Below are 288,358 nucleotides of genomic sequence, written 5' to 3'. Positions count from 1 at the left end.
TATATTTGATTATTCCTCTCATTACAGTTTAATGTACAATTTAACCGGATTTATCTCTGCGTAAACATGCACAGACATGTCAGGTGTAAAAGTGAAAGTACCGTGTATAGTTCAGGAAAATCAAATTCTAAGTTTTTGTTTCCTGGTAGTAAATGATGCATATTCTCCTGTTGTTCACTGATGCCATTTGAGCTCAAACTCGCAGTTTTTTTGTTTTTCTTCAACTTCTATGAGAAACTGCAGTAATGATGACAAAGTGACATTCCACACTAAAAACTGAATGTAATCTCTTTTTTTTACTTGGAAGAGGAGCTAAAATGGATAAATGTCTCCTTGACCCTCTTGAGGCGGGCTGTGTTATTGAGCAGTTCATCTGTATTCAAACCATGGGCTCGCCTCTGAGGCTCTCTTTATGTACAAAGGATGTAAACCAGACAGGTCAGCAGCTTACAGGTCACAGAAGCTTCAGTCTTTGCTGATAAAATGATCAGTCTTTGCACAAAATCAATTATCTTAGGGATTCAGCAAACATGTGGAAATAGAAACATAAAAATAAATCCTTCTTTTAACAAAGTAACACAAAATGTTTTTTACTTTAAGCTAGAGCTTTAACGAGCTTGAAAGAAAAGCGCCTGGACTTCTTTAAGTTGCTTGAAGACGTTTCACCTCTCATCCCAGAGGCTTCTTCAGTTCTAAGGTCAAATGGTGGAGAGTCCCAGATTTAAACCCAGTGGGAGTTTCCCCCCGAAGAGGGAACAAAAGACCCCCTGATGATCTTCTACATAAACACATGAGCCAAGGTGTGAGGGTGGGTGTGGGTCCTATTCGGCCAGAGTTTCGGTTGAGCTCATTGTGAAGCCTGGCCCCACCCTATCATGTGAATTCCTGAAGTTAGATGGCCCAGGATATGCGTGGGCGTTGAGGCATCTGGGAAGGGATCTCAAAACTGGATTATAGATGGCAGATAGTTGGTGTAGTAAAAAACCGCCTCTGTTCAAAGATGGTCGCTCACAGTGGACATAAATGGCTTCCTTTACTCCTCTTTCAAACCATCTGTCCTCTCTGTCCGAAATGTGAACGCTGGCATCCTCGAAAGAGTGACCTTTGTCCTTTAGATGCAAATGAACTGCTGAGTCCTGTCCCGTGGAGGTGGCTCTTCTATGTTGTGCCATGCGCTAGTGAAGTGGCTGTTTGGTTTCTCCGATGTAGAGGTCTGGACATTCCTCGCTGCACTGTACAGTGCAGACCTGGATGACTGAGAACCTTCACAGACCTAGAGCTTTAACATTAATCTCAGTGACTGTTGAGTTAGAAACTTGAGCAATTTTATATTTGACACCACTCTGCAGCCCTCTGCTAGCCAGATAATGCACTTAACAGTTTTGTGGAGCGGGTAGGTGTCCTAGGGGGTGCACTTTACCTGCTTAACGGATGTTTTATTTTCTGTACCAGTAACTAATAAAAGGCTAGCAATTAGCTTTTTCAGTTCACCTACCGTCAATAAAAACACAAGAAGAAGAAGAAGAAGAAGAAGAAGAAGAAGAAGAAGAAGAAGAAGAAGAAGAAGAAGAAGAAGAAGAAGAAGAAGAAGAAGAAGTTTGCCTTTTTTCTGGCATCATGAAGGGGCCTGGAAGTAAAAGCCAGAGAATTATGTCTTTGGAGGTGAGGCAAAGAGCTAAAACCAGGGTGAAAATTGGTGCAGCCTACACTTGTTTGAGGAAGCTGAAGGAGACTATGAAATCACGGACTGATAGTGACCTGACTGTTGCTACTGGACTTGTAAGTAACAGTATTTTTTGACCAACAGTGGTGATCATTTAAATTTGTGGCTTATTTAGAAATACTTGGCTCATCTTAAGCTGGGCATACACTGTGCGACTTTTTCACTCGTATCACTCAGCTTCAGCTTAAACTGTACGACTTCCTCGCAAGGCAGATCTCACGAGCCATGCGCTCACACTGCACGACCCAGTTCTCGGTTGTGACCTGACTGCTCACGCTGTACGCCTGGTAGCAACACGTCGGCCCTAAAAAATATGCTAAAAATAGCGGTTTTTACTCAACACGTCAGACTTCTTTGTCTTGTTTTGCCTGTTGTCCTTCGGGAGTGCTGCAGGAGGACACACAGGGATTTATGGGGGTTGGATGAGGAAAATGAAATAAAGAAAGTAAATCTGTGTTTTGTGATCAGTTTAATTTGACATGAACACGACAAACACGCTTTCTTGACAATCTTTGCTCGTAAAAAATACATGTAGAAATAAAAACGAACAACGTGTGTTATTAGGGAAATAGCGGGCGAGCGGTGTTGATGCATGATTGTGCATGCGCCGTGAGCGGTTCTGATACCTTTTGGGTCGCAGCTGCTTGCAGCGCCGCTTCAACAGTGCGATACCCTCACGAGGGACGAGCAAAATTTCAAACACGCCAGAAGTTTGTGCGAGCTCACGATTGCTGATCGGTAGCTGGTCACGTGGTGTTAATCGCCTCTCGTAACCCCCTGTACACTACACGACGCTCGCCGCAAAACTCACCCCGATCTCGTGGATTCTCGCACGAGTGGAAAATCGGCTCAAAAAAGTGAAAAAGTCGCACAGTGTACGCCCGGCTTTAGTGTTAGCTCATTGTTAGCGCTAGCTACAGCAGGCTGCTGCAGGGTTGTTTGACAGTTGTAATTCCACTTTCAACCAGTAGCGCAGAGAAGCTGGAAACTGTTTAGCATTTCTTTAAAGCAGAAAAACTGAGTATTTTTTCTCAGAAGGAACCAACTAGAGGCAAAGAAATGTATTATGCCTTAAGCCCTTCTTCCTGCTTCCGTGAAAGGGCTCTAAGCAATGTCCCTCATTCTTGTTGTTTATTCATTTCCAGAATTTTACATTCGAGTTAAACACCAAGATTCTTCCACCTCTGAAAAGCAGGGAATCTCTTTAATGGTCTCTGAGATGCTTTTCAGTAAGTGTAGGCCGTGGACTTTTACTTTACTTTTGTCTGTCTTTGAGTAGAAGCAGGCAGTCTGTATTTTTTGTGGCTGTGAAGGCGGTTTTACCTGCGCCGTGATTTGCCGTATTTTTGTAAAAAGTTCAAAAGTCGCTAGGTCTAGGTCAGGGGTCGGCAACCCAAAATGTTGAAAGGGCCATATTGGACCAAAAAAAAAAAAAAAAACCACAAAAAAAAAACCAAATATGCCTGGAGCCGCAAAATATTAAAAGCCTTATAATGAAGGTAACACATGCTGTATGTATCTATATTAGCCTACTATCAAAATGACCAAGTTGGCTACAAATACATAATGAGCCTTCATGATTAAATGTTTATTTTCCCTGTAGCGCATCCTGTAGAGAATGACGCACCACGTGACTACTCTGTTGTACGATGCCGCCTCAAGTTTAACTTCATTACAATATTAATGAATCATGTTTCATTGCTTTGATGAAATTAAAGAAATGCAATAAAGAAATCCGATTTTTGATGTCATTTTTATTTTTAGGATTCGAAAAAACAATGAAATGGAACGTGCGTAACGTGCCCCTCATCGGGGCAACAAACAGTGCAATAAAACGCAGCCTGCATTTATAAAAACGACTCCTTCATGTAGTCACCATCTGTGAACGGTTTTCCATGCTTTATTATCTCCCGGGTTGCAACAAAACTTGCAGCAGTAGTGGAGTTTGGAGATGCAATCCACTTCTTAAATCTATTTTTGCGCTCCTGTAATTTCTCCAGAAGTAATGCAATCGCACTTTTTCTCTCACTCCCAACTGGATACTCGGCTGCAAATGTAGCATGCCTTCCCTGGAAATGTCTTTCCACATTACTCTTTTTGTTATTTGACAACTTCTCGTTACAGAGCAAACATTCAGGCAATCCTTCCGCATTGGCAATGAATGCAAATGATTCGGTCCAAGAAACGTTGAATCCTCTGTTCTCCTCAGTTATTTTTCTCTTTTTCCCTTTGGGATCCATGGCCCATCACACAGCCGCCGATTTGTTTACAACAGCCACCTGCCTGGTATCCCGCCCGGCTGATAGAAACGTGTGTCGCAGGCTATGACGCAAATCTTCGTTGACAGAAATGTTGAAATTTAATATTTTTCTACACATTTTTACAGCACTGAAAAACGTTAAGAATGTTTGTTTCATGTTTGTCCTCCTACAGAAACTATATGGCACTCCTCTCCTGGAAACAGGAGTGGAGGATGCGGCATAGAGTTGGAAGAGTGAGTTGAGTTTTTCCCTCCAAGTGAATGCGGAGCTGTAACCCTGGCAAGATAGCTCTGATGACAGCATCTACAATGTCTAGCTCTGAGTAGTCGCTGCTCAGTCCATTTTCAATCTAATGAGCAAGACTTGAAAATGCCAGTTTATCATTTTGGCCTGGGTCGCCAATCTGGCCTGATATTTTAAAATCTTTGTGCCAGTAAGGATTTTGTTGCTGTGAAATCTTTAACACTGGTAAATTATCAACAGCGAGGTTAGCTTGGGGATGTGATGTCATTACCGTGTTAGCATTAGCTGTGTCACTCACCGGTGAAGTTGCTTTATCTGATTGTTTGCTGTGTCCTGAATTATCTTGCTCATCTGGACTGTTTTCATTTTGTTTAAGCCCCACATTTGTCTCTTTCACTAACCCAGCAATCTTGTCATTTAACAACAGTAGTTCTGACATTCCTTAATCCTCAAGTTCGGTCAGATCTTCTCTTTCCATGTACACTTGGATGTGTGTTAGCAATGACAGTCGTGTTTTTCTACTAATATTTATTTTGTCTGCAATTCCAAGGAACTCAGATTAACGCCAGTTGGTTTTTCAACAAAGTGTGCATTTCACGCACCGCTTCTTCTTGTAGCTCCTCCACCGAAGATATTTTGACAGCTCACAGGAGAGGAATGTTGTAGGGAGGAGGTGACACCGAGCTGAGTCCTCTTTGCAGCCCCTGATGGTTTCTTTTTAGCCCCAGGAACTCACACTGAAACAGCTACTTGCCCCTCTCGTCAGTGGCACTTCCTCTTTGCCGCCTGCCTGGGTTTTGATGGATGGATTTGACCGGCTTGGACTTCGATGTACAGTTTATGGACACCGGGCATCTAAGCAGTCATCCCAGTGGTGTCTCCAAATGTTACACCCCTGAAACAGGGGAGAAAGAATCACAAAAGTGATTTGTGAGCGGCTTCTCTCATGCAGTCGTTTAATGCAATCCAAAAATGAACATACATGTTTTATATTCCATATTGTCTCATGTCATACAGTGGAAGGAGCCAATTATTAAACAAAATAGTCAGGATTTATTGAATAAAGTTCTTCAGCATGGGTGGTACCAGTAGCATTGCTAGCACTTGCCGTTAGCTAATAGCTATCACCGTGTGGCTGGCTGAAACACCCGAATGCGGTCTAACTACGCACAAAATGGACATTAAATAATCTACAACTCACAAACACCTACGGTTCATCCATCCAACCGACTTAGAAAGCCTACAGGTTATATATAGATCATGTTTTTATCACATTACCTGAAACGGGAGAAAGAATCACGAAAGTTATTTGTGAGCTGCTTCTCTCATGCAATCGTTTTATGCAATGAGGAGCGAGCGTGCGTTTTCCCCATCAACATAAATACCCAAGACCCCACAATGCGGCTCCTAAATTGAATCAAACCCGGAAGTACCATAAATTGCAGTTCCACCCTCATCCGCTGGGGGCTGGTGTCAGAAGCGAACAAATTCTCATTGACTCCCATGTTAAAAATACCAGTTTCACAGCAGAAATAAACATGTTTACAGCCTGGTACCAAAACATGTTTTTTGTTTAAATTATCTAGTTTACACTCATGACAACTCTGAGGGGGGTGAATTTTTTTCTCACTCTTCTGTTTAAGTGTATTAAAAGCCTAAAATTCTGTATAATTAACGAGCATCAGACCCACGTGACCACAGAGCTAGCTCCGTGGAAAGGCCTCAGTAGAGCCTCGGTCTGGCTTGGAAACTGCTCCGGGATTTTGAGTCTCTGTGTTTGTGCATTCTTATTTGGATATTTTTTGTGCAATTGTTGGACAAAAAGACTTGCTGTGGCATTAATTGCACTAATAGAGCGTCCGAGGAGTGTCCACTTCATTTTTTTCGGTAAGTAAAATTATATTTATGTATTTCACTGCTGAGCTGAGCTTAGATTTTAACATGTACTGTTTAACCATGAAATTTAAATGTAATAGGGTAAAACCCAGTGCATTTAACATAATGCTGCACTTTAGAACATGGGTTGAAATATAACATGTTGGTGGAGCTGGGTCCCGACTATCTGCTTGTGGAGCTCTCGGGAGACCGATGTTGTCCACCCGGTTCTCCCCTCCCCGCAGCCCGGTGCATCTTTGCCTGATCGCAGCTTCTGTCTGCTGCGCGGGCTGACGGCTGGTTCTCCCAGCAGCTCGGCGCATCTCTGTCTGATCGCGGCTTCTGTGTGCTGCACGGGCTGACGGCTTGTGGAGCTCTGGGATGGAAAACTTTCCACCCGGTTCTCCCCAGCGGCAGCTTTGCACATCTCAGATCGCAGCGGCGCTTGTCTGCTGTGCGGCTGCCGGAGACCTCTGTGTTCCACCCGGTTTTACTCAGCGGTCAGCCCGGCATATCTCTGACTCAGAAGCTCTGGTGTTGTGCACAGCTAACTCCGGTTGTAGCTAGGTTGCTACCTCCGTTAGCTTAGCTCCCACCTCCGCGTTAGCTTTGGGTTAGCCAGGGTTAGCTTCAGGTTAGCTTGTAGCTAGTTCGACCGGGTGTCGTCAGTTGATCCCAGCCTTACAGCCCCACCCTCAGCTCCTCCTCTCTTCCCTTTTGTGGAATTGTCTGGGCTTGATGGAACCTGTGACACGGTCAAAATCGCGGTGGTGGCCACCTCCCATTTGGTCTCAAAAAAGTGATATTGGAGCCTATGGAAAGGAGATGTCCAGTATATTTATGTCGATGGTTTTCCTCCCTAGTGGAAGGCTAAGTCACTACTAATCAATTGCAGATAAGGCTTGTTAGTCGATGGCCGATACACAATTCACTCTTTTTAACTATAATGACTCTAACATTAACTTGTCAACAGTATTGTTAATACATTTACATTGGTCTGTTTTAATCTATATGAACTGCTATGAATTTACATTCATTGTGGATCTTTGGTACTGTAACAAATAACGAACAGTCACTGGATTCTCCTTGGAGCTGCATAGAGGCGTAAGTGCAGTCTTTAAGCTTGGGCATCAAGCAGTCTTTTAGCTGATCACATAAGCACATTTAAAGTATTATGAAAAATAAACATACACCTAACACCTGCACTCAAGCTAATAAGAGTGGCTAGGCCTAAATTAGCAATATTAGCATAGTTGCAGTGTACTGGCTGCTATGTTTATTAATTTTCCTTATTAGATTATTTAATGAACTCATAACTGTTAATTGAAGAGTTTAGTTTCATCAAGTTACACTCGCTGTTGAGTCAGAGGTGTGATTCCTCTATGATTCAACTAGCATCAGCACCGACTGAGTGCCAATAACGGAGCTCTGTAAACATGTAAACATGACGATATAGCTACCATCAGATATCAAGTACTACAGAAAATCTTCGGACTTTGTTAAAAATTATTATTTTATCTGCTTAACCCGTGGATGGTGAAGGGTTCTTCTTCAATGACTGGACACCTAAAAGGTGTATTGCTGCCCCCACCCCCCGCTGAGTCTGCACAACCCATCACACACAAGCACCCCACCCTCTATACACCAATCCTGCCAACACAACCCCCCCACCAACACACACCCTTTGAACATTACCCCACAGGGAGGCTCACCCCATGCTCATTCCCCCTCCCTCATCATCAGCATCCACCACCTTGGGCAGCTCTAGGTGCCCTGTAGACCTAGAGCTCCCAGTTCCCCGCAAGCACGCAGTCCCCCAAACTTCCTCAGGGAACACGTCACCAAAGCCCAGAAAGGCCCCTGCAGCCGCAGTCACCTCACAGGCCACATCGGACATGTTTGATGCCACATGCTTCACCCTCCACAATGCCTCCACTAGAAACGCCAGAAACTGTCTCTTATCCCTCACAACCACCACCCCCTCATCCCCACCACCAGTAGACAGACCCAGCACAAGGCCCCGACGCTCCTCCACCTCGAACCCCCACACAACGCACCGCCTCAGCATAAGAAACCTTACGCTCTGCCTGATACTTCTCTACTTCCACTGCTGTCTTATACGACACACAACCTCTATAAGCTGCCTGATGAGCCCCACCACAACAACAGCAGAGCGGAAGATCACAAAGCTTGCCCTCATGGTCGCCCCCTCACCTCTGACACCTCAACCCTTCCACACAGACTCCAGCCACATGACCAAAGCCCTGACATTTAAAGCACCTCAAGGGAGGTTCCTCATAGCTCCTAACTAGGAAACTAAGATAGCCCAACTTGATACGAGCCGGGAGCTCCACTGCATCAAAAATAATTAACAACGGAGTGGACCCACGCTTATCAAAACCCAAACGCCACACCGCCACCACCGCCTCACCACTCAGGGCGTCCAACACCTTCATCTCAGTAATGTCATTAGAGACACCATGAACCACCCTCTAACCAATCCTCCAGACTGCAATTTCGAGACTTCAACACTCACCCCCAGGAACTTCTCAAGCTCCAAGGCCCAGTGGACCTGGGTCTTCGTCCTACAGACCACTACCAACAACCCATCAAAAATAACCGTTGCGTCTGTCACATCACCAATCATCCTTCTCATCTCCCTGGACACCGCCAATGGGTTATTGGTAGGAAAACGCGCCCCACCTGCCACACGTATACGGACCACAAAGCCCTCCTGTGCAGTCCTCAGCTGCTTCAGCTGCAGATCCACATCACTATCTGAAGCGCCATCACTGCCCTCACGGTCCCGCTTTGCCGCCTCCGTCACAACCGACTGAACAGCCTTACTTGCACCCCTCCGCCCCATCCTCCACCACAACTGAGGTCGAAGTGAAGCCAGAACGCTGTCTTACCGGGCCCGTACAGGCCGTCGGCCGATGACCAAAATTTCCCCCGAGCCTAAACTGAGCTGACAAGCCACAACCAAACACACCACACAGGGCCTTTGCCTGGGCTCAAAATCCTCTCATGGTGAAGGATTAATAGTTTATAGTTCTAGCGGTTTCCATGCTGTTCTTTTTACTAACAGGACGTACTACCGGAAGCTATTTGAGACCTGTGATCGGTCAGATTCTCCCTAGGGATTATGGGAGACCTAGTGATATTATGTTTCAATGGCAATTCTTTTTAACTAACCATTTTTATTCTTAATCAATGAAGTCTTATTTATTTGACTGTTTTTTTTAGTTTACTTCAAACATGAATACTAATATATACTTCAATGTAATCTTATTTATTTATTTTTTTAGAATGGATAACAGGGATTTCTAAGAGATTCTTGGGAAAGCTCGGTTACACTTAGCAGGAGGGAGACCGCGATTATGGCTTTATCGAGCACGTCTCATGATGAATGGAGGAGTGGTGATGTCTCCTCTCGTGTGTTGAGCCCACCTTATCTGCTAATGCTGAGCGGTGGTCAAGTAAAATTGCACGTGGCTTCATGGGATGGGAGGCGGGCTTAGCAACAGAAATTGCCTACATCACACAATACTACTACTACTACTATCACACAAGGTAAGATTAAAAACATCATGAAAAATTCTCAAAAAAGTTTAAACTCCAGATTGCAGCTTTATTGGGAATGTTAAAAAAAAGCCTTATTTTACCTTCAGACATAAACATTTCACTTGACGTTAAAAATTAACATCCTGTTCCCAATTTTTATTCCTGAAAGAAATGGCAGCATGAAAGCTCCACATGCTCTGTAGGTCAACAGCCCATGATTCAGGTCTATTTTTCTTTTTTAAACCCCACAATAATTAATAAATTTGGTCATTTTTAAAGGTTACATTTAAAAATTAGACTTAAAAAACATTGGTTTCTCTGAACCAGTTTTAAGTCATCCATTTGACACTAACTCAATGCAACAAAAATACATAACAATAATAATTGTCCAAACCCAAAATTTGTTTGTATCATTTAGAGTATTTTCTGAAAACTTTTCTCACCTTTTTGCATTTGATGCATTTTTTAAAATAGACAATAGAATCAAATTATGCAAATATTCATAAATAAATAAAGGAGACATATTACAGCAAGGAGTGTGTAAGGGATAGCCTTTATGTCACACGACTCAGAGTGAGTATATTGATTAAATATGGCCAAGGTCTTTGCCCTTCTATGCTGTGGGTTTATGTGTCAAATGTAAAGTTCTGTTTTATACAATACTGTTATTCTAAGAGTTTTATTTCTTATCCCAAAAATGCATCAGGGAGAACAAGCTTGTCCATCACATGGACAGTAAACGTAGAAGATTTTCTATTTACAAAATAAAAGAAGAAATAAGATGTCCCTGTAAGCCAGTAGGTCCATGTACGAGTAATCAATACAAGCCTGTAGATGTGTATTTACCGACCTGCTCCAGGCTCTAAAGGACAAACAGAAATAAATAACAGTGACCAATTGAAACAGTATTGGTTCAAGTATGAGGCACAAACTGCCAATTCTTCTGGTTTTATTGCTGCACAAGTGAGTAGAAATTTCAACACGGCATCCACCATCTAAAACTACTCCTAAAAATCTAATTGACATCGACGTGAAGAAAGTATGCCGTTCAAACTCAGCGCCATCATTTCCAGAAATTTTCATCACTTTCTGTTATTGTAACAAACTCCAGATGTTCTTTTTCTTCTGTTCACAGCAAATTCTATGAGTTTGGTTGGATTTGGAGTTGGACTTGTTGTGGATTGACCTTGATGATGAGTTATCCAATGTCTGACATAAACCTAGGAGAAATTTTATTTCAAGTGAGCCTTATGTCTACTTCACAATGAAGGCATCAGCGGTGTGGAACGGAGGCGGACAGTATCCATTCAAGTCTATGGCAATGGTTCCCAACCTTTTTTCACGAGGACACCCTATCCTGTGTCCATGACAAGCCAGGGCCCCCCAACCCAACCCCTACCTGCATGCACATGATTAAAAGTGAATCATTACAAACTTTATACAAACGTACAGAGTTTAGATTTTACTAGGGTGTGTTGTTGGGATTTTGTAGATGTAATTTTTACAAATTTAATCTTGGTAACCTCACAACATTAATACAAAAAATATTATGGGGACCTCTCGCAATCTTGTGGAAACCTCCTTGGAGGTCATGGACCCCAGATTGGGAACCATGTGTCTATAGCAGTGTTATTTCATTCCGGGCCTTGAGGGCCGGTATCCAGCACATTTTAGTGGTTTTTCTGCTCCAACACACTAGATTCAGTGTTTGAATCACCTGTGCAGCAGCTCATCAGGCTCTGCAGGAGCCTGTTAATTACCTGCTGATTTAAATCAGGTGTGTTGAAGCAGGGTTCTAACCAAAACATGCTGAATATCGGCCCTCGACGCCTGGAATCGAATACCCCTGGTCCATAGGGTCGATCCAAACCAACCGCTGCGCAAAATTTTAAAGTCACGTGCCAGAAGCAGCACACTGTGCCACTCCACAAAATATGTGATTGGTTTAGATTTTTATCATGAGCCACTTCTGGAACATGTCAATTTCCACAATTATCATAGGGCTAGACAGGAAATCGCACATAGTATCAGTGTAAAACGTACAGTAATTTTCTAAACAAGACCATTGCAGCAATGTGATGTCATATCCATGTAGATTACATTAATACTTGTGAACGAACAGCTTATTTACTTTCAGCATCTTTTGAGAAGTTTGTTTGTTTATTAGTTTATTCAGAGAGGACCATACACAACGCTCAGTAATTACCTTGTGTAAATGCGCCAGATTTAGCGATGGGCCACTTTCCATCTGTAGTCCTCATTTTATACAACATACATTTTAAACAACAGCAATAAAAAGAACAACGATGGACATTAAACATAAACACTATCTCTAATCAACTCTGTTTTTGATCTGTTTCCCAATCAGATCTACTAATGGTCACATGCATGGCTTTGTACCACTTTTTAAGGTCTTTTTTTAAACTCAATGAAGGAGGTGGGTCTAAAAGGAACCTCACAGTCTCCTTTACTGGCTGCTCTGGTCCTAAGCATGTTGTTTTGTTGTTTAATAAATAAAAGTGCCATCAAACAGTGATAGAAAACATGATCTTCCTCTGTGTCGTCTTCTGCAGATGGCATAAACAAGCCATGAACTTTGAAGTCTGGAGGGATTTTGTGATCTTGCAAGTTCGGTGAGGAGGAGAGCGGAGAAGTCGCTCCACTGCTGAGGCTCTCATGGTGTTGACCGGCATGCAGCGAATCTCATGAGTAAACCATTCTGCTGCCGTTCCGCGCTGCTGATGCCACCAGGTTCTCTTGTGAAATCTGGGGGAATTTCCAACTTCAGAATTTGCTTCGTCCGGCTCTGAGGGGAATTGCTTTATAATGAGGGCCATCCAGCATTTGGACCAGATAATCAGAGAAGCTTTCTTTAAAGTGAAAAATTCCTATGCTGTTCTGATAAATTTCTTCCTTTTGCCAGGACATAAATGCCACATAATGAGCATTATTCAATGGCAAAAGAACACAACCGAAGAGTAAATGTCATGCGTAAATGGGTTTACCATGAGCCTCTGTACCTCTGCTGTGCTATTTTAGCTATAGGATGGAGGAGAGGATGCTAGCCTTTATTCAACCCCAAGGCCACTGGGAGTTGGTAGACTGGTCAGGTCTCTGTGTGACTGACAGCTCGGTAGGCATGCCCTGGAGTTTGTGAAAGCGCCTAGAGAAAAAAGAGAGACGTTGATCCTCATCGTTCAAACGCATGTAGAGGTAGAGAATTTTTGTTGCAGGCATTTGTTTGGTCAGAACGCATGTGAACACAACCAGAGCCAATTTAGAATACTATCCAGTCCACGGTCTTAGGTACGAGAGTACAAAACGTAAATCTATAGTCTTGCAACGGGGGGCAGAATGTCATTCTTTGTCCTGGTGATTGGGTCATGAGAGAAAATTGACAAAATAACCAAATCATCACCAACAGGAGGAATGACAATGCACTCATTTATGTAGAAATGTGGTCATAATAGACAAACTTTTACACCAAACAATATAATTCTGTCATTAATTTCCATGGGCCATAGCTGCAACAAGTGACCAATCATCACGTTGCCTCAACATGATTCAATTTAATCCATGTAAAACATTTTTCTCTCTACCACACAATGTACAGTGTTTCTCTATATTGTTTAACACGAGGAGGAGGGGCAGCTATACTTTACAGGATTCCCCTGGGGGGGGGGGTGGGGGGGTGGGGGGGGTGGGGGGGGGGTGTTAACAGCTAAAGGATGGTGGACTTCCTCTACAGGGTGGCTGTATTTTTCAGTTACTGTTGGGAACCTTGTCAGACTCTACATGTAGAGGAATATTCAGGAAAATAAAGATTTTTCTGCTGCATTTGGACCTTTTAAACACAAGATATCACAGTACCTAATAGGTGCTTTCTTGTCTGGAAGGATCACTTTCTATATACAACAGGGCTGGACGTTATAGAATAAAAAGCATGTCAAAATCATATTTAATTGAAATCCATAACTATTGATAATTATAAAAAGAAATGTAGAAAATATATCATAAGTGTAGCCCAGGCCCTTTTACAGTATGTCATTACTGTATAATAAAACAACTTAGTTTTTAGTCATTACTTGCAAATGTTTCAATTGATCGTTGTTTATTTATTGTCAGACTTGTAAAATCCCAAGTATTGTGATTCTGGTGAACTACGGTAACCATTACAGGACAATTTCCTTCACTTTTCCTTGCTGCCACATCTTGTTTAAGTCACATACTCTCTGTTTTAGTTTGAGAGGCATGGTGGTGGAGTGTGCCTGGGTCTGTGTTTTTGGTTGGAAGGGAGTAAATAATGACTCTATAGACTCCAAAAGCTATAATAAAAAAAAAAAAAAGAAATAAAGGAACATTTTTATTGACCCATATTTTTCCTATCTCACCACATGTCTATTGATAGATATATATCGTTATAGAATTATTGTCCAGCCCCAGTATACATGAAAATGGGCTAGCCAACATGCTAATGTCGCAGTGTGCTTCCAGCACATAATTCATGAGTGTTTTAGATCTTGAACATAGCTTGTTTGATTTGTTTGATTAAGGTGTAAAAACATGAGTGCACAGCGAGGTGGACAACATTTTGGGCCATAGTGAGCCAAAGTTCCAAATGCTATATAGAAGATTAAAGAACAGTTTCAAGTTGCAATAAACCCTTCTAGGACACCTTTAAAGTGTATTTGTGCAGGGATAATATTTACTCAAAATGAGAGGATCATCTGTAACAGAAACCAAAAAGAATGTTAGCTGCATGGTGAAACCAAGATGTCTAAAATAGACTGAAGGCAAATGTTTCATCCCTTCCATCCTGTCATTTAAGCTTCTCTTGTATAAAATGTATTAGCAAGTCCACGCTGCCCGTTTCTTCTTATTTTTTAATCTGTCATTCATCCATAACCTCCAGTGTTGCCTTTTCTTGCCTCCCGCACTGCTGTCCCTTCAGCTCTATCCTTCCAATTTCTTTTCCACCCTCCTGGTTCTTGTATTGTATTCCCCATTCTCTTTAATAAGCCTGTCTCCATTCTCCTGTCTCTCTTGCCAATGCTACTGTCCATCAGCACCAGACTCAAGGTCAGTGTCAAGCTTCAGATGAAGCTAACTCAATCAGCGGTTTCTGCTCTGCCCTTCCGTCTTTGTAGCGCTGCATTGTTTGGATCATTTGTTATTCTTTGTAGTGTTTTGCTTTTTAATGCTGTAAATTACAGGGAACAGGACTCGGTGTGCTGCAATTGAATTGAATACGTGAACAAAAAATACAAGCTAATTAGGAAAAGATCACACTTCAAACCAAAACACAGATGCAAATAAGAAGATGACAAGAGAAGCGTTTCTGACACAAATAACTGACAGACCATCAGAGGTGGAAAGTAACGAATTACATTTACTCACGTTACTGTAATTGAGTAGCTTTTTTGTAAATTTATACTTTTTAAGTCGTTTTTAAAATCTGTACTTTTACTTTTACTTGAGTAAGTTTTTAAAAAAGAATTGTAATTCGCTACATTTTAAATCATATCCGTTACTGAGTAAAAATAAATTGTAGGCTTAATAAATTAAAAATATTACGTGTAGCAGCGTCGGAACAGAAAGAGACACCTGCATGAGCACCACGTCTAAACCGGGGGGTGGGGGCTACACGCTTTATGATGAGGACAAACAGCCATTTTTACCGCAGTTTGGCTCAAAAACATCAGTTCAGTCCCTGTGATCCACTCGCTGTTTACCTCCTCTCTCCCTCCTCTCCTGTAGGTTGGAACCCGCACCTTCGCGCACCGGTGTGACGTCATCAGAATTCTGCTCAGTTTGGCAACCAGACTCGGTTTCGTGTTTGAAATGTGTTTCCTTACCGCGCACGGAAGCGGCAAAATAACGTTTAGCGGTCCTAAGAAGCCGATTATCAGCGCTCTGCTCATAAAACAGAAGACCTGCAGGCCTCTGTGAGTTAATCCTGATACTGTTCAGGTGTAAACATTGTGCTCCATCCCTGTGTCTGAACTCAGAAGTTGCTTCTTGATGCCACAGATATGTGATGATTTAGCTTGTTTCTTTTTTTTACTCCAGAATAAGAGATTAAATTATTACTAAAGCAGTTCAGTGTAGTTAAATTAGTCATTCAAATGATTCTAACATGCTGCTGCTGTGTGTGTGTGTGTGTGTGTGTGTGTGTGTGCACGCGCGTGTGTGTGTGTGTGTGTGTGTGTGTGTGTGTGTGAGTGTGCGCGTGTGTGTGTGTGTGTGTGTGTGTGTGGGACTGCATAAAACAGCATGGCTTCATCAAATCCATGCATCCAATATCTTGGCTGAAGTAATGGCTCAGGAAAATAACTTATATTTAATAAACAATGATGTCTCTGCAGTTTTTATGATAATGTTTTATCTTATATTGGACCTATCTTTGGTCTGGGAGGTGTAACATATCATGATGCAAGCCTTTTAAAACATGTTAAAGTGTTACAAGAGGAGATAAATGCATGAATTTGAAGTTCATGTTTGGAGACCAACCTTCACAGTTTGGAGGCTCACGCTGGTGAGGAGACAACGTTAGTTCTAGTAACACCTGGGCTCCCAAGGCCTGTTCTGACAGGATGGATGTTACGGGACCCTTAAGGATTCCAGTTGGATGATTGGAGGATTATTTAGGAGGATTGGGATGAACAAACTGGTTTCAGTGGTGAAGGGTTAAAGGTATTGGCTCGGCATTAAAATTGTAGAAATGCAAAATAACTACACTTTATTATCTATATAAACATGTACTGGGTCCAGTTTTTTATTTTATTAAGGACTTTTGTCATAAATCATTACAGAAAATCCAAATCCTCTCCTCCAGACAGTGAAGAACTGTGTTTCGCATACGTCACTCCAGCACGTAAAACAAGCTAGCTGCTGATGCTAATATTGTGAATCACTGTTATTTGTTTACTTTCATGCTCCTAATTATTACGTAAAATTGCGTTTACAGCTGCAGCAAAAGGTCTGAGCCATGTGTCTGTGTCCTACACGCATTTTTAAATAACAGGTCTGATCTAAAATAATAACCTACATCTATAAATCCATCTAGAACCGCACCGCTACTTCTGGACTCCAGACGAGTCCCGTTAGCATGACTGCAGCAAAACTAACCGTGTTCGCTCCGGTAAGGAAAGAACAAGTCCTTTGGGAAAGCTACGACACACACGCACGCACGCACGCACGCACGCACGCACGCACGCACACACACACACACACACACACACACACACACACACACACACACACAGATATAATATAAAAGATGATCTCTATATTTCAACATTAAAACCTCCATGACATCCTGGATTAGTGCAAACAATGAGTTGAGCTAAGGAGTTACTCCAGCATCAGGAGGATTTATTCTGGTAAATTGTCGGTTAAATATTTTCCAGAGTTATATCAATAAATACACACAGCAGTAAAACTGTAGATTACTGAACTATATTGGGACACATGATGGAGCTAAGACCAGCTGAGAACTCGTCAGCTTAGAGCTCCCAGTGGAGCAAATGAAACATTTAAGAAAGTAAACAAACTGTACCGATTTTGGTTCTGAAGATGAACAGAATCCTCCTCTATGTCCAAATCAGGTCACAGGTCTTCTGAGTCAAACGGTCTAAAACATGTCTGCACCTCTGGTAGTGATATCCAGCTGGCGGGGTCGAAGTTCGGTTGAACTTCTCCAGTAATCTAACATCCGTTCTCGTCGCCGTATCCCAGAGAAAAAACAAATCTGATGGACTAGTAGAGGCTTCAGAAGCTACATCTGATTGATGACACATTGTTCTCTGCTATAACGCTAACGCAGAAACAGCGGAGCCAGGCGTTGTTTACTACAGCTGTTTCAGCAGAGCTCCATGTGAAACGTCAACTGCTGCCCAGGGCTTAAACCGGAAGTTAGTTTCTGTTTTTCCTGCGCCGGTCACAAACATCAGATTTTCTTACAATTCCAGCTGTCAAAATCCAAAAACCTTTTTCATCTGAGATTTTAATACACATTTACACATGCTGTTCAAACAAATTTTGCCTCTGGCCGATATCTTTAAATGAGTGAGTGAACCCACTACCAAGGATGAACTCTGCTAACTTTAAAAATCAGCTGCTCTAAATAAGCATTCAGGGAAAAGTCATGGGCTTGTGACTATAACCTAATTTATGTTACTAGTTTGCAGTGTAACTGCCTTTGTACTTCAATATGCATATTTGTTCATTTAATAAAAAAATGGCCACTTTGACATTTATACCCCATTGTCTTTTTTTAACTATTCAGAAGGGCCCGTCCTTGCACAGTCACAAAAGTAACTAAGTAACTTTTACTCTGACTACATTTGAAATAAGCTACTTTTTACTTTTACTTGAGTACATTTTGAGGCAGGTAATTTTACTTGTAATTGAGTAAAATTTCATGAAAGTAATTATACTTGTACTTAAGTACAACATTTTAGTACTCTTTAAACCTCTGCAGACCATGATATGTGCTGTTGGCTGTTTTCTACTTATTTTCTTCTTTTTTGACACTTTGAGACTTCATTATCGAGTAACGAGTAATTTCTAGACATTTTTAACAATGACGGTAACAAACGCTTAATTTGATGTTTTGACTGGGTGGAACAAGCAAACCTAGAGTAGCATAAGCAAAAAATTGTCAAAATTGTTATTTCTGTTCCTTTTAATGGAACACACCTCATCCGCATCTGCAGTGATGTGGACTTTGTGCAGGTCTGTCATGGTTAAGAGAGAGCTGAACCGAAAGGCGAAGCTCTTGATTTACCAGTCAATCAATGTTCCAACCCTCAACTATGGTCACAAGCTTTGGGGAGTGACCAAAATAAGGAGATGGCGGATACTAGCGGCCAAAATGAAATTTCTCACCCCTTCCCCCCTCGGGCTGCTATAAGCTAAAAAGCTCCGATATCTAGGAGCGGCTCAGAGTAAAGCAGTAGCTCTCACTTGCACGTGAGAAGTGGATCTACTCCAATTTCACAGTTTGTGACATCACAAATGGGGATTATTTGAAATAGCTTGTTTTAGACACACAATTCTAAAAACAAACACTGAGGAAAAAATGGATAGACAGATTGATTTCACATTTGGAGTGTTTTTAGAAGCAGTAAAGACAAACAAAACAGACTCAGAAAATAAAAGAAGCACAAATTGATGCCAAAGGTCAGCTTTGATAAAAATAATGATGCCAAAAATTAAGTTAAATAATTCCAAGAACTCATTTTTTCTAGTCCCACTCGGCTGTGATAGTTTGGGGGTGTGGCAAGATGGCGCCAGCGTGTTCGGCAAGCCGTCTGCTGATCTCTATTTTTTTTATTTTTTCGCTGTTCCTATGTTATGTGGTTAATGTTGGGACTGCTATCCTGACTTATGACTATGCGAACCTCCTGGATCTTCGTTCGCCTTGGCTCCCTGGCCAGGATTACCACCACTACCATCGCGAGACCCTGCAAACACTGCGCTCCACTATTCCAGCCTCTCTGTGGAGAGTCCTCGGCCCGTTGTGGTTAAGAAAGCGGCGCCGTCGGCGCGGTAAGCATGGCGGCTGCCTGGTCTGTGTGCGAGCTGTGCTGGCACCCTCCTCGGGGTTCATGCAGCCTCAAATGGGTGTGCCAGCTCGATGCCGCTCTGTGAGGTGTTACCTGGATTCTGTGGACTGGCGGCTCTTCTCCGCTCCCGCCTCTGCCTTTGGCCTCTGCGCTGCGTCCTAATCTCACCCTGCTCCATCTCCCTGTTGGTGCCACCCTGGCGTGGATTTCTCAAACCTCTGGGATCTGAAGCACATCTCCTCTTCTCATACACCTGGGTTGGGTTCGACCCCGCCGTACAGGTTTGCCCTGATGAACACTCGCTCTCTTGGCAATAAATCGTTCATTATTAAAGATTATTTTATTGACAATAACCTGGATTTCCTTCTCATAACGGAATCTTGGATTGCTTCTGATGATTTAGCCACTATTACTGAAACTTTACCTGCTGACTGCACATATTTTAATAATCCAAGAACAGCTGGTCGTGGTGGTGGTCTTTTGACCATCTTCAAACGGACTATTGCTTGTAAACCCATTACCTTCCCTGATTTTACCAGCTTTGAGTTAACCGCCTTTGAACTGTGTTCTTCACCTCCCGATCTCTGTGAGCCTTGCTGTACCGTCCTCCCAAATACAGCAAAGACTTTATAACCCAGTTTTCTGATATTTTATCTGATATTGGTTCACACTATGACCATGTTCTTATCTTAGGGGATTTTAATATTCATGTTTGCTGCCCTGAGAAGCCTCTTGTAGGAGAATTTTTAAATGTTATTGACTCTTTTGGCCTGACCCAGTTGGTTAATATGCCAACACATGAACGCTCTCACATCTTGGATTTGGTTCTCACTCATGGCTTGAAGATCACTGACCTGTTTGTTGATGCTGTCCATATTTCAGATCATTTTCCAGTTTTGTTTCGCCTTCATAGATCCAATGCCTCTTTAATTAATTTAATGCCTGCTCGCAGAGCCCTATCTTTTACTCCATCTACTGCAACAGAATTCTGTACTTTATCCACTGATCTTGTTTCCACTTTGCCGGTGTTTTCTAGCACTGATGATTTGTTGCACTTTTTTCAGTCTTCCTGCCTTACTGTGCCAGATCAGATAGCCCCTTTGAGAACTAGACACTCTAAAGTTCGGTCGGATCCCTGGATCAATGCAACTACCAGATCTGTCGGGCGTGAGTGCAGAAGAGCCGAGCGTAGATGGAAAAAGGATAAGCTCCATATTTCCTACTAAATAATGATAGATACTTGTGCTCATTACCAGAAAGTAGTTAGAGATGCCCGTAATAAATTCTTTTCAAATATTATTACTGCATCCTTTGGCAACCGGCGTGTCCTGTATCAGACCCTCAGTGCTGTTCTTTCAGCCAGTGACCACCACTCTCTTACTACCTCAGATGCTCAATGCACTCAATTTTTGAAAAATTTTCTAGGGAAAATTTCTAGCATCTGGGCTCAGATTTCTTCTCCCAATGTCACTATTTTTCCTGAACCAATCCTGCACCGGTCTCTTGATAACTTTGACTTACTTTCTTTGTCCTCTCTTGAGAACCTCTTGTCTGCCTTGAAGCTATCAGGTTCTCCTGTTGACCCTGTCCCTCCACACCTCCTTAAAGAGACATATTCTGTCACTGGCCCACTTTTGCTGAACATTATTAACAACAGCTTATCCACTGGTGTTGTACCCCATGCTTTTAAACATGCAGTAGATCAATCCATTCTGAAGAAGCCTGGCCTTGACACCTCTGTTATGAGTAATTTTCGCCCGATCTCCAAGCTTCAATTTCTATCAAAACTACTAGAGCGTGCTGTTTTTAACCAAATTATTTCTTACCTTGATGATCATGGTTTAATGGATCCCTTCCAGTCAGGCTTCTGATCCCTCCATAGCACTGAGTCAGCTCATCTTCGTGTTTTTAATGACATTTTATTAACCCTTGACCAAGCCCCCACAATGCGGCTCTAAAATTGAGGCAAACCCGGAAATGAAATAAATTGCAGTTCCGCCCTCATCCACTGGGGGCTGGTGTCAGAAGCGAGCAAATCCTCATTGACTCCCATGTTAAAAAATACCAATTTCACAGCAGAAATAAACATGTTTACAGCCTGGTTCCAAAACATGTTTTTTGTTTAAATTATCTAGTTTACACTCATGACAACTCTGAGGGGGGTGAATTTTTTTTCTCATTTCTTCTGTTTAAGTGTATTAAAAGCCTAAAATTCTGTATAATTAATGAGCATCAGACCCACGTGACCACAGAGCTAGCTCCGTGGAAAGGCCTCAGTAGAGCCTCGGTCTGGCTTGGAAACTGTTCCGGGATTTTGAGTCTCTGTGTTTGTGTATTCTTTTTTGGATATTTTTTGTGCAATTGTTGGACAAAATGACTTGATGTGGCATTAATTGCGTCCAAGGAGTTGCCACTTCATTTTTTTCGGTAAGTAAAATTATATTTATGGAGTTTAGGTCACTGCCGAGCTGAGCTTAGATTTTAACATGTACTGTTTAACCATGAAATTTAAATGTAATAGGGTAAAACCCAGTGCATTTTAGAAAATGGGTTGAAATATAACATGTTGGTGGAGCTGGGTTCCGACTATCGGCTTGTGGAGCTCTCAGGAGACCGATGTTTTCCACCTGGTTCTCCCCTCCCCACAGCTCGGCGCATCTCTGTCTGATCACGGCTTCTGTTTGATGTGCGGGCTGCCGGCTGGGTCTCCCCCAGCTCTGCGTATCTCTGTCTGATCGCGGCTTCTGTTTGATGCGCAGGCTTCCGGCTGGGTCTCCCTGCAGCTCGGCGCATCTCTGTCTGAACGCGGCTTCTGTTTGATGCGCGGGCTGCCGGCTGGGTCTCCCCACAGCTCGGCGCATCTCTGTATGATCGCGGCTTCTGTTTGATGCGCGGGCTGCCGGCTGGGTCTCCCTGCAGCTCGGCGCATCTCTGTCTGAACGCGGCTTCTGTTTGATGCACGGGCTGCTGGCTGGGTCTCCCCGCAGCTCGACGCATCTCTGTCTGATCGCGGCTTCTGCTTGCTGCGCGGAATGCTGGCTGTTTCTCCCCGCAGCTCAGCGCATCTCTGTCTGATTGCGGCTTCTGTGTGCTGCGCGGGATGCCGGCTTGTGGAGCTCTGGGATGGAAAACTTTCTACCCGGTTCTCCCCAGTGGCAGCTCTGCACATCTCAGATCGCAGCGGCGCTTGTCTGCTGTGCGGCTGCCGGCTTGTGGAGGTCTCGGAGACCTCTGTGTTCCACCCGGTTTTACCCAGCGGTCAGGCCGGCCTATCTCTGACTCAGAAGCTTTGGTGTTGTGCACAGTTAACTCCGGTTGTAGCTAGGTTGCTACCTCCGTTAGCTTAGCTCCCACCTCCAAGTTATTTTTGGGTTAGTCAGGGTTAGCTTCAGGTTAGCTTGTAGCTAGTTCGACCGGGTGTCGTCAGTTGATCCCAGCCTTACAGCCCCACCCTCAGCTCCTCCTCTCTTCCCTTTTTTGGAATTGTCTGGGCTTGACGGAACCTGTGACACGGTCAAAATGGCAGTGGTGGCCACCTCCTATTTGGCTTCAAAAACGTGATATTGGTGCCTATAGAAAGGAGATGTCCAGTATATTTATGTTGATGCTCTTGACTTTGGTTTTAATGTATTGCTGGTTTTGTTGGATCTATCTGCTGCTTTCGACACGGTTGATCACGCTATTCTGCTGACTCGGCTGAACCAGGTGGTCGGCATCCAGGGGACTGCCTTAGATTGGTTTAGGTCCTACTACCGTGACTGCAGCTTTAATGTTATGATGGGCAGTGCTGCCTCCCCCTCTGCAGCTTTGACTTGTGGTGTTCCTCAGGGCTCTATTCTTGGACCCCTTTTATTTAATTTATATATTTTGCCCCTGGGTGACATTTTTAAAAAACACCACATTGACTACCATTTATATGCAGACGATTGCCAATTATATGCCTCTGTGAAGCCTAATAACTCCTTACAGCCCCTTGTTGAATGCTGCAATGATGTGAAGAGCTGGCTGTCAGAAAACTTTCTTTTGCTGAAGGATGCCAAGACAGAGGCTATCATTTTCAACCCTAAGACTTCTCAAAGTCCCCAACTGACCCTTCCTTTTATCACAAGTGGGTTGAAAACCCATGTCACAAACTTAGGGGTTGTGATGGATGCTATACTAAAAATGGACATTCATGTCAACCAGGTAGTTAAGACCTGTTTTTACCACCTGAGGCGTCTCTCTAAAGTTAAGCCCATTTTAAAAAGGCGTCATCTCCATTCAGTTGTCCATGCCTTCATTACTTCCCGTCTTGACCACTCCAACTCAGTGCTATATGGTATCTCCTCCTCCACTCTCACCCGCCTTCAGCTAGTCCAGAACGCAGCAGCTCGATTCTTGACTGGCACCAGGCAGCGAGAACACATCACACCGGTTTTAGCAAATCTTTGTTGGTTCCCTATCCATCTCTGGATAGTTTAAGATCCTGGTTTTTGTGTTTAAATCCCTCAATAACTTAGCATCTGGCTACTTGTCTGAGCTCATTCACCCTTATGTCCCTACAAGATCCCTCCGATCAGCCGACCAGCACCTCCTCCATGTCCCTAGCTCCTGCTGTAAATCCCGCGGGGAATGCGCCTTTTCAGTTTGTGCATCAAAGCTCTGGAACCACTTGCCCCTCCTGATCAGACTCTCTTCCTCTCTTTCCCTTTTTAAGTCTCGTTTAAAAACTCACTTTTATTCATTGGCTTTTAATTCAGTCTAACTTATTCTCTTTCTCCTTTCTTTTCGATTTGAATTACTCGATTTTAATTGATTTAGTTTTTATTTTGATTGTTTTTATTGTGTGTTTTTGTTCAGCACTTTGGTCGGCTCTCATGCCGTGTTTAAATGTGCTATACAAATAAACTTGGTATGGTATGGTATTTATAGTAATTGTCGAGACATTGCATAATGCTGTTAACTTATATGACAATCTTCGTACATTTTGCTTCTCTGTTAAATGCAGACATGTGGAGAAAAACTAATAAAAATACTTGTCTTCTTGCTATTTGGTAAAAACATGGAGTTTAAGAGACAATGTGTAGTTTTTACCATTAATCTCTGGAAAAATCCATCGAAATGTTATTGAAAATTAATGAAATGATGCCTAGTTAATGAAAATTTTTGACAGATTTGTAAGTTATACCAATAAAAATTGGGTCTAAAATACATGGGGCGGGTCTAAAGGTGTCTCTCAATGTCAAGGCCATGCCTTGTGTACGAGGACACTGTTCTTTGGTCAAAGAAAATGGTTAAATGGAACAGACATAAATCACGTAATCATGGCTTCTGCGGCGGTCCCATCAAGTGACACGTGAGATAATGTTATATTTTATATGTATAAGTTTCAATATATATATAATATATAATATATAATGAGCCTTTTACTTATTAAATTGTGTATATATTGGTTAAATTAAATATATATGTGAGTTACTACCTGTCAGCCACCGAAGCTGCAACTACTAAGCAACTAACCAACCATAGATAACTGCTTTGGATATGAAAAACATTTCAGATATCAGCCCGATAGCTACAATTAGTTCACTTGCATTTAACTCATTCTCTGCATTTTGCATTTTTTTTGCATTTTTTTTACTGTGTGGGCATCACAACGAGCCCCCCCCCCACTGTGAGAACAAACATCCCAGCTCTAAAGCTGATCTTCATCCACGTACGTCACACGTCACATGATCAGGAAGGAATAGATCCCTATTGCCAGGGAAAATACAATACTGTTTATATAAATATGAATTTTTTATATATCTTTTACAGGTTTGCTCTAAGCATTTCCTGGGTACTATATCATAAATAAAACATTGAAAACCTCTTTATCCTATAAAATTAAAACATTCCATCAAGCTTAGTGTTTATTTATTTACTTTCATACTCTAGGAATTTGTCTCTGTTGATTCTGGTAACAGCTTGAAATGTAAGCATCCTGCAGGGTTTTATGCCGACAAAAACAAATCAAGCTCCTGTTGTTAAACTCGTAATAATTCTCCAGGTTAAGCCTCATTCTTAATCTTGTATCTGTGCTTCCAGCTCATACTCTTTGATGCATATTGTTTACTTTAGTTCTTGGCTCGGTTTCATTGCTGGACATTTGACCTCGACCTTTATTCTTTAGCATCACAGGGACGTTTTGGAGTGCTCCCAGGCACAGAAGAAGGATTAATCTAGACGCTATTACAACTGATTTCATGCTAGATTAGAGATTTTTATTCCCTGCAGGTCTGCACCCTCTCTTGTCTGAATTTTCTCTGCTAAGGTGAAAGTTGCAGAGACACCCCGGGGTTTAAGATGGTAAACAGTTATGTAATTTCTGCATCTCCGAGATGAGATATTGTGCACGTGTGTCACTGTTTCACATGGCTCTCTGGACATGAAGTGTTTTTTTATTTATTTTTTTTTTTGTTAGGGAAGTACTGTACCATGTGTACTGTAAAATGTGTGATTGCGTGTGTAAGTGCGCAGGTGTGCCCTAGCAAATCGAATCCTCACGGGAGAGCCCTGTGAGGGTCTGATTTATTTGTGGAGTAAATTCTTCTTGTGGAAGGAACATCTGCCTCTCTGCCCGAGGCTCCGTGCAACACTACAGATCGTTGGCCAGCCTTGTGCTATGCCACGCCGATGACTGTGCGTGTTCGCAGCCTACACTCTCAAAGTGAAAGCCCTGCCTATTGATTTGCTTCGGTTCAATTTGGTGCTGCCTCAAACCATTTAACGTGGGTGAGTTCACGCATTACTCATTTGTATTTCATAAATAAAAACACTAGAAAGCCATAATCCAGCAAACACTGTGCTTAATCAGAGGCTTTAATCCTGCAGGATCATCTGAGAATTAACAGGTCATCACTGAGAGGAAAGCTGCTTCCTCTTGTCTGATAATGCCCGTTCCTAATTTACAGGGAATTGTCTGGCATGTTGGAATCCCTTTCTCTCTCTCTCGCGCGCCGGTGCGCGTGCGTTAGAGTACAGCTACTCACTTGTGTGGGAGATGTTTTTCTGACATGTTTCTTGTGCTGTCAAAGCATATTGTGTGTGTGAGTGATTACTTGTCATCTTGAGCCTTGAGCTTTGCTTACTCTCCAATCTGTTGCTTTTTCATTCTCCGTCTCCCACTTTCTCTCTCCTGCTCCCTTCACATCATTCCCCTCTCTCCTGGGTTTCATTTTCTGTCTTTCTTTGAGTTTATGCATCCTACCAGAAAGGTGAAATCAGGGTCTTGAGGTCGGTTGCTTCATTAATTGACTTTATTCACAGTGTTTACTTTATTTTTAACAAATTTATTGACTCAAAAACATATTATTCTTTATATTTAGCTCACATAATGCATTGTGGAATGTGTACACGCACTGGACTGAATTGGATTAGCCTTACTTGACCTTTCTTTACGATTTGGGGTTTTTAATTGGCCCCTTTTGCACCTCTCTTCTGCTACATCCGTGGCTTTGACAGAGCTGTCCAAGTGTCTATTTGCATCTGAACCATGAGAACAAACACCCTTAGCTTTGCCTCTCCAGTCCGACATAAATATCACCAGCTAATAGGAGCCAAAGTAGTGCGCTGGTGTATTGATTGCGATGATTGCCCCCCACCACAACTGCATTCCCACAACCCCCCACCTAATGGTGCTTTGGCTAATAAGTCTGAATCTCGTTAAAGTGTGTGGATGCACATACTTTCCAAAGAATAGTATCATGGGTCTGAAAAATAGTAAAAAGGGGAGACAGTGATGTATGTATGTATTCCACTGATAGCATCAAAAATATTTTTTCCAGATTTTTAAAATTTGGCACCATCTGTGGGTGAGATTATGTTGTTTTATTCTTAGTTAATCATCCATGCTCTCTCATTATGTCTCGTGCAGCACAACTGATCTGAATAAAGATTACTCGAGAAATAAAAGCTTCTCTTGTGTTCTTCACTCACTCACTCACTCACTCACTCACTCACTCACTCACTCACTCACTCACTCACTCACTCACTCACTCACTCACTCACTCACTCACTCACTCACTCACTCAGCCTTTATTTATAAAGCACCTTACAGGCATTAGCATGTCACCAAGGTGCTGTACAACAAAAGAATAAAACAATAAAACACATAGCGCCACAGACATAATTAAAACCACAAATAAGAATTACAAAATATAAAACATTAACAATTGCTAACCCACAGAATTAAAAGCCAGATCATAAAAGTAGGTTTTCAGCCTCATTTTAAAAACTGCTACCGATGGAGAGCCCCTAATAGTTAGGGGCAGTACGTTCCACAGTTTCGGACCCACAACAGAGGACGCCCTGCCCCCTCTCAACTTCAATCTGGCCTTAGGAGCCACAAGTAGCAGCTGGTTCTCAGAGCGGAGTGACCGGGCTGGAACATATGGCTGCAGCAACTCCGTCAAATAGGTTGGAGCCACACCATTCAGCGCCTTAACCATTAAAAGAAGTTTAAAACAAATTCTAAAATCAACAGGCAACCAGTGGAGAGCAGCCAAAATTGGTGTCACGTGTTCATTCTTCCTTTTGTTGTCCAAGAATCTTGCTGCAGCATTCTGGACAAGCTGCAGCCGGTTTACAGTACCCTTACTTGCACCAAATAAAACGGAATTACAATAGTCGAGTCGTGAGGTAATAAAAGCATGAACAACAGTCTCAAGGTCACATCTAGATAAAAACGGCTTTACTTTAGCCAAACGTCTTAAATGATAAAATGAAGAGGATACTACAGTACCCAACATGAGCATCCATGCAGAATGCACTGTCCATCTTCACGCCAAGGTTGACTGTTGATACACTCAAATAGGAGTTCAGTTCACCGCAGTCTACGTTTGAAAAATCAACATGTCCGCTCGGACCAAACAACAGTGCCTCTGTTTTTTTCCCATTGAGACACAGGAAGTTTTCTGCCAACCTTATCTTAATTTCTACCAGACAATCCCAAAAAATTTTTTATAGTGTGATCACCGGCACCATCTACAGGCAAATACAATTGGCAGTCGTCGGCATAGAGATGGAATCCAGTTCCAAACTTTTGTAAAATGTCACCCAATGGGAGAATATAAATTGAAAACAGCAAGGGTCCCAGCATTGAACACTGTGGTATCCCCCATGGCAGATGTGAGAAGCCCGATGAGAAGCCACCCATTCTCACACAAACCATCCTGTCACGTAAATATGATCTAAACCAGTTTAGGGCTTGCCCAGAAATTCCCACATAATGTTCAAGGTGATGGAGCAACACTTCGTGGTCTACGGTATCGAAAGCTCCTGTAAGATCCAATAGGACCAGCAGCACTGGACTGCCACCATCTGTTGCTAAAAGAATGTCATTAAAGACCTTGATAAGGGCAGCCTCGGTACTATGCAAAATTTTAAAACCTGATTGGAGGGTTTCTAAAATATCAAAGTCCTTAAAAGAAGTCCATGAGTTGAGTATAGACACATTTTTCAAGCATCTTAACCAAAAAAGGGAGCTTGGAGATTGGCCTATAATTCACTGGTAAGGAAGCATCCAACCCAGGTTTTGTCATGTCGGAGTTTAACTTTCTAACCCACATGCAGAATCAGAGCTGGAGACGAAGGTCAGAGACAAAAATAATATTTTATTAAATGATGATAAGAATGGAGAGTAACTCTCGAGGAAGCTCTGATGTTAAGGGCAGAATCTGACGGGAGAAAAAGATCAAGGAGATGAGGAGATGGCAGTTGGGAGAGAAAATGGTGCAAACTGAAACAGTCTTACTTTAGAGTGGTGATCTGTAGATGCTGAGGAGGGAGTAGGTCAGGCCTGAGGTGGAGGGAAGCTGAAGCAGGGTCCATGCTTTGGAGACGAGGAATGAAGGTGACGAGTCCCAAAACGTTGGGCGAGGCAGGCGGGGGGAGACAGCGAGTGGGCGAGCCGGCTGGCAGAGCAGACGATAAGAAGTGGAGCAAAAAATCTGTAGGTTAAGTCTGGAGAGGTGATGAGGGTAAAATCTGCTGAGAAAAAAATTTGCGATCACTAGAGAGACAACGAATACACACAAAGAGCTCGAGATTTGGTCGTGTACCCAAACGAGTTAATCATCCGACGCTGTGTGGGTCTCAGACTGCTCCTTATATACCCAGCCGGGGATTGCAGCTGAATGGCTGCAGCCGGGCAGCTCTCCGGCACCGCCCACCTGCAGGAGAGAGGTTAGTGTTGGGAATAATATACCTCAGGCCATGACAGTGACCCCCCCTCAAGGGGCGCCACTCGGCGACCCTGAAGAGGAGGAGGAGACACTAAAAACCTCGAAGTCCCACACCAATGACTGGTCGTCAATCCAGGAACGGGGAATCCATTGCCGGTGTTCAGGTCCATAACCCTCCCAGTCGACGAGATACTGGAACCCCCGACCCCGGGGGCGGATGTCCAGGAGGCGTCGGACCTTGTACCCCAAGCCCCCACTGGCGAGCTGGACCGGAGGTGGGGGTTCAACTTAGGACACAGCGGACTCAACTCGACGGGCTTGAGCAGTGAGACGTGAAAAACCGGGTGGATTTTCAGAGGCGAGGGGAGATCGAGTCGGACAGAGGTGGGGTTGATGATGGCAGAGATGGTATAGGGTCCTATGAACCTAGGCGACAACTTCTTGCAAACACCCTTGATAGAAATGTCTCGTGTGGAGAGCCAAACCTGTTGACCGGGAGTATAGGAAGGTGCCGGCCGCCTATGTCGGTCAGCCAGACGGGGGTTGCGATCTACCGTCCTTTGTAGTGCAGACCTCGTGTGCATCCTTATGCGACGTGCACCTCGGATGAACTGCGGGATGGAGATAGGCAGCTCCGATGGAGAGGATGGGAACAGAGGAGGTTGATAGCCGAGTGTGATCTCAAACGGTAAGTAGTTCGTGGAAGAGGAGGTGTGGATGTTGTGTGCGTACTCAATCCAGGGAAGATGATGACTCCAGCTAGAGGGGTTAGAAGAACACATACAATGCAACATGGCTTCCAGCTCTTGATTCATGCGCTCGCACTGACCGTTAGTTTGGGGGTGGTATCTCGAGCTGAGTGCAACTTGGGCTCCCAGGCTAGCAGCAAAGTCCTTCCAGAGTCGTGACAGGAACTGGGGGCCATGGTCAGATACGATCTCCATTGGTATGCCATGGAGCCTGAAGACATGCTTTATCAAGAGCTGGGCCGTTTCGGTGGAGCTGGGAAGGTGCTTGAGGGGTACAAGATGACAAGCCTTAGAAAAGCGGTCCACAATGGTCAATATAATGCTCATACCTCGAGAAGGGGGAAGACCAGTTACAAAATCCAGCGCAATATGTGACCATGGTCTAGACAGAGTGGGAAGGGGTTGAAGTAGTCTGAACGGAGCTTGTGTGCTGCTCTTGCTTCGAGCACAGGTGTGACAGGTCAAGACGTACTCCCTGACGTCACGGTACATGAGGGGCCACCAATAGGTTCGGCGTAGGAGGGCCAGTGTTCTTCCAACCCCTGGGTGGACGGAGAACCTTGCTGTGTGTATCCAGTGTATGAGGGCACCCCTGCAAGAAACCGGAATATAAGTCTTATTGAGGGGCACAGTACCTGGGCCGGGGTCTGTCTTGCGGGCCTCCCCAATCTTCTCTTGAATATCCCAGCTTACGGAACCTATAAAGACTGAGGAAGGGAGAATGGTAGTGGGCTCTGTGTTGGTGTCTGGGGAGAATTGCCTGGATAATGCATCGGACTTGGGGTTTTTGGATCCGGGTCTGAAAGAAATCACAAAGTTGAATCTGGAAAACAACAGAGACCACCTGGACTGACGAGGGTTAAGTCTATTGGCTGTCTTTAGGAAAGAAAGATTTTTGTCATCGGTCCAGACTATGACCGGGTGCTCGGAACCCTCCAACCAGTGTCTCCATTTCTCAAAGCCATCTTGATAGATAGCAGTTCCCGATCTCCCACATCATAATTATGTTCTGCAGGTGACAGGCGACGGGAAAAAAAGGCGCAGGGGTGTAGTTTGTTGTCTGAGGGACGGATCTGAGATAGGACTGCTCCCACCCCGGTGTCGGAAGCGTCCACCTCCAGGGTAAATTGCCTCGAGGGATCAGGACGGGTGAGTACTGGAGCGTTGGTGAAGAGGGACTTGAGTTCGGCAAAAGCGGCAGCAGCAGATGGGTTCCAAACAAAGGGCTTGTTTATGGAGGTTAATGAAGTGAGAGGTTCGGCAGTTCGACTGTAGTTCTTTATAAACCTGCGATAGAAGTTGGCAAAACCCAGGAACCGTTGCAGTTGTTTCCGGGTAGTTGGTACTGGCCAATCCAACATAGCCTGAACCTTCTCAGGGTCTGCTCTCAGCCGCCCGCTCTCAATGATGAAGCCCAGGAATCTCATGGATGGAGCATGGAACTCGCATTTCTCCCCCTTTACATATAGACGGGTTTCCAAAAGTCTCTGAAGGACGGTTCGTACATGTTGACGGTGTTCCGACAAGGTTCTTGAGAAAATGAGTATGTCGTCAAGGTACACTGTTACGAACTTATCGATGAGGTCGGCCAGCACAGAATTTACCGGTGCCTGAAAAACAGCGGGGGCATTAGTTAACCCGAAAGGCATCACAAGATACTCAAAATGGCCTAGTGGAGTCTTGAAAGTGGTTTTCCACTCATCTCCCTCGCGTATTCAAACCAAATGTTAGGCGTTGCAGAGATCTAACTTGGTAAAAACAGTTGCATTCTGAACCGGCTCGAAGGTGGATGACAACAAAGGTAGGGGATATTTGTTTTTTATCGTGATCTGGTTGAGACTCTGATAATCAATGCAGGGACGAAGGGAACAATCTTTCTTTGAAACAACGAAAAACCCAGCTCCTAGGGGGAGGAGGAAGGTCTGATAATACCTGAAGTTAATGATTCGGTGATGTATTTCTCCATGCATTCATGCTCGGGTTTGGACAGGTTGTACAGGCGAGTAGAGGGTAACGTGGCTCCAGGAAGTATATCAATACAACAATCAAAAGCTCGGTGTGGGGTAGAGATGAGGCATTGTCCTTGCTAAATACCTGATGGAGGTCGTGGTATTCGGGAGGAACTCCTGATAATTCTGCTTGAGTTACTGGGGGGCTAGGATGGTTTGAGGTAGTCATAGTGACAGCTTGCAGACAGGTGTTGAAACAGCGGGGGCTCCAGGACTCCATGCTACTTGTTCTCCAGTTTATGTGTGGGTTATGGGTTGTGAGCCAGGGGTGACCAAGGACGACAGGAGACTGGGTGTATGGAAACATAAAAAACGTTAACTGTTCGTGATGATTACTTGAGACTCGACGGTTTATGGGTATGGTCTTATGGGTGATGGGAGAGAGAGGATTTCTGTCCAGGGAGGAGGCCTGTATAGGAGTACACAACTGCCTGATCCAAAATGTTCTGCTCTCTTCCAGAATCCACTAATGCTTGAAAAGGAAGGCTGTGCTGGGAGAAGGAGATGATACAGGAAAGTAAACACCGGGATAAACCATATGCACTTGCACCCACCCGTAATCCCGGTTCTACTGATGGGTACTCCCTTTTGGCTGGTCAGGACTTTGAGAGATGAAGTGACCAGGCTGGCCACAATAAAGGCAGAGTTTGGAGGACATGCATCTGTTTCTTTCCTCCAGGCTGAGTCGGGTCCTGCCAATCTGTATAGGTTTGTCAGGGTCCATGGGAGGGAACCGTGTGGGGGACACTCGAGATGAGGAAGGTGGTGGAGACTGAGGATTAATGTGAGAACTCCTGAATCTGTCTCTCAGGCATTGATCGATGCAAGTGGCCCGAGCTATAAGTTCCTCAAGGTTACGGGATTCAGGACAGAGGGTCAACTGATCTTTGATTCTATCATTCAGAGCTTCCTGAAAGGTTCCCATTAAAGAGTTTTCATTCCAAGTAGAGGCAGCAGCAATGGTTCTAAAACATAACGCAAATTCAGGAACAGATTGACGTCCCTGAGAAAGGCGCCAGAGTTGCCTGGAAACATCTGAACGCTGCTCAACAGCCCCAAAAGTTAATTTAAAATCCTTAACAAACCCTTCAAGAGGCCCTTGTAAAAAACTTGGGTGCCGGCTTTTTGCCTCTGCCCACTGTAAGGCTCGACCCCTAAGTAACCCAATAATAAAAGAAATTTTTGCCAGATCTGAAGAAAAAGAGGTGGGTGTATGTTCAAAAGCCAAATTACATTGTAGGAGAAAACCAAAACATTGACTTGGATCTGCCTCGTACGTCATCAAGGGTGGGGATTCGGCTACCTGAAACAGTGCAGGAACAGGAAGTGGTGATGAAGCGGGGACCAGAGAAACGGGATTCGGAACCGGAGGTGGTGGAGCGGAACACTGCTCACGGAGACGGCAAACCGCCGTATCTAAATTGTGCAGACGCTGATTAGTAAGGGACAACTGTTCAGGTAAAGTACGGAGTGTGGAGTCATGTTCGCGGAGAGTTTCGGAGATACGGGACGGCACGGATTCTGCGAGGTTAGCTGATTGATCGGATGATTCTGTCATGTCGGAGTTTAGCTCCCACCTCCGCATTAGCTTTGGGTTAGCTTTCAGGTTAGCTTGTAGCTAGTTCGACCGGGTGTCGTCAGTTGATCCCAGCCTTACAGACCCACCCTCAGCTCCTCCTCTCTTCCCTTTTATGGAATTGTCTGGGCTTGATGGAACCTGTGACACGGTCAAAATGGCGGTGGTGGCCACCTCCTATTTTAGCAGAAAAACTTGTTATTGGAGTCTGTGGAAGCCCATTGTCCATACATTAATGTTGATGGTTACCTCCGGTCACAATCTCTTCAATATAAAAGAACCCTCAGATGATTAGATCGTTCTTTTTAAGTATATTGGTTGAAACATGGCGGCTTATCAACCAAAATGTGTACCCTGAAGGGATTTGATTGGAGACGCGTACTCGCTGCGGCGGATTGTCGATAAAACCTGAAGGAGCTTCAGTGTTTTATCTCTGCGCTCAATAGCTAATGCTCAATAGCTAATGCTAACTATATAGCCACATCAGCGTCAGGCCTTGATTGCTTGATCAGGCGTTTAGGCATTAATTCTCTAGGGAAATTAATCTCTTCGACCACGGTATTCCTTCCACGGGTTCTCGTAATTTAATTTGGCGGGATAGTTGTAATTTAAACGGTATGGTACATCATTACGTCGCCTCTTCACCTGGAGCTAATGTAGCAGCCGGTGCTTAAGATGAGCTAAAGGGAATACTTGTGTGCTTCTGAGCTGGATTACGACTGCAGCTTCAGGTCTCTGCCTGGAATAATCCAGTATAAGCTTCGGAAAATGTCCGGTATCGTCCGGACTAACCACGGTTGATCAGACCTCGGTTAAAGCAGTTTCGCTCTGGTGCTAACGTCGGACCTTCTCTGGTCCGAATCCACACAAACATAAACAAAGGTGACAAAATCACACAAATAAAAGTGACAGAATCACTCAAAGGACATGACAAACTCACACACATAAATGTATTTTACTTATAAATCTCCTCCTTGAACCGTCACCTTATCGTGGTGGAGGAGTTTGAGTGCCCTAATGATCCTAGGAGCTATGTTGTCTGGGGCACTTAGTGCCCCTGGTAGGGTCTCCCATGACAAATTGGTCTTAGGTGAAGGGTGAGACAAAGAACGGTTCGAAGGATCTTTCATGGCGGTTAAAACGAAGAGTCGGAGTACCCGGCCCGGAGGGTTACCGGGGTCCCACCCTGGAGCCAGGCCTGGGGTTGGGGCCCGTGAGCGAGCGCCTGGTGGCCGGGCTTTCGCCCATGGGGCCCGGCCGGGCCCAGCCCGAACCGGATACATGGGCTCGTCCAACTGTGGACCCACCACCCGCAGGAGGAACATGAAGGGTCCGGTGCAATGCGAATCGGGTGGCAGACCAAGGCGGGAGCCTTGGCGGTCCAATCCCCGGACAAGAAAACTAGTTTTTGGGACATGGAACGTCACCTCGCTGGCGGGGAAGGAGCTGGAGCTTGTGGCAGAGGTTGAGCGGTACCGGCTAGATATAGTCGGACTCACCTCGACACATTGCATTGGCTCTGGAACCCGAGACCTGGAGAGGGGTTGGACACTCTACTTTGCTGGAGTTGCTCCGGGTGAGAGGCGGAGGGCTGGGGTTGGCTTTTTGTTAGCCCCGAGACTCTCTGCCTGTGTGTTGGGGTTTACCCCGGGGGACAAGAGGGTAGCTTCCTTGCGCCTTCGGGTTGGGGAACGGGTCCTGACTGTTGTTTGTGCTTATGGGCCAAATATCAGTTCAGAGTACCCACCCTTTTTGGAGTCCCTGGGACGAGTGCTAGATAGTGCTCCATCAGGGGACTCCATTGTCCTGCTGGGGGACTTCAATGCTCACGTGGGCAATGACAGCTTTACCTGGAGGGGTGTGATTGGGAGGAACGGCCCACCTAATCAGAACTCGAGCGGTGTTTTGTTATTGGACTTCTGTGCAAGCCACAGTTTGGCCATAACGAGCACCATGTTCGAACATAAGGATGCCCACCGGTACACTTGGTACCAGGGCAGCCTAGGTCACAGGTCGATGATAGATTTTGTAGTCGTATCATCTGACCTGCGGCCGTATGTTTTGGACACCCGAGTGAAGAGAGGGGCGGAGCTGTCAACTGATCACCACCTGGTGGTGAGTTGGATCAGATGGCAAGGGAACATGCCGCGTAGACCTGGCAGACCCAAACGCATAGTGAGGGTCTGCTGGGAACGCCTGGCAGAAGAACCTGTCAAGACGGTCTTCAACTCCCACCTCCGGCAGAGCTTTGACCACGTCCCGAGAGCAGTGGGGGACATTGAGTCCGAGTGGGCCTTGTTCCACTCTGCGATTGTCGAGGCGGCTGTTGCTAGCTGTGGTCGTAAGGTGGCCGGTGCCAGTCGTGGTGGCAACCCCCGTACCCGCTGGTGGACACCAGAGGTTCGGGGAGCCGTCAGGCTGAAGAAGGAGGCCTACAGGGCGTGGCTGGTCTGTGGGTCTCCGGAGGCAGCAGACAGGTACCGGATAGCCAAGCGGGGTGCAGCAGTGGCAGTTGCCGAGGCAAAATCTCGGGCGTGGGAGGAGTTTGGTGAGGCCATGGAGAAAGACTATCGATCGGCTCCAAAGAGGTTCTGGCAAACTGTCCGGCGCCTCAGGAGAGGAAGGCAGCAACTCGCTCACACTGTTTACAGTGGGGATGGGGAGCTGCTGACGTCAACTGAGGCTATAGTCGGACGGTGGAAGGAATACTTTGAGGAGCTCCTCAATCCCACCAATGCGCATTCTGAGGAGGAACCAGAGCTGGGAGGCCTGGGGATGGACTGTCCGATCTCGGGGGCAGAAGTTGCTGAGGTAGTCAAACAACTACACAGCGGCGGAGCCCCTGGGGCGGATGAGGTTCGTCCTGGGTATCTCAAGGCTATGGATGTTGTAGGGCTGTCATGGTTGACACGTCTCTACAACATTGCGTGGTCATCGGGGGCAGTTCCTAGGGAGTGGCAGACCGGGGTGGTGGTCCCCATCTTTAAGAAGGGTGACCTGAGGGTGTGTTCCAACTATAGGGGGATCACACTCCTCAGCCTCCCTGGAAAGGTCTACTCCAAGGTACTGGAGAGGAGGGTCCGATCGATAGTTGAATCTCAGATAGAGGAGGAGCAATGTGGTTTTCGTCCTGGCCGTGGAACTGTGGACCAGCTCTATACCCTTGCAAGGGTGATGGAGGGGGCATGGGAGTTTGCCCAACCAATCCACATGTGCTTTGTGGATTTGGAGAAGGCCTATGACCGTGTCCCCAGGGGCACCCTGTGGGGGACGCTCCAGGAGTATGGGGTGGGTGGCTTTCTGTTAAGGGCCATTCAGTCCCTTTACCAGAGGAGCGTGAGTTTGGTCCGCATAGCCGGTAGTAAGTCGGACCTGTTCCCAGTGAGGGTTGGACTCCGCCAGGGCTGCCCTTTGTCACCGGTTCTGTTCATCACTTTTATGGACAGAATTTCTAGACGCAGCCGTGGTGTGGAGTGTGTCGAGTTTGGTGGCAGGAGAATCTCGTCTCTGCTTTTTGCGGATGATGTGGTCCTCCTAGCTTCATCCAGCTCTGACCTTCAGCTCTTGCTGGGTAGGTTCGTGGCCGAATGTGAAGCGGCTGGGATGAGGATCAGCACCTCCAAATCTGAGACCATGGTTCTCGACCGGAAAAGGGTGGCTTGCCACCTCCGGGTCGGGGGAGAGGTCCTACCTCAAGTGGAGGAGTTTAAGTATCTCGGGGTCTTGTTCACGAGTGAGGGTAGGAGGGATCGGGAGATCGACAGGCGGATTGGTTCGGCGTCTGCAGTGATGCGGACGCTGAGCCGATCTGTCGTGGGGAAGAGGGAGCTGAGCCAGAAAGCTAGGATCTCGATTTACCGGTCGATCTACGTCCCAATCCTCACCTATGGTCATGAGCTTTGGGTAATGACCGAAAGAACGAGATCGCGGATACAAGCGGCCGAAATGAGTTTCCTCCGTAGGGTGGCCGGGCTCAGCCTTAGAGATAGGGTGAGGAGCTCGGACATTCGGGAGGGACTCGGAGTAGAACCGCTGCTCCTCCGGATCGAAGGAGCCAGTTGAGGTGGTTTGGGCATCTGGTCAGGATGCCTCCTGGACGCCTCCCCGGGGAGGTGTTTCGGGCATGTCCTGCCGGCAGGAGGCCCCCGGGTCGACCCAGGACACGTTGGAGAGGTTACATCTCCAATCTGGTCCGGGAACGCCTTGGGGTCCTGCCGGAGGAGCTGGTGGACAAGGCCGGGGAGAGGACGGCCTGGAGCTCCCTAGTTGGGATGCTGCCCCCGCGACCCGGACCCGGATAAGCGGAGGAAGACGAAGACTTATAAATCTCAACAAACAGTTGATCTCCTGCGGTTTAGCTGTAGCTTCTCCTAGGCAGATAGACTTTTGAGTGACAAGGAAGAGTAGCGCCCCCGATGACGGGACGGGAGGATCCCCGTTTGTGAACTATGTAGGGACAGCATCCCCAGGTGGTGAATAACAATATCGCACTCGTTTTCCACCCAGAAACAGGAAATAATAGTTTTTTGAAGAGTTAATTAATAAATTAGAACCAACACGAAGTGGACAATTCTAACAAAACCTGGCTGGCTGTGCCAATATGTAGGGTTTGGCATATTGAGTGCTTTAAGAGCTGAAGATATACGTTACCTCTACTTATGACCAATAAGCTGTGATACTCTATTTAAATATAGAATATCAACTGTGCTTGGTCTTTACGGTGTTTAGTCAGAAGATCTAGGATTCTTGCTTTATCAGGGGATTGTACACACTTCGTTTTGATTCAGAAAAGAGTCAGGTTTATAAAAGTAAGAATTATTTTACAAACAATTAAAACATGACAGGTTAACTAAGCATTTACTGTGAGTGGATGGAACTAGATGTGATGTAGGAACCTATGTGTGAAAGGTGTTAGTCAGAACTTCCATATCTAGGAGAGCAGAGTTCTGGATGTAAAAGAATTTGGTTTGTGTTAATCTATGGAGTAGGTTATTATCAAAACACATCAGATGCTATCTGTGTGTCTACATACCCACTTGAAGACCCTCGTGATAGATCCGGAATGTCGAAGTCCTCGGACTTCCAGGCACCGAGGTCCGTAGAAGAAACTGCGGCCCCACTAAACCGGTCTTGGGTTGTCTCCAGGTCACAACAGATGGATGGAACCGCACGTCTGGGACTCTTAAGGAGTCTAAACAATATCAGCTTGTTCTGCAGGAACTGTTGCTTATCAGCTTCGCAGGTGCAAAAAGATTTTGACGACGTGTCAAAAGCTTTGATGGGTTAAAGAGGTGTTGCTTCAGATGGCCGGTCTGAAACTTTCTCTAGAACTAAGGACTCACCCAGTGATCCAGTCTTAATGTTCTCATGTTATGATTTGTGTAGCCAACCAGAGGTTGACAGGTGTGAGGAATATTACCAAGAATCTCAGAAACACACGCCATCTTTGATACCTGAGGCTCTGATCAGGGGTAAGGGACTATTTATGTGTCATGGGTTTAACTTACTTGTTCTCGTGTGAGTGCAAATTGTGATGACCTTGTCATGTAAACATGCTGAAACACATTTCAATCACTGTAATCATAACATAACATTAATTTCAAACTTCAATCATTGAGCACAGATTAATGAAACATTTCATTATATTATAATTATTATAAGTAGCAATAAACAAACGTTTATTTAATGATTATCTAGCTTGTAAGTTGTAGAAGTTCATATCTGATTTAGGAAATCTGGGCTGCGAGTGTTCCTTATATGGAGGCATGAAGAATCCTGAAAGATTGGACCTTGAGGAGAGAATGTTATTGTTGACACTTCGTTATTTGTGTTCAGAGCTGCAGAGACTCTGAACTCCAGCTGACGGGACGAAGGCAGGCCAATTTAAAGGGGACACATGCAGTCTTGTGTCTCTTTTTTGACCAGATGTTGAATGGTCAAACTGTACATAAAAACTAACCATTGCTGGACATTACACAAGTTACTTAAAAATGACTAAATTTGACCATCTGACCCTGTTCTTTAAAATAAAGTAAGTAAGTTTTCATAATTCACGTTTTCCTTAAATTCTTCCCCTGGATAACTACAGCAAAAGGAATAATTTACATGAGTCTAGGTTGTTGACCAATTGAGTTGCGCATCCACTTCCCAACAAGGAGCTGTCAATCAAGGAGAATGCGCCCCAGTTCCCAGCATGCATTACAGGTTAACGCATTAATGCACTTTAGCACAACAACCCACTGTGAATGTCTGAATTGAGTTAATGTCAGTCTGCAAACTTCCAGCTAACTCTGGAAGAGAGAAACAAAAAGGGATTTACCTTTAGTGCATTAGTGTAGCTTTAAACCTTATGCCACATCGGGCCATTGTTTTAGTCTATTTTAGCGTTAGCAGAAGTGTTGCTAGCATCGTGCGTGCTGGATTCCTGCCAGCTTTGATGTGTCCCGGACGCAGTCTGAGTAGGAACATATCAAAAACTTCACTTGTCCATTAGCACTTTAGGCTATTTGTGTGCTCATTTGCAGTATGAGGCATGGCTTTCAGCTCCTTTCAGAGGGGGAGGGGGAGTGGCGGCGAGAGCTATAGCCTTTCATGTTTAAAAAATCTCCCCCTCCTCTCCTCAATGACATTATACTACGGACCCCAGCTTTAACCCTCCCACTGTCCTATGGGTGTGACCCTGAGAGGAAAGTGTACCAGTGAGCACGGTTGATGGTTTATCTCTTGGGTCCATGTGGCAGGGTTGAGGAGTGAGCACCACCTCACTCCTGCTACGTGGACCTCAAGGGATAAACCATCAATCCTGCTCAATGGTCAACTTTCCACATGGGGTCACCCATGGAGGCAGTGGGAGAGTTCAGGGGAAAAGCAGAACATCATATTTTTACATATCTCCGTGTCCCTCTCAAAAGACTTCAGCTAAGCTCTCAGAAAGTTATCAAAGGATAACTAAAATCCCTTTAGGAGTCACCCTCACAACTAATTCATATTAGCATATTAGTTTTACAGAGAATGACTTGAAATCCTGTGTGGTGTTTGTGAAACATGTGGCTTACTGGAGCTAAAAGGCTAACATTTCTGGGGTTTCTCAATCTTTTATTTTCAAGTTTTGACCAAAATTGCAATAACTTCATCTGTCAACATGATTAAAATATAATGAGTCTTTAAAATTGTTAATCTAGTTTGCTTTTTCTTCAATGATCATGCAGATCTTAATTTAGATGTTGACTTTTGTATTTATCTTGCATTTCAATCAAGACGTTTCCTTCCTCTTGTATTTTTTGAAACTACAAATGATTAATGTTCATATTAAGCCGTGCTCTCTGTCTTTTCATACCTTGGTGGACGTGTAGCACTAAGCTGTGAGTTAGTGACAACCATGGGGCGAGCTCCAGCAAAGCACCTCTGTTTGATGATGACTCTGCCCACTGGGAGGAAACAGCAGGATGTCTAAGACAGCTTGGCTTTTTGCACCACTCGCCTCTCTGCTGTTACACGGCGGTGCTAAGATGAATGCTGATTGTCTCACTGGATGGTGTGGTGATAAACAGAAAGGCAAATAAATACCTGGCATGGATTAAATTGATGTTGATCTAGCAGAAATAAACAAAGATTACTGCGATAGCTAAAATGGCGATCTATTCTCATGCACTTAAGATGTTGTTTAGAAAAGCCTCCATGTCACTCACACACTTTGCAGTTGAAATTTGCCTGCATTCTGACCCTGTGCCCAACACGGAATTATAAATATTGAGACTTTTTGTGCTCTACATTTTATTTATTTATTTCTACTCTGTACAGAAGAGGATTAGAGCCACTGACAAGACCAAAAAAAAAGAAAAGAAAAGAGAGAATTCTTACAGGGAATTCTGGGAAAAAAGTCAGAATTCTTTCTTTTCTTTTTTTTCAGTGGCCCCAATCCTCTTCTGTACCTCTGACTTTACAGAGGAAACTGACCTTTGTTTAATACAAATTTTCTTTTCGTGAGGAAAATTTAACATCCAACTCCCCCGAACTTCTTCACGCGATCTATCTATCTATCTATCTATCTATCTATCTATCTATCTATCATCTATCTATCTATCTATCTATCTATCTATCTATCTATCTATCTATCTATCTATCTATCTGTCTGTCTGTCTGTCTGTCTGTCTGTCTGTCTGTCTGTCTGTCTGTCTGTCTGTCTGTCTGTCTGTCTATCTATCTATCTATCTATCTATCTATCTATCTATCTATCTATCTATCTATCTATCTATCTATCTATCTATCTATCTATCTATCTATCTATCTATCTATCTATCTATCTATCTATCTATCTATCTATCTATCTATCTATCTATCTATCTATCTATCTATCTATCTATCTATCTATCTATCTATCTATCATCTGTCTGTCTGTCTGTCTGTCAGCCAAACAAACAAACAAACAAACAAACAAACAAACAAACAAACAAACAAACAAACAAACAAACAAACAATCAAACAAACAAACAAACATACAAACAAATAAGGAACTTTTAATTATAATTAATATAAATGTTTAAAATTTCATCTAGAGGTGGGCAATATCATGTCATTCATAATATTACCAGTTATTATTTCCTTCCAAGAAAAAAATCTATCATGTTAAGCTAACTTCATTGATGTAGTTGCATCCACTAAACAGGATTATGTTCATGTGGGTCATCAGCATGAAGTTATTGAAGTTATCAAGGAAGACATGGCTGGAATCAGTTTTACCTGTAATCTGTTTCTCTAAGTGTGTGTACTGCTGTAATGAGTGGATGTCCCCACTGTGGGACTAATAATATTTACTCTATTCTATTATATTACGTAATACATATCAGCCAGTAGGGGACAAAAACGTTTGAGGAATTTCGGCCTTTCCAGGCTTCCGTACCAGTAACCTGGTTCTCACAAACAGGAAAAACACACTGGTGAAGTGGTGAATTAAAAATACCAGGATTCCTAATGTTTTAATTCACCACCACCAACTAATGTAGGAGAGGGAACATGTGATTGAGTCACCACGGTAGGAAGCCCAGCTTGCTGTGAGCAAGGATCTGTGGCTGATGAGTGAAAACAAAAGAGAAACATTCAGGACTGAAGCTCCGTCAACACCGGCTGGCGACGCGGCTGCATTTCTAAATAAATCATTTTGGCGGTGTGTGCAGCTGCAGCTCACAGTTCTGGGAGAAAGAACCAGGCATGCCCGTCCCATCACCAGTAGGTAGAGCTCACCGCTCCGCCCATCTCACAACCAGAGTGGAAAAAACTCATCGGCTTTGATTACACAGATGGGATTTTGTGTGTGAAATAACGCCAGTTAAATTATTACTTGTGTTGTTTGTCTGCATGTTGTTCAGTAGCTAATGCTATAATTAATATCATGGGTTTTTTATTTTTTTGGAAGCCCTACGCACTGTGCGTGATGCGTGTATGGGGAGCGCAGGCGCTGGTTTAGCGTGAGAGATTGGAGGTGTGCCGGGAGAGCGTGTGAAGAGGGTCAAATGCATGTGTCTCACGTTCAGTGCGTGAGAGTTGGCAGCCTTGTGTAAGGTTTCTCTACAGGAGTAACCAGTAGTGAGTGTGAGGAGCACAGACCTGACCCCCAAGACCCCTGGAAGACATGGAGGAGATCCAAGCCCCAGAAACCCAGTGGACCCTCCAAAGCGTGGAGACCCCAGGGAGACCGTGGCAGGAGCAGCCTTAGATGAATCACTTCCTGTTAGCCTCTTCAAGCCAAGAACGCACAATTTGTGCTCATAGAGGGGGATGCGCAGAGGAGGAAGGGACAGTCGGAGGGCAGTTTGATGGATCGATAGTGATTTAATTAATAAGAGCAAGACATTCACAATGATTGGATGTTTTTCCAGGATTGTTTCAGAGGCGATTCAATTTTATTTTTTGACAACATTAAATTTACTGGTTGCCATCATTATTGTTGTAGCCAATCAGGGCAATCTACCTGAGGACACCTGGCTGATTGGAGTAATTGGAGTATACCTGAGAACCTGGAGTGTCTTTCGACAGTAACAGGATGCGACAAGCATTTATGCAGATGTTGCTCCAGAAAATCACATCATACCTCACCATTAACCCCACAGGGTTCATTCCTGAATCCTTGAATGTGAAAATAAGAAATCTTCAGCAAATTGTCTCAAATATAAATTGTCTGTTAATCAAACACCTTCCCACCCATCACAGCAGACATTATAGACAGTTGCCTGGGATAAAAAAATCCAAAAGCAGCCCCATCCGCTCTCCAGAAACAGAAAACTACGTGAATGAGCACAAAAATACACATCATAACATACATTTCTCAAAGCATTGTGTGTTTGTTTAATGGTGTTCCTGTGCATGACTACTTTCTACCTCTATACATCATAGATGGTAAAAACCCCCAGAACAAGAACCAGGATCGGTGGCCTTCTCCCTCAATGCATTATCTGGGAGGACAGCAAAGAAGCAAACACAGGACGGCCTTTTCTATGGAATATAAACACAGAAGACAAAAATAGTGGCAGCAGTGTGTGTGATTGTTACTGTAGCATCAAGTTCCCACTTCTACATTATCAGCATTTTACCGCAATATCAATGAGCTAAAAGCTCCTGCTGAAATGGGAATAAGCTGTTTGCCCTGCCTCTCTAACAAAGTTTTCACTCTCATTCCAAGGTGAATGGCGTTTTATTTATTTATTAACTCAGGCAATCAATCTATTTCCTCTTTGTGTTCACCCAAGTTTCTCTGCTACAGTTACTCTCAATTTTGTCTGGTAATTGCCTTCCTGCTGTGGTTCAGTGTGTTATTTTTTCTGGGATTCATGCCTCCCAATGCTCTGTTTTACAGAAGTGATGCCAGCAAAGCAGGTTTTGTGTCAATACATTAGTAACTTATTCTTAAAGCTGGTCAGTAATAATGAAGTGCCATCATAAATGAAAAGTTCACTTTAACGTGCTTTTATGTGAATTTATGTGGTCCCATAGTTGAGAAATACACCAACTCTGCCTCTCCATAATTTACCATCATCGTAACCCTTGCGTGATCTTTTTATCTGCCCTCTTAAAACTCAATACGTGTGTGGAAGTGTGTTTGTTTGCTCCTCCAGCCTAATTGCTTGTTCTAATCTCTAAAACTCACACCACAGAAACAAACTTCAGACATTAAGACATTTTTTTAGAAGCACAGCTCCATCTGAGAGGGAAAGCCGGTCCAGGATGAGCAGACAGGACTCCAACAACAATATGTGGGGAATAAAGCAAAGGCTAATCCTTCCTCTGAAGCTCCTGGCTGGATGTTTACAGTGGTTCGGGTGTTTTGCTCTGTATGCCTTCCCCTGTTAATCCACAGGTAGCTGAAGTGGCAGATGAGATGCGTCGCTGCCTCCTAGAATACAGCAAACACATTCACCAGCACAGCCTGACTGTAATGCAGTCTGCATTACTGGTTTTTAAATGAGTGCATTAAACACACTCATAAATCTGCGCGCATGTGTTTGTGCAAAGAAGTCATATCCTCCAGTGTGTGTTGCAGGGTGGAAATTCAGCCCGAGGTGAGCTCTTCCTCAATAAACAAACACTTCATTTTGACAGATCATTAACTAGACGTTATCATTCATTAGGCACCTCGGCATTACTAATTCAACACTCCATCTACACACAGAGAGTTTAACAGTGCATCTCCAAAGCATCAGGACAACTGAGCTTTTTTTTGATTTGGAGAAACGCTCCGATCATCGCCAAAAGCCTCTGCGCAGTGGTTAAACCCGACTAATAAGTTGCACATTTATGTCTAATTCCTCTGGCTCCCATTCAGCTCATTCAGTCGTCATTTGTACCATAACACGCTGATCACTCAGCCACTTTACAGGTGGACAAGTTGATTAGATTTACAATGAGTAAGGGAGGCCACGCTGGAAAGAGCTTCCTGATGAAAAGAGCGATGCTCATATGAGCATCACGAGAGAGGACAGGGTGGTGTTGTGCAGCGCTAGATCAGATGGCTGTGGCTCTTGTTGCTCTTACTGGTTTCAAGTGGAGTGGAACTGACCTAAAACATCCAAGAAGCGAGACTACCCATCCACCATCAGCAACACAACCTCCACTGGAGCATCAATACTGGAGACTGTATTGGGACGACACGTCTGAAGGTAGAGGCTGGGGTAATTTTCGTTCTGCCAAACTCTATTATTTGTTTGCTAGGTACACTGGTATTTTTCCTGCTTGCTCTCTCCATCATACCCCACATCTACGCGCCAGTCTCTGCTATTCATTCATCTCTCTTACCCCCCCCCCCCCCCCCCCCACACACACACACACACACACCCAACCTCACCACTATAAAACCTATACGCCTCCCCTAGCTGAACACGCCCGAGCGATCCATCAGAGGGTGATTTTATGGGCTCCCCCTCCCACTGATAGCTATTTAGCTGTCCTCGCCAAACCCAGGACAATCTGTTATTGTAAGTGTTTGTCCAGCACATTTGGACTCTTTGCACTGATGGCACACTGATGGAAACAGACGATGTTTTATGTAATGTTATGACAATTCATTTTGCCGGCAGATCAATGACACACCAGGGAAAAAGGAGGCGGTAATGAGATTGTTGTGGAAAAAAGTGGCTAATGGGTAACAGATCAAAATGTGATGGGATATTGAGATGCAACATGACACGTTTGGAGATTCGACCTCCTTAAGCCCGTCTTTTCCTCTTTATTGTTATTCGTTGTCGTCTACATCGGCTTTCCTTGATCCATGAACAACAATCTCAGTTTCTGCTATTGTTTCACTCCCATATTCAAGGTTGGTGGCTCATTTTGGAGGAGCACTTTAAAAGATTTATACATTTAAAGCTGTTTGAGGCTCATTAGACCAGCCAACGTCTTTTATAAAAATCCATTCCACTACAAAAGTTAATCGTAAAAGGATGTGTTTGCAACCATGTCTATTAATTTTACATTTCAGCAAAGTTTTCACCAGGGAGGATTAAACTGAGAGCAATAAAATCAGCTATCCAGCAGGCTAAATCCTTTCAAGTTTGCGGTTGATAGTGTAAACAACAGCTCCACCTCAATCCTTACACTTGGAAATCCTTCTATCCACCTGTTTTCCACAGCTCACGGATGTAACGGGATCAAGAGGGAAGCCCAGATATATGTTTCCCCTGCGACATCAACAGTTCCTCCTGGGGAATTCCAAGGCGTTCCTCGGCCGTAGAGCTTTTAAAATCCCTCCGGGGAATTCTGGGTCTGCGCAGGGGTCTCCACCCTGTTGTACATATTTGGAGATCATCCAAAGGAAAGTGACTAGTAGGCATTTCTAGCCACCTCAGACTCCTCGTGATGATGAGAGGTGGTTGTTCTAATTGGAGTTCCACCAAGTGATGGAGCGTCTCACATCCTCAGCAAAGCCTGGTTTATGCTTCTCCGTCAGCTCCGCAAGGGACAGACACGCACGGATTGACGGAAGCGTTTTGCTCTTTTACTTCTTGGAGAGTGTTGCAAAGCAATTACCCGGCAGGACAACAGAGGGCGTAGCGCTGTTCTGTGGTATCCTGTCATGTATCGGTCCAAGATAGTGTGTTTATATTGTGTTTTTTGTGTATATAAGAGACTTTTAACACGGACATATTAGTCTCTCATTCTCCCACCTCTTCATGCGCTCCCCACCTCTAAACCCATGTTTCCTGTCATTTCCGTCCACAAATAAAACGCTTGCTGTGCATCTTTTCACTCCTCCAGTCACGGGAGAATTAAACGTTCATATTTTTAGAGTTTTTTCGCGAGGTATTCTTCAAGCTTCTCCGTGTCTGCCGCTAGTTATCCTCGGCTCTCTTTGCAATGGCGGCGCTGTAAACAACAGCGGCGTCCTGACCAATCACAAGCTTGCGTAATCTGTCTCGTTCAACGGATGTTTAAAAAAGTGGGCTCGACTCCGTACGTACTTGCGTGCCTGCCAGAGCCCTACGCAAGGACAGATAATGGCGCTGCGTGTCTCCGCACTGACGCAGACGGAGAAGCATAAATCAGGCTTTAGGCTCAACCTGATGACTCGACAGAACTAAAAGTCCTAGCCCCCTTTAACCCTCTGATGCATGAATTATGAGATCTTCAACCATGATTTTTTAAACAATTTCTTTCATTCATCTTTAGGTGTGAATGAAACAAATTTCAACAAATATTTTTTGTAACATTTTGTTAATTTACAAATACTTTATTACATGTCCATCTCAGTGGACAGCGTGCATTCTGAACATGAAATATGTTGGCTTGCCTTACTGAAGTCCAAATGGAGGGGCTCACATGCAATAAAGTCTTCATCAGCTGTGTTTAATAGCAAAAATAAATAAATAAAAATTTTGAGTACCTGTCCACTGTAGTGACCATTATGCATCAAAGGGCTAAACAGTGGACAGAATTTACAAGTGTCATAATTATATATGCAACATTCTGCAAATTTTATAAAACGTTCATCTTTTTTTGCACTTGACCATTTAAACAACAAAAAGTTGGGAAAACATGTTTTTTAATGTATTGCTGCAACAGAAGTGTCATTTCAACATCAGCTTTTCAGTATAAAATGGGTCCATCTTGCAGAGCTTAATATCACTCACACCCATCATGTTTGCCAAGAAAATCTCCACAACACCACAACTCATGTCAAAGCAAAGTACAAAACCAAATAGCTCTACACGCCTGAAGACAGAACTGTACAAAGCAAAAAAAAAAAAAGCCTATAAAACAAACTGATGCATGATTCAAATATTGGATTAATAAAACATATGCGTGAGTTTGTCTGCCTTCCCCCAGAAATAACCCAAATGTCTGGATGAATTGGACACATCTGGGACAAACTCCTCCTGGACACGTCACGATCGAAGAGGATCAAAAAAACAGGAAAAGAAGAACAAACACAGAAAACCAAAAAAAGTCAGTGAGAGAAAACATACTTTACACTCATGAGTAATTCATACAAACTTCTTTTCTGCATCGTTTTCTTCCTCTAGTCCAACAAAGAGATGCATCCTGATACAGCCGCTCAGCACGAAACCTACAGTGAAAACTGTGTTAGATATGAGGAGTAGGGAAAAATGGAGATAGTCAATTCTCAGACACCCACACAGTCTCAAACTCACCACCCGGATGACAGGTAAGTTATGACATGACAGCGCGTATGTGCCACTCGCTCTCAGACGGTGTCATCCCCGAGGCAAAGGTGACGTCGGTAGCAGCAACCCAGATGACATCTGTCAGAAGCTATCACAGGTTTTAAATGCTCGCTGAGACAGCAAACTGACCTGCGTGTCATCCTGTAAGTGCTTAAATAGCAGCAACTGGACCTGCTTTCTGTAACTCCTATCCAAAAGGATATTTAGGCTCAAAACGATCCACTTGCAGTTTCAGGCCTTTTTGGATGTTTTTGATAAGATGGACAAGATACTTTTCAGAAAAACTGCAAATGATTTGATCCACATGCTCTTAACACATGTAATCCACAGCAGGAGGCTTTCTGCTGGAGATGTGTGAAATACAAGAGAGGTGGTGAGGGGGAGAATCTGTCGAGAGCACAGGAGGCTTCATGAAGTGCATCATTAAAATCACCCTGTTTCGTCTACGGCACATCAAAAAAATCATAGATTAGGCTCCTTGATGACAGTTGTTTTTGTTTATATAAACATTCATCTGATGGTATCTGCAATATTGATGAAGGCAGGGTTGCAGGGATAAAACAGCTGCTCCGTCGTTTGGTTGCAAATGCACACAAACCTTTTAAATATCTAAAGAATATTTTAGGCGCACTGAGCAGCTGAGAGAAACATGGCAAATAATTTTAAAGCTAAAGTCAAAGAACTGTTGGATGTGTGTGTGTTTTTTTTTTGAAGGTCACACACTTGTCATTTACTGAGTGGTGTAATTGTGCATCTGTGGCTTAGAGGAGGGTGCGCACATATGAAGAGAGGGAACAGAGCTCAGCGGAGGCAGACGCAGACCCATTTGGATTAAAAGCAAGTTTAATGAATAGGGAATAAATTGCTAGTATTAGGGTAATGTAGTACTGAGAGGCTGAAAGGAAGCATTTTGATGAGTCAGAGAATTAGTTCCAAATGTATTTTTAGAAGCAGTCATAGAAAAAGTTGTGTTCGAGCATTGCTGTGTCACAGTTGGAAAGCGGTGCCTTTAAGGTGTTTTAAAATTCAGAACATTCACCTTTTTGTTGTTGAGTAATGGGAGCTTAAAGCCTGAGTCGTCTCCCACCTGTTGTAAGGCCACAGAGGAACGGGTTGTTCTGAGAACAGATGCTATAACGCATCATAAGCTCACCCCAAATTTATACTGGGTGCATCTATACAGCGTTATGGCAGCACCGCGGTTTACTCGCAGTGCATTGCAGTGTGTTGATTCACACCAGGTACCGTGTCAGACGTGGACCGACTCTGTTGCCGTCCATATAGTTGGACTGTGAGATCACAAAATCATAGGAAAACTGACTTTTTTTAAACATTAGGCCTATAAAACATTTAAGCTCACCATCCACTCCCATAGTTGATGTTTTGATTCATGTCTTCTCCTTTTTGGTGTTTTCTTTGTAAAACAGACATCCAGTATCATAAACAATGTTGTGACTCCTCGTTCATGCTGAGTCAAGCCTACTTTACACTTCTCCATCAGAGCACACACTCACACGTATTGATGGGGACGTTTTCCTTTTATGGCCTGTCAAAGCCTGTATTTGATGTGGCGCTTTCTAGAGTCCTGGAACCCCCAAAACGCTTTACAACACCATCAGTCATTCACCCATTCACGCACACATTCGCACGCTGGTGGGGATGAGCTACGACGTAGCTACAGCTGCCCTGGGGCGCACTGGCAGAGGCGAGGCTGCCGAGCGCTGGCGCCACCAGCCCCTCCGACCACCACCAGCACGTAACGCGGGTTAAGTGTGTTGCCCAAGGACACGATGACAGCTACAAACTGAGCGAGGCTTGAACCTGCAACCTTCCGATTATGGGGTGAGCGCTTATTTTCTGTGCCACTGTTACGCCACCCACTTTTTTAACTTCTCCATTGGTGTGTCAGTGTTGTAAAGCAACTCTCTGCCAGGTCAGAAGAGGGTGCTTTTCTGGGGTGTCCTGTCATCATTGCAGCCACATCTCTAGTGTGTTTATAACATGGCAAGCCATTCATATATGTGAATAAATAGTCTGACCACAAGCCTTTGACGGGACCGGCCAATCAGCATTCAGCTATTTTAACATACATGTCCTGGTCGAGTGAACAGGGCATACTTTATTATGGGGTTGTGTTTAGCCTTTTATCAGGGCTCCTGGGCCATTTAGAGCCCCATCAAAGTTTCACATGCTATTTAGAGCAGATTCTTATTCCTGATGATTTTTAAAAATATTTTGTTTCAATAAATAAAAATCCATCAAGAGGAGCTGGTTGAGGTGGCTCGGGCATCTAGTCAGGATGCCTCCTGGACTCCTCCCTGGTGAGGTTTTCTGGGCATGTCCAACCGGGAGGAGGCCTAAAGGGAGACCCAGGGCACGTTGGAGGGACCATGTCTCTCACCTGGCCAGTGAACGCCTTGGGATTCCCTGGAAGAGCTGGCCCAAGTGGCTGGAGAGAGGGATGTCTGGGCCTCTCGACTTATGCTGCTGCCCCCGCGAACCAACTCTGGATAAGCGGAAGAAAATGGATGGATGGATAAATAAAAACTACAAATAAAAAGTTGAGGCCTAATCAGTCACACGATACACAGATTTGTCCAATGAAGCCACAAAACATAGAAGTGGGATGAAATCCAAACATGGTCAAAATCTCAGTAAAGAGTGAGAAGTTGGACTTGTTGCTTATAAGAAAACATGATGTCCCACTGAAAGGTGTGGGTGTTCATGATCCTCTTAAGTCACTTAAAGACCTCTAAATCATAAGAAATGAACAAGCTAACTGTAATTAAAAGTATAGATTTTTTAATAGATTTCAAATCTAATTTCCCTCTGGGATTAATAAAGTATCTTTCAATTGAATTGAACTTGAAATGATTACCAGTTTGTACAGAATTAAGTGTGTGTCTGTATTTGTGTAAGTGTGTGCATTCGGTACGCATGTCTGTGCCCAAGTCTCACTGGACATCATCAATCAGTTCCTTGGTCGGTATTGACTGCGTGAACGAGGGAACGCTGCCAGCTCCTTGTTGGAGGTCTCTGGCTGCAGTGAATAATGAGAAGAAATGTCATGTAGATGCTTGAGGAGCTTTCAAATGTTCCTTAATAGGATGAAGTTCTTTCCATCTACTCGAGCAAACGTGAAGTTTCAAAACATGCTCAGTGCAAGTCATTTCAAAGTTAATTCCCTGCACTTCATCTTTTCTGCTGAGGTGCTGGATTTCTGTGACTAATAATCTGTTCTCCTCTCTTTCATGATCCCACCAAAAACTGCAAAGTTTGAATACTGTTTAAAGAGAAACAAAGCTCTATATTTCAGTCATATATTGCTGTCACAATATGAGCAGACACACGCGTGGCTTTGTCTGGAGATCCCGGAGATCTTTGGCATTAATATTCATGTTGCAGTGTAGCTCAGGGCTCAAGGTCAAGCGACTGACTGCCAGTTGGCAGTAGCTCCCCCTCTTTCCTCATGCTCTTTCTGAATTTTTATTTTTTACTTGGAGCCACTAAAACACGACCTCTTGAAGCTTTTTTCCTGGATGTGTGCAGGGTACTGGAGGTTTTTGGTAGAATCTAATTTAACAGCTCATTCAAGATTAATTCAGAGTTTCTTCTACCACAAAAATAATCAATGATGAACAAGAGTCTGCTTCTAGACCTGCAGAAAAGGGACACACAACAATACAACAGGAGCAAGCTATCACTGCATCAACTTGATGAAGAAATGTAAAATCAACATTGTTTTACTAAACAATCACAATAATAAATCACAGTGCATTTAGTGCCAACCACAGCCTTAAGACATGTGTTGAACGTGCCCAAGTCCATTCTTATGAGAGCACCATGTGAGCACCTGCGTGTGTACACGCGCTTGTTTATGCAAAGTTTCTCTATAGGAGCGTCCAATAGAGAGTGTGAGGGGCCACAGATCTGCCCCCCAAAGATGTATAGGAGATGGAAGGAGCTTCAAGTCCCAGAGATCCAGGAGCTGCCCGAGAGCACAGGGACCCCAGGGAGACTGCGACCAGAAAAGCCCCTTGAGGTACATTTTTTGAAATGTTTTAGTTTATTTAACTTGTTGAGTAGAAATCAGCCCTATGTAGTGAGCGTACGCTGCCCTCACAGGTTGTGGTTCTGTGTAGTTAGCTAGCTAACAAATGGTTAAAACAAAAACAAGAATCTTCATCAAAGGCTTGTTTTCTTATCTGAAGATCTTTATAAATGTTTTATCACCATAGCTGCAATAAACAGAAAATAAAAAATACATTACTAACTAATACACACGTCTGGAGAATTTAAGCGTGAATGATAGGGTATATGTGGTGTTAGTGACCTAAAATCTTAGTTTTGCTTTTTCTATGGGAGAGGGACCTCGCAAATATCGGTATCTGAAATGAAAAATCTGCAATAACAGTGTATTGGACACATTTGTGTTCTAGCAGAAAATGGCTAAACATTCAGGATAGCTCCAAGAAACTTAGCCACCTTGTGTTTTTCTGATCAAGCCGTTTTAAACATTGTTAGATTTTAGTTGACTTATGAGACAAACGCTGGACCACAGACACTGAGGCCTCTCCAACTGAAGCTCAGTACGGATAAGATGTGCACTTCTCAGAATGTCATTAAACTAAACCACTTTAGAAACTAAAAGACAAGGACCAGATTCACAAATGGCACACTGCGCTGTCCTTTTGAGAATGAATCATTTGCACCCACAACCTAGCCCCTCCCAGCACCAGATTCAAACAACAAATGGTGTCACTAATTATGCCAACAATTTAGCAGCTGTGAGCATTTACATCTGTTTTCCTAGAGATGTCATAAATAGAGGAGCACACATGTTAAAGGTGGATTCATCTCTACTGTTCTTTCACCGTTCTTAATATTCATTCCACTCTGAAGTTACAATTTTGCAAATGTATTTATAGATGCAAAAATATCAGACAATCACTGGAATAAATTATGAATCAGCCTTTTCCTGACATGCCTGCCCTCTTTTTGTTGAAAACCTTAATCGCTTTTTCCCCTCTTTTATTTTTTATCTCGCAACAAAAACCAGCTCTTGTGAGATTGCAATATATGTTCAGCACTAATTATCTGTAAACACAGAAAGTCTTTGAGAATTGCACGGCCTGTGCAGTGGAAGTAGTTTGTACAAGAGGAGAGCTTGGGAATTTTTGGAATGCACTCCCTCTCAGCATATGAGTCTTCAATGGTCTCTGTCTTCAAGTCTAGACCGAAGACTTATTTTTATAATTTGACTTTTGGACAGTGACCTCTTTTATGCTTAGCTTTATTGTTTTGAGCTGTTTGATTGTTGGTGTGCTAGTTTTATTGAATTGTTTTGAATGATCTGTTCCTGATGTTTATTGTTTTTGTAATTTAATTTTATTGAAATGTTTTGATCTGACTGTCTGTAAGGCCCTTTGTTCAGCTCTCATGCTGTGTTTTAACATGTGCTGTACAAACAAAATGCTATACGGTAAATGTTGTCGTTCAAACATAATTACCGTAAATCCTCTAATACAGGCCCGGGCCTGTATTTGACTCAAGCTCATCAAGCTCCAGGTCTTTATTGGAAGGAGGGCCAGTATTAGAGGCAGGTCTCTATTTCTATTTGAGCAAAAAGAACTAATGGTTCGCTGGAGTTTTTGACAATTAAAATTGCGCCCACATTTTCAAAGTTAAACACATTTCTTTTAACAACGGTAGTTTCTGCTTCAGCCATCTCCCCCCTCCCCCTGCTTCAGCCCTCTCCCCCCTCCCCCTGCGCAGCAGCCGCAAACTCACTGATGCGCCTGCAGCCTCTCGGAGTTCCTGCTGCTCTAAACATTAAAATAATTATTTCATTTTCTGTTCCTCACTTCTGATTACCTTCAATGGTGTCTGTTTGTTGCAACACCAGGTACAAAAACTAACTTGTTTTTATTTGACTATTTTTCTGTCCTGCCTGTTTATTATCTTCCTGCATCTCCTCTCAATCCTAAAGAAAAACTGCTACCTGGGTTCATTTATATTCACCTCATGAGTTACCTTTGAACTGCAGTTCTAAAAGATCTACCGACCGCTAAAACAGCGGAGTGCTCGCTGCTTGCCGGCCGTATCAGTGATCAGTGCGTCGGAGGACAAGGTGATGCGCGCAGCGCCCCGCTCCACAGCATGCAGCGAAACGCATCAGGCGCAAATAAAAGACAGAAAACATTAAAGGAAATGAACTGACATGAACGATCGCGTGTTAAATTAGTTTTTGAGGTGGCGACACCTGATTGTTACTGTGGCCGTGCGCAGGAGGCAGATCTACCGACCGGAGCGCTCACTGTTTGGCGGCCGTATCAGTGATCTGTGCATCGGAGGACAAGGTGAAGCGCCCCGCTCCACAACAGCGATACACATCAGGCGCAAATAAAAGACAGAAAACATTAAAGGAAATGAACCGACATGAACGATCGCGTGTCAGTACCTACGGTCTGGCACAGCGCGTTGCCCCCCCCACCGAGCGCAGGAGTTTGTCACAGCAGGCTGCTGTCTTTTCCGAGGGCTGCATCTTGCCGGTCATTATCACGTGACAGCGACTAGTCGACGACAGGCATAAAAAGTCACTATAGTGAAGTTGACTAGTTCATACAACCCCCTACTGCTGCTCTCCAGAGTGTTCTGCAGCATAATCAGCACGTTCTCTTTGAACTTGATAGTGTAATGACCTGGCTGGGGTTGTAAGCCAGGTGCATTCTGGGTATTGTGTTATATGTGTTTCCTATCGTTCTGCTAGTTCCTATGTGCTGATTTGCGTGTTGTGTGAGTGTTTTGTAAGCCACAGGGAAGGTGATGTGTGTTCTGTGGAGCGGGTTGAATTAGCATGGTTAACTGACACCGTGACTCTGTGTGGTAGGAGCGTGATAGAGGATCGTGTCTGTAGCGTTACAAAGCGTAGAAGAAAAAGCCTAATAAAGGTCTACGTGAACCTCTACTGCCTCCTGCTGGTTGATTTGGGGATCATAACCCTGCCGCTGAGACGCTCATACTTTCTTGTTACCACATTCCACCTGGCCAAAATTGGAGACCCGGTCTTTAATTTAATTTAATGCCGGCCTGTATTAGAGGATTTACGGTATGTCAAAAGGAAAAACAGAAATATTCTGCACTTGTGCCAGATGGTTGACCAACCTTTCTTTTTACAGTTTTTTTCTTCAGTGCAGAGATTTGTGTGGATCTCCACAGTTTATTGGTACACAAAGATCTAAAACAATTAAAGTGGATGTCCGAATTATTTCATTTATCTGATGACAACATCTAGTGGCCGACAAGTGTATCAAACCAAGATGTTGTTTCATTTACGTATTTACGGAAGCAACGCCTCTCATTCATGAATGTGGTCCTCTAGCCGACAAAACAAAGCAAAAAAAAAATCATCGTTTTATAATATTTATGCTCTTGTTATGTTGTGTTTTCACAAAATTTATATTTTAAAGGCTTGTGTTTATGTTTATGTTTATTCAATTAGCAGACGCTTTTATCCAAAACGACTTACAATTTATAACCTATAGGGCATGTTGTGATCTGTGGGGGAAACCGGAGTACCTGGAGGAAACCCACACATGCATGGGGAGAACACGCATCTCCACGCAGAAAGGTCGCAGCCGAGTTTCGAACCTGCAACCTTCGTGCTGCAAGGCAACAGTGCTAACAACTGCGCCACCATGCAGCCACTAACCCCAAAATTCCACTATCTCCGCTCCGCTCCGGCATGAACTCCGCAGCAAAAATGGTCCCGTTGTAGTCAATCAGAGCTGTTCCACTACTGCGGCCGTGCGGCGCAGTGCGCTGCCTGCCTTTCCGCCATCCGGCAAAAATAGGATCGATTCTATTTTTGCCAGATGCCGGAGCACCTCCGCAGTCAATGGACAGGAATCACAACCGCCCAACAGGAAAGGGAGCAAGCACAACTTCCGTTTTTTCACAATAAATTGATAAACAAAAAGCGTTTTTTGTTTCATATGCACAAGTTTAACAACTTTTAACAACTATCGATGGCGGCTGAACTTTAAATGCACAAAAATAAGCCATAAATACAGTTTCCACTATCAAAGTTGTCACACTTTGTTGATCCAAACACTGCTGATCTCTCAACACAAATGATGGGTAGATTAAACAGTTCATTTTGATGCTTCTCCCACACAACGGGTGTTTGGATCTAACTTCCACGTTTATTGCTCGGACTGTATCGCAAGACCTCAAAAATCCCGCGCATGCCTGTTTGCGCACCTCAGGTCTCCGTACTGGAGCGGAGCCGGTGCAGAGCGGGTACAGTACAATTTGAGTTTGGAAGCGAGCGGCAGCGGAGGGCGGGGCGGAGAAGAGCGGAGATAGTGGAATTTTGGGGTTACTCGGTTAAGAACATATGGAACTATCACGTCACTGATGTATGATGGAGCTTGATTATTAAGAGCTTTATATGTGAGAAGGAGAATCTTAAAATCTATTCTGAATTTAACAGGTAGCCAATGTAGGGAAACTAAGACAGGAGAGATATGATCTCTCTTTTTAATTCTCATCAGAACTCTAGCTGCAGCATTTTGAACAAGCTGAAGACTTTTAACTACATTCTGTGGACTTCCTGAGAGTAATGAATTACAGTAATCCAGTCTTGATGTAATAAATGCATGAACTAGTTTTCAGCATCACTCCTGGAAAGGATGCATCTAATCTTAGCAATATTACGAAGGTGGAAAAAGGAAATCCTACAAACTTGTTTAACGTGGGATTTGAATGACATGTCCTGGTCAAAGATAACACCAAGGTTCCTTACTTTGTTCTCGGAGACTAATTTAATGCCATTCAGGTCAGGTGATTGACTAAGCAATTTCCTTTTCTGGATTTCTGGTCCAAAGATGAGAACTTCAGTCTTGTCTTGATTTAAAAGCAAAAACTTTTGAGTCATTCAATTTTTTATGTCTTCAGGACAAGCCTGCAATCTAACTAACTGATTAGGTTCATCAGGGTTAATGGATAAATATAACTGAGTATCATCAGCATAACAATGGAAGTTTATACCATGCTGTCTAATGATTTTACCAAATGGTAGCATATATATAGTAAAAAACTGGTCCAAGAACTGAACCCTGTGGTACTCCACAAGTAACCCTGGAGTATGAAGACGATTTGTCATGTACATTTACAAAATGAAATCTGTCAGACAGGTAGGATTTAAACCAGCCTAACGCTGTTCCTTTGATCCCTACAACATGTTCAAGCCTTTCTAAAAGAACATTGTGATCAACTGTGTCAAAAGCAGCACTGAGATCTAACAGGACTAGAACAGACACAAGGTTCTTATCTGAGGCCATGAGAATATCATTTGTAACTCTCACTAATGCAATTTCAGTGCTGTGATACTCTCTAAAACCAGACTGAAATTCCTCAAACAGAGCATTAGTGTTTAAATGCTGACATACTTGGATGGCCACTATTTTCTCCAGGACTTTGGATAAAAATGGAAGGTTAGACATTTGTCTATAATTCATTGGGTCATCTGGATCCAGAGAAGGCTTCTTAAGTGAAAGTTTGATTACAGCAACCATAAAATCCTGTGGTACATATACATTTACTAAGGATAGATTGATTGTATCTAGAATGGGGGCAGTAACCAAAGGAAATGCATCTTTAAATAATTTGGGATTAGATCTAAAATGCAAGTTGAAGGTTTGGATGAAGCTATTATTTTTGATAACTCTGAAAGCTCAACTGGATCAAAACAGTTCAAACACAGATGAGGTTCCACAGTTACCTCAGATGCTGCCTCACTTACTGAGGAAGAAGAAATTGCATTAGGGAGGATGCTAAAGATTTTGTTTCTAATAGAATTAATTTTACTTGTGAAAAATCCCATAAAGTCGTTGCTGCTGAGGGCTAAGGGAATAGATGGTTCAGAGCTATGATTCTGCGTAAGTTTGGCAACTGTACTGAAAAGAAATTTTGGATTTTTCTTATTCTCTTCAATTAGCGATGAAAAATAAGCAGTTCTAGCTTGTTGAAGCTTATTTTTTTAAAGCGCAAGACTATTTTTCCAGGATAGGTAGGACTCCTCCTGGTGTGTAGAGTGCCATGTTCTCTCCAATTTTCTAGAGTTTTGTTTTAAAGTTCGTAAATGAGAATTAAACCAGGGAGCCAAATTCTTGTCCCTAATTACCTTCTTTTTTAAAGGGGCAACATCATCGAATGCAACATGTTAAGACGATGCAACATTATGAACTAAGGCATCAATTTGTGAGGGGCTAGAACTGAAAATATTGCCCTCTGCTACATGTCTCTGAGATGCTGAGGACAGTAAAGATGGAACAGTTGATTGAAAAGACGCAACTGCGTTGTCGGATAGAGACCGGCTATAATGAAATTTACTTTCATGTCTCGAGAACCCAGTTATAAAAAACTCAAAGGTTATCAGAAAGTGGTCCGAGAGGACTGGATTATGTGGAAAGATTGTTATTTCCTCACACTCAATGCCATAAGTCAGAACAAGGTCCAATGTATGATGGCAGGAGTGGGTGGAGCTATGTATTCTTTGAGTAAAACCAATTGAGTCTAAGATATTACTAAAGGGTACATTGAGGCTATTGTTTTCAATGTCCACATGAATGTTGAAATCCCCCACTACAATGACCTACTCAGTATTTAGCACCAAATCAGATAAAAAATCTGAGATCTGATCCAGAAACTCAGAGTAAGGGCCTGGTGGACGATGTAAAACTACAAACAAGAGTGGTTTTACAGTTTTGCAATCTGGATTAGGAAAACTGAGAATAAGATGTTCAAAAGAACTGTAACTATTAATTGGTAAGGGATTGATTAATAGGTCTGAATGAAAAATTGTTGCCACTCCTCCTCCTCGCCCTGTACTTCGAGCAATATGATGATTTAAATAATTTGAAGGAGTCGACTCATTTAAACTAACATAGTCCTCTTGCTGCAGCCAGGATTCTGTGTGAGAGAGAGAGAGCAAAGAAATCTGATTATCACAAATCAAGTCATTAACTAACAAAGTCTTAGAAAAAATAGATCTAATGTTCAGTAACCCACATTTAATTTTTCTAGTTTTCTATTCAGTTGAATTTGTTCTAATATTTATGAGATTTCCATGATTTGCTTTATTAAGCCTGATTTTTAATCTGTGTGGTTTTGGCCGTGGGCAGGACACTGTCTCTATGGGGTAGTGGGTGGGTAACAGTACAGAAGCTGCAGAGGGGTGTGTTAAACTACGACTCTGCTTCCTGGTCTAGACCCTGGGTTGTCATGGAGGACTAGTAAAATTGGGCATGTTCCTAGAAAGAAGAGCTGCTCCATCTAAAGAGGGATGGATGCCGTCTCTCCACATCAGACCAGGTTTTCCCCCAAAAGTATTCCATTTATCAATGTAGCCCACGTTGTTTTCAGGACACCACCTAGACAACCAGCGGTTGAAGGACAGCATGCGGCTAAACATGTCGTCACCGGTCCGATCAGGCAGGGGGCCAGAGAAAATTACGGACCTCCTGCCAGAATTGACGCGGCTCCCTCACGGCTCGCAAAAAAAATTGAGCTCGCGCCGAAACGATCAATGCATGATGCAAGCCTTCATGGCTCTTTGCAGTGCTTTGCAGCTGATGTGACCAAGACTGTAGGTTAACAAGTGCGCCAAATAGAAGTGCTCGTTGTTCCACGGCGTTTCGTGGTGTTTGGCAGTGCTTGGTGGCACTTCGTCGCACTTCCGCATCTGGTGTGTTCCGGGCATTACTTTTCCATGAGACAGATCACCAACTCTGCATCAACCGTGGTATGGCCTATAATACTCAAGCACACTGTGACTGACGTCTGAATGTAAGAGGTAGTCTAACACTATTGGTTACTGCTGACTGGCACTCAGTTCATATTGCATTGAGCTCTATAGGATGGGGGGTGGGCTTAGCAAAAAAAAAATATATATTGCCAACATTATATCACAGTACATAAGACAATCATGTTCATGGATTTCTGACTAATTATACATAATTCCTGAAGGGAGAAACTCCATATAGCAACTTTATGAGAATAGAACATGAATGATAAAACCTTTTCTTTGTTGTTTACAAAGCAAATGTGGAAAATTTTCAATCAAAAAATGGAAACACCCTTACCATCTCCTTGATCTTCTCAGTGCTAACAATTATAGATTCAAACATCACCTGATTAATAAAACAGCCACACGACTTGGCTGGCACCATGTTTCTCCTGTTCTACACTAAGATACAACAAGGTTGTCTCAGGGTCGAAGCAGAGTTATGACGTCTTCACATCCACGTCTAGATCCAAGTCTCGACTTTGCACACAAGCCCCACAGTCACAGACAGCCGTCTCATTAGAGTCTAACCAATTCTCTTTATTTTGGCTGTGAATCACTAAATCCCCTGCAACTCACCGTGAATCGATCCCCCCACTTCCCCCATCTTTCATTCTCGCACTCTCCTCCTTGCCTTCATTTAGAATCCACCTCTCCTTGTCTCCTTTCATTTACCACACAACAAAATCCAATCACTGTCCAATTGGCCGTATCTGTGAAATATTTTGCTGGTATTAGATGACAAAAAAAGCAGACCCTGTGGTTACTGTGTGCCTCCCTGTGTTGATTGGCAGTGTGCAGAGCTCAAATGAAGATTAAAAGGTGAAGACCCAACGCTCCATGACCTTAAGTAACTCTGCCCTGAGATGTTTTCATGCTTTTTAGCCATGCTCTGTTCTCAAATTGTGTTAATTATAGATTAAAACAGCCTCATGAGCATCTACAGTTTGATCATAATGAGAATCCAGAGCACCATTTAGGAATGTGTATTCAGCCACAGAAATCTGATCCAACAGGCTAGAAGTTTAAATTTTAGTTAAAAAAAAAACACTTACCCTGATGTTCCAGTAGCAAAGCTCAGTTGGTATTTATCCACTTTAGATGAGTCAAAAATAGGTCTTTTATCATGTTTCAGAAAGATTTATAAGTATTTTTCAAATTACAACAAAGTGGTTTTGCTACTTAAAAGCGTGAATGTCAAATAAAATAAAAATAGTTGCTTTAAAGAATATTTAAGAATTTCATGAACTCATCTGGGTAAAATATGCATAGAAACTACTCGTATATTTCATCTGTAATGTAAAAATTAAACAACATGAGGGTGTGTAATCTTGCAGGTGAATATTAAAGCTCTCACTCACTATTCTTTTTATATGTTTTCTGTGGGAAAAAGATCTGGCGCCCCTGTTTTAGGTAGTACAAAGCTAATTCAGCATGCTCAAATGAATCCTGTCACAGTTTTTCCATTTTTAAAGTGTCTATATGGTAGAGGTGTGACCAAGTCACTGCTTTGCAAGTCACAAGTCTTTCCAGTCAAGTCTCAAGTCAAGTCCAAGTCAAATACAACCAAGTCCAAGTCGAGTCCAAAGTCAATGATGTGGAAGTCCAAGTCAAGTCCATGTCCATAACTTTGAATTTTCAAGTCATTAAGTCATCTGTCAAACTTCAATTTAATGACATAGATAATAAATAAATCCCACAAATAAAGCTTCTTAAAGCTTAATTTATTTGCTCAAATAAGCAGAAAGTGCAACTGAAACAGATTATAAACAGTGCTGCTGCATTTAGCAGCACAAGATCAAACCCAGAACAAAGAATGATTCAGGATTTTTATCCATGTCGAGCCACTTTCGTGCTAAAATATCAAATATGCTCAAGTCAAGTCAACAGACGCAAGTCGATTCAAGTCACAAGTCATTGGCGTTAAAGTCCGAGTCAAGTCGTGAGTCCTTATAGATTTTATCTAGTTAAGTCAGAAGCCATTAAAATAATGACTCAAGTCATGTGACTCGAGTCCACACCTCTGCTTTATGGGTCTACACAAGTAAGAGTTAATTTAACTCTTTTTGGAGAGTTGGAACTTTAACTCTGATTTAGTGTTAAAAACAAACTCTTGTGAAGTTGACAATATAACACCTAACCCTAACCGTAACACCGGTGTTGAAGTTACTATTTCAACTCTAACACCGGTGTTAAATTGTCAACTACCACCATGTATATAAATACAAGTATATAAATGTCTATGGTCACTACCAGTCCAACCTTTAGAGAGGTTGGACTGGTAGTGACTCTGCAGGTGTTATAGCCACTGTGGGAGTTCACAGTTAGCTTTTCAGGAGTTATTTGGATCAAAATGAGACCTGCAGACACTTGCTTAAAACCCCAACATTAACACTTTTAAATTTGTTGTGTAGAAGTTAGCTCGTGGAGATGGGGGTGGAAAAGTAGGATTTTGAGTTTTGTTTGTTAGTTTTCGTGATATTCTGGCATCTTGCCTGACTAACAGCAGCGAGACTCTTCCACTGCCTTCGTTCTCTGTGGAATTCTGACTTTTTATGCCCACAAATAACACAAGTCTGACAGAGTTCTGCCATGATGTGGAGTTGCTAATGCTTCTACTAGCCTAAACGTGCTCTACTCACTCCTAGATGCAAAATCCATAACAGCTTTTTTCGTCATGAGCCATGATGGGTGAGTCCATGAATGCAAGTCTTAAATGTGATGTAGATCTCTGCAACTTTTTTCAGGCCCAAGTGTTTCCCTGTCAATTTTCTGTTGATGACTAGTGCAGGAAATGGGGGTAGAAGACTATTTGCATGTGACACTCGGGGTGTTCAACTGTATTTGAAAAATAACAAGAAAGACAGCTTCTAAAAGGAAGTTAAAAAAATAATTAACAACAGATGGCAAGGAATATTTGAGTAAAGCCGGGCGTGCACTTTGTGACTTTTTCCATCATAGCATTCAGCTCCATCTTAAACTGTATGACTTCCTCCAAAAGCAAAGGTCACGAGTCATGTTCTCAGACTGTATGACCCGATGCTCGGATGCAACACTTTGGATGTCTGTGGTTGAGGAGAACAGGCAGGGGTTTATGGGGGATGGAGAAGAAATACTTAAGAAAGAAAGGAAAACAGTGTTTTGGGATCAGTTTTATTTTTTCACGTTAACACAACAGGCTTTCTTGAAAATCCTTTTCATTGTGTATGGAGATAAGTGTAAAAATAAAAATAAACAATGAGCGTTGATACAAAAATAGCTAGCATGGTTGCATGTGCCGTGTGAGCGATTCTGGTACTTTTAGGTTGCAGCGCTGCTTCAACTGTGCGATACCTTCACGACAATTGAGCAAAATACCAAACATGTTTGATATTCATGCGACCGCATGATTGCTGATCAGGAGCTGGTTACTACACGACGTGCGACACAGAACATGGCCCCGGCCTCAAAGATCGTTGCACGAGAAGAAAATTCACTCAAAACGAATCAAAAATCAGAGCAACAACAGGAAGTGGTTTGCGGAAATACAGAGTCACGGATGAAGAAATGAACTGGGAGACTAGTTGGCACCACTCTGACCTACATGTCACCCGTAGGACCTCCAGTTCATGAACGTATGATGAAAGCATGTCTGCATACGAACCCTCTTAGAGCTTTGGGTTTGGCTTGATGTTCATTCTGACCGTCGCTTCATTGGCCACAGTTATGGAGCATTTACACAGACTTCTAACAAGAAAAGATGGAAATGTGAAGCAGCTTTACTTTTGTTTTCCTTTTTATATCAATGCATCCAATTCAGATGTGTTTGTGCCTGTAGGAGGAAAATGGCTGGCTGAGCAGCAGCATGACTGAACTATGTCGGGCATCTAAATGACTGGACAAACACGTTATTGCAGAGTTGAATAAATGGAGATTTAGAGGAAATATGAGGAGAAAACCTTAGCAGATTGTGACCAAAGAAGGTAAAGGAAGAGAGAGAGATGAGAGGAAGAAAAGGGATGGAGATGAGGCTTCCCAGAGCATGTGAGTATTTATAGATCAGATATAGACAGAGAACCTCTGCCTGGCAGCAGCAGTGTGCTCCTTGTTGCTGATACATACAACATGGCTCTGACTCACTGAGCAACATTATGGGATGCAATTTTGACATTTATGGGGAAGATGCTGACAGAGAACCAAATGTTTAGAGGAAATAGAGATCCTCTTTAGTGATTTTAGTTCATGAAGGAACTAATCAGATCGGTCTGCGTCCACTTCTCGCCAGCTCCCTCGTTGTGAACATGTAAGGTGTACGCGTGCGCGCGTGCCAGCCCGTGTGGAACCGCGCCTGATCCAGTCGGCTCCTGGACGCAGAGAGCAGAGCGCACAACAGAAACAGCCACGGGAGACGGCGGCGCACTCAGACAGCTCTTTTTTAATTTTTCCTCCACGGCGCATCCAACATGACTTATTAACGGTATAAACTCGTTTCCGGCGAAAACTAATTTTAAAGAAATCAGCCTTTTTCTACAAAAATCGCAAATTTATCAACTGCTCACCACAGTTCCACATCTGCGCACACTGGGAATATGAAGGCGAAGAACCGTGACCAAAGCTTGTCGGACTCCAGAGAGCTGGACGGATCCTACGACCAGCTGACGGGTGAGTGAAGTTGGATTTTAATCCTCATGAGAAAGAAAAGATTCACTGTAAACATTCAGATCATCCCAACTTCTCGTGTTTCTTTTAAATTAACCTGTACGATAGCTGTTCTTCTCAAATTAGAAAAGTTGTTTTCCAATTGTTTATTTATTCGCTCCTTTAACACGCTTACCATGCTAGAATAATACGTTTCCATGGTAACATTGTTGTTTTTATTTTCGTTTGCAATTATTTCTTAACTCATGTTTTAAGAAAAAGGAACGAATGAATAATAATAATAAAAAAAACTGAATAATTTCCTCTTCGTGTTTCACGACTCTGGAGAACGATGTTTTGTTTTTCTTTAGAAAATTATGATTTTTTTTGTTTCCTGGCTCAGTAAAGGGGGGCCACCTTTTATCTTCTGCTCTGACCTACCAGATTGTGCACTACCGTTCACATCCATCTGCTTTGGTGTCTCACCGGTTCATACATGAATCTAAAGTCTGGATCAGACATATGAAAGGCATCTGTTAGGGATTTTAAGGCCGAATGAGTTCCTGTCTTTGGTTTCCCGTTGAAACAGGTCCAGGGGTGGAGGTTTGGCCTAAAATGTTGGCTACATGAACTAAAGGTGAACCCACCTTGATGGATTCTATCCACACGCCTTCCTTTGTGTGCATGGTTGTGAGTTGAGCTGTCTAGGTGTTTCTTTATCATTGCTGCAGGATTTTTGGGGACTTCTTATATGAAGAGTGTTGGTTTGTCTAAATGAAATCTTGATAGATAGATAGATAGATAGATAGATAGATAGATAGATAGATAGATAGATAGATAGATAGATAGATAGATAGATAGATAGCAGTGTTGGAAGAAATGTTTTTTTAACTAAAGTGAAAGTACAGATAAAGGGATAAAATTATTAAAGTGACACTATGTATTTATCTTTACCAACAATCTCTGGAAATAGACACAATGCTTCCTTCTAAAGAAGTCTGTGAGGACAAAATGCATTTACTGATTTGTAACGGTTACAAAACTTTAATAAATGTTGTTGTTTTACACATTTACCTTTTCACTTGCTGCCAGTGCTGAAAGGGAATCTGATGTGCTTGTCATTTTGCTGGAGGTTGCACTCCCAGGGATTTTTGACCCTAATGGACACCCGTTGGTAAGGTCTTATTTGAACACAAAAATAATGCTTGCTTGCCGTGATTTAGATATGCACTGCCCCCGTCGCCAGGGAAACTACACACTGTCACTTTAAGCAAAAGTAGAAGTATCCAAAAATAATTGACAGACTTTTTGTAAGAGTATATAAGTGTGCATTTTCAAATGTACTTAAAAGTAAAAAAAAAAAAATTAAAATACACAACTAGCATTTAAATCTATGTTGTTGGTGTAGAAATGTACTGTTGGACCAAGGGGAAGGGACTAAAACAAATTGAAGTACTTTTACTTCACTTTTAAAACTTTTTAGAAAGTGTAGACATTACACATAAATTTACATTGCTTTAAAATGAGTAAAAGTCAGAAGTAGGCCTCAAGAAGATTACTTAAGTAGCGTACTGATACAGAAAACTTAAGTACAGTGGCAAAGTACTTTTACCTTTTACATTTCATCACAGATTTTCTCTGTAGTCATCCACCGTTGATTCGTAGTTCAAACAGGATTAACAAACAAATTAAGGATGATTAGTAAATCTGACAGAACAGAGATTAAATTCTGTGATCTCAACTCTTCAAACAGATCCTTCTTTTCCCCTTTTACATCATCTCCTCCACTCCTTTCATTCTAGGCTTGCTGAAATGCTCCCCCGTGTCCGACTGTCCACAAGAAATCGTGTTGTTTTTTAAAAAGTTGAGCGACGAGAGGGCGAGTGTGTCACTAAGTTGCTCATTGTGCTGGAGCAATTTACTTCTGGCTGAGTTAATGACATTTTCAAAGCTGTGAAATGCGTGGTCCATTCATCTCTGTAAGACACTGTCAGCTCCCCAACATGCTTAGTCCTGATGGATTGCATGGTTATTAAGGCTTGTTCTTGTCAAGAGCTGATGTAATGCAGTTAAAGTGCTCTTGTCTTTTTTTTTAAGATGGATTATTTTTATGCTATGAAGGCAGTTATGCCCAACGGGCCTCATGCTCCGTGAGTCTGGTACATGTGAAGCATAATTACCAGAGTTTGGGGATGACATCGTCCATTTTGCAAACTTGTTGGAATTATTTCCATTCATCTACAGCTGAGAATAACTATCACACATGTACAGGACCAGGGCGTGTCCTGAGATGAACAATGAGTTTGTTTTAACATTTTAGGGGCACTGTTTGGTTTTTCTGACTTGTTGAATGACTTTTAAATTTCACAACGGCTCTTTAATCATGTTCCGCTACCATTGTATGTGACGGCCTAATGAATGGTCTTGTAACATAAGCTGAGTGCTCGTCTGGGAAATTTCGAGCTAGTCGTGAAGACCGAATGTGGAGTTTTGATGAGTTTTTAAAAACTTAGCAGACTGTGTGATTGCATACAGAATTAATTTAAAGAGATAACATGTAGTTTTTTCCTTTAATCTCTCCAAACATTAATCGAAATGTTGTTGAAAATGAATTAAATGAAGCCCAGTTGTTGAAAAATATTGGCGGCTTCGTAACATATAACCATAAAAGTCAGGTTTAAAATACATGTGAGCGGGTCTAAGTCTCTGGGTGACGCCATATTAGATGCAATGTTTCCTTCTACGGAAACCTGTGAGGACAAAATGCATTTACTGATTTGTCACAAATGGTCACAAATACATGTTGTTTCACACATTTATGTATTTGCTCATTGTCAGTGATGAAATGGAGTCTGATGTGCTTGTCATATTGCGGGAGGTTGAACAATCTGACAAAGTACTTGTTTGAAAATTGTGCACCCAGGAAATTTTGTCTGTAATGGCCATCTGTTGGTAAGGTCTGACTCGAACACCAATGATTGCGATGATTTCGGTATGTACTGTAGAGCCCTGCACTGAAGCCCTAGGCCTGCGGGTCAGCCCGGCCCGATGGCCCTCGGGCCGGGCTTCGGGCCAACAACTGTGTAATTACCTCGGACACGGGCCAGGCCGGGCGCCTTTATTTTTAACCGAATTCATAAAAAAAAACTGAAACACTTAAACGCAGCAGTGCCTGCCTGCTTTTCATGCACCGTTAACTCAGTTAAGGTCTGTGTGGTTTATAAATGCGCCTATATAATGGAATTCTCAAACTGCTGATTGAAACATGTGCCCCTATTCTAATATGCCATTTTATGTCCACTTTGATATGTCAGAAACCATTCGTTTATTCTCATAAAAATGGCAGCATTCTGTTTTTCTGTGAATAAATTCGCTCTGCTGTTGAAAAAAAATACAGCATTCATTGCTAGGTTTTTTCTAACTGGAGAGCGCATTTTCAGAGCGGCAGATTAAATTTACAAACACTTTATTAATTGGGGGCGTTTATTTAATCTGCCGCTCTGAAAATGCGCTCTCCAGTTAGAAAATTAGAATGTTGCTTTTTTTTCTAATTGCACAAGAGCGCATTTTCAGAGCAGATTAAATTTACAAACGCATCCAATTAATATAGTGTTCGTAAATTTTATCTGCCGCTCGAAAAATACGCTCAGATTTTAGGCCCGTGCAGGGCTCTAATGTACTGCCCCCTGTCGCCAGGGAAAATACACACCGTCCTTTTAAAGCTGTTGGCTACTGATATGAAAATCAAGTTTTTTGTTCACATTCAGTAATGTTTAGGTTCCATTTGACTTTGTGCAGAAGTGAAAAGAGTCACAGCGGCTTGTCTATGGGGTGGACAGAAGGTTTTTCTAATTTCACAAATTTCAAAATCATTTATTTCTTTATTTTTTCAGTTTTTCTGTGTACTGTCAGCAATAAATAAATTGATATATTAAAAAGTAATTAATGCTTACATTTTACCCAGAGCTCATGTAAACACAGTGTTGTCTTTCCTGTTAATTATGACTCTTTTAATTGCCTTGGTGAAATGTAAATGCCCTGGAACATGGAAACCTATTATTTATTTAAATCCACATTTCCTAATCTCTGCATTCACAAAACCACTCAAAGGCAACAGGAGGAAGTGCAAAGAATCAAGAAAGTTGTCACCTCTGCTTCCAGACTGAAAGATTTGTTCTTTTTCCAACGTCTAGGATGAACAGATGAACTGTAGCAACATCTAGTATGATTTACACTTTAGACGTCAAGTACAAAGATGAAAAATAAGATTATAAAACAATATAAATAAAGGAAATGTTGCAATTAATATATTTAATGCACATTAAAAATCACATTTGAGCATTTCCAAAGTCTCCTAAAACTTTGAAAATCACGTTTTGAATGACGCTCATGCCTTGTAAATGCAAGTCACACTGAGGAGACTTGACTGTTGACCTGACTTAATATTCATGAAATCTTTTAATGCGTGTGTCCGACAGTGGATTCGCTGCATCGTCCTGACCGACAAAGAAAGATGGTTGCATGATGTGAGCATGATATTTGCAAAAAGGGAAGGTGGTTTTGTGTGTGTGTGTGTGTGTGTGTGTGTGTGTGTGTGTGTGTGTGTGTGTGTCTGTGTGTGTGTGTGTGTGTGTATGTGTGGGAGGAACAACTCCAGGTGAGTCATTCCTCTTACTTAGCAGTGACTTGTGAGTGTGAGTGAGCTTGGTGTGTGTGTGCATGTGCTTTAAGCAAAGCTGACCTCTATTGCCTAAAGGCAGAGTGGGTGTTCTCCAATTCCAATTTGAGTGAAAATGTAGCCCTCTAGAAATAACTCCCTCTCAACCCGCCTCATTGTAATGAAATGCGCCCGACTGTGTGAGCACGTGTGTTGGAGTGTGTATTAGCATGGCGTTCCTCCTCGTCTTTATGAGCTCTGGCTGAGAGATGAGAGGTAATTATAGACGTGTGGTGCAGTAACCTTCCCTTCTACCTCGCAAGCCACAATCAAGACTCATATCACCTGCACACACACACACACACACACACACACACACACACACACACACACACACACACACACACACACACACACACACACACACACACACACACACACACACACACACACACACACACACACACACCTGCATGCACCTATTATCTTATGTCTGCCATGCTTCTTTTTTCTTCCTCTAAGCCCAGAACAGGGGCGGATTTTGCAATTTGGGGGCCCAAGGCAAGCAACGACATGAGGCCCTCCACAGCTGTTGTTCTGATTTTTTTTTAAATTCTTACTACATAAAGGTTGTAAAACTTCTTCACTGGTCCAGTCTTGGATGGCACTGATGTCAAGAATCTCTGGAACTGCATCTGAATGGAAAAAATAATGTGTTTAACAAATGTATTTAGCATGAAATCATTTGATTAGTACAAAAATAATGATATTCATGTTTGTATTGATTTATTGCCCACCCACTTATTCTCTTCCTTTTCATTTTTTCTGGTGAAACACCTCTATCTCCTGCCTTAGTTGGTTGGCTTTCACTAAAGGAAGCAATAAAACATAAGACAAAATGGGTAAATATGGAGAAACAGAAAAAAAGACAACCATGTAAAAGTTACCATTTTCTACCTTTGCTTTTATTTTCCTTCTCTCTCTCTCTTCTGAGTCTTGCCTTGAATGCTTTGTTTCTTTCTCTCCTCCTCTGCTCCTTTAATCATCTTGCTTCTCTCCTTTCCCTGTTTCTTGAGCTTTGTAGATTGTTTCTTCTCTTCTTCTCCTCCTCCTCTGCTCCTCTCCTGCATCACTGCAACTTGAGCTTCCAGCAACAGACTCCTCCACTTCGCTAAAAGCGTTAGCATTGCTAGCTCTAATGCTAGTGGCAACTTGTTTATTTGCCACATTAAATTTGCGACTTTCATTGGTGTTACTCTGCTGTAGCACCGTAAAAAAATCTGTGACCTTTGGCAGGGTTGACACAAACTTTTTGCTTTCTTCCTGCTTCTTAAGTTTTTCAGACCCACTTGGATAACTTTGCTTCATTTTCTTCTCAGACAACAAACGTTCTCTTCTATTCTTCGCTTCCGCAGCTCCACTGATACGTAATACGTTGTGGATGGAATAGTCCATGGTAGCTGGGCAACGGGGGACATAGAAACACTTTCACAGAAAGCAGTCTCATGCCAATTCATCACAATGCTTTTTACAATGACAGGGTTCACTCGTTTCAGTGCGAAAAATATCTTAAACATATTAGTTAAGTGTTCATCATGGGGCCCTTAAAGTTTTTGAGGCCCAAGGCAATCGCCTACCTTTGCCTAATGGTAATGCCGCCTCTGGCCCAGAAAATAACCTAGAGTCTAAATCAGAGGTGTTAGGTAATCGTTCCTGTTTTTAATAATTACATGTGATGTATACACATCATTAGGTCCATAATGATACAGGTAGACAGTGGAGTTATGTTTAAAGATTTAGGGAATTTTTTTTCAAAATGCATTTCAAATCATGTTGTCTGGTCTGTTTGCAGTTTTTCTAACATATTGCCAGTTTATTATTGACAGTTAATTCATTAAATGTCTATGATTTTGTGTTTGAGGCTTTCGGATGAATAAAAAATATCAGTGATGTTTGACATCATTTATTAACCAATAGTCTAGTCTAAATCTAAAGTTGTGAAACAATTAAAAAACATTTTTTAAAATCTTATTTCTAAATATAATCAGTCACTCTGAGTTTTTCATGCAGGCTGAACATGACAATTGTCTCCTACACCTATCTCCTTATTAGCGTCTGATAGAATATAGACGGTCTACATCACAGGGTTAGGATTACGGCTCCTGCCTGTATGTTTGTGATACTGCCACATTCTTCTGCACGCAGCTCAGTGCTGAGAGTTCAGCACCATAAACAGTTCCCTCTGGATGTGCCCTGTGCAGATCAGCACCTTGGTCAGCGCTGCTTTGGAAGAGCCTTGAACAGCTGTGCTGAGTCACCCTGATGGCTGCTGAATGAGCAGCACCTTATAAAAGGGGGCAGGTCACCCATGCTCTTTGGAGAGTGAGGATGCAGATCGGCGCTGTTTGGATGTTCACAGGAATTTGTTATTTTGATAAGCCACAGGTTTCAGATAACCACCTGTGATCTGTTTTGGTGTAGGCATAGCGATCGACTTAGAAACTACTCGTTCCTTAAATAGCTTTAAACTTTAGAATCACTCTAGGGGAGCAACCTGGTTTTGGTTGATGTTTTAAGTTACATCAGTAGTCTTGAATTTAGTTTACTTTGCAGAGCTAAAGCTAAGACTAAACAGGTTGTCTCCTTGGAAATGTACCTAATTATTGAATCGTTACTGTGGCAAATCTTTAGTTGGGTGGTGAACACCATTTTTCTCCTGTAGGGGTTAATTTTATTCGATAAGCTCACCTCTCATTCACTAACAGCAGCACGACTCCACCGCTGACTCGGTTTGCTTTGCAATAGGGCTGCACGATATTAGGAAAACCTGCGTTATGCGATAACAGTGATTAGTTATTGTGATGATAATATTACTTGTGATGAATAAAAACTTAACTCAGGAACAAAAATAATCAAAAACAAAGAAATAAAAAATGACAAAAAATTTGTACAAATGAGAAAAGCAAAAGATGCGAGGAAAGGGAAAAAGAAAATGAACAAGAAAAGGCAATAAGTGGATTCCGGGAAAACAGAATCGGCAGAAAGAGCAGAACAAAGCTGACTCAGGTGTTTGCTAACCATCAAAATTAAGTGCAGTCTGCCTCAGGGGCGGCCATCTAACCTATGAGAACCTACCCATTTGGGTGAAGAGCACTATTTGAACACCATGCTTCCATTTGATGGACAGAATGCATTATGTGTAGCAAACATCAGAGCTAACCATTCATTGCGATATTTATTTGGTCTTTGCAATATATGTATTGTGCATGCTGATATCGCGATAACGATATATTTGCAATATATTGTGCAGCCCTACTTTGCAAAGTTGATGTTTTCTCTATCTCAAGCCTGAAAGAGTTGTGCCGTGTAGTGGAGTCACTAATGCTAAGAATTAGCATTTACTAGTTGAGACATGCGCTGATCTCTCTGGGATGCTAAATCAACAACAGCTTTCTCTGTTTTGTGCCAACATGGCTGAGTCCATCAATGCCAATTTGACTACCATATTTTCCGGACTATAAGTCACACTTTTTTTCATAGTCTGGCTGGTCCTGCGACTTATACTCCGGAACAACTGATATACCAAATTATGTATACCGCGCTGCTGCGGACCGGCTCCAGACCAGGAATAAGCTCCTCTGCCCTGTCATTACCTGCTGGAGACCGTGGCGAGCCGGCTGGCTCCGACCCAGGAAAGAGCTCCCCTGTCCCGCTGGGAGGGTTTCAAACACCGCCATCCTCTGCTGGAGACCGTGGTGCGCTGCTGTGCCCTGGTTGTTCATTCTGTTATTGGTATCGGTACTTGTCTTGCAATGTGAAATGCTTGGTCTCGGATTTTGTAAGAAAAAAAAATCTAATGTGCCCCCAAAATGCGACTTATAGTCCAGTGTGACTTATTGATGTTTTTTTCTTCTTCATTATACGTTTTATGGCTGGAGCAACTTATACTCTGGAAAATACGGTATATGAAGTGGAATTGTCAGGCTTTTCTAATCCAAGAGTTTCCCCGTCTATGTATTTTCTATTGGTGGCTAATGCAGGAAATAAGGGTAAAAAACAATTTTCCTGTTTAGCCTGCTTGTTAAACTCAGAGTTTCATGGTTTCTCAGTGAACTTTGTCTTTAAAAGAATTTAGTTTAAAGTCACCAGACTGAGCCATACTCGGGTAAACATCCTTTCTTTAACAGCATTCTTGAGATTATATTAACTTCACTCAACACTTCTGTCTTCATCTACTTTTCAGATTCTTACACTGCATCATTACTTTGTTCTGATTCTGTGGAAAAGGTGATTTATTGATGAAATCTGTCAGAGGGGCTGGGAAATCAGATCATTCAGCGGTCAGGTCTCTGGTACTGGGGTTAAAATTTGTGCCAAGATGATAATCTATCAAACAAGAAGAGATTCCAGTTAGACAAATTTGGGGCCAACTCTCCAGGTCCTCGAGGAGGATCATGTGAGCTGCTATCTTCTGACAGCACACCTTACTTTCTCTCTTTGTGGAAGAGGAGAGACAGTTACATAATTCAATTCAATTCAATTCAAAGATACTTTATTAATCCCAGAGGGAAATTAGAGTTTCAGTACACACAATTCTGAGATAAGACATACATACATAGGCATAGACACATGACAAGAATTGGTGACTGTGGTCATTCGCAACCCGAGTCACGCTACCTTAATAATGATCAAAGGGTTCATATATGAGGATTGAGTCAGGTGGAGGAAAAAGGCACTTACTCTCCACAGGGAGGGCAGCTTTGCTTTGCAAAAAACACCTCAGACAGAAATGTAACAGACTTCAGACATTACACAACATAAGTGTTCACTAGGTGGTGAGGTAGGGTTGGGGACGCTCCACACATCAGTGCATGCCGCCGCGATTAGCCGTGCTCGTCACCTCCGTTTGGACAGGGGAGGGAGGTAGTTGGGTTTAGAGAGGACTCAACAGCCTATATTTGTTCTTTCCCCCTAATATAAGCACTCATTTTCCTGTTGTAAAATCCTGACTTGTTTTGTAAGGACATTTCCCAGCTGAGACCTGATTTCTTGCTTACTTTAAAGGTGCGGGTTTTCATTCCTGGAAACGTTGTTCAGCCAAGCTGTATTTGAAGAAAAATATTCAAAGGTCTGTTCCCCTTTCTTCAGGCTCCCCCTAGAATCACACGCACACACACACACACACACACACACACACACACACACACACACACACACACACACACACACACACACACACACACACACACACACACACACACACACACACACACACACACACACACACACACACACACACACACACAGCCGTGCAAACCTTGCGGACGCATCAAGCATAAACCAAGCTTTAGTTGTTCGTCCTTTTATCAAAACTTACTGTATTTTCTGGACAATAAGTCGCTCCGGAGTATAAGTCGCACAAGCCATAAAATGTATAATGAAGAAGAAAACATATATAAGTCGCACTGGACTATAAATCGCATTTTGAGGGGACATTTTATTATTTTTCTTACAAAATCTGAGACCAAGCATTTCACATTGCAAGACAAGTACTGGTAACAATAACAGAATAAACAACGCGGGCGCAGCAGCGCGCCACGGTCTGCAGCAGGTGATGGCAGGGCAGAGGAGCTCATTCCTGGGCTGGAGCCGGTCTGCAGCAGCGCAGTATACATAATTTGGTATATAAGTCGTTCCGGAGTATAAGTCGCAGGACCTGCCAGACTATGAAAAAAAGTGTGACTTATACTCTGGAAAATACGGTATTTTGAGTCTGAGAGGGTTGATCTAACAACTGAAATGTCTTGCAGCCTTCCTTAGTGTCTACATGAGTGATTCATGACTAAACAAACAAATCAGCTGTGTTCATGATCTACAACATGCAGGAAATGTGCTGGAGCCAGACTGCAGCGCCAGGTATATTGGCTCAAGTTTTTCTAAGTCCAGCAGACTGGACTGGCAACTGTGAAGCTGCAAGTGGGATATTCTGGCCACAGGGAGAGATAGGGACTGTGTCAGGAACCGAGTTCAGAAGACCCGTGAAGACGCTAACACAGTAAAAATATATTTAAAAAGTCTTTATTTAAAGCAGAGGTACCTGGAGGGCAAGGCTGAGGCAGGTTCAGAGGCAGGCTAAGGTCAAAGTGGCAGGCAGAGAGCAAGGCAGGGGTCAGGCAAAAAACAAGGTCCAGAGGCAAAGATCAGGCAGGGTGGATGGCTGGAGAACTACTGTTAAGGCTGTAATAATCTGCCATCTGTTGACTGGATGGCTGGTTCTTTTATAGCAGGGGAAGCAGGTGAATGGGATGAGGCTGATTACAGGAGCAGGTGGAATGAATGGAGCTGATTGAAGCTGACAGAGGTTGCTGGGGAAAACAGGGCTTGGCTGGAGCTTGGTGAGAGGACAAGGTGAAATGAATGAAGGTATAATGAGGAAGTGGAGGAGGGTGAAGGACGGGAGTCATGACAGAACCCCCCCCTCAAGGGCGGATACCAGACGCCCACAGGAAACCAGAGCATGGCGGGAGGAGGGGGACCAGGAAGGAGGGCCAGAGCAGGGCGGGAGGAGGGGGGACCAGGAAGGAGGGCCAGAAGAGTCAGGGGTACTGGCAACGGGGAACCAGGAGCCGGGACTGTTGGAGCCTGGGGGGCCGGCGACGGGGAACCAGGAGCCGAGACTGTGAGAGCCTGGGGGGCCGGCGACGGGGAACCAGGAGCCGGGACTGTGAGAGCCTGGGGGGCCGGCGACGGGGAACCAGGAGCCGGGACTGTGAGAGCCTGGGGGGCCGGCGACGGGGAACCAGGAGCCGGGACTGTGAGAGCCTGGGGGGCCGGCGACGGGGAACCAGGAGCCGGGACTGTGAGAGCCTGGGGGGTCGGCGACGGGGAACCAGGAGCCGGGACTGTGAGAGCCTGGGGGGCCGGCGACGGGGAACCAGGAGACGGGACTGTAGGAGTGTGGTGATAGAGGACACTGGTGGACGAGGACTAAGAGGGGACTCTGGACCAAGACTAAGACTAAGAGGGGAAACTGGACTATGACTAAGAGGGGAAACTGGACTATGACTAAGAGGGGAAACTGGACTATGACTAAGAGGGGAAACTGGACTATGACTAAGAGGGGACTCTGGACCAAGACCAAGACTAAGAGGGGAAACTGGACTATGACTAAGAGGGGAAACTGGACTATGACTAAGAGGGGAAACTGGACTATGACTAAGAGGGGAAACTGGACTATGACTAAGAGGGGAAACTGGACTATGACTAAGAGGGGAAACTGGACTATGACTAAGAGGGGAAACTGGACTACGACTAAGAGGGGAAACTGGACTACGACTAAGAGGGGAAACTGGACTACGACTAAGAGGGGAAACTGGACTACGACTAAGAGGGGACACAGGAACTTCAGACTGGGGAACTTCAGACTGGGGAACTTCAGACTGGGGAACTTCAGACTGGGGAACTTGAGGGCAGGAGGGGTCCTCTTCAGAGCAGGGGCAGGAGGGGTCCTCTTCAGAGCAGGGGCAGGAGGGGTCCTCTTCAGAGCAGGGGCATGAGGGGTCCTCTTCAGAGCAGGGGCAGGAGAGGTCCTCTTCAGAGCAGGGGCAGGAGAGGTCCTCTTCAGAGCAGGGGCAGGAGAGGTCCTCTTCAGAGCAGGGGCAGGAGAGGTCCTCTTCAGAGCAGGGGCAGGAGAGGTCCTCTTCAGAGCAGGGGCAGGAGAGGTCCTCTTCAGAGCCTGGAGGCGTCGACCCTTGGACTGGAGCCCCTTGGACAGGCTGGACCGGAGCCCCTTGGACAGGCTGGGCCGGGACCGGGGCCTCTTGGACCTCATCCGTCGAAGCCGGATGCGATGCGTCCTCCGAGACCACCGCCAGAGCAGGGTGCGATGCGTCCTCCGAGACTACCGCCAGAGCAGGGTGCGATGCGTCCTCCCGGACCACCGCCAGAGCAGGGTGCGATGCGTCCTCCCGGACCACCGCCAGAGCAGGATGCGATGCGTCCTCCCGGACCACCGCCGGAGCAGGATGCGATGCGTCCACCGGGACCACCGCCGGAGCAGGATGCGATGCGTCCACCGGGACCACCGCCGGAGCAGGATGCGATGCGTCCACCGGGACCACCGCCGGAGCAGGATGTGATGCGTCCACCGGGACCACCGCCGGAGCAGGATGCGATGCGTCCTCCGGGACCACCGCCGGAGCAGGATGCGATGCGTCCTCCGGGACCACCGCCGGAGCAGGATGCGATGCGTCCTCCGGGACCACCGCCGGAGCAGGATGCGATGCGTCCACCGGGACCACTGCCGGAGCAGGACAGATGGAGGTGGGACCCCTGCTGGACATGGATGTGGTGCGGACCCTGGGACCACCGCTGGACGTGGATGCGATGCTCCCCCTGGGACCACCGCTGGACGTGGGTGCGATGCAACCCCTGGAACCACCGATGGACTGGGGCAGGTGGAGCCTCTTCAAAAGGCGGAAGTAGGAACCCCACTGAGCGTGGACGCTGTGAGACTCCTGGGACCACCGCTGGACGTGGATGCGGTGCGCCTCCTGGGACCACCACTGGGTGTGGATGCGGTGCGTCTCCAGGGACCACCGCTGGACGTGGACGCAGTGCGCCTCCTGGGACCACCGCTGGACGTGAACGGGACGGAGGGACTCGAGGCTTGAGCGGCGTAGTTGCAAAACCTGGCGTCTGTGAAGGCCATGAATTAGTAGAAGGTCTCCGGGACTGCCACTGTTGCGTTGTCAGGTACCCGTTGCGCAAGATGGCCGCAGCAGGCCTGGACGGAGGAGTGGAACCTCTGCGAGGCTGTGGCCTGATGGCCAGCCGTGTTCCCCAGAACGGTGACGCCTGCTCCTTCTCTAGTTCCATGAAGTCCAGGAGCGTGAGATACTCCATGACAGGTATGAAGGGAAAAAAAAATACTCCCAAGTGCTGTGTCGGCGTAGGGTCAGAGTTTGGGCAGATTATTCTGTCAGGAACCGAGTTCAGAAGACCCGTGAAGACGCCAACACAGTAAAAATATATTTAAAAAGTCTTTATTTAAAGCAGAGGTACCTGGACGGCAAGGCTGAGGCAGGTTCAGAGGCAGGCTAAGGTCAAAGTGGCAGGCAGAGAGCAAGGCAGGGGTCAGGCAAAAAACAAGGTCCAGAGGCAAAGATCAGGCAGGGTGGATGGCTGGAGAACTACTGTTAAGGCTGTAATAATCTGCCATCTGTTGACTGGATGGCTGGTTCTTTTATAGCAGGGGAAGCAGGTGAATGGGATGAGGCTGATTACAGGAGCAGGTGGAATGAATGGAGCTGATTGAAGCTGACAGAGGTTGCTGGGGAAAACAGGGCTTGGCTGGAGCTTGGTGAGAGGACAAGGTGAAATGAATGAAGGTATAATGAGGAAGTGGAGGAGGGTGAAGGACGGGAGTCATGACAGACTGGGTGGCATTTCATTAACCCGCGGGCCCCCTCTTTGTTCCCCCTAACCCCCCACGCACCCCACTTCCCCCACACACCCCTCCACCTCAAGAAAATCATTTAGAAACATGAAAAAGTTGCACAGTGTCTCTGTCAGAGCAGCCGGGTGAGAGACGTTAAGAAAGGCAGTTTGATGGATGGGTTAGGAGCCATTCACTGAGAACAGGCCCCAGCACAATGTAAGGAACAGCTTTTTTCACATTTGATTTCAGAGGTGATTATTATTATTTGTTGTGGTTTTTAGTATGTGATGAGCATTTCAAGCATTATAACAAAACTGTTGTACTGTGCCTTTAAGACATGTGCCACTTTAGGAAATTTGTTCTGAACATCGGCATTTTAAAATGAAGAGTTGTCCTAATTACCTTTATACCCTGCTATTACTGCCCATTGATTAAAGGTATAAAGTGGATGATAACGTATTTTTAAATTTGTCTGCTTCCATCCTGGCAAATAACATTAGAAAATACCATCAGATGTTTTAAGGGTATTTAAGTACGGTCGATGTCTAACTCTTTTTTTGTTTCCTGTGTGCTACACATTTGTGTCAGTCCATAGTTTTCTCGTTGTTTATCCTCTAAAACTCCTGCCCTGACCTCGATCTTGCCTTCCGTCTCTGACTCAGGCCACAGTGGGACAGTAGCTTAATAGGGCGGGAAGCCAGAATCATTCCTAACGAGTTTTAATCTTTGATAGGATCTACAGAGGGGCCAGGCGGTCATTAATTAAAATAGGCCCTGCTTACCTCTCCCTTGATGCCCCTTCTCATGCACCCCCTTCTCTGTAAACACATTCATTTAGACGGGCCTTCAGGAAAAGGAATGGATAGGGAAGGATTGGAGAGCATGGAGAGCAAAGTAACAGCTGATTTAGGACAGGGACGGTAAGCTGGGGAAAGTCGATGCAGATCTCAAATTATAAAGATGGAATTAAAGAGCAACAAGACACAGGAGATGAAAGAAATGTTTGATTAGTCAGTCTGTCACAGACATGTTAGTCAGGGTTTCCCTTTGATCTTGACTGCTATACCCCGTCAGAGACGTTCATCAACTGGCAGCTGATTGATTGACTGACATGATGAGTGTGTGAGTTCGACAGAGGCCCCCGGTGTCGTTCACTGTGGGCCTATCTCTTGCTTTACTGCTCTGTCACTCACAGCATCTGATCTGCATTAGAAGATGATTTTCTGTCCATTAGCCCAGCCAGTTTCTATTAGACGGAGAGTAACTCATCAATATAGGGAGGAGATGAGTAGCCAGATGAAGCCGTACCATTGCAGCTCAGTGCCTTTCACTCATTTTCATCCATCAAAAGGTAAAAAATGTCTTCTGTCATTTTTCATGCATTTTGACTCAATAAAAGGGCCAGTTGGTGAATGACATTCTGCATGTTGACACGTCCTCTTCTGTCAGAGCTGACTGGATGGTAACACTTTACCTTACCAGGAGGACTCCTCCTCCAGGGCTTCTTTCTACTGCCGACACTGGCGTTGCACCACATCATTTATCATTTTTTCCACTAGTTTGGGAATGAACAACAGTTTTGTTTTTCAGTCTTGGTTCAACAGGATTAGCTTGTTCTTTTCAGGGGAGAGTCTAGAATCCCAGCTGACTGCATGGCTATAATTGCTGACACTTTTTCTCTTGACATTAACACTCTTCCCAGTCCCGAAGCCAACTATTCAGCTGATGACCTGGTCTACCACTACAACAGCAACCTCTCTACCCTTCTGAAAAACCACGCCCCTCTGACAACCAGATCTGTTTCATTCACCCACTCGTCACCATGGTTCACCTCTGCTCTCCGTCAGCTCTAAGCTAAAGGACGTCAACTGACTTTTACTGGACTTGCCATACACAAAGAAATGTACCCCAATCATATAATGCTCTACATGGACCAACTCTCATCAGCCAAATCTGCTTATTATTCTCGTCTAATTCACTCTAATCAAGATAATTCAAAAACTCTTTTTTCTCTCTTGAACAATATCACAAAACCTCCTGACTCCCTCCCTCTCTATCTGCAATCCATTGATTTCTGTAACTCCCTCATGTCCTTTGTTTCAAAAATCACCGACATCCATCAACATCTAGCTTCTCACAGTGCTTCTGTCTCCAAAGTGGACAACACTCTCCCCTCCCCACATCACTCAACTACATTTTCCACCTTCTTCCTTCCCTCAGTCTATGACATCACAAAACTTATCCTCAAATCCAAACCCTCCACCTGTCAGCTCGATCCACTCCCTACATTTCTTGTTAAAACCTGCCTCTCTTCCCTCGCTCATCTCATAACCAATATTATTCATCGCTCTGTAAGCTCTGGCATTGTCCCTCCAACATTCAAAACTGCAATAGTTACACCTCTTCTGAAGAAACCTGGCCTAGACCCCACAAACTTCAATAACCTACGCCCTATTTCCAGTCTACCCTTTATCTCCAAAACCTCATCACCAATAACATCTATGAACAATTTCAATCTGGCTTCCGTCCTCCTCACAGCACTGAAACAGCACTTCTCAAAATCACCAGTGACCTTCTCACTGCTTCTGACTCTGGTTTATTGACCATTCTCATTCTTCTCTATCTCGCAGCAGCATTTGATACCATTTCCCATAGCACTCTCCTCAGCAGACTGTCGTCCATAGGTATCACTCACACTCCGCTTGCCTGGTTCACCTCCTATCTCTCTGGCCGTACACAGTTCGTTCAGCTGAAGTCATATAAATCCAATCTTTTTCCTGTTTCTGCTGGTGTGCCCCAGGACTCTGTCCTGGGGCCCCTTCTTTTCATCATTTACCGTCTCCCACTAGGTCACATTTCCCATAAACACAACATTCATTTTCATTGTTACGCGGATGACACCCAGCTCTACCTCTCAACCAAACCTGCAACTTCACTCCCACCTTCCTCCCTTACCCTCTGTCTCCAAGAAATCCATTCTTGGTTCACTTCCAGCTTTCTCAAACTGAACAGTTCTAAAACTGAAGCCCTCCTGGTAGGCACACCTCATATTCTCTCTAAATCTAACAGTTTCCCCATCTCTATTGATAACTCAGCAGTTACTCCCTCCCCTCATGTTGAGAGTCTGAGTGTCATCCTCGACAGCACACTTTCTTTTCCATCTCACATCAACAGTATTACCCGGTCTGCTTACTTTCACTTGAGTAACATCTCCCGCCTCCATCCATCACTTACTCCTTCCACTGCTGCCATCCTCGTCCACAGCCTCGTCACATCCAGGACTGATTATTGTAACTCACTTCACTTTGGTCTCCCGAGCAAACCCCTCCATAAACTGCAGCTTCTCCTAAATGCTGCAGCACGTGTCATCACTTTGACTCCATCATCTCATCACATCACCCCCATCCTGCAACAACTTCATTGGCTGCCCATTAAACAGAGAATTAGTTTCAAAATTCTGCTCATCACATTCAAAGCTCTCCATAACCTGCCTCCATACTACATTTCTGATCTCATTCACATCACCACTCCTGTCCGCGCACTTCGTTCCTATACTGCTCCTCAACTCTCGGCTCCCTCCACTCGCCTTGTCACCATGGGGAGAAGAGCATTCAGCCGCTCTGCTCCCGACCTCTGGAATTCTCTTGCCCCCGATCTACGCACCACTCACTCTCTCGCACTTTTTAAATCAAAACTTAAAACCCACCTCTTCATACAGGCTTTCACCACATAGTTTTAATACATTATTTTAAATTTTAGCATCCTAGTCTTTTTACATATTTCTGTACTGTATTTATCTTGTTTTTTTTTCCCCCATTGTTGTAAAGTGTCCTTGGGTGTCTTGAAAGGCGCTGTCAAATAAAATGCATTATTATTATTATTATTATTATTATTATTATTATTATTATTAGTTTGATGCTATTTGCCTCTTTTTTTTGTTTTGGCAGGGCTCAGCTTTCTTTATAAGTGTTTAGTAAAGATAGTTTTCATTAAATATGATTTAAAAGCCTCATTCGCTTATTTTTTTTCAATACATTACGGTCTGAATGAGTGCCTTGTGAATTCTTTTGGTCTTACCTGTTGATTTTCATTATATGCAAACATCTTGCCTCTGATTGGCTAACAGCAATGTGGCTGTTCCGCTGCCTTCCTTCGCTCTTTTTACTCTGGTAAAAATGCCAAGTTAATGGTATCTCCATAATTAAAGGAGGCATCATGCTTTTAAGTTCTTCCATTTTGCAACTAAATCCTTCAGTTGTGGTACAAATATAACAGAACAGCAGTTCTTGGGTCTGATTTTTACTCATTATTCTTTCTCTACAGACCCCTCCTTTATTCTTGTTCTGAGGTGTCTGAAAACCTGCCCCCTTCACGGTGCAGTGTTCACTCTCCAGCCCAGATGGACATTTTAGTAGTTTTATAGAGAAATTGTTATTTAGCATAGCAGAAACATTATATTTGCATTTTTAAAACATGAGGGGAGATTAGTCCACCCAACTCTCTTATGCAGTAAGACACATGCAAGTGAGAGACAGTTCAGAGAGGCATGTGGATCAAATGACCAGACATTCAGCATTTTTCTAAATGGACTACAAAGAAGACAAAATGGTGGATTGGCACTGTGTATAGCTGGAAGTCCATCATCATATTTGGCAGTTGTCCTGATGAAATAGAGAACAAAATGTAATAGAAAATTGAAAGACCAAAACTTTTTTCTAGAACTTCTAATTATCATCTGAAGTGACTATTTGAATTCTTTTTGCACACCTGGAGACTTAAAATGCACAAAACGTTGGATTTAAAGACTAAAAAAGTGGACTGTTCATGAAATGTCTCTTTCAATAAGGTTAGATCTAGCATCTCTCCTTCAGCCTTATCTCTGCCTCTCTCAACTCCAACCAGGCCCATCATCCTAGATAGCTTTGCTCCTGTTTCTTTGCCTGAGTTAACCAAACTAGTTAACTCTATGAAGACCTCTGCATGCCCCCTCCACATCTTACCCTCATCTTTGTTTAAAAGTGCTTTTCAGTCTCCGGTCCCAGCGTGCTCTCTATGATTAATGCTTCTCTGGTTTCTGGTCAGGTCCCTGCTTACTTTAAGAACGCTGTAATCCACCCGCTACTTAAAAAACTGAGTCTCGACCCCTCTCTCCATAGCAGCTTCAGACCCATCTCTAAACTTCCGTTCATCTCCAAGATCTTGGAAAAGGTTGTGGCTAAACAACTCACAGCTGCTCTTGATGAACATAACATCTATGATAGCTTCCAGTCAGGTTTTCGTAGAGCTCATTCTACTGAAACAGCTCTTCTTACTAACAGTGATGCAGGGGACTGTTCTGTTCCTGCTGGACCTGACTGCAGCCTTTGACACTGTTGACCATCACCTGCTACTGGAGAGGCTGAGAGACTGGGTAGGCCTATCAGGATCTGCTCTGGAGTGGTTCTCCTCTTATCTCTCTAAGCGCTCCTTTTCTGTGGCCGTCTCCAAGTTTAGGTCCTCCACCACCTCTCTTACCCATGGTATTCCACAAGGTTCTGTGCTGGGGCCTCTAATCTTCCTCCTCTATCTGCTTCCTCTTCAGCACATCCTGAGCTCCTTCATAGGAATCTCCTACCATCTTTATGCAGATGACATCCAACTGCACATCTCCTTTAAGCCCCATGAGATGTCTAAGCTGCAGCTGTTACACACCTGCTTAGACCCTATCAAAGCCTGGATGGCTGGGAGCTTTCTTCAGCTGAATGAAGATAAGACTGAGATCCTCATCTGTGCCCCAGACAAGCTGGTTCCCAAAGTCAGAGACTCTCTTGGTCAGCTTGCTTCCCACATCAAACCTTCCATCAGGAATCTTGGCGTGACCTTTGACCCAGCTCTCATCCTGGATTCTCATGTCAGTTGTCTTGTTCGCTCTTCCTTCTTCCATCTCAGGAACATTGCTAAGCTGAGTCCCATTCTGTCCTGCTCTGAACTTGAGACAGTTCTCCACACCTTCATCTCCTCATGCTTAGACTACTGTAACTCTCTTTTCACGTGTCTGAGCAGAACCTCCCTGAACCGTCTACAGGTGGTTCAGAATGCCTGTGCTCGGCTTCTGACAAAGTCCTCCAAATACACCCACATCACCCCGCTTCTCCTCCAGCTTCACTGGCTGCCAGTCAACTTCAGGGTTCATTTCAAGATCCTGGTTCTGGTCTATAGGGCCTTACATGGACAAGCACCATCTTACATTGGCGATCTTCTTAGTCCATACACCCCCAGCAGGTCCCTGAGGTCCAGTGCCCAAAGCCTACTGGTTGTGCAGCACCAGGCTAAAGACCAAAGGTGACAGATCATTTGCTGCTGTGGCCCTCAGACTCTGGAACTCTCTCCCCCTGAGCCTGAGATCAGTGGACTCAGTGGTCTCCTTTAAAAAGCAGCTGAAGACTCACTTGTTCAAGCTGGCTTTTGTATGACCTTCTTCACCACTCTCTCTTTATTCTGCTCTCCCCACCTATTCCACCTTCCTCGGGATCCACTGATTTCCCTCTTTCCTATTCACTCTCTCTCTTTCTTAACATTTTTTCTTTTAAATCGCAATTGCTTATTCTTGCTCATTTAAAATATATTTTTAAACATTTTCGAAATGCTTTTTTTATATTTTTACAATTTTTATATTTTTTGTTTTTGTTTTTGTGAAGCGCCTCGTGATTTTTAACTTGAGAGACGCTATAGAAATGATATTTTCTTCTTCTTCTTCTTCTTTAACACAAGCCTGAACCCATGCCGCTATGTTGTAAAGTTGCTATTGCTAATGATTAGCTTCTAGTTGCTGAGATGCGCTCTGCTCTCTCCTAGTGACAAAATCAATACCTTCCACAGTCACAAGCCAAATTTTTCTAATCCACAAATTCAATTCAATTCAAAAATACTTTATTAATCCCAGAGGAAAAGTGATTGCTGCAGTAGCTCAGAATAAAAAGAATAATCAAGTCGTCAAAGAGGTGTTGTATATTACAATGGCTGTTGGCAGGAAGGATCTCCAGTAGCGGTCAGTGTTGCAGCAAAACTGAAGAAGCCTCTGACTGAAGATGCTCTTCCGTTGTTGGACAGTCTTGTGAAGAGAATGCTCAGGGTTGTCCATAATTTTCTTGATCCTCTGGAGAATCTTTCTTTGCATTATCTCCTCCAGTGGTTCCACAGTCGCCCCCAGAACAGAACCAGACTTTTTTATTAGGCTGTTGAGCCTTTTCAGGTCCCTGCTTCTGATGCTACTACCCCAACAGACGATGGCTGAAGAGATTACACTCTCAACAACAGACTTGTAGAAGATTTTCAGAATCTTGCTACAGACACTGAAGGATCTAAGCGTTCTCAAAAAGTGCAGTCTGCTGTGTCCCTTCTTGTAAATGGCTTCGCTGTTCTTTCTCCAGTCTAGTCTGTTGTCCAGGTGAACTCCAAGGTATTTGTATTCCTCAACCACCTCCACTTCTTCTCCCATGATGGAAACAGTGTTTGACTCCGCCCTGTTTCTTCTGAAGTCTAAAATCATCTCCTTTGTTTTTTTCACGTTCAAGGTCAGATGATTGTTTCCACACCATGCCACAAAGCGCTCCACCAGCTCTCTGTACTCAGCTTCCTGTCCATCTCTGATACACCCGACAACTGCAGAGTCATCTGAGTATTTCTGTAGATGACAGGTCTCAGATTTGTACTGGAAGTCTGAGGTGTACAGGGTGAAAAGGAATGGTGAAAGTACAGTCCCCTGTGGTGCTCCAATGTTACTGATCGCCTGGTTTGACGTGCAGTTCTTCAGCCTCACAAACTGTGGTCTGTTTGTCAGGTAGTCTTTAATCCAGGCGATAGTTGAGGCCCCCATCTGTGTCTTCTGGAGTTTCTGGCAAAGTACATCAGGCTGGATTGTGTTAAATGCACTGGAGAAATCAAAGAACATGACCCTCACAATGCAGCCTGCATTATCCAGATGACAGTGGATTGGTTGAAGCAGCTGGATAATGGTCCCTTCAACTCCAACTCCATGGCAATGAACAAACTGCTGCGGGTCCTGATATGTCCTAGTTTGCAAATTCAGGTGGACCAACAGGAGTCTCTCCAGAACCTTCATGATGTGGGATGTCAGGGCAAAGCTATGTAGTCGTCATTGACTGATGGGCGAGTTTTCTTTGGAAGTGGAACAAGACAGGATGCCTTCCACAAGACTGGAACCTTCTCCTGGGCCAGGCTGAGGTTGAAGAGGTGCTGCAGAATCCCACAGAGCTGCTTTGCACAGGCCTTCAGTACTCTGGGGCTGACACCATCTGGACCTGCAGCCTTGCTCCTGTTCAGTCTCTCCAGCTGCCTCTTCACCTGACTTCTAGAGACACAAAGGTGGGAGGGGGAGGTAAATGGGGCAGCAGCATCTCCTGACTTGGTTGAAGACAGATTTATAGAACCAGAAAAGTCCATGACTGCGTTAGAGGACAAAAGAGCTGGCGTGTGACAAGAAAATGTTGGATCAGAGGAGGATGGGATGTCTGATTGGCTGGGAACAGGCGAGGAGGACGCTGGGTTTGTTCCTGAACTGAACCTATTGAAGAACTTGTTCAGTTCATTGGCTGTGTCCAGGCTGCCATCTGTGCAGTCCTTCCTCTGCTTGAAGCCTGTGATCTTCTTCATCCCTGACCAGACATCTCTGATATTGTTCCTCTGTAGTTTGTTCCCCAGCTTCTTCCTGTATGCCTCCTTGCTGTCTCTGATCTTAATCTTCAGTTGCTTCTGTATACTCCTCAATGATTCCCTGTCTCCCTCCTTGAAGGCTCTTTTTTCTCAGTTAGCAGATTCTTCTGTTCACTGGTGATCCAGGGTTTGTTATTAGCAAAGCATCTCACTGTTCTGGTGGGTATGATATTGTCCACACAGAAGTTTATATAGTCAGTGACACATCCAGTCATGGCATTGATGTCCTCTTCACATCCTTGGCAGAGAGTTATCTAATCTGTGGTCTCAAAACAACCCTGAAGGGCTTCTTCAGCGTCCTGTGACCATTTTCTCACAGTTCTTCTTGTCACAGCTTGCCTCTGAACAAGTGGTTTGTATTCTGAGCAGAGAAAGACAAGATTGTGATCTGATTGTCCCAAAGGAGGTCTAGTTTTGGACATGTATGCATTCTTTACATTTGCATAACACAAATCCAATGTCTTGTTTTCTCTGGTGGAGCAGCTGACAAACTGATGAAATGTTGGAAGTGTAGCAGAGAGCGAGGTATAGCCACAAATGCATTGGGGTGCTGGGTTTGTAGCTTAGCGACAACGGAACTGATGGCATCACATGCACTTTCAGCAATGGCTGAAGGTGGAATATAAATGGTTGCCAAGACAACACTGGTGAACTCTCTTGGCAAATAATATGGGCGACTACTTACTGCCAAGAGTTCAACATCTGGCCTGCAGAGACGACATTTCACTGAAACATGACCTGGATGGCACCATCTGTTGTTGACAAGCACAGCCACTCCACCTCCTTTTCTTTTCCCGGCTCCTCTTCAGATCTCTGTCTGCTCGTACAGTCAGGAATCCTGGCAGAGAGACGCTAGAATCGGGGATATGGTCCTGCAGCCACGTCTCAGTGAAACACATAACACTGCACTGCCGATACTCTGGCTGAGTCTTTGAAAGGGCTTGGAGTTCATCCATCTTTTTGGATAGTGATCTCACATTGCCCATTATGATCGATGGAAGGGGTGGTTTGAATTTCCACTTTCTCTGTCTCTGTTTTGCTCCCGCTCTGCACCCACGCTTCTTGTGTTTTAGCTCATTTGGGAATTGAGGTATTATTTCAGCCTTTCCAATGATAATCAGCTGCTCCCGATTGTAAACCAGCTTGTTGCTATAGTTACGCATCATAGCAAAAGCTCAAAAAGTGAAAAAGGTGAAAAAAAATAGCAGTAAAAATCCTCTAAGCTTCACAGCACCAGAAACAGAAAAGTAAAATGGCCAACAAATACAGTTTTTTCTTGAGAAACTAGAAGAAAAAATGTCCAAAAAAAGGCAAAACTTACACATAGTCAACAGAGCTACTCCAAAATGCAGCCACCCAGAGCAGCGCAGTTCCGGAATTCTGATTTTTCCTCGGACGAAGTAGACAAACTTTTTTTTAACTTTATATATTTTTTTATCTATTTTATTTTTGTGGCTGATTCAGGGGATGGGGTTGAGGAAAAATTATATTAAATATGCATTTGCTAGCTTAGAAATCAAGACAGACTGTAGCAGAAGTAAAGTGATTTTGCTCTACATGTTGGACTAACCACACTCCCTTAGAACATCAGCAGGCCTGACCAGTCTTATGTCTTGCCAATTACAGCCCTCTATTGGTTTGGCTGGAGTAATGATGCGATGAAGCGGAACAAATAAGATGGCAGCGGGTCGTTTCAAACAGTTTTGACCTTTGGGCTATTAAGACTTGGGCTTTTCCTTGTGTTAAGAGCAGATAGAGGTACTTGTAGGCTTTTTATTAAAAAAAAAAGGATATATTTGCATCTTCTTATACGATGACTGATATCCGTAGTGGTGAGTACGTTATGTTGATTGTTGTCCAATTGAATGCAAGACAGTTTAAAAGTAAACTGTAGATTTTGCCCCATGGCTGTGCTCTGTCTATGGGTCGTGGCCAGACTATACTGTATATTCTCATATATAAGTTGGCTTGCCAGGCATTTCATATCCGTGATGTGACCTTCACAAATGAATCAATTCTTTTGAATTGGGTCTTCAGAGTGAACTATGAGAGCTGAGTCCTTGTAGAGAACCACTCATGTTGTCTGCCAGTAACACGCCCCCATACAGAAATCAGTGTGGCGCTGACCCCCACCCCCATCTGCCAGCAATCACGAACATTGGTGGAATGCATCGCTCCCGCCCCCTAATGGACAACAACAGTACACACCTCTCAAACCCCCACTCCCATAGAGCTCACTCCCCTTCATTCTAAAGAGCCAGATTTTTGCACGGCTCTTAAAAGTAAATGGCTATCAAATGAATGGCTCCCCTCAGTCACAACTCCCATCACTAATTCATATGCAACTTGGAGTGGCTGATTGTAGTAAAATAAATGTTGCACAGTTTCTCAGTGAATGAGACCTTTACATACTTCAAGTTGCATGGACTATGATATATATGCTCTTAGTGCCTTTTTGGATGCTCGCATTATAAGATATAGGGGGCTTGCCCGGGATACGAACCTAAGACTTCTTGCAAAATATGTGTTAAAAAATTACTGTGCTTAAAATGTAATTTCTTATTGTGTGTAAAAACAACAGCAGCACAAAAAACTAAAACAATAAAATTAACAACAATAACTCAGTTACAGCCTACTAATAAATAACCACCCAAGCACTTATCTGTTGATTGTGTCTGACAAACAACTTTTGTGGGTTTGACAGTGCAGCAGAGTGTTGGAGTTGATTAGAGGAAGCCGGGGGATTCCTCAAAAGAGAATACTCGTACACTGACATACCACATGAATAGGATTACTCATGAGCAAACACACACTCAACGTCAATCTGAGGGATGGCATAGTGAGAAAGCTCTGCAGCTCGTCTTACAATCAATCACTTCATCCTGACAGAACTTTGGAAAAGATCCAGTCAATAACACACACACACACACACACACACACACACACACACACACACACACACACACACACACACACACACACACACACACACACACACACACACACACACATGCACGAATTATCAGAAAAGGAAGCACGATGGAAAAACCTGGATCGATATCTGCCAATTAGCCTAGTCCGAGCAAACTGACTGCCTCCCTGTGCACACGGTGTATAACTGATAGGCCAAATCAAGGGGAGTTTAATTGAGACTGTCGCCTTCTTTTTCAGTGGTGAAATTCTGTCTGCCTCTGAATTCAACCTGGACTGAAGTTACTCAGCAACCCAGTTCAAACTGTAGAAATTACACTGGTCCGCTATGTAAAACAACCAATACCATGTCTTTATCAAAGCACACATCTACATTCACCTGCACTTGGCCTTGCTAATCCACCTTTCTCTTGACACGCAGACAAGTCAAACCAGATGACAATACATTTCAGAAGTAGATGTAATCCTACAGATCATGAGAATCTAATTTGAACCTGATCGCCATGTTGCATGATGTTGCAATCCGTACAGGGAGCAAAAATTGTTAAGCAAGCATCATTAGCTTGCTGGCATGCCTTAGCTGCCCTCGCATTGGCCTTAAAATGGCTGCTTTCATCATTGCTGTATTGTCAACCAGAGGCCAGGTTGTTATAGGGACACTTCCTGACAGCCTGGTCTTTATCTCTCCCCCAGAGACGCTGCAGTCAGCCAAATTCCCAACCAGCTAAGTATGCACACCGTGACAAGGTAGACGGAAATGAAACCAATTACACTTTGGAGGTTGCGATATGGTTCAAGGCACAATTGAATGAGAGAAGGATTTTGAGAAATACTGAACTAAGAAATTTCTGTTCGACCTCATTGAACTTCCTGATTCTGAGTTGACTGCTGAACCAACCCGTACTTACAGGTGCCCACGTCAAAACCGTCCACCCCTTTCTATTTCATGTTTGTTTACATGTATAAAACATTTGGTTTGACTATCTCCTTTATGCTTTATGTGCTTTGGGAGCTAGCATGTCAGCTTTGGGGCTTGAAAAGCCCTTTTCGCCCCTCGCTTTCTCCCTCTAGCACAGGTAAACCGATTACTCATAAAGCAACTTGATGTTCCATACGTGATACTCCCCAGGTACCTCAGCCTGCTAAGAACATACATAACAGTAAATGGTGTCTACTAATAAACACACACACACACACACACACACGCACGCACGCACGCACGCACGCACGCACGCACGCACGCACGTACGCACACACACACACACACACACACACACACACACACACACACACACACACAGGCAGATAATGCAAACTCACTCAAAGACAGGTTTGATTGATTAGTGGAATGATGATCCTGACAGCAAAAGGATCATTACCGACCCGGAGAGCTGTGACAGCCTAGGACTTGAAAGCTGAATTGACCTTACTCCTATGCATAAGAAAACCAAAAGGAAAAAGAGGAGGAGTTTGAAGGAAAAATAAAAAAGGTAAATTAGACAATTAATAGTCAGAATTTCTGCATGTAAATCACTTTTTTATAGCAACTGTGTGTTAGCAAAAAATTAATAGTGACAAATTGTGCTAGGAAACAAAAATATCTGGCATTATGTGTTAAAATTGAGCATCTGCCCTCATTATTCCCCTACAGGATGCTGTTTTAATTTTAAATTTGAGAGTCCAGCCATGAATTAGTTGTCTTTGCTCTATGGCACATGACTTTAGTAGCGCATTATCTGTGACTTTGCTGGGCTAATTATAAGGCTAATTAACCAGCACACATAAAAGCAGAGCAAATGTGGTTGGAGAAGAAACCCAGCTGATTCAACAACGTGCTGGAGAAGTCACAGGGATCCATTTGCATTTAGGATTAGGTGCTTTTTGAATTTATGAAACCTTCAAAAAGTGTTTAAAAATACAACTACATTAAAACATTGTTGATTACATCGTCTTTTCACTTTATATAATAAATCTTGTGGAGGAGTTTAAATATCTCAGGGCTTTGTTCACGAGTGAGGGAAAGATGGAGCGCGAGATCGACAGGCGGATTGGTGCTGCGTCTTCTGTGATGCGGCGTTGTTCTGGTCTGTCGTGGTGAAGAGAGAGCTGAGTCGAAAGGCAAAGCTCTCGATTTACGTTACTACCCTCATATGGTCATGAGCTTTGGGTAGTGACTGAAAAAAATTAGATGAGTTTTCTCTCGCAGGGTCTCCCTTAGGGACAGGGTGATAAGCTTGGTTATCTGGGAGGGGCTTGGTGTAGATCTGCTGCTCCTCCACATCAAGATGATCCAGTTGATGTAGCTCAGGCATCTAGTTAAGTTGCCTCCTGGACTCCTCCCTGGTGAGGCTTTCCAGGCACGTCCAACTGGAGTGGGAGGAGACCTAAAGGAAGACCCTGGACTTGCTGGAGGGATCATGTCTCTCGGCTGACCAGGCCTTGGGAATCCCCTGGAGGAGCTGGTCCAAGTGGCTGGGGAGAGGGAAGTCTGGACCTCCCTGCTTAGGCTGTTGCCCCCGTGACCCGACTCTGAATAAGGGGACGAAAATGAATGGATGGTTAATACATTTCTCTGGTTATGTTGCAAAAGTGTGGATTTATGGAAAAACATGATAGTTTTTGATGTTTTTTGCATTTTTCTACACAATCATCTATCTTGTCAGACAAGACTGAGTACTTGTGGTCGCCCAGATTAAAACAAGTTGAAATGAAAGGTTAAGTCTAGTTAATGGTATTGAAACCTGTATGCACACAGACCCAAGCCTGAACCTTAACTCTGACATAAGTATTAACAGCCACATTTCTACATAGTGCAGCAGTAGCTCAGGAGGTCGAGCAAGTTGCCCAGTAATCTGAAAATTCCAGGTTCGATCCCGGCTCCCAGCAGACAATTCTGCTGTTGTGTCCTTGGACAAGACACTTACCCCCTCTTGCCTGCTGATGGTGGTCAGAGGAACCGGTGGCGCCTGTGCTCGGCAGCCTTGCCTCCGTCAGTGTGCCCCAGGACAGCTGTGTTTACATTGTAGCTCATCACCATCAGCATGTGAATGTGTGTGTGAATGGGTGAATGGTACACTGTAGTGTAAAGTGCTTTGGTGTCCTCTGACTCTGAAAAGCGCTATACAAGTGTGGGTCATTCATCATTAACAGTGTTTTATAACATCAAAAGTCCTAAACATCTGTCTGAAGGTTGTTTTTTTAGTTTACAACCTCAAGATGTTTGCTTCTAATGAGGGGGAATAAAGGAGAAGTGGAGTCCACGTTCTGTTGCACACTCAGACAAAGTCATTAAGATGGGTAATGATCATTAATGAGGTCCACATAAAATTCATGTGGTGAAATATAGGCCTGTTTGTTTCCCTGTGTTCAAAACACACACACACACACACACACAGAGAGAGAGAGAGAGAGAGAGAGAGAGAGAGAGAGAGAGAGAGAGAGAGAGAGAGAGAGAGAGAGAGAGAGAGAGAGAGAGAGAGAGAGAGAGAGAGAGAGAGAGGGAGGCTGGGCTGCGGAAGCAAAGCACATCTCTTGATATTGTTTGGGGCGTAAAAAACGAGATAAATTCCATCCATCCATTTTCATCCGCTTATCCGGAGTCGGGTCGCGGGGGCAGTAGCCTAAGTCGAGAGGCCCAGACTTCCCTCTCCCCAGCCACTTGGGCCAGCTCCTCCGGGGGAATCCCAGCGTTCCCTGGCCAGGTGAGAGACATAGTCCCTCCACCGTGTCCTGGGTCTGCCTTTAGGTCTCCTCCCGGTTGGACGTGCCCGGAAAACCTCACCAGGGAGGTGTCCAGGAGGCATCCTGACCAGATGCCCGAGCCACCTCAGCTGGCTCCTCTTGATGTGGAGGAGCAGCGGGTCTACTCTGAGCCCCTCCCGGATAACCGAGCTTCTCACCCTATCTCTAAGGGAGAGCCCAGCCACTCTTCGGAGAAAACAAGATGAATTTGGGGTTAAAATAATTTTATGCGCAATAAAAGAGAATGTTATTCTGTAAATAACTTTGCATGGTAGTGGCTGTACACATTTGTTATCTTTACCTGGGTGTTGTAGCTCCAATCAATCATTTTCTTAGCTAATTACTGCTCACCTGGCCTGTTATTAATAGTTTTGTATCTGCCCTTATTCTGGATCTTCAGGGTTTTGCAGGAGAATATTCATCTCTTGAGCTGCTGTGGCTGTGATGGGATGTAATCAAGAGGTTTACAGCTAAAATTAATCTGTACTATACGTAAAATGGGTATGAATATGTTTTAAATCACCTCTCTGGTTTAATATATGAATACATATTAGCCTGTAATCTAAATAGTTTTCATGAGTGTAAACACAAAACAACAATCTGAATCGTATGAGAAATTCCTTCAAGAACACGTCTTTATAGATTTAATAGGTCACCCCCAAAACATCTGGGCTTCCTTCTAGTTAGTTTTTACCAAGGAAGATAATCTTCTTAAGCCAAAATGTATGTAAAAACCACATTTCGGTTATATTTACTGATCCTGGAGCCTGCTTCGACTTTTGTCCTTCTGATTTAATGATAGGTGCTGTGGTTGTTATGTAAACATGAAGCCTGTGTGCTTCCTCTGCAGCAAAGGGAAGAACATTTAATAAACATATCAGATCAGTGATCTGGAGAATTAAAACATTAATCTCTGATTGTTGCACAGCTGTTGCATTCGGAGCCACAGATAAAAACACCCACGTTAAAACAGATTTTTCCTTAATGCAACAGAAGTGCACTTTCTGACTTTGTTGTTTCTAATCTGCTTTGTCACCAGCAGCAGCTCTGCTGTTCCCGTATTTGGGAGGAGAGATGACATAGTCTGTAATCTAACCTGTGCTTACATCTTGGATTGAAACAGGATTCAAGTAATGTCTGAGCTCCTTTAAAGAGTAACGGGATGTTTAGATTCTGGGTGCTGTTGGCCGAAAAGCACTTTCAGACACCCACGCCTCGGCCATCGCTCTCATTATTTGCTTGTGAACCCTTTAATATAAAACCAGACAGGAACAACCAGCTTGTGTCATGTTTTCCATTGCTTCCTTAAAAAATGGTTTTACCTTGTTTATTTCTGACGGAAAACCAGCGGGTGTTCATTCAGGCTAAAGCTACCACCCATTGAGCTAACTGCATCATTAGCATACACACTCACGAGCATGCAGTTTCCCATGTGTATGTGCAAAATGCACACACATCTAACAAGTCATGGTTGTATTTTGTAACTAGGGTTAGGGTATTGTTATGGTTTATGTTATAAACTGTTAGTTTTGGAGACTCATTCATTAAATGCTTCAAATACATGTTGAAACGACACATTTCCAAAGGACAGCATATGGCTAGAAAGATAAATCTGCCAGACTTTGTGGTCTGTTTTGAACTTTTGACGGATTAACTTGAGCAAAAAATAAATTATTTCATGGCAGGACACTAATGCCTAATAATTTCACTGTGAAAAATTGTACAATTTTATGATTTAAAATTAAACAAATCTAAGGGTTGTTAGCTTAAATAATAATCTTTCTGTCAAAATAATATTTTACAAATTACTTATCAGTTGAATGAATATAGTTGGTAAACACTTTTTTGTTTTTTTGCTCAAACTTTACAAAAAAAGAATCTTTTTTTAAGCTCAACCTCAGGTGAACATGGATGACGCTGATATTAGGAAAATTCTCCTTTTGAAATATTTGAATTCTGAATATTTGTGTAAAATAAACTTTCCCTGCTCTGTGTGTGTGTGCATGCGTGAATGCAATGCGTGCGCGCGCATGTGTACAATGCGAGTGCACTTGTGTGTGTGTTGTGTGTGTGTGTGTGTGTGTGAGAGAGAGAGAGAGAGAGAGAGAGAGAGAGAGAGAGAGAGAGAGAGAGAGAGAGAGAGAGAGAGAGAGAGAGAGAGATTTTGCAAAATAGGGGAGGGTTTGAAAACAAACACTCATGTGGACAGATCTATTTATCTTCCAGAGAAAAAATATCTCATCCCATGAAGTGTAATTTGAGCAATGGGCCAGACAAAAACATAAAATCTCACGGGCCTCATACAGGAACACCTTTATAACATCAGATGTTACATTGCAGGTCTGTTATTTTGTTTGGAAAAAATGACTACACACTTCAAAAGCACATAATCAAGCCTTGATGCTGTATCTTCTTCACTGTCAGTGAACCAAATCTATGTTATGTTCATTTATTTAGTAAGACAAACAGGATCAAGCAGCGAGTCTGCTGGGGCTAAAAGGACACACACACACACACACACACACGCACGCACACACACACACACACACACACACACACACACACACACACACACACACACACACAGTGGAGGTGAAAGTGATGCATGCTGATCTGTTGATTCAGGACTATAATGCCACAGCTGCTCTCTGTTATCTGTTAAAACAGGAAAAGAGCCTCTGTCAGCACTCACTCGCCTCTTTGATCTTCTTTCTTTGTTTAATTCTTGTTCAAACAATTTTAGTTCATCTTTTGTTTCCTCTCTAAATATAATTTTTACTAAAGCTAAAAACGTGAGATAGTTTACTGCAAATCCAGAGATGGGAACCCAAGTCCAGATTTTAGTCCAGTATGAATCACGTTTAAAGAAGATGCATTCTGACTTTTTTCTTAAGTTATAATAGTTCTATCATATATCAAAAACACGTAAATGGAATTTTTTGCACTACATTCCTCTAAACATGAAGCAATTTCAGCAGTTTTAGTGTTGATGGTTTCAGCACCTTCCAGAATGATTTGTTTCAGGTCACTTTAAGTAAACAAGCTGGAGTGAGCCACACCCACCACTTTTTCTCTGGCTGCTATAGGCTGAGTAGCTCCAATGTGTGCAGTTGTATCAGTTATTATGTTTTCTAGGGATGTTGAAATTATCAGCTAATATTTGGATTAAAATGTAATACAATAAATTATCTGTATCGATTGTTGCTTTTAGTGAAACAACAGTCACACATGTACGTGGTACACAGCAAACTCTTCAGCTACTTCTCCTCCCTCAAAAATGTTGAATTATGATAGCTCTGCCCTAACTTACATGGCAGTAGTTGTGTATTTTGCAAAGATAATGATCAAAGTTTAAGTATGTATGATAGTACACACACACACACACACACACACACACACACACACACACACACACACACACACACACACACACACACACACACACACACACACACACACACACACACACACACGCAGTAAGGCATCTCAGCAATTAAAGCAATACGTGGCTTTCTAAAGCTTAACGATTGAAGCTGGTCTTCCAACCATCAAGATCGCTAAATTACTGTGCCACATAGTGATTTGGGAACATCAGCTCAGACCCCCTGAATAATTGTCAGTCTTTGCTTTTTAAAAGAGCACCACTCCCAAGTTGTCATCAGGGAACCTGCTAACAGCCACATCCAAGGGGGGAGGAGGGGTTGTAGTACATTACTGCCGTGCCGCTGTCTCTGGTGCTGAAACAGGTGGGAGCAGGAGTGAGCGTTGTCCACGGTGCTGTAAAATGGTAAATGGTAAATGGCCTGTATTTGATATAGCGCCTTCTAGAGTCCCGGAACCCCCCAAGGCGCTTTACAACACAATCAGTCATTCACCCATTCACACACACATTCACACACTGGTGGGGATGAGCTAAAATGTAGCCACAGCTGCCCTGGGGCGCACTGACAGAGGCGAGGCTGCCGAGCACTGGCGCCACCGGTCCCTCCGACCACCACCAGCAGGCAACGTGGGTTAAGTGTCTTGCCCAAGGACACAACGACAGCGACAGACTGAGCGGGGCTCGAACCTGCAACCTTCCGATTACGGGGCGAGCACTTAACTCCTGTGCCACCATCGCCCCCACTGTACAGAAAGGAGAGAAGTGCAGCAAAAACTGAAGCTGCCTGCAGGGCTGAAACCCTGTCCTGGCAGCCCTAACACTAGCAATTATTCTTTATTTATTCATTTTATACTGGTATCAGCTCGTATTGGTGTTGGAAATTAAGAGTTGGACTGTATCTCTATTTCTTCTAGAGATAATACAATCTGTTGTGAAGCACTCACTGTAAACTGGAAATGCATGAGTGTCTCAGAACAAAGCTGCTTCCCATGAATTATGTCGAGTGTTTGGACATACAGCAGGAAAGTGATGAATAATTCTGGCCGCGACCCTCACTGTCCCTACACTTTGTGTAAGGCTGATTGAGGAACAGCTAAGAATAAACAAGCTTCCCTCTCACCGCACAAAAACAAAATGATGTATCATAAGTATTTGAGCAGCTGCTGTAATGCTGATGACACCGTTTGTCTCTCAGTTGTTAGTTAAAATCCAATCCGTCACGGCTCAGTAGGAAATCCTTCTTGCCTCTCCTTTCATTGAATTTGAGGCCCACATTGTGGCAGCGATGATGGATAACCGATGAAATAAAAAAATCCCTTCGCCTCTGTTCTCCTCCTCACCCCCATTATCAGCCCCCTCATCCTCAGCCAGCACAACAAAAACTGTTTTCTGTCAGAAAGAGACAGCCGCAATTTGGAAGTGAGGGTTTCCACTCGACACACTCAAGTAGGATTGCTTTTCACATTGTGTTATGGATGAAAGTGATGAGCAGCCTCCAACACATCGGCGTTCGTGTACACAAATCAGATTTTAGCTTGATAGATGTTTTAAGGTAATGATGCAAAATATTCTTTAAGAAATTCAGGTTTCAAACAGCTTTGTCGTAATCTGAAAAGTGAAATGCAAATTTTTACCATTTACCGGTTGAGCTAAACTTAGTGACGGCTAAAATCTAGCTGTAATATATGTTATTGTATTATTTCCATTCAGAGTGGTGACCTAATCAGTGGGTTATTGTTCTGCAGCTTCTGGTTTGTTTCCATGTCTGAGGCTTTGAATTTGTGATTAGCTTTTTTATGAAGAGGTAAAAGCAATCCGGGTAAAAATGAATTAATTTCTGTTCCAGTGTTTACTTCACACGTCAAACACAGAGCAGCTGGCTTGGACTTTTCTTCTGGCTGACTTTGGAGAGAAACAAAAAAACATCAAATGCAAAACTATCAAAGATACAAATTCATGAATTAAAGAACTCTAATTGCACAAATTTGCAGACAAAAGTTTAGTTGAAATCAGGTTGAAACTTTGCACAAGTGACAGCTCTGAGGGATTTTATCTTCCAGAATGCAATTACTGCAGATATTTCCTTTATTATAAGTATTAGTAGCTTGTACTGCAGCGTTTTCCAACACAGCTCTAAGCTAACACTTGTAGCTTATGTGTGTTTTATAAAAAAAAAAGAAACATGCTTTAAAAATGTGGTTCACTGAGAAATGTATAATACTTTTTCACATGCATGCACAATGTGAAAATAGTTTTCAACCCCCTCCTCATGCATTACCTACCAGAAGATATTTGATGAGGAAATGCTTGGGTCAGAAAAAGCTGCACAGATCTACGTCACACTGTAAAATTTGCATTCATGGTACTTCCCCACCTTGACTTGCGACTGCAGAAGGCTGTTGGTTTCAGTGCTGAGAGGAGCAACCAGAGTGTGTCTCCACCTGTAGAAGCTAACTATTAGCATGTCCACAACATGCTTCTTCAGGCTTGTGTTATTTGAGGAGATAAAACCTCAACATTCCAGAGCGAACTGAGACTGCACAAGAGTTGTGTTGCTTTTAGCCAAGAGGCTAGATGACCAAATATCAGGAATGTTTCTATCACGAGTATAAATATCACGAGTAGTGCTCCATTAATTTTGTTCTTGTGAAGCACCTCGTGATTTTTATTGGAGAAGTGCCATCAAACAGTGATATCAAACGTGAACTTCAAATACTGCCATTTTCTGCCCTCCTGTCCTCCAATTTCCTGAAACAGGAGCACCAGAGCTTTTTTATCACTGACAACAACTTGCGGGGTAATCATTCACTGATACTATAGACAACAGCAGATTTATTGAAAAATATATTTTTTCTTTTTTTTCGTTTAGTTTATTTCAAACAAAGAAAACATACATAATTAAAAAAAACAGAAGAAATACATGTCATCATCCCTTTTTTCTTCTTCTCTGTCTGAAAAGGAGTAGGCTGAAGTCGAAACTTATATGTCCCTACCCCTTTATACAAGTCATTTTACTTGTTTACTAAATGTAACACAAAACCATATTAAAACAAACAAAATGGTACAAGTCACCAAAAACCACCCAACCATATGGAAAACAACAAAAAAGAAAGAAAAAACATCTTTTTACAATTGATGCTCATATTTAATTTTCCTTAGAATAAAGGACAACCACATAAATCATCTATTTTCCACTCTATCCTTCTTTAGAATATGTTTTTTATAATTCATTTTAAACACATTTATATTTGTACTTACTTTGATTTCTTCTTCTAACTTATTCTATAATTTAACCCCTATTATTGTGATACACATCTGTTTTAATGTTGTTCTAAACTTATGTATCTTTAAGTTTCGTGTCCCTCTGAGGTTATATCCTCCTTCTCTCTCTGTGAACAGTTTCTGTATTTTATCAGGCATTAATGTATTTCTTACTTTATACATTATTTGTGCTGTTTTGTATTTAACCAAGTCCTGGAACTTCATTGTCCGCGTTTTTAAAAAAAGTTCATTTGTGTGATCCAAATATCCTGCATTTGTTATTAATCTGATAGCCCTTTTCTGCATTGTCGTTATTGTTTGTAAATGACTTTTGTACGTGTTTCCCCAGACCTCTACACAATAGCTCAAATATGGCAGTAGCGTTGTATTTTATAATATATTAAGTGCTTTCTGATTAAAAATATACTTAGCTTTCCCCAATATAGCAATGCCCCGTGCAAGCTTCCCCCTAACATATTTGATGTGTGGCTTCCAACAGATTCTGCTGTCTATGACCACCCCAAGAAATTTTATTTCATATACTCTCTCAATTTTTACATTATTAATTACTATATCTAATTCATTGTATCTGCTTTCATTGCCAAACAACATAAATTTAGTTTTCTCTAAATTTAGTGACAGTTTATTTACATCAAACCATTTTATTTATTTATTTATTTCCTGTGTGACCACATCCAGGACCTGTTGCAATTCCACACCTGAGCAAAAAAACATTTGTATCATCTGCAAACAATACAAACTTCAATACTTGTGAAACCCTACAAATGTCATTTATGTACATTATGAATAGTTTAGGTCCTAAGACTGATCCTTGAGGTACCCCACATTGTATCTCTCTTAGTCCTGATTTATGTTGATTTATTTGCACATATTGTTGTCTATTTGATAAATAACTTTTCATCCAGTCCAATACTACACACCTGAAACCATATTTTTCCATTTTTCTCATCAATATGTCATGGTTTACTGTATCGAAAGCTTTCTTCAGATCTAAAAACAACCCTGTTGTCACAACGTGCCGGTGAGTGAGGCAGATACAAGGATCCACATGCGGGTGAGGGAAGAAGGCAGGCAGACAAACTGGAACGAGTAACAGTCTTTAATGAGGAGAGTGCACAGGACAATGAAACAATGATCCAACCAGACAAAATGGACTAACAGGGTTTGAATACAACAGGGCTGGGAGTTTGGGTGATTGGAAAACGAGAGGCAGGTGGGAGCAATTAACAGAGTCACAGGGCTAAACCAAAAGGGGAGACAGGACAGGGTGTGACACCTGTTGCATGTTTTTTTTTTGTCAATGCATTCTGTTATTTCCTCAATAAGATCAATCAGTGCCTGGACTGTTGACCTATTATTCCTGAAGCCATACTGGCATTCCATCAGAAACTCATATTGATCAACGAAATTATCGAATCGTTTAACAAAAATCTTTTCTAATATTTTGGAAAATTGTGATAGTATTGACACAGGTCTATAATTTGTAAATTGATGCTCATCTCCTGTCTTGTAAATAGGAATTACCCTTGCTACTTTTATGTTATTCAGAAAAAAAAACCTTTTGAAAAGAAAGATTACAAATGTGTGTTAATCGTTTTACAATGCCCTCAATCCCACATTTCAGTGTTTTCATGTCAAAATCGTTCCAGTCTGTACTGGTTTTATTCTTCATATTTCTAACTATATCATAAATCTCCTTCTCATCCACTGCTCTTAAAAAACAGAATTTTTGTTTCTTTCAACATACTCTGTGGCATCCGTTTGTATCGCATCAACTATTATTTTTTCCTCCAATTTAGATCCTATGCTTACAAAATATTTGTTGAATTCATCCACTGCCTCATTCATGTCTGTGATATTATTTTTTCTCTCTATTAAATGTTGTGGATAGTTATTATTCCCTATCTCTTTCCTAATTACACCATTTAATACTTTCCAGATGCCTTTTATGTTATTTCTATTGTGCTCTAACTTTTTAATAAAATATTCACGCTTACAGCTTCTCACTATATTTATGAGTTTGTTTTTATATCTTTTGCACTTTTGTTCTGCTTCTGTAGTTCTGTTTTTTATGAATTCTCAGTAAAGTGTGTTTTTATTATTGCATGCATTTTGTAGTCCTTTGGTCATCCACAGTTTTTCTTTATACTTATTCCTCTATTTATAAATAAATAAATGCAAAACGACTCCTTTAAAGGGATACTAGTCAGTTTTGCCTGCGATGGACTTGCAACCTGTCCAGGGTGCCCCCCTCCTGCTTGCCCAAAGACTGCTGGAGATATGCACCAGGCTCCCGCAACACCATGTGGACAAACAGGTGTAGAAAATGGATGGATAGGCAGTTTTGCTTGCTTTCAACACCCCGTAGTATCTGTTATTAATTCACTGTGGGTAAACTGAAAATGAAACTTATCTCCTCAATGTGTGTTCCTCAGCTTTCATTAGTTTCTACAGGAGTGGTCCATCACTAAGTCAAAAAAATTGGCTGTGTTCACGATTTATAACATGCAGGAAACATGCTGGAAGCAGACTCTAGTTCCACCATGCCAGCTCCACTCCACAGCTCCCTCCACCAGCCGATAGCAGCCCATCAAATCTGAAGTTGCAAGTGCGATAGTGTGGCTTTAACCCCTGCTACAAAAAGTTTCAAAGTCTCCAAGTGGAGAAGGTTCCTTCCTTTCAAAGTCCAGCTTTTAGAATACTCTGACCCAGAAGTTCCAGGATGTTCCCTATTGGATTCTACCCAGTGTCTCTGCGATGGCTGGACGTGCTGTCACATGCAACAATGTCTTAATAAAGTGGGACTAAGCAGAGAGAGCGTTGACATCAAACCTCTCGCCTTTGTTGTCTGGCGCACAATTTTCTTTATGCTGTTTTCAAGACACAATTAGTTGCTGGTCTCCTCTCCCAAAGTTTCTGCGGGGTGGGTCAGCTTGGCTGCTGCCTCTGCCCGTAAACAAACTGGTAGATGATCACAATAAAAACGCCACTGACTGAGTCACCTGGGAAGCTGCAGGTAATAACTCAGTTAGCAGAAACCACTCGTTGTTTGCTCAGTCACGTTTTAGCTTCAGAAAGAAACACATTTTCTTTTTAATGAGGAGAAATGTCCTGAGAGGATTAGACTGGTGCAGTTTTGTGGTTGCTGTTTTGTTTTCTACATGATTCTGAATCATTTTGGCTTTTTAGACGCTAGAAAATGGCTCGAGTTTGCAATTAAGCAGAACCTCAACTTTATTTTTATTTTAAAAGATATTTTTATTCAGAACAGTTTGTGTTTGGCTCTGACCTTTGGAATTTTTGTTTACAATTTGAGTGTCTTTGTTTCAAAAAGTAGGAGACAGATGAGAAGTATGTCTGGGTAATGGCCTAATACGAAAGCAGGATTTGAAACACACGCGCGCACACACACACACCTACACACACATTCCTGCCCAGTAAAACTGTGACATTTCTCTTCCGAACCCTTCCCCTCTTTCCTCCTAGCCTCCCGTCTCTGCTCCCATTCAGCCTGGTCCTGACGGGGGAGCCTGTTAGTCTTATCACTCCGCTCCAGCTGCAGTCTGGATTGGAGATCTCAGGGTTTCCTTTTCCCTCAGCTCTCCCAGAACTAAAAGACAGGGGGACAATGATTTGGCATGCTTCACACACATAGATAAACAATTAAACGTGCAGACACTCGTGGAGCTTATGCAGATTGTGCAACTCTTGAGTTATTTTTTTGGTTTGCTCTTGTTCACAGAACTAAAATAATAATTCTAAAAGTGGAATTGTGTCCAACTTCTTCTGTTTGGGTTCCCCTCTCTTCCCTCTATGATGCCACCAAGCTGTGGCTGTTAATGAGCACACTCAGTGTGTTCTTGCTTGCCTATAATGAACCACCTGTATTGTGTATTGTGTGAGATACAGTAACAAGTAAAGGGTTACCCCCGTATACACCGGCCAGTTAGCTTTGCTGGAACAAAGCTAAACAGACACAGAGGAGGTAGATATCATCTGATGTCTCTGGCACCACAAAGAGCTCATGTGTGTCTTCTTTAGCAGGAGACCAGCCGTCACGCCAAATACTGAGATGACTCTGGCATGAAACAAACTTGAATTTGGGAAGTTTAATTATTTGGATCCCAGCAGTCGTTCCATTATTCCAGTTTGGCTTCATTTTAAAGACTCATTCACTCATAAGGTAATCTTTTCTTGTTGCTTTTTGATAAAATAGCTTGTTTTTGTTTATTTCTGAATTAAAATAAAACATTACCATGCATGGTCCAGTTTTCCTCTGACATTTAAAGATTTTTGAACAGGTAGTACCAGAAACAGATTTCTGCTCGTAAACCCACACAGAAAGTCTAATATGGTAGATAGTTCCCAACAAGATCTTTTAAAAACCCCAACTGCTGACCACGTTTAGTGAAATGCACCTTTAATGGTCTGCCTTCTGTGATCAGCAGGATGAGAGGAGCAACATTTTTACTAACTAAAGTTAATAATTGGACTGTCTTTCAAGATTCTTTTCAGATACGCTTGTCCAGGCTTGTCTAATTACACCCACATGAAGCTCTGACCCCCCCCCCCCCCCCCCCCCCACCACCACCACCACACACACACACACACACAGTCTTTTCTAATAAAACTTTGGTCTTAACGAGTGGTAGGACGGTGCAGCTGGCCTTCATAACAAAGCCTCTGTTCCTGATTTGATGGCATCCACGTCTGATGAAAAGCATTCGTCTCTTCTTCTCTTCCTGTGTGGAGCTCTATGTGTTTTGATCTTTGATCATTTCTCATGAAGAAAACAAACAGAAGCACGTGCAACTAAACAATATTTAAAACTTTCGACAAGTTGATATGTGACGCTATCCCTTTCGGGCTCTTTGACTGCTTCTTGGCTCTGTAACAACCTCTGAGAGTAGGATAGGTGTTTGGTGTCCAAACAAACATACGTCCGGTGTATTTATGTCCCCTCCAAGCTGTTGGTGCTGTCAGATTTGTGATATCTCTGAGGTGTTTGTTAAAATAAAGGTCGTCCTATCAATTAACCTTGTGTGATGAGTGGAGGAGCAATATAAACAGCTTGTCAGCAGCAGGAACACACAGTGCGCCTAAACAAACAGAAGCATGTGTGCCTATGAACTGTACACAAAGTCACCTGGGGTTGGATTTGGCAGCTTAATAGCTTTCAGGGTTGAGATGAATGATTTAGGCCCTGTCCACACGTAGCCGGGGATCTGCCAAAACGTAGATATTTTTCTACGTTTTGGCCTGTCATCCACATGAAAACGGAGTTTTTCACACAAAAACGGATCTTTTTAAAAACTCCGGCCAAAGTGAAGATCTGCGTTTTCTCCGTTTTGGGTGTCTGCGTGTGGACAGACAAAACCGGAGTTTTAAGGTCCGCAGCGTCACTTTCCGTGACAAAAAATGCTGACATCACGTGTGCGACCTGTGTTTACACTAGCCGACAGCATGGAAGCCCTCAGAGCTGCGCTCGCTTCATCAATTGCCCAAGCGCTTTTTGCTTGTTTGTTTTTGCAAGCGGAATTACTGCTCCTTGCGGAAGACCACAGACGAAGGACGAGGTTAAGAACGGGGGAATTACTGCCGCCTACGGGCCTGGCATGTCCTTATCAACGTATTTATCCGGGTATGTGTGGACAGAGTTATTTTTTTAAATGAGGTGGTGTGGATGCAAGTTTTTGGAGGGGCGGATATTTGTTTTTAAAAAACCCCGGCTACGTGTGGACTAAGCCTTAGTTAGCCATAGCCACCAATTGAGTCCAAGAGAAAACCAACAGAACCAAACGACTGTTGTCTGAGAGGCGATCCCATTGCTGTTGGGCTAGTAGAGCGATCTAACCCCAACACATAAGCCACATTCACGGTTTGAACGCTATCTGGGCTTGGAGAAAGAAAAATCTATCCAATAATCACGGACCTGTTTGATAGTGTTGATGGGGTCATCCATGGCAGGGTCACATGGTGACAAACTACCAGGATCACCTTTCTTCATGAACCAGAAAACATGCACACACAAAAAACAAGAACATTCAAACATTTACACAGAAAGACCACAGCCAGGAGTAGAACCTGTGACCTACTTGCTACAAGAGCAGGAAAAGACAAAGACAAAGAAATCATGCAGCTATAGTTTTTTTTAATTGGGTTTGGATAATTATATCTTTCATCAGAACATGGATCTGAGATTATATTTTGAATTTATAGAAGGAGATTAACAGGGACACACAAACTCACCTTCTGCATCCTTGTGAGCTGTCGTGTGGGTCTCTACTGTCTCTATAGGCACTCAAAAAGATTTAAATAACATCCTTTCATTTTATGTCAGTGTTTGGTTTTAAGTGTTATGTGCCTAAAACAAGCCAGTTTGAAGAAATCCTCTTTGTGATGTCACAGACGGGGAAACTAGCACAGCCTCTCATGTGCAAGAGAGAGCTGTAGCTGCAGGAGCATTGCTCTACTCTGAGCCCCTCCTGAATATCAGAGCTTCTCAGCTTATAGCAGCCTGGGATGGGTGGGCATGGCCAACTCCAGCTTGTTTTTTTTAAGTGACAGAGCCCTGAAATGGCTCACTCTGGAAGGTATAGAAACTGCCTGTAATAAAACTGCTGAAATTGTTTTATGTGATCGGGATTTTGTGCAAAGAACTTCATGAACATGCTTTGTAAAACTTTATTCATATAGCACCTTTCTAGACATAACCATAAAAAAGCACCTTTAAAAAGATTTGTCCCCTTGAAGTTACAATCTGTTGGATTAAACTCGACTTTGTTCTGAACAATGTGAAGAGTTTAAATTGAGCTAATCATTTTCCAAATTAGTGGTATTCACACATTTAAGATAAAAATAAATAACTTAAGAAGGCAGATGGAGATATTTGTGCACCACTCTATTTTTTAACCATTTGAAACAAAAGTACATATTTTCTGTACATTTAGTTCAGTGGAAGCTGATCTAAAGGGATGTAATCTCCAAAGTTACAGGATTCAGTCCCACTCACAGTGACTGTAGGTGGCAGAATGGTCTTTGTGCTCAAATGTCACATATCTACTTCCTCCTTGCAGCTTTAGAGGTAATATTTTTGTGTCACCCAATCAGAAACGTGCACACCTACACACCACTCACAAAGGGCTTTTGTAATATTTCTGTGTATCACATTTCAGGAGAGTTTGTCTCCCACTCTCTAATGATCTTTTAAAAAGTCAAGAGTCTTTTACTTTGCAGCTTTTGCTCATGCATTTTTCATATTTGCACTCTTTTCTACTTCCATTTTGCTTATGGGTTTTATCACAGCGACAGGAACCTGCTTAGAATGTTATCAGTCCAGTTTAAAGTGACTTTCTCTCTCATGTGATGTGTAGGAATTTCTTTGAAAGTCATTTAAAATCCACAAGAGCAGAATTAGTTAGCTGGAAATTTCCTGTACTCGTCAAAAGTGTTCATTTTTATGACCTATGATGTATCTATGACTAATCTGATTAGCAAAACTGATTAGCTTAGCTATTACTTTGGAAGGAATGCTGTCTTCTTTTGTGACACATGGTTCAGTTTTCTTTAAGCTGGAGAAGTAATGGAAAGAAGCATAGGAGGCTGTATTTTTAGCATTTTACACTCCAAGAAAATAAATATTGAATTTACTTAACCAAGTTATGTCAAATAGTTCCACTAAACCTAGTTGCTTAAATGTAAAGAAGAATTAAAATTTACTTTTACCATAACAACTTATAACAACATATATTAGCCTTAACATGTAAGCAAAAGGTGCAATATGTAAGAAGGAAGAATGACATCTTGTGGTCAAATCTGGTTCCTGCAGTCCATTATGCTAAAGAAAAAGTCACTATCTCACTCTTGTTCCGTGAGTTGCCAGCTACGGATCAGCACCAGAAGATTCTAGACGACAAGCGAAGACGAGTCATACACAGTTGATAAGTAGATAAATACATAATCATATGTAGTTTTAGTACTCTTAGGTGTTTTATGGTAGAGAGTCATTACTATACTCATTATGTAAATATGCCTCCGGCATTAGAGGATTGCATATGTTGGCCGTCTTGCTGTTAAATAGCTCTGCACAACTCATTAAAGGGAGTAAAACATGACTAATTATTTACTTCACACATACAGTGGCTACAGAAGTAGTCAGACCCTCGTCATTTTTTCTTATTTATTTCGTTTAACCAGATGAGTTGATAGAAAACTCAGTCTCATTTACAACGACAGCACCAACAGAAACATAATTAACATTACACCAAAGTACAACAGAGAGATGAGATAAAAACATGCATGATGCTGCCACCGCCATGCTTGTGGGGACTGTATTGGACAAGTGATGAGCAGTGCCTGGTTTTCTCCACACATACTGCTTAGAATTAAGGCCAAAAAGATAATCTGGTCTCATCACACCAGAAAATCATATTTCTCATCATTTCAGGGTCCTTCAGGTGTCTTTAGGCAAACTCCATGCGGGCTTTTGTGTGTCTTACACCGAGGCGAGGCTTCTGATGGGCAGCTCTGCAATAAAGCCCTGACTGGTGGAGGGCTGCAGTGATGGTTGACTTTATACAACTTTCTCCCATCTCCTGACTGCATCTCTGGAGCTCAGGCACAGTGATCATTGTTTTTTTTTTCCTCTCACCAAGGCTCTTCCACTCTGGTAGCTCAGTTTGGCCAGATAGCCTTCTTTAGGTAGGGTTCTGGTCATCCCAAACATCGTCCATTTAAGGATTATGGAGGCCACTGTGCTCTTAGGAGCAAAGAATTTTTTGTAATTTTGACCAGATCTGTGCCTTTCCACATTTCTGTCTCTGAGCTCTTCATGCAGATCATTTGGCCCATGATTCTCAGTCTGTTGCATATCTGTCTGAGGTGTATTTTTTATTTTTTTATTTATTTTTGCAGAGCAAAGCTGCCCTCCCAGTGGAGGGTAACTGAAGTGCCTTTTTTTCCCTCCACCTGAACCAATCCTCATGTAACCCTCTGATCAGTGCGACTCAGGGTTGCGGATGACCACAGTCACCAATTCTTGTCATGTGTCTTGCCCATGTATGTCTGATCTCTGAATTGTGTGTACTGAAACTCTAATTTCCCTCTGGGATTAATAAAGTATCTTTGAATTTGAATTGAATTGAATTTGCTCTGACATGCATTGTGAGCTGTAAGGTCTTCTATAGATAGGTGTGTGGCTTTCCTAATCAAGTCCATTCAGTTTAATCAAACCACAGCTGGACTCCATTGAAGGTGTAGGATCATCTCAAGGGTGATCAGAAGGAATGGAAAGCACCTGAGATAAATATGAGTGTCACAGCAAAGGGTCTAAATACTTAGGACCGTGTGGTATTTCAGTTTGTCTTTTTTAGTAAATCTGCAAAAATGTCTAAAAATCTGTGTTTTTTCTGTCAATATGGGGTGCTGTGTGTGCATTAATGAGGAAGAAAAACTAATTTAATTGATTTTAGCAAATGACTGTAACATAACAGAGTGAAAAATTCGATAATTGTCTGAATATTTTCCACACTCACAGTACATTTCACTTTAATACTGAGCTGTTGGCAATTGAAAACATACAGTAGCTTGAGATTTGTTTAGAGCTGACTATTTGCTTTAAAATTCACCATTAGCATTATTAGCATCTATTCTATTCTATTAGTTCAATGTTAGCCTCTAGCCTGCTTCACCTGAGTAGACTCAGCCACCTCATGAGCTCACAGATTGTAAACAAACACTACGTCCGTCTTTAGTTTTTTTGAAAAGAGACACTGACCACCACCCGGCCAGCTGAGAATGAAATCTGTTTTAGTACACCTTACTTCCAACAGCATTAAGACATTAGACTGTTTTAGGGTTCATTCATTTTTAATATTGCTTATTTAAATAAATTCAACATTGGATTTTGTAGATAGTAGGGAATATAAGCAACACTTTGAATAGCTTGGGGCTGCGTGGTGGTGCAGTCGGCATGCTGTTGCCTTGCGGCAAGAAGGTCGCTGGTTCAAATCCGTCAGTTAGCATGTTCTCCTCTTGCACGTGTGGGCTTTTTCTGGGCTCCTCTTCCAGACCAAAAACATGTAGGATTATTAGAAACTCACCTGCTCAAACCCCACCCACCGCTGTGACGGACTTAGGAGGAGCCATAGAAACACGTGTTTATATACATATCTTGGGAGGAACGCTAACCAACCCTGTGCGCCCTCACGGACACCGCAGGAAGACGTTGCTCTGGATAAACCCCCCCCCCCCCCCCCCCCCCCCCCCGCTACTCTGTTGGCTTCACTTCGTTCAAAGGAGCTCTTTTGAACGGCTCTTCGAGGTAAACGACCGACTAATGAACGGCTCCCATGGAAGAGCCATAAATCCCATCACTAAGGATTAGCGTACGTGTGTATTTTGGGTGCTTTTAAATCTCAGTATACTACACTACACTTTCACCAATAAGATGTGAATTTCTATATAAACATGGAAATCCAGTCTGATTGATCTTTGAATGTTAACCAGAAGATTTAGAATTCTTTGTTTATTCAGAGATTGTCAGACACTTCACATTAATTCAAGAAGAGATTCAGGTTTATAAAAAGTAAGAAATTTGTTTTCTAAACAATTAAAAACATGTCAGCTAGGAACACTTTATGTGATGAATGAATCTAAGTGGATGGAATGTGAGGTGTGATGATGTGTGAATGTGACGTTATCAGAACCTCTCGTATCTGAAGAAACTGGGTTCTGAGTGGGAGTGAATTTGGTCTGCTATAAACTATAATTGATGGTTTATAAAACCACATCAGATGCAATCTGTCAAGTCTACGTACCAGCTCGAAGACCCCCGTGGTAGATCCGGAATATCAGGAAGTCCGTAAACTCCAAAGGTACCGAAGTTCGTAGAAGCAACCGCAGTGCCACTAAACCAGCCTCGGGATGTCTCCAGGTCCCACCAGGTAATTATTTGCATCTATGGAAGGACTCTTAAGGAGTCGAAGGTGGTTCCGCTTTTTTCTGATGCAACTGTTTGCGGTCAGCTGTAGCGTGCAACAGGTTTTTGACAGCTTGTCAAAAGATGCTCTGGGTTAAAGAGGTTTTGCTCCGGATGGCCAGTCCGAAGCTTTCTCAAGAACTGACTCACGGTGAAGTGAGCTCAGTTTTAACAATCGTCATATTTGATTTATTAACAAATCAGAATTTGACATGTAAAAAGGGTTTTACCAACAAACCTCAGAAAACACGCCTTGCATCAGATACAGGAGTTCTGATTGGTGGAACCGAAAGCAATGTGTCATGATATTAGTTTAACCTCGTCATTGTCACGTGTCTGAGTGTGTGAGCTGTCAGTAGATAGGGATTCACTTGTTAAATCTAACTTTACTGATCATAACATAATAATATTCATTTCAACCACAGTAATTTAAACACAGATTAATCAAAACATTGTCATTAGTCTTCAACCAGTATTGTTTATTCAACCATATGATTATTCACTCATCTGATTGAATTATGAAAGTTCACCCGTTCTGTGAAGCAGAGCAGTCTTAGATAAGAGGGAGCTTGCGAGGGACCTTGGGCAAGTACAGTATCTTTCTTGCAGATTAAAGCCCCAGTTAAGACTTATGTCTCCATGTGACCCGATACTGAAGAAGTGACCTGTAGATGGAAAAACAGACCGTTTCCGGAGGCTACAGTTGTTATCTGAATACTCCAAAGCTGTCTCTACATGTGAGTGAATTTCTGAATAGGTATTTGACTTTGTATGTCCCTGTGATGGACTGGAGACTTGTCCAGGATGTCCCCTGCCTGTCGTCATATGACCACTGGATGTAGCAATGCTAGTGAGGATGAAGTGTTTCAGAATGTCAGTGAGGATTCTTCCCGATTGTGATCCTGTCGTGTTCGTCTCTACATCGGGTTAGGTTCACAGACCTCATTTTCTGCTCCAGGCTTATTTTCACCTCCGCTCAGGGGTCAGCAACCATTTTTACCATCGCTCCTAATACAATACAGTGCACAATGCATAAATCTACAAAATCAACTTGACCCTTCAAATTAAGAACTTGGGTTCTATACCAGAAAATGACTCCATCATTTCAGGGCTGAGCAGAGCTTCATTTGTTTTTTAATGTTGGTAGAAAAATTCAAGCTAAATAAAAGATTTGGTTACACCCATCTTATTTCTCCCACACTTGCTCTGATAATTTTAGTTTCCTTATAAGTGAAATTAAAGTCTAATTTCTTTGGTCTCCAGCCTGCTGTGTTTGCGTCTTCCTCAGTCCAGCCCTTCATGATGAAACAATCCCAAATTCTCTGTTAGGGGTTGACTCACTGTCTCAGTGACTTCGCTTTGCTCTACGACTGAAACAACATGTCTGTTTTTAAAAGCTGGATGCTGCAGTGTATTCACATCACATCACATGTGGGCTTGACTTCTGCACCAGAGGGCTTTCAATCACATCAGCGGGTTTCAGAGAGAAAACAGCTGCGCTCACAGAAGATCCTATTTTATTACACAACTAAATACACTCTGTATTTATTACATCAAACCCCACAAATTAGTTGATATAGTTTGAGGATTCCAGAAATGTTTTCCCCCCAAAACTTTGCATAACAACATAATTTGTAAAAAGTTTTTTAAAGCAAAATGTCAAAGATGTTTTTTAAATGTTTTAGTTGTCATATCAGTTTATGCGACAGGAAATTAAAACATGTTAAGGCCCAGAGACAAAGATATCAATCAGGGCTCTGACTAAGTTTAAAATTAAAAAAACCAACCACAGCTTTTAATATGCATTAATCAGCTTCTTTCATCTAAATGGGTCAAATCAACTTGCATTAAAGTGTAATCCATTACTTTGTTCCTTTTTTACATAGCTTAGTAAAATAAAAGTTTTTTTTACTTTACATGTTTTGGCTAATGCCTCCAGCCATCACCAGAGATCGCCGGTGATGGTGGCGCCACTTCCTTTTATCCGCGGGCAGAAGAGGACGGTGTCGCCCTCTACTGCAAATCAAAGGATGTCAACAAACTAACAAAGGATGTCCACTCAGGACTTATCATACCGATCATTATTTTTACTTTACATAATGCTTCAAACATGGAATAAAAGATGCATGATGGAGATGTTTGTAGAATTTTCTCCACTAAATATCACCAAAATGCAGTCCAGAGACAGCAGGTATCTTAATTCTCACATGTCCTGTCCTCGACTGTCTTTTACGGTAAACATTTCACCTCTGCGCTACAGAAATAGAAGTAGCTCCCGTGCTGTCAGCTTTCCTTACCCGTTCGTGTTGATCAGCGTCAGAATGTTTTGTTTGCTCAGAGGCAATTTTCCAGCACAGAAACGGGAAAAACTGTATGCAAATTGGAAGGTTGGTTAAACCAGCCATGAAAAATAAAATATAAAAGCTTCGACATCCTCTGAGGATGTTCTCAGCATGTGTGTGTGTCTGTGTGTGAATGAGTGGACAAGCCATTTTCTCACCCCCTTCTAGCCTTTTCTTTTTGAGGATTGAGCAGGAGGACGCCTTTTAACTGAAGGCTGACACTATGGTCATGCAGAGATTAAGATTTTATTTATATGTTGAAGAATTCAGGGACAAAACTATAGAAGAAGGTGCATGGACATAATTTCGGGGGGGGGGGGGGGACATGTCCCCCCCACTTTTTCCAAAGTCAAGTTTTGACCCCTGCACTTTTTACCATCCAAAAACAATATTACACTATATTAAATTGACACTGGTTGAGCTCTAGGACCAAGCGGAAAACAACCGTTTGTGTTGAAGCCTGTTACCCATTAGAGCATACTGTAAAGATAACACCCCGTGTCCCCCCCCCCCCCCCCCCCCACACTTTTAAGCTGAAAATTACGTCCATGAGAAGGTGAAGCTGATAACTCTTATGTCCTTCATCTTTGAAGCTCTTTGCAAAAGCGTGCTTTTATGTCCATTCGCTCGAAATTTTCTTACATGCTTTATCACCACTTCATTCTCACTCTCCATGTCCGTGTTTGTCCCTCCAAAGTTTGTCTCTACAAAATAAAAAAGCAGAAAAATAAGAGCGAGAGAAAAAGACCGCAGTCGAGATAGTGGCTTTAGACAAAATTGCTTTGCTGGGTTGGTTGATAAGGGGAGGACGGATAAATGAAGATAAGAAAGGAAACAAAAAAAACAAAAAAAAGTCTCCTTTTTAGACCTGCAGGGCAAAAGTCCGGACTCCTCGCAGAGTTGAGATTTCAGCTCCTGAACGAGTCCAGGAGACTTTAGTGGATTGGGAACAAGGACCAGCAGTGCTGCATTTAAAATCAGCCTCACTATATATAATGGATTAAGGAAACTTGTGAAGCCTTGAAGAGTTTCTTTTTCCCCACCTTTGCCTTGCATGTCTCACCTCATGCTGCTTCCCATTCTCTGTCACCCATGCAGAATAAAAGAGGGACAGCAGGGGAGAAGCATGGGGGTCGGCTTCAGAAGAAAACAGAAAAAACATCTGAGTAACTGTAGAGCAGAGCTAACTCGGGTGAACCACATCTGAAAGGTTAAATACCTAACACAGATATTCACTACAGAGATATTTCACTTTTATTTGCAGATAAGTTCATGACTACTTGAAGCAAGGTGCAAATGCTCCGGGATTACAGGATAAATCCAAATCCAGGAATAATCTAATGTCCTTTTGCAGATTTTCTGTAAAGTGAAGTGGATGCCCATCCAGTATAATCAGCCTTTAGTAAACTCTTGCAGATGATCATCTAGATGAGTGTTTTTATTATCATTACCTGATGCTCTTTATTCTTGAAACCAAGTGGAGTGTGGTGTGCACACTTCTGCGTTTAGTTTAGTTTTTGCAAACAAATCTAAATTACAATAAAAACAAAGTATTTTCTTCAGATTTTATTAGTAAATTCCAAGACCTACTAATGATCGAGTATTGTGTGGTAAAAATAAGAAAGTGGGTTGTTTTTTAGTTTTAAGATGTAACAAACAGTTATTTACAACCAATAGATTATAGTCCCAGATTAGACCCAGTTCTGTCTTTTAAATTCTTCTTGAAAAATATTTGAAATTACTTTTGATACACAAAATGTTTTTATATTCTACAATCACACAAAACCCCAAACCAACTAAATTAATTTAAATTAAAGGAGCAATATGTAAGAATAGAGTGAGAATTTTACTGGAGAAAATCCCCAGAGACACTAATGTTTCTGTCACTTTGGAAGGAAGGTTAAAGTGAAATGTGTTTCATATCCAGTTTGCTGCAGGGATTGTCAGTTTTTCTCCTTTCAGAACAAAGGAAGGAGGAACATAACTCCTGTTTACCATCAGTGAGTGTGGGGTAGCTGCAGTGCCGACAACTGTAATTTGAAGATGGACGGCAACATGGTCCAGAGTTGTTTAAAGTGGTTGCAGTTACCAAATTTTACCACAGGATGTCATTTTTACTTCATTTAAACATAATGCACCATCTGCAGTATTTACGTCCTCCACCAGAGGGCAGAAGACAAATGTAGCATTCAGGATTTTAAAGAAGGTACAAATTCTGTTAACATGAAGTTACAGATATGCAAAGGTGTTTATCAGATATGAAGCATCCAAACTTTTCCTAATGCAATCCTGATCTAGGTTGTTAATTATTTTATTTAAAATGTATTAGTAGCTGCAAAAATGTAAATAAGAAATAGTCAAAGAGGTCATGACCCTGAGGAGGATGAGTTGGCATTTTTGGTCAAATCAAACTTAAAAATCTGCATCCATTTCTGAACCAGAAATGTATTTATTTATTTTTTGCTATGACATCTATTCCTGTTAGTCATAATATGCTTTTCTTTCCTTCATGTTTCTACATTTCTCTGGCAGAATAACCTTTTTAGATAGACAGTTGTACTGTTTATTTCAGATGATTTACATTTTTTTTTCTCTATTCATAAAATTTTAGTTTTAAATGACTCACATGTGCCTCAGAAAGATTTATTCTTTCATGAATAAAGGAACGACGTTACGGGTTGCTGCCTTTTCAGATTTATGTCTATTTGGCCACAGTTAAAAAAATATATTTAGTGTGTCTAATGGGCGCATTTAACTAGAGTAAGTGGGATAGTTAAATTTTTGCTGTAAATTTGATCTAATTTAACTCATAAATATTGATTTCCTGGCAGAACGACACGTTTATCTCAGAGAGTGGGCAAAAGCCATGTTTAGAAGTAGTGCTGCCATGGTTACGGTGAGATTTAGTGCTGCTATTTTTTTGCCTAAACTTCATAAACCTGAACTATCCTGAGATTTTTTTCCTCTAAGAACTTACAGATAACGCACATGCAGCTGTTGACAGGAAAACATCAGGCGCAGCTCGTTTGAAGACTAGGAGAGGGGAAAAAATTCCCGACGGATGCACAGAAAGAATGGGAATGTGATGGCAAGTGGACTTGATCCAATTCATCCAGCCTCCTTCTCCCTACCTCTCTTCCTGCAGCAGATCCATACCTGTCCTCCCACTAATTTCTCATCAGCCTTTGGGCACTTGTGTAAATTAAACCAATTTTACTCACTAACAAAAGCATGGAATTATGTAAGGAAGCCAAGTTGGAAAATCCTACAAATTTGTTTTTCAGGACCTTTGTCGACCGACACACACCGTGACTCCGGTGTCATTAAACACAAGTGTCTGCTACACTCGTGCACTCTGCAGGAAGAGTCGAGGCTGGAGCCACTTAAGAAGAGCATGACAGTGAGCTCTGAAAATCGAGCAGATTGAGGTGGAAAGTTCAGCTGCAGCCCTGCAGAAGAGAGACACGGAGAGCTCTTTAAGAGAGTGTCGATGGCATCAAAAGAAGTGAAGGATTACATGAGGAGAGTCATTGATTACAGTAGTCTAGCATAAGTGCTGCACTTGTTCTGATCAAAGCTGTTATTAGTGATCTTGGTGCGAGGATCAAATCAGGCTCATGAGAGCGTATGGTGGAACTTTCAAGTTGCAGAAAAAATGGAAAGAAAATAAATTTGAGACAAAGAAACTAGAAATTTCTGAAAGTTTTGTTGTTGAGCTGGTTTTTTATGTGTCTGAGTTGGTAGTTGTGAGCATGTGCTTTGTGCTGGGGCACACTGGTACTGATGGATGGCTGTTTGGGGAATAAAGAGCAGGCTAACAGAGAAACAGTTTTTGACTTGTTAATTTTGAAATATGACCGCTGAGTTTCACATGCAGACTGAACATGAAAATAATCTTCTAACCCATTTCCCGCTTTAGCCGCTGAAAGAAAATAGATGAGGAAATGCTAGAGTCGGGAAAAGCCACCCAAGTCTACGTCAGACTCATCCATCTTGGCTCATGATTGCAGAAGGCTGTTTTTGATTTAGCATCCAGGAGAGAGCACAGTTAGTAGAAGCTAACAGTTAGCATTAACTCCACAACATAAAGCATCAATGTTGCAAATGAAGGCAGTGGGCGAATCACGTTGCTGTTAGCCAGTCAGACCAGAGATGGCCGAATATCCAAATCTCTCCCCTGTGGCTAACTTCTACTTCCTGGAAGTGAAGCACCAGAGCTTTGTTTCCACAGAGGACGACTCAGGGCATTCGTTTGTACTAGAGACCACAGCAGTGTGCTTACACACAGCATCAGAAACCAAACTACTACTTATGTTGCAGGTAAACTCGTTAGTCGGGCTGAAGGCGAACTGATTCTAATTGAGCTGAGGTAACCAGGATATGTGGTTGGAAACAAACTTCCTCTGCATATAAACAACTCACCCGAGCTATGACCAGTTGGATCTCATCCCCCAGAAGGGACGAGGCCGGGAAAGCGGCCTTCTGATTATGTCATCACCACAGTGTAACGCGTGTAACACTATCAAACAGTACAGTACGCACCACATAAACTGTGCCGCAGTGTTGTCCATTTCTTGGCCATTCTGTTGTTATAGGCTAACCGGAAGAACACCAATCGACTTAAACCTACATGTGAACAGACTGAATGAGGGCTTTGATGTTAATGGCATGCATCCTGCGTAGTCGTGAGGTTCAGCTTCTTCTCATCCTTGTAAAACCTCAGCACCAACGCTTTCTGATGAACGATCTCCCCCAGGGTCTGATGCACAAATATCTCCCCATGAATAGCTCCCATCCTGTCTAGTCAGGCTTACTGAAAGACAAATGACATTGTCGACACTAGTTGAACACACAATGACACAATCATACCCTCACACACAGTTAAAAAAAAGATTCAAAGTTTCCACAAACTGGTGATCTAAGTCACGCTGAAGGTGACCCCTCGTCCTCCAGTGGTTGACAGGAGTGGGACTGCTTTTTCCCTGCTTTATTAGGACTGATTATATCATTTAGGTACAGATGGGTCGTTTAATCCAGCAGCTGTCCTCATCAGACACACCAGACTGAACCCCCCCCCAAATGATAATGGCTCTCCAGAAGCAACGGGGGGCTTTGGCAGTGGTTTGGGATGAACAGGAAAACACATAGGTTTAATAGAAAATAGCACGATGACTTCGTCCACTTTGAGTTCCTTTGAGGACACTCAACATGTACTCAAAAATGAAATACTAAGTACGTTAAGGTATGTATTTATGCTGTTAATTCGTAGTAATTTAGAGAACTTGATTCTTCGTTTGTTTATTTCAGAGCTGTCTTTGCATCTCTGCCCCCACAACATTTCCATTAGTGTTAAAACCATCAGACATGTGCAGCTTGGTCTCAGGCAGCTTTTAAATAACACTCCCCCCCCCCCCCCCCCCCAATATTCTCATGTTGTGTTTTCATATATTTATATTTTAAAGACTTACTTTTCCGTGAAAATCAACTCTGCATCAGTCGAGGTACTTCCTTAGATTTGAAGCACGTAAGCGGTAGTCTAATGCCGGAAAGCTACTTTAATGCAAACACTGTTACATCATACCCTCTGGTGTATTCAGATAAGGCTCTGTTTGGAGCGACAAGGTATACAGCCTACAAGATCGATATGCTAACGGCTAGTGAATCTAAGACCAAGGCAGATTGCTGCCATGTCAACACATCTCCCGTCTTCAACAAAATAAACTTGTTTCATGCAAATCTATTTTTATTTAATTGTTTTACATTTTAAATGCCATTCATTTAGCATTACATGCTTAAAGGTTTGGTTTACTTGGAAAATATTTTTTATTGTTACTTCTGATGATAATCAGTCACTCTGAGTTTTCAGCTGGCTGAACATGAAAATAGTCTCCTACATCTATCTCCTGCATTAGTGTCTAATAGAAAATAGATGGTGAAATGCTACGATTTGAAAATCCTCACATATCTATGTCACAATGTGAATTTGCATTCATGGCCTCGCCCATCTTTGCTTGCGCCCACCCACAGGACTGCTTTTGTTTTTTGGATTGTTTTGTGAAGAGAGAAAGCGGAGCATATCTTGGTGATAGCGACTTAGCAACATGACTGAACTTGTTCTTTTAGCCAATCAGAGACGATGTGTCTGCATATAATTAATAATTATGAGTAATCCTGCTGTTTTCAGCCCATTTCTGTACCAGCAAACTTCTGAATATCAGAACACAAGCATCACAGCTTTTTTATTGATTTATTTATTTTATTTTTACTCATAAGGCATTGAGAACACTGCAAATGTATTGACTAAACCAGTAAACCACACCTTTAACTTCATGGCATTCAGCAGAAATCACCGTTCAGATTAAACTTTTGGCACCTTTGAAACATTAAGGGATGGTTGTTGACAATGATTTATTCCAGTTTGGGTGATGTTTTTGAGATTATTAAGAAACAAAAATCCGGAGGTAAAGAACCCTGTAAACTATCATTTATGTAACAGTAATAATTCAAACGCTACAGAAAGTAGTAGTGGTGTGTTTGAGTCAGCATTGCTGAAAGTAGCTTTAGGTCAGAGAGCGTGAAGCTGTGGAACTGAGTTATTTCAGAAATACTAGGTTTCATTAGAGCACAGTCATACTGTTGCATCTGCTTATGCTATGCACAGAAAGCTTCTTCTTCATCTCACACTCCCTCTGTCATCTCCTCATTTGCCACATTAGTCTTTGCATGCATGCACCCACGCCACATTTCTCCCTAGTGACACCTCAGCTCAGCAGCAGACAGTTCACATTCTGTTTAATCCAAAATGTCTCCCTGCAGCCTGTAAGAAACATGCATGATCATCTCACATGTACAAGACAAACGTGCTGGTATTAAGCATGTGCATGTGAGGTGGGGATAAGCTCTTTCTCCTGTTGCACTGTAGAGACAGACTCTGGAAATGAGAACCTTTCTCTCCTTCTCCTCCTACACGGGGTAGCTCACAAGGGCTCCGTCTCTCCGAGGCTCTCTGATCTTCGAAGTCACAAAACACCTGCTGCCTGCCTTCAGACAAGCACGGAGGGGAAGAAGAGGGGGAAGAACAGCAGTCAAGCAGCCGAGAGGCTGGGTGTGACGGCGAGGGGAGAGATAGACACAGGCTTCAGAGGAAGTACATGCTGTCTGCGTAAGAGGATGACATGTAAAACATGAGGGGAACAAGATGAAACAAAGGCAGAGGGATGACGCTTGCACTAGAAGGATGATGAACACCTTTAAGCAGGTGCAGACAGCAGCACACAAATTCATGGTCCTCCCTGTCTAGTGCTGAGGGGTTGTGGTAAATGTAGGACTAAAATCAACATTTGTTTTATTTATAATCTTTGTCTTTCAGCCTCAAGATTAATCATTTCTCTATCATTGCTATGGTTAGGCTAATGTTTTTAAAGGGATATTCCACCCCTAAGTGAATTTGTGTCTATTCCCCAGAGTTATATAAGTGAAATAGAAGCGGATTGTAACCTGCGCAGTTATTCTCCTGCTCTGGCAGCTGTCCGTCTGCCTTAGTTTAGCACAAACAATGGAAGTGAATAGCAGGATGTGTGTAAAAGTGATTAAAATTACTCAATAATGATAGTGATGAATCCTGGCGAGCTCAGTAACCTTGTTGACCGCAAATTAAAAGTAAGAAGTAACAGGAAGGATTTCCAGGAGCCGATTTAGACTTGGGACTACAGTACGACAAAACACCGCTGTAACCCGCCGCTGCATGGCTCAGGGTCATAACACAGCGGTCGAAAAAGCCTCCGGTGGCTGGAAAAGTCAGCAGTCCCATCCATGTTTTGTAAACAACCAAAAGGAAGTGCATCATTACTTTCTGTAAGTGGTCTTTTATTTGATCTAACGTTTTGAGTGTTGCTGGGCTATTATAAATTATTATACATGTGAAGTGTGGCTAATGCGTGTTTGTTTACGGAAGCCGGAGGCTTTTTCAACCGGCAATCTTTCCACAGCTAAACATTGATTTGCAGTAATCTCTTGATTGGATTATGTCCTTTTTACCTTTAAATCCCAATAACACACTCAGTGGTATAATTCAAATGTTGTCCATGAGTCATGACTGTATGTCAGTATAAAGTTAGTAAATAATCACTTTTAACATATTAAATGTGGGTTAGAGTTGGTGTTGGGGTCCTTGGCTTGTCTTGGACCCAGCCAAGGGGAAAGGTTGGGACTCACAGTTTTAAACTGATGGATCTCAATTTGTCTCAAAGATTTTATTTCAATCAATTTATCTTCTTCATATTTTTAAATCTCCTGACTGGAAAAGTTGCCCAACCTGAACATGCAGAGTTTGACTTTATGTGTGTTTATGCGCGAGAAACTGGTTGTGTTGTAAAGTGCCTTGGGGGGTTGTAGAATCCTAGAAGGTGCCATGTAAAACAGGCATTTCACCATGCACTCTGATAATCTCTAGTTATCTTTAACCACCCCAACTCTAACCTAGACTGAGCCTGATGCTCAAAACAAGAGGCAGAGCTGAAGGTAGCTTGCTTAAATCTAAGGAAACATAAATGCACCATTAAAGAGACAAATTAATATCCTTTTGCAGCGTTTATCCTCCCACAGTGCCGACTAATGGTTCAATTACACTGATTTCTGCAGGCAAAAGAAATAACTAGTCATGCTAGAGCAGCCAGTTGTAAACTAATGGTGGAAATTAAGTCATTAAGTTGCCATTAAAGGATTCATGTAGTTTTATTTATCCTGTGCGTCTGTGGCAACCTTTCTACAGATAAACGCTGATTTGCAGTAATCTCTTGAGTGTATTATGCCCTTTTTACCTTTAAAAGGTAAAAAAAAAAAAACATTAAATGGAATATTATTTTATCCAAAACTGTTATTTGTGTTATTTGGACTCAGCCTGCCATCTACTGGTCAAAATTGTTTGGTACAGGAAGATTTAAAAATTTGCTTGTGTGTTGACTTGTTTTTAATTTTAATTTATGTATTACGTATTTTTTCCCCATTAGGCATGTTTCAAGCCTTTAGATCTGGGGATGTTTAGAATAAAATAAAATAAAGCATGTGGGGACAAAAAAACCTATGTGACAGGCTGAGCATCCAGAATTGTTTGCTAAAACATATAAACAATAAATGAGGCCATATTCTCTTGTCCTAAACAGCTTTTAATGAATAGTTCATGATATTAAAACTGAAGTGACGTATCTCTCCCAGATGGAAGAGCCATGTGTCATTCGTTAACTCAAAATGCTTCAGCTTCTTTAAAAGTGCCTTAAATTTTCTTAAACTCAGAAAAGTTACAGCCTGGTGTTTTTATTTGCTTTTAGGACGTTTTTTTTAAAGTCCTTTAATTTGGCTCCAGGCCTCATGACTTCCTGAAGTTGTCTTTATGGGTTTTTACCAGCAGATGGCAGCAGTGTCATGATAAAAGACAGGCAGCTTTGCATAGATTAAACCAGGGCAAATGTCCCGGAATCTTCTTCACTTTGCTCAACAATCCATGAGCTCATATGTCAGGATGATCATTCTCTCAGAATTTAGCAAATACATTTGTTATAATTTAATTTTATTGGGGTCCAAACATCCTTTTGGTTGAGTGTTTCCACCTGTGCTCCTTCCTAACTCCTCCCTTCTCCATTCCTGTCCTTCTCTTCTGCCCGCCATGTCTGAACAGTCACATGATCTTGGTGAATGGAGTCTTGAGTGGGTTTCACCAGCTGGTGCCCTCGTGTGCCTCATAAATACTCTTAGAAATAAATGCATGCAAGTGTGTTTGCCAGATATTTGACTGCTAGTGTCACATCTGCCCCCGATGGTCCCGTGTGCCTTTAGTGCTCACGTCTACAAGGGCTGCTGAGATGTTGTCACTAGAGCTAAATCTTCTCTAACATTTGATAATTATTGAATTTCAAACACATTTCGGGTTTAGAAATAAGAAACCAACCCAAAGAGGAATTGATTAAATGTGAGGTTCTCTGAGAAACATATATTACTTGTTCTTTTTGAAATATGATTGGTCACTCTGAGATTCACATGCAGGATTAATGTGAAAATAGTATTCTTACCCTATTTCCTGTGTTAGCCACCAAAAGGAAATAGACCGGGAAACGATTGGGTCGGAAAAGCCACACGGATCTACCTCACACTGTAAATTAGATTTCTTCGACTCCCCCAACTCGGCTAACGACCTCCAAAGACAGTGTTGTGTTAGCATCCAGGAGAGAGCAGAGCACATCACTGCTAGTAGAAGCTAACCGTTAGCATTAGAAACTCCACGACATGGCAGAACTCCTTCAGACGTGGGTGATTTGTGGAAATAAAACATCAATGTTGCAGAGCAAACGGAGGCAGCGGAAGAGTCACATTGCTATTAGCCAATCAGAGGTGATATGTTTGATAATCATGAATATTAATGAGTAAGACTCCAAATCTTGCTGTTTTCCCAATCATATGACTAACTTCAACTTCCTGAAAGAGGAGCGCCAGTGCTTGTTTTTTCCCAGAGATTTAGAAAGCACCGCGGATTTATTAAGAAAATGAGTGGAGGCTGCTTTGAATTGATCACATGATTTGGGAAAACGGCTCCGAACTTCCAGGCTGGTCGATGACGTATCTAACAGTCACATGGTGGTCCGGGTGAGTCTTAGATCCCAGTGTTGAAAGGCCAGAAAATCAACTGAGCAGGAAGTCTTTTTGATCTCTCCTGCTCTTTGACACATTTAGTTGTCCATATTTTTTGAGTTTTACATCACAGATGTAAAAGTTTGAGTCAACACTAAAAGTTAAAGTTAGAGCTTTGGTTAACTGATAATTTTGCTAGTGATGCATACCGTTCCATTCTGTGTCATCTGTTTCTTGGTAATAGCTGTGAATGTGCTGTTGCCTGGATTGGGTGCTGCTTGTTTGACACCCTGGACATCTTGCTGGCGATGACTCAGACCGCTGGGCAAAAAACACTTGGCCAAAAAAAAAAGTCATGCTCACAACGCTTCAGTGTAGCTGACAAGCCTTTCAACATCCTCCATAGACCTGTCGGGTATTTGGAAAGGGTCTGACATGTTCTACCCCACCCACACCTGTACACCCGAGTTTCAGAACAATGCAGTCTTTTTTAATGTGCATAGCTGACTGAGGATCTCACCATCAAAGATCTCAACCCTAACTATTTTAAGACTAGAAGAGAAATTATGGACCACTCTTAAGCACATTATCACCCATTTACAATAACAATAGAAATAAAGTGCACTGAAGCTCATTAAAACAGCACTACAGTGTTATTAGAACTTTACACTATTGCTATTAAACTGGTTTTAGTGGTTCTTGAAAAACTTGAGCAGCTTCACATTGGATAGCAATGCGCTGCACTGCTGTCCAGAGATTGCACAGAACGTCACTAATAGGAAGTCTCCATCTGCTTTACTGTGCTGGTAGCTCACATAAAGGCTAGCAGTTAGCTTTCTAAGTTCTCTGACCATCATTAAAAGTGCAAGAAGAAGAAGTTTGCTCATAGCGGAGCATGGAAGGAAATAGAAAAGAGTGATATGTTTGGAGGTGAGGAGCATGAACTAAAAACACTGAAATACTTTATCTGTGCGGCCTACACTTAGAGTTTTCATTGTCAAACTATCTTAAAAAGTAGAAAAGTCCTTATTTTTTCCTTTGATTCTGAGCTGCCAATAATCATACATTCATAAAATCATGCAAAATAGGACCCCTCGTCAGGGTTATCTGCAAAACCTGCAGCCCGGTTGTTTACAACGTTTTTTTTCCGCTTTCAACCAGTAGAGGGAAGAAGCGAGAAGCAATGAAAGCTAATTTTTTCTCTAATTTCCTCCAAGCTGTTCATTCTCTTTCACTGTGTTTGTTTTTTTATTAAAAGTAGTTTTTTTTAGCATAAATCTGTCGGATCAGGTTTCAGGCCTTCAATCAAGCTACAAATAATTTGAGACATTTTGAGGCAGTTTTTGAAACTTCACAAAAACCATTTAAGTAAAGAAGACAGAACGATCTGGTGTAATCATACGGAGGAAAACTGGCTATCAAACCTGCCTGAAAGAAACTTTCCTAGCACCTGGAGCACTGAGACTGACAACTGAAGTTATTCTGGGGAATATTTGCTGCTTCCTTGAGGGGATCTGTTTTTTACCTCATCCACAGTAGCCTCCTGCATCAACAGGTGGTGGTAATGAGCCAAGAAACAGAGCAGCAAAGAAAAACGACTTTGGTCTCAATTTTACTGGCTGTATTGTCTTCTTCTGACTCATAATCTACTATAATTGTATTCCTCCCTACATACATCTGTTTTTATGTGTAGTGGCGATTTAGAATCACCTGAATGCTCATTTTAAAGTGCTAACTTTCTGTAGCGTTCCCTTTCCTGCTTAGATCCTGATCCCAGCTCTGTGTGTGTTTGCACTGCAGTACATCCAACTCCTTCACTCCACACTTACTACCTGATCTATTTTCTCCAATTTTTCCATGCATGATCTTATATAAATTTATGTGAGAGAGTCTCAGTTTACTATCTTTTCTGAGAGAATTCAGTTGGCTCAGTTATTTATTGGCCAAGGGGGATGAGCAGTGGGCATGACTGCATGTGTTTTTGTGCTCAGCATCAACGATCGCAACCTTTCTGTTTAGTTTTTAGACCAGGGGTGGGGAGCCATGGTCCACCGAGGGCCGCTATCCAGCATATTTTAGCTTCAGCCCTGCATCCTCACAGCTGATCTCAATCAGCAGGTGATTAACAGGCTTCTGCAGAGCTTGATGAGCTGCAGACCAGGTGAATCAACCACTGAATCAGAAGTGTTGGAGCAAAGACGTGCAGGACACCGGCCCTCAAGGACCAGGGTTCCCCACGCCTGCTTTAGACAAAAATCATATCACATTCTATTTAATGTCATTTAATTTAGGTAATCTATAATGATTTGTGCAATTATTCACTTTTAGTTTGCTGAATATTAAACAGTAGATCTCTTGGCGGTCAAATCCAGTTTCTTTTGTTTTGCTTTGGTTTCTAATTTTGCTGTTGGAGTTGAGTGATGCAGTGTGGAGCTCTTAATATTTCATAACATCTTGTCAGAATCAGACGAACATCCTGTAGATGATGGAGACAGGGGCTCCAGGAAGGAGACAGGTTCAGCTGACTGCTGCCCGCTCCGATTGCCCACACAACAAATCAGGAAGTATCACCGTGACCTGTTTCACTTACTTCGTCCTACAATTTAGTCATTTAGATCCTTTTATCATCTCCATTTGTGCCCAGATGATGCATTTTTTGCACAGTTTTCTAAATAAGAAGTTAGCATTTGAGGTTTTTGAGTTGAAAACGTCTCTGATGTCAGTTTATTTCTGGGCTATAAATAAAGCTACATGAAAAAAAGTAGGGAACCCATATCTCATTAAGTATTTATACACTTGTAGGGATATACTAATGTCAAACATTTAACTAATTTAAAATATTTACATCCTCTTAGCACTTTCTGCTGTGATAGATTAAAGCTATCTGCAGATTTAAATAATTGAAATACAGTAAATTGTGCTTTGAACAGTTGCAACAGACATGAAGTAAAATATGCAAACATTTCATAAAATGTATTCTTTTTTTTTCAATTCAATGTTCCCAATATTGGGCTAATTGACATATTGCCACTGCAAAATATCACAACAAACCTTTTATCTAAATAATGTGCATTTCTGTCTTGTGGTGACTTCTATATCCCATAATGTATCTTTTATATTTGAGTGTCTTTTTAGTTAATCCTGGACTATTTAATCAAACTAGTAATAATAAAGACAGAAAAGATGGGTTTTAAATGTAAAGCTGTTTTCTACTTGAATGTGCAAAAATGTATAGGTGAGGATTAATTGTCTGCATCATTATTTATTTTTAATTGGTTCAGGAATGAATTATTTCACCTGGTGTCCCTGATTGGCTGCTCGTTTTTTGGTTTAGAAATACTCTTTTTGTGAATGTGGGTTTGGGTCAAAGCTGCAATGGTAAAGTTGGAAAACAAGTTACATTTTTATGCCTCTTAACAAAGTTCTAACATAGTATAGCTATAAATATATTGGGAAGAAGAAAACAAAGAAAAAAATTCAAAAAGTGGTTCTCTAGCCTTTGTTTAAAAACCTTCGCCAATAAAACTGTTTGGACTGAAAGCAACTATACGACCGTCCGGTTATTGGTCTGGCTAAACTACCGCACTTCCACAGTTCCCTGGGTCATCAAAAAATGAAAAAACACCAAGTTATAAAATTAGATATTTAAAGCCGACTTAAAACAAGGGAAGGATGAAGCTGGCCCGGCAGAGAGGGAGGTCAGCAGACATGAAAGTCCGCTCACTCCGTGATTTATATTTCTTCTGGGGAGCACAAAGCAACAGACAGCCAGCAGACCTTAGAGCTCGATTCGACACATCGGGTTAGTCAAGTCAGAGCGATATGTTGAGGCAAAGCCATTCAGAATATTAAAAACAAAGGATAGGATCTTGAACTTGATACGGACGTTTACTGGTAACCAGTGGAGATGTGCCAGGACAGGAGTGATGTGACTACGCCTGCTACTAGTGTGCCTCAGGGCAGCTATGGCTACATCGTAGCTCATCCACATCAGTTTGTGTGAATGGGTGGATGACTGATTGTGTTGTGAAGCACCTTGGGGGGTTGTAGAACCCTAAGAAGGTGCTATACAAACGCAGACCATTTTAGTGTTGGTCAGGAACCTGGCTGCAGCGTTCTGGACCACCTGTCCTCCATTCAAAGTCGAGTGATTATTAGGGACACCTTTAACTCATTCACTGCCATTGACGACTAAAGTCGTCATTTTAGATCCAACCGTTCACTGCCAATGACGACTAAAGTCGTCATTTGCATTTTTTTACTGTTTGACCATCGGAACGAGCCCCCGCGCTGATAGAACAAACACCTCAGCCCTGAAGCCGATCTTCATCCGCATACGTCACACGTCACATGATCAGGAAGCAACACATCCATGTGTTTGGAGATCGTTTTGGGCTGTTCCTGTAAAAAAAAAGTGAGGCGCGAACCGGAAAAGCATCTGCCGATCACAATTCGACAACGGATTATGAAAGAAAGGATAACTCTCGTAACACGCTGATTCTTCCTGATGTAAGAGGCGAGTCTCCTCTTTGTTTTGGTTGTTTTGGGATTGACATCATGCTAGCGCGCAACGTTCTGTGACTCTTGAAAAAACAGTAAAAACGGTGAGAAACGCTGGCAGCGAAGGCCGTTAGTGATCAGGAAACGGCTGGCAGTGAATGAGTTAATTTATGATTGTAAACGTTCATCTAGGGACAAAAGTTGCAAATTAGCTGTAGCTAAAAACATTTATCTACAAACACGGGGCTGTGGTTTCACTGTTTGTCTCTGTCCCCATTGAAATAAATGAAATAAAGCAATGTTTTCATTGAATTTGAGATTCAGAGGTGAAGAATATGTTGTAATGTTTCGGTTCAAGCCCTGCTCTGTTGCACTTCACTTAACCTTTCCCCTCTGTCCTTTCCCAAATGTCCTGGTGGCGTCTCTAATAATAACGTAATGAGAGCTGAACGGAAGCGTCAATCAGCTGGAGGGATTGCGAAGCAGAGGACAAAAGGCTGATGTCTGGTTTGGATCTTCAAACTGGGCTTGACAAAGCATGAGATCTTAAAGGAAATAGTTTTTGTTTTGCTCATTCACCTGCTGTTAAGTGTTTTCCCCTTCAATATAAGGTGTGTATTCTCTGCTCTGTCCTCCTGCTGCCTGACGTTTGACCTCTCGCCGTGACTCCTAAACAAACGGTCCAGATCTAGTTAAAAGAGAAAGAGAGCGTTGGAAGGAAGCGGGAGCGTGATGTTTAAATGATTTTCTCTACGACCTGAAGAGGAGGCAGGTGTGCACGTATCAGATTTGTGTTTTTGTGCAGCATGCATGTCTGTCGCTCTGACTAGCAGAAAAATCCATCGGGTCTGGGGTTGCTGTGGTAACAGTAATCACTTCTAATTCGACATCAGGGAGAAAGGAGGAGGATAAAGGTGGAGTGGCAACATTTTAGAGCAGACAGAAGGAAAAAACAATGAAAATGTGACAGTAGGGAAATCGAGGTAAGTGTGTTTCCCTGTTTAGTGAGTCTGGAAGTGTTCGGAGACAGAACAGTGAGATTTACAGAAAGTGCATTTTCTCCACAATCCAACTGGATTTTAAAGCTCCTCTTCCTCTCTGCTGCCACATAACCTGCTGCAAAATCATCTTACTCAAGGATTTTTAAAAGTTAACAACCCCCCACCCACCCCCACACACACACACACCCTTACCCCCCCCAAAAAAAAGAAAAGAGTGAAAAACATTAAATACGAATTTGCTGTTTCCTTACTTCTTTACCTGTCTCTTCACATTTCTTCACATTTCGACTTTGCATATTTTAACTGAATTTTTCCTCTTTGTGTTATGAAAACCAGTAATGAACAAGGAGACAGGCAGAGTATGGCGTGTGATACAAATTAATGGGCTAGCTGTTATGTTTTTATTCCTTCTGTCACTCTACTCAACCTCCTGCTGGCTCAAACACACACAGACTCCAGCAGGCTGTCTTCTTCATGAGCCACGAGTGGAGGAGAGATGGAAGAAGAGCATCAAAAAGATGCAGCTTGATAAAAACCACCACCTGACACTCAAGCCGGCCTCTTCATAGTATCTCTCTCTCTCTCTCTCTCTCTCTCTCTCTCCCTCTCTCTCTCTCTCTCTCTCTCTCTCTCTCTCTCTCTCTCTCTCTCTCTCTCTCTCTCTCTCTCACTTACACACACACACGGTCTCAGTTATGTGTGCTGGTCCGTAATTTTCCGCCACGCTCTGATGCCAGCCAATAGGAGAGGAGAAGAGGGCTTCTCAGAACGTGAGGGGGAGGAGATGGGGTGCTGCGCCCTACAGGTGGAGAGAAGAACCGAGAGAAGGAAAGGGGGAGAAGACAACGGTGAGAGGAAGGAGAAGGGGTGAGAGAGGAGGAGGAGAGAGGCAGCTGCAATCAGACTTCCACACACATACATACACACACACACACACACTAACAGTGCTCCGTTCCTCTTCTCCCACTGTGAGAGCTCGCTTCCCTGGACAAATTGTAGTCGACTGCCACGTTCACCTCCACATCTGCACCAAGATGAGCCAGTGCAGGAAAAGGTGCAAGAAGCAGCTCACCAAGGTGGCTCGCTATTTCTACCGCTTCCTAATGGGAACACTCACACAAGGTAGGCAACCCTAAAACTTCCACCAGGAGTAGACATAAATCACAAAGTCAAGAGGAGCTGGAGGGAAAATATAGTTAGCAGCATCAGATTTTTATTGCATTTTAAATCTAATGAGTGTGTGTGTGTGTGTGTGTGTGTGTGCACGCGCGCGTGTGTGTGTTTAAAGTTGGAATCTTTAAGCAGTCCAGCTCAGAGCTTCGTGTCATCTTCAGGAATCCACAGAGATTTGAAACCAAGTTCCCTAAATATGTTTGTCGACTGTGTGTGTGTGTGTGTGTGTGTGTGTGTGTGTGTGTGTGTGTGTGTGTGTGTGTGTGTGGAATCGACTTATTTGAAAACACACTTGATTGACCTCGTATGCATAAAAACTGAATCAACCCTCAGAATGCACAGCTGAGAGCAGACAGTTGCTGGGCTTTGTTGGGTTCAGTCTGATCAGATCTGGGCTCCTTCCTCCCTCACAGCTCAGGAAGTATGTGACAGTCCACCTCTACAGAGAACGTCTCAGTGGGAGAAATAAAAATACAGCTTTTTATGGATGAGTTCAACTGACACATCGTCGTTAAAACTATACCCACATAGTTGATCTTCCTGGGATTAGTTTGGCTTCCTTTGCTACGAGTCAACTTTTACCGAGTCCCTGCTGTTAGACTTTACTCCTATTGTTCTTTAGCTAAACCCCACAAGACTCAGAGGAGTGGGGTGGTTCTGTTGAAGTCAAGCAGATAATCTTATGGATGGAGGTAAATCTGTGGTAAGATGACCTTGTCAACAGCAGTGTGTGAATACTAATACGAAAAATGTGTTCGGCTTTTCTTTGGCATCTGCAGAACTTCGTGTTCCTAAAGCAGCCACTTGCGAACAGAGGTTCCTTCCAAGCAATCCTAAAAGGGAATCAGAATACATATTTAGGAAAATTAATACACTTTTATTCTAATTGTGCTTTTATTTGTTTATCCTGGTGATTTAAATATATTATTTCATCTGTAACTAAGAAGAAAGCAATGAGTGGATAATTATAACATCAAAGGAAACATATTAGATAATTACGCTATTAGGCACCTGTCTGAAAAATGTTTATTCATGTTAATTTCTATTCTAGCTCTAAACAATCAAAATGTTTTCTGTAGTCTGTTTCCATGTACCCTATAGTTAGATAAGTGTTTAGTAACAAGCCCAGTCATTCCCCCATCAGGAAGTACTTCTTTAGCTTTAGCTCAGCATAAACAATGTAAGTGAATGGTAACAGCTAGCATTTTGTGTCATGAAAAGACATGAAAATGACTCAATAATCCTTATTTTTTTTAGATCCTCATGTATCTGAAATGAAAATGATAAGTAACACAAAGGTATTACAGGTCCTGATGAAGCCGTCATTACAACAAAGCATCGCTGTTGCAAGGCACAAGGACAAGACGTGGTGGCACCAAAAGACACGTATGTCATCTGCCATGTACTGTACAACTATGCTGTTCCTTCAAAAACTGGACTGGTAAGCCTCGTAGCCACACATTTGTGTTGACGGAAGGAGGTAACCTTTGGGGACTTTGTGTTGTCCTTGCGTCTTGCAGCGACACTTTAAAGCGGTGCTTTAATGAAGTCCTAAGTCTAAATCCAACACATTCTCACACCCAAGGCGTCAAAATATGACGCGTGTGACCAAGCCTCAATATATGACGATTCGGGACGCCCCAGGGCGTCAGGAGACGACGATCAGGGACACGCTGGGTCACGTGGCTCCACTGGCGTCACTGTTTGACGCGCGCGGTCACACGGACATTATTCGACTATTTAACCTTCCCCTCACCCCAATCCTAACCTTAAGGTCCATGAACTGTGACCTTAAGGTTAGGATTGGGGTGCGGGGAAGGTTAAGTAGTTCAAAAGTAGTTCTAATGTCCGTCTCACCACCGGCGTCGGTTACCGACGCTCTGGGACGCTGCGTCAGCTGTTTGTCCCTGATCGTCGTCTCCTGACGCGTTGAGGCGTCCCGAATCGTCATATATTGAGGCTTGGTCACGTATTTTGACGCCTTGGGTGTGAGAATGTGTTGCTAAATCAGGTCCTGCAAATCGTTCGTGTTTCCTTTGAGGTCACCAAGAAAAATTAGGATCATTGTTCTATCATTTTCATGACTTTACACACAAATGCTAGCTGTTCCATTCACGTTCATTGTTTATGCTAAGCTAAAGGAGTACTGCCAGATTAGGAGAATGACTGGGCTAGTTTTCATTTGTCCTACTGTGAGGAATATGGCAATGGACTGAATTTCACTTCTGGGTGGAGTATTCTGTATTAATTACAGGTGTTCCTATTTTAGTCCGGTTTTCTTAGTCACACATTTTCACCCTTAGAGCAAAAACATAAATAACTAAAAAGATGCACAATGCATCTCTTTCCATGTATGACCTTTAGATATTACTGTATAATTCTAAATTGTCATTTTTATCCCATAATTAGTTTTCTGGCTGGTCTGCCACTTGTTGATATAAATCAGTTTCATCAGTCTGTTGGATATTCTAGACATATAATTAGAAAATTATTGCAAAAAAATTTAAATTCAAGTTAAAAAACCCAAATGCATCAATACCATACAGTTTGAATGGAAATAGGCAGAAGGAAGATATGTCAACATAGATTCTATATTCTTCCAATTAATCACAGACTTTATAACTTGATTTAAAACATATTTATTTTAAAAAATATGAACTTGTTGATGACCAAAGCAAGTGTACCTACATGTATTAAAGGGGACGTTTTACTACTGTTTTATGGTCTATGTTCATGAATGTTGTTGCATCACATCAGGTGACTTTAGCAGTTTTATTCTTGACATTTTCAGTACCTTACAGAATTAGCCGTTTCAGGGCTCTGTCACTTTAAGAACACAAGATGGAGCTGGCCACATCCACTTATTTCCCACTCATGCTGCTATAAGCTGAGAAGCTCTGATATCTAGGAGGGGCTTGAAGTAGAATTACTGTTCCTCCGGCAACGGCAGCGCTCTCCTGAAGGTGAGGGGTGCATTTTATTCTAATTTCCCCATTTGTGACATCACAAACAGGGACTTTTTAAAACAGCTTGTTTTAGACACATAGTTCCTAAAACCAAACACAGACATAAACAGATTGGCAGGTTTTTCCACATTTGGAGTGTTCATAGAAGCAATAGAGACCCACATGGTATCACAAAATGATGCAAAAGGAGATTTTTGCAGTATATGTCCCCTTTGATAAAATAATGCGGGCATTGTACGGGTCTGTCGTGGTGAAGAAAGAGCTGAGTCTGAAGACGAAGCTCTCAATTTAGCGGTCGATCTACGTTCCCACCCTCACCTATGGTCATGAGCTTTGGGTAGTGACAGAAAGAACGAGATCGTGGATGCAAGCGGCCAAAATGAGTTTTCTCCGCAGAGAGGCTGGGCTCTCCCTTAGAGATAGGGTGAGAAGCTCAGTCATCCAGGAGGGGCTCAGAGTAGATTTGCTGCTCCTCCACATCAAGAGAAGCCAGTTGAGATGGCTCGGGCACCTGGTCAGGATGCCTTCTGGTGAGGTTTTCTGGGCATGTCCAACCGGGAGGAGGCCTAAAGGTAGACCCAGGACACGTTGGAGGGACCATGTCTCTCACCTGGCCAGGAAACGCCATGGGATTTCCCCAGAGGAGCTAGCCCAGGTGGCTGGGGAGAGGGAAGCCTGGGCCTCTCGACTTAGGCTACTGCCCCCACGACCCGACCCCGGATAAGCGGATGAAAATGGAAGGATGGATAATATAATATAATATAATATAATATAATATAATATAATATAATATAATATAATATAATATAATATAATATAATATAATATAATATAATATAATATAATAATATAATATATTATACAAACTTTCACTTGTCAACTTAAAAGGTGAAACTAATAAATGAGAAAGCCAGATATTTCAAACCGGTATTGTTATAAATGTGAGGATTATTTCTTACAGCTTATGAAAAGCCTAAATTCAAAATCTCAGACAATTAGAATATTGCAAAAAGGTTGAATAATCTAAGCTCAAAGTGTAACACTCTAATCAGCCAATGAATCAAAAACACCTGCAAATGGTTCCTGAGCCTTTAGATGGTGTCTCAGTCAAAGAAAGATAGATTACTGAAATTAATGGACTTTTGCACCATATTCTATGTTTTTAATTTTCATTGGTAAATGAAGAGTAGGTGTGCTGATTAGTAAGAGTGGGTGTGTGGTGAATATTGACATTTGTACTTGCACCAAATAAGCTGATCCAAGCATAAAATAACAGAACCTACATATGAAGATGCAAATATGGAAGAAGTCCATGAAAACTACTAACGGTCGGGTTTAAAAATTTCTCTAATCGACAACAATCCTGCAAATACTTTATGGGTTTTAAAGAATTAAGACTTTCAGGGAATAAATTAAACCTACAATGGCAAATCTGTAAAACAAGCTTGCTCTAAACCTTTTTGTCAGACCTCTAAGCAACAGTCTAACATAGCTTTAAATATTTTAAAGATAGAAAAAATACTAATAAAATAATGACATGGTTCTCTCGCATTTGTCTAAAAACCTCAGCCTCGATCCTAACCCGACGATTGAGCTATTCGATTAAATCACCGGACCGTTTACCTGAGTCCTCCATTCATCACATACTTGCAAATTCAGCAACAGAACACCATTGGTGTGAATTTCTTTTTCCTCTCAATGATATCATAAAAGCTGCTACCTCTTCAACTTTAGGACAAACTACCAGAGTCCCAAAAAGAAATAAAAAACCCTTTGAAGTCACGGACAACAAAAGACGTTTGGACTTAGAAAACAGTGACTGGTGTTTAGCATTCTCTCGCTCACACTGGAAATGTGGGTTCTTGCCACTCTGAGTTTTTCATGCAGGCTAAACCTGAAAACCTTCTACACCTATTGGCTTTTGACCGAAAATTAACCATGGAACTCCAGGACATCACACTGTCACTTAACATTTATGGACTCACCCATCTTGACTCACGATGGGGAAGGCTGTTGTTGGTTCAGCATCTAGGAAACATCAGAAATTGTAGACGCTAACCGTTAGCATTAGCAAAGCCACCACACAGCAAAACTTCTCCAAGATTGAGTTATTTGTGGAGAGAAAACATCTATGTTGCAGAACAGTCATGTTACTGTTAGCCAATCAGAAGTGAGATGTCCAAATATCAGGAAATAGTACACCAAATCCTGCCATCTGAAGCTACTTTCTCCTCCAGCTGACTTGTACTTGTACTACTCACCACCAAGTACAACTTATACAGCATTCAGTCCTACTAGAGACCACTCCAAATGTTTTGATTAAATGAGTGTTGCACACCTTTAAAAGCTTGCTACTTTTGCAGATTTGCTATTGCAGCTTTAAGGAATTAATACAGGAAGTAAATTTTGACATACTTATTTGATGCTAAACTTCTAACACAGAGGGAGCAAATGTCCAGAAAAAAACAAACAAACCCCCCCCCCCAAAAAAATACATTAAGTCTGCATAAAAGTATTTTAAATGGTTTAAGTTATGGTTTATAGGGTTTATCATTGTAATAATTCAATATGCATTTAAAATAATGTTTGAATTTGACTAATTTGGGTTTAAAAGTATTTTTCTCCCAAATTAAATGTTAAATGGTAAATGGTCTGTATTTGAAATAGCGCCTTCTAGAGTCCTGGAACCCCCCAAGGTGCTTTACAACACAACCAGTCATTCACCCATTCACACACACATTCACACACTGGTGGGGATGAGCTACGATGTAGCCACAGCTGCCCTGGGGTGCATTGACAGAGGCGAGGCTGCCGAGCACTGGCACCACCGGTCCCTCCGACCACCACCAGCAGGCAACGTGGGTTAGGTGTCTTGCCCAAGGACACAACGACAGCGACAGACTGAGCGGGGCTCGAACCTGCAACCTTCCGATTACAGGGCGAGCACTTAACTCCTGTGCCACCGTCGCCCCAAATTAATGAAAATAATGAAAATTTCAACAAACATTGTTTTAAAAAAGAGCACAAATATTTACTTTAAAACTAAACTAATGATTAATTAACTTTAATGATGTGTAATTAGCCATTCTTCTGCTCATTAACATGTATGACAAGGTGAAAATAATTGCACTAATGATGCCTGACATCTGTTGGTTACTCTGTTTGTAGAATAACACACACACACACACACACACACACACACACACACACACACACACACACACACACACACACACACACACACACACACACACACACACACACACACACACATAAATTGCACAGGAGATTCACATTATGCTTGCAAAACAGCCGACTCGCTTGTTGAGCAGCTAACTTAGCTCCCATAGTCAAAAAGTCCATTCGCTCCCATCCATGAAGTATTTATGAAAAACACTGTGTGTATGCACATGTGCATCCTTAAGTTTACCCAGAACGGAGTTACCATGACTACTGGCTCCTGCGTGTCTGTTCCAATGGGAGACGAAAAGAAAACGAGAGAGATGTCTGCTTCGGTGCAGAGGGATGCAGGAAGGGCTGAACTGTATAATGGCTGTGCTGCATAGGGGTTTCATCAAGGCCATTCACTTTGGTATTTGACCATTGTGGCATTTTTGGCTGTGCCAGGGTGCTTAGGGACTTGCCATTTAAGTCGGACTCAGAGAAGTGGAATAAATGTCGCAGTCGGACTGTGTGTAAAACAAAAAGACATCTGCAGAAAGAGGTGAATTAAAAACAAAACAGGAACACACAACCTTATAAAGGTCCTTCAACATCTACATGTTTTTTAAGATCTAACTTCAGAAGAATGGCTCAGACTTATTTTGAAGTATAATTTTATTTTCTGACTGATATCACACATTGTTTTTATGCCTTTATCTTTAATTAGTTCCTACAAATCTGTTGCTGTTCCCTCTGCAGACCAAGGGTCAGGTGTGTGTGTGTGTGTGTGTGTGTGTGTGTGTGTGTGTGTGTGTGTGTGTGTGTGTGTGAGTGAGTGAGTGAGTGAGTGAGTGAGACTGTTTATCTTCCTTCTTTACTGCCCTAGAGCATTGTGTGTGTTTTGCTAAGAAATGGTTTGAACTCTTTTTAGTGCCAATAAAGACATTTTAATTGTTATCTAGTCTGCACAAATATCTAAACGCATATATTAAAAGCAAAAGTTCATAGAAATGTTGTGAGTCTTGCTGTGATACCATCTTGGTTTGTGCATGTTCAATTTGTGAGCCCACTGATGAGCTCTTTGGCCATCTTTTTATCCTAAACAAACAGTCTGAAGCAGATGGTTCTTTTTATCCAATAATCACTCTATTGCCTTCTGACATCATCATACATCTGCTTTAATGCTTTTATGACTTTTTCTGTAGTAAATCTATGAAGGAAAAAAGTATCACGTTGCAGGGGTGCAGCAGACTTCATATTATGTTCATATCTGTGTTCTCTTTTCAAAAGTTTTCCATCCTTGGAGGACTCTGAATGAAAGTTTCAAGGTTTTCTAACTATGTAGAGCAAACTGACCAAGGTGTCAGGAGTTGACACGTGAATCAGTGGGTTGCTGGTTCAAACTCATGCTACATCGTCAGTCGTAGTGTCTTTGGGCACGACACCCTCCTTGCTTGCTGGTGGTGGTCGGATCATCATCATCTCCATCAATGCCTGAATGATTCTACTGTAAAAGACCTGTGGAGAACCCTAACATAGAAATGTTCTTTACAAATGTGCATTGCTAATATGATAAGGCCTTAAATGATCAGATAAATCAGTCAGATGAAGAAAACATGGATAGAGAGTGCTGCTGTAAAAGCAGAGAAGAGCCGCTATGTTAGCTCAGCTCTCCGAGTTGGAAATCATCTCAGGAGCTTCAATGCTTAAAAAAAGAAGCACATGGGAAAGAAATGTCACTGCTTTCTGCTTCACAGATTGTAAAACTGGGACTTTCCACCGGATACGCAAATTGTCATACGCAGCAATTAGCCACCATTATAGTGGAGGGGTGCATACGTTTTGGACGTGTCCCAGAAGCGTAGGGATGCACTACTTATGGTTCGAGTCTATTTTTTACACGCTACATTTACAGAACACGTTAAACTTTGCAGTTCAGATCGGGCCAGATAGGAAGTCAAACACAAAAGCAGTGTAAAACATCTAGAAACTTTCAAAATAGAACTATAAAAAGGACATTATTTCCTGTGAAACCTCTGTAGCCGAAGCCAACAGAACAGAAAATGAAGCACAGGCTTTTTTGGATACATGCTGCCATCTTTCTCCTTGCGTGTTAGGGTGTGAAATGCCAAAATCCCTTGTTGTGTTTTAATTCTTGGTCATTTTGTGATCTTGAGGGGAAAAAAATTGTATGGATAACTTTTGTTGCCATTTTGCGTCTGAAATACTCTCAGTTGAAGGGAGATTGCAGGTAAAATGCGTCTTTTACATCATGCACATCCACACCCAGTGGAAAGGTCAGGGTAAGGGTCACAACTGAATAAAAATGTGCCCGTATGAGATATACTTGCTAACTTTTCCAAATATTCCAGTGAGTTTAGATACAAAATCACATCCATGTATGCATAAAACACTTGGACAATAATTTAAAGATTTTTTTTGCATGTTTCATTTTGTCAAATACTTTATTTTGAGCTCATCTGGAGTCAAACTCGTCGTCGTCGTCGTCGTCGTCGTCGTCGTCGTCGTCGTCGTCGTCGTCGTCGTCGTCGTCTTCCTCCGCTTATCCGGGTCCGGGTCGCGGGGGCAGCATCCCAACTAGGGAGCTCCAGGCCGTCCTCTCCCCGGCCTTGTCCACCAGCTCCTCCGGCAGGACCCCAAGGCGTTCCCGGACCAGATTGGAGATGTAACTTCTCCAACGTGTCCTGGGTCGACCCGGGGGCCTTCTGCCGGCAGGACATGCCCGAAACACCTCCCCGGGGAGGCGTCCAGGAGGCATCCTGACCAGATGCCCAAACCACCTCAACTGGCTCCTTTCGATCCGGAGGAGCAGCGGTTCTACTCCGAGTCCCTCCCGAATGTCCGAGCTCCTCACCCTATCTCTAAGGCTGAGCCCGGCCACCCTACGGAGGAAACTCATTTCGGCCGCTTGTATCCGCGATCTCGTTCTTTCGGTCATTACCCAAAGCTCATGACCATAGGTGAGGATTGGGACGTAGATCGACCGGTAAATCGAGAGCCTGGCTTTCTGGCTCAGCTCCCTCTTCCCCACGACAGATCGGCTCAGCGTCCGCATCACTGCAGACGCCGAACCAATCCGCCTGTCGATCTCCCGATCCCTCCTACCCTCACTCGTGAACAAGACCCCGAGATACTTAAACTCCTCCACTTGAGGTAGGACCTCTCCCCCGACCCGGAGGTGGCAAGCCACCCTTTTCCGGTCGAGAACCATGGTCTCAGATTTGGAGGTGCTGATCCTCATGCCAGCCGCTTCACATTCGGCCGCGAACCTACCCAGCAAGAGCTGAAGGTCAGAGCTGGATGAAGCTAGGAGGACCACATCATCCGCAAAAAGCAGAGACGAGATTCTCCTGCCACCAAACTCGACACACTCCACACCACGGCTGCGTCTAGAAATTCTGTCCATAAAAGTGATGAACAGAACCGGTGACAAAGGGCAGCCCTGGCGGAGTCCAACCCTCACTGGGAACAGGTCCGACTTACTACCGGCTATGCGGACCAAACTCACGCTCCTCTGGTAAAGGGACTGAATGGCCCTTAACAGAAAGCCACCCACCCCATACTCCTGGAGCGTCCCCCACAGGGTGCCCCTGGGGACACGGTCATAAGCCTTCTCCAAATCCACAAAGCACATGTGGATTGGTTGGGCAAACTCCCATGCCCCCTCCATCACCCTTGCAAGGGTATAGAGCTGGTCCACAGTTCCACGGCCAGGACGAAAACCACATTGCTCCTCCTCTATCTGAGATTCAACTATCGATCGGACCCTCCTCTCCAGTACCTTGGCGTAGACCTTTCCAGGGAGGCTGAGGAGTGTGATCCCCCTATAGTTGGAACACACCCTCAGGTCACCCTTCTTAAAGATGGGGACCACCACCCCGGTCTGCCACTCCCTAGGAACTGCCCCCGATGACCACGCAATGTTGTAGAGACGTGTCAACCATGACAGCCCTACAACACCTATAGCCTTGAGATACCCAGGACGAACCTCATCCGCCCCCGGGGCTCCGCCGCTGTGTAGTTGTTTGACTACCTCAGCAACTTCTGCCCCCGAGATCGGACAGTCCATCCCCAGGCCTCCCAGCTCTGGTTCCTCCTCGGAATGCGCATTGGTGGGATTGAGGAGCTCCTCAAAGTATTCCTTCCACCGTCCGACTATAGCCTCAGTTGACGTCAGCAGCTCCCCATCCCCACTGTAAACAGTGTGAGCGAGTTGCTGCCTTCCTCTCCTGAGGCGCCGGACAGTTTGCCAGAACCTCTTTGGAGCCGATCGATAGTCTTTCTCCATGGCCTCACCAAACTCCTCCCACGCCCGAGATTTTGCCTCGGCAACTGCCACTGCTGCACCCCGCTTGGCTATCCGGTACCTGTCTGCTGCCTCCGGAGACCCACAGACCAGCCACGCCCTGTAGGCCTCCTTCTTCAGCCTGACGGCTCCCCGAACCTCTGGTGTCCACCAGCGGGTACGGGGGTTGCCACCACGACTGGCACCGGCCACCTTACGACCACAGCTAGCAACAGCCGCCTCGACAATCGCAGAGTGGAACAAGGCCCACTCGGACTCAATGTCCCCCACTGCTCTCGGGACGTGGTCAAAGCTCTGCCGGAGGTGGGAGTTGAAGACCGTCTTGACAGGTTCTTCTGCCAGGCGTTCCCAGCAGACCCTCACTATGCGTTTGGGTCTGCCAGGTCTACGCGGCATGTTCCCTTGCCATCTGATCCAACTCACCACCAGGTGGTGATCAGTTGACAGCTCCGCCCCTCTCTTCACTCGGGTGTCCAAAACATACGGCCGCAGGTCAGATGATACGACTACAAAATCTATCATCGACCTGTGACCTAGGCTGCCCTGGTACCAAGTGTACCGGTGGGCATCCTTATGTTCGAACATGGTGTTCGTTATGGCCAAACTGCGGCTTGCACAGAAGTCCAATAACAAAACACCGCTCGAGTTCTGATCAGGTGGGCCGTTCCTCCCAATCACACCCCTCCAGGTCAAGCTGTCATTGCCCACGTGAGCATTGAAGTCCCCCAGCAGGACAATGGAGTCCCCTGATGGAGCACTATCTAGCACTCGTCCCAGGGACTCCAAAAAGGGTGGGTACTCTGAACTGATATTTGGCCCATAAGCACAAACAACAGTCAGGACCCGTTCCCCGACCCGAAGGCGCAAGGAAGCTACCCTCTTGTCCCCCGGGGTAAACCCCAACACACAGGCAGAGAGTCTCGGGGCTAACAAAAAGCCAACCCCAGCCCTCCGCCTCTCACCCGGAGCAACTCCAGCAAAGTAGAGTGTCCAACCCCTCTCCAGGTCTCGGGTTCCAGAGCCAATGCAATGTGTCGAGGTGAGTCCGACTATATCTAGCCGGTACCGCTCAACCTCTGCCACAAGCTCCGGCTCCTTCCCCGCCAGCGAGGTGACGTTCCATGTCCCAAAAACTAGTTTTCTTGTCCGGGGATTGGACCGCCAAGGCTCCCGCCTTGGTCTGCCACCCGATTCACATTGCACCGGACCCTTCATGTTCCTCCTGCAGGTGGTGGGTCCACAGTTGGACGAGCCCATGTATCCGGTTCGGGCTGGGCCCGGCCGGGCCCCATGGGCGAAAGCCCGGCCACCAGGCGCTCGCTCACGGGCCCCAACCCCAGGCCTGGCTCCAGGGTGGGACCCCGGTAACCCTCCGGGCCGGGTACTCCGACTCTTCGTTTTCACCGCCATGAAAGATCCTTCGAACCGTTCTTTGTCTCACCCTTCACCTAAGACCAATTTGTCATGGGAGACCCTACCAGGGGCACTAAGTGCCCCAGACAACATAGCTCCTAGGATCATTAGGGCACTCAAACTCCTCCACCACGATAAGGTGACGGTTCAAGGAGGAGTGGAGTCAAACTCTAATTTAAAACTCAAATTGGATTAATTGCAGAATCCAACCATGTAGTTTGTCGTTTACCTGATCAGTTTCTGAGGGGATCTGGTCACACACATAAAGGTGTGAGTTGTTGTGATGTCATCTTGGCACCCTATTTTCATCTGAAACCATCTCTTGTGTTTAATAATGACATAGAAAACATCTTTCATGTCTCGACCCAGAAAATAAACACTACTGTCCGCAAGCCTTTACCTGAGGAGTTGTGTCTCCTGTGTTTGTGTAGTTGTGGTTTAGTTTCTCCTGTTTTAAGGTCGCACGGCTCAACAAACTGAACCGCACACACAGTGTCCTTGATGCCCAGTAGCTGTTATTTGGTGAGGATAAGGAGTCTCCACAGACCTATGGAAGAAGACTTTTGGACTGTACACGATGTCACTACAAATTTCAGCTACTCTGATGATCATAGTTGTGCTTCATATATTTTATAGGAGTATATTTAGTAAATGCAGACTGCTTTGTTGTTGTTTTGTGTGTTGTGATAAATAAGACAATTACATTTACTCAAAGTAATGACCTTGTTATTTTAGCTAGTTTTGCAAAATCATAAAATCATTATTTATTATCTGAAAATTGGTTTCTGTGTCCCAGATTTCAGTTCACTTTTGCCAAGAACAGCTATGATTTAAACCGCATTCTCTGTCACTTCAGTGTTTCAGGAAAAACTCTATAATGTACAAAAAACACCAAGAGAAAGTAATAAATGTTTTCTTTTTCAGATAAATGGTCACATGGTGCAACTGGAAAACGGGACAAATCTTTTAAAATACTATTGGAACACATGATTTTATTTTATTTATTTCTAATTTATGTCTCCTGATTACTTTTGTTTAGCTCTGCCTCTTTGTTCCACTTGTAATTCCACACCACTAAAATGTAAGAGCACACACACACACACACACACACACACACACACACACACACACACACACACACACACACACACACACACACACACACACACACACACACACACACACACTCAGGTTGTTTTCCAGCTCTGTACCTGGAAGCTGAATCTTCTTGCAGCTCACTTGTGGCCATGACCAAAGAGATTTTGTTATCAACCTTTAGTTTATGAATAAAATATGTTCAGTCTGAACTGGGGTCTCTCTGTACAGGGTATAGAGGTGTGTGTGTGTGTGTGTGTGTGTGTGTGTGTGTGTGTGTGTGTGTGTGTGTGTGTGAGTGAGTGAGTGAGTGAGTGCATGTGTGTGTGCATGCGCGCATGTGTGTGTGTGTGTGTGTGTGTGTGTGTGTGTACATGTGTGTGTGTGTGTGTGTGTGTGTGTGAGTGAGTGAGTGAGTGAGTGAGTGAGTGAGTGCGTGCATGTGTGTGTGTGTGTACATGCGTGAGTGTCTGTTCGCAGAATCACCCTTGAGAAATGCTCATTGTTCCCAATTTTAAGTTATGACAAAATTGTTGTTTATTTTCTAATAAAAAAATAAGTAAAATTGTATTGAAATAAGGCAAAATGGCACTATATGTGTGTTTCCTCTGAATTGATCTTACACCCTCCATCTCATTTGTAACTTGCCTCTTTGCTCCTTGTTTGAACCTGATTGACACAAAACTTCAATTTTTAACGTTATATTTAAAACACAAGCGGTCCGCCGTTTGCATTTGGACAATTGTTTGCTGGGGGTAACGTGAATCCGTCTGTGCTGCTGCATTTGCATCCATGCAGAGTTCTAAGTCGTGTCACAGTGTGTGGTAATGGCGCTCCCTGTGTGAGAGGACTTGTTCATTACCATAGAACAACTCATTTCCAGCTAACGTTTGGCTGCTTGTGGGCTTTATATCATGGAGGAGACGTAGAGGGAGGATGTTGTCTCGAATCAGTGCAGAATAGACGATATGAAAACACCGCAGGAAACGGAGCTAAAGCTTTGTTTTCGGTGACTTTCACAGCAAACAGGGAGACATGTTCTCATTTATTTAAAATATTGTGTTCCTCTTCATTAGAGATTGCTGGTTCATCATATGTAAAGATGTGATGGTTGTTTTGTTGTGCAATTTAAAAAAGACAGATAATTAAGCATTTGGTATAGGGAAAAAGAGAGAAGAAATGGGTTTAATCCCATACTCCATCACATGTGTGCTCATTTTCTTTTGAAGAACACGCTTGGTTTGTCGCCAGACACGTGAAGATTCTCACTCATATTTTCCTGCTTGCACTTGGCTGTTTCCGCCTGTTGTTCGACACCTCCTGATTTGCACGTTCACAATAAAGATAGAAAAAAAGTTGCCCTAAAAATAAAATCCTGGTGCAAGGTCAAAGCACGTGCAGGAAATAAGTTCCTCCTGGAAGTTTTTTTTGGGGATTTAAAAATATCCGCTCTGTTTTTGCACATGCTGCCAATTTCTTGCACAAGCAGTGGCATCCCAGATTAGGTTATTAAAGGAAAGGAGACAGTTGGTTTGTAGTTATTTGTGCTCTCTGTGTCTGCTGGATAATCCTGCTGCTTGTGTTCTCGTCCTTTGTTTTCTCTGGCATCACTCACACTGTTTTAGCCCTAATCTGCTCCATTCTGCTCACATTTCACTCTGTCTGAAGCTGACTGAGTCACTGCTTTCACTTTGCTCTGCCTGTCGGTGTTTAACCCCTCCACATCAGTGTGTAATCTGCAGCTTCTATAGCCAAGATGATTTATTGCTCCTACACTCATGAGAAGCTCCTCGGTTGTCTGTCGTGAGATGCTGAGGTAAAGCCCAGAAACTAGAAGTGATGGGCGATTAAATTCCAGTTTTGTTTCCCCTGGTTTGAGCTGTGTTGTAATTGGAGGACGTGGTGCATTAGGCTCCTTCTGTCTTCTCTCATCTGTTTGAGGAGAAGCACCATCATGTGGCGCAGAGCCACCTGTTGATCTTCAGCTGCTTGTGGGTCAGTGTGCGTCGCCGGCGGGGATTTCACGTAGAAGCCACGACCCTAGCTGCTTCTCAGCGCCTGCCCCACTTTTTTTTTCCCTCTCGCCCCACACCTCCTGTTGCTGCGTCGTGAAAACTCTCTCTGCGTGTGTCATCTCTCATAAGCTGGCTCCTTGAACTGCCTTCAACCTTTCTCTCTCCGTCTTCATCCATCCATCCACCTCTTATTCCTCAGACGAGAAATGCGTGAAACATCACCATCATCCATCATGTGTATACTCGTTCCTCACGTGTGCTAAAAATAAACCCCTATTAGTAGCAGCCTGTGTGTGTGTGTGTGTGTGTGTGCGTGCGTGCGTGCGTGCGTGCGTGCGTGCGTGTGTGTGTGTGTGTGTGTGTGTGTGTGTGTGTGTGTGTGTGTGTGTGTGTGTGTTTAGGTGTGAATGAGGTTAGAGTGTAGATAGGGGAAGCAAAACAATCCAAGATAATTAAAGATCATTATTATTATTATTATGTTAAACCAACTTGACCTTGTTAAGAAAAGAAGAAGCAGACTGTATTTCTTTAATTTGTGAATAAATGCACACCGAGATTTGGCTCACTGCCACACTGCTGCCTCACTCAGAGCTTCTGGAAGGGTGTTTTAAAGTCTATCTGACTTTTCAGAGCTACTTTTGGAGGTCAACAAGCACAGTCAGTACAGAAGTGGAGCTGTTGAGGGTTTAAAATGATCACAGGTGGTTTTAGTAAGTAAGTAATCGAGTATTCAAGGCATGCTTCTAAACTTTTAATAAGCTATTTTTCAAATCGTCAAACAGAAGCCAAATATGAGGCTGATGGCTGGATGTAGTTTTCTGTGTTTTATTTAAAGAGTCAGTCACCACGTACCAGAGTAGGGCCTTCTTTTGGTGTGTGTGTGTAAATGCTTGAGTACACGGGTGGCTGCATGTTGGAGTAGCTCTGTTGACTATATGTAAGTTTTGCCTTTTCTTGGACATTTTTTCTTCTGGTTTCTCGAGAGGAACAATATTTTTTTGGACATTTTACTTTTCTGTTTCTGGTGCTGTGAAGCTTGGAGGATTTTGGTATCAGCCCCAGGGTACTGAAGGCATGTGCAGAGCAGCTCTGTGGGATTCTGCAGCACCTCTTGAACCTCAGCCTGACCCAGGAGAAGGTTCCAGTCCTGTGGAAGACATCCTGCCTTGTTCCAGTTCCAAAGAAAACTCGCCCATCAGTCAATGACGACTACAGACCTGTTGCCCTGACATCCCACATCATAAAGGTCCTGGAGAGACTCCTGTTGGTCCACCTGAATTAGCAAACTAGGACATATCAGGACCTGCTGCAGTTTGCTTATCGCCATGGAGTTGGAGTTGAAGATGCCATCATCCAACTGCTTCAACCAGTCCATTGTCATCTGGACAAAGCAGGCAGCACTGTGAGGGTCATGTTCTTTGATTTCTCCAGTGCATTTAACACAATTCACCCTGATGTACTTTGCCAGAAACTCCAGAAGACACAGGTGGGGGCCTCAACTATCACCTGGATTAAAGACTACCTGACAAACAGACCACAGTTTGTGAGGCTGAAGAACTGCACGTCAAACCAGATGATCAGTAACATTGGAGCACCACAGGGGACTGTACTCTCACCATTCCTTTTCACCCTGTACACCTCAGACTTCCAGTACAAATCTGAGACCTGTCATCTACAGAAATACTCAGATGACTCTGCAGTTGTCGGGTGTATCAGAGATGGACAGGAAGCTGAGTACAGAGAGCTGGTGGAGCGCTTTGTGGCATGGTGTGGAAACAATCATCTGACCTTGAACGTGAACAAAACAAAGGAGATGATTTTAGACTTCAGAAGAAACAGGGTGGAGTCAAACACTGTTTCCATCATGGGAGAAGAAGTGGAGGTGGTTGAGGAATACAAATACCTTGGAGTTCACCTGGACAACAGACTGGACTGGAGAAAGAACAGTGAATCAGTTTACAAGAAGGGACACAGCAGACTTTACTTCTTGAGGACGCTTAGGTCCTTCAATGTCTGTAGCAAGATGCTGCAGATCTTCTACAAGTCTGTTGTTGAGAGTGCAATCTCTTCAGCCATCGTCTGTTGGGGTAGTAGCATCAGAAGCAGTGACCTGAAAAGGCCCAACAGCCTAATAAAAGAGGCTGGTTCTGTTCTGGGGACGACTGTGGACTCACTGGAGGAGATAATGCAAAGAAGGATTCTCCAGAGAATCAAGAAAATTATGGACAACCCTGAGCATTCTCTTCACAAGGCTGTCCGACAACAGAAGAGTGTCTTCAGTCAGAGGCTTCTTCAGTTTTGCTGCAACACTGACCGCTACTGGAGATCCTTCCTGCCAACAGCCATTGTATACAATAACTCTTTGATGACTTGATTATTCTTTTTATTCTGAGCTACTACAGAAATCAGTTTCCCTCTGGGATTAAGAAAGTATTTTTGAATTGAATTGAATTGAATTGTATCAATGATTCACCAATTTGTCTCTGTCCATGGTGCTGAAGTCCAACTTTACTGTTGTTTTCATTAAAGTCTCACTATGCAAATTTTTCATATTTTAAAATTATTTCCTTGAGCCAGCATGTGCTAAAATGACCATTTGCAGGGCTAATGAAATGGGACTCAGACCCCACTGCCTCTTGTTGCCAGAATACCTCACTTGCAACTTCAGAGTGCTGGTCCAGTCCCTGTTGGACTTAGTGAAGTGGAGCTGATATGCCTGGCTTCCAGCATGTTTCCTGCACATTTTAAATCATGAACACAGCTGATTTGTTTGATTTAGAGATGAATCACTCCTGTAGAAACTAATGAAGGCTGAGGAGACATTTCAGCTGTTATATTAAGGTGTTAAATGGATGAAAGCACAGTGAGGAGATAAGTTTCATTCTTCATTTTAATAACAGACACTGGGTTCTAAAAGCAAACCAAAACTACCTAGTACCCCGTTAAAGAATTCTTCATAAACCCAATTGTTTTTTTTTTTTTTTTTTACTTTTCCTCAACATTTCAGGCTTTCTGAATATTCTGTTTTTGTTTTTTAGAATAATGAAATGCATCCGACTCTTAAAAAGAAGACTGCAAAAAGAAAACTAAATAAAATATCTGGTGGCAGTGCATACATTTATTTAATGCTTTATAAAAACTGACAAAAGTGCCGCTGGAATCGTATTTTGTTTGACAGAATATTGACTTTTTGTCCTCAAGCAGAGATCTGGAACAAACTCTTCTTTTTAGCTCTTTCTTAAACTGAGATCAGCAGAAATATCCATCATCCATTTCTCACCTTGCTTAATCCAGGTTAACGGCTCATCTGTGTCTAAAACGTGGACATTTTTATTGCAGTTTTATTGCATTCTATATTCACCTCTTTAAGGTTTCAATTCTTTTATTTTTACTGATTAACCTTGTGGGGAAATGAAAAACCTCAGTTTCAGTGGTCAGTCTATGATTTTTCAGACTTTTAAGGGTGGACGGATGTAAAAAGAAATAGAGTTTAAAGGCCACGTTTGATCATTTGAAGACATTCGCAGTGGTCAACCAGGAATTAATATCTTGTAAGCTGTTCTCTGGGGAAAAAATCTCAGATGCTCCTGTTTGAGGATGTAGAAGTCAACGAGAGGAGAAAGTAGCTTCAGACGGCAGGATTTTGAGTCTTATTTCCTGATATTTTGACATGTCGCCTCTGATTGGATAACAGCAATGTTAGTCTACCACTGACTCTGTTCTGCAACGTTGATGTTTGATCTCCACAAGCCTTGAGGAGTTCTGCTGTGTGGTGGAGTTACTAATGCTAATAGTTAGCTTCCACTAGCTGAGACGTCCTCTTCTTTTTCCTGAACCCTAAACCAACAACAGCCTTCTCCGTCGTGAGCCAAGAGGGGTGAGTCCATGACTGTTGGGTGACAGTGTGACGTAGAGCTGTCAGGATTTTCTGCACCGCAAAATATTTTGTCTATTTTCTAACAGAAGCGAATGCAGGAAATTTGGGTAGAAGACCATTTTCACATTCAGCCAGCATGAAAAACTCAGAGTGACTTATCTTTAAAAAAAAATAAAATAAAATTTGTGAACCTGCTTTTTACTGTTATCAAAAAAGATCCAGAAACTTTTAATGAAGGGACTTCTTCTTCAACAACATGAAAACACAACTTTATGCTAATTTTGTTCATCTTTTATTTTCTATATTTAGCCCTAAAAAATCTGTGAAATGCAAATATACATTACAGAACATGAAGTCTGTTATTCCTAAAACACAAATACAATTCTTGCCAAAGCTCATATCTTCCATCAGGATTAATGAAGCCGATGCCTCTACCCAACAGGCTACACGTGACTCACAGAACAGACACATGCAAAAAGCACCATGGAGACATATCACCCTAATCCAAAGTTCAGAACATTAACCTTAATGACTTTTCCCCAATTTTTCAGTTTTCAGGAGAAGTTTTTAGGGGTATTTTGATAAATAATTAATTTTCTAATCATCTCTCTCCAGCCGGCCCCTCCGTCATTAAAGGCTAACTAACTCAAGGGAAGTGTATCTTCCACCCTTGGTTGACAACTTCCCCTGGCAGGTGGATAAATTTGCTGCTAACTATAGTTTTCAGAGAATGAATCCAAGCTAACTAAAGGGATTCAACACCCCAGGATTCTCTCCGTTACACTCCCACTGCTGCAAGCACAAGTAGCATGACTACTTATTGCCATTCCTGCTAAAGATCTGAATGTTTTGCAGCCTTTCTCTACACGAAGCACCTTAAAATCAAATCAGGAAAGTTTTATTGGCATGTGTGCGAGAATCACAACATTTGAACACTGCTGCGGTGCTTGGTGCAAAAAAGGAAGATAAAACAAGAGAAAAGAAAAAATAGGAGGTAAGAATGTAACAATGATAAAATAATAATATGAAGTGGCAATAATTAAAGAAACAGCTGCTATACAGAAAACAGTGCAGGTACTAATCAGACCGGATCTGTTCAGGTACAAAGTAGCACTATTGTAACTAACAAGCTGTTTTCTAACACAATAGAGTATTTTACATTCATGTATTCATTTAACAATGTGATGTTAGCCATTTCTTTTTCATTAATTTAACCTGTTGATAGCTAAAAATTGGATAAAAAGCATTTGGTCTTAGCATCAGTGAGACGTTTAAGCTAAAGATGCTGGAGCTTTAGTGTAAAAGGCTGAATGTACAATCCAATCAATCATCATTATAACAAACCGTTCACAGAATGACCGAAGGGGTGTGCACTGGTAAAACCAATAAAACATTAAAACCAAACTGTTTAGCAATCTAATGAAGTCTAAGAGGACAAACCAAGCAATGTAAGCATATTTAAATAAGTAAAACATTGAAAGAAATGTTAAAACGATATAAGAATAACGTTTTTTTTTTTTTTTTTTTTTTTTAAAGGTTACGTGTCTTGTGGCTTGTTTAACAGATATTGGGATGGACTTCCATAACCGAGAAGGCCTGGTCTCCTTTTGACTCATACTGGACCTTAAAGAAAACCTTCCTGTTCAGTCGAGTGAGGAGGTCTGAATCAGAATCAAAAGGGTTTTATTGCTACGTGTGCGACACTGTGTCCATGGTGAAATGGGTCAGCTGTTATCCGACCTGTATGCCTAAATGTCCCGGAGGTGTACAGGTCCTGTATAGAGAGGATTTTGCAGCCAATGACCTTCTCAGCAGAGCGTACAACACGCTGCAGTCTCTTCATATCCCTGATGGTGGCTCCAGGATGAAGTGTAGAGCCATGTTTGTGGCATCGTCTTCAGACCTGTTGGCTCTGTAGGCAAACTGCCGGGTGTCCAGGAGGGGGGCTGTGAGGGTCTTGATGTGGGGGAGAACCAAGTGCTCAAATGACCACAGATGTCAGAGCCACAGGTCTGTAGTCATTGAGTCCAGTGATCCTTGGCTTTTTGAGTACAGGGACTATGGTGGATGTGTGGGCAAAGTGATACATGTTTATGTAGGAGCTCCCACAAATACAAGGGTAAACTATCTTCAAGGGTTTTAAAGGGAACACATAAATTAAACAAGAAGCCAGTGAAGAGAAGCTAAAATCAGAAGGATGTTCTCTCGCCTCCCTGATCCAGTTAAAGGTGTGGTTCACTCCTTTAATCAATACATTTGCAGTGGTGTCTAGTAGGAGTGAGTTAGGGGGAAAACGCTGGTGCACCTTTTTCACGAACTGGAAATAAGCCACATCACAGCTGAGCTGCAGACGGCAGGTTTTGGGGTCTTACTTCCTGGTTTGGACATTTTTATGCTAATGGTTAGCTTATAATAATCAAGATGTTCCCTGTTGTTTCCTGTACGCTAAACCAGCATCAGCCTTCCCCATCGTGAGTCAAGATAGGTGAGTCCATGAATGTTAAGTGACAGTGTGACATAGATCTGTCAGGATTTTCTAATCCTAGAGTTTCACCTTCTAGAAGCTAATGCTGGAGATAGGTGTGGGAGACTAGTTTCATGTTCAGCCTGCACGAAAAACTCAAAGTGATTGATTATAATCAGAAATAATAATTCAAAATGGGTTTTAGTGAACCACACCTTTAACAATCTCGCTGCACCAGTTGGACCAACTGCAACCTTGTGGTGCAGTCTCAAGTCTCGAGGCGAAAAATGTTCAAATCACCATCTTCAGATGTGATTTGGGTAACTTTGGCTTGACTCTGTTGATGAAGAGTAGATTAAAAAATGGTTTTAACCACATTTTTATTTCCAGGATTTAAAATCAGTCCCTCGGCCAGTAACAGATGTTAAGCATTACTATGATAAGCTAACCATAGGGGCAGCAGAAGCTCAGGAGCTAGAGCGGGTTGTCCAGTAATTGGAAGGCTGCAGGTTCAATTCCGGCTCTGCCAGAGAGTGCTGCTGTTGTGTCCCTGCAAGATACCAAACTTGCCTGCTGGTGGTGGTCAGAGGGACTGGTGGCACCCGCGCATGGAAAACCCCTCCTCCGTTAGCGTGCCCCAGGGCAGCTGTGGCCACACCCCAGCTCATCACCACCAGGGTGTGAATGTGTGTGTGAATAGATGTAGTGTAAAGCACCCTGGAGTCCTCTGACTCAGAAAGGCAACATACAAGAGGTCATTTATCATTTAAAATGTAGAAACATGTCTGCAAAATCTACTGAATGAATCTACTGAAGTTCTGCTGCCTCTTTATTGAGTCATAGATGCATTATGGGTTTTCTGTGACTGTTATTTCATTGTTGATGCGCAAGAACACAAAGGCACAAAGATTGCACATGCAACAAAAGGCTGCTTGAATTTTCTGCTGCACATATTAAAACATTTGAGCTTCCTCTGAAAGTAGAGTATGTGTTGAAATGAGCTGGAACAGCAAAAGCCCTAGGGGCAACGCAACATGCACTCAGGGAAGAGCAGGAGTTGTCTGTGGGATTCAGAGACCTTTGACCTCTTCATAAGAAACACAAACAAACCAAAAGAAGTATATTTTCATTTCTAGAATGTTTAACACACATGATACAAAAAGCATCCTAAAGTGCAAGAACATCTTCTTGAACAATATTTTAGCTTCTGTTTTCTGTACAAAATGTTTATTTAGCTATCAATTTCAACCAAAGTCACTTACATTTTTCATTATAGCAATTAACCTAACATGCATGCCTTTTTGCATGCAGAGTGTGATCATTTTTCAGCCCATTAAAATTAATTTGACATGTTTTATTTTTTTTTGTGATTCATGCATACAGATTTAACAAAACAAAAAAGCAACGAGTGAATGAATTCTTTCAAATTGCTCTAGTATCGCCGTCATTCTTCCCAAAAATAACTAATTTTAACTGTTTTCCATCTCCTCCTTTGTTCCTGCATGTCCTTGTTTCGCACACTCTGTAAGGGAACAAACAAAGGGTGCACATCAGTCCTGTGCACCTGATCAGAGGCACTCCGAGTCTGTTTGGTCCCCGCTGGGACTCCGTTGTCCATTCCACTTGGCCACTCTGACACAAGGACGACAGACCTCAAACATGGACAACCTTGAGAAACTGCGAGCCTGACCTCTAGTCAACATCACAGAGAGAAAGTAGAGTGAAAAAGTTAAGAAGGGAGGAGATAAAAGAGGAGGAAAGGGTTAGCCTGTGGCAAAAAGGGTGTGAAGTTATGCTTCAAGTAGAAAAAATAAAAATATGAAGGAAAGCGTGGAGGAGCCCAACTAATGAGAGCGCCAAAACAAAACTAAATTAAAGAAAGGTGGAGGTTAAGGTTGATAGAACATCTTAAATATGTGGCTAATAAGGACTTTAATTTAGTTTACGCTTTACACAAAACGGTAGCTTTCTCACACACTCACCACCACCCTTGTGTTTCTTTTTTATTACATCTTTTCTTATGTTTGTCACTAATATTTCATCTCAACAACATTAGCAAATAACACCAGGGCATCCTGGGAAACATTTGCTTTTATTAGAAGTCATTAACAAACTGGAACCATTCAGATAAAACAGCAAGATGCATAATGAAGCTGTTTCTGCATATGAGGGATTACTAAACAAATGGTTAAGATCAAGTATTTTCACTTGTTCTCGTGATTTTTGGTAGAAAATGAAAAAAACAACAACAATTATATTCAAACAGACTAATAACGAATATGTCCTCCTCTCCAGAAAGACCACATCACCACTACCAACCTGAGAGCCTGACAAGGACTGAAGTCATTTTTCTTTCTAATACTGTAAACGTCTGACTTGCTTGTCATTTTCTCAAGTAGCACTTGTCTGTCAGTTTAGTTCTTTCTCTCTGCTGCAGTTTGATGTCTGTCAGCGAGATGAATCGTGTGTGTGTGCGCGCGCGTGTGTGTGTCTGCCTTTAGATGGCTCTGTCACAGCTGTGAGTTTTATGAAGAGCATTGCAGAGTACAGCATTCACAACAAATAAGAGAAAGTTAAATATGAAAAAAAAACTTTTTATTACTGAATCCATACATTCTCACAGGTAAGATCACACATAATCTGAGCCCTAGTAAAGCAGGTGGACATTTAAATTATTAAAGGTACAATAAGTAAGAATTCTACTGTGAAATAATCACCAAACAGTTTAGTATCTTAATCCTGTTGGAAAGAAGGTTACACTGAGACAGGTTTCCTTCTCAGCCGCTGGATGGTTGTCGGGTTTTCTCCATTTAAAGGTGTGGTTCACAGAAAAAAACTATTTTATTTTTATTTCTGCTTATCAGTCACTCTGAGTTTTACATGCAGGCTGAACATGAAAATAGTCTCCTACACCTATCTCCTGTGTCAGCTTCTGATAGAAACCAGACTGTGAAGCTCCAGGATTTGAAAAGCCTGACAGATTTACGTCAGACTGTCTCTGAACGTTCATGGACTCACTCATCTTGACTGACAGCAGGGAAGGCTGTTGTTTGTTTAGCGTCCAGGAAACTGCAGAGAACATCTCTGCCTAGTAGAAGCTAACTGTTAGCGTTAGCAACTCCACCACATGGCAAACCTCCTCCAGGCCTTGTGTTATTTGCATGAACATTGCAAAGTTAACAGTCAGTGGTAGAGTCACATTACTGTTAGCCAATCAGAGGTGAGATGTCCAATTATCAGGAACTGAGACTCCGAATCTGCCGTCTGAAGCTCTCCTCTGACGTGGCAATCTTCTAGATCCTGAAACAGGTGCACCAGGGCTTTTTTTTACCCAGAGTTCAACTTACAAGACATTCATTCCTACTGGAGACCACTGCAAATGTATTAATTAAATGAGTGAACCACACTTTTAAAAAGACGGAAGAGGAATGTAATCTTTGCTTATGATCTTTCATCTATCGCCTTCCTGGTTCCAGAGCCAATCATATGTGAGTCACAATTCTTCAACACAAACACTGCCTAAGCATTTGTAATTCAACACCAGCTGGCAAAGAGCAGCCTCATTTAGGAAACAATGGCAGCCAGTAAAATGAGCAGCACAGATCATCAATATACGTTTTGAAGTACCTTTTCCTCTATAGACAAATGAGAATGGGTCGATAGAACTCCAATGGAAAGATTGGACTAACAGCCAATGGCTGAACATGGCTGAGAAAGGACACATTTGTTTTCATACATAGACTGCAGTACCCAAATTTGACCACAAGATGCACTTCTTCATGCACCTTTAATGTTTTCCAGATTAGTTTAGTTAAATTTTCTTTTTTGGTAGATTTTTCATTTATGTTGAATGAATGAACGAATGAATGAATGAAATCTTTATTTTGAACATAATAATAATAATAATAATAATAATAATAATAATAATAAGAAGAAGAAGAAGAAGAATAAGAATAACAAAGTGATTGTAGAAATTACAATTAAAATCACACTGATAACCACACTAAAAATTTAATTTTCATACTCTGTTTGAAAAGGAGTAGGAGGAAGCTGGTGCTCATTAAATCCTAACCCCCCACCCCGACACATAAAACATAATACAGTGAACTAATGTAATATACATACATATATACACACACACACACATATATATATATATATATATATATATATATATATATATATATATATATATATATATTATATGTGTGTGTATATATATAAATACATAAAAGATGTATGATAAGGTTAAGTAATACAAAAAAAAAGACAACAGTAGTAATAAAATTTCCCCTCTCCCTTTACAATTTGTTCTCCAACTGTCACATCACCCAGCAATTGGATAATATATCTTCACTGTCTAAAGACTTGGTTACATACATGTGCTGTTGCAATAGATTTTTTTATATATGTTTTTTTTAATGCCTCATATTAATACAGCGTTTCAACTCCTCATCCATACTGTTCCACAGATTAACTCCACATTCAGCTGTGCACATTTTCCTCATTGTTGTTCTTGTTTAATGTTTTATAAAACTGAGTTCTCCCTTAACTAATATCCCCCTTTTCTTTCACAGAATATATTTTTAAAATTTTCAGGTAACTGATTATATCTTGCTCTGTACATTATCTACCCAGTTCTGAATTTAACAAGATCCATTAATTTTAGTATGTTTGAATTTAAAAATAATGAATTTGTGTGTTCCACATGTCCTACCTTATGAATTATCCTTATTGCTCTTTTCGTATATGTAAAGTGGCTGTAAAGTACATTTGTAAGTGTTTCCCCAAATCTCCACACAATAATTTAAGTATGATGAGACCATTGAATCATAAAGTATTTTTGGGGATTTGTGGTTTAACACATGACTTGTTTTTGCTAACACTGCTACACTCTTTGCTATTTTTGCTTTGATATGTTTAATGCGAGGCTTCCAACAGATTTTATGATCCAACATAACACCCAAAAATTCGTATTCATATACCCATTTAATACATATATCATCTACTATTACTTGTACTGGATCCATTATTTTTCGTTTTTCAATCCATGTAATCTTTGTTTTACTTAAATTTATTGACAATTTTTTCACATCAAACCACTGTTCTAAATTACTACGTTCTGATGTTATTGTCCCTGCAAGCTCCTGTAAACTCTCCCCAGAGCAAAAGATGGTGTCATCTGCAAATAAAATACATTTTTGAAACTTTATATAAATCATTTATGTATAGAATGAATGGTTTGGGACCCAGAACTGACCCTTGTGGAACACCGCACTTTATGTCCATGTAAGTGGATTTATATTCACCCATTTGTACAAACTGCTGTCTGTTTTTTAATAACTCGTAACCCAGTTCAGTCCAGCACCTCGTATGCCATTTTGTTCCAGTTTTGGAAATAATATCTAATTATCAATTGTATCAAATGCTTTCTTTAGGTCTATGAAAATTCTTGCTGCATATCTTTTACTGTCTATAGCGTTTGAGATGTTATCAACCAATTCCAATAATGCCAGAGATGTTGATCTTTCCTTTCTAAAACCATAATGACTATCCAGAAGCAATTTGTGTCTCTCAATGAATTCATCCACTCTGTTTGTAAAGAGTTTTTCCAGAATCTTAGAAAACTGAGATAACAAACAGACTGGTCTGTAGCTAGGAAAATTATGCCAGTGGCCTGTTTTATAAAGGGGTTTAACTTTAGCTATTTTCATGTTATTTGGAAATGAGCCTGCATAAAAGATAAATTACATATATGTGTCAGTGGTTCTTCAATTTCTTCAATAACTTTTTTTTACAATTATCATCAATGTCATTCCAATCAGTTGATATTTTATTTTTACATTTTAGAAAAGTTTTTATAATTTCTTTTCCTTCTATGGGTCTAAGAAAAACAGAGTTGGGATTCCTGTCCTCCTGGTTCTTCTTTTCAAGGCATTTATTTCTCTGGACAAGACTGGACCAACATTAACAAAAAAAAAAATAATAATAAAGATTAAACCCATCAACTGCTTCATCCATGTTTTTTTAATATAATATTTCCATCTTCCACAAAATAATCAGGATGTGTTACACTGTTGTGTCTTGTTAGTAATTATCTTGTTTTTGCTCTTTGCATTTCTGTTACTTTTCTTTTTTTTTATAGTTTTATGTGATCTGATGTAAATCAAATTTATTGCTGCAGCATCTCTTGTCTGTTTTTCAATGTCACATTCAGTGTTAGATCAGTTCTGAACCAGCTTAGTTTGATCTGACAACAAATAAAATTTGATATATTTCGTAAAGACTGTCATATTAGCAATTTCACAGGAAAAATAAAACATCTGTAGACTTTTTCTGAATGTTGAGTTTTGAATCTTAGTAATGCACAGTAAGACACATGAAAAAATTGCAAGATTGAAAAGAGAAACTAAAATATTAGATATAGATCAAAGACTTTGCTTCTCCACAGAAATATAGCATTGCATCTTAGCTTTGTTTGGTTCATATTACATTCTCTTTTTTTCCAAATACGCTTCTTGTCGCCTTCCTCCTCCTGATTGCCACAACGGGCTCCTCTTTGCCTTTCTGTTCAATGCAGCCTCAATTCTCACCCTTCACTCCGCCGTACCGGCGTGCACATCCTGTTCCTGCTCTCTGCTTCCCCACAGTTTTGTCTGCTCGTCTGTCTATCAGTCTGTATGATGTCACTCCGATTCCATCTCCATTTCCCCAGATCCAAGCCATTTGTGTGTCAGCATGTATGATGCTCACACACACACACACACACACACACACACACACACACACACACACACACACACATGGGTATGTGTGATCTCATCAGTTCCCACCTCCGGTCCTCCAAATCTGATTCCTCTCAGGGTTATTTATAGCTGGAAGGCTTTGCGTTACACGTCATGACCCAAGTCCCTGCCAAGGAAGGAGCACAAAACATGTAAAAGCAATTTGATCAGGTTTGAGGGTGCATCTGTCCGTAGTAGACTTCAAAAATACATTTGCCCACTCACCAAGTGTTGTGAGGTTTTTAGTTTGAGCAAGCCTTTCAGAGGCTGATCTTGTAGGAATATTTTATTTATTTTTTTGATGCAGAGTATGTGTTGCACATGTGACAACCCCATCTGAAGCCAGAAAAGGTGTTTGTGTTGGAGAGAGCTGTAAAGTGTGTTTTTCTGTAAAGGCATGGAAAGGTTTGCTCCAACAACAGCTAAATAAATAGAGGTTTTAAAGGGGGTGAATCTCTCAGCCATGTTTAATTAAAAACAAACAAACAAAAAAGCACCATCCAAACACAAGTTCCCCCGAGTTTCTCTAAAAACATTCTTTAAACCTGACCTGTGAAAATGCAATAAAAAATCCAAATAAAATGCAGAATGTATAGATTTCCATCCTTATCCGATAGTAAATGAGGAAAGCTCCAATTTCTCCAATCAAAGGGCTGATCAGACCATCTACGTTGCTGGGATAAAGGATCTGCCTCCTTTTTTTGTGACATTTAAATGTTTAGAATTAACAATTCAATTTCAATATCAAACAATAACTTCATTAAATACAAAAGGATGTTATTAAAAGTACGGCTGAACAATTCTGGAAAGTAATACAATTGTGATTCTTTTCATTTATTAAATATTTTGTGTTTAGAGTTTTTGACATCTTGTCCATGCAGAGCTTCCGTAGTTCAGTTATATCCATAGCTGCTAGCCAAAAGATTCAGATTTCAGATTTCAGATTTATTGGCCAAGTAAAAGTACATTTACAAGGAATTTGTCTTCGGTAGATGTTCGCGCTCTAAAAACATACAACAACCACAATAAATGAGAATAAAAATACCTAAAAACACATAAGAACATGTATACCCACACACATGTTCATTTACACACACATATATACATATATACATACCCACACACACACACACGCACGCACGCACACACACACACACACACACACACACACACACACACACACACACATATCCATAAGCATACTGAATAAGTATTAAAAACTATAATAAAAGGAAGGTAAAATAATCTACAGATTCAGGAGAGAAATGGCTGAAGGAAAGAAACTGTTCTTGTGTCTGGTAGTTTTTGTGTACAGTGATTTATAGCGTCTGCCAGATGGGAGGAGATGGAAGAGAGTAGAGTAGTAGAGAAGTCTAGAGTCAGTGGAGTTAAAGTCTCTTGCGGTCTTTTAGCTTTACTAAAATATCTGTCAGTCCTTATTTGATTCATGACAGTCTTTACTTTTTAGTAGACTCCAAATGTAATCATCTGGCATGTTCCTAATTCGTAATTTGTAAGAATGTAATCAGCGATATTAGCATTAGCATCCCTATGGGTTTTTCCCATGTATATAGCATTACGCTAACCACTCGCTGCCAGTCAAATCACAACCTTTGCGATTAGAAAATCTGCTTTTGTCACATCGCAATTTAATTGCATATGCAATTAATCGTTCAGCCCTAATTAAAAGTGATAATTTCATTATTAAAGGGGATAAAACTGTCAAAAACCCGTTTGGCTTAATGTGAAAAGATAATTCCTCCTTGAACTTTGTAACTAGTGTTGTTTTTGTTAAAGATGACTAACTGATTTCGTTAACACCCCTTTTTTCATAACGAAAATGAGATGCTGACGAGCTAAAAATAGCTCTTTGGTGACTCAGCCATGACGAGACTTGTGGGAGTTTTCAGAGCGTCGGTACTGACACCCGCCGTAAAACGGACATTTAACCAAATTGTGACTTTTACCCTCTTGCAATTTAACCTTCCCCTCACCCCCATCCTAACCTTAACCAGCTTGCGCATGCAAAGCTCTGATCGTTGACGTGCGCTCCAGACATCTGCGTCCTGAGCACGGCCACAGTAACATTATCAAATCAGGTGTCGCCACCTCAAAAACTAATTTAACACGCAATCGTTCATGTCGGCTCATTTCCTTTTATGTTTTCTGTCTTTTATTCTTTTATTTGTGCCTGATGCTTTTCGCTGCTGTGGAGCGGGGCACATCACCTGTTTTGTCCTCCGGTGACACACGCACCTCACCGGTGCGACTGGCGAGCAGCGCGCACTCCGCTGTTTTTGCGGTCGGTAGATCTTTTAGAACTGCAGTTCAAAGGTAACTCATAAGGTGAATATATATGAACCCAGGTAGCAGTTTTTCTTTAGGATTGAGAGGAGATGCAGGAAGATAATAAACAGAGACAGGACAGAAAAAAGTCAAATAAAAACAAGTTAGTTTTTGTACCTGGTGGTTGCAACAAACAGACACCATTGAAGGTAATCAGAAGTGAGGAACAGAAAATGAAATAATTATTTTAATGTTTAGAGCAGCAGGAACTCTGAGAGGCTGCAGGCGCATCAGTGAGTTTGCGGCCGCTGCGCAGGGGGAGGGGGGAAGGGCTGAAGCAGAAACTACCGTTGTTAAAAGACATGTGTTTAACTTTGAAAATGTGGGCGCAATTTTAATTGTCAAAAACTCCAGCGAACCATTAGTTCATTTTGCTCAAATAGAAATTGAGGCCTGCCTCAAATTCTGGCCCTCCTCCCAATAAAGGCCTGGAGCTTGATGAGCTTGAGTAAAATAAAGGCCCGGGCCTTTATTAGAGGATTTACGGTATGTTGTACTGCAATTTAAATGAAAAGTAATTATGGGTGTTTTGACCACACCAGTCACGTACTTGCATGTGTGACATCACCACATAATCTCCTCTTCACAAAGTTGCTGCTACTTACCAAATGACCAGATTTATGGTGGTTCTTTCCTCCTGTGGGAAGTTTGCTGAACTTACAGCCATTTCCCCTCAGTTTTCTTCGTGTCCGGTTCGATGATGTCACTTTCGTGAAGTGCATTTGTAGTCCTGGACTTATTTTCACACAAAACCTAAAATATTGTTCCCCCCGTTCGAAAATAACCATGTTCTTAGTATCAAAATGCCTCTTTAAAATTCACGGGCATCATATGTGAAATCTATGGCACAAAAGAAATGGAATTAGAAAACAGTGTTTTTAGCTTCATTAACTTGCATTCATTTTTTCGTTCTCCCGGGGACCCATGATGCGGAAGTGACTTAGGCTCCCTATATCCAGACGTTTTTAACTCGTAATCATCTTTAATATTTTATGGCATTTTATAATTTTATCACTTATATTTCAGATTAAAATCTATTTCTGTGTTGAAATCATTATGATTTTATGACTTTATGATTAATTTAGTTTATTTTTGACGTGAAATACTTTGTGATTTTCTGTCTGTGATGAGTATATAGATAAAATGTACTTTACATTGAAGGAAAGCCGGATAGGTACTTTTCCTCTTCCTCGTTAGTCCACAAACCCTCGCTCAACATCTCACTGAACACTCACCCGGCTATGGAATCACTTTGTTTCTCGTTTATCCGCACTACAGCTGACATCGGCCAGCTGGACACTCAGTTCCTCCTTCATACCAGTCTTTTCACACCAGAGCTAATTCATAGAGTTTTGTTTGTCCATTTAATCAGGACTCCTGAGCCATTTTGAACCCCAACAAAGTTTCGTTTGCTTTATAGAGGCTCAAAGATGAGTTTCCAATTGAAAAAAAAAAGATAACTCAGTCTAGGACAGCTTTAATCTGAACTACATGAGCTTGTAGTGCTTCAGGATTTATTCTGTTCTTTAATTTCTTCATTACAGAAGACGGTGTGTTGCTTTTTGAGATCTTTTTGCCTTCTTCACGTTGTCAAACACGTTCTATTGAAGTAATTTCCTGATTCCATCAATCTGGATGTGGCTGGTGAAACTGAGCCCAGCTTTAAATCACAGTTACTTACAGCGTCTGGTTATTTTGTCCGTAGAGACGAAAGACTGGTGGTTGCACTGCACTGATGTAGCAATGAAGCAGATGTAGCAGTGTTTGCTCTGATCAACAGCATGTTGAGTGTGTGATTGTCTCTGGCAGAGATAAAGTATTTCTTTTCAGACAGAGATCAATACAAACAGTGCTATTAATTTACATATAAATTATTTAAAGGCATACTGCAGTTAAATTTTACTCTTTTGAAAACTTTATCAACTAAATAAACCTGCATGCATAGCAGGGTCCTGTAGCTCATAATTAAAGTAAAAGCTGATATATTTGGTAGATTGTTTCTTTAACCCTCCCACTGTCTTTATAGGTGACCCCGCGAGGAAAGTTGACCATTGAGCAGGATTGACGGTTTATCCCTTGAGGTCCATGTGGCAGGGGTGAGGTGGTGCTCACTCCTCACCCCTGCCACATGGACCTCAAGGGATAAACCATCAATCCTGCTCAATGGTCAACTTTCCTCACAGGGTCACACCCATTAGAACAGTGGGAGGGTTAAACTCAACCTCTTGATCTTTTGTTGCACAGATCATGGGTCACACAAGTGCACCAAGCAAAAGTACAAAGCATGAAAAACAGGACTTGGTTGCTCCCATCACTGTCCATCTTTCTGAGTATTGTGAGTACTGTCTAATCTCTGTGAGCATTGATTTCAGATGAACTGTAATATCTTCAAACAACCGCAGTGCTGCTGGTGGTGTTTTCATTTTGAAGACTGAAAACTAGGAGGCAAATTGTTTTAAAATTGGGAGGCAACTCTTTATTAAACGATCCCACTTATGTGTGCTTGTGCGTCTGCAGCATACTAATAAGCAGCACTGGGTTTATCGTGTCCACAGTGTAATATCAGATGTATGTGTGTGTGTTCATAAGACTCACAATTATTCAATACCTTCAGTTACCGCTATGTTTAAATGAATGAGGTAATCGTAGAAAACTGATGCTGCACGTTGTGTCCATGACGACGGTCTCTCTCTTCCTCCCTGTCAGTCTGTTTGCCTCTTCTTCTGTCTGTCTGGTGACAGTTGACAGGTTTGACACAATAGAACGTTTGACCGAGTCTCAGCATCTCAAACAGTCACGGCTTCTTCTCTCCTCCTCCTCCATGGTTTCCAGCATTGCTGATAAAGTCATCGGACACAAACATCTGGTTTCCTCATACTGACTCAACTCTTTCTGCTGCTAACGATTCAGGCACACTTGTGTGTCTTTTTTACACTTGCTTAATAAAACTGAGTTGCCTGCTCAACCTGTTCTCCGGACTGAGCGTGTCCCAGGCTCAGGTGTCCTTTAATATAGGTTGGATCCTTTTGTGCTTTTTGATGAGCTGCTGAGTCAGAGTTGTGCCATTTCACTTGGAATTCTTGACTGAGTTGTGCATTGAGAGACCACCACATCGTCTATGAACCTGACAATATGCTCGGTCTCCAGTAAATCAGGTGGGAAATATTATTATAAGGAGCATATTTCAGCTACTTAATCCACTCATTTAGTTGTTTTTGTCCCGTGTAAGTGTAAGATTTAGTTCCTTTCTACAGCTTGTTTTCTTCTTTTGTTAAACACGTGGAGTTTATTGTCTTCTCTGGCACCCAGATGCTTGAAGGGCTGTGCACACAGCTCAGAACCAGCTTCCACCCATGAGAGGCTCCAGTTATTTGCAGAGCTGCTGCATGCTTTCATCAGGTTAGTTAATATGTAAATCACATTTGAAAGACTCATGAAACAACCCCCCCCCCCCCACACACACACACACACACACACACACAAGTTGTTAAATTTTAACCTACACTGACCCCTACTGGAGGTTCATTGAGGTTGCAGTTAGTGTCCAGTGACGGATGTGTTTCCTTTCCATTTCTGTTTCGTGGTGTTTCTCCACATCACCTAATGTCATCTAAGCTTCCTACTAGTCAGTCTCACCTCTGCATTATTCTGTAATTCTCTTTCCTCTCTTATAGTCGACTGGTCTGCCTTTCTTCCCCCACAACCTTCTTCCTCATTCCCTTTCTTCTCTCCCAGTAGGTTTCTATCCATCCAGCACCTGCTCACTGGCAGTGTGAAATTCAAAGTTCAGTCATTCTGCATTTGATTGATGGCATAAATAATACATTGCTCATTTTGAACCCCATGCAGAAGAATGTTGTTGTTGAATATTTGCACGTGAGTTTCTTAGTGTGTTCCAGCAGGTGTTTTAAGTTTCTGTCGCTACACTTTGCTTGCATGCATTTGCAGATTCTGCATGTATACTGATGTGTGCTGTCACGGTGCATAACTAATACAATTGTCTAGGCAGTCTGTTATTGCGTGCACCAAAAGACCTCGTTTAGACCTGATGATGGATAGATTTATTTAGTACATTTCTTCCTTTACAAGGTAAAAACAAATGTTACCTTATCAGAGCAGGTGATCCATGAAGGCATGCGTTTATTCAGGTACAGGTGTGCATGAAACATGTACTGTAGGATCGCGACCACAGAAGGAGTGGACACCAAACAAGGCTTCTGATTAACTTACATGGAACATTCCTCTTCATTTAAAGGGCTACATTTTTAGTTCATAACCAGTTTTAGAGGTTTTGAGGACTTTATGTTCACTGTTTGTTGTGAGCAGTTCAGAGGAGAGAAACTGAGGCTTTTATGCACTCATCCACATGTCTGTATTTCCACTTTCTTTCTGGCTTTTCAAGAAGAAAGGTGAGTGGTGTTTTCTGTATGCAGAGGCATGAAGCGAGGGAGTGTGGTTGGCTAAATAACAGTCTTTTTTCATGTTTATTCTGATTATAATCGTTCACTTAGAGTTTTTCATGCAGGCTGAACATGAAAATAGTCTCCTACCTATCTCCCTCATTAGCTGCCGATAGAAAATAGATGGTGAAACTGTAGGATTTTAAAATCCTCACAGATCTATGTCAAACTGTGAATTAGCATTCATGGAGTCACCGATCCGCTGGGATTCAGCAGAGGACATCTCAGCTATAGTTTAAGCTAACCGTTAGCATTAGCAACACCACAAACAGCAGAAACTCCTCCAGGCTTGTATTGATTGTGGAGATAAAACATCCTTGTTGCAAGTCAGTGGTGGAGTTGTGTTGCTGTTATCCAATCTGAGGCGAGATGTCCAAACATCAGGAAATAATCCAGAGCCTGCCATCTGAAGCTCTGAGGTCAGACTAATGATGCATCTGTATATTTTTTCCTCCCAAGAACAATTTACAAAGCATTCTTTCCTACTACAGACCACTGCAAATGGTCTGATTAAACAAGTGTTCAACACCTCTAAATGTGAATTCTGTTTTTTACACATAGATGATAATAGTTTATTGATTCTTATTACATTTCCTAGTAATTTGACTTTTTGGAAATCCAATTAGTGGATAAAGACGACGTGGAATTAGTTAAATCAGCTTAATTTGTCAGACACATATTTAAAAGTCCAGATGCATTTTGTCCACTCAGATGAATGTGTAAAAAAATCCTAAATTTTCAAATGAAGTTCTAAATAAAATATTTTCATGCCAAAAGATGAATAAAAGCACTGATATAAATGTCTGACTGAGAATATTGTAAATAATGGAAGAAAGGTTGGATTTCTGTCCCATAAGTAACAGTGCAGCATCTAGTCGAGCACCACAGTGTTTGATCTTTGCCCCGTGTGCCCACTAGATGTCTCAGTTCAACTTCAAAACAGAAAATCCTTTTTTTCTTTCACTAGACTCATCTCTTCTGTCAGGCTGTATCATCTCTTATTGATCGCCTGTGTGACTCAGCTCACAATGAGAAGTCAAAGATGATATTATCACAGGTTTACTCTTATTTACTATTAATGCTGGTGGGGAAATGAGGATCATCACTGTAATCACAGCTTTCAGGGTTTGTTTTTGTTGCCAGGAGCTCTTTTGTGTGTGTGTGTGTGTGTGTGTGTGTGTGTGTGTGTGTGTGTGTGTGTGTGTGTGTGTGTGTGTGTGTGTGTGTGTGTGTGTGTGTGTGTGTGTGTGTGTGTGTGTGTTTGTGTCAAGGCAAGCCAACATTTACTAAAGCAGACTGATACTCATGTTGATATGCAACCACAATTGCTCATCTTATTTTGACCCTCCGAACTGAGGATTGTTCTGTCATGAGTCCGTTTGAACTAATAAACCCTCAGTCGTCTGCTTCAGATGAATAATACAAGACATTTATCAGCAGATTAAATTAGTACCAGAAGGAAAGATTGTGTAGTTTGTTTTTAAAGTTGTACACTTTTTTTCACTTTTGAGACGATGGCGAGATCTAAAAGATTACAAGAAAGAGGGAAATAAGTCAGATGAAAGTGCTGCAGGATCTTGGCTGGATGAAAATAGTTTTGACTGAAAGATGATCTTTTTGAAAAGACAAAACTGTCATGTCACTGTCTCTTTATTCTGCTGGATTCCCACAAACACTCCTTCAGACTTCAGGACGTGCTAAGTCTTTTTATTACTGTACCAGAAAATACCTTTAAATATTTTATGTAGCAATGGTTTTGCTTTGGAAACCAATAGAGAAATCTTCAGTTTATTTAGAAAAATATTAATATTAAAAGTCGACTTTACCGAAAAACCATTTTTAGTTATTATTTCAGATTATAATCGGTCACTGTGAGTTTTTCATGCACTTTGTGGAGATAAAACATCAGCGTTGCAGAGTAAACTGAGTCAGTGGTTGAGACGCGTTGCTGTTTTCGACTCTGAAGCGAGATGTCCAAATTAGAAAGTAAGTTTCCAAATCTAAACGTTCAACTTTCCTACTAGAGACCACTGCAAATGTATTTAATTGTGAGTAAAGTTGATCTTTAACAACTCTAATCCTATTTTTAGTCTGTTTCTGACCTGATTGTGCTATGTAAATAAAGTTTTAATTGTTATGAAGTAAAAAGAAATTCAAGACAGAAATAAAATCATCTAAGGGCCCAAAACTGATAACTTATATAAAGCATTTTTGATATTTCTGAAAGAAATGACATTTATTGTTAAATAAAAAATCTACGGTTTCACCTGGTTTAACTTTTAAGTTTTTATTGTTTTTATGACATACATGACAATTTCTAGTATGTGCAGGGCTTTGGTTGGTTGTAATGCTGTTTTAAAAGCACTCTATAAGTAAAGTGGTATGGTATTGCAGAAATGCTGTTTGAATGCTATTTGCTAAAATGATAGCTCAGACTGCATAAAGCAACACGTAAGTTTCCCGCTTCTCTCTCTACTGGTTAAAAGCATAATTACAACTGTCGTAAACGGCTGCCTGCTGTTGCTTGTGCCGACTTTGCAGATAACAATGTCATCCGACAATATGTTGCATTTAGCATGATTTCATAAATGTGTGAAAGAAAAAATTTGGTCTTTGCTACTTTTTTAAATGTTTTGAAACTGGAACAAACAAGTGTAGACCATGCTAATGCTCACTCTGGTTTTAGCGTTTTGTTTGTCTAGTTCACTTATCTGTACCAACTAAAGTGAGCTGTATGAAAATCAGCATCAGCCCATAAATCCAGAATCAACACATCTGTAGAAAATACTTTTGATCTTTTCAAAACTATTCTTATTTACCGCATCTCACAGGAAACCAAAACACCAACTGTGTTTATGGAAAATAGAGGAATAAAGCTGGTCTGACAGCACTCACATACCACTTGCCCTTTTCACTGTGATGATTTAAGGCAGGACTGTTATTGTTTCATTGCACGCTGCCATCCTGTTTTTGAAGTACTAAGGCAGACTGGTAATTCAAAGCTAATACGCCTATTAGCGGCAACTTGAGGTAATCACAGAGATGAATTGAAGGAGCTGTCACTCCAGAACAATGCAGCGAGCATTAACACCACTCCTCTAATGCTGCAACACAAAGCAGTCGCTGTTTTTGTAATTAAAAGTAGATAAAACGTGGTCCTGTCAGAATCTGAAGCATATATATTGTAGATTTGGTGAAAGGCTGTTGGGTGGGAGAGATGTAGAGGAGAAAAGGACACATCTGCAGATCCAATTTTCTTTGGTGACATCTAGAATGAGGTGAAAAAGCCTCCAGGAGGGTACCGATGCTGGAGGGTAATAAAGAATAGATGCTGTTCCCCTTTGAACATGGAGAAATCTGACCTCAGTCACTCTTTGGCTTGTCCTGTCTTTATTCTTTCATGTTCTGCTTTTTCTTCTTATTATTGTTATATCTCAAATTCACTTCCCTTCCATCGTTTCAGATGACTCCCTTTCCGTCTTTCTCTTCAATCTCACATGACAAATCTAAAATAAGCACGCAAGCAGAGAAATAAGTCATTTTTAACCAACAGGTTAGGCTCAGATTTCATTCTCCTCTTTCTCTCTGCTATATGGTTCGATGTTTCCCTGAACATTTTTACTGTCTGAAATCCGAGCTCTGCTCCAGTGCAATCCGTATGCATTTCAGCCACAGAGGGAAGAGATAAACTATTGAGTGTTTGGATACTAGTGTCACATAAAAGTAGTTTTCCTGTCACCTTCTCTGGCGTGTGTGTACTCTGCCGTTTATTAGAATGTATGGAACAGTAATGATGAGACTTGCTGTTGTTTTGCCAGGTAGGAAATAAGCAACAGGAAAGTCAAGGAGGAGAATCATGGGTACAGTTGAATGCAGGCACAGCACATTTGTCAAACTGCCTGCCGTACATTTGTTGTTTGTCTCACCAAAGACTGAGACGGAAACAAACTGGGATGGGCAAAAACACAAAGGGGGCACATCTTTTTCCTCATTCTGTTATTTTAGTTGCATAAGGTGAAGCGATGCCCTCACTGGGAGTCAGGCAGAGGCGAAACATCAGATGGTGGGCAGTGGGAACAGCCTGCGCCAGTTCTTGTTGAACATCTTATGGGCCATTCCCATCTGTAGCGGGTCGGCCCGGGCCGGGTAGCCCCAGTCGGCCCCAGCCTGGCCCGGTTGATTCCACACATCCTTGTCTTAAGCCAATGTGGGCTGATTCTACCCACCAATCAGAGGCTTGCTCTAATGGAAGGTGTGAATTTGCTGTCAGCAGTGGGTGTGTTGGCCCTGGTCAACCTGAAGCAGACCCCCTCGAGAAGAGGGCTGAGAATGAGCCTTGGTTGGCCCGGAAAAATACCAGGCCACCCAGATATGTAAACAACCTACGCTACCCGGCCCGGGCCGACCCGATACAGATGGGAATGGCCCAATAATCTCACCAAATCTTGGCAAGCATTGATACCAGATATTATTTATTGGCATTACTTAATAACCTGCTACATGTTATTGTTAATAAATGGCAAAACAGTATTTGGCAGCCACCAATTGTACAAGTTGTTCCACTTAAGATGAGAGAGTTCTGTCATTTTCATCATAGGTACATTTCAAATGTGAGACAGTAAGTAAAATAAATCCAGGAAGTCACAATGTATGATTTTTAAAGAACTTATTTGTCCATTGCTGCAGAAAACAAGTGTTTATCAACTAAAAAAATTTTTTCTTCAAGAAGTTGTTCTATCTCGTTACCAATGGCGGCTTGTCCATAGGGAGCGCTGGGGCGCCACCCTACCATTCTCTCAGGAAGAGGATGAAAAGAAGAAGAAGATAGAAATCATAAAATATTTTTAAAAAATACATGAAAATTAAACTAAGTGATCTATAAATCACACAGACTACAAATGCTGTGTATAATCTACATTTAAGTGTAGTTTTAAAAAATTGTTTACACTTTTGCCACAGAACCGGAAATTCTCAACAGTTCACTGTCCTTTGTTGTTGTAGAACAGATGAGTGCACCTCTTGGAGTTTTTTTTATTATAAAGAAACAGAAAATGGTGGAATGTGGCATCAGGGACTTATAAACATTCTACAGTAGGTAAAAAAACACAAGACAGTCAAAAATCAGCTCAGTGTGACATTTGAACATTGGATTACAGAACCAAGTGTTTTTTACTATAACATGGACATCATGACCAAAAATCAGCTAACGTAAGACTGTAGGTAGAGTTTTAGTAATTATGTTGTTGTAAAGAAGTGAGTCCAAACTTTAATTTAAGCAGTTCTTTATGTGGAAAGCATCATATTGCATTGTTGCTACTTTGAGTTTGGCTTTTTTCAGCCATTTTATTTAGTGTCATTGTTGAGGTAGAAAATGTGGATTCTATCATAAGATTGGTAAACTCACATCGCCTAGTAGTGATTGATATGTGGTTAGCGCTAACATCTAGAACCAGCATAAATGCGCCCCACCAAAAATTAAATTCACCAGCCGCCACTGCTCGTTACTGGTATTAGTGGCACCTGTTTTAACTCAATATTGGTAAAAATAATAAACCACCTGTCCACACTTTCAAACAGTCAGACTCTAACCTCCAGCATAGCCAAGACCAGAGAGCTCTCCATGGACACCAGGGACAAACAGTCTATAGGCTAGCAGCTTGGCTGAATTAATTCTGTATATGAAATGTCCTAAATAAATGAAGCTGCTTTAATGAGAAACTGTTGGAGGGTTTATTAGAAAAAGCAATAAAAACAAGATCACTGACAGTTTCCCTCGACATGGGGCTTCATGCATGATCTCATCTTATGGGCTACAAATGATCTCGAGAAAGGTGAAGAAACAGCCCAGAACTACACTGGGAGGATTGGTCCTGAAGAGAGCTGGGACCACAGTAACAAAGGTTATGATTTGTGCTTGAAGAGGTTTGCCAGAGATTATCTGGATGATCCAGAGGAGGATTGGGAGAACGCCATGTGGTCAGATGAGTCCAAAATAGAGCTCTTTGCTATAAACACCATTCACAATGTTTGGAAGGGAAGATGGCTGAGTTTTATACCAAGAACACCATACCCACTGTGAGGTATGAGGGTGGTAACATCATGCTTCGGGGCTGCTTTTCTTCAAAGGGTACAGGATGACTGTTCTGGCCGCCACCTCTCCGTCCCAGGGGTTGAAGTTCAGCACCACAGACAGAACTTGTTTCTGATGCTCCTGTTCAGCGCAACGGACAAGGGCACGCCGACTATGAACTTCCACCACCGCTTCCTCTTGGATGCGGCCGGCGCAGCTCTTCAAGGTTGCCCTAATGATACCTAAGGAATGGCTCTCAGTTATTCTGGGGGTCTTGGATCTGTGCTGATGTTCCCTGATCACTCCGTCTAGCAATGCTAGTGATCCGATAAGCTGAGTGCTTTGGATGACCGCTTGTGGGGTTACCGTTTAAATCACCCTATAGCTTTGACAATAGTATTCTGTTTGTAGTTGTACTTGTTGTAATTGTTGAAGTGTGCTACCATGTAGATTGCCTAGGTAATTTGGTTTTGGTGGGCTGTCACACCACTCATTTTTAGATCAACAGTTGAGCAATATTCTAATCATTTTTTCTCCTCAAGGTTATTTTTAGTTATTGTTGGTCCAATTAGCTTAGAGGCATTTTGTGTTGGATATCAATATATATTTAGCATTGAGTTTACAATTAGCAGTGACAAAATAAATCCTTAGTTCATTTTTTAAAGTTGCACGTGTCTCCTTTATTCTAAACTAATGATTATACATGACAAGATATGAATAATGAGATGTGATGGAGTGGATATTCTGTGATGGAATGTGATGTGTAGGTGGCGTGATGTAAGCTAGATGTTTATCAGAACCTTTGTATCTTACAGAAATTGTGAAATCATGGGTGTAAAAGAATTTGTTGTCTGCTATAAACTAGACAGTTGATTATTAATAAAACAACATCTGACACAATCTGTTGTGTCTACAAACCCTGGCGGAGGCCCCCAGCAGATCCGGACTGCCAGGAAGTCGGGTGAACCTCACGGCACCGGGATGTCGTAGATTAAACTCCGATACGACCCGTCCAGTCTTGAGATGTCTCCAGGTCACAACAGTAGCTGGAATGCTTGTTTGTATCCAAAGTGGATGTGGCGCTTAGGGAGCCGTCTGGCTGTGTCAGCTTGCATCGTGCAAACAGGTTTATGACTGTATGTCAAAAGAAATGTCTCAAGGATGCTTGTTCCAAATTGGCGGGTCTGAACTCCGCTAGAAACTGAATTACTCAGGAAGTAATTCTTGTTTTAGTAACTCATTCACTGCCATTGACGAATGAAGTCGTCATTTTAGATCCAACTGTTCACTGCCCATGACGACTAAAGTCGTCATTTGCATTTATTTACTGTGTGGGCATCTGAACGAGCCTCCGCACCGAGAGAACAAACATCTCAGCTCTGAAGCCGATCTTCCCCCGCATACGTCACACGTCACATGATCAGGAAGCAGAAAATCCATGTTTTAGGAGATCGTTTTGGGCCGTTCCTGTAAAAAAACAGTGAGGCACGAACTGGAAAAGCGTCTGACAATCACAATTCAACAACAAATTATGGAAGAACGGACAACACTCGAAACACGCGGATTCTTCCTGATGTAAGAGGTGAGTCTCCGCTTTGTTTTGGTTGTTTTGGCGTCAACATCATCCTAGCGCACAACGTTCTGTGACTCTTAAAATAACAGTGAAAACGGCGAGAAATGCTGGCAGCGAAGGCCTTTAGCGATCAGGAAACGGCTGGCAGCGAATGAGTTAAACTACTTTGTTATGATTTCTGGCCATTCTGGCAAATCAGAATGTGCCATGTCTGGAAGGCTCTACCAAAACATTCCTCAGAAAGCCGCACCTTCCTTCAGATGCAAGATGTTTTTATCGGTTTGAAAGAGGATGGTTTAAAACACTTATGTGAGGTGAACTGTAACCTTAATTTGTATCTTATGAAGATGTGTATGAGTTTAGACAATGATTAACTTGTTAAATCAAACACATACTGATCATAAGATCTGCAATGGATCGTTGTAAGAGCAATATTCATTTCAACTTCATTGATTTAAGCACAGATTATTCAAACATTTTGTTTGAACATCTTGTTCATTCAACCATGTGATTAATTAACTTTTAAGTTGTAAAGCCTTGTAGGATTTGTGTATATTCACTTTTATTCCCAGTGAGGAATCCAGCAGTCTGGGACAGAGAGATATTTGACATTTTATTTATGTCTGCATTGAAGCACAATGGATCCTCCAGCTGGTGTAACCTTGACTTTGCAGCTCTGGTGTGTATGAAAGGTTACTGTGTCAACTTGATGGTGAAAATGTACCCTTTTGATTCATTACAATATCGTATGATTTCTTGTATTATTTTTTCTTTGACATTCTGATTTTCACGGTTGAACCTATGACGGAAAGTACAGACCTCTCTCAGCTTTTTCAGTGGCATACCATAAATCCTCTAATACAGGCCCGGGCCTGTATTTTACTCAAGCTCATCAAGCTCCAGGATTTTATTGGAAGGAGGGCCAGAATTAGAGGCAGGCCTCAATTTCTATTTGAGTTTGGTTGGTTCGCTGGAGTTTTTGACAATTAAAATTGCGCCCACATTTTGAAAGTTAAACACATTTTTTAACAACGGTAGTTTCTGCTTCAGCCCTCTCCCCCCTCCCCCTGCGTAGCAGTCGCAAACTCACTGATGCGCCTGCAGCCTCTCAGAGTTCCTGCTGCTCTAAACATTAAAACAATAATTTCATTTTCTGTTCCTCACTTCTGATTACCTTCAATGGTGTCTGTTTGTTGCAACCACCAGGTACAAAAACTAACTTGTTTTTATTTGACTATTTTTCTGTCCTGTCTGTTTATTATCTTCCTGCATCTCCTCTCAATCCTAAAGAAAAACTGCTACCTGGCTTCATATATATTCACCTCATGAGTTACCTTTGAACTGCAGTTCTAAAAGATCTACCGACCGTAATAACAGCGGGGTGCGCGCTGCTCGCCGGCCGCACCGGTGAGGTGCGTCACCGGAGGACAAAACAGGTGATGCGCCCCGCTCCACAGCAGCGAAAAGCATCAGGCACAAATAAAAGACAGAAAACATAAAAGGAAATGAGCCGACATAAACAAACGCGTGTTAAATTAGTTTTTGAGGTGGCGACACCAGATTTGATAATGTTACTGTGGTCGTGCTCAGGACGCAGATGTCTGGAGCGCATCAACAATCAGAGCTTTGCATGCGCAAGCTGGTTAAGGTTAGGATGGGGGTGAGGGGAAGGTTAAATTGCAAGAGGGCAAAGGTCACAATTTGGTTAAATGTCCGTTTTACGGCGGGTGTCAGTACCGACGCTCTGGCACAGCGCGTTGCCTCCCGACACGCAGGGGCTCATCACCTGCTGACAGCAGGCTGCTGTCTTTTCCGTGGACTGCATATTGCCGGTCATTATCAAGTGACAGCGACTAGTCGATGACAGGCATAAAAAGTCACTATAGAGCGGTGAAGTCGACTAGTGACTAGTTCATACAACCCCTGCTACTGCTCCCCAGAGTGTTCTGCAGCATAATCAGCACGTTCTCTTTGAACTTGATATCAAATTTTCGCCTCCTCTTCGTCTCCGCACCTGCCACGGTTAAAGTTACCCTCGCGGTCTATCACTGGCAAATCAAAAGTGAGACGGATGACACAACGGCCCCCCTGTGGTACTTGCTTGTTACCACATTCCACCCGGCCGCAATAAAAAACCGGCCATTATTCACCTCCGCCGACTCCAACACCGGCCAAAATGTGATACCCGGCTGTTAATTGAATACAGGCCAATATTAGAGGACTTACGGTAACTTGCACAATCTATGGCTGCCAAATACTTCTTTGCCCAACTGTACACAAGTATTTCGGTAACACCTTACAAAAAGGACCCCTTTATTAATGTTACTTAGTGCGTTATTAAACATTAATAAACAATAAAATAAATTATTAGCAACTGCTTAATATTAATGTTAATATAAAATAATGCATTACTAAGCAGATACCCCTCCCCTGGCCCTTTGTTCTACCCTTAAGGACTCTTAATGGTTGACAATATTGGGAACGGTAATAACGGGATACTTTGTCTATTAATGCTTAACTCATTCGCTGCTAGCGTTTCTCACCGTTTTTACTGTTTTTTTTTAAGACTCACAGAACGTTGCGCACTAGGATGATGTCGACGCCAAAACATTCAGAACATTCAAAACAAAGTGGAGACTCACCTCTTACATCAGGAAGAATCCGTGCGTTTCGAGCGTTATCCATTCTTTCATAATCTGTTGTTGAATTGTGATCGGCAGAAGCTTTGCCGGTTCGCTCCTCACTTTTTTTTACAGCAGCGGCCCAAAACAATCTCCTAACACGTGGATTTTCTGCTTCCTGATCACGTGATGTGTGACGTACGCGGATGAAGATCGGCTTTAAAGCTGAGATGTTTGTTCTCACGGTGCAGGGGCTCGTTCCGACGCCCGCACAGGAAAAACATGTAAATGACGACTTAAGTCGTCATTGGCAGTGAACAGTTGGATTTAAAATGACGACTTTAGTCATCAATGGCAGTTAATGAGTTAATAATGGTTAATAAAGAAACCCTTATTGTGAGGTGTTACCTGTATTTCTTGCAATTTTGCTCTTTAGTTGCTTTTTAACAGTAACAAACTTTTCCCACAGTTCTCTATATATCTAATATTCTCTTCACCTGCTCATCTGGTTGTGAGACTCTTGATCTCCTTCTGTAAGTTTTGCTGATTTAAACACAAAAAATCTCATTGTTTTCCAGACTTTTTTGGTCTGATCAGTACACTAGGTGAAGAGCAAGAATATGTTTTACTGGTTTTGTGTGGATCAATCTGCCCAATGTTGGAAACATATCTATAAAACAATAAACTTTACTTAGCTTTCATTACTAAAGCGTGTTTTTCCAATTATTATTTATTTACCAAAAACCAAAAGGTTTTGTACTCAGACTGCAGACTGTAAGGAATATAGGAGTTCTATTGGCTAACAGGTATTTAATGATGACTGATTTGTCAATAAAAATGTATTATTTTTTTTCATCAAACAATTTTCACTGACAAAGGATCCAAAATTTGTCTTTGGAGAGAGGCGGCATGCCCCGCCATGTGTTTGTGCGCCTCTTGCCCACTCTCTCCAGCGTGGTTTGTTTGTCTCCCTCCCTCTCATTTTCGATGCCATCTCCCACTCATCCTCCCTCACTCTTTTTATCTGCTGGCTCTCTCACTCACTCCCACCCCCCCCCCTCCTCATAACATTCACTTCCTGACAACCGCTGCCAAAGGACTAACAAGAGCAGCACATCCCCAGATTCCACCACTGAACGAGGGTCTGGGGAAAAAACACACACAGATGAAAGGGAAGAAGAGAAAAGTTCTAAGTGTAGCTGAGGATGTTTTAGATGTGGTTGCTTGTAGATTCAGCAGTAATGGCCTCCAATATGGATTAATCAAGGTTGACTGAAGTCAACAGGAGAGAACCAACTACTTTCTTGGAGTGGTCCTGAATCAGAAGCTCTTGGTTTGAATGAAAGTCTGGAGCAGAGTGGAAGAAAACTGCTGGTCTGGACTCGGTCAAAGTGTTGAGATTGGGTGCGGTTGTGCTGCTGGCCGGGCTCGGGCCAGCCCGACTCGGATCATTGGCGTCGTGCTGAGCGATGACATACAGCGGTCCACCAAGATGCTGAGTCTGGATGGACTGGAGATGATCGCTGTCCTGGTGGTCATGGGTCTCTTCATCAAAGTCCTGGAGCAGTTTGGGATGTTCGAGCCAGTTGGCGGGGAAGGTAATGACTTTTTATTTAGTCGCTGGAGAAGAATCACAATAAAATGTGAGATTTTAGAAACTGTGTTGCAGAATGAGGGGTTATTTTAATCTGTGATGCCCTTTTCCCTCTGGTGCTCTGTGGGCAGCAGTCCTATCTTTGGGTTTCTGTTACCAGAGGGCCATGCAACACATTATTCCTCCGTCTCCTTCCCAAACACACACACAGAAAGAGTAACTTTAGCTGTGTGTGGTCTCTGTCTGCCCCTAGGGTGTGTGCTTTTACCTTTCAATCGATAACACTATGGGCAGAGTGAGTCTGAGTGCTCTATAGAGGCGCTGGTTTCAGTGAGGGAGTGTCAGTGTAACTTTTAGTTCTCAGATTAGCTCATAACCTTTACACAGGGATGTTTAGGGAGTGGAAACATGGCTTTTCTGCAAGTCAAAAGCAACATGCTGTCTGATCGGGTAGGTGTGTTGATGGGATTATTGGCTTTCCTTAACAAAAAGAAAGAACTTAATAAACATTCAAGCCGGTTTGTGGTAACAGTAGATTATTTGAGTCCAGAGGTGGACTTCATTTAGTTAAGAAGGTTTTCTTTCTTTTTCTCGCTCACCTGCAGCAGGACATGTCGCCACAAATCCCAGTCTTCCTTAAATCTCATCTGGATTATCTGAGTTTAGTTGTCTTTTAAAAACAATCTACTCAACACCCCTCCTCCCTGCTCCTACACTGACAAAAAGACAGGTGTTATTTCTGGACCCTGCTTTCTGTTTCCTTTTGCAGTCCTCCATGCGACAGGTACCAGAGAGAAATTCTGGCAAGATGTTGTGTTTTAGCACTGCCATCCTCTGCTTTGACTGCAAGACGCTGTATGAAAGACATGCTAGCATCTTGCTCTGATAAATGAAGCAAAGATTAAGCTTTTTCACGAATAGATCACTTTGAACTCTGTGCTACAGGAGACACTTTTCATCCCTGATGCACCCGCTGGACTGAACCCAGCAGTCAAGGTGTGCCAGCAGCTCGGTCATCTAAACATTCTTCTAGGAAAGCCATCATCATCTCTCTACGAGCCGCCTGCTCATACAGGCACAAACAAAACTCACATACATAAACATTAAAGCCTCAGTTTAAAGTTTCATTTTTGTGAGCATCAGTCTTCAGGATGAATTCAGTCTACTTGATGGAAATTGCAGCCTTAATGAGAGTAGGTGGGTGTGTGCCAGCTACGGTAAGTACTTTAGCTAATGAATTTTTTAATGGAGGATCTTAGTCCAGATGGCATAATGACTGTAGGACTCAGACTATCTGCAGATTTACTAAAAGGTGTACAGAGTCATTCCACATATCCCTTCGTTTATGTCTTTACGGAAAGAAAATTTCATCCAGTTCGTTTAATTGCATGGCCAGGCTCTTCTCAATCCTCTTGTCTATCTTTAAAGCTCCTTGGATTTAGAATGGTAAAATCAATATAAGTAAAATAAAAACAATCTAAATTATTTTGTCTTCCTAAATTATCCCTTCAACTACGAAAAATGAGTTTGAATGAGAGGAATTTTGTTCTGTTAGACCTAAACCGAGCTGCAGTGTGCCAAATGAAGGATAAGAAGACACTTTTGGCTCATTCATTTAAAGAGCCATGCTGCTGACCCTGCAATAAATAAACACACATTAAGTGTCACATAAATAAGTGCAAAAAATAAAACACGGCTAACCTGGACATGTCTTATTGAATGTGTATAAGCAGCACTTTGGCCTGGAGGTTTATGGGGTACTGATAGATTTAAAGCTAATGGCTAACGACAGGAGTGAACATTCAGACGTTTATGAAGTGGATGCTGAGTGGGATGGGCTGGACCAGACTAACAGGCAGTATTTCTGAGATAAGAGTTTCTAGGAAAACAGCACCTTTCATGGACTGATTAACTTCAACTGAAGAGATAAATTAAAGGTGCATAATGTAGAAATGAATTAAAAATGACATGCTGTGATAAAATTTGGTTACTGCAACCACTTTAAACAACTCTGGAGCTTTTAGCCAGCCGTCGTCAATTACAATTGTAGGCACTGTAGTATTAGCTCGCAGGAGGCACGGCAACCTTTAGTTACGTCCCTCCTTTCTTTGCTTTAGTAGGAGAAAAACTGACATCCCCCACAGCCAGCTGGATATGAAATGTGTTTCAGTAGAACCTTCCTTTCAAAAAGACTGAAACATTAGACTCTTTTGGGATTTTCTTGTTGTAAATTTTTCATTTCTTACTTACTTATTCAATTCTTACTTACTGCACCTTCAGATAAATGCACTTGTTGTCCTGTTTATGGCCATCTATTTCTCAGAGGGTGTGCGAGGTCAGATGTCTGTGTTCTGACTTTTGAAGTTCTTAATACTTTCTTAGATTCTTAAGTTCTTAATACCTGATGACTTGCAGTCATCCAAAACAGTCTTTGATTTTAGAATAAACTGGTCTAGTGATGATTTTGTTTATCCAGGAACACGTTAAAGGTGTTGGAACATTCATTTAATAAATGCCTTTGCAGTGGTCCCAAGTAAGAATTAATGCCTTGTAAGTCGTACTCTGGGGAAGAAAAACACAGATGCACCATTTTCAGGAACTAGAAGTGAGCCACATCATAGCTGAGCTTCAGACGGCAGCTTCTGGACTCTTATTTCCTGATGTTTAGACATCTCGTTCTGGATTGAATAATAGCCACGTGACTGTACCGTTGGCTTGCAACGTAAATGTTTTAGCTCCATAAATAACACAAGGCCTGGAGGAGCTTCTGACATGAGTTGAAGTTGCTAATGCTAACGTGGAACTTCTATTAGCCGAGGCGTTTTCTGCTGTTTCCTGGATGCTAAACCAATAACAGCCTTCCCTGTCATGAGTCATGATGGGTGAGTGCATGAATTGTAAGTGACAGTGGGACGTAGATCTGAAGCTAATGCAGGAGATAGGTGTAGAAGACTGTTTTCATGTTGGGTCAAACCAAAGACTTTTTAAAAAATGGGGCCCAATGCCTTCCTGCTTGACACTTAGCTTGAAGGGGTTGGATTGGGGGGTCAAGCCACCAAATAGTTCCCTAGCACAGCCACAGCTGCAGCTCACCGCTGGGACTGGTCAAATGCAGAGATGAATTTCACCAGTGTGTGATGACTAATGGGACTTTAACTTTGTCTCATTGGCTATGTTTTGTTTACTTTTTGTAATAATTTAATCTCTTGTTTTGACTAAAATAAAAACACAGGCTAATTTGTCACCTATCTTTGTCATCAACAAGCAACTTCTGAGTTGGCACACATGCTGGGGTGGTGCTCGTTTACACCAGATTTGGCTTCCTCGAGTACCAAATGATGATTTGTACAGAGAAGTCTGTGGGACAATGAGAGTGCGCCGTGTGCGAGCTTATAACAAGCACTGTGGTGTTTGCGGAGTGGTTACACCGGTGCTCAAAGGTGCAGGTTTAAATGACAAACAGCCTGTCGGCAACAGGAGAGGTACAGGGAGAGGGAGCAAAAGGTGACTGCATCACAGATGGCCTAGACTGATGGTGCAGTTCTCTTTCTTAACATTCGTTTCGATGTCTCACTATGGGATACGCCCCTCCGCGGATTCCTCAGAAGCACTTATCTCAATACGCCAATCCTGATTGGCCAGTGACCGTGACGTACGCGTCCCCCTGCTACTATAAGTAGCAAGCGTCCCCACGCACGCACTATTCAATCACCTCTTCTCGCTTCGGTGGTCGCTTATCTCTGAGGTAAGTTAGCTCAACTGTTCACAGACGGAGCCAGCTAATATTCTCTCCGTCGCCGAACGTTAACTTACTGTCCTTCTGTCTTGGCCTTCACCATAGGCTCGGGGCATAACGAGCAGCTTCACACTCCAGTGCACCTGTTCGTTCTCTGCTAACACACCAGTTAGCCTACATGGAAGCCGCTCCTCCCACCAGAGGAGTCGACGGCGCAGGAGCTCGCCTCTGTACCTGTGGGAACAAAATCTCGAGCACAGACTCGCACAAGGTCTGCTCGAGCTGCCTCGGGCTGGAACACGCCCAGCTGGCATTGGAAGTCCCCGGGTCATGTGAGAGCTGTGCCTGCTTCAACCTGAAGAGCCTTCGCCGGCGGCTAGCGCGCCAAGCTAGCCTGTCGGGGAAGGACCTTTGCCTGCCGGCCCCTGGGCCACCGCCTGGGGACGCCAGCGAACATGTCCTCCCGGAGTCGGAACCGTGTGCCGAACTCAGCTGGGGCTCACAGCTCGAACCGGCCGGTCCGAGCCACCCCGTCGAGGACGTGTTGGAGTTGGACTACGGAGACGACGAGGGCACCTCGGAACTCCTCATTTCAGAGGAGGACGAGGATGACGACGTTTTTCTCCCCATCGCTCAGGCCTCCATGCCTAGCTTTCCGTCCTCTCTCAGGGATGGAGCGGCTTCTCCGGCTGCCCACCTAGGCATGCAGTCAGTCTGCCGACGCGCTGCGACCAGGCTCAACATCCCTTGGCCCACCATGGTCACTGAAGCTGTCAGATCCCGCTACGAGGGAAAGAAGCTGCCTCAGGCCACAAGGGCGGCAAAGCCTCTCCTTCCCGCCTTCCCGGAGCTTCTCCAAGAAGTGAGGTCCTCCTGGGACAAACACCCTTTCAGCTCCAGGTCTCCTGTCCAAGGAGCCTCCTAGCTGGACTTCGAGGGGATGGAGAAGGCTGGCATGCTTCGCATGCCGCCGATGGAACCGCTGGTTGCAGCCCACCTGCACCCACGGCTCTCGGCAACTTCCTCCAGGCCTCCCACTCTCCCCGCAAAGGCGGACCGCTTCCAGTCGGCGCTGAACGAGAGGGCGTACGAGGCTGCCGCCATCTCCGTCCGAGCTTTGAATGTCTCCTCCATGCTCTCGGCGTACCAAGCCGAGCTCTGTGAGGACATGAATACGAAGCCGGACCCGGAGGTGTGGGAGGAAATCACCGTACTGACCGACATCTGCCTGCGTGTGCAGCGCTGCGCGGTCCAGGCCACGGGAAAAGCTATGGGCATGATGGTGCTTCAAGAACGTGCACGATGGCTGAACCTCTCCAACCTCTCTGATAGAGAGAAGGAGGACATTTTGGACATGCCAATCGTGCCTGAAGGCATTTTTGGCTCTGCCCTGGCATCAATGCAGCAACGGTGTGCGGCCAAAAAGGAAGAGGATGAAGCCCTACATCTCTGCCTTCCCCGTAAACCTTCACCGGCGCTGCCGGCTCGGCCGAACCTGCCTCAGGCAGCTGCCCGAGCCCAGCCTCCGTTCCGGATCCCAAAGCGCCCGAAGCCTCAAGCTGTCCAACCAGCTCCTTCGGGCTCAGCGCCTCGACCAGTTTGGCCTCAGGGACTCGGCAACCAAGCTGCTCCGCCGCCGGGACAATCCACCAGACACGGCGGTCAGCAGGTGAGGAGGAAGAAGAGGGCAGCCTGTCGGAGTTTTTCCCTCCCGACGCTGCAGCTGGCGGTTCCCCGTTCGCCAGCTCCTCCTGTTCGATGTTGCCATGGTGCTTTCTCCCCCCCTCACGGAACCCCTCCGGCAGAGTTCCCGAGCGGTCCAGGGTGGGGCCAGGACGTGCAGCCGGCGGTGCCGGCTCAAAACACACGTCACAAGCACTCACATTGTTTTTCACAAACATGTCACGCTCAAGGAGCATTAAAAGGTTCGCTGTCGCATCCAGACAAGATGTCAAGGGCGCAGCAAAAATCAATAAAAATGTCACTCATGAGCGGTTCCAGGCGGGGGCGGCGCCACGGGTCGTCCCCGTAAGCCTGGGCCGTCAAAGCGCAAAGCCCCCGCGCATGCGCAGTGGCTGCCACGAGCACCGCTGCCCCACAACCTCTGGAGGGAGCTGGTGCTCCATGTGTCACGGCTGTGTCACCGCTCTCCACTCACATAGAGGAATGGACAGCGGTTTCTGCTTCACGTTGGGTGCTGAGAACTATTTCGAGGGGTTACAGGCTCCAATTCGCCTCAGTTCCTCCTCGATTCTCCGGCGTAGTGTTCTCTCACGCCCAGGGGTCGTCAGCTCACATCCTTCAGGGAGAAATCCCCTCCCTGCTGGAGAAGGGAGCGATATGCATTGTGCCTCCCGATCGGTCTCAGAGCGGTTTCTACTCCAGGTCCTTCCTGGTCCCGAAGCGGGGAGGGACTGGGATTCGCCCGATCCTGGATCTGAGGGCCCTGAACCGATGCCTCAGAAAGTACATATTCAAAATGCTCACGCTCTCATCCCTTTTGCGTCTGATTCACCAGAACGACTGGTTCACCTCAATCGACCTGAGGGACGCATGCTTTCATATTCCCGTGTACCCTCCACACAGGAAATTTCTGAGGTTTGCCTTTCAGGGAGTGTGTTACGAATACACCGTGCTCCCATTCGGCCTCTCGCTGAGCCCGAGGGTGTTTGTCAGGTGTACGGAGGCGGCGATCGCCCCTCTGAGAGGGAGGGGCATTCGGCTGGCCACGTATTTAGACGACTGGCTCCTGCTGGCACGGTCCAGAGAGGAGACAGCGTCAAACACGCTGGTTGTGATCCCTCACTTGTGTGGTCTGGGTTTCAGAATAAACTGGCAGAAAAGCGCTTTACTCCCCTCCCAGAAAACAACCTTTCTAGGTCTGAATCTGGACTCAGGGGCGTTCACGGCCCGTCTCTCGGCACCACGCGTGAACGCGCTCTCGTTCTGCCTGGCGCGCTTCCGCCTACACAGTTCGGTGCGGTTTGCGTTATGCCTCAGGCTTTTGGGTCTCATGGCGTCGGCTATTTCAGTGGTACCACTCGGCCGTCTGCACATGAGAGATTTTCAACGCTGGGTGGCTTCTCTGGGTCTCTCTCCAGTGCGCCACAGAGCGTGCAGGGCGACGGTCTCTGCAGCGTGCGTCGCGGCGCTCCGCTGTTGGCGTCACCCCTCCCTCTTGGCACAGGGGGTGCCTTTGGGGTTGGTTCTCGTGAGGAAAGTGGTCACGACAGATGCGAGCCTGTCAGGTTGGGGGGGGGGGGGGGGGGGCTCCTGGAGGGTCGCTCTGTCAGGGGTGTGTGGAGCAGAGAGCTCTGGGGGACACACATAAGTTATCTGGAACTCCTCGCGGTCTTTCTGGCCCTGAGGCGCTTCCTGCCTTTTCTCTCTGGCCATCATGTCCTAGTGAGAACAGACAACACCATGACTGTGGCTTATATAAACCACCAGGGGGGGCTGCGCTCCATGCGGTTACTCACGCTGGCACGCAGACTGATCCTATGGTGCAGCAGGCATCTCCTCTCAATCAGAGCCACCCATGTCCCGGGTGTTCTGAATTGGGGGGCGTATCTGTTGTCCAGAGGGACACCCCTGTACGGGGATTGGAGCCTGCATCCAGCAGTGTTGGAACAGATTTGGATCCGGTTCGGCACAGCCGTAGTGGATCTTTTTGCCTCCAAGGAGAATGCTCACTGTCCTCTGCGCGACCGAGACGCTCCACTCGGCGTGGACGCGCTGGCGCACGACTGGCCACGGGGACTGCTTTACGCTTTTCCCCCAGTGGCCCTGATACCACCCACCTTGCTGGGGGTACGAACCCAGCGCCACACTCTCATTCTGGTGGCCCCATACTGGCCAGCCATGCATTGGGTGGCGGACATTTTCCAGCTCCTGGAGGGCCAACCTTGGAAACTTCCGCTTCGCAGGGACCTGGTGTCCCAAGCGGGAGGCTCGATCTTCCACCCTCATCCAGAACGAATGGCCCTGTGGGCCTGGCCCCTGAGGTGCGCGGTTTAGGGTCAGCAGAGCTGCCCCAGGCAGTCATTCCAACCATTCAGAATGCTAGGGCCCCCTCCACTAGGTCCCTATATGACTGTAAATGGAGGGTGTTTGAAGCCTGGTGTCAGGGCAGGGGGGTCTCACCCCTCCAATGCCCGGTGAACGTCATTCTGTCTTTCCTGCAAGACTTGTTGGATGGGAAGAAGGCTTTCTCCACCATTAAAGTGTACCTAGCAGCCATTTCCGCCCGACACTTGGGTTTTGGGAAGAAACTGGCAGGTCAACACCCCCTGGTGTGTAGTTTCATGAGGGGCGCGCGCAGGCTTCTCCCTGTGTCTCGACCCCTGGTGCCCTCATGGGATCTGTCGTTGGTGCTGTCGGCCCTCTCCGGGCCTCCATTTGCACCTATGGATGGCCTGGACCTTAAGATCCTGTCTCTTAAGGTGGTGCTACTCCTGGCTTTGGTATCTGCAAAGCGAGTTAGTGACTTACAGGCTCTCTCTGTGCACCCATCCTGCACCCAGTTTGCACCAGGTGACATGAAGGTGTCCTTGAAGCCCAACCCTGCCTTTGTGCCTAAGGTAGTGGGCTCCTTTTCTCCTATTATCCTCACAGCTTTCTACCCACCACCCTTCTCCTCTCCTGAGGAGGAGCGGTGGCACAAGCTGTGTCCGATTCGCGCGCTCAAGGAGTATGTGAATCGGACGGAGAACCTTCGCAGGGGGGACCAGCTTTTTGTGTCATGGGGTGGGCCTCGTAAGGGGAAACCCGTCACAAAGCAGCGGCTTTCCCACTGGATTGTGGAGGCTATTTCTATGGCTTACTCCTGTCAGGGCATTCAGGCTCCTGTTGGGCTCAGGGCCCATTCTACTAGGGGCCTGTCTGCTTCTTGGGCCCTTTTTCGGGGGCTGTCAATCCAGGAGATTTGTGCTGCAGCAAGTTGGGCTTCTCCACTTGCATTTGCACGCTTCTATAAGCTTGATGTTTCGGTCCCTGCAATGACTCACACGATTCTGAGTGTGGGGCCTTTGGCGGGCCAAGACGTATCCCTGTAGGTTGGTGATCGTTGGATAAGCTGTCTGGCAATACGGGAGTCTCCATATCCCATAGTGAGACATCGAAACAAATGTTAAGAAAGAGAACTTTAGGTTACTATCGTAACCCCGGTTCTCTAACATGAGTGAGATGTCTCACCAGACAACCCTTCTTGCTGGGCGAAGCGAGAAGAGGTGTTTATCTTGAATAGTGCGTGCGTGGGGACGCTTGCTACTTATAGTAGCAGGGGGACGCGTACGTCACGGTCACTGGCCAATCAGGATTGGCGTATTGAGATAAGTGCTTCTGAGGAATCCGCGGAGGGGCGTATCCCATAGTGAGACATCTCACTCATGTTACTCAGAGAACCGGGGTTACGATAGTAACCTAAAGTTTTTGAGCAAAACTGCATGAAAAGTGTGGGTGTTTAACCTCCACGTTAGTGTGTTAAAACACTCACATCCTCCACAGGTGCAACACGGGGGTGGGCTAGCCTGGCATACCGAGCATTGTCCCCGTGGGCCAGTCAAGTCCGCTATCCCGTGGCAGAATTTTCAGCCCAGTACCCATGGACCCAGTCATTTTGGTTTACAGCCGTGGAAGGCTGGGATTGATTTAGCATACAGCAGCATCCAGAATAGCATCTAAGCTAGTAGAAGCTAACTGTTAGCATTAGCAACTCCACAACATGGCAGAACTTCTTCAGGCTTGTGGTACTTGTGGCGATGAAACATCAATGTTGTTGAATGAAGGGAGTCAGTGGTAGAGTTTTGTTGTTGTTAGCCAATCAGAGGTGAGACGTCTGAATGTTAACACCAAATCCTGCTGTTTTCGTCCCCACACTGCTCCGGCTAACTTCTACTTCCTGAAACAGGAGCACCAGAGCTTTTATTCCACATCGAACAACTCACCGATTCTAATGTACTGAAAAAACTGAGTGAACGAGAGCTCTAAAACACTTGCACTTATCATCTGTAGTACTTGAATATTCCATCAAAGGGCAGTACACACAGAATTTGACAGCTTGTTTTGTTTTGGGGAACATAACACTAATCCAGTTAGAGAAGTAGAGCTCTTAGGAAGATGGATTTCAAATGTGATGCATTTTGCATTATAGGGTGTGTAAAAATATAAAGCAAAAGTATGAAAACACAGAGAAAAAACTTGTGAAAAATGTAATGGGTTCAGTTTGTGCAGAAATGATGGACTTTGTCAGCTTCAGTAAAAGAAGGAGTTTCAACTAAATAACAAAATTTGACTTATTAATTCAGCAGTTTTTCTTTTATGTTTATTTTCTCATGACATTGGACATGGCTGACCAAAAATATCTGAAAACACAAGGAGGAAAATTGTCATTGAGTGCCTTCAGGACATTTTCTGGACTGCATTTTTCAACCTGAAGAGACCCCCAGGACCCGGGAAAACACTGAAACGATGGATGGAGACTTTGGAGAGCATGATGGACATGTTATTGGGGGGATGGGAATGGGAGTATAATATTGGTGTAAGTGCAGGTAAATTGTCCAGCGGTCAGGAGAAGACCAATTTGTGTCTGAGCACATATGCTCCCTGTTATGCCCTTATTTAGTAGATAAGCAAACCGATGGAGCATAAAGTGTGTGTTGTGTGTGTTGTTGCCCTCATAATCTTGTAGCCATTACTGTAATGGGAAAAGAAAATTTAAGGTTATGATTTTTCTGGGAATGCATTATTGAATAGGTCTTGATTCTGCTGAAACAAAGGCCTTGTTTCAGTTCACATGCTCTTTTAGGAGTTTAGAAACAAGATTTTTGTCTAAGTTTATGAAAACGAATAAACCGGCACTGAGGAGGAGGCTGTCCTTTTGTCCTTGTCTCAAGCTTGTTATATCCCTGCACTGTTATTGGCTAGCCAATGAGAAGATGAGCACCCGGGACACAAGAAGGATCCCACGGGATATTTAATACGCATCTCTATTCCACCAGATCCATCTCTACCTATGTCTCTCTCTTTCTCTTGGTCCTCTTTCTTCCGCCTTTATTGTTCTCATTTCTTTTTCATTCTCTCATTGCATCTCTTGATTTGATTGTTTTTCCTTGTTGGTCTTAGTATTAGCATTTGAATAAGGACTGTACGTAGTAGTTGGTCTAAGGATAATAGCAGAAACAGATTCTGTGTTCTGCAGAGAGATGATGACATTGAGAATGAAGTAGGGGATTCACACACACACACACACACACACACACACACACACACACACACACACACAGCCCTTGTCTAATCCCTGGCTAATTTATTAGAATTTAAAAGATTTTCGTAATCTTGCACTCATTTTTAAAATAAAAAGCACAACATGAGCTTTACCTAAACTTTGTTACATTAACAAAATATAAAATTGAAATATTGATATTTAAATGTATGTTAAAGGTCAAGTTTTCATGCAGCATAAACTTAATTTAATTAGTTAACAGTTTATTTAATATACCTTAAAGGAGCAAATTGTAATAAATCTACAGCAAAACAATCACAAAACAGTCTAATGTTTGAAGGAAGGTTAAATAGAAACTTTAACTTGAAAAAAAGTCCTTTTGAAAAGGCTAAAGAGGGACACAGTTACTGTTTACAATCGGTGAGCCCATAAGGTTGCAGAGTCTGGGCTGAGCTAATGCTGCAGCGCCAGCATTTTTAATTAAATACAGGCAGTCCAAAGCTTCAGAGTTGTTTAAAGAACCAAAGCTAGTAAATACGTTATTTTGGGTATTACCAAGAAGCCACAGCATCTTTTTGTTTTACTCTAATATCAAGTGAAGCAGGCTAGAGGCTAACATTGAGCTAACAATGCTAACGGTGAATTAGAATTAGTCAGCTCTAAAAATATCTCAAGTGACATTTTCAATTCCCAACAACTCGATTTTACAGTGAAATGTATGTGTGGAGTTAATAATGAGTCAATCGTGGCGTTTTACTTCCTCAGTTGTTCAGAACTAAACCAGCAAGCTAACAGCATGATGACAACTACACTGCATCTTAATGCTGGAGACATATTACCGTAATGCATGTAGTAAGTTCTCTATACAATAAAACACCCAAAGCTGGGGTATGCTACATAGTTTAAAATTCTAAGTCACTTCAAAAAGCTTAAATTTGACTTTCTAACCCTGTTCCGTGTTCATCCTGTTCATCTTTTATTGTTTATGTTTCCTAACGTTCCCTCCCTAGGCTTCTACAGTAAACTGAATAATTTACGCAAGCCTGAAGCGTTGACCAATCGATTTGCCTATCTACAAGGAGGCGCTGTCAATCAACAAGAATGCTCTCAAGTTCCCAGCATATAGGAGTAGCTATAGTCTATCTGTCTTAATAAAAGAAAATAAGTAATTTTAGTTTATAACAGACAAAATGAACTTATAGTAGTTATAGTCGTTCACATTTCAAAATCTCTTCCTCCTCTCCTCGATAATGTCATGCTACAGACCCGAGCTTTAAACAAGTGAAAACAAAGAAGCATTACTATTTGTAGCTGGCTTATTAATCAATATTGTAACTTAAAATAGAAACTTTGTGTTTTTGCATCAATGTTTTACCTTGTTGACTGGAACAGCTTACAAAAGTTTAAAGGCTAGGTCAATAGTTCAATGTCCTTGTTTGTGCCTCTTGGTTGTTGTAAAGTGTTAATAAAGTGTTGTGGCTGTGTCAGGGTCTGTGTTTTAGTAGATTTTTTTTCCAATGAAATTTTCCTGTTAAATTAATCTGGGTTTGGATTTAAAGAGACAATGTGTTGTTTTATCATTCATCTCTGGAAATATTCGTCAAAATGTTGTTGAAAATTATTGAAATGATGCCTGGTTGTTGAAAAATATTGGCGGCTTTGTAACATAAAACCATAAAAATCAAGTCTAAAATACATGGGAGCGGGTCTAATGGGCTCGACACACGGGAGGCGACAAACGACCGCGATCAGCGAAATTTGTCACTGTCGCTTTTATTACCTGTCACACTGGAGGCGATCCGCGTCAGCGGCAAAGCCGTCTACGCGTTCTGTTCCATGACGAAATCAAAACTTCCGTTGTTTTGTTTGGCTGTGTCAGGTTGGAGGGAATTAAGGTTATTTAAGCAGTTCAGAGTTAATAAAGCGGTAGATATGATGTTTCACAAGGTGCTGCTAGAGTTATGTGAAATCTTACTTCTGATTTTACTATAAAACATAATAATAATCAACTTCTCCATGTTTGCTCTGAGATGTACGGAGCATCCTGTCCGCTCATTGGTCAGTGAATGAAACCTCCGTTGATTGGTCCTCGTCTGAGCGACAGCGATGAAAAGTTGAAAATGTTTCAACTTTCTGGGATCGCGTCGCTGGGTCGTCCGTGCACGACACGTGCACGAGCGCAAAATTTCACACGCACGTTTTTCGCATTTCGTTTAGTAGGAGAGAGACCCGCGATTATCGCTTTGTCACGCATGTCTCATTGAAAATGAATGGAAGAGAGGCGATGTCGCCTCCCGTGTGTCGAGCCCATAAGTCTCTGGGTGATGCCATATTAGCTGCCATGTTTCCTTCTAAGGAAGCCTGTGAGGACAAAATGCATTTACTCGTTTGTAACAAATGGTTACAAAACTTTCGATATTCATAACTGTTGATTTACACATTTCCCTCTTCACTCATTGTCAGTGTCTGATGGGCTTGTCATTTTGCTGGAGGTTACGCTCCCAAGGATTTTCGACCCTAATGGCCATCCGTTGGTAAAATTTCACAAATATAAAAATACTGCTTGCTTGCAATTATTTAGGTATGTACTGCCCCCTACGGCCAGAGAAAACACACACTGTCACTTTGAGCTCTTTAGTGAATTGCGAGCATCTCCTCAAGTTCTGTTACTCCTTACTTGAAGTTTGTGGCTTTCAGCTCAAACCTCCTGCCTCAACACTCTGTTCTCAGTCTATTTCTTATTGATTTATTTTTTTTTAGACTTGACTCTAGAACACAAAGTATTAATAAGAACACTCAAGCCTTGATGTAAGACTTGAATTATTTATGTTGAACAGACACTGGGCATCATTAACTCTGTGCTACATCTCCAAAAATTAAATTAATTAATTAAAAGCTACAAGTTGTTGTCATTCTGATGCCAGTGAGAACCTGACTCATGGCAGCTTCAGTAAAACATTTGGGACAACGTTCCTGTAGGCTTCTGCAAGCTGGATGATTTTTGCACAACATATTTCCCAATTATTTGTTCCAACAGAACCATGTTGTTTGGCCAGAAGTGTGGTTAGTTTGCACGGAAGATTTGTTTTTTGGAATCAAATCAGAATCTTAAGACAGCCCTTCAGAGGGTTGATACTCCAATCTTGTTAGCAGCTAGAAAGTTGTTGTTTTCTCTCTCTTCTTTCTCTCATTCTGTCATATTGATCCGTTCAGAATGTTGTCCTTTTTCGGCTCCTGGCAGGAGAGCAGACAGTTATTATGCTTAGATGGAAATAGGATTGGACAATTGTTGTAAGCAATGCAAATGCCATTTGGATTGAGTACTTTACACCACTGAAAAACACAATGCAATGGAAAAAGCTTAAAAACTGCCAATTAAAAAAATGCGTAAAAGACAGTTTCATGTTGCTTAATTGTCTTTATGTTAAAATCTAATATCATAAAAGGTTGCAGGTAATCCCACCAGTAAAAGCAAAAAAACCATAAAGCAGCGGTTCCTCACGCTGCTGCCGTGCTGCAACCCCTCGGCTGCCCCCTCAATCAGTCAAAGCAAGTGCTTCATCACTCTCCACACACGTCTGCTTTCTTCCTCCAACATTTATTTTAGTGAACTGAGATGATTCTCAAAGAGATTTTGTATGGATTATGTCAGTAAATCAGTCAGTAACACAACAAGTAGGTCTGCTATTTGCTTAGGGAACTTGCAAGGTCTGTGTGTGTGTGTGTGTGTGTGTGTGTGTGTGTGTGTGTGTGTGTGTGTGTGTGTGTGTGTGTGTGTGTGTGTGTGTGTGTGTGTGTGTGTGTGTGTGTGTGTGTGTGTGTGTGTGTGTGTGTGTGTGAGAGACTTTTTATTATGAAGACTCAAAGTAAAATCCTTGCATTACATCGCCATCTACAGGTGGTAAAATGTATTACTCCTGGAAGATGGTGGGAGAAATCTTCAAATCCGAGCAAGTTAGTTCAGTGTTTATGATTAATTCTTATTTAATTATGGTTTTTGTTTATGTGATGTGTCCAAAAGTATCAAAAATTCACATTCCAAACCCAAATAGTCCCAACAGCATTCAAAACCCACAAAGTGTATATTAATGATTCCCAACAGCCTTGATTAAATCACATTTGTAGCAATATCAGCAGTGAGTCTTTGTTTTAGTCACCCAAAAAGGGAATTATAACATCATTTTTGGAAATCGCTAATTATTTATAACCTGTTTAATAGTTTTAATACTGCACATAATTAGAAAACGAGATTTTATGAGTTTATGACATCTGACGGATGAACAAAGTGGTTAATTTTAGAATGAAAGCCACAGTAAGATTTTTTTGTCACTATATTCTGTTGGTGTGTGTAAAGTTGATTTATTTTATCTTGTTTCATCAAAGAGGAAAACTTTTATTTTGTCATTCGTCGTGCTGTAAGGACTTAGCCTTGTTATGATCAGTTTAGGTGTTTTATTACTTCTTCTTTGTCCCACATAGCAGTATTAAAAATACCCTAAAATGTTAATGGGCTATGCAAATAGATATTTTTTATTTCATGAATATAATTGAAAAACACTGGCCAATTTTGAGCATCGTTCATCAATGACCTCCTCTCTCTCTCTCTCTCTCTCTCTCTCTCTCTCTCTCTCTCTCTCTCTCTCACACACACACACACACACACACACACACACACACACACACACACACACACACACTTGATATACACTCTTTCCCCTCTGAGACGTTTTAATCAGTTTTGAGAGAAATAATTGCCCAGGTAGACGTCTAAATATGGAGGCATTTCAATTACACGTGTCTGGCTTGAGGCAAACTATGCCTCACGGAGATTAATCAACTAAGACTGATTAGCCTAACATTTCATTAAAGTTGGTGTGTGTGTTTGTGTGTGTGTGTGTGTGTGTGCGCGTGTGTGTGTGTGTGTGTGTGCGCGTGTGCGCGTGTGCGCGTGTGTGTGTGTGTGTGTGTGTGTGTGTGTGTGTGTGTGTGTGTGTGTGTGTGTGTGTGTGTGTGTCAACATCTACCGTTGATTAAACTTCATGCAACCCAATGTCCAACATTATTTTTGGATCGCAGTAACTCCTGGGATTTCTTTAAGCCATCGTTTTCTCATCCACATGAGCCATCGGAACATTTGCGTTTAATAAAACTTCAGTGATTTTTGGAACAAAGAGGAACCTCATCTCTGTTAGAAAACCTCACCCGTGGAGAAGGTGTGGATTCGATCAGAACATCTGAGGAAGCCGTTTTGTGCACTCGCCACTGGTCTGCTAATTATATCACACAGACTCTCAGTTTCCAAGTAAATAGAGCAAATCTTTCACTCAGCTGGCAACAGATTGCACAGACCTCATGCTGGATTAGCACTGAAGAAGTGACAGCTGTCATATGGAGAGCTTGGTTATGCTGTTATTTACCAAACTTATATTAAATCTAAATTGGTTGATTTCAGACAGGATCACAGAGTTGCTGTTTCAACAGCTCTGTGGGACTGAAATCTCTGTAACCCTTTAACTTCCTCTCCAGGAAAAAAAACTAAGAAAAAGTTCCCTTTTCTTGCTTTTTTTTTTTTAATTATTTAGGGCAACAGTGAGCATTTTCCTGCTCCTCCACCCTACTGGTTACAACTGTCATAAACAACCCTGCTGCAGCCTGCTGTAGCTAGTGCTAACAACCATCCAACACTAAAATGAACCAACTAATACTAAAAAAACACACACACAAAGTAAAAAGATTTACATTGTTGGACAAAAAACATTATTACTTGCATATCCAGTAGCAACAAAGCCAGGTCACCATCAGTGACACATGTAAGTCGCTTTGGACAAAAGCGTCTACTAAATACATAAACATAAACATCAGTCCATGTAGCCTCCTTTAGCTTCCTCAAACTAGAGTAGGCTGTGTCGATGTTCACTCTGGTTTAGCTTCGCCTCCAAATACATTACTCTTACTTTTACTTTCAGGCTTTGCCGTGATGCCAACAGAAAAAGCAAACTTCTTTTTCTTCTTCTTTTGCTTTTTAATGACATATGGAGACTTGAAAATGCTAACCACTAGCATTACAGCTAACAGCCATAAAGCAGGTAAAGCACGCCCCCTACCTACCCGCTCCACAAAACTATCTAGTGTGGTTTTTGGTCAGTAGAGGGCTGCAGAGTGGTTAAAGTCTACCCACAAAGTGTATATTAATGATTCACAGCAGCCTTAATTAAATCACATTTTTGTTACTTTATTATAATGTATAATTGTAATACGATTAAGGTAATTATATTTTAATGTAATAATGTGCTTTTTCTTCAAACATCTCCTTTTTTTAATTTTTATTTTTTGGTTTATTGTTTGTTATTTCATTCTTACTAAGGTTTTTTGTTGCTTGAATGAGATGTAGAGACTAAAATATGCACTACCAAGCTGCTGACCAGCCAGGTAGATGGTGAAAGCAGTTAGCAGTAGGCTAATTTTTATAAAGCAATGCTCTGTTGAAGGAAAAGCTACATGCAATGTGTCTAAAAATAGCCTCACCTCTCTTCTAAATTTAGCACCATCTTCATTTTTATTTATTTATTAATTTTGGTAACTCAAGATTCAAATTCAGAGTGCAAAAGTGGTAAAGCTAAACTTCTTGTTACCATTATTAAAAATAAAAGCTAAATCCTGCAAAAATGTAGGGGGAAACAAAAGTTAAAGGGGGTATTTTTAAAATAATGTTATTTCTTATCATTAGAAAAATGTAGCCGGTAGATTCCTTGATAGATGGCAGAGGGGTATCATGATGCTTTAAGTTGTTTAAACAATAAAGGTGATGACAGATTGAGTCAGCCTTAATCTTTCCAACACTTTCATGTCGAGTTTGACTTTCTGAAAGTAGACGGTGTTTAAAAGTTTCACTGGCCTGATTATGTTGCTGTAGTAGAGTTTATGCATTGTCTTATTTTCACTATGTCCACTAATGTTTTCAAATTATCAAAGAACACTCAGAATACCACTTGTGACAGATGATTTTTCCCAATATTTAATTTCACAGCATTTTTCAGACATTTATTAGTTTATTTGCAGCTTTTACTTGACAGAGATTGTTGGTTTTAAAATTCAGCAGCTCCTTCTGCCCGGGTTCTGCCTGTGAACTTGATCTTACTCTGATTGTTGTGTCTGCGCTGGTTTTTGCTTTTTCGTCTCAATTTGAGGCCAATTCCAGTTGAATTGTTGACTAACTTCACTAAACAGCTGTAATTATTAACCCTAGAATAATGACATTTGTTGACTGCAACAGCTGTTAAAGTTGTAAATGTTGTAGATTTAATCATTTTTTTCTCCTTTCTGATGTTGACAGCTGATCTGAAAATGTCAAAACAATCAGAGTTTGTTACCGAATGATCGTATTCCTCTGGTTCGTCTGCACTCCTGTCTGGAATCTCATTATCCTAATCGAATTTCAGTTACTGCTGTAGTTACTGCGGCATCTAATTAGCTGCAAAGTTAATCATTTATCCCTCTTCCGAGTCAAGAATATCCACAAATCACCTAAAGATTCATCATTCTAGTTTCACTCTGAGTGCCGTTAGGGTGTTTTTTTTTTCTCTTTAATCTCCTCAGACTCTGATGAATTCAGTGTGCCAGGCGTGGCGGCGGTAAACACCATCCCATTGCTAAGGATCCATACTGTGCCGTATTTTTCATGCGATACACGTTACTGCCAGGTTTCACCTCCAGGCTGTGTGTTTGTGCGTGCACGTGTCGACTTCACACTCAGGGGAGGTTGTCACATCTGTGAGTTTGCCCGCTGTGGCTACTGGGTCAGATGCTTTGGCTTTCTGTCGTCACGGTTTTCCTCCCGTCTTTTCCCTCCCTTCTTCTCCTCCCTTGACTTGGTTTGTGGTTTGTAATGTGTTTACATTCGGCTCTTACTTCTCTCCTCTACCCTGTTCCTTCCCTCTTTGGCTGCTTCATCCAGTCCCTTCCATCCTGTCTCGTTTCCTGATTCGTTCCTTTCATCCATCTCTTGCTTGCTCCCATGTTTCCTGTCCTAAACCACCCTGCTTCACCTCCTAAACTACATGTAGCGCTCCATCATCTCTGCTCACCCCCCTCCCTTCTTAAATTTCTCATCGCTTCCCTGTTTCCTGCCTTCACTCAGTCCCATCACTGACCCAATTAAGGTTGGGAGGGACACAGCGAGCAGCAGGGTGATGGAGGCAAAGCAGAGAGTTTGAGATTCAGAAGCCAGAGAGCCAAAAAGAGAGAGAGAGAGAGAGAGAGAGAGAGAGAAAACAATTGCCACCTACCTGTCTGGACCCACACAGTGGACTGTCCGAACTTCACCTGGAACTCAAACCACCTTTGACAGGCTCAGTGGAGGCGGGGGCGGACTACCAAGCCGGCAGTCCTGCCGGCATTCACATGCGGCTCTGGAAGAAGAAACGAGGAGAATAACAACCTACAAAGCGGGTGGGGATCTTGCTTGGAGTTGGGATGGCCAAGCACCGGCATTTAGAGGGAGACTGAGAGGAGGAAACCTGGGGAGACGGAGACAGTGAATTCCTGCCTTGAAACTTGGGGAGGGGAGGGAGGAGGGGGGGTGCAAACGTTGTCACCCCAAGGCTATAGCGAGATCTGTGCAAACAGAAAACAGAGGGAGGAGAGTGAAGGGATGCATCTGTTCTTCCAGGACAAGTGGGAGGTGGAGGGACTGCAGACTGTGGGGATCCTGCTGGTGGTCTGCAGCTCCCTCAAGCTCATGCACTTTCTGGGGCTCATCGACCTCTCCGTGGCAGGTAAGAGAAGTGGAGAGGAAGAAGCATCGAGTTAAAATATTTAATATCAGGGTGGGTGGGGGATGGGGGGGTGGCACTGTCGCTGGAGAGGGAGGTGTGAGGTGTGTCTGCTGAGAGATGTGTGTGTTTGTAGTTTTCAAGTTCTGTTCATCGCTCAGCCGTGATGTTCATCACACACCTTTGTGTAGTTTGTACGTGAGTGTGCAGTTTTGTGTGAGGATGAAACGCCTTTCAGTGTGTTTGTATGCTGAACAGTATTTAGATCAGAAAAACATCTGAGAGTCAAGCTTTTGTTTTCAAATCAACCCGTTCCAGGCACAGATTTTGTCACTTATGAAGACTAAAATAAATGTTTCCATCAAAAAGATCTTTACACGTTCTTTTCAATCCCAGACATCCTATTCTAATCCACTACAAATGCCTTGAACATTTACTAACCAGTAACTTGTGCTCTGACATCTCCCTTTCGCATTAAGTTCTTCCCCCATCTTCCAGGTTGCCATGGTGACACTTTTGTGGAGAATGCTGTCAAATAGAACATCTGGTTCTGGTTCAGTCGTGTTTCATTCAGACTTTTAGCAACTTGAAAGTCAAAACTTTTCTGCATTTTGAAAAACTGCACTTTCAGCGTACAGTGTGTGCTTGAACGTGACACAAAGAAATTCTGATTCAAACACCTTGAGCAACTAGTTGATAGTAAAATGTGCCTGCAGTCAGTTTGGAAGGCACACTGAGTGCTTCCTATGGAGACGATTTCAAGATTTTTTTGTTAAAATACGTGCACTTCTTTTTCTTTTCCGTTTCAAGTAATAATAGGTAAACGATTTTTACCTTAAAACACAGAAAGGAGGAAAAGCTAAACAAGTAAGATGTATTCAGGTTTAGTAAACACAACGTTAAAGCAAATGTTACTTACACTGTTAAAACAGGCACTATCAAGCTTAGAAAGGAGGTTTTTGTGTTGTTGCCCATTTCCAGAGATGTGATATCTGTCAGAAGGAGGAACTCTGCTACCATAATAACCACAGTGTGTGCTGAATGATAAGAGTTATAATGCTGCAGAAAAGCTTATTGTTTTCCTTGCCTGCTTGGATTGTCAGCACCACTCAAATATAATATATAATAATAACATCAAAGGATGTTACAGAGCAAAATTATCACTTTGTTTCAACATCCAATGAGATCAGCTGTTTCCTAGAACCAAATACAAAAATAATTGGTTCAAATACTAGACTGACGGATAGGGACAGAAGAATCCAGCCAGAAGCTGAGGAGACGGAGGGTGGAACATAAGACAGTGACAGAATAAACCTGGTCCTAAAAACAAACGTTTCTACTCATCAGCATTTTTTTTTTGTTTTGATTCAACTTTTATAGCTTTTAAAAGTATTTTGAGCTCAGTGCACCACGCAGGTGCCGCAGAATTTATTACAATATTTTTTAGTTTTCTTTTAGGATCCACAAAGAAAGACAGTAATTAAATCACCTGAAACATCAATGCCTGGTTTCTTTGATGTCTTTTAGTAATTTATTTTGTTCTTATCAGACGATTAAACACACTTGCGGTACTTTGCTACAGCCTATGCCCCCTTCGAGATTCAGAAGTTTCAGAACAGCAAATATTTTTCTGTATCAGACAAAGACACTTAATATTGATGCATTGTTAGGGGGATGAAACCGACCTGACTCTGTTTGGAAATGAGGTCGCTTGTTAAATCAAGAATTAACGGTGATTACCCGTATTGTCAAGGCCTGATACTTACATGTAATACATTTGAATAAAGCAGACCCTTCAATAGAGTCTGTCAGACCAAATGAAGTTGGGTGAAAGATCTCAACAAGCAACACGTCACTCATAAAAAGAAGGTAAACAAAAGAAGAACCTATAGAACGTCAAAGTCCTGCCCGCCTCATTTGGTAAAGGTTATAGTCACAGAGACAAGGACGCCAGATTGGCATCAATGAGAGAGTTAACAATGGCAATGCATTTTATTTGTAAAGCACTTTACATCTACTAAGCAGATCTCAAAGTGCTTCTGAATTAAAATTATTAAAAGCACATAGGGTAATAAAATAATAAAAACAAAGTAAATAAATCAATTGAGCACAATTAAAAGTCCAGTGCATGCCAAAAAGTCATATGAAGCTATGAAAATGCTTTGTAAAATAAAAAAAAGTTCTTTAAAAGACTCTTCAGGTCACAAGGACAAAACCTCTGCAGACCAAAACAACTAAACTCTGCAGGACAAAAGGACAAAATCGCTGCATAAAGGACAAAACATGTGCAGATTAAAAGAAACAGAAAGACTCAACTTACACTTACCAAAAGATTTGTGGGAAAACATTTTGCTGAATGACAAAATAACGGTGGAAAGTGGGAAGTGTTCGGATTTGAATCTAACACTGAATATCAGAAAAAGAACAATATGGCAACAGTCTAACATGGTGGTGACGGTCTGGGAATAATTAGCTTTGCTGCTTCAAGATTTGGTACAAATTTCTGTAACTGATGAAACCATAATTTTTGTCATTTGACCGAAACACATAGACGTTAAAAATCTGTCAGCGGAAGATGCTTCATCATCATCATCATCATCATCATCATCATCATCATCATCATCATCATCATCATCATCATCATCATCATCATCACCACCATCATCATCACCATCATCATCAACATCATCATCATCATCATCACCATCATCACCATCATCATCACCATCATCATCATCATCATCACCATCATCAACACCATCATCATCATCAACACCATCATCATCATCATAATCATCATCATCATCATCATGATCATCATCACCATCATCATCACCATCATCATCACCATCATCATCATAATCATCATCATCATCATCATCATCATCATCATCACCATCATCATCATCATCATCATCATCATCACCATCATCATCACCATCATCATCAACATCATCATCATCATCATCATCACCATCATCACCATCATCATCACCATCATCATCATCATCATCATCACCATCATCAACACCATCATCATCATCAACACCATCATCATCATCATAATCATCATCATCATCATCATCACCATCATCATCACCATCATCATCATAATCATCATCATCATCACCATCATCATCATCATCATCATCATCATCATCACCATCATCATCATCATAATCATCATCATCACCATCATCATCATCATAATCATCATCATCACCATCATCCCCATCATCATCATCACCATCATCATCATCATCATCATCAATACCATCATCACCATCATCATCACCATCATCATCATCATCATAATCATCATCACCATCATCATCATCATCATCATCATCATCATCATCGTTGTCGTCGTCGTCATCATCATCATAATCATCATCATCATCATCATCATAATCACCATCATCATCATCATCATCATCATCATCATCATCACCATCATCCCAATCATCATCATCATCATCATCATCATCATCATCAATCATCATCACCATCATCATCACCATCATCCCCATCATCATCATCATCACCATCATCACCATCATCATCATCATCACCATCATCATCACCATCATCATTACCATCATCCCCATCACCATCATCATCACCATCATCACCATCATCGCCATCATCATCATCATCATCATCATCATCATCATCATCATCATCACATCATCATCATCATCATCACCATAATCATCCTCATCATCATCATCATCATCATCATCATCAATCATCATCACCATCATCATCACCATCATCCCCATCACAATCATCATCACCATCATCACCATCATCATCACCATCATCGCCATCATCATCATCATCATCACCATCATCATCACCATCATCACCATCATCATCATCATCATCATCATCACCATCATCATAATCACCATCATCATCATAATCATCATCATCATAATCATCATCATCATCATCATCATCATCATAATCACCATCATCTCCATCATCATCACCATCATCATCATCATCATCATAATCATCATCATCATCATAATCACCATCATCATCATCATCATCACCATCATCATCCCCATCATCATCACCATCATCATCATCATCATAATCATCATCATCATCATCATCATCATCATCATCACCATCATCATCATCATCACCATCATCATCATCATCATCATCACCATCATCATCGTTGTCGTCATCAAGCCCTCTACTGCTGCAGTTTACTAAAGTTCTGTACAACAGGACATCAGTTAAAAACATATAAAAAACAGTCTAGATTAAAACATCACAAAAAATACAGCAAATAAATAAAAATATAAACTAATAAAAGTTACTTTTAAAAGAAATGAAAGACTTAACATATATATCACTGAGTATAAAAGCTGATTAGTAGAAATTACTTTTCTGTCACTTCCTAAAGATCTGCCTGACATTTGCTGGGATAGCATTCCATTTAGAGACCAGGGCTGAAAAAGGCCTCGTCCCTCCTGGATAAACACTACATTCTTGGTACAACCAGTAAATCCTGTTCTGCCTGTCTAAGGGAGTGTGATGGAACATGTTTATGAAGTGGGTCCAATATAGATTTTAACATGTTGCACAAAAACTAAAGTGTGAGCATTTTATCTGTTGCGTAACATTCTGTATTTTACCTTAAAGGTACTCTGATAAATGTTTAAGTATCTTATATTGATTTCAGTAGTCGGGTCCCCGAGGACAAAACAAACAGGGAAAGAAAAGAAAAAAAAACAGAAAAAAGATAAATGACTTACTCAAACAAACCCCTACAGGGCCTTTATACGGGTGTGCATGTGTCAGGCAGCTGGATGGATGAATGCGTTATACACTGGACAAATGTTCACCATCTGCTCTGTGTGCAAATAGTATTGAAGCCACGGGTCAGGCAGGCCATTGTCCCCAAAGCTTTGAGGTGCAGTGTGACAATAGGACGACACGTCTGGAGGCTAATTTGTCATACGTGTTGCATTTCTGTTGGTTTTCACCCCAAGTGGCCTTTACACCTTGGAATATGGGGATGATTTAAGGGATGAAAGATCTGTTACTATAGAAACCAAGAGGCAGGAGTGGGTACCCAGGTTCCTGTAACAGTGTTGATTTTTGTCTTTTTCAGCCAAATGCTGTAAATGTTGTTTCTATGAGCTGAACTTTGATAGATGTAAAGAGCTCTGGTTTTGGGTGTTTGTTCTACTGACAAAAATGTATTTTATTGTTGTCAAGTGTGGTGAGACGATGGCTTTTTCTGATCGGTTTGCTTTGTGCGTGGTATTGACACTGCTATTTTCTTCAAGCATTAATTTGCGTTGGGAAATTAGGAAGATCTGCAAAGATGCAGCAGTATTTTCTAAACATGACGGGCAAAGTGCTTTACCAAAGGCTTCACAATTCTGTACGTTTACAAAAATCTGAGCATATGGTATCTTATCCGCTCGTCAGAAATCAAGCATTAAAGGTTCAAGGTCCCCCTTTGCTGAGCCAACTCCACAGTAAAACTGAGAGGGTGAATACACCTATTGTTACATGGCTTTGCTGCATGCAGTGTCTTTTTTGTTATTTCATTTCACAGGCATGTCTGAAAACAGTCGACTCGCCTGTGTGTGTCACTAACCTTTGTGCTGTGGTTGGTGGTTGCAGGTAATCCCACCAGTAAAAGCAAAAAAACCATAAAGCAGCGGTTCCTCACGCTGCTGCCGTGCTGCAACCCCTCGGCTGCCCCCTCAATCAGTCAAAGCAAGTGCTTCCTCACTCTCCACACACGTCTGCTTTCTTCCTCCAACATTTATTTTAGTGAACTGAGATGATTCTCAAAGAGATTTTGTATGGATTATGTCAGTAAATCAGTCAGTAACACAACAAGTAGGTGTGCTATTTGCTTAGGGAACTTGCAAGGTGTGGTATTGGGCAAAGTGTGTGTGTGTGTGTGTGCGTGTGTGCGTGTGTGTGTGTGTGTGTGTGTGTGTGTGTGTGTGTGTGTGTGTGTGTGTGTGTGTGTGTGTGTGTGTGTGTGTGTGTGTATGTGTGCGTGTGTGTGCATAGATTTGTTTGGAGTGACTGGTTTGGTACATCTGGTATGAATGCAGCTCTCATGCAACATCAGTGTTTTGAAGTCTTAAAGAGCAAGTCATCCCCTACCAGAGTCTAACTCCACTCCCACTTCATATTTGAAATATGCAACAAATGCTGTTGCCTGGCAGACCGAGAAGGTGGAGCTGCTAACAAATACACAAACACACAGGCTCACGACAGCACTGTGACATCATAATGTACCAGTTTACATCATAGTATACCTCTTAAGCCTGGTTTATGCTTCTCCGTCAGCTCCGCAAGGGACAAACACGCACGGATTGACGGAAGCGTTTTGCTCTCATACTTCTCCGTCTCCTGGAGAGTGTTGCAAAGCAATTGCCCAGCAGGACCACAGAGGGCGTAGCGCTGTTCTGTGGTATCCTGTCATGTATCGGTCCAAGATTGTTTGTTTATATTGTGTTTTTTGTGTATATAAGAGACTTTTAACACGGACATATTTGTCTCTCATTCTCCCACCGCTTCATGCGCTCCCCACCTCTAAACCCACGTTTCCTGTCATTTCCGTCCACAAATAAAACGCTTGCTGCGCATCTTTTCACTCCTCCAGTCACGGGAGAATTAAACGTTCATATTTTTAGAGTTTTTTCGCGAGGTATTCTTCAAGCTTCTCCGTGTCTGCCGCTAGTTAAACTCGGCTCTCTTTGCAATGGCGGCGCTGTAAACAACAGCGGCGTCCTGACCAATCACAAGCTTGCGTAATCCGTCTCGTTCGACGGATGTTTAAAAAAGTGGGCTCGACTCCGTACGTACTTGCGTGCCTGCCGGAGCCCTACGCAAGGACAGATAATGGCGTTGCGTGTCTCCGCACTGACGCAGACGGAGAAGCATAAATCAGGCTTTAGCCAATAGCGGTGGCAGATTTAAATTCAAATACAGTGCAGAGTTTTTACCTGACAACGGCACAACACTGCCAGTTTTAGGCAGAATATTTAAATTTTAACTAAGATGCACTGAAGTGCCAAATTATTGACTACACGTGTCTGCAGCACAATTAGACACTCGTTTATTTAGTTTATCAGCAAAAAAAAGTTTATTTGGGGGTGACTTGCTCTTTAAGATGTCTTTTAGGATTCTGTTTCTTCGTACAGCCCTCTTTGCAGCTTCTTTTGCAATCTTGTTATTTTCACACATTCCAGACAGATATGTGGAGATTTGTTAACTTTAATCACATTTTGATACAAACATTGTTTTCTTATCATATTTATGAAAAATAAATTGACAATCTTATAAGCAAAGTATACATTTATGTCTTAATTATTTGTTTTTGTGAAGTGCCTTGTGGCTACATAAAAGAAAATTTTCTTTCTTTCTTTCTTTCTTTCTTTCTTTCTTTCTTTCTTTCTTTCTTTCTTCTTTCTTCTTTCTTTCTTTCTTTCTTTCTTTCTTTCTTTCTTTCTTTCTTTCTTTCTTTCTTTCTTTCTTTCTTTTTCAAAATGTTTTACTTAGTTATAGGCAGTGGTGCACCAAAGGGTTGGCCTGGGTATATTTTCTTACATAGACCCATTGAAAGTTGTTTACATGGCTAACTGTGCACATCCACACAAGCTGGAGGGCAAGAACCCCATCTCCAGAGCTGTATCTCTGTGATTTAAGCTAATAAAATAAAACCTTGGGATTTAGATAGTACTACTTTACATTATGTAACACATCTTTGTGCAGATGAACAAAAAATAAACATCTTAAAGTTAACAGTGTTTAGCATAAAGCTTCTAGATCCGTTTGAAATAGCTAGTGAGCTCAGTCCTCAGAAACGGCTGCCTGGACTTCTCACAGCTGAACCGAAGGAGTAATCGGGCCTTTTCTATGTTTTGCGGGTTAACGCTGAACAATCGCCGTGACCGAGCTGCTGGATCCGCTCAGTCGGTTCTCCCCTGTTCCTTGCTCCCGTGGTCGCACATAATCATAAAGCTTATATGTCATTAGATGGCTATAACTTGTTTGTTTCTGGACACGTGGGGCAGATATTTAACTTTTTCATTATGTCACGAGACTTTGCGTGCACTAGAATTGGCTTTTAACCATTGCCTTTGGTGTGTTTTATCAGCTGGAAACCTGTAAAATGTTACATTTTATGTCCTTCCTTCGTTTACTTGTGCAGCCTACATCTCTACGTGTGTTAACCATGCTGGTAGATTTTATTTAACTACTTTTTAGCTATGTTTATTGACAACTAACAGATAAACACAACTGTGGTCAACGGGTAGGTGCCGGCTTCTTGCCCTCCAGCCTGGTGCTGGGGGGTGGGGGGGGGTGGGGGGGGGGTGGGGGGGGGGCGCGTGGCGTCACTCTTTAACTCATTGACTGCCAACCGTTACTTGATCAGTAAAGCCCTTCGCTGCCAGCGTCTTTCAGCGATCTTACTAATTTTTTAAGTGTCAGAGAACATTGCGCTCCATGATGATGTCAACACCAAAACTAACAAAACAAAGAGTAGACTCACCTTTTACATCAGGAAGAATCTGCACAATTCGAGCGTCATCCGTTCTTTCATAATCTGTTGTTGAATTGTGATCGGCAGAAGTTTTCCGGTTCGCTCTTCACTTTTTTTACAGCAGCGGCCCAAAACAATCTCCTAACACATGGATTTTCTGCTTCCTGATCACGTGACGTACGCAGATGAAGATCGGCTTTAGAGCTGGGACGTTTGTTCTCACGGTGCGGGGGTTCGTTCCGACGCCCAAACAGTAAAAAAATGAACGGTTGGATTTAAAATGATGACTTTTGTCGTCAATGACAATGAATGAGTTAATGCGTCTATACCCAGTTCACCCATTTAAAAAATAAAAAGTGTAAATCCCTATAGTTTTATTGATATTTTTGTAACAATAACCATCAGAAATTTAATTTTAAAAACATTTCTAACACCACAAAACTTAAAACGCTAACTGTGAGACTTTTCTTTTTTCTGAAATGTTTGTGTTTCTCAATTTTGATGCAAATGTGTTGGATGCATGTTGTTTTCAATCAGAAAGAATGAAGGAGCAATGCAAAGCTGCCAGCTACACTCTCCCAGAGTACCCACAGGGACCAAATTGGTGTGCCACCCCAATTTTTCACTAAGACCCCATAGGAAAGGTTTTGGGGGGGTGCAGCATTGGTTGTAGTTGGAAAGAAAACCTGGAAATGTGTCAGCTCTGTGAAGGCTTCTGTATTTCTGCATGAATTAAGCATTCTGGACAAATTCAAAATAGAATCTAATTATGGCAAACACAATTTTTCATTGAAAGGATGCTTCCTTTTTTCTGTACGGAGCAAATGTTGGGTGCTCGTAGGTTTTCCTCATATGATTATTTGTTTCCATCGAAAGCGTTTCTACTGAAATAAAAGTCAGAATGGAGTATAGTTGGGGTCATTGTTTTTTTATGTGACTCACTTTTTATGGAGGTTTGGTTCATAAAGAGATGTTCTTGCAAGGTTTTCTAAAGTTCAGCTATTTAATTCAGAATTCATTGTTCTATTACTTTTTTATTTCTGTAAAGTTTGTGCAATAAAACAGCTAAACGAAGCCCTCGTTACCGACCACATAAAGCTGCTGGCACAACATGAAAAGCATGGCTGCAGTAAATCACTTTTAAAAGGTTGCATTCCTTTAACTAGCCTTTTAAACTGGACCATTACAGTGCACGCATCGCACTTAAATAAGATATTTTAGTCTCATCCCTCAGCGCTCAGGCTTGTTCGTGTAATCGAGAACAAACTAAAGATGGACACAAATGCAGTAGTGTCAAATGGCTAGTAGGGAGTGAGGACCCAAACACAGTCACACAAAATCAATAGTCCTTTACTCCAAGACATTTGTTGAGGCTAACTTAAAAACATACACAAGAAATCTATGACTCGAACATTTATCAAAGAGTTTATGGATAGGAAACACAAACAGGAAGTGTAGTGATATGAAATGAGACCAAAAAAATAATAATATGAATCTTGGCGTCCTAAACTTTTACAACCTTGTTTGAACATAACTGGTTTGACTGAAAAGTCCATACTCTTTAAGGATGGTTTGCAGCCTTTTTCAGATCAATGACCACAAGTCATTTTACAAATTCTTTATGATAATTAGTTTAATAACTATAATAAAATAGCTTGGTCATGTTAAGCCTAGGATGTAACGGTTAACTGATCCTTTCCTGTCCCTCGCTCACAGACAGCGTGGAAGATGACTTTGAGTTATCCACCGTGTGCCATCGCCCTGAAAGCATGGACAAGCTGCAGGAGCAGACAAAATTTACCAAGAAGGAGTTGCAAGTGCTCTACAGGGGCTTCAAAAATGTAGGTGTGAACTATCTTTTTTTTTCTGCTGGATGAGAGTCATTTAGTCTTCTCATTTCACTATTTCTGTCCCAGGAGTGTCCGAGTGGAGTCGTGAATGAGGAGAACTTTAAGACTATTTACTCCCAGTTCTTCCCTCAGGGAGGTGAGTTCATTCTACCGGAGGGTGTATACTTAAATCTGTACCATTCTTTGTCTTTATTTAATGAAAAAAGGTGCACTAAAGTGTTAATACTACCATGTCCTTATCATAATACAATGTGCTTTAATTAACTCATTCTAATCTGCTATGATGAATCACGGCGCGTGCGCTGCAGAGAAGCAAAGCGATTTTTCATTTTTGGATATTTGGGTTGATAAAATCTTAACCACTTGCCTCCAGTTGGATTTGAAATGATTGTTATAGCTAGTCTATATTTAGATGGCTGCTAATCCTAGCTGTTCAAAGGTTTCATGTTTCCAGGGCTCGCGGGTAACTAAGTTTCTACTTTTACAGATTCAAGTATGTATGCACATTTCCTGTTTGAAGCCTTCGACACGAACAAGAACGGCTCGGTTAGTTTCGAGGTGAGCTCTAATACACTGGCTCCTTTATGAAAGGATGAAAGCAAATCCCCATATCTCTGAAATCTGCAGCTGCATCCACACAAACACATGTACCTGCCAGCACATCCAAGGCTGTGATAAGCATTTGACTTCTTCTGTTCATACCTAAATTAAGCCTCTTTTTTTTATTATTATTATTATCAGGATTTTGTTTTTGGTTTGTCCATCATCCTGAGAGGGACGATTAATGACCGGCTAAACTGGGCGTTTAACCTCTATGACCTAAACAAAGATGGCTGCATAACCAAAGAGGTAAAAGCCTGCCTTACATTGCCACTATTTTATATCTTTATGCACTTTTTAAGGTGGTTAGTGGTGTTATTGTTATGCAATATGTCTGTGTGACTGTTTGTCTGGTTGGTAGCAAAGTTACTCTTATATTACTGGATGGATTTTAATGACACTTTCAGAAAGTAATTATTGGATGCACATTTACCACTGATTAGCTTTGGGAGCCAATTGATGTGTTTGCTGAAAGTGTTCAACCTCAGCAAACATAAAAAAGAAAACACTCTGTGAATTTTACAGATATTAAAGCTACAATCAGGAGTTTTCATCCCTTTCAGGATTTATATAAGATTTTATAGAAGTCCACACCTCGTTCATTTAATTTGCTAAGCCAACCCGCCTCATACAATTAGAACTGAAGGTCATTCAGCATCAACCAATAGCTTTCTGCTTACAAACAGCTGTCAATCACAGAGGGTGCACGAGCATTCGAGATGCGTAGTTGGCGACCTTTCTCATAAACAAGTAAGTCTTTAAAATGCATATGTGAATAAACAACATAACATGGGAATAATAATTGTAAAATAATGTGGTTTTGCTCTGTTTGCTGGCTAGAGGTGCACATTCACAAGTGAGAGGTGTTGCTTTTGGTCGTGAATACGGAAGTGAAAGCAACGGCTTAAGGTTGATTTAAGGCAAATGAATTTGTTCAAGAGACAGAGTTTTTTCCAGCAGACGCTGTGAGGGCCAGATGCTCTTCTAAAATAAAGTTTGAGTATTATTGGATCTAAATTTTTTAATATTTAAAATGACTTTGTTTTCAATCTAAACTGTTCAGATTGGAATGCCACCTGAACCCACGGATAGTCTCAGCCATGTGGAGACGATGCTGGTGAAGGTTCTCAGTCATCCAGGGTATGGTAACCCAAAAGGGTTCAAATGAAGGCAACTGGACTTCTTTGGTTTCTTGAAGACATTTTGCTTCTCATCCGAGGAGCTTTGTCAACTGGAATATGGGAGAGTCAAGCTTATAAACTGTAACTGTCTGCTGTTATTTAACGAGCCGAAACTACTCTGAGTACCCCTCCTCTCCATCCCCTGATGAGTCGTTGGGCCTCCATTGAGAGGGAGTTGTGTTGATTAGATGCAGGCAAGTGTAACCTAGACTGAAACTGCTAAGGAGTGTGATTAAAAGCTGCATCATAGGTGAAAGGTGAAATCTAACCCCCCCCCCACCCCCATTTAAAGTGGGGTTTTCACGTTTGACATAGATGGCATCTTTTACATGTAGACACTGCTCAGACTAGGATGCTGCTTTCAAGATTTGCCCTAAAAATAAAATTTTTTGACAACACAAGATAATTTTAGTTTAAAACACTGGCGCCAGACAAAGGCATGCTTCAGAGTGACAAATATTTCATTAGTGACCCCCAGGAAAGCTGTGACTACAATGTAGCCCATCATCACCAGCTTGTGAACGGGTGGATGACCGATTGTGTAGTGAAGCTCCTTGGGGGCTGTAGAACATAAGAAGGCTGTCATGGCGGGCGGCAGTCCTTTGACCCACGACATGCAGAATCACCAAACAGGAACTGGTAAGTAAGTAAAACGACTTTATTATATACTGCAGAGCAAGGACGGGAACAGACGACGGGCAGGCTGGCAGCAAGATTTCCGGATGGAACTTGATTGTTGTAGTGGTGAGAACTTCCGGAGGGATTGGTCAGGTCCGGGTGAGCAGGAAGGCTCCAGAAGGAGGAGGAACTGTTGGATCGGAGAGGAGGTAGGAGTAGAGGCTTGGTGGGTGCAGGTGAGCGGCTGAGAGCGGGCGGCCAGGGGAGGAGACAGCGTGACATGAAGTGCAGGGATCCGAGCTGGTGTTGAGATGGTGGAGTGTGGAGTGAAACCCAAAATTGAGCAATCATCCGGCGAAGTGAAGAGTCACACTGCTCCTTAAATCCCCTGGACCGTGATGACAGGATGAGCTGCAGCTGGAGACTCTCAGACACGCCCACCTGCAAACAATATTCAGAAAAGCTGGTTATGTGCAGGGAGCTCACCACGGACCGTGACAGTACCCCCCCTCAACGGGCGCCACCTGGCGGCCGAGCAGAGGAGGAGGAGGCGGAGGAGGAGGAAGCCCGAGAGGCCTCGAAGTCCCTGATGAGATCCGGATCAGTGATGAAGGAGCGAGGCACCCATGAACGATCCTCCGGACCATACCCCTCCCAGTCCACCAGGTACTGGAGGCCCCTGCCTCGGGGATGGACGTCGAGGAGACGGCGGACTGGGTAAACCAGGCCACCGCCGACAAGCCGGGCAGGCGGAGGAGGAGCAGGGGCAGGACACAAGGGACTGGACAGAACAGGTTTCAGCAGGGATACATGGAACACAGGGTGGACACGCATGGACGGAGGCAGGGCCAGGCGGACAGTGGAGGGACTAATGACGTCAGTGATAGGATACGGGCCAATGAACCGCGGAGCCAGTTTCTTGCTGGTGTCCCTCAGCCGGATGTCCCTGGTTGAGAGCCAGACCTTCTGCCCAGGGACGTACACAGGAGCGGGCCGTCTGTGGCGATCTGCCAGGCGGCGGTTGCGTTTAGCCGTTCTTTGAAGAGCTGCCGTGGTCTGAGCCCAAGTGCGCCTGGCACGGTGAATGAACTGGGGGGCTGAGGTAGGAGGGTCCTGAACGGATGGAAATAGAGGAGGCTGGTAACCCAGAACGGTTTCGAATGGGGACAAACCTGTAGATGCAGAGGTGTGAGCGTTGTGAGCTTATTCCACCCAGGGCAGCTGGGAACTCCATCCAGAGGGGTTGGAAGAACACACACATCTCAACATGGCTTCGAGCTCCTGATTCATCCTCTCGCATTGTCCGTTCGTCTGGGGATGGAATCCGGAGCTCAGGGCAACACGGGCCCCCAGGTGGTTGGCGAAGTCCTTCCAAACACGGGACAGGAACTGGGGACCACGGTCGGACAAGATCTCAACAGGAGTACCATGGAGACGGAAGACATGTTTGATGAGTAGACTGGCTGTTTCGGCAGAAGTAGGGAGAGACTTGAGAGGGACCAGGTGACAGGACTTAGAAAAACGATCAACGATGGTGAGGATTACAGAAAAACCATTAGAAGAGGGCAAACCGGTAACAAAATCCAAAGCTATGTGGGACCATGGGCGAGTGGGTATAGGAAGAGGGTTGAGAAGACCAGCTGGAGGTTGATTACTGTTTTTGTTTCTGGCACAGATGGAACAGGCACTGATATATTCACGGACGTCTTTATACATGGAGGGCCACCAGAAGGTTCTACGGATTAAAGCCAGTGTACGGCCAACCCCGGGATGGATTGAGAACTTAGCTGTGTGGGCCCAGTGTATAAGGTCACCACGTACACGGGTAGGGACATAAACCTTCTGTGGTGGACTGGTACCTGGATCGGGTTCAGTCTGCTGGGCGTCTTGAACCTTTTTAGTGATGTCCCAGTCCACAGCGCCCACGATGCAGGATGGTGGCAGAATAGGAGCTGATTCGGGGTCCTTGTCGGATGAGTACAGTCTGGACAGAGCGTCAGGTTTCGTGTTTTTGGAACCGGGTCTGAAAGAGATGAGAAAGTGGAAACGGGAGAAAAACAGGGACCAGCGGGACTGTCGAGGATTCAATCTTTTAGCCTCCTTTAAGTATGCCAGGTTTTTGTGGTCAGTCCATATGATGACAGGGTGTTCAGCCCCCTCCAGCCAGTGTCGCCATTCCTCCAGTGCCAGTTTAATGGCCAACAGTTCCCGATCCCCGACATCGTAGTTGCGCTCAGCTGGGGAGAGACGGCGAGAGAAGAAGGCGCATGGGTGGAGACGGTGATCTGAGGGGGAAACCTGTGACAGTACTGCACCAACACCAGAATCTGAGGCATCAACTTCCAGGGTGAACTGGGCAGAAGTGTCAGGACGAGTCAGGACGGGTGCTTGGGTGAACTTGTTCTTCAGGGCTTGGAAAGCTTCTTCAGCAGAGGGGGACCAGATAAAGGGTTTGTTAATGGATGTGAGCTGAGTGAGAGGGGTGGCAGTTTGGCTGTAGTTTTTAATGAAATGACGATAAAAGTTTGCAAAACCTAAGAAGCGTTGAAGCTGCTTGCGTGTGGTGGGAGTAGGCCAGGAGAGAACTGACTTGATTTTTTCCGGATCGGTCTTCAACCGCCCGCTCTCGAGGATGAAGCCGAGGAACTTAACTGAGGGTACGTGAAACTCACACTTCTCTGCTTTTACATAGAGCCTATTTTCCAGTAGACGTTGGAGTACGCATCTGACATGTCGACGGTGTTCAGCAGGGGATCTGGAAAAAATCAGAATGTCATCCAGATAGACGGTGACAAAGTGGTTCAGGTAATCGCCAAGAACAGAATTGACCAGGGATCGGAACACTGCTGGGGCATTAGTGAGACCGAAAGGCATGACTAAATATTCAAAATGACCAAGGGGAGTTTTGAAAGCAGTCTTCCATTCATCGCCCTCCCTGATTCGGACGAGATGATAAGCATTGCGTAGGTTGAGCTTAGTGAAAATGGTGGCGTCTTGAACAGGTTCAAATGTGGATGATAATGACGGAAGAGGATATTTGTTTTTGACCGTAATTTGGTTTAGCCCTCTGTAATCAATGCATGGCCTAAGTGAACCATCCTTCTTGGTAACAAAAAAGAACCCTGCTCCCAGTGGTGAAGTGGATGGTCTGATGATACCAGATGCAAGTGATTCATTAATGTAGGTGGACATGCTGAGCTGTTCGGGTTTGGAAAGGCTAAACAACCTGCTAGATGGAAGTGTGGCGCCTGGCAGGAGATCGATGGCACAGTCGTAAGGTCGGTGAGGAGGTAGGGAAGAGGCTCGGTCTTTGCTGAACACAAGGGAGAGGTCATGATACTCCTCCGGCACTCCTGACAGGTCGGGGGGAACAGGTGAATCGGCTGTTGGTGCTGAACAGACAGGTGAAGCAGAACAAAGGCAATTAGTTAGGCAGTGGGAGCTCCAAACAGTGACTTGGGATGTTTTCCAGTTTATTTGTGGGTTATGAGTCATAAGCCAATCATATCCAAGGACTACGGGGGAGTGAGGAGAAGGAAAAACAAAGAAAGATATACTTTCCTGGTGGTTTCCTGACACAAATAAGCTGACTGGCACGGTCTGGTGGGTTATGGTAGTGAGGGTGTTTCCATCCAGGGATGATGCTCGTAGAGGAGTCGGAAGGGGAACAGTGGGAATGTCCAGATCTTGAACGACTGATAGGTCCAGCATGTTACGTTCACATCCGGAGTCCAGTAATGCCTTCAACACACGACTTCTCTGATTAAACACCACAGTACATGAAAGCAAACATCGGGAGTTTGGGCCACCATCACCACCCACCAGTAATCCCGGAACTACTGGTGGGCTTGACCTTTTAAACGTAAGCCACAACTAGAGATTCTGTGCCCGGATTGACCACAGTAGAAGCAAAGGTTAGCGGAGAAACGACGTTGCCGCTCCTCCTGGCTCAGCTGGGTTCTGCCAATCTGCATGGGCTCGTCTCCCAAGGAAGATGCGACTGGTGACAGAGGTGTTCTGTTTTGAGTTGGCGGTGGAAACAACAATCTAGAACCCTTAGAACGCTCCTTGAGACGTTTTTCGACCTTTATAGCCAAGGAGATCTGGGCTTCTAGGTCGGGGGGTTCTTGGCACAACACCAACTGATCCTGGAGGCGATCATTTAATCCCTGAGTAAAAGCTCCCAGTAATGAGCCACGATCGAGGGATGAAGTTGCTGCCAGCGTGCGGAATTCTATGGCAAAATCAGCTACAGATCGATTTCCCTGACGGAGATTCCACACTCTTTTAGCTACCTCAGCTGGGGTCTCCGAGTGATCAAAAGTTTGCTTGAATTCAGCAAGAAATAATGAGAGCGGACCGCGCAGAAAACCGATGTCATGGCTCCTGGCTTCAGCCCAATCTAAAGCTTTACCACGGAGTAGCCCGATAATATAAGAAATCTTGACCGAATCTACCATGAAAGCTTCAGGTGATCTTTCGAAAGCTAATTGACAACTAAATAGAAAACTCCGGCACTTGCCGAACTCACCGGAATAGGTCTCTGAAGGAGGAGAGTTTGGTATCCGGAAGTTTACAGTGGGAGGCGGAACCGGAAGTGCGGACAGGAGAGAAACTGGAGGCTGCTGAACTGAAGGTTCCGGGGGAGTTAAGCGAGTAGTGAGATTACGCAACATTGTGTCTATCTGGAGTAAACGTTGACGGGAATCGGAGACTTGCTCCAGTAAACCATGGATGGCGTGTTCATGACGTGTGAGAACCTCAGAAACAGCGAGCGGAGCGTTAGCGGACGGGTTGGATTCTGCAATGGGATCAATGTCTTGGCCGGATGATTCCGTCATGGCGGGCGGCAGTCCTTTGACCCACGACATGCAGAATCACCAAACAGGAACTGGTAAGTAAGTAAAACGACTTTATTATATACTGCAGAGCAAGGACGGGAACAGACGACGGGCAGGCTGGCAGCAAGATTTCCGGATGGAACTTGATTGTAGTAGTGGTGAGAACTTCCGGAGGGATTGGTCAGGTCCGGGTGAGCAGGAAGGCTCCAGAAGGAGGAGGAACTGTTGGATCGGAGAGGAGGTAGGAGTAGAGGCTTGGTGGGTGCAGGTGAGCGGCTGAGAGCGGGCGGCCAGGGGAGGAGACAGCGTGACATGAAGTGCAGGGATCCGAGCTGGTGTTGAGATGGTGGAGTGTGGAGTGAAACCCAAAATTGAGCAATCATCCGGCGAAGTGAAGAGTCACACTGCTCCTTAAATCCCCTGGACCGTGATGACAGGATGAGCTGCAGCTGGAGACTCTCAGACACGCCCACCTGCAAACAATATTCAGAAAAGCTGGTTATGTGCAGGGAGCTCACCACGGACCGTGACAAAGGCGTCATACAAATACAGGACATTTACCATTTATTCATACGGTGGTCCCTCGTTTATCACGGGAGTTACGTTCCAAAGACAAACAGCGAAAGGTGAAATCCGCGAGGTACTGTAGCCAGCTTCATTTTTTTGCAATTATTATAGAGGTTTTGAGGAGGTAAAACCCCTCAGTACACACTTTATACGCTTTTCTCAGACAGACATTCACATTTTCACACTTTTCTCTCTTGTTTAAACACTCTTAATCCGCTGTTAAAAAAATAAATAAAAAGCATGCAAAATTCTGCTAAAGGCCTTAATTGTTTTCAGGTGTATTTATTAGTTTTTTCTGAACTAATTAACCAAAGTGAGCCGCCTTAATGCTTTCCCTCACAAAATCACCACTAGAACACCCAACATAGCAGCACCACAAAAACAATAAAACTGCCAGATGCGTCACTCCTTCGGTTTGGGTGCAACATTCCACTGCTCTCCTGCCCCTGCTACCACTGCTTAGGGTTGATGGTGGCACGGGAGTTAAGTGCTCGCCCTGCAATTAGAAGGTTGCAGGTTCGAGCCCCACTCAGTTTGTCATTGTCATTGTGTCCTTGGGCAAGACACTTAACCCCGACTGACTGCTGGTGGTGGTCGGAGGGACCGGTGGCGCCTGTGTACAGCAGCCTCGCCTCTGTCCGTGCGCCCCAGGGCAGCTGTGGCTACATTGTAGCTCATCATTAACCACTGAAACTTTTAAAAGCAGGAGAGACACTGGATGTGTACTCACCAAGCCAAGACTTTTCAGATGGTCATATTTAATGCTTGTCCTCCCAGCTGTGGACATATTCTTGTTTTAGACATAAATTGTTCAACTACTACCGGCAGCTTGTTCAAACAGCGGCTGGATAAGGACTCCAATTGGTTCTTTTCTAGTCCTGCCTCTCCCAACTGCTGACTGGTACTTTTTTCTGTTAATTTATCTTTCCTGTTTTCTGGTTGGATTTTCATCAATGTAATTTATCGTTGATGACTTTTGTCAACAGATGGAAAGAAATGAAAAAAAAAAACCAGTGAAGCCGCAAAGGGTTAACCGCATTATAGCAAGGGACTACTGTATACATAAAGATTTCCATATCCATGTTTGACATCTGAATTGATTGCAGGCATCATTCCATCATTGAAAATCAGGTCCTAGGTAAATTCTTTGTCTGACTTTTAGACGCTTTTCGGCAGGTTTGCTCCGTAGTCTTTACTTTGGTCTGTCTTTGAGTAGAAGTGGGCAGTCGTGGAATCAGTATTTTTTGTAAGTGTGAAGGTGGTTTGTAAATAGCTCCAAAACATCACTCAGTCTAAGTACTTTCGCAAACACTCGCGTACACTCTGTCATTGACCTCAGTATGTAAGTAGATGTCGAACACTGGCTTATGTTGAGCGGTGGTCAAGTAAAATTGCACGGAGCTCTATGGGACGGTGGGACAGGCTTAGCAAAAAAATGGATGCTTTGTCTACATTATATCACACAACAGGGTAAGACCCTCATTTTCTAAAAACATCATAGGTAATTTGGATTGCTGCTTTAAACGTGTTCCACATCTCCAATAATATTTAATTCTATTGCTGCATGATTTGCAGGAGATGCTTGACATCATGAAATCCATCTATGACATGATGGGAAAGTACACGTACCCCACCATGCAGGACGACGCTCCAATAGAGCACGTAGAGAACTTCTTCCAGGTCAAACTCACCAGTATTTTCTTTCTTTCTTCTTCATTTGTCTCAGTGCCTTTTTAAAATCAAAGTCGTTCGACTAAATTATCTTAGCAAATGACTCTTGCTGCTGTTTATTTTTCCTCCAGAAAATGGACCAAAATAAAGACGGGGTGGTCACCATAGACGAGTTCATTGATTCTTGTAAAAAGGTAAGGCAGAAAATAGCTTAGACGAAGCTCCCAAAGGAATAGTTTAACATTTGTGTGGGATATCCGTGTTTGCAATTTTGCCGCGTCATGCATGCAGTGAGAATCAGAAGACAATGAACTTAGCTCAGGAAATAAAATCACTGCGTCTAGGAGTGACATTTGCATCTGGTCCATAAACAAACTAATTTTGCCAGTTTAAGATTTTATCAAATGTTGCTTAGTGGATTTCTGAACTCTGAACACAACCATGCTTTCTGTTTCGGTAACACTTTACAAAAAGGGTGCCCTTATTAACGTTACTTAGTGCGTTATTAAGCATTAATAAACAAAGGATCCCTTTAATTAACATTCCCAATATTGTTAACTATCAAGTGTTCTTAAAGTGACCGTGTTCATTTTTCCTGGAAATAGGGGGCAGTAGATAGCTAAATCGTTGCAAACAAGCAGTATTTTTGTCTTGGAGTAAGAACTTAGCAACGGATCCCCATTAGGGGTCAAAAAGCCTTGGGGAGTGCTAACTTTAGCAAAATATAACAAGCACATCAGACTCCCTTTCATTACTGGCAAAAAGTGATGAGGTAAACATGTAAAACAACAACATTAAAGAATGACAAGAGTTTTGTAACCATTTGTTACAAATCAGTATATGCATTTTGTCCTCGTGGGCTCCCGTAGAAGTAAACATGGCACCTAATATGGCGTTGCCCAGAGACTTAGGATATTTCTCAATGTCAAGGCGCCTGCCTTGTGAGGCGATGTCTTGCGAGGCCAGGCGCCTTGCTTGCAAGGACACTGTCCTTCCTTGGTCAAAGAAAACAGTTAAATGGAACAGACTTGCATCACGTGACCGCTGCTTCCACGGAGGTTGCGTAACGTCATGGGACACGGGAGATAACGTTATATTTTATATGTATTAGTTTCAATATAACAATTATATATAACAAGACTTTTACTTTTAAATTGTGTATATGTTTATTAAATTAAAAATATAAGCAAGTTACTACTCGCTAGCCACCGAAGCTGCAACTACTAAGCAACTAACCAACAATAAATAACTTCTTTGGATCTAAAAAGAACATTTTGAATTAATTGACTTACTTTTATACTTGAAATTTGTCCCCGAAGTAGCTGCCGTCTTCTGATCCTCCGTCTTTTTGAAAATACCACGGTGTATTCTGGGTAATTTTTGGCCAAGGCAAGACACCTCCCGTGTGTCCTTGCTCAGCTAGCTAAACAGCTAACAGATGCCTCGGTAGAACATGAACATTGGAACACATCTTGCTGGCTCCCCATGACGTATCTCCTAGGCAACCGGGGCGGGGCCAAGACATCAAGGCAAGGTTGCTTGGCATTGAGAAACACCATCAGACACACTCCCATGTATTCTAGACCCGATTTTTATGGTTATATGTTATGAACCCGCCAATATTTTTCATCAACCGGGCATCATTTAATTCATTTTCAACAAAATTTTGACGGATATTTCCAGAAATTAATGGTAAAAACTTCACATTGTCTCTTTAAGGTTGGAACAAAGGGCCAGGAGGGTGTATGTGTGTTTTCTTCGTAATGCATTACTTAAAATTAACATCAATATTAAGCAGTTAATACTTTGTTTGATAGTTTATTAATGCATAATAATGCCCTAATTAACATTAATAAAGAGACCCTTATTGTAAAGTGTTACCTCTGCTTCCAAGCATGGAAGACTGACTCTGAGTGGTATTGATATTTTACAAAATACACTATAAATAATAAAACCACAGCTTTTAACCTCCGACTGAACCTTCTGAGTTAGCAGAAAAAGTGTTGTCTGCTCATCCGAATGTGTCCCTGTCCAGGATGAGAACATCATGCAGTCCATGCAGCTGTTTGACAACGTCATCTAAGGATCTGGAGCAGTGAAGACGCTGGCTTGAGGGAGAGGTGTGTGATGGTGGAAGGAACATGGAAAAGACAATACAAAGCTTGTGAATGTGTGAATGTGTTTGGTTGAAAAACGTGTGTCTATGTTGAGAGCTGTGAATCTTGATGGTGCAGCGAGGCCCTCTCCCTCCTCCTGGACCCCGGTGGCATTTTTTCAAGTGACAACGGAGTTTCCCTGGCTCCAGTACTCATCATACTGAACCTTACTTAGTTTTTATCCTTGAGCACAGACAGAGATGGCTTGAAATGGGCTTGCAGTGGCCGACGCACTCAACAAACCCACCAGATTTGTTGAAGCATTAAAAAATTTTTTTATAATCGGTTCTGGTGGCGCAGCTTTCATCGCCTGTAAAGGCCCAATCCAGGGGAGAGAAGTTACCCTTGGCCTTCGTGTAAACTCACTTTTCTCCCCAGTATTATGCTTTAAAATTGGATTTGTGATTCTTATCCTGCCTCCTGTGCATGTGGGAATCCCAGAGCTGCCTCTAAAGCTGAAAATGAGGCCATCTGGTGAACAAAAGAGAAAAAGACACTTCTTCAGGAGCGTGAGAAACAAATTTAAAGATCCAGCGTCACATGTGGTGGTCTAAAGCTATTGATTTCCACGATGAACTGATTTCAGTATCGCATGATGATGTCACTAATATCTAATTACCTATTTAAAGAGATACTCCAAAGTCTGCTCGTCTGTCTGCCGTTCCTAGTCATTCACAGGTGCCTCACCCTTTGTGTATGTGCGTGTGCATGTGTTTCAGAAAGACCTACAGGTAAAACCCTAGAGATACATCGCCCACCTCCATCATTAGGCTTCTGGTAGAAAAGTCTTTCCTGGCCTTCAAAACAATTACAGTCCCAGCAGTAGTTGTCTGATGACTGTTGTGATATTCATAGCCTTCCCCATGGTGTGATAATAGCCAGTGCAGCGTGGGAGTTGCACTATAGCTGATGAGCTCTTTACCATTCAAGCATTTCAACTCTCCAATACCACAGCCATACTGGTCAATACACACACATCCAATGGAAATGTGTTAGATTTCAGACTGTATTTGTGAACTTTGTGATCTGACATGTTATGTGGTTATAGCAGGTTCTGCCACTCCTAAATTAAAATACCCCCCAAACAAAATTTTCATGAAACTAGGCTAATTAAAGTTCAGGAAGACTTATAATGTCTCTGTTTATAGAGTGGGATGGATACTTTTACTTCATCCCAACATGATCCACCCCTCCCACCTATCAGTCGTCTCTGTGTGATAACAAAGAGATGATATTCATAACAGAGGTACGTGAAACTCAAGCTAAGAAACCCAGGTCTCCAGAGTGCGGGTTAAAACAGGAGAAAATCCACTGGACAACGTGGAATTAAAGATATTTGTTTACCTGAAGGGTTATTTGAGGTTGTATACCTGTAAAACCGATCTACAACAATGTAATTCATTTATTTTCATGCCAGATCTTCTAACTCAGACCAGAGGAACATAAAGACTAATTACATTTTGTGCAGAAAGTCTAACGTGGAATAGCAATAATGTCACCAACCACATGACCACAGTCATTCCTTAATCCCCTCAAAGCACATAAGGGGTGTGGGTGTGGGGTGGGGGGGGCACAAAAATGTTTCCCTTTTTTTGAGTGAAAATATACCTTTCCAACCCTGTAATTTCTGATTTTACTTTAGAAAATAAAAAAAATTCTATGTTTATTTTAGGACATAAATGTTTTGACTGCTATCGTTCCTGCTAACATGTTTTTATTTACTTATTTTTTGTTGTTATTGTTTTTGTTCCATTTCTGACCACAACTAAAACCTGTCTGAACTCGCATGTACTGTGTCTGGATCAATGAAACTTACTAACATGTTGTACTGGCTGTCTAGTTAGCTGCCCTCTGGTTGCATTAGATATTTAAAATGTGTATATTTTGTACAGAGAACAATAAAAATCACATCTACTATGCAAAAATTGACTGGAACTTGAATTAGAATTACCACATATGTTGGTTTTTAAGTTATTAATGTAAAAATCAAGATCTTCATTTAAGCTGGAGCTCCTAGTTTTTTGAGAACATGTTTATTTTAGTGTTAAGGTTTTTGTTTTTGCCAACTCCACCTTAAAGATGCGAATAGCAGATTGACAAAAAGCTCCTAGTACTTTCTTGAAGGCACACTGAGAAACTTTGTCATATTTTTAAATCATTTTTGAACCAGGTGCTAAAACGACCTTTTACAGTGTGAGTGAGAAGTCTCTCAGTCCCCTTCGCACCTTCTGGGCAGAATAACATGTTTGCAACTTGAGTTTCTCCAGACTGATGACCTGAAATCTTGCAAAGCCACGAGTCTCGTGAGAAGCAGTAACGGCAATACATGCTTAAACCTCTAAGGATGAGCTACAGAAGGTTGGCATTATCATGTTCTTCATGGTGGAGCCTCCGAAGAATCAAAAAAACTTTATCAGATGAAGCTAAAAATAGAAAACAAAAGTCTGACCAAAAGAAGGGTTAAAGCTGCTATAGGGGGCCCATCTACTTTTGGACTATGGGTCCACAAGTGCCAAGAAAATGAATGGGAGTCTATGACCGGATACATTTTTTCTGATCCCTTTTGATATGTGCCATAGATTGAACATGTGATGTCTAGGAATTTTGAAGACAAATTTTGATGCCAAGAAAGTGCTTATTTTCCACAGGCGACAAAAGTTATTTTAGGTTTTGTGTGAAAACATACAACAAACTACAATTGTACATCTCAACAAATAGACATCATCAAACTAGACACGTAAAGGTGAAGAAAAAATGGCTGTGAGTTTAGCAAGCTTCGAATCCCTCTCACAGAATGAAAGGAGCATTAAATGTGAAGAAAACCAATATGTGGAACGTAGCAGTTACACTAGGAAAGAAGAGATTCTGCGGTGTCATATTGTGACTTCTGATTTGTAGTAGTTTTACATCCAAATTTTTAAAAGCTAATAAATCTTGTCCTGTTAGGTCTTTTGGCCTGTGGGACTCTGAAGGCAGCTGATGAGTACCGGCAGTCCTAGCAAATTGCAGCTCGGATGGTCGCGGAGGCAAAAACCCGGACGTGGGAGAAGTTTGGTGAGACCATGGAACAAGACTTTGTACAGCTTTGAGAAGACTCTGGTCCACCATCTAGCATCTCAGGAGGGGAAAGCAGTGTTCTACAAACACTGTTTACAGTGGGGACTGTGTGCTGCCAACCTCGACTCAGAATGTTGTGGATCGGTGGCTGGAGTACTTCAAAGACCTCCTCAATCCCACCGGCACATCTTCCAGTGAGGAAGCTGAGTTTGGGGACTTAGGGTTGGTCTCTCCAATCTCTTGAGCTGAGGTTACTGAGGTGGTCAAAAAAACTCCTTGGTGGCAAGGCTCTGGGGGTGGATGAGATCCGCCCAGATTTCCTTAAGGTTGGTTGACGTGGCATCGGGGGCAGTTCCACTGGATTAGCAGACCAGGGTAGTAGTCCCCCTATTTAAAAAGGGGGACTGCAGGGTGAGGTCCAACTACAGGGGCATCACACTTCCCAGAAAAGGTCTATTCTGGGGCTCTGCAGATGAGGTTCCGTCGGAATGTCGAACCTCAGATTCAGTAGGATGTGGTTTTTCCTTGCAGTGGAACGCTGGACCAGCTCTATCCCCTTGGGGGGTCCTGGAGGGCGTGTGGGAGTTTGCCCAACAAATCTACATGTGTTTCGCGGATTTGGAGAAGGTGTTTAATTGTGTCCATCAGGGAGCTCTGTGGGGGGTACTCTGGGAGTATGGGGTACCAGGACCCATGAGGGACCGAAGTATGCTCACCCCTGCTCTGCACCTCAGTGGGAGCAAATCCAAAGTGGTAGAAGATCCAACCCCTCTTGAGGAAACTGGTTCTGAAGCCAGAGTCATGCATTGAGGTGAGTCCAACTATTTCTAGTCTTAACCTCTCAACTTCACACCAGAGAGCTAGCTTTTGTAGCCAAAGACCGCCAGTTTAGCGACTTTTTGTGAGAAATTTAAAGACTTTTGGGACATTTCTTAGAGAAATTTGGAGACTTTTGGGAGCTCTCTGTCATGCCCCTGCTCCAGCCAAGCCCCGTTTCCCCAGCAACCACAGAATTTTAGTTTATTTCTGCAAGATATGTAGAGAATTTTTGGAGACTTAGGCCAGAATTTTAGTTTATTTCTGCAAGATATGTAGAGAATTTTGGGAGATTCTGTGATAAATTGAGCAACTTTCGGTGACAAATTTAAAGACTTTTGGCCAAAAGTTTAAATTTCTTACCCAAAGTCTGACGAATTTGGAGACTTTCAAGAGATTTTGGCAAGAAATTTGAGCTTATGTAAGTTTAGAGACGGGGTTCTTGAAATGATTATCAGACTTTTTCAGCTGTCCTGAGAAATGTAGAAACTTTTCACAAGAAATGTTGACTTTTGGGAGATTTTTGAAGTTTCTGTTTTGGTGAGGAAATTGAGATTTTGGTGAGAATTTGTGTTTTGGGAGATTTGGCAAGAAATGTTCAGAGATTTAAAAATATTTGGATAAATTTTGAAAGAGTAGGCCTACAGACCTTGTGCTCATGCTATTGTGCTTGGGAAAACAAAATAAAACTTTAATACGGGTCAGAATGAAAAGATGGGTGCATGTCAAGGGGGAGAGAAATGTTTGACAGTGATTTCATACAAACTCTATGGGTTTTAAAGCAAGCCAAACTACCTAAAAGTCCATTAAGTAACAATACCTTACCCACTTCTTCCCAGACTTGAAGGTGGAATTACAACTGTCATAAACAACCGTACCACAGCCTCCAAGTTTAGGCCAGACCAATGTTCAGTCTGATCCTTGTCCAACACCAGGGGAAGAAAAATAAACTACAAAATGTCTGAACAGAGTTAAATGTGTTTAATATTTAGCTTTTGTTAAAGTAAAATGCCCATTGGTCATCATCACACGGGTGAAATTTCTCCGCATTTGACCCATCCTCATGGGGAGCGGTGAGCTGCAGACACGGCCGTGCTCAGGAACTATTTGATAGTTTAAACCTCCAATCCAACCTCTTAAAGCTGACTGTCAAGCAGGGAGGCATTGGGTCCCATTGTTTAAGTCTTTAGTATGACCCAACTGGGATTTTAACCACATCTCCTAGTTTCTGGGCGGGTACTCTACAACTAGGCTACTGAGGTTATATTTGCTTATAACTTACATTTTATATATTACAAATAATGCTTTATATTTAACATGTAATATTCATAAAAAATCCAAGATGCAAGTGCAGCTCAACACAAAAACAAAGGTCAAGATGGTGCTTAGCATCTTAGTTTTGCTTTATTTCAACTTCATTTCACTTTCAACTTTGACAGAAAAATGCTTATACAGATAAATTCAAGAATAAAAATATTAAGACGCAGCATAATCAAAATAATCAGAAATTTAAGAGTTGGTTTACTCATGATTTATTAAGAAACTTGGAAAAGTTTGAAAAAAAAAGTTAAACAAACACAATTAACCCACAAGACTGTAAACATGACTTATTTTTGCTTTTCTGTGTCTTTCTATGTGCTGGAATAGCAAACGTGAAATCTTTTATCAAACAATAATTTTATGATGTGTTATCAAAATGAATTCAGTGAGTCAGTAATTCTTATACACAGAAATTAAATAAACACACATAAATACATTTGAAGCATCTCCTTACTGTGCGGGAGGACACATTCTTCACACATTCAGGATTAAATAAAGAAATTCCTCAGTTTTTCCTGTCGTCTCCTTTTTATTTATCAGTCTGGCTTTTACAGGTTTGCAGTGTAGCTGAAAGAAACTGGACATTCACTTGGGCATTTTACGAAGTTCTGCAAGAACCCAAATGGCAAATGTGAGAAGAGCCACAGAACCAGACTGGTGTGTCGCTGCCAGTGGAGTGGGGACATAAAGCAACAGAGTGCTGATACCCAAAGCAACCTAAACAGCAGGAAAAATGCAGTTTAGCTGGACCGAAATGCATTTTATCCATGTGCATAAACACCTGAATGTCTGTCTGAAAGCCCACCTGAGTGTAGGCCATTGCTGCAAGAAGACCAATGGCAACCTTAGCTCTCCTAGGTAGCACCATCCTTCTTGAGAACAAGTAGAGTCCCGTTATTGCTGCTAAAGAAGAAATACCCTAAAACAGACAATGTGAAGTTTAGATGAATGTCAATGTTGACTTTAAGATAAAATACTAAAATGTAAATGATGCTGCACCAGAATTCTGTGGTCAAACTGCACAGTGGTGGGATTTTCAAAGAAGTTCTTAATGGTTGGGGAAAAGGCCAGCAGGTCATCAGGTATCCACCTATCTGCCATCTTTGGAAAGGAGTTATACACCAAACCAGCATCCAAACCTGCTACAAAGGCACCTGTGTGAAAATGTTAGCAAAGAAATTACAAAACTGTAAATCTTAAAAGTATCAGACAAATCAAATGTCCAGAATACCAAGTTTTGGCTAAAGATACACAGAAGTTGCTTTAATTTCTCAAACTTGATTCTATTTCAAAATGCTCCTTTAATGTAAAATCATTACATAATGTTGTGCTATTGTCTTTAACGCCTTCATCACTTCTGAAGTGTTTCTTGTGATTTCCAGCCTATTTAAATAACTCTCATGAACTCGACACACGGGAGGCGACATCGCCTCTCCTCCATTCATCAAGAGACATATGCAACAAAGCGATAATCGTGGGTTTTCCTCCTGCTAAGTGACACATGAAAAACATACATGTGAAATTTTGCGCTTGTGCATGTGTCGTGCTCAGGCGAGCCAGCGATGCCATCATTTTTCATCACTGTCTCTCGGACAACGACCGGAGGTTTCGTTGACTGACCAATGAGCGGACAGGATGCTTCTCATTACATCTCCGGGCAAACATGGAGGAAAAGTTAATACTTTCCATGTTGGATTTCCCAGATCTTAACAAAAAGGCAGCGGCATGGTGAGTTGGTTGTCCGTGTGTCTCATATTCTCATAGATGTTTGTAACACGGGATGAACTGATTTTTATCTAGTAAAGTCAGAAGTCTTCACTTAACTCTAGCAAAACCTTGTGAGACTTCATATCTACCGCTTTTTCAACTCTGAACTGCTTTAATTACCCAAAATTCCCTCCAATCTGACGGCCAATCCAAACAACGGAAGACTCTGGAACGGAGCTCGTTGCTGGCTTGTGTCGCTGCTGCATGTCATTTCCCATGTGTCAGTTTACCAAAGCGATAGCGAAAGGTTCCGTAGGTCGCCGGCTGTGTCGGGCCCATTAGACTGGAAATCGAGACACACCATAGCACTCGCAAGATTTAGCTCTGCAGGTTGGATTAACCACTCTCCATTGTAGCCTCAGCAGGTCACCCAATGGACCAGCTAAGTGTAGACTGGGCCATCCACAGCACTCTGACGTTGGGCAGGCTTAGTTAGCACCATTCCGACAGAGAATTTTTTATGATGCCAGCAGAGCTGTGTTCTGGGGGTGTAGCGCTTACAAAACAGACTTGAAGCATAAGGAACGTGCCCCTATCCTGCTGGAATGCTTCCAAAGCGTAACGCTTTGCGGCTACGCGTCCAGTGGAAAGGCCCAGTACCTGTTGTCATGCAACACACCCTTCAAGCGTTAAGAACCGTTCATGCGGCGCTGCAACTGGCAGTGAATGTAGTCGGCTGAAAATGATCCAAGACTAATTGTTTTTTAATTTTGGTTAAAAGCAGCTCTAAGTATGGAAGAGATTTAGAATATAATGGAACAGAATAGAATAGACATTACTGATCCTACAGTCAGGAAGCTCACGTGTTACAGCAGCACCAACACTTGTGAGAATAATTTGAAGAAAAATAATAACTAAAATAATAATAATAATAATAATAATAGTAATTTAGGTGGAGGCTTCGAGCGGCCGACCCTTATCCTCTGGGAACTCTCGTGCCACGGAGAGATTTTGGTTGGTTCAGAACTGAACTTGAACTGAGGAGTTTGGTTTTAACAAACCTCAGGACACGCCCTCTCAGAGATAGAAAGCTTTGGTGCTTATAAATATACATACTTAGGCAGTAAACTAGTATTGCAACCTTTGACCACAAAAAAATTATAAAACACGAATAAAAGTGAAAAACTTTGGTTCCAGAAGAACTATGCGGCATACTGTATCGGACACACACATACTATGTAAATACGGTACTGAAGACAAGTATTGAACACAAACTGAGTATTGCATTGATGTTATTGTGTACCAGGATAATGCCAGTACCAGTTAACTGAGGAGTTATACACTAACTGCAGAGGGGATGAATGACCTACGGTAGCGTTCAATTTCACGTCTGGAATGTGTCACTCTGCCTCTGAAGGAGCTGTCCGTGGTCTCTAAAGCTTGGTTTATGCTTGACGCATTCACTTTCCGCTCGGTGATGCGGCTCGCGGATGGAACGCACTTCACAACTCGCAGCGTTTATGGATCGTGCGGCTCGTCTCTGCGGTGAGCCAATATTCTCCCAAACTGTAGGGGGCAGCATGGAGCTCTACGGCATGCATCCAACACTACACCATAGTAGAAGTAGAAGTGACTGTTTACAACATGGCATTTCAGCATTTTTAACAGCATTCTCGTCTTTTCTGACAGTGCGAGCTATTTCTCTCCAAGAATTATTAACAACATGTTGATCACGGTGATCTCTGAGAGCTGAATCATACAAATGTCTGTATTTATGAACCTCTGCCGTACTAGTTCTTGCCGGTCCGCCATGTTTTTCCGCGTCCGTCCGTCCGCGTGGTTAGAAATTTTCCGAGGTGCACGTTGCGGAAATTCTGGGCCGTGCGGAGGCGCGGCGGAGGGGCGTGGTTGTTAAAATGACGCAAAATGACGCAACTTTTCCACGCGGAGCCGTGCGGACCTCGCGGACGCGTCAAGCATAAACCAACCTTTACAGTGGAATGCAGTGGGTGGAAAGGTTTTTTTTAAAAGATGGAGTCATCTTTCCTAGCATCCTCCATCTCCCCAACTGAATCCAGTGGGCAGCCCAGAACCGAGCTAGCTTTGTTAACAAGCTTATTCAGTCTCTTCCTGTCTCGGTCAGAGCTGCCTGCACCCCTACAGACCACAGGAGAGTGGATAACAGAGCCAACAACAGAGTGATAAAAGGATTTTAGCAGCTGGGAATTAACTCTGAAGGACCTCAGCCTCTTCAGAAGGTGGAGGCGGCTTTAGCCCTTCTTTTACAGAGCATCTGTGCTGTTGGACCAGTTCAGTTTGCTGTTAAGGTGATGAACACCCAGGTACTTAAAGGTATCCACCACTTCAATGTCTGCTCCCTGGATGTTTACCGGTGAGTGAGGAGGAGTGTTTCTCTGGAAGTCAACCACCATTTCCTTTGTTTTACTGGTATTCAAGCAAAGGTGGTTATGCTCACACTAATGACTATTCTGCCATATCACATTGACATAGTTTTAAACAGTACCTGAAAGTGCAGTCAGGAAGACGAGACCACCGGTACCCTTGGCAAACCTCCTGAACTGCATGAGTTGTTTGGTTTCTACCATCTATAAAAGATTTGGCTTTATAAATGAAAGGAAAAACAAATCCCAACTATTATCTGCATGCTTGGTTTGAAAGATCAAAGAAAAGGTTTTGCAAACGTGCAGCTTCCTCTGTACCTTGTGTGCTGGCAGTAGCAGGGTGAGTCCAGTCCAGAGACTGGCAACGTAGAGCAACAAGGCAGAACCAAGATGAGCAGTCAGACGGTACTGGCTCACCCGAGGGACGTCATGAGACTCGGGCTTATCCTCCAGTCCACTTTTTACCATGTACCATCCCAGAAGGCCCTGAAGACAAATGCTGTTTCATTACAGCTCACAAATAGCAGTAATAAATGTAATAACCGCATAACGATAAAATATTTATCTGGCTCTTGATATAAATGCATGAATAGACTTACCTGGAAGAAAACAAATCCGCAAAGTCCAAGCACTTTTCCTTTCAGGGAACGATTGAAGTATCCTTTTCTCCAGAAGTAAATGGTGGGGAGGATGTATGCCAGCCCAACCAACCTGCCCCACATCCGATGGCCCCACTCCATAAAGAAGATAAACTTAAACTCTGACAGAGTCATTCCATGGTTCAGTCTGGAGGTAAAAATACATTTAGTATAGAAAACCGAATGACTTGTTTATTTAAAACACTTAGATCTCTTTAGTTGCACTATTATGAAATGTGTCAGTTTAGAAGAGTTTAAAATCTTCTTAGAATGAGAAGAAAATGTTACTATTTAAAAGAAAAGACATGCCTAGAAAGGTTAGTGTGTGTGTGTGTGTGTGTGTGTGTGTGTGTGTGTGTGTGTGTGTGTGCGCGTGCGTGCGTGTGTGTGTGTGTGTGTTTACATTTTGAACTCTGGAAATTGCTGGTACTTTGAAAACTCTGCCTGCCACTCCTCCTCTGACTGAGGTGGCTTCATCTCTTTCACCAGATGCCAGTCAACCATGGAGAGCCCAGACTCTGTTAACCTGATTTAGAACATAAAAAAAAAAGAAAAAGAGAAGTAAGTATATGTCAGACTTACACACAGACGCATTCATTTGAATCCTTCCGTACCTTGTGACACCACCCAAGACTACAGCTCCAACCACCAGCCCACTGCAGCCGATCAGCCAGCGTCCCACTATTCGGTTTGTGGCTGCGTTGGGGACGACTGCTGCTGCCTTGGAGCGAACCGCTGACTCTACTGTTAAGGTGCTTTGATTTCTCCTCACAAACCACTGCCGTAGCTGCGGACTCCGCTGCTGTTGTAAACAAAGAATGAAAAGAGCACTGTTATTTTCTAAATAAACTGTCCTTGATATCAAAAGTGTATTCAGTTATGTTGAAGGAGTTTTGAATAATGTCTATCCTTGAAATGTAACCAGAAAAACACAAGAAGCATCTTCTGGCCAATAAGCACCGAGTGTTTACAAGGATTAAGTAATTATTCCCACAACACCCACTTGTGATCTCAGCTCACCACAGAGCAACTATTGATTACCAGTGTTTTATAAGCTCCAAATACATTTCCAACCCGTTTTTTAAACTAGACAGACAGACAGACAGACAGATGATAGATAGATAGATAGATAGATAGATAGATAGATAGATAGATAGATAGATGATAGATGATAGATAGATAGATAGATAGATAGATAGATAGATAGATAGATAGATAGATGATAGATAGATAGATAGATAGATAGATAGATAGATAGATAGATAGATGATAGATAGATAGATAGATAGATAGATAGATAGATAGATAGATAGATAGATAGATAGATAGATAGATAGATGATAGATAGATAGATAGATAGATAGATAGATAGATAGATAGATAGATAGATAGAGAGATAGATAGATAGATGATAGACAGATGATAGATAGATGATAGATAGATGACAGACAGACAGACAGACAGACTGATGATAGATAGATAGATAGATAGATAGATAGATAGATAGATAGATAGATAGATAGATAGATAGATAGATGATAGATGATAGATAGATAGATAGAGCATGACATAATGTAATCCACCTGTCCAGCTACTGCATAAATTTGGTAACTATTAATCCAAGCAAAGAAACACAAAAATAACAAAGAAGTGGAGATTATGCTTGTTTTGACTCAGCAGAAATATAAATATAGAAAAAAGTATGATATGTTCTAAACATTGTTTAGTTAAATAATATCAGACATTTGAGGGTAAGATTAAATAAAATGTATCAGTCATCACATAAAGTTGTATTCTGATGCCTTTAAAACTTATTTAAAAACAAATCTCCAAAAACCATTAGTTAGAGCAATCAGACACATTTATAGAGGAATTTATGTGTTAATGATTCTGATTAACCTATCCCTAATAACCAGACATTTGCTGAATAAGACTAAGGAGGCAAGCCTGCTGCCTCTCACGTTAAAAAAAACACTAAAAACATTAATGCCACGATAATTTTAGTATGCCAACTCTATCATGTATGCCACTTGTTTTGTGACTCTGAATTATGTTGATTTGACTAGAAACAACGCATGGATGGCTGGAGGTCAGTGATGTAATTTAGCATGCATACACATGTAATGGAGGTTGGCATTGCTACATAACTAGTGTGTTTTATGTTCTAACCTAAAACAAATAGTAAACGCAATAAAAACTATTAGACGAAATTATATTTTTACAAGTGCCATAATCATTATGGCACTTAGCTAACTTAGGTGTGACGAGGTCACAACAAAATCATTATCATAATGATTTTGTTGTGACCTCGTCTTACCTGTTAGCTAAGTAACAAGTAAAGTTAGCTTGACTCACGCTGCTGTGCTGAAAGCTCTTGCCAGCACATCTGCAACCGCAAGATATTGTCGTCCGTAAAGAGGAAAGTAACATATTTGAGCCTCAGCGTTCTCCGATGCCCATGTGTAACTGTAGCGCCTCTGGAAAGTAGCAGCAGAGAGCTGTTGTTGTTACACGACTGCTTTCCTAACGCGCACCCGACTGTTCAACTTTGACCCTTTGACGTCATGCTCAAAATGATTAAAGTGAAGATTCGTGAATCAAATTTTTGTTTCATATTAAAAAAACATTCTTACTATAAATAACAGTTATTTTGAACGAATAAATATAATGTATTTATTTAAGCAAAATGTAAAACAGCAAGCCGGAAGATGATGTGAATTTCATGGTTTTAGCGTATTCAACATGGGCGGGCACACTTCAAATCAAGCAAAAAGCTTAACACCGCCTCTTCCGCCGGAGTGTAATTTTGTTACAATTCAACAATCCAGCCGGAAACCGCGGATTCATTGTAGAAGCTGGCTGAAGAAGTTTGCACACAAATCCTGACCTGACTTCAATTTGTTCTTTAAAAGGAAAGAAAAAAAACAGGTATCTTTCACGGTATCATTTAAAAAATGCCATTTAAAATACTGTAAAGCTATTAGCTAACATGGCTACCATGCAAATCTTTATTTTTGTCTAAACAGACTTGCATTATGGCTCAGAGCTTTTTAATGGAGGTGTGTGTGGACTCCGTAGAGTCTGCAGTCAGTGCTGAACGAGGAGGTCTGTAACGTCAAGTAAAACACTCATAAGTTGGTCTACTGCTGCCTTTGCTAAGTATGCAAAATCAACTTCTTGATGAGGTTAAAGGTTTTCCTGAACTGGAAGTCACGTGTTCATCCCATTTCTGACAGTAGCTCTACAGAACTTAAAACCTGTATCTATAGGCTTTATGTATTCGGAGGTCTTTCAAAATTAGTCGAGTCGCCTTCGCCGATGACACAGAGAGATTTTAAAAAGTTGATGAAAATTATGAAATGCATGAGCTTATGTGACATTTGAATAAAAAAACATGTTTTGATAAAATTAATCTCCTCACAGGTGCAAGTCGGCTTGAGCTGTGTTCCAGTCTTCTGGAGGGAGGGCTCACCCCAAGTTTAGGTGAGCAGCACAGCTCACCTCTGTACAGGTGAACTGCTGGGTTCAGATAACCTGTGTTGTGATTGTTTTACTGCAGGTCTTCTACAGATAGTAAAGCAGTACATCAAAATCCCAGTCTATGTGATGATACGGCCTCGCGGGGGAGACTTCCTCTACTCGGATCAGGAGGTGGAGGTGATGAAGAAGGACATCGAGCTGATAAAGAACCAAGGAGCTGATGGTGTGGTGCTGGGCGCGCTGACTGAGGACGGGCGAGTGGATGCAGAGCTCTGCATGGAGTTATTGGGTTTGTTTGTGTATTTCATCTGATATGCATTTATCAAAACCAATTCTATGATTTGCAGTTTTACAAAATTAGAATCAGTTTCATAAGATCCAGTTGAATTTTAACAAAAATGAGACTAAATCATTATCTTTCATCAGGTCCTAAACTCATCCACTACAAAAGTAATATTTACATGCTTCCAAGAGGATGAAAACACATCTAGACTGTAAATATCTTTAATCAGACATGAGGTCTACATTGCAAGGTACCAAGTCGTCTATTTAAAATTTCTTTTTGCTATTTTAGTGTCTCAAGGAGTACAGAGTTGGTCTCTGATTTTTCTAAACGGTAAATGGCTTTTGTCTACTTCAAACACTGAACCAGCATTTAGCATTGAGTATTTGGTGACCCTTCTACATCTGGCAGCAGTTACTGCTCAGCTGAAGAGTGAGGCAGGACTTTTATAACAAAAGAATGATGGGGTTACAGCAATTAGAGCAAGCTGATGGAAAAAAAATCCAAATGCTCTACAAGTGTTTATACAGGAATCATTAGTCTTGAGAAAGATGGGGGCCATTGGTGATGACTAACGGGGATTATGTTGCACCAATATTCATCATCAGGCTGGCTGTTTGTGTTATGATCACTGAGTACCAGAAGAGGGAGACAAAAGCTGAACCCATCAGGTAAGGCTTTGTCTCCAAACTGAAATGACTCAGAAATGTTAAGATTTGGTGGCTTTGACATGATAAATTTGCTGTTTATGAACAACTGCACTGAGTTAGAGCTTCCACTTCAAGGCAGTGTAATCTGTCAGCTGTTAGGAGTGAACTAAAGACAAAGCAGATCTAAAAATAATAGAATTCTCCAACAAAGACTGATGAAAGCGTGTTACTTTTCTAAAACGGACAAACATGGCAGAGTGGTGTGGCACAAGAAATACTAAAATTCAGTTTAAAAAAACATGCAAAAATACACCTTTTGGATTGTTGCAGGGACATGTCCCTGCAACAATCCAAAAGATGTATCCTGCAGGATAAAAGACTAAACACACTAAATTAATGAGGCATTTCCTGATGGTGTCACAGCTCTCAAAGCCCAATTCTGTAGAGGCTGAGCAGATTGACTATTTAATTCCTTTTTCTGCATAATTCCACAGCAGGACCGAGCGCAATTTGTGGCAGCGGCAGCGCTTGTGGCACTTGCAGTGGCAGCTCTGATACTTCCGGGTGGTGCCACGGCTTTTAGTGGCACCCGCGGCTTTTAGTGGCACTAGCCACGCCCCCTACCACTGCTGCCATTACACTTCCGGGTGGTGCCACGACTTTTAGCAGTAAGGTCTAGCTGCGGACATTGCCCAGGAAAAACGTTTTTCCTGGGCAATGTCCGCAGCTAGGTATTATTGGATTATTGACTTTTAGTGGCACTAGCCACGACCCCCTACCACTGCTGCTCTTGACTTTTAGTGGCACTAGCCACGCCCCCTACCACGGCTTTTAGTGGCACTAGCCACGCCCCCTACCACTGCTGCCATTACACTTCCGACTTTTAGTGGCACTAGCCACGCCCCCTACCACGACTTTTAGTGGCACTAGCCACGCCTCCTACCACTGCTGCCACGGTACCTGCGGCTGTAGGGACCTCAGTAATTGCAGCACTTATTGCATCATCGGCCTCATCATGCCAACGTTTTTATTTTTTACTTTATTAACAAAATCAAAACAAACAAGGCTGTCACCGAAAATATTTGAAATATTTCAAGCGGTTTACAAATGCGTTTCCCAGTCACTTCATGCATATACAGTGTAATGCAATCAGAAGCGTTAATGCATTTATTTTTTCCATCATTTTTGTTGCTCCCCCAGACGAATCCGTGACAGATCTAGTGGAAGATCCACAGACACTTCCGGGTGGAAGACCGGCGGTGGGTCACCGGCCTCCGGTACAGAGTCAGGAAAAGCAGGGGAGCACCAGAGCCAGATGGAGAGCGCCAGAGCAGTTCTCAATTTCTGAAATAATTTATGACAACTGCTACCAATGTGGATTGTGGAATAAAAAGAGATAAACTGTTAGTTTTCTCAATATTGTCATTGCAATCGGGACAGATACCGCCATCTGCCGGCTTAAAATGGTATTGCAGTACATTTTAAACAACTTGGGAGTGAAAAGGCTGTTTTGTCACTACAACGGATTTGGGGATGTAGTTTATTGTTAATAGATATTGTGGTTTCACAACAATAAAGTTTTGTATTGTGCATATGGATTTATGAGTAGTACGAAACAATGTCTGAGTTTCTTGTTCTTTAAATTACAGTCCAATTAATCATACATGTTTGAAATATAATGCTGAAATATTAACCTCTGAACATTTTTTGTTTGTTGATGATATTTCATTTTTAATTTATTATTATTTTGCATCATGATTTATTTTATGGTGTAGTGTCATGTGGTAATTGTTGCAAATTCTAAATGTAATTTTTATTTTCCTCAACTGAGGTCATTTTTATTTGCTTTATTCTTCAGTACGTTGAATGTAGGTTACATTGTAAACTGAATGTATGTGAAAACGAAGATTGAAATAGTTTTAAAAAAGTTTAAAATGTACTGCAATAACCATTTTAAGCCGGCAGATGGCGGTATCTGCCCCGATTGCAATGACAATATTGAGAAAACTAACAGTTTTTCTCTTTTTATTCCACAATCCACATTGGTAGCAGTTGTCATAAATTATTTCAGAAATTGAGAACTGCTCTGGCGCTCTCCATCTGGCTCTGGTGCTCCCCTGCTTTTCCTGACTCTGTACCGGAGGCCGGTGACCCACCGCCGGTCTTCCACCCGGAAGTGTCTGTGGATCTTCCACTAGATCTGTCACGGATTCGTCTGGGGGAGCAACAAAAATGATGGAAAAAATAAATGCATTAACGCTTCTGATTGCATTACACTGTATATGCATGAAGTGACTGGGAAACGCATTTGTAAACCGCTTGAAATATTTCAAATATTTTCGGTGACAGCCTTGTTTGTTTTGATTTTGTTAATAAAGTAAAAAATAAAAACGTTGGCATGATGAGGCCGATGATGCAATAAGTGCTGCAATTACTGAGGTCACTACTACAGCCGCAGGTACCGTGGCAGCAGTGGTAGGAGGCGTGGCTAGTGCCACTAAAAGTCGTGGTAGGGGGCGTGGCTAGTGCCACTAAAAGTCGGAAGTGTAATGGCAGCAGTGGTAGGGGGCGTGGCTAGTGCCACTAACAGGCAAGAGCAGCAGTGGTAGGGGCGTGGCTAGTGCCACTAAAAGTCGTGGCACCACCCGGAAGTGTAATGGCAGCAGTGGTAGGGGGCGTGGCTAGTGCCACTAAAAGCCGCGGGTGCCACTAAAAGCCGTGGCACCACCCGGAAGTATCAGAGCTGCCACTGCAAGTGCCACTCGTGCTGCCGCTGCCACAAATCGCTCCTGCTGTCTCTCTAATTCCAAATAAGAAAAACCTCAAACGTAAGCTCTGAAATATCGGGGAATAAAATACTAAATTCATAAAAATATGCACTTCCTATTCTAACTAGGAAAATTAGTAATAATGAATATTTTCAAGAATTTACATTAATTTTTACATTTTCAGAAAAAGAATTGCCACTCAAAATAACCGATTACTGGGGCGATGGTGGCACAGGAGTTAAGTGCTCCCATAATCGGTAGGTTGCAGGTTTGAGCCCTGCTCAGTCTGTCGGTGTCGTTGTGTCCTTGGGCAAGACACTTAACCCGCCTGCTGGTGGTGGTCAGAGGGACCGGTGGCACCAGTGCTCGGCAGCCTCGCCTCCGTCAGTGCGCCCCAGGGCAGCTGTGGCTACATCGTAGCTCATCCCCCACCAGTGTGTGTGTGTGAATGGGTGATTGACTGTGTTGTAAAGCACCTTGGGGGGTTCCAGGTCTCTAGAAGGCGCTATATCATTTACCATCCCATTTATGAATAAGAGGTGATGCATGACATAAATTCCAACATGGCTTTTTCACTTTCCATGTTTATAGATTACAAGTGTGTGCCTGAACCCATACACTCAGATTATTTTCACAATAAGACGTGACAATTTTATAATTTTTTAACATCGATATGCATCATAGAGATAAAATCATCAACAGTTGATCTGCATCGTGCAAGAAATGAACCATGAAATCATTCAAACTTTTCTCAGTTAAAAAAAAAGAAATCAATTCACAAAACAGCTATTAATATAGCTTTGCTAATTAAATATATTTAAAATAATGGTCTTTTCTTTCCCTTTTTTTACTCACCAGCTGCTGCTCGTCCTTTGCCTGTGACCTTCCATCGAGGTAATGTTGTTTTCATTTAACACACAATTAAAATCTACAGCTGCTAGCATTTATACAAGATAACAATCACTGGTCCACGACAGAATTAAAGTTGTATTTTAATTTTTTTAATTAGGGATTTCCGATAACATTGGTCTGCTATTAATATCGGCCAGTACTTGATGACCCAACTTTTACACACCGTACACATACCACATATATTATACATCAAACTCTTTAGTTACTTCTCCTTTCTCTCAAAATGTCAAAATACGGCAGATCTGAGGTAAAGTTTTTCTGATATTTAATTATGTTTGGCACAACTTGTGAAGTCTGCCCTTTTGTTGTGAGCTTCCTAGCTGTCCTCATAGGATGTGGACAGCTAGGAAGCATAAAACAAATCTTCACCCAAGGCTTGCTTTTCTTAACTGAAGACTTTTAAATGTCATCATCGTAGCTTCAATATGAAGAAACAGAAAAAAAAACATTAGTAACTAATACGCACATCTTGGTAACTATTAGCCTAGCTTAACATATGTACATCGCCCACATTTTATCAACAATCCCTGGCGATAGAAGGCACTACATACCTAAATTATTGCAAGCATGCAGTATTTTTGTGTATGAGTAAGATCTTGCCAACGGATGGCCATTAGGGTCAAAAATCCCTGGGAGCACAACTTTTGAATGAGTACTTTGTCAGATCGTTCAAACTCCAGCAAAAGTTTTGTAGCTGCTTGTTACAAATCGGTAAATGCATTTTGTCCTGACGGGCTCATGTAGAAGGAAACGTCGTGTTTAATATGGTGTCGCCCAGAGACTTGATCTACGTTCACACTGCAGGCAAAAGTGCATCAAATCCGATATTTTCCCCGCATGCGATCCGTATCTGCTTTTTGATGACAGTCTGAACAGCACCGATCATATCTATTTAAAATCCTGTCCATGTCACTTTCATATGTGGTACTGATTCTGATACATATCTGATGTTTTTGAAAGCGACTGCAGTCTGAGCGGTCATGTTGCATTAAATCCGTCCCCTACGTCACTGAGTCAGCGGAGGTGAGTGTTGTGTGTTGACGTTCCTGAGGAGAAGCGCTCACAGAAGGATTCAGGAGTCTGTCTGGAGATCCTGTTTTAAGTTTAGGAATAAAAATACAGAAGAACATGAGGACAGGAGTGGGAGGTGCTGCAGGAGCAAAGCGTCTCACCGGTCTCAGTCTCCGTGTAGGGAGGGAGGGGGGTCTCCATGAATTAACTTAATACCGGAACATTTTCAGTGAATAGTAATTCGGTATAGGCGGCAGGAACAAGGAGTAATATAGTTTACAGTTTTTAAAACAGTTTACAGGCTAAAACAGGAGACTCTTCAGACTGGATTGCTAGTACAGTCAAGTTGGTTTGTGTCTGCTGAGCCAGCTTGGATTGTGGCTCTTTTGAGGCCCCCGTTACTTGGCCCTGCTGCAGTCACAAAGCCTGGTTCTGCTTTGACTTTTCAGGGTTTTCAGCCACCTGGAGCTTGGGCTGAGTGGCTTACGCCGGGGACACACCGGCCGCGGAAGCGCCGAGAAGCGAATCGCTCACGAAATTCGGCCGCTGCTCGCCGCTCCTCAGTTCAGATCAGACGCGCCCCAGTCGAGGCGCGCCTCGGCTCAGCTGTAGTTTTTCTTTTAAACACTTGGTGTCCTCCATTTCCTCTCTGCCTTTTCTCAGCTCTTTTCCTCTACGTTTGAGTGTGTGTGTGTGTGTGTGTGTGTGTGTGTGTGTGTGTGTGTGTGTGTGTGTGTGTGTGTGTGTGTGTGTGTGTGTGTGTGTGTGTGTGTGTGTGTGAACCTATGGTATGAGTTGTTTCTGCCAGTTGAATCTCTTGGAACCCGCTCCAATTCTGCAGCTGTATGCTAGCAGTTTCTTCCGACATGGGTACGTAAATAACCAGGTTTTTCGGGGGTCGTACAGCTCCTTGTGTTTCTCAACTTCCATAATTAATTTAAAGTCATCCATCTTAACTACTTGCCTCAGACTTTCTGCCTCTCTGTCCTGTTTGCTCCGGAAAAAAGACACCCAAAACCACACACCCTTCACGTGGTCACACACACACACAAGTTCGGTGTGTGTGTGTTCGTGTGGTTTTTCTGCAGTGTCTGATTACGAACACATTTGACTATTGCGGAATTTTATTTTGAAATGCTTTATTTTGTTAACTTTACTGGCCTGCCTCTTATGTCTAGGTTTGACTTCCTGCCAGAATTTACGCGATTCACTCGCGGCTCGCGAAAAAATAGAGCCAACGCTGAAATGATCGCTGCACGGCGCACGCCGGCGCGAGGCGATTCGCGGGGCTTCGGCGGCCCATGTGGTCTATAGAATAGCTTAACAAGGGCGCCGAATGAAGGCGGTCCCATTTTCGCGGCGCTTCCGCGGCCGGTTTGTCCCCGGCGTTACTGTTATGGACAAATTGATATGTTTATTAATTCTTGATCATGGACTCAATCAACTGAATGTAAATGTATTGTTCTATGCCTCTCTGCATGCTCACTCATTCAGACACACCCACACAAGACACACACACACACACACACACACACATTCTTGACTTCCCACACACAGACACAATCTCTCTCTCTTTTTTTTCTCCACTTCCATCTCTATAAATAAAGTCTGTGAACAGATGTTCGGGGCATTTTGCCTCATGCATCTTGCCACAGTTAAAACTGTTTGACTTGTTGTTCATTGTCTCCTTTTTCTCTCCGACTATAGGAAATGGGTTATTGATAAACATATTGATAAAATCCATGACACTTATCTTGTTGCCAAGTAGGCGCTAAATGCAACACCGCCTGGGAACAGAGCCTTCTACACCTTCCTGTGACCTGGAATAATGGCTGAACCGCTCACAAGCATTATTCTACTGAGTTAATGTTTTGTAAGATAGGAGACTGAAGATTGTTTGGTTCGAGAGGACATAAAGCCTGGATTTCATCACAAAGAACCATTACTGAATCATACTCCTAAACCCAAATGTCTCTCAGAAATTCTTATCTTTAGGCGTTTGCTGCAATGACTTGGGTGATAGTTGTGTTTTTGCCACTAGCAGGAGCACCAAAACGTTGCAATCTTTAGTTGACTTGATAGTTCAACTTTCGTTTATATCAAAAATCAAGAGTTAGATCATGTCGAATGTTGGTAAAAAAATATCAATTATTGAGCGTACCTAAAAAAATCATCTTAAACATTTTACTGAGTGTCTGAAGTTGTTTTAACGCTCTTGATCTCTCTGCAGCTTTTGACATGGTTCATGACCCAGCTGTTGCTCTGGAGGCTCTAATAACATTGGGGTTCGAGCGTGTGTTGACAAGTGGCTGTGACTGCTCAGCGTTGGAGGGGCTTCCGGTCATTAAACGCCTCATTGACCAAGTACGTACAACACAACGTTAAAAGTTCTGATGTATAACATATCAGGGTTTAAAAATAGTTGTTATAAAGTGAGTTAATCTAAAAGTTTCTTATTAATTTGGATTGTTTTAACATGTTAACTGAGGCATATTGGGCTCCTTAGCGTCCCACATGAGATTACGGCACTGTCTGACATCATTGCAATGTCAAAGGATCTGATTGTTTTAGAGACATTATAGCTTGAAAGGTGAATAATTTTTCTGCAACTCTTTTGCAGTTTTGTTTTCAGACATGAAATTGCACATCTTTTGCTATTCTTCAATGGTTTTCTAACGTTGTCATCTCTACGCAACAGGCCAAAGACAGAATAACAGTAATGCCAGGTCAGTTTTATCACTTTTTGGTGAGTGTGTGCGTGTGTGTATCTGTGTGTGTATTTTAGCATTGTTTATATAAACAGGAGGGGGTATCACAGAGAGGAACCTGCAGAGGATACTCGAAGGGTCGGGGGCTCAAGAGTTTCACTGCTCGGCGAGCTCCAGCAGGGACTCCGAAATGAAATTCAGGTTTGTTTGATACCAGTTTTGAATAACATAAAAGCTAAGATACTTTTTCCCTTTTCCTTTTAAAAAGGAAGAGACAGAATTTTTACAGTTGAATTCTTTCTGTTCATTTGCAGGAACCCCTGTGTGAGGATGGGAGCCACTTTGTCAGCGCCTGAGTACGGCCTGAAGGTGGCAGATGTGAGCAAAGTCCGATCTCTAAACGCAATAGCTAAAAATACCTTGTGAAACCTCAAAAGTCACTCAAAAAGAATATTTTGGCATTTATTTTCATGAATTTTACTTTCAAATATGCCACAAAGCCTTGTTTTATATCTGTAAATGAAGAATTACTGATCAAGCAACTCAGGATGATGCAGCAGTTTTCTGTTTGAGATTTTTGTCAAGTTTTACAACTCAGCAGCAGGCTGTGAATGATTTGAAGGTTTATTTGTGCACATGTGTTTGTAAGAAGAATAAAATAACAATGAACTCACCATGCATCTGTAAAATAAAAATAAAAACAACACAAAAATGTAATGATGCTTTTAGAACATTTGAAAAGTTGTTTTTGTCTACTTCTTGTCGAATTAAAAGAAAAAAAGCTGACGAGAAGTCATTTCCTGACAGAATGTTTGATACATTTTCCTTGTATTTCAAAGTGTAATTTTCATGATGACAAATTTTAAAGTACACACTTGACTTTTATATTTACTGCTGGTCACACTGCAAACCTGTAACACACACAGGTGAGCGACCAGCTCATGACAAATTGGATGTGAACTTAGATGTATATCATACAGAAACGGCAGTTAAATCCCCAGAAACCAAAGAAAAATAACACAAATATCATACTTTTGTATTTCAATGCTTCCACTTGCCATAAACTTCACAAAAGTTCTTGTTTACAATAAAACATTGTTCCTAATTGTTATCCTGTTACATTTTTACTATAAAATTGTAAAATTAATTTTTGAGCACAATTTGATATTAATGATCAGGGTTTCAGGGGGAAAAAAATTTAATACAGGGTTTGAATTACGGGGGAGCTAAGGGGAGCACAGCCCTAAAGGAAGCCCTAAACTAACACAGCCCAAAAAATGATCCAATTCCCTCCCCGCCCTCTTATGGAAATTTCTCCTGGTAATTGGAGCCCTGGTTAAAATTATGTAAGCACCTTTGTAATTGACTGAATAAAAATTAGAGGGAAAAAACTCGTGAGTAAAATAAAATAATCATTTAAAAAAAACACAAATGTGTTTTCTGATCAAATTTTAAAAAGGGGGTAAAGATAAATCACTTGACTGGGGTTGAGATCAAAAGAACACAAAGGAGGATTTTGTAAATCAACAACAAAACCTTCAAAACAAATCCTCAAGCAAACAAGAAATGAGTGATAGTAGGTTGGACAGGTGCTCACGTCTTCATGTTTGAGTTAAAAACTGGCCTGGTTAATACGAACCACAGTTTGCAATATAAGTAATTTAAAAATCTGGAGGAGACTGTACCGATGATGTGAAATAGTTCCAGCCCCAGTCAATCACAAGTTTAAAATGCAGTAGCCACTGTTCTGCCACAGGGGGACAGCACTAGACCTAGATTCTAGATTTAATCAAGTTTACACAAACATGTCAAAAATGCACAGAAGCAGAAAGATTGCATTTGTAAATGCCCAATTATACAGTTAATTAGCAAAAAAAGTTATTTTGGGTCTTTAAACTTTGAGGAGAAAAAAATGCGTTTTACAAAATAAATAATACATCAGCAAAAGAGAAATTTCACATTCAGAAAACAAACTGTTCAAGAATGAGTTGGTCATATTTGTCTAATATTTCACCTAGAAACTGAGAGCAGAATGTCCTCTCTGCTCTGCTTTATGGTAACCTGTCTCAGCTGACTATCTAGCCTTTGTCAAAGTACATATTGTGCTTGTCATTCCTAATATTGGCTCCATTGTAAAACTTTTTTTTTAAACTTCATGAATTGCCCTAACTGCCGCCTGTGAGGCTTTAGACACAATGAGTCAGCAGTTGAGTGTCCATGCAGCATTACTAAAACAGCAATGATTACCTCTGACACAGTTGGAGTCAGATGTTTTAGGGCTGTTCAGATAATCACAAACCTCACACACATGCTTCCCTTGCAATGGAGCCTTGTGACTTTATTACGTTTCCACCCAATAAATCCACCTGATTGGCTCTGAGCATTTATTTGATCCCTGTGTGATTTAATTGAGCTTTAATTCTTTAAATAATTATGCTTACCGAATTCCACTTTCAAATGTATCACAGTTAATGAAAAAATATTAATTTCTAAGACCTAACACGTCTAATGGAGGTTTTAGATTTTCTGTTTATTGTTGTGAGAATGAAGTAATTGTTATATTAACATTTAAAACCAAATATAGTTTAATTAAAAAAAAAACTAACAAATTGTCATTGGGGGCAGGTCTGTGATCCCTCATAATCACTATTGAACACTCCTATAGAGAAACCTTACATACACAAGCGCATGTAGGGGCTCTCTGGGAGTATGGACTTGGGCATTTTAACACATAACCTAAGGCTGTGGTTGGCACTAAATGCACTATGAATTAAAACTGTGTGCTTTTTGGCAAAATTGTTGCAGTTATGCGGTTGGCGCAGTGATATTTTGGTTCTGTTGTAATTTTTGTGTGTTCCCTTTTTTTCTCTTTTTCTGCAGGTCAAGAAGGTGATTCTTGTACATCCTTTGTTCATTTTTGTGAATTATTTCTCCCCACCTCTTCATTTCCTCTTCCCCCTTTCTTTTTCATTTCTGTCTCCTTTTCCGGTCGACTTAGAAACAAATGAAAACATTTCTGCAAGTTTTCCACGCTAATAGTAATTGTAGTCTGATATCTGTGTAAAAATGGCCCAAAGTAAAAGTAAACTGTAAAAAATGAAACGTTGAATTTACTAACCAATTTATGTCAACTGGTTTCACTAAACATAGTTGCTTAAATGTAAAGAGTAATATACATTTACTTATAACAATGTATAAATATGTGTATTACATTAAAGCAACCAGTTGACTTAACTTGGTTAAAGCTGCAATCTGGAGTCCAACCCCCCCCCCCCCCCCCCCCCCCCCCCCCGGAATTATGGATGATTGTTTTAGAAATCCATAAAAGTGAAAGTCTGACATGTTCTGTGATATAATGTAGGCAATACGGCGACTTCTTTTGCCCGGCCCCTGTGTCGTAGAGCTCCATGAAATATGAATTTAGTGCTGTTCAGTGTGAGCCAATCGTTTTAGACATGCTTTTATGTACAGATGTCAGCCACCAATCATGCATGAGCATTTGAGGATGTACATAAACTGATGCAGAGTTGGTGACCCTTCTCAAGATTTATGTGTGTGTGTGTGTGTGTGTGTATATATATATATATATATATATATATATATATATATATATATATATATATATATACCATGCTCGTTCACAAAAGAGAGCCATTCCATCCTTATGTAATCTCAGGGAATTACGTAAAGTACTGCAGTTTTGTAGTTTTCAGCATTAATCTCTGGAAATATCCATTTAACAGTTGAAAGTTAATTAAATGATGCCCAGTTGTTGAAAAATATTGGCACCTTCGTAACATACAACTATAAAAAATTGGATCTAAATACATGAGCCCTGGTCTACGTCTCTTGGCGATGCCATATTAGACACAATGTTTCCTTCTACATGTGCCCATGAGGACTAAATGCATTTACTGATTTGTAACAAGCGGTTACAAAACTTTTGCTGGAGTCTGAACAATCTGTCAAAATACTCAATTCCATGTTGTCGTTCTTTTTTAAAGCACAGAAACGGTTTTGTTACCTGTTGTTGACAACAAAAGAACGACAACATGGAATTAGAAATAACGCACAACAAGAACACACCTAAGATGTTCAAAATACTCAATCAAAAATCTAGGGATTTTTTGACCCCAATGGCCATCCATTGGTCAGGTCTTATACTCAAACACAAAAATACCACTTGCTTGCAATGATTTAGGTATGTACTGCCCCCTATCACCAGGGAAAATACACTCCGTCACTTTAAAGTACTTTTGTTGATAGAACTTGGGCAACATACACATGCTAAGCTAGGCTAATTGCTAATGTTACATGCAGCTATACATGTATTTTTTTTCTCTTCCTTCTCTTCTGCTCTGCCTATCAGAGCAGGCAGTAGCAGCTGTGCTCAATTGGCTAATTAGCCTAAACCAGAGTTCTGGGAGGCCTACCAATTTTATGAGTCTTCTGCTCAGGCTGGAGAAGTGCTGAGGTCAGGTGGTGCTGGCTGATGGAGAGTTTTGATCTGGCCACAAACCCACACCTAGCTGATGCATGAGGTAACCATTCATTTCTTAACAGGAAGGTGATTTGACCCCTTCTTTGTGTTGAAGTGGGCCAGGTGATTTCTTACTCCTTAGTGAAGGGGAGTGTTTTAATGGGGTTAGCCCCTTAAGTGAAAGAGGGTGTTTTTGACTTGTTTTTTTTTTTGGGTGGGGGGCGGTACTGTTCTCAGTTTGACTTCAAGTAGAGAAGGTCTTTGATTTAGCTGTTTGACCTTATGTCTTTCTTGATCTTCCCCTGGTTTAAAAAGGTGATTTTGCTTTCCAGCTCCCCTCAGGTGAAAGGTCCAGTTTTGGGACCAGTAATTTGTTTAGCTGTGGTTGGTGTTCCTTTAGTTTTTATTTTTGTTTCCTTTTTCAGGAGGATTTTGGCCACATCTCCAGTTTTTTTAAGACTTAGAAATAATAAACCAGTTCAGTTAGCGTAGCTTGTGAACTGTTTACGTCATACCACTACACCTTATTTTAACTTCCTCCCTCCCAACTCCTAGGGTGTTTCTCAATGCCAAGGAACCTTGCCTTGATGTCTTGGCCCCGCCCCGGTTGCCGAGGAGATATGTCACTGGGAGCTGCCAAGACGTGTTCCAATGTTCATGTTCTACCGAGGCGTGTGTTCTCCGTTTGTTAGCCGTTTAGCTAGCTGAGCAAGGATACAATAGATGTGTCTTGTAGCCTATCCTAGGTCAAAATTACCCAGAATACACCGCAGATTTTTCAAACGATCGCGTATCAGAAGCTGGCAGCTACTTCGGGGACAATTTTCAAGTTTAGAAGTAAGACAGCTTACTTAAAATGTTATTTTTAGATCCAAAGAAGTTTTGTTAGTTATTGCTTAGTAGTTGCAGCTTCGGTGGCTAGCAGGTAGTAACTCACTTATATATTTAATTTAATAAACATATACACAATTTAAAAAGTAAAGGGCTCGTTATATATCTATATTGAAAATAATTTGGATCAAATATAACCTAAACTGCTAAAAAAACGTGGAACACACCCACCTCGGTGGTAGAACATGAACATTGGAACACGTCTTGGCAGCTAAAGATGACGTATCTCCTAGGCAACCGGGGCGGGGCCAAGACATCAAGGCAAGGTTCCTTGGCATTGAGAAACACCCCAAATCTCCCATGTCATGTGACGTTATGTGACCACTGTGGAAGCCGCGGTCACGTGATGCAAGTCTTCCATTTAACCGTTTTCTTTGACCAAGGAAGGACAGTGTCCTCATAAGCAAGGCGCCTGACCTTGCAAGACATCGCCTCGCAAGGCCAGGCGCCTTGACATTGAGAAATACCCCTAGACTCAACCCGAGGGTTGGCATGTAACACTAAGCATGACATGTGTATTAGTTACTTATGTATTTTTGTCTATTTCTGTATATTGCAGCTACAATGGTCTTCAGTTAAGAAAAGCAAGCCATGGGTGAAGATTTTTATGTTGTTTACTAGCTGTCTAGCCACACATGCTGTGAGAACAGCATGCGCTCACTACAAAAGGGCTCATTTCTTAGTTTTCACAGGTTGTGCTAAACAAACTCAAATTTCTCAAACCTTACGTCAGATCTGCCATATTTTGGCATTTTGAGAGAAAGGAGAAGTAACTAAGGCATTTGATGTATAATATGTGTGGTAGGTATATGGTATATGTAGCGTAGGAGAAGGCCATGTAATGCAAAAGTTATGACATTTGTCAACCTGCCCTACCAGTGGGCAGAGGTCACCAGACATTAAGTGTTTAGCCGTTTTTTTTCTCCCGGAATATTGTGTGCTAAAAGTTGGGTCATAAAGAATCAGCCAATATTAATGGCACAGTAATAATTTGCTCGTTGCCAGTGATGAAGGGGGATCTGATGTGCTTGTCATTTAGCTGGCGTTTGAACAATCTGACAAACTACTCGTTCGAAACTTCTGCTCCCTGAGATTTTTTTACCCTAATGGCCAAATATTGGTAGGGTCTTACTCAAACAGCAAAATACTGCTTGCTTGCAATGATTTGCGCATGTGCTGCCCCCTATCTCAAGGGAAAAAACGCACCGTCACTTTAAGGACCAACACAGGTTTTTGCTTTAAGTAAATCCAACATTTCATTTAAGAGTATAGGCTTTCATGTATGAGATTTGTTCAGGCAAATGGTGCAATTTAACCTCCGTCATTGCGAAAGATGGTTGATTGGTTCTGGGCATGACATCAGAGGACTTGCTGTCTTTTGTTTAGCTGAAAAAAAGCAAAGTTCAGTTTTTTTTTACCTCAACTTACTCCTGAATGTTTTTCACATAGTATAAACCATCAACTTTTGTTGTTTTCAGTTGAGCTTCTCAAGTCCATGAAGTTTTCATAGATTAATTTCATGGATGTTAATTTTTTGAAGGTATAACACTGCCCTGGTCTTAACACAACAATCAAAAGATTTTTTTAGAACAGCATGAACTAACAGCTATTTTCTTTCTCCTCCCTTCTATACACAGCATTGATTTTTGCATCCCCAAACAAACGGTGGACTCTCTGCTGTGGACCCATAAAACCGGAAACATTAGCCAGTGTGCTTTTGCAGAAAGTCTTGTCAGTTGATGGTTTCTGGGTGTAGCAACAATCGGTTAAGTTTTTTTAATTCTTTCACTAAGCCACAGAATCACGTTTTGTATACGTTCTCATTCACAGGTTTAGATAAGAGACCATTCTTTTTGTGGATTGTGGATTCTAACCACCCTTATCTCCTTTTTTAGTGGAGTAGATGATCATCATGTACTTTGGGTTTGAAGTCCAGCCCCCCCCCCCCCCCCCCCCCCCCCCTCTTCTGCTCTGAGTCAAACACAAAGAGGCAAAAGGTTCATGCAGATACCAACCAGCCAACCAGTTATTAGTTACTTAAGACAACCTCTAACCCCCAAACATGTCCCAAAAGCTCTCCATTATCCAAACTATGTTTCTTGGCCAACATTGTTCTGAGAGTTGTTTCTCGTTCCAAAAGCACGCAGAGAAGTGGAAACACAGGAAAGTGGGTCTAATGAGGTCCCTCCCTCCCCCTCCATAAACACATGCCCTTTTCTGGAGGGTTGTTCCCTAACTCACGGAAAACTGCACAGTAACACTTATGCAACTCTTCCTGTCTCATTTAAGCCACAGCCACTCATCTGGATGGTCTGACACTTCAGACATGAATGAGAGTGGAGGGTTTGTGGGCTACTACAAACTCAGATGAACCATTGTCTCTGACATCTTGCGAGTTTCTTCATTTTTAATATAAAGGGGCCCTTTGGATTAAAATTTTTTGCATAAAAATTAAAACCTCAAGAGGATCCATTTTTAATTTTTAACTTTTCCCAGGAATTTTTTTTATTTTTTTGAAACTCCGTAAGGAGGTAGTGAGATCTGCTTCAAAGGCTCATGGATCAAAGTCCCTTACAGCCACATCCTGCGTTTGTGTCAGATCTGTGGGTGGACAGAGGCGATAGGAACCGTGTTTGAGTCAAACTCGGCTGCTGTGAAGACGAGGGCACAAGGCGTCTGGTTGTCTGATCAGCGAAGGGCAACTGAAGCCATCACAGTGAACCATGTGTGCTGCCGCTCTGGAGGAGTTCTGCGGGTCGATCTTTTGGGTGAGTTCAGCAGACAGATGTTTCACAAGAGAGACAAAGGAAAATAAAACCCCTTGTGTTCTCAACACGAAAAACATGTAAAGCACATATGCATCTAATACACTGTAAAAGCTAAATTACAGAAATGGTTGCAATAGGCAGTAATTTAACACAATTTCACCTGAGTCAGGAACAAAAAAATTATTGAGCAATTTTTTTCAGGTACTTGGAAAATAAAGTACATTTTATTTAAAATATTTCATTCCAGTTTACACTTTCTGAACATGTAAGGGGGGCAGGAATGCTCAAGTTTGACATGATTCAACAAGTCCAGATCGTATCCCTACAGCTGTAATTCTTTAAACAGCTGATTTTTGTATTTTTCTTTATTGGACTCTGTTGTTTTTCCTCTTGTTTTAGAAAAATGTAGACTATACATTTTCTGAGATGGAAATTATTAATAACCTTTTATACTGATGACCAGTTCCACTTGCTTAAATGAAAAGAGTAATATACATTGTTATGTTATGTGCTTCTCACGTGTCTTTTTAGGATTATGTCTTTGCATTTTAACTCCCTTCCATTTTTAACTTTAAGTAACTTAAGTAACCGTGGGCGACGGTGGCTCAAGAGTTAAGTGCTCGCCCGTAATCAGAAGGTTGCAGGTTCGAGCCCCGCTCAGTCTGTCGCTGTCGTTGTGTCCTTGGGCAAGACACTTAACCCACGTTGTCTGCTGGTGGTGGTCAGAGGGACCGGTGGCGCCAGTGCTCAGCAGCCTCGCCTCTGTCAGTGCACCCCAGGGCAGCTGTGGCTACATCGTAGCTCATCCCCACCAGTGTGTGAATGTGTGTGTGGACAGGTGAATGGCTGATTGTGTTGTAAAGCACCTTGGGGGGTTCCAAGACTCTACAAGGTGCTGTATCAAATACAGGCCATTTACCATTTATAACTTGTTTTTATTCATTGTTTTAGATATTTACCTTAATGCATTTGTTTTAACTTAAAATGTTGTTGCATTGTTGACTATTGTCTGTCCTGCGGTTACGGAGCGTTCGCACTCCTTTGTGAAGCATTTTGGTCAGCTGTCATTCGGTTTTAAAAAGTGCAATATAAATAAGCATGGCATGGTATATATTTGTTAATTTCATTCTGTGTTGGTAATCCCATGCCATATTTTGGTTCTGTTTTGAAAACAGTAGTAGAGATTAGATTTGACCTTCTTAAGTTTTGGCTACCTCTGTAGCCTTCTTCAGAGTGTCGCTGATGTTGTCGCATCACTATTCTGTGTTCAAAAAAGAACCAAAATATGGAATAGTTTAGCAGCAAATGTTCTTTACATTTAAGTAACTAGGTTTATTGGAGCCAGTTGACAAAACTTGGTTAAATAAATTCAACATTCCATATTTTTACAGTATAAAATGGTAAAAAATAAATCTCATTTTTATGTTAAATATTCTCCAATAACTGAGTTCTCACTTTTTTAAACCAATTTGTAAAATGAAGAATGTTGTTGTTCAGACCTGACATGTATCACTTCCTGTAATTAAACAAATGCTTTCACACAGATTTCTAATTAAATATTTCAGTTAATTATTAAAGCTTGCACTCATACATCCTCAATGATTAACACCAAACATTTAATCCAAACACACAAAGCTATGCTGCATGACATTTTCATTGAGCTTTAATTAATTCTGTGTTAAAGGTTACAACTTCTTTTATGAAAATGTGTTTGCATGGCAGATGTGATGAATTTGAAATATAAAATATCTTTCTTTGGGTGCTTGTTGTGTTTTTGTAATAGGACACCTCTTCTCTTTTCTCCTCATTATCACTAGACACTAACCAGCAAGTTTCTGCTCATAGAGCAGTGACATTTTACCAAGATTATTTTATTATTTTAAAGTTTAGGCCTAGAAAAGGTAATTATAATTTAAAAATAATCCCTGAATAAAGGTTTAGAAACACGTGAGCCACTGCTGATTCATTATCAACCCTCCTGTTGTGCTTTTTATAGCCTGTAAAACACACATGCTTCAGATAATAAATCAGTGATCATCCATTTATGATGATTGCTTTTTTTAATCAACACAACACATTCAGATCTCTTGTGTATCTTGTTACCCATTTCCCTGAGTAATCTGATCTCATACAACTTATTTTTTAGCTTAAAAAAGAATAATTTTCCATGTTTGAATTACTTTAATTATAAAAGATTTATGGGTCACTTTGGAAGCTTAGGCGTGCGAAAGGAATTACAGGTGAAACGCGATAAATGAGAATGTACTGCCAGAGTTTTTTTTTTTACTTTGACTGAGAGACCATCTAAAGGCTCGGGGAGGATTTGCAGGTATTTTGGATGAATTAGCTGAGAAGATGAATCTTTGATTCTAGAATTTTGAACCTTTTCACAATATTCTAATAGTCTGAGATTTTGAATGTGGGGTTTTCATCAGCTGTAAGCCATGATCATCACAATTATAACCAATAAAGGCTTGGAATATCTGGATTTGCATGAAATCTATGAAACTCTTATATTAGTTTCACCTTTTCTGTAGAGTTACTAACATGATTGACTTTTTGCACCATTCTCAATAAGTTTCACCTATGCTCATTTGCTGAGGTAAATTTTATAAGTCTTATGCTGCAAAAAATGATTTCTCAGAAAGTAAAAAAAAATACTAGATTTATTTAACATGTCTACAAGTTAGATTTTTTTGTACTTTCTTAGAAATCATTTTTTGCAGTGTACATCTCAAACATTACTTTTTAAGTATCACTTACTGGTACTGGTAACAATACTGCTTAACTCGTTCACTGCCAGCCGTTTCATTTTCAGTTTTTTAAGAGTCGCAGAACGTTGCACTCTAGGATGATGTCGACGCCAAAACTAACTAAACAAAGCAGAGAATCACCTCTTACATCAGGAAGAATTTACATGTTTCGAGTGTTATCAGTTCTTTCATAATTCGTTGTCGAATTGTGATCGGCAGAAGCTTTTCTGGTTCGCTCCTCACTGTTTTTACAGCAGCGGCCCAAAGTGATCTCCTAACACGTGGATTTCCTGCTTCCTGATCATGTGACGTGTGACATACACGGATGAAGATCGGCTTTAGAGCTGGGATGTTTGTTCCCACTGTGCGGGGGCTCGTTCCGACGCCCACACAGTAAAAAGATGCAAATGACGACTTTTGTCGTCAATGGTAGTTAATGAGTTAACTGGAAAAAGAGGGGAAATATCACCGCATCACATTAGTTAGACCTTCTCACACAGCAGAAATCTATGGAATAACAATCAACAATACATAAAAATACATAGTGTTTATTTAAAATTTACTCTTCAGTTAAATGCCATCCTGCTGGCGGTTTATTACCATCACAGAAATCAACAGATGGCGGAGGAGGAAGGAAAAGGGGAACAACACTTCATCTCAAATGTCCTCTTAAGCATTTTATTTGTTAATTTTGTTCCTGTTTTGTTTAATTCCAAAAAAAACTGTTTGATTCCTAATTAACAAGGACAAGGGGAATAAAGGGAAAAACAAAAAATTAAAACAAAACATTAGCCCCATGAAAAAAAGAACAATTACCTAAATGAAATAATAAACAACTAAATAAAATAAAAAAACAAAGGACAAAGCAGTCATATGGAGCGTCACAACCAAATATGTGGAATATTTGGTTGTGACGCTCCGTATGACTGCTTTGTCCTTGGATTTTTATTTTTATTTTTGGGTCACTTTTCTTTTTGGTTGTAAATCAAAGAATTGAATTCAAACGCTTTATGATTGACATTTTCTGCATAGTTTAGCAAAAAACCCTTTGTATTGAAAATGAAATTCCAAGTATCAAACTTTTTCTGACTGGCAGAAGTTTTATTAAACACCCAAAACATATTAAAACCGATCCTAATTAGTTTTTGTTCAGACAAAATCATCTAATCATTAAAATTGAACATTATAATCTTTTTAAAAAAAGATAAATTTTACGTGTGTGTGTGTGTGTGTGTGTGTGTGTGTGTGTGTGTGTGTGTGTGTGTGTGTGTGTGTGTGTGTGTGTGTGTGTGTGTGTGTGTTTCTCCAGAATGCGTCCTATCTGGATAAAGCGGACCCAGACCTCCCAGTATGCTTAGAGCAGACCGTTCTGGTCTGGATCCCCCTGGGCTTCCTGTGGCTCTGTGCACCCTGGCACCTGATATCTTTGTGCAAAAGGACACAAGTAAAACACAAGTCCAAGCTTTATCTCTTCAAACAGGTAACACACACCACAAATCCAAAACATAGACATGTGTTTATCTTCAGCATCATGATCGAGTTTTCTGTCTGTCTCGTCTCAGCTCGTGGTGTCTCTGTTGCTCCTGACGGCCATCGCAGGTTTGGCGGTCACTTTAGGAGAAGATTATGGTCCACACAGCTCCTCAGAGAAAAACTCTCCTGTTTACTACACAAACCCTGTCCTCTTTGCTGTCACATGGGTAAATGTTCACCTTTGTGTTGTAAAATTAGCTCTAGTGCTTGTAAACGTTCCTTATTTTAATGTTTTGACCTTTTGTTAGATCCTCATGCTGCTGTGTCAGGAAGCGGTGAGGAGAAGGGAGAGAGCGGTAGACTCCACCACTCTCTTTCTCTTCTGGCTTCTCCTCGTTCTGTGTGACATCTTTCCTTTCCAGACCCTCCTACGACAGGCGCTGAGCCTGGTATGGTAGTCGAGTGAATAAACACAATCAGAGCTGATAATGATGAATGCTAGCTCACTGTATTTAACTGTGCTGCCTCTCCTTTATTCTTATGTTGTTGTTGTTTCAGGGAGAAGTCAGGGACATTCCTCGTTTCTCCCTTTTTAACATCTCCTTCGGGTTGGAGGTGATTGCACTTATACTCTCCGCTGTGGCAGATGTCTCTCGGGAGGACCAGGAGCTTATTAAAAAGGTTCTTTTTATGTTTAAAAAAAACTTTTAAAATGAAATGTACTGCACCCTAATTGCTGTTTTATTTCTGACTTTGTGTTTCACAGAATCCAGAAGCTGGTGCAGCTTTCATAAGCAGAATCACTTTCAATTGGTTTAACAGGTAAATTCATCACTCCTACAAAAATGATTGAAGCTGACGCTCCCATGTGCACTTTTAACCAACACCTCCTTTTATTTTTTGTTAGTATGGTGATGAAAGGCTTCAAGCAGTCACTGGTTCAGGAGGACATGTGGGAGCTGAACGAGGTGGAAACCACAGCCCACATCAGCGAGAGTTTCCAGCAACACGTGAGGTCCGAGCTGGGAAAAGCTCGGGTTCGATTCCAGAAGACCTTGAAGAAGAGAGTGGTTAAAAACGCACTACAAGAAGAAACTTCTCAGACGGGCTTCACCAACAGTATGGGTAAAGGTGTGAGTCAGGACGTTCTGATGATGGTGAGTTCCTTCAAACATACAGTTCTAGTAGATTCTCTGGTAGTTTTCCCTCTAAAGATGTGCTTCTACATTTTACTTTAGGAAGACAAAAAGAAGAACAAAGATGAAAAGAAGAAAAAGGAGGAAAAGAGTTATCCAAGCGACTGGCTGATCATGTCCATTTACAAAACCTTTAAATGGATTCTGATTGAATCTGCCGTGTTCAAACTGTTGCAGGACCTTTTGGCTTTTGTCAGCCCTCAGCTCCTCAAGTGAGTCACATTCAGTTTTATAAAATGATCAAGAGATGATCATTCTTCATTTATCTTGAAAATAGCTACATTGAACCACTTTTGAAACATCGAGATTACTGTACCAGGTAAATGCACTTTAGAACCATACAGCTACATTTTGCTGCAGTCATTAAAAGGGAAATATTATGACTTTTTTTACTGAGTGATAATAGTTCTGTGGTCCATACTTATGAAGGTCTGTAAATCCTTACACTAAATGAACTCACTGGTCTGCTCAGGCCTTACTTCCCTTCCACAACTCTGAGATCAGCAGATCAATTCCTCCTGTGCATCTCGAGGATGCATTACAAATCTCGTGGGAAGCTGGCCATCTCATTCACTGCCTCCAAACTAGGGAATGCACTTCCCCTCCACTTTTAACACATTTTATGTCATTTTTGACTCATGAATTCTATCTTTTATGGAGACTAGACAGTTTTGCTTGCTTTTAGCACCCCCTAGTGTATGTTTGTAGAATCAAAACCAAAACCTTTCTCCTCGCTCTGCATTTGTCTTTTTAACCTTAATCTAACAGCTCTCCCAGCGTTCCTAAGTGTCTACAGGAGTGATTCATCACTAAATTAAACAAATCAGCTGTGTTCGTGATCTAAAACATGCAGGAAACGTGGTGAAGTCCCAACAGACCGGACCGGCAACTGTGAAGTTGCAAGTGCGATATTCTGGCCACACTGGGTGATAAGAGCTATACTGGCTCAAGAAAATGATTTAAAAATATGAAAAAGTTGCTAAGTATCTCTTTAATATGAAGCTTCTCTGTTCCTTACTGTACAGCACTTTGGTCAGCTGTCATGCTGTTTTTAAATGTGCTTTATAAATAAACCTGTTATGGTAAATCCCTGTCGCATAAAGTGGTTTTCTGCAGTTTTAAAGTATGACAGTTTTAGTACCTTCCAAAATGAGTCATTTCAGGACTCTGTCACTTAAAATAAAACAAGCTGGAACTGGCCACACTGGTGACTAAATGAAAAATGACCAGCACTTGTGTAGCACCTTTCTGAATCAGAGGACTACATCACAGTTGATAGACTAGATTAGAGCAGTGCAATAGCAATCACTAAATGAACTAATGATTCACAAACGAACATGTTTTATTGATGATTCCATTTTTTTATTCTTTTGACTCGTTTATTGAACACAACTACTGTATCTCCCAACTAAAACTACAAAAATGTAGTTTCAACTATTCTTCAAAATTTCTTTTAATAAATATTTAACTAGAGCAATTTTATTATGATTCATCTATTTTATGCTGATTCCACTTGAGCAAACAAAATCCTCCTATTTTTGCCCACACATACAATATTGTTACCCAGAATGTGCAATCAGGTTTTTAACGTCAGAGGAATTCCATTTTAAAGCTAGCCTGGCCGTCGTTTAACAATTAACCACTCATCGATGTGTTTAAACATCAACCGCTTACATCAGGATGGATTATAAAGCAGGGAACAAAGATACCTAATGGTAAAAAGGAAAAGAAAAAAATCAACAATATGTAATCCATTCAAGACAGAAAAAGTTGCATTAGTAAAATTCTTGTAAAACAGCAGATCTAATATCCATTAACATATACAGTGGGGCAAAAAAGTATTTAGTCAGCCACCGATTGTGCAAGTTCTCCCACTTAAAATGATGACAGAGGTCAGTAATTTACATCATAGGTACACTTCAACTGTGAGAGACAGAATGTGAAAAAAATCCATGAATTCACATGGCAGGATTTTTAAAGAATTTATTTGTAAATCAGGGTGGAAAATAAGTATTTGGTCACTTCAAACAAGGAAAATCTCTGGCTCTCACATACCTGTAACATCTTCTTTAAGAAGCTTTTCTGCCCTCCACTCGTTACCTGTATTAATGGCACCTGTTTGAACTCATTATCTGTATAAAAGACACCTGTCCACAGCCTCAAACAGTCAGACTCCAAACTCCACTATGGCCAAGACCAAAGAGCTTTCGAAGGACACCAGGAAAAGAATTGTAGACCTGCACCAGACTGGGAAGAGTGAATCTACAATAGGCAAGCAGCTTGGTGTGAAAAAATCAACTGTGGGAACAATTCTCAGAAAATGGAAGACATACAAGACCACTGATAATCTCCCTCGATCTGGGGCTCCACGCAAGATCTCATCCCGTGGGGTCGAAATGATCATGAGAACGGTGAGCAAGAATCCCAGAACCACACGGGGGAACCTGGTGAATGACCTGCAGAGAGCTGGGACCACAGTAACAAAGGTCACCATCAGTAACACACTACAATGGCAGGGAATAAAATCCTGCAATGCCAGACGTGTTCCGCTGCTGAAGCCAGTGCATGTCCAGGACCGTCTGAAGTTTGCCAGAGAGCACATTTTTCTGCTAAGGGGACAGGACGACTGATCCGTGTTGAGGACAGAATGAATGGGGCCATGCATCGTGAGATTCTGAGCCAAAACCTCCTTCCATCAGTGAGAGCTTTGAAGATGAAACGTGGCTGGGTCTTCCAACACGACAATGATCCCAAACACACCGCCCGGGCAACAAAGGAGTGGCTCCGTAAGAAGCATTTTAAAGTCCTGGAGTGGCCTAGCCAGTCTCCAGACCTCAACCCCATAAAAAAATCTGTGGAGGGAGTTGAAAGTCCGTGTTGCTCGGCGACAGTCCCAAAACATCACTGCTCTCGAGAAGATCTGCATGGAGGAATTGGCCAAAATACCAGCTACTGTGTGTGCAAACCTGGTAAAGACCTAAAGTAATCGTTTGACCTCTGTTATTGCCAACAAAGGTTATGTTACAAAGTATTGAGTTGACTTTTTGTTATTGACCAAATACTTCTTTTCCACCCTGATTTACAAATAAATTCTTTAAAAATCCTGCCATGTGAACTCATGGATTTTTTTTCACATTCTGTCTCTCACAGTTGAAGTGTACCTATGATGGAAATTACTGACCTCTGTCATCATTTTAAGTGGGAGAACTTGCACAATCGGTGGCTGACTAAATACTTTTTTGCCCCACTATATCTTCTCCCTCTCTTTTCCAGAATGATGATCTCTTTCACTCAGAAGCCGTCGAGCTATGACTGGGAGGGGTATCTGTATGCGGTGCTGCTGCTGGTGGTGGCTCTCCTGCAGTCTCTGTTCCTGCAGCAGTATTTCCAGAGATGCTTTGTTCTGGGGATGAAGGTTCGCACGGCCATCATGGCTGCTGTGTATAAAAAGGTAAAAACAGAAGCACCTGCATCTTTTACACAAGCCCACCAGCTCCCAGGAAAGTTGCTCCTCAGTCTGGAAACTCACTATTTTAACACACTGAGAGGAAAAGGAGAGAAACTAATCATCTTTTTTATGGTTTCAGTGTATTCAGAAAGTAGAAAATAATTAGCGTTAGCAATAAACTCAACACGTTAAGAGAGAGGCATGTTCTTGTGGTACATCCCACATCTGAACAGACCGAAAGATAATCAAGTAAACGCCTCTTTATTAACACCTACTTTCTTTTACTAACACACTGGCCGTTTCTAAATATGCGCACTCGTCTGAACTTGTATATTCACGTCCTTGTGAGTTCTCACCAGTGATGGCCCGAGTATTGTTCCAATCTTAAGTACATATCATGGCACGGCCACTCAAAGTTCCTGGATGGGTTCTTGCTCCGCCCTTTTTCGAGGATGTATTAATGCATCCTTCTGTCATCCAAAGCGTCACATGGACCTCAAGGGATAAACCATCAATCCTGCTTAATGGTCTACTTTCCTCGCGGGGTCACCCATAAAGACAGTGGGAGGGTCAATTTAACAATGGGAAATTCTGATATTTTATCAGTTTTCATCAAAAGTGTACCAAATATAATACAAATAATATGGTTTAGCTGTTATTTTGTTATTTAAGGAACAAACTAGACTTTTATATTTACGTCAGGTCCTTTTAACAGTCGCTAGAAACAAGCAGCACTTGTTGCCATGACACAAATGAGTACGGTTCTGCTCCAAATGCCGTCCTCATCCTCATGTACTCGGTAGAATGGACCTTCTGCTGTACTTGCCAAGAACATACTTGTCTAGTACACAAGAACATCCTAGTGTAGTCGGGTATTGAGAAACGGACGCCATCAACACGCTGTAAATGTGTCGTATTTAAAATGATCCGTGCAGAACCAGTCCTTCCTTTGTGCTCTGTTGTTTGATATTATATTATAGTTGTCAAGAAGTTCATAAACCATTGTTAAATTTTTATTTACATTATTAATTTTGATCAGCCAGCCCTGGACTGAGGTTTAAACTGTCCTGATACAATAGACACAAATCCCTTAATTGTATGGAAAGTTGCGTATTACTTTCATTCAAAAACTCAACTGTATACATTAATCATTACAAAATGCGTTTTGGATAAATTTATAATTGCTATGATGTGTTGCAGCCAAACACCAACTGTTAAAGCAGAATGGCCCTTAAGTAGTGACATTAGTCACTTCTAGTGTTCACTTCCCTTCTCAAATTTATAACTGTCTTATGTACCCCCCCCCCCCCCCCCCATCCCATCTGTCTTTTTCTGAATTCTGTTCTTTTTTATTTATTTCCAAGGCCTTGGTGATGTCTAATGATAATCGTAAGGAGTCAACAGTTGGGGAAACTGTGAACCTCATGTCGGCAGACGCCCAACGCTTCAACGATGTGACCAACTTTATCCACCTGTTGTGGTCCTGCCCTCTACAGATCGTCATTTCCATTGCTTTCCTCTGGATAGAACTGGGGCCCTCTGTGTTGGCAGGTCTAGCAGTGATGGTGCTGATGGTGCCAATCAATGGACTATTAGCCAACAAGGCCAGAAAATTGCAGGTAATCAAAATGCATGAACATATGAAATCCCTACTGGACCAAACATGTACTCAGGGAACTGTTTGTGTTAGAATTTAAGCTTCACGTCAGAAATAACTTGTTTTGTCTTTGATATAATGAAAATATTAAGATTATAAATATTATATCAAAGGTGAAAAGACCAAGTTCACTGAGAAACCAATTCTTACTTGCTGTTTTTGTTTTCTGTTCACATCGTCTACTTTTATGAAAAAAGTTCTTTGCTGTGTTTGTTTTTTGCTAGAGTATTACTTCCAGAGCCCCGAATGCTCACGTGATCTCTCACAGAGATGGAATTTAACCTTCCACATCTTTAGCCTTCATCTTTAAGCTCTGGCCCCTTGCTAGAACTCTACCTTGCCTTCTTTTATTAATTTCCAGACACCAAATTTAGTTTTTCCAGCTTTACTTTGAAACTTCCAGTAACCAACCAAAATGTTTCTAAAGGCCATTCTGTCCACGTAGCATCATTTAATCTTATAACCTACTATTTCCCACTGTGCAAAGACCAAGTTTGGATGTCCTACAAACGTGGCCTGGACTGACAGACTCAATATAGACATGATCTCCACGTCCATGCGACTTTGTTTGCAGGGAAGTGTTTGATTGGAAATCCTTCGAAAGTAGATCATCATGGATGCTCTCCCTAACGTACTCCAGGATCCCTGTTGTTCCATCCGGCAGAGAAGCTGAATTTTGGGCGAAATCCTTCCATGTGTTGTGAGGAGCTGAAGTTATGACGGCTTTATTTCCTTTCAGCTGGTCATTACTCCAATGGTTCCCAGGGATTTTTGTAGCCACCATGAAAACCTGCAGAGCTCATAAAAGTTCTTTAGTTGTGCTCCGTCTGTCTTTGGTACCAGTCAGGTGTTGCTTTGTTGTCTCTAAAGCCCCAGCTATGGACTTACTGGTTGATTTACGTTGGCATATCTTTCCTACTTAGCAAAACAACTCTTGGATCATGATGCCACTTCGAAATTAGTGGTGAATCAGTCAGTGTGAGAGTTAGAGGTGCATTCAGATCTTCAAACACCCATTCTTTGAGCTTCAAGTGGCTTTAAATATCTGTCATAATTATTAGTTTCAGTCTTTACTCTGCTTCCTTTAAGGCCACTTAATCAAAGATAATCAATGCAGCAGGGTAATTACCCTTATGCCATATCTGTCATGATCATGCCCTGATCTGTGTTTTCCCGTCTCCCTACAGCAGCAGTAATCTAGCTGATTAATTCCACCTGTGCTGCTCACTATTTAAGCACCTGGCTCCTGCTGCTCAGTGCGAGATCGTCTGCTGCCCTGTCACAGTCCTTCGAGTGTTTGTGTTTGTGTTTGTGTTTGTGTTTGTGTTTGTGTTTGTGTTTGTGTTTGTGTTTGTGTTTGTCTCTGTCTCTGTCTCTGTCTCTGTCTCTGTCTCTGTCTCTGTCTCTGTCTCTGTCTCTGTCTCTGTCTCTGTCTCTGTCTCTGTCTCTTCGTCTGCGTCTGTCTGCTAGCTAGCTAGCTAGCTATTGTTCTCTGCCGGACTGACCATGGAGCCTGCCTGTTTTCCGACCTCAGTCTGTCTGACCAGGGAACCCGTCTATTGCCTCAGTTCCAGTCTGAATCTGAGTACTCTCCTTCATCGGCATCCCTCACCGCTGAACACCGCTGCTGTTTTCAGAAGGCCCCGCCACCCGGAACTGACTCCAGCTGGTCCCGATCGCTTTAACAAGTCCTTTAATAAACTCTTTAAAACTTTCTCTGTGTTTGACTGTTGTTGGATCTGGCTGATGTCACTAGGTCTGACCATGACAATATCATGTGTTTTATTTAAACTCATGACTTTCATGGTAAAATCATCTAATCGCTGCTGTTTAATTGCAGACGTCTGCGCTATACAAATGTATATTTTTCCTGTTCAACTTGAGCTTAAACATATTTGTCTACAGGTTGAAAACATGAAATTCAAAGACAAGCGGCTGAAAATCATGAATGAAATGCTGAATGGAATAAAGGTGAGTGCTGATCCTCAACACGCTTCCATCCTTACTCAGTATTGTTTTACTTTAGTATTTCGGTGCCCTTTTTCCACATCTTTCAGATTTTGAAGTTGTTTGCATGGGAGCCGTCCTTTCAGGCTCAGGTAGAAGGAATTAGAGGTGAAGAACTGAAGGTCATGAGGAAGTTTGCCTACTTGACATCTGTATCCACATTCGTCTTTTCCTGTGCCCCAGCGCTGGTGAGTCGTCTGAATGAGAAAGTGAAAAAGTGATACAAATCCCTATTAGGGGTATTAGAAAACCGATCTTACACCCACTCTTTATCGTTCTTATTCCATGCCAGGTGTCTCTTGCCACATTCGCGGTGTTTGTTGGTGTGAGCCCAGACAACGTATTAACTGCAGAGAAAGCTTTCACTTCCATCTCTCTCTTCAACATCCTCCGGTTCCCGCTGGCCATGCTGCCCATGCTTATTGCTTCCATTGTGCAGGTAAAGAAGCCACAACACTTTTTGTTCATGTACACACACCAGACCTATAATAACTTAATCTGTTCCTTCACAACAGACATCAGTGTCTAAAAAGAGGCTCGAGAAGTTTCTGGGAGGGGATGAACTTGAAAGTGACATTGTGAGGCACGACTCCAGTTTCAGTAAGTTCACCATCAAGATTTTCAGTTTTCTCTGCTTTTAAAAAGGTGGTGTGTAGTTCCTGGTGCTAGGGGGCAGTACATACATACTTTTCAGGGTAGTTTTTCACCATATCACTGCGAGAGAATGCAATGTTGATTGTCGTTTTCTGGCGCTGTAGTCTCCGGATCTGCTCGGGGTCCTGCGCCTGCCGATGACGTCATCATAATACAGCAATACCTTTTGTAGATTCTGTTCCTACACTTAGGTTTTGGAAAGAGTTTAGCAGTTTTGTCGTTAAATTTGTGTGTCTTACTGCTTAAATGTTTTTGAACATGGTAACGTAACGTCCGAAAGTCGTACGTGAGTGACGTCATCGACAGGCTCTGGACACAGCCGGCCAGAAGGAAACGTCTAATACGGCGTCCCCCAAAGACGCTAGACCCATGCCCTATGCCCTTTAGACCAGCTTTTAATGGTTATATGGTACAGAGCCGCCAATATTTTTCAACAACTGGACATCATTTTATTCATTTTCAATGTTTCAATGGCTATTTCCAGAGATTAAAGGTAAAAACTACACATTGTCTCTTTAATGCTGGTTATTTTTTTGCAGGTTAACTGATGCATTAGTAACAAACTTTTTTTCTTCATTTAGATTCTGCTGTCAGCATATGTGATGGTTCCTATGCATGGGAAAGAGATGCAGAGCCGTTTCTGAAAAAGTATGTCTGTTAGTCACATATATGTTGTAAAGGGGACAAAGAATGCAGTTTATCAGCAATCTAAAACACTGCTTTGAATCTCTAAGAAGCATAAGAAATTTTCTTTGGTCTTTCATCTGTCCCAGTAGCCCTGATACAGACTATTCTAAACCCCCTAAATCAGCCTTGCTCTGAAAAGAGCTGTTTACCCCTCCCACTTGGCCAGGACATGAATATGCTAATGAGCTACTTGCTAATTGGTTGGTTTAAACCAGAAGGCCTCAGACACTGGAGACTGCAGATTGGAGGAGGAAGGACTCCACATTGTGAAGTTTTTCTCTGGCATTTTTAAACTTTTCAATTTACATAAAAAGTAGGCCACGCACGACTTTGACTTTTTGACATGCTTCTTTTGACCATCCAAACTGTTTTTATTCACAAACAATGAGAAAACGTGGGTTTAGATTCTTTGTTCCCTTTAACTAGGGATGTTTGATATTATCGACCTTTTTATTGTCATCATTAATGCAATTTCTCTATGATTACTATGATTTGGAGGGCAGCAGTAGCTTAGGTAGGGCGTGTTGTCCAGTAATCGGAAGGTTGCAGGTTCGAACCCGCCTTGCTTGTTGGTGGTGGTCGGAGGGACTGGTCGCACCTGTGATCGGCATGCCACACCTCTGTCAGTGCACCCCAGGGCAGCTGTAGCTCCATCATAGCTTATCCTCACCAGTGTGTGAATGGATGAATGACTGATTGTGTGGTGAAGCGCCTTGGGGGGTTGTAGAACCCTAAGAAGGCCCCATACAAATACAGGCCGCTTACCATTATTTGTATTGTAATGTAAAATCGGAAGTTAATCTGTGTTGGTTTTTCCATTTTTAATGACACATCCTTTGGATACCATGTACATATTATACGTTAAACTCTTCAGTTACTTCTCCTCATTTAACTCATTCACTGCCAGCTGTTTCCTGATCGGTAAAGGCCTTCGCTGCCAGCGTTTCTCACCATTTTTACAGTTTTTTTAAGAGTCACAGAACGTTGCGCTTGGATGATGTTGACGCCAAAACTACCAAAACAAAGCGGAGACTTACCTCTTGCATCAGAAAGAACCCGTGCGTTTCGAGCGTTATCCGTTCTTTCATAATCCGTTGTTGAATTGTGATCGGCAGAAGCTTTTCTGGTTCGTGCCTCACTTTTTCAAAAAGCAGCGGCCCAAAACAAACTCCTAACACATGGATTTTCTGCTTCCTGATCACGTGACGTGTGACATATGTGGACGAAGATCGGCTTTAAAGCTGGGATATTTGTTCTTATGGTGCGGGGCTTGTTCCGATGCCCACACAGTAAAAAATGCAAATGACGACTTTTGTCGTCATTGGCAGTGAATGAGTTAAAATGTCCAAATTCTGGGGATTCTTTTTTTGTGTATTGTGTGCTTAAAGGGTACATATAATGCAAACTGCACATTTTGCATCATGTTGTGCTGCCATGCGGGTCTCTACTGCCTCTAAACACTACAAACCTGAAAAAAAGCCTGTTCGTCTGTTTTGTGTTTGTGTTTGATTTTAGTTAATTTATTATATGCCTAAAACAAGCCGTTTCAAAATGTTCCTGTTTGTGATGTCACAAACTGAGAAATTAGATTTGAGCTACTTCTCAGGTGTAAGAGAGCAGCTGCTGGAGGAGCAGCAGCTTCACTACAAGTCCCTCCTGGATATTGGAACTTCTAAGCAGTCTAGGTGGGGAACGGGTGGGTGTGGCCAGCTCAAGCTTGTTTTCCTAAGGTGACAGAGCCCGGGAACGGCTCATTTTGGAAGGTACTGAAACTGTCGAGAACAAAACTGTTGAAATTTACTGATTTTGGGGTAAGCTACCTCAAATAATTTAGTTTTACTTTCATGAGGGGGGACCTTTCATTTTGTTATTGATTTATATCAGTATTGGAAATGAACAGTTTGACTTTTCATATACCAGATATTGTTTTAAAAAAGGCTGATTTCAAACATCCTAACAAAATGTTCCAATATTGAAATATATATATATCTTTCCTCTTTTGTCAGTCTGTCTTTGGACATCAAACCAGGTCGACTGGTGGCTGTGGTGGGGGCTGTGGGCTCAGGGAAATCCTCTCTCATGTCAGCCCTCCTGGGAGAGATGCACTGCACTAAAGGCTTCATTAATATTCAGGTTTCTGTCTTTATTCAAGTTGCTAACAGTGTGTTGACACAGTTATGTTAAGTGTTTTTTAATAACTTAGAAGTGTTTGAAATGGGCAATCCATTTTCATTTTAATTCAAGAGGTCATTTTCGTAAAAAAGGATTCAATAATGACATGAAGGTAGATATTCCTTGTATTTGGCTTTTGCACACAAAATCAGACAAGGGCGTGTTGTAATTAAATACTAATATTAATTAATTCAAAGTTGTCCCGATCATGGAGAGCAGATTTAAATAAAACAATAAAAGCTATTACTGAAACGTGAAGGAGGATATTTTTATACAGCTCCTGGAGTGGCTGAATTATAATAATTAGTATAATTAATACACGGTAACATATGTACTCTTGTAGAATGAAGATTCTGCAGGTGCTGTAATATCGGACAATAATTAAAAATCCTGGCAAAAGAGGAAGATCAAAGCACTCTTGGATGAAGTGGAATATTGGTCTGTGCTTTATAAGTCACATAAGATACATGAAGATGAGCAATTTTCCTCATTTTAGGACTGAAAAGGAATCCACTGGCACATTTTTTTGTATTAAAAATATCTGATTGGAGGAGCTCAAGGGATGATAGTCGTTTTTAAGAGCACTTTGAGGACTTTGAGTTTATAATTATTACACAGGATATAAGTTTATTTTATGAGGGATAAAACCGTTATGCCTCCATTTCATACCAAATAATTTCTGATAGTGTCCTCTTATTCACAAAGAAAGCTGCACATTTCATTTATTCCTTGTTCAAATAGGCAGGGTTAACTTATTATAGCCATGAATCTAAAAATGAGAAGGCAGCCAAGAGGAATTTGTTGCCCCAACTGTATTTCTGTGTTTTCATTTAGGGCTCTCTTGCATTTGTTCCACAACAAGCCTGGATCCAAAACGCCACTCTGCGGGATAACATCTTGTTTGGCTCTCCATATGAGGACAAAAAGTTCCAAAATGTGATTGAAGCTTGCGCTCTCGGCCCTGACCTGAAATTGTTGGCTGCGGGGGATCTCACTGAGATTGGAGAAAAGGTAAAAATTTGGATTACTCATTTGTGATCTTTGCTGGAATTTGTTCACTCCACAAAGTAAGTGTAACTGAAATTGCTGCTTTTATTTACTTCCGTTCCCATCCGTAGGGCATCAACCTCTCAGGAGGCCAGAAGCAACGTGTGAGCTTGGCCAGGGCAGCTTACAGCCAGGCTGACATTTACCTGTTAGATGATCCCTTGTCTGCAGTGGACGCTCATGTGGGAAAACACATCTTTGATAAAGTTATTGGCCCAAATGGAATTCTCAAAAACAAGGTTTGTGCTCTTCCAGCAATAAAGGGGACATATTTGAGGCACATTCTTCATCATTTTGTGGTGCCATGTGGGTCTCTACTGCTTCTATAAAAACTCTATGCCTAAAAAAATAAGCGTTTTCCATCGGTGTTTGTTTTTGGGAATTATGTGCCTAAAACAGGGATTCCCTGGGGGTGCGCGAGCTGCCGCTAGGGGGTGCGCGAGGTGAAAAGTGTAATGGCTGCTGAGCTCAGAGAAGTCTGTCATATGTCACCATTAGCGTAGCCAGAAACTCATTTGTGGGTGGGCCAAAGAAAAAGTAAGTGGGCCCAATAAATGCAATTGAAATCAAGTATATTGTGTGTGTGTGTGTGTGTGTGTGTGTGTGTGTGTGTGTGTGTGTGTGTGTGTGTGTGTGTGTGTGTGTGTGTGTGTGTGTGTGTGTGTGTGTGTGTGTGTGTGTGTGTGTGTGTGTGTGTGTGTGTGTGTGTGTGTGTGTGTGTGTGTGTGTGTGTGTGTGTGTGTGTGTGTGTGTGTGTGTGTGTGTGTGTGTGTGTGTGTGTGTGTCCTCCGCATGTGCCCTAGCTTCATAATAATAATGCGCTCCGAGCTTCAGCACTCTGACCTGCGCACGCTGTCAATAGCGAGATATGTTCCGTATTTGATCATTTTTAACGGTGTTGGAGGAATCTGAAGGTGGTGAGTCATTCTGGCAGATTGTAATTAACACCCTGTCTCATGCAGGTGTTCTGACATTGTAAACCTCACACACAGAACATTGTGGATGTAACTAAATAAATCAAGAAATGATGCCCATCTGAGCATTTTAGCATTATTATATCATTATATTAGCACACTGACTGTGGGACAGCATTCTAAACGTGTCAGGCTATTAACAGCACGCTGAAGATCTGAAGTTTAGAGTGCGTCTATCAGAGGTCAGACGCGTTCCAGCGGAACCACGACTCACGGGTGCACATGTGAGCACATCTGGGCTGGGCAGAAGTAATTTTACATCATTGGTTTAAATGGCGCCAATAACGAGACACAGTGACTGGAGCAGCTCATGGAGCTGTGCCACACACACACACACATATACTGATTCAACAACAGTACGCTGCGCTGTGCCGTCAGACTGAAAGCAGAAATGAACGCTGCCGCTTCCGTGATAAAAGACTTTTAAGAGGTTTTATAACATTTTTCATTCAAGGTCATATTAAGATATTAGCTTCCATTTTGGGATGACGTATTAAAGTCTGGTCCGCTCCAGCCAGTGACTCCTCATGAACCTGACTACAACTCATGTTACTGCAGCATTTGTTATTCTAGTCTGCGTGGCAGCGGATCGCAGATTCAGCCACACCATAAAACAACAATAAGTCGGTCTGAGGCAAAAGTGAACCTCATGGCTATAGCTTTTCCATCTTTTCCCCTATAGACATTTGATTACGCACAAGTAGGTGATCAGTTCAGGTTTACACAGAGCAGAAGGAAGGAGAGAGCTCTGGTTAAACGTTCCTGCTTTAAGAAAACTGCATTTAAATTACATTGTTTAGGTGCTACCTGGGCACTCTCAATATTGATTTAAAATTAAATCAAAGGAAATTGTAATGGTATTGAATGTTTTTTTAACTAATATTTCAAAAATACATGCATAAAAATAAAATGAAAGTGATGGGGAAAAAGGTCGATCATATTTTTTTAACCCTGTCTGTCAAGTGACTGTTTAGCATGACGCCTGATGTATCTGGCTATATATATATATATATATATATATATATATATATATAGCCATGCCCTGATGTGGGGCTGGGGGTGCGTGGCTAAATAAGTTTGGGAGCCACTAGCCTAAGACAATCTAAATGTATTTGTTTTGGATGGCACAAACTGGGAAGAGGAGTTGCTGCTGGAGGAGCAGCGGCTCTACCCCAAGCTCCTCTCAGCTTCTCAGCTTATAGCAGCCAATCAGGGGATGGATGGGCGTGGCCATCAACAGCTTGCTTTCTTAAAGTGACATAGCCCTGAAATGGCTCATTCTGGAAGGTACTGAAAATATCAAGTATAAAACTGCTGAAATGGCTTTATGAGAGAGGGATTTAAAGAACTTCACAAACATGTTGTATTGACCATAGAACTGTTATAACTTGAGAAAAATAAATGTCTCCTTTAATTGTGGTGTTTCTGGAAATGTTTGCAGAATCCAACTACCACATAAAGCCTTCCCACCTTCAAAAAGTGTCTAATTAAACTAAATTTAGGACTCATTGGTGATCTATGAAATGATACGTCATGAAATACACTGTACCTGGGTTTAATGAATTCAAGCACAGTCATTCTGAAATATACCTTCAGCTGCTGGAACAATTGATGATCTGGGCATTTATTTGCTTGTTTGTTTGACACAAACTTCCTCAAACGGAACCAGAGGAAGACCGAGATCATTGTCTTTAGGTCATCTACTGCACTACCTAACCCAAAAAGCAGCCATGGAGATCTTTCCGCCTACTGTCCTTCAACAGTTAGGAGCTTGGGGGATGTTTTAGACTCAGATCTCACCTTTGCAGATCAGGTGCAATGGTGAAGGCTAGTTTCTTTCAACTGAGGCTACTTAGTAGGATTAAGATCTATGTTGACCTATTGCAACTTTTATACATGTTATGATCTCTTCACATCTGGACTACTGCAATGTGTTATACATTGGCTTGCCACAGTCTGCTTTAGGTCACTTACAGAACATCCAGAGAGCTGCAGCTTGCCTTACAGCAGGGGTCGGCAACCCGCGGCTCTGGAGCCGCATGCGGCTCTTCCATCCATCTGATGCGGCTCTCTGTGCCTGTAAAATAATGAATGGATATTTAAATAAAAAGCTTTATATTTTACTGCATAAATTTTACATCTGGATGCCACTTCTAAATGTAAAGATTGTCTGCGTAAACCTGAACAGTTCCAACCCGGTCTTACTGTGAGACCGGGTTGACGCGTTACGCTTGTGCGTAATCATAGGCGCATTCTGAGCTGAAGAGATTCTGGGATTCTCCTCAGACGGCTCCTGGATGTGTCGCCACATTGGAGACAGGAACAAGCACTATTCAGCCAAAGTTTCATAATCAAGGAACATTTTCTAAGTGACAAGTCTCTCTGAGAGACAGGGTTTGGAAAACGTTCGCTTCAGTCGGAGGAATCTTCCTGCATGCGCTCTGGTTCTGCGACGCGCTCCAAGCCAATCTCCACATCTTCAGCTCGCTGTGTACCTTATGTAGTACACGCTGACAGCGAGCTGTGATGAGCAATGTCCAGCTCAGATGTTCAGATGGGAATCTTTTCTTGAGTGATTTAGCTACATCTGCGATGTGCGTAGAATAAAATGTCAGTTCGTCTGCATGCGTCAGGGTAATTCTTTCTATTCTTTCTCCGTCAAAATAAACGGTCAAATACTGGAACTGTCCGGTCAACACAAGCCCTGCTTTTAACTGTTCTGTTTTCTTGTTAAAATAGATAAAATTAAACTTGATTAACACCAGAACCAGGCGCACTGCGCCGTTATCTCCGTCATTGTAAATGAGGGAAAAACAAAATGATCGGATCCTTTTCTGACCTTCCCCACCTACAAAGTTTAATTACAACAATCAAACGTGACAGAGCCTGGATTTGTATTCTGAACAGTATAAACATGTTTTAAAAAGAAACGTATGACAAAAGTGGCACCTGCTCAGTAAAACCACCAACAGGGTGAAAAATATCAACATATTGTAGGCACAGACGGGCTACAACTTCTGGATCCACATTATATAAATTGTTTTATTGATTATCTTTTTCATGAAAGATAATTTTGACGTGCACGAGAGACCGGTACTGGCTGCTGTAACCTGTTGTGATTGGTTAAAGCAGCTCTCTGCTGTCTGAGGGTAGGCCACGCCCACAATGCCACGGCTACTGTGGCTCCCAGTGTTTACTGTGGGAAATGGGTAATAATGGCTCTTTGATGGGAACAGGTTGCCGACCCCTGCCTTACAGGGTCAAGAAAGTATGATCACACCACTCCTGTTCTGACTGATATTCACTGGCTTCCTGTTAAGTTCAGGATTGATTTTAAGATGCTACTGCTGGTTTTTAAACATCTGCTTGGATTGGCTCCCCATATATGTGCGACCTTATTCGGCCCTGTGTCCTGTCTAGAAGGTTGAGATCAGCTGACTTTCATTTGCTAGCAACACTCAGGTCACAGTTCAAAACTAAGGGTGCTAGAGCCTTCTCCGTGATGGCTCCTGTCCTGTGGAACAGCTTGGCCCTTGAGGTTAAGATGGCTGATACTATGGCCTTTTTTAAATTACAACTGAAAACGCATTTGAATGCCTTGGAATTTCACTGATAAGATAATCAACGAGCCACAAGCTTTTCTTTCTTTTTTATCTTTTCATATGTGATCTTTGTTTTATTCTTTTGTTGTTTTTATGTATTTTGTCTTATCTGCCTGTGCTTTTGTCAGCTCCTTTTTTTTTTTTTTTTTTTACTTTTAATGCCTATGTGCAGCACTTTGGGGCAACGGCTGTTGCCTTTTAATGTGCTATATAAATTTTGACTTGACTTGAGTTTTCTAAAACTTTAGTTCTTCTGCTCACCTGATACTTTGAGTTTATAATAGTTCTGAACTGGGACCCAGCCATCTTAGTGGATGCATCATCTTATGTGTTCATCACTCAGTAATCTGGACACATTCGACCACAAGACCTTTTGTCAAAGGCTCCAAAGTTCAAACTTCTTTAAATGAGACTATCCTACTAGGGTTTTACTTAAAGCTGCACAGCTGTATTGTCTCAAGTGTTTTGCAAAAACAAACTTTCTTTTAGAATTCAACACTCTAGTGAATTATTTTGTTACTTTTCCTTAATTAGATTTCATTCATAGTTAAATGATTCTAATTCAAAATAACTGAAGATTGTTTTTCTTGCCACGGCTTCTTGTCAAATCTGAAAGTTTGTCGTCCTTTCTGTTTTTATCGATGGGCTTTCTTTGAAGGTTTTGTTTCTTTCCAGCAACCTGACCCTTCTGAGACACCGTAATAACTTTTCCATGCTAATAGCATGCGTTTAATGACATGTCTTTTCAATAAGTCACCCAGCACAGTTCATTTGTTTGCCAGCTGAAATAATTGAATCCCTGCAGCATTTTTCCATCATAAAACACCCACCTGTTTGCTGAGTTGAATCAGATTTGTTAGTAACTTTTTACTAAAATGATTTTTAAAATAAAAAAAATCATTGCAAAAGCCATGTAAAAAATGTTTTTATAATCAGCAAATAGACCTTTGATCTCAGCGCTGAATCGGTGTGTGCTTTTGTCTGTACAGACTCGGATCCTGGTGACTCATGGAATCAGCTTCCTGCCGTTTGTAGATGAGGTGGTGGTCCTGGTGGATGGACGGGTTTCTGAGTTTGGATCCTACAAGAGCCTCCGTGCCAGCAAAGGAGCATTTTCAGAATTTTTGGACACGTATGCCAAAGAGCATAGTAATCAGAGCACAGAGGAAGGTAATGATATCATTCCCGTCATCCTGGTTGGAATACAACTCGATAGAATGATGCGCTTTCAAGGCTGTGCTCAAACTGTTGCTGCATATAAGTTTAATGTAGTTTGTATTTGTGTGTGTGGCTATTCATTTTTTATCAATATGCTTTCAGATGGTTGCCAGGATACAGAAGACTTAGAATTCATGCCTGATGGGGATGACACTCAGCCAGACTTTCCTCCAGAAGATGCTGTTTCTTTTACACTGAAGAGAGAGAACAGCATCCGCCGAAGCCAGAGAGGCGGCAGGTTCGATCACACTTTAGTATAAACAGGCAAATTACACTTAAACTAACTAGCAAGCAAACAAATACAATATTGAATGTTTTTAGTCCTTTCAAGTGGATGTTCTAGGCTAAAATTAGAGTGGGGTCCAGGCTGGGGCTAGCTGCTTTCCTAGAGAGGCTCATTTATAAGAAAACATAACCAACTTTGCCTTTAACTATTTTATATTTTAGTGATTTAGTAATTACAGCAATATAACAACAGCAATTACACAACCCAGCTTTTCAATTAGTTTCCAAATATAACAATTTTATAAAAAAAATATTGTGCTTTATTTATCTGAGTGAAAACAAAAATATTTTATCGACATCACTTTTCAATTTCAGATAAATGATTTCATAATCTGTAGTTCCACATCATGCATTGTGCTAAATAATCACCCAAAAAATAACTTCAAAAAATATGTATTAGCTGTGTGTCCACTATAGGGGTTCAGAGAATTTCTGGGAGGGAGAAAAATGTCCAGGAGATATGATGGCTCGGCATTCTCAGCCGCTGTGTCCTTGTACCAAATCAGCCTTTTCAGGACTTTGCTAATCTGTTCTGATCATCAGTACTTCCTGTTTTAGGTTGGACCGCTCCTGTTTCAGTTCAAGTCTTATTTTAGTGAGAAAATCCATCAACAATTTATCCCGGTCTGCAGCCATCCTGAGGATGCCACAAAACCTTTAATTTGGAAAGAATAGAATGGATTAAAAGTTGTTAGAGACTGGAAAGAGATTTAATTAAGCACCCGGATTAAAACTCGCCAGCAGGTGGCGGTATCGGGCTGGTGGTAGTTCTTTTGGTAAGAGAAGAACAGTCGGTTACGTCACTTCCTGCTTGTTCGTGAGTCTTATGATGGACAGAAGAGTTTTTGTTGGCCGGAGAAGAGACAGATGGTGTGTTTGTCTGCAAATGAAAGTTAATTTCTGGTCAATTTGTTGGTGAAAATTTGACCACTGGTATGTTACAGACGTCACTTGAAAGACGTCCAAGTTAATCCACGCTAACCCTAACCCACATTAATAACATAAAAAGTTTTATTCCAAAGTACGTTGTCCAAGCTTTCTTTCAAAAGACACTGGCCCACCTTGAATCCCCCGACAAAGCAGCCCCTGGCCCTGTACATTCACTGCTAATTGTCATTCATGTTCTTTTCCAGTGTTAGATTGAGAAAAAACAGCACTTTAAAAGTTACTGAAAAGGCCGGTGAAACAAAGAAAGGTCAGAGACTGATTGAAAAGGAGGCAATGGAAACTGGACATGTAAGCACTTTTTTTTCTTTTAATACATCAAATTTTATAATATTTTGCTGGAAAATTGGCAATTATTTCTATTCCTCTCTTTTTTTTTAATCATCCAGGTAAAATTTTCAGTATACCTGCAGTACCTGCGAGCCATGGGCTGGGGATATTCTGTTTGGGTCTTGATTATTTACTTCATCCAGAACGTGGCTTTCATTGGTCAGAATCTGTGGCTGAGCGACTGGACCAACGACGCAACCGTTTACTACAACAAGACCTATCCTGCCTCAATGAGAGACAGCAGGGTGGGAGTGTTTGGTGCTCTCGGAGTGGCTCAGGGTAACTAAATGTCATCACTGGAATATCTTTAAAATGACACCAATTAGCTTTAAAACTAAGACTCGTATTCTTTAAATATGGTGCACACTCAATTTACATAATAATCTTTTGTTATTTTGATAAGCCCTACTTTAGGCTAGTTGTGATAAATGAGATGAGAAGGAATAATTAACATATTTTTGTAACATCAAGTTCAATTAATGATCTTTTTTTCTGGTGAATGTGCATGAGCCCAGTCTTGCATTTGTAAACTTAAAATAAGGACAAATTCTGATGGATTTGTTGATTAATGAGATGTAATTTACTTTTAAAGTGCATTTAGATGCGTCTTAAATTGGAAGTGGCACATTTCCTGGTTATGCAACATAAAATGTTTCTTGCTCTTTTTTTTTTAATCTCTCAGACTGTTCTTGACACACCAGGCACTTCACTACCTTAAAAACATGTACTGAAGGGTGAATTATACCACACACTTATTACCCAGGATAAGAACAAAGACAAACATAATTTTTCAGTTCATGAAACTTTTGATCAACTGACACGTAACAAGGTCTTTTGGCATCTGTATTTAAATGTAGGAAAGGCATCAGTAAAAGGCAGCATTACTTAAACTTTTTTGGGTCTAATCAAATTTACCGTTGTGCTTTTGTCCACCTATACTATAAATGCTTTGTTTTTTATTGCAGGTCTGTTTGTGTTTCTTGGCACGCTGCTCCTCGCCAATGCTTCCATTAATGCATCTCGTATTATGCATTCTCAACTGCTTAACAACATTCTGAGAGTGCCCATGATTTTTTTCGACACTACGCCCATTGGGAGAGTGGTCAACCGCTTTGCAAAGGTTCGGGTTTCATGTTTTGTTTGCACTACTTTTCTTTTCACCTGTAAAAAAGAGTTGCCACAAAAAAGAAAGTAATGTGTATAATGTGATTTAGCTGAATTAGACTAATTTCCCTTATGCTGGTTCTGCAGGACATATTCACTGTAGATGAAGCCATTCCTCAATCCTTCCGCTCCTGGTTACTGTGTCTACTGGGTGTACTGGGAACACTGTTTGTCATCTGTCTGGCCACTCCTTTCTTTGCCATAATCATTGTACCTCTAGCAGTTATCTACTACTTTGTACAGGTGAGTTCACTTAAAGGAGGCAAAAAAAAAAAAAATTACCTAAATATATTGAAGAGGAGAAAGCGAATTGTATTCAAATATTTGGAAAATAACTAGGAGTGGGAATGTAACGCTTTAATTACAATGAATTAATTAGAAAAAATAATATGTTGCAAATTTACCCCTCGAGGCTAAGCTCCAATTGAGGCCAGAAAAGTCTAGCATCAAAATGTATGCCCTATGTATCAATAAATATCGTCGAGCTGAATCTCTAAATAAACTTCAGCGCCTGTGTTACAAGATCGTATAAACCTTTTTATGTGCTCCAAATGCAATTGAAACTCCAATTATTAATCACAAAATTACATTTTTTATGAATTCTTCATGATGAAAAGAAAAAATATCTACTTTTTTACTGTTATGTTTTGCAGGTGGTAGAAAGCAGGCAGAACTTTATCCATATAAACTATTACAGCAGAAAGAACAAGCATACATGCAACATTCATCTTGTAACCCTCAGCAGAACTTCCCCTGGACTCTACACTACACCTCTATATATTTAGCGGTGCTCTGCAGCCACCTAGTTTTCAGTTCAATACACAACATGTACAGTGTTTAACACATATAGGGAGCCTAAGACTCCTCCCTTTCTGGTCGGGTCATGGGTCCCCGGAAGAACGAAAAAATGAATGGAACTCAACGGGGCTAAAAACGGTATTTTCTAATTCGCTTTCTTACGCCCTGGATCGCACATATGTTGTTCTGCAATTTAAATGAAAAGTAGTGATGGGTGTTTTGACCACGCCAGTCAGGTAGTTTGAGATGTATTGGCTTGTAAAAGTTCGTAATTAGCATGACTACACACCAAAAATTGGCACACCGCATATGTGACGTCACCACATAATCTCTCCTCCCCTAGCATAGCTGCTACTTACCAAATGACCAGATTTATGGTGTTTCTTTCCTCCTGTGGGAAGTTTGCTGAACTTGCAGCCTTTTTCCCTCAGTTTTTCTCCCGTGTCTGGTTCGATGACGTCACTTTCGTGATGCACATTTGTAGTCCCGGACTTATTTCCGCACAAAATCTAAAATAGCATTTTCCCCCATTCAAAAATAAGCGTGCTCTTGGTATCAAAATGTCTTTAAAATTCACGGACATCATATGTGAAATCTATGGCACAAAACAAGCGGAATTAGAAAATAGCGTTTTTAGCCCCAGTGAGACCAAAGAAATCAAACAGACCTTGTGGTTACAGAAATATACTCATTAAAGTGTGGTTATGTCATCTGTGCCTCACTAAAATTATTTTTAATAAGCACAAGGTTCCTGGGTGCAAATTGTCTTGAACAATTAAAATGTGATTAATCAAAATTACAAAGCCTCTGATTAGATTGTTTTTGTTGAGTTCCACCTCTAAAAATAACATAAAACCTGTTGAAAAATAGCAATGAATAAAACACATTCCATTAACCCTTTGATGCATAATGGTCACTACAGTGGACAGGTACTCAAAATTGTTATTTATTTATTTTTGCTATTAAGCACAGCTGTTGAAGACTTAATTGCATTTGAGCCCCTCCATTTGGACTTCAGTTAGCCAAGCCAACATATTTCATGCTCAGAATGCACGGTGTCCACTGAGGGGGACATGTAATAAATTATTTGTAAATAATAAAATTTTACCAAAAAAATTTGTTGAAATTTGTTTCATTCACACCTAAAGATGAATGAAAAAAATGGTTAAAAAATCATGGTTGAAGATTTCATAATTCATGCATCAAAGGGTTAAAAAAATTCCATTTAAACAAATGTTTAAATGAAGGGAAACCACCACCAAACTGTAAAATATTCATTCAAAACACAAAGCTCTTAAAGAGCAAGTCACCCCCAAATAAACTTTTTTTTGCTGATAAACTATATAAATGTGTGTCTAATCGTGCTGCAGACACGTGTCGTCAATAATTTGGCACTTCAGTGCATCTTGGTCAAAATTTAAATATTCTGCCTAAAACTGGCAGTGTTGTGCCGTTGTCAGGTAAAAACTCTGCACTGTATTTTAATTTAAATCTGCCACCGCTATTGGCTAAGAGGTATGCTATGATGTAAACTGGTGCATTATGATGTCACAATGCTGTCCTGAGCCTGTGTGTGTGTGTGTATTTGTTAGCGGCTCCGCCCTCTCGGTCTGCCTGGCAACAGCATTTGTTGCATTTTTCAAACATGAAGTGGGAGTGGAGTTAGACTCTGGTAGGGGGTGACTTGCTCTTTAAAATTGCCTTTTAGCACTAGGTATGGCTACAAGCAATCCTAATCTGCCCATTAACACATCAAGTTCATTCACCTGCAGCTGAACAGTGATCTGCTCAGAGAAATGGTCCTTGGTCCGAGCTGACATATCTAGCCAGGACTCAACCTCAGAACCTAAATGGCATTATGAGTAAAAAGCCAGATGGTTCTTCTCCATTCTGGTCGAGGGGAAATGGGTGTTCATGCTTTCAGATGACTGCTAGAACGATTTTCCTCTTCGGCTCAATCGATCAGAAACAATTCCAGCAAAAGAAGTATTTTAAAAACAGTGAACAAAACTCCTTTGCCATGTTTTCAAACCACTCTTAGTAAAATAAGATGTGTGCCTTATTGGAAAATATGAATATACAAATGTTTTAAAGATACAGAAATTTTAATCTGTGAATGAGGAATTTTCTCTTTTATTTTTTTTGAAAGAAATAATTAAAATAGTCTTTCGGCCAGAGTCGGAGGTTTCCAGTCCGTGCCGTGAATTCTGTCACATTCATTGCTGCCTGAGGGTCCAATAGCAATGACCAGTCAGTGGTGGTTTTCAGCCTGCATGAAATGCATGTACCTGAATAATATTAGGTTTTGGTGCTAATTAATTTATATCTATTGCTAAACAGTATGAAAATGCACATATAAATCACTGCACATAAAATATAAATTAAATGTTTTTTGCTCCCTTTGGAAAAGGAGTTTTTAGTTTCAGCAGCTGTACATTTGTACTTTTTATTTGGATTTAAACAGATTTAGAAATCATCTAAATATGGCTGTTATTTATGAACAGTTGAAGTTTGTCTCAACTACACAGTAAAACCCAATTAGTTAGCCATCTAGAAAAAACGCCTGCAAATGGATTGCACTTAAAATAAAAAGTACACGGGTGTAGGTAGTTATGTGTTGGAGCCACACATGTTTACCACGTAAAATGCATTTAAAAGCTAATTACTATAAACAAGACACACCAGTACAAAGTACTTATTAATTTCCTTACTGTTTACTACTGCTCAAATATATGATACTCAGAAATACTAGTTCAGTAAGCTAATTTCCAAGTGGCTCAAACACGTGTAACTTTTTCATATTTTTAAATCATTTTCTTGAGCCAGTGTGCGTTAAAATGACCTTTTACAGGGTTAATGCAATAAAGACCCCCACCGCCTTCTGTGACCAGAATATCACTTGCAACTTCAGAGTGCCGGTCCAGTCCCTGCTGGACTTAGTAAAGTGGCGCTTACATACCTGGCATTGAAGTTTTCATCCAGCACATTTCCTACATGTTTTAGATGAACACAGCTGACTTGTTTGACTTGGTGATGACCCACTCCTGTAGAAATTAATGAAGGCTGGGGAGACATTTCAGTAGTAAGATGAAGGAGTTAAAAAGATTAACACACAGCAAGGAGATACGTTTCACTTTTGGTTTTCTAACAGACACTAAGGGGTGCCACAATGCAAACCAAAACTGTGTCGTATTCCTTTTAAGTGCAATTAGTTTGCTTTTTCTTTTTAAGTTAGGGTATCTAATCAGATGTCTACAGTGTTAATAATAAATCTTTTTCCATATTGCATTTTTTTCCCCTCTCAGAGGTTCTACGTAGCGACTTCTCGACAGCTGCGTCGTCTGGACTCCGTGTCTCGCTCTCCTATATACTCCCACTTTGGTGAAACCGTGTCTGGCCTGTCTGTGATCAGAGCCTACAAACACCAGGAAAGGTTCCTTAAACACAATGAAATCACTATTGATGAAAATCTCAAAAGCGTCTACCCATGGATCGTATCAAACAGGTCAGTTCAAGTACCTCCAAATGCATTTAGACAACATTAGATTGATTTATGTTAACGTCTCTGTGATATTTACTCAACAGATGGTTGGCCATTCGTCTGGAGTCTCTAGGAAATCTCGTGGTATTTTTTGCTGCTCTGTTTGCAGTCATCTCCAGAGAGACCATTGACAGTGGCCTGGTTGGCCTGTCTATATCATACGCTCTCAACGTGAGTCACACACACACACACAAACGATTGTTGTGTCTTTCAACAAAAATAAAATTTATCAAGTTAACCAACGTTTCCTGTTCCGACGTTTCAGGTAACGCAGACCCTGAACTGGCTGGTGAGGATGACCTCAGAGCTGGAGACAAATATTGTAGCCGTGGAGAGAGTGAGTGAATATTGCGAAATTGAAAATGAGGTATGTTTGCCACTTCCTTCTGTTTTACACAAAGATGCTGTTTTTCACTGGTTCATTTAATGGTTTTTGGCTAAACATTTGAAGGCATCCTTAGGTAAATTTTTTTTTTAGATTTGTTACTTAATTTTTGTTTGTCTCGCTATTGTTATAATATTCAGTTTGACATTTGCATTCAACACAAACATAGTTCAAATGAAAACAGCATCTTTCAATCTATTAATTCCTCTTATTCTGCAGGCTGAGTGGGTGGCTCAACATCGACCTCCAGAGAATTGGCCACAGGCTGGAAGGCTGCAGTTTATAGACTACAAGGTCCGCTACCGACCAGAATTAGACCTTGTACTCAAGGGAATCACCTGTGACATAACCAGCAGTGAGAAGGTTTGTGTGTGTGTGTGTGTGTGTGTGTGTGTGTGTGTGTGTGTGTGTGTGTGTGTGTGTGTGTGTGTGTGTGTGTGTGTGTGTGTGTGTGTGTGTGTGTGTGTGTGTGTGTGTGTGTGTGTGTGTGTGTGTGTGTGTGTGTGTGTGTGTGTGTGTGTGTGTGTGTGTGTGTGTGTGTGTGTGTGTGTGTGTGTTCCTGTATTTACTACATACTGAGGAAATTTTTTGGTCCTCACTTGTTTTTAAAGCTTGCCAGTTGGTTTTAAAGGAATAGTATGAATTAAGTTTTAGTTCAGGTTTAGGGCTAGGAATAGATAAGCATTGGTTAGGATGGGTTAGCCATTATACAGTCACAAAAATGAATGGGATTCAATGGATGGTCTTCACTATCATAGACGTGTGTGCGTGCGTGCGTGCGTGCGTGCTAGAATACATTCTGCAAACAAAGGTCTAATTTTGTGCAAGATCATAAAGATAGATATCAGAGCTTCTTGGCTTATAGCGGTCTGAGCGGGGAATGGTGGGTGTGACCAGCTTCAGCTTTTATTTCTAAATTGACAGAACCCTGAAATGGCTCATTCTACAAGGTACTGCAAATATCAAGGATAAAACTACTGAGATTGCTTTATATGAAAGAGGTCTAGCGCAAAGAACTTCGTGAACATGTTTTTGATCAACCCCAGAACTATCATCTATTAAGAAAACAGTCCCCTTTCTGATTTTATGTCAGATTTGGACATTCATGATTGGGATAAAAGTGAAATATTTTAACCTGACGCATTATTATTATTATTTTGTTTTTTTGTAGGTAAAGCTAATCTTGTAAGTAGTTGAGCTGAAACAAAAAACAGTTTAGGAATTTTATAAACTGGACCACATTTTTGCATTTTTGATTATTTTCTTGTGTTTATGAAGGCTTACGAGTCACCAAAATCAACATGGCGGCTCCATTAGTAGCACTGTGACTTTTCTGAGTTAGAATGTTCTCCGACATGCATGGCTTCTTCTCATAGACAGAAAACATGCATGTTAAGATAAACTGCATCTGCAAAATGATTAAACACAAAAATGAAGTAGCTAGGTTGAAGGTAAGGTACAATTGAGAAAGAAACATGTTCACAGTAAAGAGAAGACCTTTTAACTAGACTATGAAATTCTTTCACTTTGAAGTCAAACTCCAGACAGAAATGACAGATCATACTTCAGCTTCTTTATTTCCGTATACCAGGCAAACTAAAGGAAAACAAGCTTCAGAGTTCATCTATGCCTCTCCAAAGCTCTTATCAGTCTTTGCCTTTCATCTTTGGAATGAAATGTTGATCTTTTGATTTCTCAGATCCAGTCTTGGTTGACTTTTTTTTTTTACAGCATAATTGAAGCTGCACATTTATTTCTTAATGAATTTTTACTTGCTCTAGGTATGTAGGTAGCTAGGTAGGTGGGTAGGTGGGTAGGTAGGTAGGTGGGTAGGTGGGTAGGTAGCTAGGTAGGTGGGTAGGTGGGTAGCTATAGGTAGCTAGGTAGATGGGTAGGTAGGTAGGTAGGTAGGTAAGTGGGTCGGTAGGTAGGTGGGTAGGTAGGTAGGTAGGTAGGTAATAAGGTAGGTGGGTAGGTAGGTAGGTAGGTAGGTAGGCAGGTAATAAGGTAGGTAGGTAATAAGGTAGGTAGGTAGGTAATAAGGTAGGTAGGTAGGTAATAAGGTAGATAGGTAGGTAATAAGGTAGGTAGGGAGGTAATAAGGTAGGTAGGTAATAAGGTAGGTAATAAGGTTGGTAGGTAGGTAGGTAATAAGGTAGGTAATAAGGTTGGTAGGTAATAAGGTTGGTAGGTAATAAGGTTGGTAGGTAATAAGGTAGGTAGGTAGGTAGGTAATAAGGTTGGTAGGTAATAAGGTTGGTAGGTAATAAGGTTGGTAGGTAATAAGGTAGGTAGGTAATAAGGTTGGTAGGTAGGTAGGTAATAAGGTTGGTAGGTAGGTAGGTAGGTAGGTAGGTAATAAGGTTGGTAGGTAGGTAGGTAGGTAGGTAATAAGGTTGTAAGTAGGTAGGTAATAAGGTTGGTAGGTAGGTAGGTAATAAGGTTGGTAGGTAGGTAGGTAATAAGGTTGGTAGGTAATAAGGTTGGTAGGTAATAAGGTTGGTAGGTAGGTAGGTAATAAGGTTGGTAGGTAGGTAGGTAATGAGGTAGGTAGGTAATAAGGTTGGTAGGTAGGTGGGTAGTACGTAGGTAGGTAATAAGGTTGGTAGGTAGGTAGGTAATAAGGTAGGTAGGTAGGTAATAAGGTTGGTAGGTAGGTAGGTAATAAGGTTGGTAGGTAGGTGGGTAGTAGGTAGGCAATAAGGTTGGTAGGTAGGTAGGTAATAAGGTAGGTAGGTAATAAGGTTGGTAGGTAGGTAGGTAATAAGGTAGGTAATAAGGTAGGTAGGTAGGTAGGTAGGTAGGTAGGTAGGTAGGTAGGTAGGTAATATATCAATGCGTTTGAGTGTGAGTACCAGTTGCTTACATTAATAGGGAAGCTTTAGTGACTTCAGAAGCTTCATTGGCCCGGTATCTTAGGACGACCGAAGATGCTTTTGGTCGTTTGATTTCGGCTTAACATCTTGGCCCAAGGCGATCTGCTGTTTTTAGTCTGTTTTGTTGAACATTTGCATTGCCATTGTAACAGGGTTTTGTATTCTGTATTTATGTATTTTTTATTGTATTGTGAGTTTCTATTCATCTTTCATTGGTTTTTCTTTCAGTGTTTTATTGCTGTTTTTGTTTTGTTCAGCACGTTGGGCCACTTTGATTGGTGGTAGTAAAGTGCTTTATTAAAAATAAATGAAATGAAAACGAAAAATGACTTGAATTTGGATTTTTTTCTCTGCTCTCAGATTGGGATAGTGGGCCGCACCGGAGCTGGAAAATCCAGTCTTACTAACTGCTTGTTTCGAATTATTGAAGCAGCTGAAGGACACATCCTGATTGATGATATTGATATTGCCACAATTGGACTCCATGATCTGAGGAACAACATTACAATCATACCTCAGGTACAAAATGGAAACAAACACACACAAACTTAGTGTTCAGTTCCTTAACCTACTTAACCTTTTGAGTGCAGGATCCAGTTTTGTTCTCTGGGACACTGAGGATGAATTTGGATCCATTTGATAAATTCAGTGATGAGAACATTTGGAGAGTCTTGGAGCTCTCTCATCTGAAGGACTACATCACCGGGTTAGAGGAAGGATTGCAGCATGAAGTCGCTGAGGGGGGAGAGAACCTCAGGTGGGAAATATGTTTTTAAAGTATATTTTAAATTCAAAGAAGATGAAATGAGAGTCGTGGCTCTGAAACACCGTATTTGTTTATTTGGGTGACGCTCTCCCCAGTGTTGGACAGAGGCAGCTGCTGTGTCTGGCTCGAGCGCTGCTGAGGAAGTCTCGTATCTTGATCTTGGACGAGGCCACAGCAGCTGTGGACCTGGAGACGGACAACCTTATTCAGAACACGATCCGCAGAGAGTTCTCACACTGCACCGTTCTCACTATCGCCCACCGGCTGCACAGCATCATGGACAGCTCCAGGTGAGTTTCTCACAGGGTTTTTGATGACTCGGCCCATTTCCTGTTTGCTCTTCCGGTCTCGTCTTGTCTTGCACTGTGTCCTCTTGTCAGGCAGCCAAGAATGCTTTCTAGAAATCCCACAGAGAGTGGGGCCTCATTTAAACTTTCTTGTATAGATTAATTCCTATGAAAATTTGTCAGACTGTAGAAAATTAAATATAATTTGAAAAACTAGCCTTTAAACAGAAATTTTTGTTTGTTTCATTTCTCATTTTAGCCGTCGCAAACTGATTGCATTCATATAAACAAGTGTTTCTCCTGAACAGGGTGATGGTTCTTGATGCTGGTAAAATTGTGGAATTTGATTCTCCAAACAACCTGCTGGAAAAGCGAGGTCATTTCTACTCCATGGCGAAGGATGCTGGGATATCACAACAAACAGTGACTTCACTTTAAATAGGTGCTTTTACATTCTGCTCAGTTTTTTTTTGAACGATTTGAGACAAGTTGTTGTGTGGGTGTATTTGTGTGTATGTAAGATATAAAAAGATAAAACTGTATTTATAGAAAGCATGATGAAAAAAATGATACTACATGTATATAATTTTTGTATATGAACAATAAATATTTAAGAAAAATGTTTCAACGAAAAACCATGTTTTACTTGTTCTTTTTGAAATACGATTGGTCACATTGAGTTTCACATGCAGGCTGAATGTGAAAAAGTCTGACATCAACACATCTAAATACTATTAGTCCTTTTTAGTTGTGAATTATGCATTTCCCACCTGAGAACTTTAAAGAGCAAGTCACCCCCAAATCACATTTTTTTCGCTGATAAGCTATATAAAGGAATGTCTAATCGTGCTACAGACACGCATAGTCAATAATTTGGCAGTTCAGTGCATCTTGGTTAAAATTCAAATTTTCTGCCTAAAACGGTCAGTGTTTCATCGTCGTCGGGGAAAAATTCTGCACTGTATTTGAATTTAAATCTGCCACCGCTATTGGCTAAGAGGTATGCTATGATGTAATCTGGTACATTATGATGTCACAATGCCATTGTGAGCCTGTGTGTGTGTATTTGTTAGCGACTCCGGCCTCTCGGTCTGCCAAGCAACAGCATTTGTTGCAATTTTCAAACATGAAGTGGGAGTGAAGTAAGTTTCTTGTAGGGGGTGACTTGCTCTTTAAATTGAAAGGTCTTGAGTTCTTCCTCTTCAAACACCTCCTGGGCTCCTGTTACTTATACACAGACTTGACAGCAAAAAACAAGAAGTCACATGCAGAACAAGAAACCCACAAGCACTTATCACCACAGCAGGATCAAGCCTACTTGGCAGAACAATGTTTGTCTCCACGGGGGCACCTTTTAAACCTACTGATGTATTGCTTTTTTAATGCGTTAGCAAATGAGCTAAGATGATGTTGAACAAACAAGCAACATTCTGATTTCTGTTGAAGCCTAACAGAGAAGAATTTCACAGCATTACCAGGAAGCTAATGGAGCAACAGCTGCCAAAATATTATTTGATAAGAACTTCTATTTTGTTGAATGTTAATAATAAAAAAAAACAATAAAATATAAAGGCTCCTAAAGAGTCCAATAGAATTGTAAAGAAGAGACAATAGCTTGTGATGTTCACGGGTACCATGAGTGTCACCCCACTGCAAAAGAGCGAACTGGCTCATAGGGCCAGGTAACCGTGGTAACGGTGAAAGCCGCTGAGTGGTACCAGGTAGAAATCACCCTTTCTTAAAATCAGGCAAAGAGGATTCCTGCAATTATCATTAGGGACATTAAAATGTCATTTTAAGTCAAAATGATAGCTTATTACGGTATAGAAGCTATTTCAGTTTAATCTGGAATTGGGTAAGGGTTAGTTTCTCACTTGCTTCTGGACTCAAACAAAAACTAGAGAACATCCAACTCTTGTGCTTTTAAAATAATCTCACACAGTGTTATTAGAATTCACTGTGTTTTGGAGGTACTTAATAGTCTGCATTGTGTTTCTATTTTGATTAAATAAATAAAAATACATTTGTTGCATCTCTTATTGAATACATTTTATACTTAACATTTTCCAACTCAACATTACTGCAGATGTATGTTTGGGCCTATGCCCATTAAACCTGCTGCCCACACTGATGCAGGATAATACTGACCACTGTCATGAGTAAGTATGCGTCTGTGAAGGGAGAGAGGGAGGAAGCTGGAACCAGAGAGCGGGTAAGAGACTCACTGATGTGAGGGACACAACCGAGGCTGGATTTATTTGCCGTGAGAAGAACCGCTGGTATATTTGCTGCATTTGTTCCCACAAAAGGTGAGTTCATACATCTCTTATTCAAAACAAATTCAGATTGGACATTTTACTGTAGTAAAATTATGCAGTTACACATTTTTGCATTAGTCTTACTGTGACAGGTTCAACAGGGTGCACATGCTTTGTTCAGATAAATCATGTTGTAACATATACATACATACATACATATATATATATATATATATATATATATATATATATATATATATATATGTATGTCAATTTATACCAGAATACTTCTGAATATATGGACCAAAGTCTGAATATATGGACTGAACTCTGAATATATGGACTGAAAGTCTGAATATATTGACTGAAAGTGTGAATATATGGACTGAAAATCTGAATATATGGACTGAACTCTGAATATATGGACTGAAAGTCTGAATATATGGACCGAAGTCTGAATATATGGACCGAAGTCTGAATATATGGACTGAAAGTCTGAATATATGGACTGAAGTCTGAATATATGGACTGAAAGTCTGAATATATGGACTGAAAGTCTGAATATATGGACTGAAAGTCTGAATATATGGACTGAAAGTCTGAATATATGGACTGAAAGCTGTGCTTTAAGTGGGTTCGGTTTGCAGCAACATGCTCCGCCACTTCAAACTCTGTGACCTCTCGGCATAACTTTTGTAAATACTTCTTTCTAGGAGGTGCGCACTGGTAGTTTTTCGGGTCATTTATTAGTCAAAATCTCCGAGTTCTAAAAAAAATTATGTCCCTCCAACATCAGCCGTCCACTGTACGTGCCCAGCGCAGCTACTCCCGATACGTCGCACACGCGCTCCATCAATGTCCACATTTTGCGTCAAAGGTGCATTACTGCCGTGGGACGCACAGCGCATTCAGCCCCGTCAGCACAGAGGAGACACAAAAAGAGATGATTTATCCAACACTGTGCACGTTCCCGCAATGACAGCAGCAGCACCTGAACAGCCGGTGGTTCGGTGGTTAGATGCTCTGCAGGCAGGAGGATGGAGCTGGACATATATCCATACAGAAATATAGATCATTAGCAAACTCCGAGCGGATTGGAGGAGTCTGATCGCTGCTGCAGTCAGCTCGATCTCCGACGGGGATTTCCAACTCGAGAGGGGGGTGGGGGTGCATTCACCCACTGGCTTGGAGTAGAGCACCAGTCGTTCTTGGATTCTCCAGAACTCAGATTGCCAGTCAACTTCTGCCCCGTCTATAACC

General features: G+C 42.1%; 4 protein-coding genes across 10 annotated transcripts; 3 read left to right on the top strand and 1 right to left on the bottom strand.

Moving 5' to 3' along the window:
• The first annotated feature begins 64,687 nt into the window (after window positions 1-64,687).
• On the top strand, window positions 64,688-220,651 carry LOC107375665 (A-type potassium channel modulatory protein KCNIP2). 7 transcript variants are annotated; one of them, XM_054750096.2, is made up of 9 exons: window positions 64,831-65,430; window positions 193,344-193,439; window positions 208,917-209,041; window positions 209,117-209,186; window positions 209,538-209,608; window positions 209,792-209,899; window positions 218,433-218,537; window positions 218,660-218,722; window positions 220,564-220,651. In XM_054750096.2, exons 1-9 carry the CDS (start codon window positions 65,358-65,360, stop codon window positions 220,609-220,611), a joined length of 759 nt encoding a protein of 252 aa, XP_054606071.1. In that variant the 5' UTR covers window positions 64,831-65,357; the 3' UTR covers window positions 220,612-220,651. The 7 variants fall into 7 exon arrangements, with proteins under 7 accessions (XP_054606070.2, XP_054606071.1, XP_054606069.1 ...); XM_054750094.2 differs by lacking the exon at window positions 193,344-193,439 and having other exon boundaries at window positions 64,833-65,245; window positions 65,333-65,430; XM_054750095.2 differs by lacking the exons at window positions 64,831-65,430; window positions 193,344-193,439 and adding an exon at window positions 64,688-64,812.
• A 5,285-nt stretch (window positions 220,652-225,936) lies between these two features.
• On the bottom strand, window positions 225,937-233,189 carry cox15 (cytochrome c oxidase assembly homolog 15 (yeast)). Its single transcript, XM_015944316.3, has 9 exons — window positions 232,980-233,189; window positions 231,239-231,426; window positions 231,028-231,150; window positions 230,586-230,772; window positions 230,305-230,472; window positions 230,109-230,190; window positions 226,877-227,031; window positions 226,683-226,796; window positions 225,937-226,594 (listed from the first exon to the last, which is right to left on the bottom strand). Exons 1-9 carry the CDS (start codon window positions 233,052-233,054, stop codon window positions 226,463-226,465), a joined length of 1,224 nt encoding a protein of 407 aa, XP_015799802.3. The 5' UTR covers window positions 233,055-233,189; the 3' UTR covers window positions 225,937-226,462.
• A 225-nt stretch (window positions 233,190-233,414) lies between these two features.
• On the top strand, window positions 233,415-243,177 carry cutc (cutC copper transporter homolog (E. coli)). The gene is made up of 9 exons (XM_015944321.3): window positions 233,415-233,552; window positions 233,651-233,729; window positions 234,048-234,107; window positions 234,184-234,393; window positions 238,664-238,699; window positions 241,959-242,092; window positions 242,427-242,454; window positions 242,532-242,637; window positions 242,751-243,177. The coding sequence occupies exons 2-9, from the start codon at window positions 233,660-233,662 to the stop codon at window positions 242,860-242,862; spliced, it is 756 nt and encodes a 251-aa protein (XP_015799807.1). The 5' UTR covers window positions 233,415-233,552; window positions 233,651-233,659; the 3' UTR covers window positions 242,863-243,177.
• A 7,128-nt stretch (window positions 243,178-250,305) lies between these two features.
• Window positions 250,306-285,475, top strand: abcc2 (ATP-binding cassette, sub-family C (CFTR/MRP), member 2). Its single transcript, XM_070542416.1, has 32 exons — window positions 250,306-250,575; window positions 254,638-254,808; window positions 254,891-255,028; window positions 255,110-255,250; window positions 255,360-255,482; window positions 255,568-255,623; window positions 255,709-255,958; window positions 256,040-256,209; window positions 259,271-259,448; window positions 260,810-261,064; window positions 263,008-263,073; window positions 263,160-263,297; window positions 263,402-263,548; window positions 263,625-263,709; window positions 264,345-264,411; window positions 266,457-266,583; window positions 267,457-267,633; window positions 267,741-267,908; window positions 273,235-273,415; window positions 273,566-273,701; window positions 274,882-274,984; window positions 275,083-275,302; window positions 275,989-276,143; window positions 276,275-276,430; window positions 280,291-280,490; window positions 280,571-280,697; window positions 280,792-280,893; window positions 281,131-281,274; window positions 284,148-284,306; window positions 284,378-284,544; window positions 284,649-284,843; window positions 285,149-285,475. Exons 1-32 carry the CDS (start codon window positions 250,531-250,533, stop codon window positions 285,276-285,278), a joined length of 4,677 nt encoding a protein of 1,558 aa, XP_070398517.1. The 5' UTR covers window positions 250,306-250,530; the 3' UTR covers window positions 285,279-285,475.
• Window positions 285,476-288,358: the final 2,883 nt, after the last annotated feature.

The sequence above is a fragment of the Nothobranchius furzeri genome, chromosome 12, assembly GCF_043380555.1.
Source record: "Nothobranchius furzeri strain GRZ-AD chromosome 12, NfurGRZ-RIMD1, whole genome shotgun sequence".
Lineage (NCBI taxonomy): Eukaryota > Metazoa > Chordata > Actinopteri > Cyprinodontiformes > Nothobranchiidae > Nothobranchius > Nothobranchius furzeri.
This window is presented reverse-complemented; position numbering and strand designations above follow the sequence as displayed.

Excerpts from the sequence above, each read along its gene's own strand:
- LOC107375665 (XM_015944317.3), top strand. The coding sequence starts at position 178,678 with ATGAAAGTCTGGAGCAGAGTGGAAGAAAACTGCTGGTCTGGACTCGGT. Across the intron at positions 178,937-208,916 it reads CGAGCCAGTTGGCGGGGAAG|ACAGCGTGGAAGATGACTTT; the intron begins GTAATGACTTTT and ends CCTCGCTCACAG. Across the intron at positions 209,042-209,116 it reads TCTACAGGGGCTTCAAAAAT|GAGTGTCCGAGTGGAGTCGT; the intron begins GTAGGTGTGAAC and ends TTTCTGTCCCAG.
- cox15 (XM_015944316.3), bottom strand. The coding sequence starts at position 233,054 with ATGTTACTTTCCTCTTTACGGACGACAATATCTTGCGGTTGCAGATGT. Across the intron at positions 231,151-231,238 it reads GTCTTGGGTGGTGTCACAAG|GTTAACAGAGTCTGGGCTCT; the intron begins GTACGGAAGGAT and ends GTTCTAAATCAG. Across the intron at positions 230,191-230,304 it reads TGCTACTGCCAGCACACAAG|ATGGTAGAAACCAAACAACT; the intron begins GTACAGAGGAAG and ends AATCTTTTATAG.
- cutc (XM_015944321.3), top strand. The coding sequence starts at position 233,660 with ATGGCTCAGAGCTTTTTAATGGAGGTGTGTGTGGACTCCGTAGAGTCT. Across the intron at positions 234,108-234,183 it reads AGGGCTCACCCCAAGTTTAG|GTCTTCTACAGATAGTAAAG; the intron begins GTGAGCAGCACA and ends GTTTTACTGCAG. Across the intron at positions 238,700-241,958 it reads GCCTGTGACCTTCCATCGAG|CTTTTGACATGGTTCATGAC; the intron begins GTAATGTTGTTT and ends ATCTCTCTGCAG.
- abcc2 (XM_070542416.1), top strand. The coding sequence starts at position 250,531 with ATGTGTGCTGCCGCTCTGGAGGAGTTCTGCGGGTCGATCTTTTGG. Across the intron at positions 263,549-263,624 it reads TTATTGCTTCCATTGTGCAG|ACATCAGTGTCTAAAAAGAG; the intron begins GTAAAGAAGCCA and ends CCTTCACAACAG. Across the intron at positions 280,894-281,130 it reads ATTGCGAAATTGAAAATGAG|GCTGAGTGGGTGGCTCAACA; the intron begins GTATGTTTGCCA and ends CTTATTCTGCAG.